The 276,874-nt window shown below is 38.3% G+C and overlaps 2 protein-coding genes across 3 annotated transcripts; one reads left to right on the forward strand and one right to left on the reverse strand.

The window, feature by feature from the left end:
- Positions 1-58,224: 58,224 nt before the first annotated feature.
- On the reverse strand, positions 58,225-183,384 carry LOC122230069 (interleukin 1 receptor accessory protein). Of its 2 annotated transcripts, XM_042955737.1 has the most exons (12): positions 183,213-183,384; positions 149,116-149,191; positions 134,987-135,051; positions 98,128-98,413; positions 93,768-93,954; positions 80,630-80,795; positions 78,090-78,161; positions 75,933-76,059; positions 73,063-73,211; positions 64,202-64,345; positions 62,457-62,600; positions 58,225-59,884 (listed from the first exon to the last, which is right to left on the reverse strand). In XM_042955737.1, the coding sequence occupies exons 3-12, from the start codon at positions 135,048-135,050 to the stop codon at positions 59,517-59,519; spliced, it is 1,707 nt and encodes a 568-aa protein (XP_042811671.1). In that variant the 5' UTR covers position 135,051; positions 149,116-149,191; positions 183,213-183,384; the 3' UTR covers positions 58,225-59,516. The 2 variants fall into 2 exon arrangements, with proteins under 2 accessions (XP_042811671.1, XP_042811670.1); XM_042955736.1 differs by lacking the exon at positions 149,116-149,191.
- Positions 183,385-246,237: 62,853 nt separating this feature from the next.
- Positions 246,238-265,059, forward strand: TMEM207 (transmembrane protein 207). The gene is made up of 5 exons (XM_042954670.1): positions 246,238-246,312; positions 248,205-248,242; positions 254,615-254,659; positions 255,468-255,610; positions 264,923-265,059. Exons 1-5 carry the CDS (start codon positions 246,238-246,240, stop codon positions 265,057-265,059), a joined length of 438 nt encoding a protein of 145 aa, XP_042810604.1.
- Positions 265,060-276,874: the final 11,815 nt, after the last annotated feature.

A 276,874-nucleotide genomic window follows, 5' to 3' on the forward strand; every position in this document is an offset into this window, starting at 1 on the left:
TTTGGTAAAGAATCGGCCATTCCCAGAGAGATGACCAGCATGGCTGGTGTAAATGTAGTTAGCTGGAGTACTAGTTTTCAATTCCTCTTTATACATACTTTCACTTCTTAATTGCCTTTTTTGAGAAAATACTTTCCAGGTAGATGGTGTTTGGCTGTCCTTTTTCTGTTAATCAACCTTATTTTTCACTTTTTGTTTTGAATTTATGAAATGTTACAAATACTTTAGGGGCTTACAACAGCGATGCACTCTTTGTTGACTCTGTCTTCTAGCTTAGAAGTTCAGCCATCAGCTGTGTTGGTTCTGTGATTTTAGCCCATCTGTTTCTTGCCTCTGCAATGGGGCTTTTATTTTTGGAGTCTAATTGTTCTTTCAAAAATGAAGCCCGTTCATTTCTATGAATGCAGTATCCTCAAAAATTTCTTTAAGGGCATTAATTACACCTCGCTGTCTTCTGGTTCCTAAATTAAGAACTTGGAACTCAGTTATTTGATCTTTTGGTGTACGAATTGGAAGTTCTGACTGACAAATTTTGGGAGAAAGTAAAGGTGTTTTCACTCCACTAGAAATCTTTATAGCCATCAATATAAAGGCACATCTGGAAGAAGGTCTACTGGGAGGCTTATTCCTTCTTTCATTGCTGTGTCTGCACTTGTGATCTGGTACCACTGAAGCTACCTGGCAACCGATGGTGGGAGAAATCACAGAGACAGAGCCAATAATATCAAATACCAATAATATCACACCAATAATATCAAAATGAAAAGATAAAAGGGCTCTAGTCCTTGATGTTATTGCTGAGGCAATGATAGACAATGCTGAAGATGTCCTATTGATGTACTTTTTACATCATGGGTTTATATACATATATATACACACACACACACACACACACACACACACACACGCTTTTTTTTTTTTTTTTTTTTGGTGGACAGCACAAATGGGGGAGGGGCAAAGAGAGGGGCACAGAGGATCTGAAGCAGACTCTGTGCTGACAGGCTGACAACAGAGAGCCCTGTGTGGGGCTCAAACTCACCAATGGTGAGACCATGACCTGAGCCAAAGTCGGATGCTCAACTGACTGAGTCACCCAGGTGCCCCTAATATTTTTTAGGTTAGGTTTAGGTTTTCTGTAATTACAGCTAACATTATCCAAATCCATATACCACCTCCTACAATTCATTTTCCAAAATTTCATCAGAGCAGGCTTTTGAAATCACATATCACATCATGCTACTTTGCCACCTATGTTTGTCCAATGGCTTCCCATCCTATTTAGAATAAAAACCAAACTCCTATCTGGTTTACAAAACCTGGCATGGTCTGACCTCTGCTTCCCTCTATGGCCTGCTTTTTAACCTTCAATTCTCTTACCTTTTAGATTTTCAAACATGGGAAGATTACTCCTATTTTGGGATCTTTGCACAAGCTCTTCTCACTCACAGAAGTGTTCTCCCCATGATCTTTGAACAGCTGGCTCCTTCTTGTTCAGCTCTCAACTAACATATCAGCTTTTCAAAGAGCTCTTTCATAATTATCCAAATTAGAGCAACCACTCAGTAATTTTTCTATCACATTAACTTCTCTTAATTATTTGCATCGCAGTTACCTCAATCTGACTCATTCTTTTTTTTAAAAAACATTGCCTTATTTGCCTTTCAATAATGTAAGATTTATGAGAACAAGGACATTCAACAAGATGTTGAGATACTGCAGTATTTCCATTATCTAGAAGAGTGCATGGCATTTAATAAGCCCTCAATAAATAGTTGTTGAATAAATGAATGAATCTACTGTTCCAGAAATTCTTCACTGCTCTGATCAGCTGGTGGTATTGTTCTCCAGTTACTCATACTGCTGTATGTGTACGTATATCTGCTCCATCATTTCAGTAGGATTTGGGAGGGAGAGATCGATAAATGATTATATTCAACAGCATTTTAATAGGATTCAGAGACAGTTCCCTAAATGTAATCATCATTCCCTTTGAACTTTTTAGTAATATGGACACCACTGTTCACCCTAAAGTAATATGATTTTTTTTACACTTCCCAAATTATAATCAAAATTCCTCAATAGAAGCAGAGAACCAGAAAGGAGCTTCATGCATGAGGCACACATACAGAAGGTGTCTGTTTAGGCCTTCCTATTTTGGAGTTATTAATTTGCATTACACAGATACAAAAATAAGCAGACTCTAAAACCCAAGTATAGACTAGAAGAAAAATATGTTAGTGAGAATGCAACTTGCTCCCTACATCTTGTGACCTGAGATATGAGAGTATATTCAGCGATTTCCAGACTCTGCATGTTACAGATCATAATATTTGCCAGATAGGAATTAACTTTTTATTTTGCCTTATTAAGACAAGTATGAATACTATTACTATTATAAAATAGAGGACATTATGACATCAGATATTGCAAATGATACATCTAAGAAGAAAGGACACTTCTTTAAATGAAATACTTCAAGCTTTGTGAAAAATTACTTCATCAGTCTTATTCTCATTTTGCAATGGGCTGGTGGACTTAATGTTCAGAACTGGTCCTTTTTTTTAATGCTTATTTTTGAGAGGGAGGGAGGGAGGGAGGGAGGAAGGGAGAGAGAGAGAGAGAGAGAGAGAGAGAGAGAAAGAGAGAAAGAGAGAAAATGCAAGCAGGGGAGGGGCAGAGACAGAGACAGAGGGGACAGAAAATCCAAAGCGGGCTCTGTGCTGACAGCTGAGAGCCCAACATGGGGCTCAGACCCACAAACCGTGATATCATGAGCTGAACCAGTCAGATGCTTAATTGACTGAGCTACCCAGGAGTCCCCAGCACTAGTTCTAAGACTAGCAAAAGTTTCCTGGAACTTAATGTGATGATGTGAATTTAAGGCTCAACTCCACACTGTGTGACCATGAATAAATTACCTAACCTACTAGAGACTCAGTTTCTTTATCTTTTTCTGCTTATCTAGGTGGAGAAGTATGAGGCCCAAATGAAACAAGTATCTTTAAAAATATTTTGTAAGCTACAAATGCTTTATAAATATAACTTATGGATAAATAGAATATATGGATTAAGTTACATGAATATAACTTAAGATGAGAGATAAAGAGGCATGGGGAGTCCAGTCTTTTTCACCTGAGGAGTGGGAAGTTGCTTTAAACTTAGGAACGAAGTTTTGGAGGAAAGATCAGCAGTTTAGTTTGGGACGCAAGTTTGAGGTATTTATTGGCCACTCAAGTGGACATGTCAGGTAGGCATTTGGACGTAAGAATTTGGAATATATGGGAGAGGAATAGACTCAAGATATAAATTTGTCAATTGTTAGCCTGTAAGTGGCTTTAATAATCACTAAGCTGGAGGAGATAACCAAGGAAATGAGGCAGACACAGAAGGAAATAGGTCTCTTGTCTGTCCCCTGGGCATGCTACAGTTCTGACATCAGGGAAAAAAGGGAAGTAAAGGATGTTGAAGAGGAACAGTCCTTGATGTTAGAGACAATGCAGGAGAGTATAGTGCTGAAAGTCAACTGAACATTTCTGCAGATACATGAGGTTAGAACACCTGCTTGAAGCCCTGTGTAACTCAGGCTGATGAATTCAGTACCCATTTAGCCATAGCAAATGTAAAACCACTACTTGCCACTGAGTTGCCAGAGATAAATGTTAAAATGTAAAGCTGTTTACATAGACAAACCACACATACGCACATTAACATGCATTCAAAAAATGCCCCCTGCGGTCTTGAAATCTGAGCATTCCGAGGTAGGTAAGGAGAAGTTAGAATTGCAATGTAAGAAGTTGCGGGCGATCACAGACTGCAGCTTCAAGGCGCTCAGAGGAAGCATCGGTGGCCCATGAGCAGAATCCGTGGATGCACTAAATGACTGCTTAGGGATTTGGAAATTGAATTCTTGCTTTGCCAGTGGTCTAATTGAATTCATGCTTTGCCAGTGGTCTAATTGGATAGTATGTAGGTCTAATGAATCAAACCTCAAGTAGCTTCGCAATGTGTCACACTTTAAATCAACTTAATAAGGAATTTGCAGGTGTGTTCAAACATTAAGTAATATTTTGCTTTCCTAAAGAACTTTTCCCATACCTACCTATGCCATCTTTTAATAGTGAAACCACCCATCATCATTTAAATAGATTTTGAATTTCAGAAACGCAATTTGTACCAAAATGTTGGGTAACACACTGATGATATAATTTAAGGCACATGCAGCCATAAAGCTACAAGTCAATTACAACATCTATGTTCAGAGTGAGTGGGAGGAGAATAAAATCTAGAGCGAACACCCACCACATTTTAACAAGTCTTTTTTAAACTTCATTTTTGGTTGCAGCAAAATCTTGCCTTGAGACATTTAGCTATACCTTAGTTTCCCCTGGTGCTGGCTGACCCTACTGTCATATTTCACCTCAGTCCTTTCCCCAAGTTAGGGACTCGCAGCTTACCTCCCTCACGGCTGATAGGCAGTGCCCCCTAGTGGCCATTGTGGAAAAAGAGCCTGAAGAATGCCCCAGTTCTACAAAGGATGGTGAGAATCTGAAGCGCAAACTGGTAAGGAGAAACTGTTGCCAGGGTGTTTCAGCTTGAACCAGTTTTCTTTTCTTCCTTTCGTTTTTTATTTGTTTATTTTGGCAACCTATCTTCCTTGATGTTATGTCCAAACATTCTTTCTTTCTCGATATTGTTTCTAAACATATAAATGTGCATCTTCTATCAACAGGATCTTGCTACAGATTCTATACTTAGAATCTATGGCATGACGAACGTGACAAGCAAAGACAGACGATATGAATGCTATTTTAGGCTCACATAGATACTAGAACAAAGCAGAAGATGATTTGGAGAATTTTTATTCCTGGAGAATCAAGGCAAAAACAGTATTCACAACATTCTTTTCCCAAAATATGTTGCCTAGTGACCAAATGGAATCAATTGTCAATTGATCTGGTGGGAATCTCAATAGATGGTCTGTTTGACTACCCTTTATAAGGAAGAATAACGATGAGTTTGTGAAGCTCTATCTACCAGGGGAAAGGAGTCTGTGGCAAGAAGAAATTAGAAAGGGGGAGTGTCTTTTAAAGGACACGAAAGAGCTATGTTAGAATGAGAGAGAAATAGAAAGGTTTGATTTAATTTGTTGAAAACTATAATTATTTAAAAAACAGAAAGGAATAAGATAGAAACTTTATAACAGTAAGTTTAGAAATCCATGTATGTTTAAAGGACTTTATATATTGTGTTAATTCTTCATAACAATCTTATGAGGAAATAAATGTTAATATTGTTTCCCTTTTACATTTTAGAAAATTGAATCAAAGAAAGTTAAGAAATTTGACCAAAGTAAAAGACAATCCGTGTCCAGAATCCATTCTCTTAAGAAAGGATATTATGAAAAAATTAAATTAAATTAAAAAATAGGAGAGAGAATAGAGAAGTTTGGAAATAAACAATAAGAATATTAAAAACTGAATGTACTCATATGTATTAATCAGCTCGGGCTGCCATAACGAAATACCATAAACCAGGTGGCTTAAACAACAGATATTTATTTTCTCTCAGTTCTGGGGGCTGGGAGTCCCAGATTAAGTTGCTGGATGATTCCATTTCTGATGAAAGCTCTCTTCCTGGTTTGTAGATTGCCACTTTCTCACTGTATACTCACCTGGCCTTTCTTCTGTGAGCATGTGGTGAGAGAGAGAGAAAGAGAAAGGGGGAGGGAAGCAGAGGGGGTGGGGGGAGAAAAGAGTGTTTCTTCCTCTTACAAGAACACCATCTCTCTGGGATTAGGGCCCCATCCTATGACCTTATTTAGTCTTAATTACCCCCTGAAGGCTCCAACACTAAGTACAGTCACATTGGGGGGGGTTAAGCCTTCAATACATACATTTTAGGAGACACAATTCCCACAGTACCATATCTAATCCTATATAAATGAAATAAAGGTTAAAAAAGATATCAAAAATATCATTTGGGGGGATATGTATAAATATTTATTGTAGCATTAGTCATAGCAGTGAAATAAAATAAATCAAAACTGAAAAACGAGTGCCTGGATGGCTCAGTCAGTTGGGCATCTGACTTTAGCTCGGGTCATGATCTCGCAGTTTATGTATTTGAGCCCCACATCAGGCTCGCTGCTGTTAGCCTGCCAGCCAGAGCCTGCTTCAGATCCTCTGTCCCCCTCTCTCTGCTCCTCCCCCACTTGTACTCTCCTAAAAAAAAAAAAAAAAAAAGAAATGAATATATTTTTTTAAAAACCCTGAAAAACAGAATGCTCTTTGATGGGGCAATGAATGAGCACATGTGGTACACCCATGTCGTGAAATATTATATAGCCATTAAAAAGGATGAATTAAAGCTAGTTGATGTGAAGGGTTAAAGGTAAATAAGCCAGAGGAGATGAGTATATGACAGGATCATAATTTATATAAAACAGTGACAAAAATAATCCTGTATGTTCCAGTAGTTTTTTTTAATTGAATATGTAGCATTATATTAGTTTCAGATGTACAATATAATTCAATAATATATACTGAAAAATTATTACAGTAAGTCTAACATCCACTCATTAAAGAAAATATTATTTAAAAAATTTTTAATGTTTATTTTTGAGAGGGAGAGAGACAGAGGGTGAGCTGGGGAGGGGCAGAGAGAGAGGGAAACACAGAATCTGAAACAGGCCAGACTCTAAGCTTTCAGCACAGAGCCCAACACAGGCTCAAACTTCGTGGACTGCAAGAGCATGACCTGAGCTGAAGTTGGACACTTTGCCACCCATGCGCCCCTAAAGAAGATATTATTTAATGCAATTTGGACGATATATTTAAATTGTATCTAGCATAAGTGACATAATCTAGAATAAATCCAGCATTCAATGGGAAAGCAGATTAGATTTCTAAAAGGAGTACTTAGCAAAGAAAGGATGATCAGGCCTTAGATCAAATCCTCAGAAACTGGGCTTCTAGAAGCAGGCTTGAGAGCTGTTTCTGGGACAGTAACTATGGCACTTCCACTTTTCCCTGAGTGTAGATCCAGTGGGCTCCCATCATCAGGAAAAAAGGCCTCAGGCAAGCAGAAGCACGTGTTCACAATAAATTTTAGGCAAGACCTTCTTCTCTGAACTGTTGTTCATCACCAGTGATGTATCCAATCTCTTTCCGAGTCTTGTTGCTTCAGTGTCCTTAAAATTGCTTGAATCTGTTCACCTCTTAACCTCCACTCTCCTACCAGACTAGATCAATCTCTTGCCTGGACTGTGGTACGTACATGTTTCTAACTGGACTTCTTCCCTTCACTATGCTTTCCTCCAGTTCATTCTACTCATGACAGCTTTATTGTTATTTGCACACTATAAATACGATCATGCCATTTCCTTGCTTAAAACACTCTGATGCTTCTTCAGCGCCATCTGAATTTAAAGTCTGAACCTGTTATTCGTACTTTGGACTTCTTAACATGACCCACAAGATGTATTTTAACTGCCTACTCCATAAAACATACATACCTCCCTCCACCTCACATTATCCCCACTGAGTGTCCATGATGCCTGACAAATCTTGGCCTAGAAGGTGGATCTCTGTAACCCTTCTCATCCCTCAGGGAAAGCAAAAAGAGATAGAGAATACAAATATATTATTTCCCTACATAATCTTACCTTAAAATGATATGAATAATCTCAGCATCCCAATCTTTATTCTTATGATGGTGGGAAATTATTCCACAATTTCTCTTGTTGATTTGGACCCCCCACCCAAAGATGACTTTACAATCCATTTCTTCTTTTAGGTCTGAGGAAAGTTTATGCAAGTAAGCTTATGTTGGGGGTGGGAGGTTACATTTTGAGAGGCAGTCCCTGTTTGGGAAAATATTTAAAACTAATTTATAGAAAAAATGCTACTTGGAATTGAGAAGGTTGTGGATTAGTCACATCTCAAACAAAATACCAGCCTCTGATTCTTTTTCCTGTCTAGACACTAGACTTGCATTGCCTCCCATAAGACCACATGCAGGGGCCCTCATATATGGCTGAAGCATGCATAGTCCTGTTGTAACAAAAAGATTTTCTTCTCTCAGGAACAAACTGCTGATACTGAGTCTTTTAGTTTGGGGAAACCCCAGAAGGTGAAAATTGACCCACATGTGCCAACAAAAAAGGATATTATTTAAATGCTAAGATCCATATCTAACTCCTTAATAAAAACATAGGGATTAGGAGTGCAGGAATACCCTTTCTCCTGTACAAACTCTGAATAAATGCATATTGCACGTGATCTAGTCCCTGGTTATTTCTGAAGATTCATCTGTTACTATGCCCCCTTTCTCCCAACCTACTTCTCTCTCTCTCTCTCTCTCTCTCTCTCTCTCTCTCTCTCTCTAATATTTCAGGCATACTGATGTACTCCTAATTTTCTAGAACTTTTCACTGGCTCTTTTCTCTGCTACTTGGAAGGACAGTCATTTCCTACTTCCATCAGGATTGCTTACTCATTATCTATGTTTTACTTCAGATATTACCATTTTTAGAGAGCTTTCCTGAACTTTCCAAGTCTGGGCTTTTCCCCCTCCTTTGTCCTCTCATTTTATATAAAAATTATATTAATCACACTGTCTTAGAATTGCCTGCTTACCTGCCTGTTTCAACCACCAGACAGTAAAATTATTGACAGTGAGGACTTCCTTTTCTTCTCATTTAAATCCTAAGTGCCTAGAAAAATACCTGGTACAGGAGATGCTATATGAACTATAAAGCTATAAATAAATAAAGATGCTATATTATATAAGCAGATTTGAGAGGTAAGGACATGGCTGTCTTCACTTACCTTCACCACCTTCCTTATCTTCCCTAATCTCACATCAGATACGAGCCCTGGTTTTATAGCCTGCTCTCAAACATCAGTTTAAGTCAATCTAAGTGTTCTGGTTTCTCAGGTTAAATAATTAGGCAGACTCATCCATACATCTCACCTTCTGTCAGACTGATCCAGACTAGATATGAATCTCATCATGGCTTCAAAGAAGAAAGACATGGGTATGTTTAACTGCAGAAAGGTACTAACATGGTTTGAAGTTCAGTGGAAAATTCAAGGACATGAAGTTTGCATCCTTCACTACTCCCACTCTGCCAGTTACACTGACTTAATGGCCAAACCCCATAAACTGTATTCCAGAAATGTCACCAGAATCTGGGCTTTCTCCATCTTTATTGCTAGTGCCCTAGTTCAAGTTCTTTTCTTACAGTCTTTTACCTACAAGCCTTTGATCACAGATTCCTTCTGTCATCCAACCCCTTAATCCTCCATGCTTCCCACTCCTCCTCATTCCCCAAACTGCAGCCAGATTTATCAATTAAAAACAAATATTAAGTCATTTCAATTCAAAATATATGTTAGATCATCTTTGCTTACTGAGAAAAAAATCAAATAAGATATTTCACAGTTTGCTTCAGGAATAAATGAATATTAATTGATGAATAACATTTATTGTTTCAAGTTATTTCTGTAGTGGTAACTGTTCCTCAGGCACCAGAAATTCTTAGAAGTCCTAGTGAGTATCATGAAAATTAATTTTTGAAACTGCTTTTTGCTGTAATATATTTTGTTGTTGGCACCAGGCACCTGTGATGTCTGATATTTTTCCAGGAGTATCAAGTTGCAAAGAATTGTAATTCAATTTCAGAGTTAATTTTTATGTAGGATGGGCAAATAGCTACACAGCAATGCAAAAAATTGCTTTAGGAACTATTAGGTGGTCTTACATTTCAAGCATCCACCACCAGGGGGAGCTAGATAAAACTTTTTTCCTCTTTTTCTGCCCAAAACCTGTGTCGGAAGTATGCTGCGATTTTTCGGTTTCATTTTGGCAGTTCCTTGGTAATTCCAGTTGATTCATCTCAGTAAAGGTGGTAACATGCCAGATTTGGGATATTGCTTCCATTTTCTCAATTTTCCCCAAGTTCTTAAACTTTGGAATGCTACAATTTGAAACCCTGTATGTCAGAAATTTAAGCTAAGGCTTTTTTCCCTGTTATGATAAAACAAATAGACAAACAGAAAAACAAAACAAAGACTGAAGGAGTGGTAACCACTGTGTCAAATATTTTAGTCTAAATTTTCTCTACTGGGAGCTAGAGCCGGCCTGGCCCATTAACTAGACACTCAAACTAGTGGTTTTTACTGGGAAAAAGTTGGCCTGGTTTTCTAGACCAGCCTCGTATCCAGTGGAAACCAAGGGAAAGTGTAAGCTCTGGGAGAATTCTGGGACTTAGAGCTCATGATGCCTCATGTAATTTCTATGTAAGGAAGCTGGGATAGGCCATGTACAGGGTTTCAGTAAGCGAAAGTGGAGAGTAAGTGGAATAGGTAGGACATCACATGCAGAAGACTCTGGCAGAGTAGCAAATTTGCCAGTTGGTTACTTATTCCATAGATTGTAATCCTGATCACCTAAAAGAGATATAGAGTCAGATGGACTTTTGTCTCAGACTCATGAATACCAAAAATGTAAGTGATCCTAGAAATCAGGTAGTGCAGTGATTTCAAAATATGCTATGATCAATCTCATAGCATATTTTGACTTCACAGAGTTTACTAAAGAGGTAAAGGTAGTGGAGAGGGGGTTGAGTGACTGGGGCTCTGGTACTTTCTCCAGTTCAATCTAAGGTGATTTTATTTGTTTAATTAAGTATGTTTCCATCAAAGATTTCCCTTTGGGGAAAAAGCACTAAGATAGGTAGGTAGGTAGGTAGGTAGGTAGATAGATAGATAATACATAGATAGATACATCGATAGGGATAGAGATGTATAATATATATAATATAATTGGTGATTCTTAAAAGAAGAACTTACTGAGGGAAAAAAATAAAAAAAAACCTAGAGGAAGGGAGAAGTGGTAATTCCAAACTTCAGTGTTGAGCCCCCTCTTACCAAGGATAGCTTGCTAATGCCCAATTTATATTTTTACAGTACTTTAGAGTTTTAAAAATATTTCACATTCACTGTCTTATTTAAAGACCATAACTCACTTGGTGGCTTAGTCATTTAAGGGTCTAACTCTTGGTCTCATCTCAGGTCTTGATCTCAGGGTTGTGAGTTCAAGCCCCACGTTGGATGTGGAGCCTACTTGAAGAGATAATAGCCATAACTCTTTGTTAGTATGTATCCTATTTACCTACTTTTTTTTTCAAGTTTTATTAAAGTATGATTGACAAATAGCAATTATACATACTGAAGATGTACATTATGTTTTGATATGTGTATATATTGAAAATGATCACCACAAGCAAGCTAATTAACATATCCATTATCTCATATATTCTTTTTTTTTAATGTTTATTTATTTATTTTGAGAGAGAGAGGGAAAGCGAGAGCATGAGCTGGGGGAGGACCAGAGAAAGAGGAGACAGAGAATCCTAAGCAGGCTCAGTTCTGTCAGCGTGTGGCAGGTCTTGATCTCACAAACCCTGTGATGATGATATGAGCCAAAATCAAGAATCAGATGCTTACCTGACTGAGCCACCTAGGCGCCCCTCACATAGTTATTCTTTGCATGTATGTGGTGAGAACACTTGCAATTTACTCTCTTAGCAAATTACAAGTATAAGGTACACTATTATTAATTGTAGTCACCATGCTATATATAGCCGACCTCCAGGATTTATTTATTTTATAACTGAAAGTTTGTACCCATTGATCAACATTTCATATTAATTATTTTTTATATGTCTTGGCCATTTGCATGTATTCTTTGGAAAAATATCTATTTGTGTTCTTTTTACAAATATTTTATTTTTAAATAATCTCTACACCCAATGTGCGGTTTGAACATATGCGCTTGAGATCAAGAGTTGCATGCTTTTCTGACTGACCCAGCCAGATGTCCCTAATTAGGTTCTTTGCTCATATTTAATTGGATTATTGGGTTATTTAGCATTTTTTGTTTTTATTTATTTATTTTTTTGTTACTGAATTGTCTGAGTTTCTTATATAATTTGGATATTAGCTCTCTTTCAGATATATAGTTTGGAAATATTTTTTAATATTCATAGCTTACCTTTTCATTTGGTGATTATTTCTTTTGCTGCGCAGAAACTTTTTTGTTTGATATAGTCTCACTTGTTTGTTTTTTCCTTTTGTTGACTGTGATTTTGCTATCAAATCAAATATATATATATATATTGCCAAGACCAATATCAAAGAGCTTTCTCCCCCCCCCTCCCCCCCCCCCCCCCCCGGTGTTTTCTACTAGGAGCTTTAGGATTCCGGGTCTTACTTTTAAGTCTTTAATCCATTTAGACTCAATTTTATGTATGATGTAAGATAAGGGTCCAATTTCATTCTTTAGCATTTGGATATCCAGTTTTCACAAAGCCATTTATTGAAGAGACTAACTTTGCCCCATGGTGTATTAGTTGATTGTGCATGCATGAATTTATTTCTAGGCTCTGTATTATGTTCCATTGGTCTATGTGTCTGTTTTTCTTTACCAGTATCATACCGTTTTGATTACTGTAACTATGTAAGTAATTTGAAATGAGTATGTGTGATGACATCTGCTTGACTCCTTCTGCTCAAGATTCCTTTTTCCATTAGAAATCTTTTGCGGTTCCATACGATTTTTAGGATTTTTAAATTTTATTTCTGTGAAAAATGACATTGGAATTTTGATAGAGAATGCATTGAAGTATTAGGTGCTTTGGGTCGTATGGACATTCTAACAATATTAACTCTTCCAGTCCATACTTAGGGGATATTTTTCCATTTATTTGGGTTGTCTTCCATCTTTGTCTAACAATGTCTTACATTTTTTAGTGTACAGATCTTTCACCTCCTTGGGTAATTGTATTCCCAAGTATTTTATTCTTTTTGATGCTATTGTAAATGGGATTGTTTTTTAAATGTCTCTTTTGGATAGTTCATTGTTAGTGTATAAAAATGCAACTCATTTTTGCATGTTGATATGATAACCCTGAAATTTTACTGATTTATCAATAAGTTTATCAATAAGTTTATCAATAAGTTCTTTAAGGGTTTTCATTATGCAAGATCATGTCATTTGCAAACAGAGACAGTTGTACATCTTTCTGTTTTCGAAGCCTTTATTTCCTTTCCCTGCCTCATTGCTTTGATTAGGACTTCAAATGCTATGTTGAAAATAAGTGGTGAAAATGGGCACCTGTATCTTACTCTTGATCTTAGAGAAAAAGATTTTAGCTTTTCACAACTGAATACAATGTTAGCTGTGGGCTGTTACATATGGCCTTCGTTGTGTTTGAATACGTTCCTTCTATACCTAATTTGTTGAAAGTGTTTACTATGAAAGAATATTGAATTTTGTCAAATGCTTCTGCTGTCCCTACTGAAATGATCATATGATTTTTAACTTTCATTTTTAATACATTTATCCCACATTTATTGATTCGGTCTTCTTACTCATTATAGGGTCTCTTCAGATTTTATATTTTTTCATGATTCAGTCTTGGTAGGTTGTATTTTTCTAGGAATTGTATCCATTTCTTCTAAGATACCAAATTTTTGGTGTGTTATTGTATAGTAGCCTCCTACGATTCTTTGTATTTATGTAATATTGGCTGCAATGTCTCTATTTATTTGGTTCTCTCATTTTTTTCTTGGTTAGTCTAGCTAATGGTTTGTCAGCTTTGCTTATCTTTTCAAGAAACCAATTCTTAGTTTCATTAATCTCTATTTATTGCTGTTCCAGTCTCTTATTTAATTTATTCTGAGTCTGATCTGTGTTTTGTTCATTTGTTTGTTTTCTTTTTCTGCTGCTAATTTTAGGCTTTGTTTGTTCCTCTTTTTCTAGTTCCATAAGGTGTGAAGTTAGGTTGTTTATTTGCGAACTTTTTTTTTTTTTCTTAAAATAGGAGTTTATTGCTATAAAACTCCCTCTTAGTACTGCTTTTACTGCATATAAGTTTTGGTATGTTATGTTTCCATTTTAATTTGTTGCAAGATAGTTTTGATTTTTCTTTTGATTCCTTCTTTGACCAATTAATTAGTCATTCAGGAGTGTGTTGGTAATTTCCACGTATCTGTGCAATTTTCAGTTTTCTTTCTGTTTTTGATTTCTAGGTTCATAACATTGTGCTCAGAAAAAAGCACAATCTTCTTTAATTTGTCAAGCCTTGTTTTGTGGTCTAACATATGATCTATCCTGGACAATATTCTGTGTGCACTTGAGAAGAATATATATTCTGCTGCTGTTGGATGGAATGTCCTGTATATATTCCTCAGGTACCTTTGGTCTAAAGTGTAAGTCTAAAGTGTCAAATCCTGTGTTTCCTTATTAATTTTCTATATGGATGATATATCCATTGTTGAAATTGTGATATTGAACTCCCCTACTATTATTGTACTGTGTCTATTTCTCCCTTCATTTCTGTTAATATTTGCTTTGTATGTTTACGTGATCCAATGTTGTGTGTATATGAATTTACAATTGTCATATTCTTTTAATGAATTGATCTCTTCATACTTATATAGTTACCTTCTTTGTCTCTCTTGACAGTTTTGTTTGTTTTTTTATTTAAAAAAAATTTTTTTTAACGTTTATTTATTTTTGAGACAGAGAGAGACAGAGCATGAACGGGGGAGGGGCAGAGAGAGAGGGAGACACAGAACTGGAAGCAGGCTCCAGGCTCTGAGCCATCAGCCCAGAGCCTGACGCGGGGCTCGAACTCACAGTCCGTGAGATCGTGACCTGAACTGAAGTCGGACGCTCAACCGACTGAGCCACCCAGGCGCCCCTCTCTTGACAGTTTTGAATTAAAGTCTGTCTTGTCTAATATGGTTATATCTACTCTTGCTCTCTTTTGGTTAGGACTTGCATGGAATATCTTTTTCTATCCCTTTTCCTATCCCTACATGTGTTCTTAAAGCTGAAGTGAGTCTCCTGTAGGCAGTATATAATTGGGTTTTGTTATGGTATCCATTTAGCTACTTTCTGTCTTTTGCTTGGAAACTTGAACCTATTTATATTTTAAAAGATTATTGATAGGTAAGAAGTTAGTATTGTTATTTTGTTGTTTCCTGGTTATTTTGTGGTTCATTTGTTTCCTTCTTCTCTTGCTATCTTCTTTTGTTATTTGATCATTTCTTTAGTGGTATATTTTGATCATTTTCTCTTTATCCTGTGTGTACTTACTATAACTTTTTGCTTTGTGGTTACCAGGAGGCATAAATAAAATATCTTAGAGTTGTCTATTTTCAGCTGATAACAACTTAATTTTGATTACATTTAAAAATGTTTTATGTCTTTGATGTCACAATTTACATATTTTTATATTATGTATCTATCCATTAACAAATTATTGTAGCTAGAGTTGTTTTTAATACATTGTCACTATTCTTTATACCAGAGTTAAAAGTGATTAACACACCACAATTACAGTGTTGGAGTATTCTGAATTTGACTATATACTAATCTTTATCATTGGGCTTTTTAATTTCATGTTTTCATGTTATTAATTAGTTTCTTTTTATTTCAACTTAAAGAGCTCCTGTTAGCAGTTTTTATAAGGCAAGTCTAGTGGTGATGAACTCTTTCAGCTTTTCTTTGTCTGGGAATGCCTTTATCTCTCCTTCATGTCTGAAGGACAGCTTTGTTGGGTATAGTATTCTTGAATGGCAGGTTTTTGTTTTTGTTTTATATTTTTTTAATGTTTTATTTATTTTTGAGACAGAGAGAGTGTGAGCAGGGGAGGGGCAGAGAGAGTGAGACACAGAATCCGAAGCAGGCTCCAGGCTCTGAGCTGTCAGCACAGAGCCCGACACAGGGCTCGAACTCACAAACCGCCAGATCATGACCTGAGCCAAAGTCAGATGCTTAACCGACTGAGCCACCCAGGCACCCCGGTTTTTGTTTTTGTTTTAGTGCTTTGAATATATCATTCACTCTCTCTTGGCCCATATGGTTTCTGCTGATAAATTTGCTTATAGTTTCATGGGGATTCCCTTGTATAAGCTGATTCTTTTTTTCTTTGACTCCTTTCAAAATTCTCTCTTTGCCTTTGATTTTTGACAGCTTGACTATAATGTGATTTGGTGACGTTTTCTTTGGGTTGGTCCTGACTGGGGACCCTTGGGCTACTTATACCTGGATATCTGTATCTCTCCCCAGACTTGGAAAGGTTGTAGCCATCATTTCTTAAATAAGTTTCCTGACCCTCTTTTTCTCCTGGTATTCCCATGATGCATGTTTGATCTTCTTGATGGTGTTCTGTATCTATTATACAACTGCTGTGGCCATGGCTCTGGTGTCTCGGGTGTGGGTACCCATGGGACAGCTGTGAAGCCAGTGTCCAGAGCATGAGTATGTACAGAGTGAGTATAATTCCAGGGCCAGGATCTGGAGTTTGGATATGTATGGAGTGGCCATAGTTCTGGAGTCCAGGATGTATTGGGGTTGAGGTTAATGGTATCCCAGTCCCATGATTGGCAACAGTGTCTTCTTCTTCAGGGCCAGAACATCATCCCGTTCTCAGGGTGGGGTGGAGGGTCGGAGGCAGAGATGGCTGTTGCTTGCTTCAGTGACAAAAGCTGCTGGTGTCCTCTGTGGAGCAGGTCACTGGGGTCTGTGCTAATAAACATTACTGAATCCTCCATTGTGAGAGCTGCAAGAAGTCCATGGCTCTTACAGGGGCTGTTGGGGTACTTTATGGAAAATATAGCTGTGGTCCCCACAGAGGAGACCACTGAGAGCCATGGTAGCATCTGTTGCCTTCTTTGTTCCTTGCCATCTCTGGATGGCTTAGTTACGCTGATTTCCATAGCAATCCTGTCTGTGTGGTTATTCTCTGCTTTTTGTTGTGTTGTGTTTTGTTTTACTTATTTTTGCTTCATTGTGTTGCTATAGGTTTTTAACTGGACTTTCAAGACCTCCTAAGGCTATTTGTGCTTGTTAGTAGTTGTGTAATCTTTTTTTCCTGTGGGGAGACAAAGCCTGGGATCACCTACTCCACCATCTTGCTGACATCACCATTTCTTCCTTTACCTTTAGGTTTTGTAATTATTGGGGTTGTCCTATTTCTCTTACCAATTTATATATCCCTCTTTAATTTATGTATTTTCTGCTTATTCCTAGCACTGTTCCTTGCTCACAGTAGACCTCATGAACATTTGTAGAATATGAAATATTCAGTGTTTGGCATATAGTAGGCACTCAAAAAATGCTTGCATATAATTGGTTTGGATGAAACATTATGATGTACAGCAAAGCATGCCCTTTAGCCTTCGGCAGCAGGAGTCATTTCTTTTAATCTCCTAAAGCTGGCTTAGCTAATATACCTGCTCCAAATGTTCACTTGCATATTGGAATAGGAAGTCTATTCCTGGAACAAACTAAATTCATAGGCTCCGTGAGGGCAATAGCTTTGCCTAGAGCACCTCACTGACATTTATTCACAGAAGGAAACCACCCTAGCATCAGAATGAGCTGAGCAAGCTGTAGGTGTTGCAAATTAGGACTCCAGTTGGGAAACCCACACAGCACACACCAACAAAAAAAACCCTTCAGCTAGTCTTAAGCTAAATGCACAGATGTGTGGGGGGGATTCCTTAAATAGCAGGGGTGGGTTGTAAGTTTAGACTATGATATCTCCACTGTGTGCTATGGGGGTGTGGAGAGGGAAAGAAGATTAAAGCAGAAGTGCAGGACATTTTAAGTTGGAATATGATAGTAGGAATAACTAGATACCCAGCATTTGAAAAATAGTCTTCCCTTGTCTTAACTTTTAGGTAGATAGGTAGATAAATAAGTGCACACACATGCACAGACGCACATACAACCTATATTCCGTTATGTTCCCTTCCCTCTTCTTGGCTGGAAAAAAAATACACATGAGATTTATTTGGCTTTTCAATGCAAAAGAAAAGGAAGGAAGTCACAAAAGTATAAACAATTGGAAGTGAAAACAGTATGCTTTTTTTTTTCCTTTAAGAGGAAGACTTGATGTATAGTGCTCTATCTGGGACTCAACACATAGGTGGAGAAAACAAGATCCTCGCCTCTTTCCATTTCTCCCTGTGCCCCAATTGCATAATTGGGCCTGCTTGTCACGGCAGTCTCAGGCATTGCCAATTAGCCTCCTTGGTTGCCAGGGGAGTAAATGCTTTTACCGGGGCCACAGTAAGATTTCTCATGAACCCCAAACTGCATCTACCATTTTCTTTTGGCTCCATGTGCCAGTGGATCAGTAAGTAAAGTAAGAAATTGATGTCATAAGGGTGCAATCATCCAAGATTATCAGAAGTGATACTTCCTGCCACCTAAGGTAAGCAGGAAGGAGTATATTTGAACTACCATGTTGCTTTCTTTCTCAGGAATAATTACAGGATGACAGCAGTAACCACAGAGGGCTTAGACCATACAAGGGAAGCAACTCAGACCAGCCAACATGCTAGCTAAGGATAAGAAAACCCTTGGAGAGGAAGAAAGTGATGACAGATATCAATTACACCTTACTATTACATCAGGGACTGGAGTATATTTCCGTCAGTATCTTGCCTTAAATTTCATCATCTATGTGGCATTCAGTGGAGCTTGGAGGTTACCACTCTACCCCAATAACAAGTAGAGAGATGAACAGATTGAAAAATCAACAGCTCTTCTTAGATCCATAAGAGAGGCAAGGACACAGGGAAAACTGCCTCCCCAAAGAGTGGAGTGATGGGCAGGAGTATACTGGGAGTTGTAGCCTAGCAGAGCAGAGACTCAGAAAGGCAGACCTCCCACAGAAGCAGTGCCAGCGTGGGACACCTGGACTGCAACTTCTGATGAATTGCAGAAAGCTCTGAGAAGTCTGAGTCATCTCAGCGTAGACACTGTTGAGAGTTAAAAACTCCACGGGGCCACAGTTAGGGGGACCAACACAGTATTGTCAGGTTTACCTCTAGGACTTTGACCTGGTTCTCATAGTAAATATAGGAGAAAAATTCCCTGGGGCTTCCAGCAGGGGGAAGAGGAAAGGAACCATTTTAAAATATGCCAGAACATTCTGTTCTTCTTAATGAGGCCTTCCCTCACCGGGAATTAGTCAACCAGAGCTTAACCTGCCAGGGTTAATCTCAGAGTCCAACTGACCCGGGGAAGGGAAATGACTAACTCAAGCCCACTCTAGCCATTGTGTTCCACCTAAGGGGGAGGAAAAAACTTGAGAAAACACTTGTGGAGTAACACCTATAACCAGATAACTGAAAGATGGAGACCTCATCGTACTGCAGGACACGTCCCCTCCTCCCACACATTCCTATCGGTTTACTAAAGGCCTACTTACAGCAGTTCCTTTTACTTGGTACATCATGTCAAGCTATTAAGAAAAAGTTGCAAGGCATACCAAAAAGCAAGTGAAACAATTTGAAGAGACAAAGCAAGCATCAGAAGCAGACATGGAAAAGATGTTGCAATTATCAGATGGAGAATTTAAAATGATTATTTAATATGCTAAGGACTCTAATGGACAAAATAGCATGCAAAAACAGATCTAAGATGTAAGAAGAGAGATGGAAATCCAAAGAAATAACCAAAGAGAAATGCTATAGATAAATACATACATTTAAATAAATAAATATATATTTATAAATAAATAAAGTGAGTAGAAATGAAGAATGCCTTTTTTTTTTTAACTGTCAAGTTAGCTAACATACAGTGTAGTCTTGGCTTCGAGAGTAGATTCCCATGATTTATCACATACATACAACACCCAGTGCTCATCCCATAGCTCATCTGATGCTAGTGCCCTCCTCAATGCCTGTCACCCATATTCCCCAGCCCCCCAACCCCCATCAACCCTCAGTTCTCTGTATTTAAGAGTCTTTTATCATTTGCTTCCCTCCCTGTTTTTATCTTATTTTTCCTTTCCTTCCCATGGAGTTATTAGTGGACTGGGCATGACTAAGAATTTATGAGCAGGAGGATATATCAATAAATAAACCTACAACTGCCCTCAAAAAGTAAAGTCTTTGAAAAAGTATCATATATGTTTGTTTTATCTATACACATGTTTCCTTTTTGGAAAATAAAATACTATGAGGTACAGAAAAATTAGAGAAATAGGTGCACACAGGTGTCACTTTTACTGACAATAACTTCCGTATAACCAAATCCAGTAGATATTTTGCAATCTTTAATTTACTCACTTCTAAAGAGCAACCTTTCTGGAAAAAGGTTGTCTTTTGGCATTTGATATACCAGATTCTCTCAGGTTTTTTACCTACCTCCATGACCCTTTCTTTTTACTCTTCCTGGTTCTTTCTTCCTGTACTCAACATGTAAAGGGTGGATTAATTTAGGACTTACTCTTTCATTTTTTTTTTCCAACTCCAGGATTACATTTTAAGTGATCTAATTTTTATCCATGAATTCAGTTACCACCAAATAAGATGATTCATAGTACATTACCCAAGAGCTTTCATCTGTACTCTAGAATCTTAAATCTAGCTGCCAGCTTGATATTTCTACTTGGACATGTCAAAGCTATCCCAAGCTCATCATTTCTAACATTGAACTAATTATTCTTTCCACCAAATTAAAACAAAAGCACAATAACTCAAAGAAACAAGCAAACAAAAACCCTAAGCCTTATCAGTGTTTAATGGTGTTCCTTATCTTGAAGAAAGGTGATGTCACTCGTTCAGTTGTGCAAAATAAATCAGGTTTATCTTTCATTAATTAATTCAACCTCTTGTGTTCCAGGCATAGTTTTACATGTTTTGAATTACAACATTAAATAAAACAGATACATTCCTGTCCATGTGAAGAGAAACACTTCTCCCTACACCCATGTCTATCAGGTTCTAACCCTTTACTACCTAATGATTCCTTAAATCTGTGCATTTTGTTTCAATGTAAGTACCAAGTAGTCCAAGCTAGTATAAATTCTCATTTGTACCATTACTAAAATAACTCATGACTAGTCTCCTTCCTCTATTCTTATCCTTTTCCATAAGCATTCTTCTTGTGGCCAGAATAAGCTTTACAACATAGTGATCTCATCATCTCCTTTCTTTGTTCAAAAATTCTTTCACAATGTTCCACTACTCTGGAGCTGGAAACCAAAATACTTAACACCCTTTGTAAGGCTCTGCACGATCTGGCCACTGTTAATATCTACAAAGTTTTTCTTCACTTTTTCTGCTCTTGCCACACTGACATTTTCTCATGTGTCTTTAAGACAACATTCCTTCCCACTGAAGCTTTTGTGTATGCTATTCCTCCTGTTGGGAAGGCTGATCAATTCCACTCCCACCACTCTTCTACAAGTTAACTCATTGTAATACATAACTGAAGTTAATTGCTGCACAATTAGGGAAGGGGTCTCTGAGTCCCTGCACTAGGGATATTTAATTTCATAAGAATATGCACTTCCTTTTATGAAGTACTAAAGCAATAATAATCATAGTATATCATAACAAATCAAATAAGAACATAGGGAAATCTTTCAATAATAATAAAAAAGATTGTATCAATTTGGCCCTCTAATAGATAACAGTTATAAATATGGGATAAAATTAAGAAAAAACTATAGAAAGCACTGAAGGGTGGGCGCCTGAGTGACTCAGTGGGTTGAGCATCCAACTGTTGGTTTTGGCTCAGGTCGTGAACTCCAGGTTCCTGAGTTTAGCCCTGCATCCCACTCTTCACTGATGGTGCAGAGCCTGCTTGGTACTCTCCCGTCTCTCTCCCTTTCTCTCTCTCTCTCTCTCTCTCTCTCTCTCACTCACTCACTCACTCAAAATAAAATAAATAAACTTAAAAAAAAAAAAAGAAAGGGATGACAAAAATACACAAACTGGAGGGGAGTCTATCCTTAAATGAAGGGTGAACTTCACCTTCATGCACCTTTTTTTGCCTGAAGAAATGCTCCAGTTTGCACACCATAGTGGAGTTGGAATTTAGGCACAAAGCTACTGTTTGAAGAGAAAAGGACAAGAGTTTAATGCTACTGTCATGGCTGAAAAGGGAACTGGTGAATCCTAAGAAAGAGCGATCCAGAGAGGGGAACAACAAAATCTGCATGTTACTCCACCCAAAGTTCTTGACTGACCCCTGAATTACATAAATGTAGGACAGATCTAGATGGTCACAAGGAAGGCAATAGCCAGAGGATGAAAGAACTGAGCAGTGATTTCACCTGTTGCCAAAGACAGGAGAAAGGAGTTTGAACTTTGACACAAGAATGTTATTTTGACTGCTATAACAAAAATCATCATGTTTTATTGGAAGATAAGAGCATTCAGTGTCTCCACAACATATTAGGAAAATGTCCAGTATAATATAAAAAGTAAGTAATGAAGAAACAAACAAAAAATGTGATCAATAGTTAAAAAAAAAAAAGCAATACAGACTAAAGATGATCCAATATTAGAATTAACAGACAAGAACTTTCAAACAGATATTATATTATAAATATGTTCAAGTATTTAAAGGAAAATGCAGCTGTAGTGAATGAACAAATGGTGAATATTGACAGAGAAATGGAAACTTAAAAAGAAAAACTAAGTGGAAATTCTAGACCTAACATTTATAGTATCTGAAATGAAAACTTCATTCTTGTATTTTTGAACTTTTTAGAGCAGATTGGAAGTGGCAAAATAGTACGTAAGTAAACTTGAAGATAAATCAATAGAAAATTCCTAGTCTGAAGAACAAAGATAAAAAAATAATAGAGAAAAGGAACAGAATTTCAGTTATCTGTAAGACAATATCAAATAGTGTAACATACACATAATTGGAATCTCATAAAATGAAGTAAATGAGAATTGAATAGAAAAGTATTTTAAAATAATGATGGCTGAAAATTCTTAAAATTTGTTAGTAAACTTTAATGATGATAGAAATAAGGAAAACACACATGGTTATCTCACAGTCAAATTACTGTAAGTCAGAGATAAAGAGAGAACTTTGAATATAGACAAAGAAAAGCAAACTGTTGCATACAGGAGAACAAAATAAATATATCTGACTTCTTATAAAAACCATAGGAAATTGCAGAGAAAACTTTCTGGAATGATGGAGACATTCTATATCTTGATAAGAGTGGTGATTATACAAGTATATATACATATATATGTGTTGAGATATATGTATATATGTGTATATATAAAAAAATGTCATCAATGTATTCACATAACGTGTGAATTTTAATTTATGTAAATTGTATCAAAATGAATTTATTTTAAATACATACAAGGAGAAAGACATATTGCATAGAGAAGAGCATGAGTATAAATGACTCCTGACTTCTCACTAGAAGTCTGTAAAGTGTTCCACTTGAACAAAACAAAACTGTCTATGTTGGATTCTACAGTCAGTAAAAATATATTTCAAAATAAAGATATGTTCAGACAGAAAGAATTTGTTTCCTGCACTATAGAATTTGCTGACCTGCACTACAAAAACTTTTCAAAATGCTAGCTGAAATTATTCAGGCCAAAAAAAAAAAAAAAAAGATACCAGATGGAATTCTGTATCGGCAGGAAGAAATGAAGAACATTAGAATAGAACAATATCTGGAAAATTATAAAAAAGACTTAAAGTATCTTATTTTTTATGTATACTTTTAAATTTGAAGTACTATTAACTATTTATACCAAACTAATAATATATTATGACATATATAATATGTGGAAGTAAAATATGAAACAACTAGAGTGTAAGAAGTGAGAAGAGGTGAAAATGGCCTCATATCCCTTCAGATCCCATGATGTAATACTCTATAATATTATTTGAAGGTAAGCTGTGAATACTTAAAGATGTTTATTGTAATCTCTAGAACAACAATTAAAAAAACAACATAAAATGGTTTAGTTAAAAAGTTCAGAGGCAAAAAGGGATACCAAAGACAGTGATTTACTCCTCTCTACCTTAAAAACAAACAAACAAACAAACAAACAAACAAACAAACCAGGAAAGAAAGACTACAGGAACAGTGACTAAATAGAATAAGTGGAAAACTTAAATCATATGAATAGTTACATTAAATAAAAATGAGCTAAACATTTCAATTAAAAGGCAAAGATTGTCAAATTGAACTTAAAACAACAACCATATGCTGTTTACAAGAAACACACTAAACACAGAGAGCACAGGCTGGTTGAAAATAATGGGGTAAGAAGAAAATACATCATGCAACAATAAATGTGAGAAAGCTGGTGTGGCTATATTTATACCAGATGAAGTAGACTTAAAAATACAGAGTGTTGGGGCGCCTGGGTGGCGCAGTCGGTTAAGCGTCCGACTTCAGCCAGGTCACGATCTCACGGTCCGTGAGTTCGAGCCCCGCGTCAGGCTCTGGGCTGATGGCTCAGAGCCTGGAGCCTGTTTCCGATTCTGTGTCTCCCTCTCTCTCTGTCCCTCCCCCGTTCATGCTCTGTCTCTCTCTGTCCCAAAAAATAAAATAAACGTTGAAAAAAAAAATTAAAAAAAAAAAATACAGAGTGTTACTAGATATAAAGAGGGGCATTTTATAAGAAGAAAAATTAGTTAAGAAGATGATAATCCCAAATACATATGCACATTATATGAAAGAGGCAGAACGATTACTTCCTGTAGATGTCAACATAACTTGAGGCCATGCTGTACTATTCTGTAGCTATATGTTAGTCATGAAGGGTTCTGGTCTTAGATTGAAGCCAAGACTTAGGACAGCAGAGTGAAGAGAAAATATACATTATGCATCTACAGTTTTGTTTTCATCATTAAATTATTAGTCACATCTCACTGGGTCCTGTCTTACTGCTAAACCTCCAGTTACAAGCAAATCAATACATTTGTTTATTGTTTTAGTCAATTTTTGGCAAATTTCTAGTATTTGTAGCATTTGTAGTCAAGGATGTCCTTATTTGAAACAGTGAAACATGAGCATACAATTGCTAAAATAAACATTATACTGTAAGTGTATTAGAAAATCAATTCCCATAAGCAGACACTGAAGAATCTGAGAGTCTCTGGGTCTCCTGTTGCACCCATTGATAGCAGAAAACATTTAGCTTTTATAAGACCTTATCAGGATCACATAGATCTATTGGGAAGAATATGGAGTTTATGATGATCAAAGATGACATTTTAGATTCTTCCTTTTAAATGTTTTAATTGTGACTAAACCAGTCGCAGATGTATCTTGAATCAAAGAGAGATACTTTATTAAACCTATATTTGTTCCTCAAATCAACATTTTGATATCCTTGCTTCTGAATAAGCCTCGCTCACCATGTTCAGTAGGAATTTACTTCTTTTCCCATGCACCTGCTTCCTTTTTCTATCCTTGTATCTGTTATTCTGTACTGTAATTTCTTTCTTTTTTTTTTTTTTTCATTTACCAACTCAACCAATTAATATGCTACTTAAAGGTAAGGTTCATGCTTTCTAAATCTTCAAATTCACCGTATCTGGTTTAGTGCCTGCTGCAATGAATGTTTGTTGTTGAATTAAATGAGAAGAAATCAAATAAAATAAGATTTATATATTTGTACCAATATGGATCTTTTTTCAAATCTACTATTAGGATTTCTTAGACCTACATGTGTATGTGTACAGTCGATATTTTCATTTTTTATTTTTTCAAGTTTTTATTTAAAATCCAGTCAGTTAACATACAATGTAATATTATTTTCAGCTATGGAATTTAGTGATTCATCACTTACATACAACACCTGGTGCTCATCACAAGTGCACTTCTTACTCCCCATCTCTTATTTAACGCATCCACTCACATACCTCCCCTCTGGTAACCATCAACTTTTTCTCTGTAGTTAAGAGTCTGTTTCTTGGTTTTCCTCTCTCGTCCCCCGCCATGTTCATTGTTTTGTTTCTTAAATTTCTCTTATTAGCGAAATCATATGGTATTTGTCTTTCTCTGATTAATTTCACTTAGCATAATACTCTCTAGCTCCATCTATATTTTTTGCAAATAGCAAGATTTCATTATGTTTTTATGGCTGAGTAATATGCCATTGTATATTTATAACACATCTTTTTTTATCCATTTGTCAGTCAGTGGACATATGGGCCCTTTCCATAATTTAACTATTGTTGATAGTGCTGCTATAAACATAGAATGCATGGACCCCTTTGAATTAGTATTTTTGTACCCTTTGGGTAAATTACCTAGTAGCACAATTGCTGGATCGTAGGGTAATTCTATTTTTAGCTTTTTGTGGACCCTCTATCCTGTCTTCCACAGTGGCTGCACCAATGGGCTGCACCCATTTTCATTCCCACCAACAGTATAAGAGGGCTACCCTTTCTGTGCATCCTCCCCAACATCTACCGTTTCTTGTGTTGTTGATTTTAGCCATTCTGACTGGTGTGAAGTGATGCTTCACTGTAGTTTTGATTTGTATTTCCCTGATTATGAGTGATGTTGAGCATCTTCTCATGTGTCTGTTAGCCATCTGGATGTCTTCTTTGGAAAAATGTTCTGCCCATTTCTTAACTGGATTATTTGGTTTTTGGGTGTTGAGTTTGATAAGTTTTTTAACATATTTTGGATACTATCAGATATGTCATTTGCAAATATCTTCTCCCATTGCATATGTTTTCATTTAGTTTTGTTGATTGTTTCCTTCCCTATGCAGAAGATTTTTATTTTGATGAGGTTCCAATTATTTATTTTTTATTTCATTTCCCTTGCCTTAGGAGGCATATCTAGTAAGAAGTTGTTATGGCCAATGTCAAAGAGGTTACTGTTTGTTTTCTCCTCTAGAATTTTAATGGCTTTCTGTCTCACAATTAGGTCTTTAATCCATTTTGAATTTATTTTTATGTATGGTGTAAGGAAGTAGTCCAGTTTCATTTTTTGCATGTTGCTGTCCAGTTTTTCCAACACCATTTGTTGAAGACACTATGTTTTTTCCATTGGATATTCTTTCCTGCTTTGTTGAAGATAAATTGCCCATCTACTTGTGAGTTCATTTCTGGGTTTTCTATTGTGTTCTGTTGATCTATGTTTCAATTTTTGTGCCAGTACCCTACTGTTTTGATCACTATTGCTTTGTAATATAACTTTTAAGTTGGAAATTGTGATGCCTCCAGTGTTGCTTTTCTTATTCAAGTTTGCTTTTGTTATTCAGGGTCTTTTGTGGTTCCATACAAATTTTAGGATTATTTAGCTCTGTGGAAAATGCTGGTGGTATTTTGATAGGAATTGCATTAAATATGTAGATTACTTTGGGTAATATATACATTTTAACAATATTTGTTCTTCCAATCCATAAGCATGGAATGTTTTTCCATTTCTTTGTGTCATCTTCTATTTCTTTCATCAGTGTTTTATAGTTTTCAAAGTATAGATCTTTTACCTTTTTGGTTATGGTTTATTCTCAGGTTCTTATTGGGTTTTGGTGCAATTGTAAATGGGATTGATTTTTTTATTTCTTTTTCTGTTGCTTCATTATTGGTATATAGAAATGCAACAGATTTCTGTACATTGATTTTGTATCCTACGATTTTACTGAATTTGTGTATTTAGTGCTAGAAATTGTTGGGTGGAGAGTTTTGGCGTGTTTGGGGGATATAGAGTATAATGCCATTGGCAAATAGTGAAGGTTTGACTTCTTCCTTGCCAGTTCGGATGCCTTTTATTTCTTTGTGTTCTCTGATTACTGTGGCTAGGACTTCCAGTAGTGTGGTAATAATGGTGGTGAGAGTGGGCATCCTTGTCTTGTTCCTGACTGTAGAGGAAAAGCTCTCAATTTTCCCCATTAAGGATGATACTAGCTGTGGGTTTTTTATATATGGCCTTTGTGATATTGAGGTATTTGGCTTTGATTTGCTAGTATTTTATTGAGATTTTGCATCTATGTTAAACAGGGATATTGGTCTGTAGTTCTATTTTTGGTGGAATCTGTCATGTTTTGGTAACAGAGTAATGCTGGACTCATAGAATGAATTTGGAAGTTTTCCTTCCATTTATGATTTTTGGAACAGTTTGAGAAGAATAGGTATTAACTCTTCTTTAAATTTTTCATAGAATTTTCCTGTGAAGACATCTGGTCCTGGTCTTTTGTTTGTTAGGACTGTTTTGATTGCTGATTCGATTTCTTTTCTGGTTATCGGTATGTTCAAATTTTCTATTCCCTCCTGTTTTAGTTTGGGTAGTTTATATGTTTCTAAGAATTTATCCATTTCTTCTTTTTTCCAATTTGTTGGTATATAGTTTTTCATAATATTCTTTTATGACTATTTGTATTTCTGTGGTGTTCATTGCTACTTCTCCTCTCTCATTTGTGGTTTAATCACTTGAGTCCTTTCTCTTTTTTTCTTGGTAAGTCTAGCCAGAGGTTTATGAATTTTATTGATTTTTTCCCATAAAACCAGTTCATCACTTCACTGATCTGTTCTATTGTTTTGTTTTTAGTTTCTATATTACATATTTCTGCTCTAATCTTTATTATTTCCCTTCTGCTGGTTTAGGCTTAGTTTGTTGTTCTTTCTCTGGCTCCTTTGGGTACAAGGTTAAGTTGTTTATCTGAGGTTTTTCTTGATTTTTGATATAGGCCTGTATTGTTCTATACTTCCCTCTTAGACTGCTTCTGCTGCATCCCTAAGATTTTTGACCATTGTGTTTTCATTTTCATTTGTTTTCATATGTATATATTTTTTCTTTGGTTTCCTAGTTGGCCCATTCATTGTTTAGTAGCATTTTGTTTAACCTCCAAGTATTTGTGGTCTTTCCAAATTTTTTCTTGTGGTCAACTTCAAGTTTCCTAGCATTTGTGGTCAGAAAATATGCATGGTATGATCTCAGTCTTTTTGTGTTTGTTGAGGCCTGAATTGTGACCCAGAGAATGTTCCATGTGCACTTGAAAAGAATGTGTGTTTTGCTGCTCTATGATGGAATGTTCTGAACATATCTGTTAAGTCCATCTGGTCTGGTGTGTCATTCAAAGTCATTGTTTCCTTGTTGATTTTCTCTTTAGATGATCTGTCCATTGATGTAAGTGGGGTGTTAAAGTCCTCTACTCTTATTTTATCATTATCAATTAGTTCCTTTACGTTTGTTATTATTTGTTTTATATATTTGGGTGCTTTCATGTTGGGAGTATAGATATTTACAATTGTTAGATATTTTTGTTGGATAGACCCCCTTTATTCTGCTATAGTGTCCTTCTTCATCTGTTGTTACAGTCTTTGATTTAAAATATAGTTTGTCTGATGTAAGTATTGCGACTCCAGCTTTCTTTTGATGTCTATTTGCATGATAAATATTTCTCCATCCCCTCACTTTCAATCTGCAGATGTCTTTAGGTCTAAAATGAGTTTCTTGAGGCAGCATATAAATGGGTCTTTTTTTTTTTTTTTTTTTTTTTGTAATCCATTCTGACATTCTATGTCTTTTGATTGGAACCTTTAGTCCATTTACATTCAGAGTAATTATTGTAGATATGTATTTAGGGCCATTTTGTTACTTGTTTTGTCATTGTTTTCTGGAGATTTTCTCTGTTCCTATCTTATCTTTGTCATTTTTGGTCTTTCTTTTTCACTCAGAGTTCCCCTTTAATACTTACTGCAGGGCTGGTTTAGTGGCCGTGAACTTCTTTAGATTTTGTCTGGGAAACTCTTTATCTCTCCTTTTATACTGAATGACAGCCCGGTTTGATAGAGTCTTCTTGGCTGCAGATTTTTCCTATTCAGCACATTGAATATATCATTCCACCCCCTTCTGGCTTGCCACATTTCTGTTGAAAGATCTGCAGCTAGCCTTATGGGTCTTCCCTTGTAAGTTAGGGATTTCTTTTGTCTTGCAGCTGTAAGGATTTTTTATCTCTATATTTGGCAAATTTGATTGTAATATGTATTGTATTATGTAATTGTAATATGTAATTGTAATTACATATTGTAATTGTAATATGTAATATGTATAGGCCTGCATTTGTTGATTTTGTTGGGAATTCTCTGTGTCTCCTATATTTGGATGTCTGTTTCCTTCTTCAGATTAGGGAAATTTTCATTTATTATTTCCTCAACTAAATTTTCTATCCCCTTTCTCTCTTCTTCTTCTGGGACTCCTATAATGCAAACGTTATAATGTTTGATGGAGTCAGTGAGTTCCCTATGTCTATTCTCATATTCCATAATTCTTTTTTTCTTTTGTTCAGCCTCATTATTTTCCATTATTTTATCTTCTGTATTACCTATTTGTTCCTCTTCTTCTTCCATCCTGTGTTCATTGCATCCAGTGTTTCAAATCTCAGCTATTGTATTTTTTCATTTCTGACTGTTTTTGAAATCTTTTATCTCTGCAGTAAGGGCTTCCCTGAAGTCTTTCATTTTTTTCTCAAGCCTAAATTCTCCATCAGCCATATTACTTGTACCTGTTTTGATTAGATCTCTATAACCGTATCTTTTTGTTTCATTTGGGATGAATTCCTCCATTTTGGCATTTTGTCTAAGTCTCTGTCTTCTCTGTGGTAGAAAAGCCTGTTGTATTTCCTACTTGTGAGAGTAATGGCTTTATGAGGAAGCAGTCATATAGTGAGCAGTGCCTGGTGCTTTTAGGGAGTATATCTGGGATGTGCTGGTGCACTTTCATGCTGTGTTTTGGCTGCTCTGTTCTTCAGGCCAGTTGTCTGCAGAGGCACTTCTTGCCTGCAGCGGGGAGTGTTTGGACCTTGGCCAGAGTGTGGCGAGTTTTACCTAGGCATGCTTTGGTCTACCTGTTAAATGAGACCTGATACTATGTCAACTGAAGCCTTGAAAAACTCTGTGGTTGGGAGATGTGGTGTGGGCAGGGCCTTCTTCTGGTCTTCTGAGGAAGGAGCCCTCCATGCTGGGACTGAGGCAGACTTGATCTAGAAGGGCAATACTGGCAGAGTGCAGGGGTGTGGGACCCTGTGTAAGCACGTTAGGCAGCCTGTGTCAGTGCTATGCTGTTTACCACAGGTGGGTGGCTCTATACTTATGCTGAGGGGCAGGGGAAGGAAATGGTGCCAGCAAGCTCCTTTGTCTCCAGAGAGGGGTCTCTGTGCTTGCTTCTCCCAGAAAAGTGCTCTGAGAAAGAGCCAACAATCTCCCCACTGTGCATCCCAGACATTTTTCAGACCACTGGTTTCATGCTGTCTGCCTCTGGATTGCCTGCCCACCTTCTCTCAGGAGTAGTGCAGTGCCCTCAGACTCTATGCCAGCCAGGCCCTGTGGACTTTAAAAATCCAGGCTTTAGGGATATGGTATTGGCAGGGGCCTGTGCTGGTCTCCCTGAGGAGGGTCTGATAGCAGGTTTGACCCAGAAGGGCTGTCATACCAGAGCGCAGGGGTATGGGAGCTGCAGCAAGCCAACTAGGCAGCTAGTATCTGGGAGAGTCATTCTCAGCAGGTGTCTCTGTACCTGTGCTGAAGGGTGGGGGTCAGGGGGAAGGGTGCTTGCCAGCTCCTTTGTCCCAAGAGAGGTGTCTCTGTGAAGGCCACCTCTCAGTGTCAGCTCTAAGAAGAACAAATAATATCTCCACTGTGTGCCCCAGGCATTCTTCAGATCTCTGACTCCACTATGGTCCTTCCCAGGGTTGTTTGCCTGTCTTCTCTCCAGGAGTAGGGCAGTGCCCTCAGGGTTCATTCACAACCAAACTCCCCTCCCCCTTTAAAACTCTAGTTTCCAAGCCTCACTAGTTGCAAAAATTCATGAAAATCAGCCCCTCACTTTCCCAGTCAATGGCTTTGGGGAAGTGCTCTCCTTGTGTGTTCCCCTGTGTGCTCCTCTGTCTCTCTCTCTCCTCTGTGACCAGGGCTCCCTCCCCTCTACAGCACCCGCGATCTGTTTCTCCCCAAACCATGTCTTTGCACTACCTACCTTCTTCAACGTGGCCTCTTCTCTCCCTCTAGTTGTGCAGTTTGTTCTGTCAGACTTCAGGTTGATTTCTTGGGTATTCAGACTGATTTGATAGTTATCTAGTTGTGTGGAGGGAGGTGAGGAGCCTAGGGCCCTCCTAGTAAAAGCTACCATCTTAACTCTGGGCAGAATTTTTAAATTAAAAGCAATAGAGACTCTCCTAAGCTACTTTAAGTAAAGTGAGTTGATTTTAATGTGTCAGTAAATGATGAAAGTACTCAGAGGAACCTCAAATATTTGTTGCTGTTTCTTGGAAACCCCAGGTATGAAATTATCTATTGACATCCAGCAGAAGCAGGAGTTCATAACCTTCACTTCAGAGAACTATTAATATGATTTATGACTTCTGATGAAAAATGGAGACCTTTAAACAAATTAAAGCACTAATATGGAAATTAAAAATACCCACATACTCTCCATTCGGACTTGATAACTGATAACACTGTGGTATTGGCTTCGAGTCTCTTTTTTTTTCTTCAGAGAAACAAAATGCTGCACGTAAATTGGACCCCCTTTTAACCAATCCATTCACATTTCTCTTCCTAGTCTACAGAAGCAACTGCTAATGTGAATTTAGAGTGCACCATCTTCTGATTATGGATAAGTATACTCATAATCAATATATATTTCCTTTACTTTGAAGTGTTTTGCCAAGATTATGTTTGATCAGTTGCTAGTATATTTGAATTTATTTTTACCAACTTCATTTGCATTATCTCTTTATCATGTTTTTTTTTGTTATCTCCCTTTCTTTCCTTTTATTGGACTGATAGCATTGTCTTTTCTCTGGCCTATCAATATTTTCCACTCTATCAATCTACTTTTAAACTTAGACACTTATACTATTTTAGTGGCTTCTATTATATTTTAATATATCTAAAATATCATTTAGTGTTTCTGAAACATTAAACTTAAAATTTATTTCTCCTAAACAAGAAAAAGATATATCTACTTTAACAACCATATTGATTACTCCCCTCTGATCTCTCATGTTATTTAGTATTTCAATTCCACCTTCTTTTTTTTACATATACAAAAAACATCATTATTTAAAAATTAATATTTAATCCTTATGTTTATTTATTAATATATTTATTTAATTATTGCTCATATTTTCTTCTTGCATGCTACTTCCTCTGGGTTTACTTTCTTTCCTGCTTAAGTATATTTTCTATTTATAAATTCCATGGAGAGTGCTTTCACTTAGCATTTATTTCTTTTTGAAAATGTGTTTATTTCATCCACAGGTTTGAATTATGGTTTAGTTAATATATAATTTTAGGGTGACAGTTTTATTTTTTTCCCCTCAGAGTTTTGATAATATTATTCCAAAAGTCAGCTAGCCTCAATTTTTGCTGATAAGAAATTCACTGACAGTTAAAACTACTTATTTTTATATTACAATTTTGTTCTTTTTTTTCTTTTTATTGGTTTTTTAAATCACTTTGAGCACTTGTAACACATAAACACACTAATTTTAAAGTGTCTTTCTTTTATTTCTTTTCCTGTGATCCCATACATATCCATTTTTTTCATTTGTAAGTCTGTGATCCACCTTTCTATGTTTAAATCTGTAAGTAAGAACATCTTCAGTGGTCATCTTCCTGGGGAGTCTTACCCGAACTTTGAGTGTTGGAGGTTCCTCTATGGCGCAGTTTTTTCATTGCCTCTGCCTAGGCCCTATGGGTAGACTGGTTCCAATTTTTATATCGGGTTTTCTACCTCAGGTTCTTCCAAATAGTTCAGGTGCTGTAAATTTGAGCTGTACACAAGTATAGAACTAAGATCTCAAGCTTTTACTGGTGACTTGGTTCATACCTAAGACCTCAGAAGCCGTTGCGTGGGGGAGATTTCAGAGATTTTAAGACTCTAGGCAAATACAGAGTAGCACTTACTTGGCTTCTGGCTTCTACTAAGAGCCTAGCTCCAGCTCTCACTGCATTTATCAATTTTTGCATGCAGCTTAAAAATTCAAGTCACTAACACATATATTCTTACTTTCTCAAAAACAACATGGCTTCAACTTTTGATTATTGCCACGGCTCTGGGATTATTTTTCATTTATGGCATCTAGCTGTTTCCCTTTTTTATTTTATATCTTGTCTAATTGTTTTTAATTTATTTAAAATATAGTAGCCAGCATTACTATATGTTCAGAGTAAGAACAAGAGCTCATGCTCTATTTAGCCTGCCCTTTAACTTGGAGTCTGACCCTTCTATTCCTTCAGTCTGTCTTTTTTTTCAGTGTCTTTCTATTCAATAGCCATTGTCTCTGTGAGCAGATATTTTATGCTAGACCATATGTTTGCAGCCTGTTTATGGATTTGCTGCTCTTGAGCCAGTCTGAGTGAACTCACTCAAAGAACAACCTAAGTCAGCTTCTCTTAGTAGGGGTGGTAGGTTGGGACTTGAAAAGATGTTAGTTAGGCCTTGGCAGGCACTATTATTAACATATTTCATACACTCTCTAATGTAAGGCTCAGATTTACAAAATGAATAAGAGATTAGAGATCACTTAAGAAATAAGAATATTACATAATAGATATGCAAAACTATTTGTTGAAAGAGTTCATTCATCATTCATCAGTGAATGAATGGCCTGGGCTTTCATTTAAACTCTGCATCTATTTAACTTAAGCAAAACCTTTCTCTCTCATTTTCCTCAGCTTTAAATAGTGAGGAAGGGGCACCTGGGTGGCACAGTCGGTTGAGCATCTGACTCTTGATTTTGACTCAGGTCATGTATGATCTCATTGTTCATGAGATCGAGCCCCACATCGGACTCCATGCTGCCAGCACAGAGCCTGCTTGGAATTCTCTCTCTCTGTCTCCTTCTCTCTCTCAGCCCCTCCTCAGTTCACACATGCATGCTCGCTCTCTCTCTCTCTCTTTCTGTCAAAATAAATAAACATTTAAATAAAATAAAATGGTGAATATAAAAGTGGCTCTGCCTACTTCACAGGCTGTTACAAGAACAGAATCACAAGGAGGTAGAGTATGTACAAATATTTTGAAACTGTAAAACATTATATAAATATGACTTATTGCTATTGTTGTAACATAAAGCTATATTTTGATTCACAATACCACTTATGCAGTCTTATTATAATCTCTGATATATAATGACAAAATAATAAAGCTTAGTAATCATCAAGCCATTCTTGGTCATATTTCATTATTATAATATGTCAGTGGTGCCAAAAATATAAACAACCATTTAAGAATCATGTTGCTTTGAAAGGTTATTAAGCAGCCTGATTGCTAAGAAAACTTAGTCTTTGGAGCTAGGTTTATCTCTTTACAAATACTAGTTCTCCCACTTTATAGCTACTTGATCTTGTGAAGTTAGAAGTTAATTTTTCTGAATCTTCGTTATCTAATTTTTGAAATGGAGATAATTATACTGGCCTCTTGTCCTTAGAATGATTAAATGGCATGACGTGAGTCTGGGTAGGTAAATCCTACCACCCGTCATCTTCTCTCTCCAGGTAGTCTCCTACTACCTCCCAACACAATCCTTTATAGCAAATTTCAAGGTCAGCAAGGTTGAAAAGGACTATATAGTTGGAAGAAATATTTTTTTAAGGAAAACACTGTCTATAAATCCAGCTATTGATAAATTACACAGCTGTGGCTTTTTTTTTTTCGGGGTGGGGGCAGATTTGTTATTGTAACACATCATAAATATGCTTTAGGAAATGGTCACCTTCTGTGGTTAATTAAACTTGATAGCCAATCACTAGGACCTATTTTATGCAATTTATGTAATTCCCTGAATAGTTTTCAATGTATATATCTAGGCTGTGTTTGCTTGTTTGTTTGTTTGTTTTAATTTTATTCTCAAGCTAGTTAACATACAGTGTAGTTTTGGTTTCAGGAGTAGAACCCAGTGATTCATCACTTCTATATAACAGCCGGTGCTCATGCCAACAAGTATCCTCCTTAATGCCCAGCACCCATTTACCCCACCCCTCCACCCCTCACTGCCATCAACCCTCAGTTTGCTCTCTGTATTTAAGAGTCTTTTATGGTTTGCCTCTTTCTCTGTTTTTATCTTATTTTTCCTTCCCTTCCCCTTGTGATCATCTGTTAAGTTTCTCAAATTTCACATAGGAGTGAAATCATGTGATATCTGTCTTTCTCTGACTGACTTATTTCAATTAGCAGAATATCCTCCAGTTCCATCCATGTTGTTGCAAATGGCAAGATTTCATTCTTTTTCATAGCCAAATAGTATTCCTTCGTGTATGCATATGTATATCTGTCTATCTATCAATCAATCAATTTATCCATTCATTAGTTGATGGACATTTTGGCTCCTTCCATAATTTGGCTATTGTTGATAGCACTGCTGTAAACGTTGGGGTGCATGTGCCCCTTTGAATCAGCTCTCCTGTTTCCTTTGGATAAATTACTAATAATGCAATCGCTGGGTTGTAGGGTAATTCTGTTCTTAATTTTTTGAGGAACCTCCATACTGCTTTCCAGAGTATCTGCACCAGCTTACATTCCCACCAACAGTGCAAAAGGGCTCGCTTTCTCCACATCCTTGCCAACATCTGTTGTTTCCTGCGTTGTTCATTTTAGCCATTCTGACTGGTGTGAGGTGGTATCTCACTATGGTTTTGATTTGTATTTCCCTGATTATGAACAATGTTGAGCATCTTTTCATGTGTCTGTTTGCCATCTGGATGTCTTCTTTGGTAGGCTAGGATTTTTTAGATGAAAGTATATGTAAGAAAACAATGTAGTGTGTTAAGGATGTGATTATGATTCTGTCACACTCCAGAGGAAAATGTTGCATTATTTTTATGTTTTCTCTTTTAACTCTTCAAAAGATAATGTGTTTCACAAGAATTACTAATATGGTATGTCTTCGATCTACTTTTCTTTTTTTTTTTTTTTTCTGGTTAAAATTTTTACTTAGTGTTATGGAAATTATCATATACAAACCAAAGTAGAAAATACTATAATTAACCTGCCCTCCACCATGTATCTTCAACCAGTTTTATTAGTTTTCAGTATTCTGCCTTTCTTGTTTTATTTATTTTTTTTATTTTTATTTATTTATTTATTATTATTTTTTTTTAATCTATGAAATTTATTGTCAAATTGGTTTCCATACAACACCCAGTGCTCATCCCAAAAGGTGCCCTCCTCAATACCCATCACCCACCCTCCCTTCCCTCCCACCCCCCATCAACCCTCAGTTTGTTCTCAGTTTTTAACAGTCTCTTATGCTTTGGCTCTCTCCCACTCTAACCTCTTTTTTTTTTTTTTCCTTCCCCTCCCCCATGGGTTTATGTTAAATTTCTCAGGATCCACATAAGAGTGAAACCATATGGTATCTGTCTTTCTCTGTATGGCTTATTTCACTTAGCATCACACTCTCCAGTTCCATCCACGTTGCTACACAAGGCCATATTTCATTTTTTCTACTTTTCAAAACTGGGAAGTAATTATGCAGTATATTTGGAGATGTTCTCTCTGCCTTTTTGCGTGTAATCTTTCTCTGTTCTGCTCTGGTTTGTTGCTGAATTAACAATAATTGATTAATTAAGTGATTTATATAGCTCTGAATAAAAACATTTGATATTCCTGTATAAAATATATTGAAACTCTTCCTAAGGGTAAGCAGTTTAATGAAATGTAATAGGAAGCAGACTTCTTTTGAGACAGTTTGATTTTATACTTGGTTTCTCTCAAGGGCAGGTTTTATCTACAGACTATGTGACTTGTATTGAATATAGGCACTGTCATAATTGAGTGAACCTTTAATTGTAGACTTTGGGTAGCTTTCAAGAGGAAGAAGAATTTCCTTTTAATTATCTTTGGCTAATTATCTCTGCATTAATGGCCTGACTGCTGTTATTCATCATACTTGAAATATAAATAGAGGATTAGAGCTGAGGGGACAGTCCTAGACAAGGGCTTTTCTCTCCATGTCAAAGCCACTGTTCATGTTAGGGATCCGTGGAAGTCCAGTAATTCTCAGGATCTTGGGCTTTGATTAGTGGACACAAGACTTCTGATGCTCCATCATATTAAATAATTGTATTAGTCATGTTTTTTTTTATTTATAAATGAAAGATAATCTAACCATTTTACAAAAACAAAAACAAAAACAATTGGTTCATGTGATTATAAAGTCCAGAGAGAAAATGTTTTAGATGTTGCTAGATCCAGGGACTCAGAATAGGTTTTCAGGAAGTTTTTCTCTCTTCATTGGTTCCCTCTTTTTTCCTCTGTTGGTTTCATCCAGCAGATGGCAACTTAGCAGCTTTTATTCTCCCAGTAACCTCATCAAAATATCATTTTCCTTTTTGAAAATTCCAGGAGTAGCCCCAGTTCAATTTCTTTGGACTGATTTGGACTATATACCTTTTATAAACTAATTATCAGAGCTAGAAAAGACTACTTATGGGGTGGGCTTAGATTACATGCCTTTTTCTGGATTCAATCCTACCCAGAAAACAAGGATTGAGAGAAGGGAAGAACTTAATTTCCCTAAAAAAAGTAAATCAGAATGTCATTGCTATGAAAAGGGAGAATGGATACTGGGTTGAAAGAAAGAAAGAAAGAAAGAAAGAAAGAAAGAAAGAAAGAAAGAAAGAAAGAAAGAAAGAAAGAAAAGAAAAAGAAAGAAAGGAAGGAAGGAAGGAAAGAAGGAAGGAAAAAAATCTTGGTCATGCATTTGTTAGTAATATTTGTGTTGTATCTAAACAATGAACAAAAGTTAATAAAGTGAACACATGGCTTGTAGAATATAGAGTAGTGGGCATTTGGGGCAAAGAGAACAGCAAAGACATAGGGATGGTTAAAGAGTATAATAGTTTAGAGAAATGGGATTAGATTGTTATTGTGGTTAAATCTCATAATAATCTCATGCAGTGTCATTTCTCAAGTAGACCCTTATTCCTCCTCAGAAATAATACTACATTGCCCGGGAACATTCACTTTCTTACTTTCCTAGATGGCTATTTCATACCTGATCCTTTGGTCTCAAATATCTAACACCCAACACCTCCTCTCCCATTCTTGGTTTAGGCTATCTTATTTCCCATTTAGAAAGCAATAGAAGAGAACCAGAAAAGACAATCTTCAAATTCCCAGAACTCCCTTGACTCCCCTACTAGCATCACTCCTGTTGCTCTGAACTCTGTGCTGCTTAAAGGAACCCTTCCAGTTATACACTAGATTCAATTCACACAGGGTCATTCTTCCAGTAATTTTCTCCTCCCTATCCTGCATTTTAAATTTTCCCTCTCTACCTATATGTCCATGTGCATGCAGCTAAATATGGGTGATGATAATACACTGGTGTGTTGAATTGTCTCATATCAAACTCAAGACAACAATTCTGAAGTGAAACCTTGTTATTTTTCTTATGAGCATGGGAGAAACAAAAACAAAATACTTCTTGTTGCCACATACACCTCAAGAATCCATCTCATTCTCTGTTCCCTCTTACAGCCAAATTCTTTTAAAATTATTTTGCTTTCCGTACCCAGTTTTCTTTCCCCTCTGTCTTGAACCTGTTTCAAGAAGGATCTGCTTCTGCCACTCCACAAACCTCCTCTCATCAAGCCCACTATGACCTCTGTTGTTGCTAAGTGCAATAGTCAGTTCTCAGTGCTCATTTTACTTGACCCAGCCCCAGAACTTGCCATATTGACTATTTCCTTCACTTTAAAACATTTTCTTCACTTGACTTCCAAGTCCTACATTCTTATTTTCATACTCCTCATTGCTTCCTTCTCATCATCTTGACCTTTCATTACTGAGGTGCCTCAGGGATATTCCCTGGACCTTGGCTTTCCTCACTTTTTTCCTAATGGCTTCTGATGGTTTCAAAATGAATATATCCTGAGCAGTCCTTTCTCCTGAATGGTGGCTTCCTAAACATGGTCACTTTGAAGTCTAAAGCATCTTGAACTAAAAAAAAAAAAAAAATCTCTAATATACCCCCTTAGTCAACACTGCCACTCCTTCTTTCCAGTTGCTTAGGCCCAAACTGTGAACTTATCTTGTACTTTCAAATCCTATACCTAATATGTCAGAAATTCCTGTAAGCTTAACTTTTTACAAAACATGGTTTGCAACCACTTCTTACCACTCCCTTGTGCCATGCCAATCCAGATCCCCATTTTTTCTCACTTCGTTTACTGCAGTAGCCTCTCACGTGCGATGATGTTCCCCTATAGCTTATTCTTTATAAAAGAAGCAGTGTCTTGGTAAGATTTAAGGTATATCATATCCCCCTCTGCTCAGAACTCTCCAACAGATCCCAGATCTGAATATATTCTGTGTGCTTCCTAGATCCTTTCTGTCTTTCCCTACCTTGTTGTATGCCCAACAGAGTAAATCTTTTAGATTGTGTATAGGATTCCTTGATCTTTGGGTTCTGGTTGGACTGAGCAATGAAAGGTATGAGCCAAAGATTGGTAGACAGGATGAGAGTGAGGTCTAGGTTTTCCTCTGCTTCCATGTGGTCAAAAAATGTTGACTATTTCACTCTACTAAAAGTCACAGGTGCTGTCTAGTAGCTCACTCGATACAGACATCCTCGATTTCTCATAGCCAGTCCTTCTCCTTGCCACTTTAGGACAGCGGTAGTAATGCTGCTCACTGCTACGGGTCCTGGGTACCATACAATTCCATACCGGGTTTCCTAAATCTTGTCCATACATTCGGAAGTAGAAAACTTATTAAACTATCATTTAATTTCCCAGTTTATGTATGCCATCCATTCCTGCTGGTACTGTGGATGATACATTTGCCATCATACACAGAGTAAACTGAAAGTTCCCTACAATGGTCTACAAGGATGTACGTTATTGTAACCTTGGACTTCATTTTCTATTCTCTCACATGCTTCTTATACTCTAACCACAGGACTCCTCTTTTTTCTTTCCTTTTCTTTCCATATATATATATATATATATATGTATATATGTATACATATATATATATATATATATGCGCCTTTTACAGTTGCTATTAAGTCTGTTCACTCTTCCACCTTACTTCGGCCTTCGTACAAAAGCCATCAAGCCATCTTCTCCTTAGGGTTTTCTATGAATACTGTTTAAAATTGAAAATCTCCTCTCAACACTTCCTATCCCATGTTTCTGCTTAATCTGAATTAATCTGAATCTGTGGAATTTATCACAATATAACGTGCTCTGGATTTTTCTTACTTATTTATTGTCTGTCTCCTGCCATTGGAGTGTAAGCTTAAGAAGAGGAAGCAATTTGATCTTTCTTATTCATTGAAATGCTTTGAGTATTTACAGTGTCCGTGGGCACAGAGTAGATGCTTAATTAACGTTGTTGAATGAGTGAATAAACAACAACAACACAAACCCACAAGAAATGTTACAGGCGATTTGATAAGAATGAAAATATTTTCTGCTGATGGTATCAGAAAAATGGAATTTGGATTGCACCTTGAGAGTGGACATGTGAGATGACTGAAGAGTTTTCCCAGACAGTAACAACCTGGATAAGGTTACACTGATGGAAAAGTATTCAAAAAGCAGTAAGTCTTTTAGTTGTGTTGTGTGTTATGTGCGTATGGAATCAGAAAAGGTAAGTTGCTGAAGATAGGCTGAGGCCAGAGAATGGAGTGCCCCCAGTGCAGGGTAAAACAAACCGGGACAAATTTTATCTTGTAGCAAATTAGATGTGACAAGGTGATTGAGACGTCAAATGTCACAGTCAGAGTTGTATCCTAGAAAGAAGGATTTGGTGATAGTGTACACAGGTTAGGAGAGGGGAGACTAATGACATTCAAATAAAAAGCCAGTAGGAGAGATGATGAGCCCTAAACCACAGCAATGGCAAGGAGTATGGGGAGGAGAGCTGTAACATAGATTGTGAGAGTATCTTGACCCAGAGAGGAGAAGAATATATTTTTTAGGGCGCTCGGAAGAACTGATCCCTCAATTACCAGCTGACCTTGAATCAGCACAGCCCTTTATTTCATTTTTCCGATATTTCATTAAACAATAGGTTTAATGTTTTTTTCTGCTTGAATTCATTAGCCAGAAATGCTCTATGATACACTGTAAGTAGAGAGTGTTTATCACAGCTTAGTGCTCTGTCATTTTGAACCTATTCAATAGCAACATCACAAACAGAACATCTGCCGATGAGCATGGTAGTGATCCCAGCCTCAGCTGTTATTGCAGATAGAGTGTAGCAGGGGTGGGAGTCCTTAGTGCAAGAGTGGCAACCAGGCCAGGCGTGGCACAGCTGGGGCTCTTACCACCCCTACTGGGGCATGGGTCATCTGTCTGCAAGCAATACCAAGGGCCAAATTTTAGTGGTGCTGGATGTGGTGTTGGGAGCCCCAGGATTCCAATATTGGGATGCACTTTATACAGTGATGAACAAAAGCCTAAAATGGTGCCTTTTCTATAATACTGCATCTATAATGGAGGAGAAATAGAAGAAAGACAGAGGCAAAGCTCTATCGCTTTGTTTCCAATGATAGTGTGCATGATAATTAATTTAAAGAAACATTAATGGAAAACTGTTATGTTCTTGTCATCATTCTAAGTGCTCAAATTAGAGATTCAATATATAGCATTAACCCATGGGAGCTTACAGTACAGCAGGTAAAAGAGAGATATAGAAATTTATAATTCAATAACAGAAGTGTGATGCATAATAAGTATAAAAGAAGGAGCATTCAATTCCGCCTGAGAAAGTTTGATAGTGCTTACATGGAAGGGAAGAAGAGCGGGCATTCCACGCAGAAGTAATATTAACCAAGGCACACGGAGCATAAAACTACATGGCATGTTCAGGTAATAGTGTTTAGTGTATATGTAGTTTAAATTCATAGATTTCTTGGGGAGAAGAAAAGAGAAAAGCAATTGTCTCAGGATGAGTGAGGAGGAGAAATCTCTGAGATTTGTTTTCACTTTGTACAACTTAACTAGCATTTGGGCACTTGTGGAGAATCCAATTTCTTAGACATCTGACTTTGGATTACTTGGAGAGAACCATGGTTGTACCCTGAAACGCATAGGAAAGTCTTGCTTTGTTATTACTATACTGACTTTTAGAATACTGGGGATAGAAAGACACAGAGTGATCCTTGAATTGTATTGACAGGGAGAATATTGCACAGTTAGTGCTTTGCTCCAGGTCTCATAGCAGAGGGGGAAAAATAGAATTATAGTTTTGGATTAGAACTCAGATCTCCTAATTCCTGAGATGTTGCTGTTTCTATACTGTGTAGTTTTAAAATTAGGCTCCCTTTATTAATTTTTTTTGGCATCATAAAATACATGGACATATATCTCAATAGGAAGGTTGCTTGAGGTTTGCATGAGTTAAAAATAAGGGCATGAAGCTATTAGGAAGACAAAAGATAGTATTTCTTCAATCTAATTTACAAAGTAGTGACCTTGTGACTTAAGATTAAAGCTTTTTTTAAGAAATTGGAGGCACCAGAGTTGAACTATGAGCAGGCTCCTGGTAAACTGATTGTATTATCTCACAGACACTATTCCTAGACAGTAATGGACAGCAGATAAGGGAGAAGAGAAGTTGTCTGTTTAGCTTTGCAAGTGAGAAATGCAATACAGGAACTAGGTCTAAACAGACAAAAGCATTCTTTATGACTCTTTGGAAAGAGCCCTTTCACCTTTCAAATATTCTTTCAAATATCACTAGACCTTGGATGCTGATGTGTGCGATATGGGTGGAGGAGAGGGGATTATTTAAGCATTAAAGTGAATCAAATAAGCATAGAACTATAATATCCTACCGACTTGCTAGTCCAATCACATCCATTTTAGAGACTCAGAGGTCTGAGATACAGAGGATAAATGCTTTGATTATTTATATATAATCATTTCAGTTCAGAGCAAAGATGAGATCCTGGATTACTCCAGAGAAAGCCATTACCTCCTCATCTTTCCTCCTGCAGTGGCTGCTTTTTGGAATAAATAGTCACTTTCAATCTCTTTAGAAGTGAGGCCAGAATAAAACTTGCTTCAATACTCAACCCCCAGACCAAGAATATAGCTAACCAGCCCCAGAATAGAATGAAGGGAAGGGGAAGGAGGGAGGAGGACTTAGAGAGAGAGAGAGAGAGAGAGAGAGAGAGAGAGAGAGGTGAGGGAGAAAGAAAGGGAAAAGTAAGAGAGGAGGCAGACAGGGGGAAAACAGAGACAGAGATAACCAGAACTAAGATGATATAATTCTTCCCCATTCCACATCTTCCACCAGGAAGAAGAAACGTTCTAGCCAGGACAAGACAGTTAGCTCTCATTTGCCTTGTGGCACCTCTACAGTTAGGTAGCTTACCATGTTAGGGATGAAGTTAAGAAACCTGAGGACCAGTCACTTCCCTTTTCTGGACTTCAACACCCGGCTAAATCTCTCCCAAATTCCTGACCGAAACCCACAGAAAATGTGAGATAATCAATATTTGTTGTTTTATTTTTTATTTTTTTTAATCTTTATTTTCGAGAGAGAGACAGAGACAGAGACAGAGTGCAAGCAGGGGAGGAACAGAGAGAGAGAGAGACACACACACAGAATCCGAAGCAGGCTCCAGGCTCTGAGCTATCAGCACAGAGCCCAATGCGGGGCTCCAACTCCTGAACCATGAGTTCATGACCTGAGCTGAAGTCGGATGCTCAACCGACCGAGCCACCCAGGCACCCCAATATTTGTTGTTTTAAGCTGCTAAAAGGTAATTGGTTATATGGCAGCACACAAAAAAATGCAACTTTTTTTAACTTTTTACTTTTTCAGAGTCTGATTTTTTTTTTTTTGTAGTCTTCAACACTTAGAGCCATACAAAATTGTATTGTTTATTCTTTCATTTTTAGATATGAAAGATTACAGTTCAACTATCTGGTCTGGAAAGTACCACAGTATTCAGCAGGTTAAGAACTTTCTCTTGAGCCTCTTCCTTTTCCCCAACTTTCTTTTATAGAATAGTAATAATAATAATAATAATAATAATAATAATAATAATAATACCACTCCAAGCATGTAATTTATAGATGTTAGAGGTTCACATTTACTATATAATTTTACCCTTACATCAATCTACTGAGGTGGATATACTATACTCCTATAATATATGAGGAAATTGAAAACTTGAGAGCAAAAGTGTCTGAAAGGCACACAGTAAATAGGAGAACTGGCACTCCAGTTCAGGTCTCCTGATTCCACTATATCCAAGGCTCTTATTTATAAAAATAATCATTCAACTTTCCTCCCTAAACTCTGACACTAACTCCACATTTTAGCTGTCCATCTGGTATTTGGGAATTGTTACCGATCTCCCTTCCCTTTTACATTGCAGTCCTGAGGTTTGTAAATTAGTGAATAGGTCCACTTATTCTCCCTTTTATCCTTTGGTTCTTCTTAGAAGTCATTTAATTGTCTTTGCCAACAGCCAAGTTGTTATACCTTGAACACACTGTCCTATTGTAGATGACCGATGATATGGATGTAATGAATACTAGGGTTCCAGCCTTTGGCTAATTGCAGTTGTTTAATGGGGCACCTGGGTGGCTCAGTCAGTTAAGTGTCTGACTTCGCTCAGTTAAGTGTCATGATCTTGCAGTCTGCGTTCGAGCCCCGCGATGGGCTCTGTGCTGACAGCTCAGAGCATGGGGCCTGCTTCGGATTCTGTGTCTCCCTCTTTCTGCCCCTCCCACACTCACGCTGTCTCTCTCTGCCTCTCAAAAATGAATAAACGTTAAACAATTAAAAAATAAATTGCAGTTGATTAAACTACATTATTTTCATAATTTTAACTACATTTTGTTTTTCTCATATTTTATGTAATTTCATAACAAGATATGAAAATAAAGGACTCAAACCTCAGTATTTGGCAATGAAACAAGTTTTACTCTAAGAAAAAAATACATTGTCTAAAAGATCGGGATTTGCTTTTACCTTTCTTTTTGTCCAAATTTATGTTATTACTAATTTTTCACTGAAACATTTGCAGACATTAAAAAGGTACTTAATGCATACTTTATAAGAGTATACATCTAAGTCATTTTGGGAGATTTAATAGTCTGAGGTAGGCCCCAAATATGTGCATTTTTTTTTAAATGCTTATTTATTTATTTTGAAAGAGAGAAAGAGCATGCGTGCACAGGCGGGGAGAGGGAGGCAGAGAGAGAGGAAGAGAGAGAATCCTAAACTGACTCCCCACTCAGCGTGGAACCAGATGCTGGGCTGCATCTAATGACCAGGAGATCACAGCCTGAGTGGATATCAAGAATCAGACGCCCAACTGACTGAGCCACCCAGGCGCCCCTGTGCAATTCTTTAAAAGAACCACTTGCCTGAGTTGTTTTGAAACATTGAATTATAAATTAACTGCAAGCATGTACCATAGTTTTTGACAAAAGTAACAAGTTGTTATGCATGGCTTTGTGTCTTAAATGAAAAATAAATACATATCAACTTTGATCTTTTTTTTTCAATAAAGCATAGAATATTAAAATTTCTGTCACCTAGAGTAGGATAAAAATAGCTCATGAGGCACCTGGGTGGCTCAGTCAGTTAAACATCTGACTCTTGATTTTGGCTTAGGTCATGATCTCGCAGTTTGTGAGTTCCGGTTCACTGTTCTACAGACAGTGCAGAGCCTGCTTGGAATGCTCTCTCTTTCCCTCCCTCTGTCCCTCTCCTGCTTTTGCACTCTCTCTCTCTCTCAATAAATAAACAAACAAACAAACACACACAAAAAACTTAAAAAAATAGCTCATGTTCTGAGTTCAGAGTTGGAATCTTCCTGCTTTCTTTCTATGAGGCCATTTCAAAGAGCCATTTTTTTCTACTTAAATATTTAAGTGTTTTGTATTATCCAGGAGAAAACCTTTGTCAATTATCCTCTAAAGAATTTTGAGTATGTCCATAATCTCCTCGCTATACTAAGCAATCAAACTTTTTCTTTGTTCAGCATTGTAACTTGTTAGTATGGATTTAGGCTCCTTAAGCACAAAGAGAGATTTCTTCATGACCAAATGATACTGCACAACATTAGAGAAGTCATAAAAATTCATATCTTTAATACAAAGAATCCAAATCATAGAGCAGATGCATAGATGGCGGCCGACTTCATAATACCCACAACAACGTTTATCTCTTCCTTCGTCTGAGCTCTAGCATGTTCAGTTTGAATTCCCCATTTAGCTCTTTAGATAAATAGATCAAGGGAGACTTTCTAATGACCGTGTTACATGCTCTGCTGTGTTCTAAATGTCTTCAATCCTTCTGAGACTCCCTGGATATTCAAAAATGAAATGGCTCATTGGCAGATGGTTTGAGCATCACATTCTTAGAAAACTACCTAAAGCCACTGAATGGAAATTAACCAAATACAGAAACTTGCCAATTTTTGAGAATCCTTTTCCTTAATCAGAAGCTGTAATCATTATTATGCATTCCTTCTGTAACTTTCCTTAGGGAAAATTATGGACAAGGCGTATTCATTTTCGTATACTCTTTTTTCACAACTACCTGACCTGACACCTTGGCAAGCTGAGGTGGGGTGTTGGCAGGAAAGTCCTTCCATTCCTTCATTATCAAGGTATTTAACATAACTCCGTATGTAGTTCTCTTGCCTCTTCAGGCAATCTCAATATCTCATTCTTAGGCTAAGACAGTGCTTTGTGTTCACCAAGTTCCATTTCATTTTTCTCTTCCCAGGAACCCAGGAAGAATGCATTTTCCAGCCTTCTCTATGACTGGATCAGCACTCACAGCTAGTTTTGGCCAGTGGATTGTAAGTGAGAGTAATAAGTGTCATATTTAGAAGTTCAGAACAGCAGGAAGCCACACATTTCAGATGGCAGAACTACAGAAATGTAAGCCCGTATCTGGACATATAGCATAAAGAAGAAATGAGTCTTGTGATATAAAGCTACTGAAATGTTGGAGTTCTTTGTTAGCACAATGTAGCTTATCTGAATCTGATTAATACATGTGATGATTACAGCAATCCTACCAGATTCCAGATGTCAGTGTTTGATGTTTCGTATATTAGAAATACACTGCACTAACTGCTCCTCTATTTAATTGTCTTCTTGTGCCAAGGCAACTCCAAGGGCTAAACATGCCCTATATTTTCATCTATTGCCTGCAAACACCTTGTTTAAAGGATGATTTGTAGTCTTCCTTGGCTGGAGAAAATCAGAGCCTACAAGGGTAAAAGAGGAGTTAAAGAGAGATACAAATTAATGGTTCTTAGACTTTTTTGTGCATTAGAATCACCTGGAAAGTTTATTTCAAGTGCAAATCTGCCCCACTCTAGAGATCCTAATTTAGTTAATCTTGGATGGGTCAAGAAATATGCATTTTCATGCATGAACCCCAAATGGTTCCAATATGGATGCATCAAGGAACACACTTTAAGAAGTACTGGACCAGACTCTCATAAAGCTTTTCTCCTCTTATAACCTGAATAATAAAATAAAAACTATGGAAAGGGTTTGAAAGAACTCTCATAGGTAGTAGTTGATAGTTGACCCATGGAATACCTGAATTATCAAGGGCACAATATTAAAATATGGACCTCTAGACAATGCCCAGGACCCAATAAATCAACTCCTCTAAGGGAGGGGCCCATCCTGGGATCTTCATCTTAAGATGCCTCCCAAATGATCTTTAGACACACAAAAGTTTGAAATCATTGCCATAGGGACTGATTATTATTCTGCATTCTTATATCTTTATACCCAGGTCAATTTATTATTGATGTCTTTTTCATGCACTTTAGTTTACCAGTCACTTCAAATTTTCAAACTAGAAGTGTACACATTATCACTAGGATTCTTATTAGTTATAAGAAATGATAATTGGAACTCACAGTGTAAATCACAGCTGCTAAAAGATTAAATTTGTTTTTCAAGGTATAAGGTGGATACATTTTATTTTCCATTAAGACAAATACAAATAATTTATTTTGAGAGAAAAATTATAACCTGATCATAGAGTCTAGAAGACACAAAAAAATGATTCTATTTTTTAAATTCTTAAACAAATGTTAAAATAGAAAAAAATGAAATTCTATAAAATCATAATATGACAAGGCCAGATGACACATCAGACACTTGATATGACATTTAATTAGCTTTTTGTGGCTTTACATTAACTGACTTGTTGATTTGAATGTATAATGGTCCATATTAAATAGTTACAATTAGAAATACTTCCACATGAATCTTATAGGAAAAGTTCCAGAATTGGCACTAGATCAGGTGTCAGAAGCCTAGATTAGAGGCCTAACCATATTGCTAATTGGCTGAGTGTCATTAGGAAAATCAGTTATCCTAAATAATGTGTGCCTGCTTTGTACTGCTTTTGTGCATTTTGGGAGAGTAAAAAAAAAAAAAAAAAAGAAGGAAGAAAGATAAAGAAAAGTGATGCATGTGAAATCAATTTGTAAACCATAACCCATTATGCAAATGTAAGTTTCTGCAACCATGAGCATGATTCCATTATGGGTATAGTACTGGCCAACACTTATCAAGCACTTATAATATGCCAGGCACTGTGCTATGCACTTACATGCATTATATCATTTAATGCCCACAAAACCCAGTGAGGTTAATAATATGATCTCCATTTTACTAAGTAGGAGATTGAGGCCCATAGAGCCCATGGTCAAACAGATAATTAGGAGAGAAGCAATACACACATTCATCTCTACTTGACTTAAAACTCCTGCTCCTAAATAGGCAATATTGCTATGTAAATGATATACATTTGACTTGCAATCATATCATGTCAATTATGAATATGCATGACCCACAAGGAAATTTTCTTATCATTTGCCTCATTGAAGTATTTGACACCGAATATTATATTCAAGTATGGCATGTTGGGTCAGAGGCTAATAACATAACCTCTTAGCCTTTCTTCATACAGTAAAAGTATGGTCCATTATCTTTCTGACCCTTGTATAGCTAATGCCAAAAGCTATGACTTTATACTGCTTGCATTGTCTTTATATTGTTAATGGAAATTGATACTCACCAGAGCTAACTTTGCTTTTGAGAACACAATTATGTAGCTACTCATTCATAAGAAATCATGTTTAATTTCCATGTCTTTGCCATTCATCCTTTATTTTTTTCACTAAAAAAATAATTCATAAATAACAAAAGTAATTTCTCAAATTTTGTGAAGATATTTTGTATTTGGGACATTGAGCTAATAAGGAATAAGATTATGGGTAAAAGCATTCTCTCCCTTTTTAGGATTTGGAGCAACTTACATTACCCCCACCACCACCTTTTAACACATTGGAAAATAAACTGCTGTCTTCCAAGTGAAGATCCTTGAACATCCATCAAGGATGGATTAATCTCCTTTAAGAAGAAATGAATATAGAATATGGACTGTGCTCAATCATTTTCTGTTGGATATTCAGGTAGGTAGGATGGCCTGTCATTTCTTAATTCCAAGTTCCATGATGAGTCACATTTCCCCTGGGGAGTCCTTATTCCCATATCTTTTCTTTCAACAGGAAAAAGGATCTAATAGTTTGTTAGAACAGAGAAGGGATTTTCTGCTTTTCTCTCCAAGTGCAGTAGTGGAATAAACATCTGGCTTCTTTCCCATCCCTCACTATTAGTGACTGAGAAAGGCTGACACTCATTGGGTCATAGCTCACAAGCAGCCAGCATTAATGTATCGAAGGTGACTGCTCATGTCTGGTGTGGTCATTTGCTCTTTTCACTCAGCTCCTGTTCAGGGTAGCAGATTGTGTTTCTGGTTGTCTTACAGTTAAAGTCACCAGACAGGGAGCCTCTATTCTCCCACCAGAGTGGATGGAAGGAACTATTTTCCAGCTTTTTCTCCTCTGATGGAGTGTTAAGTCAGATCACTATTTTGAATCCTTATTTTGAGGATTCAGGTGTTTTTGATTTGGGGACAGAATAGAAGTCTCCCATCATGTCCTTAGGGCCAGCCTATGTTCTCCAGTCTTACTATTGCCAGGGACACTTGAATCCCCATTCAGATATATACTCTTTGGATTAATACTTTAGTTCTGAAATTACAAACTAGTGGCCCTTAGGCTGAATACATGTTCATGCATTTTGATTGGTTCTTTCTTTCTTTTTCTTTCTTTCTTTCTTTCTTTCTTTCTTTCTTTCTTTCTTTCTTTCTTTCGCCATCCCATAATTGGGAGACTACTTACAAATATTAATTTTTAGATTCTTTTGAAAAATTCAACAATCTGCCAACAATGGGGCTGAGTGACAAATATTGTGATGGAGCTGAGTAGACGTTGCTCCTTTTTTAAGAAATACTACTCTTCAGTTACCCACTGGCCCAATCATCTCTATTATCTCCCTCACTGGGAGATCAAATGTCATGTGCCTTTTATGATTGTGTCAAAATGTTTCAAGTAAAGGAATATGTATCTATACGTATGACCCTATAAACATGAGTCTTAGATGGACAGCATATGTATTATGTTTATATCTGGTCCTTTTTTCCTTTTTTCTTACTTTCTGATTCCTGTAGGCACTTGAATTGACTATCTCTTCTCAGAAACTTGAATGAGAAGGGATTCATATACCAAATGCTACAATAAGTCCCTAACAATCTGAATCTTTCAGCTGTCAGTTCTAAAAATAATGAGATTTTGTGTAAACTTCCATTTCATTTGGAACATTTTCTCACTCGCTTTCTGTCCTTTCCCAGATTTCCTCTCGTACACATGAGAAAGCAGCTAAAGAGGCACCTCAGACTTTCCTAGTACCTAAACCAAGCCTAGGTTTCCTAAAGTGGACTATTCTTCTGGTTTGAGTTCAAAAGCCATAAAAAGAAGAGGGGAGAGAGACAGGTAAAAACTTGTTAGTACAAATTAAATCACATAAAAATAGAACTTTATTGACACAACTTTAGGCAGTTTAGAGAGCACTAGTTTACAATGACAGAACACCATGTATCCCTGTGTGAGCGTGTTTGGTTCTTCCAGGGAAAATGTGCTATAGGTTTTCTGTAGAGCTGAGTCTTACAGCTTCCACCTGAACCAACTCCACAATGCTCCCTTGGGATATGCATACCCTGTAAGTGTCGTTGCCCAAGTACACCTGACTGACTCATAACGTGAGGTGGATCGACAAACTCAGAGGAAACACACTTAAATTCTTTGCTCAGTTTGAAACTATTGGGCAAGATAGAGGATCAGACTCTAGGCAAGTTTCACATACTGACCTTCTAGGGCCCAAGAAGAGTGTGCTCTTCTGAGGCCATTAAAGAGGCAATAATTCTGGATTCAGGTCCTCAGGTCTTTTGTCTCCTAGAAATAAATAGTTTTTAAAAATCAATAAAGGGGACACAGTCTGGTAGTCCACTAGATGATAAAAATGTCAGTTATTCCCATAGGTTCATGACACAAAGAGGGCTGGTATGGATAGCAGCCACCACCCACCATACGGTAATTATAGGATATAAAAGTCATTGTTATTGGATAAATCCGTGAAATGGTGAAGAGCAAGGGCTGAGATCTGGGGAGCAGGGGGTTCCAATCTGGTGCCATTTTGTATCCATTGAGTTTCTGATTCTTGGGGAACAGGCTTACACAGGTGTGTCTCCCACTGGGGCTGGGTATGAATCTCTGCCCGGCTCTTGCTCCTGAGGTGACTCTCTCCTTCACAGTAGGTGACACAGCAGCGACAGGCCGCAGAGGGCTTCCCTTTGTGCTTGGACATTGTATCTGGGGCTGAAGAGGTGCCTGCAGCCCTCCCTGAGCCCTGGAGTTCTGGGGGCTCTTTCAAACGACTTCTCCTCCTTTGAACATGGTCCAGACTGATGTCAGACTGAGAAGAACAGCTTTCGTTCCAGCCAGAGCTGGCACTCAGACTTCTCAGGGGAAGAGCCAACCGCAAGGCCTTCCAGAATTTAGAGCCAGAGTGTTTGGACTTTTCTCCCTTCCAGCTCACAAAAGACACGGATTCCTTCAGCTGCAGGATGCTTGGGTGTGGATGCTCAAGGGGGCGGTACTCAACCACAATGAGCTTGGTGGAAATGGAGTTCTGGCACATGATACCCAGTTTAAACTCCAGCATGCTGATACTTTTTTCTGTCACATAGTCTGGGCTCAGGACAACAATCATCCTTCGGCTTCTCTGAATGAAGTCAAAAACTGCTTCCACTGTATCTATAGGAAAATGGAAAGATAGGACAATGCCTAGTAAAAACTTATATAAACTAGAGTTCATCATTGTCCATCCTACAAAGGAGAGGCAATAAATAAACACTCAGGAACATAGGTTCTCAGCGTTAAATAATCTGCCCAGCAAATGAATCTTCTATATTACTCATATCAATGATTGCTAAGTTCCTGCTACCTTCAGGGATGAGAAAATTTACCACCTCTAAAAGCAGCTAATTTCAGCTATTTGTAAATTATTTTTTTAAAAAATATTCTTCTGTGCCACTTTTATCTGGTAGTCTTAGATCTAATACCTTCAAATCTCTAAAAATCTCACTGCTTGGGGTGCCCGGGTAGCTCAGTCAAACGTCCAACTTCGCTCAGGTCATGATCTCATAGCTCGTCAGTTCAAGCCCCGCATCAGGCTCTGTGCCAACAGCTCAGAGCCTGTAGCCTGCTTCAGATTTTGTGTCTCCGTCTCTCTCTGCCCCTCTCCAACTCCCTCTCTCTCTCTCTCTCTCTCTCTCTCTCTCTCAAAAATAAATAAATATTAAAAAATAAAAATAAAAAAATAAAAATCTCATTGTATTTTTTCTTATCTTTAGATTTAGATCAGCTTCGGAAGTTTTGTATTATCCCCCATAAGACATGCTTTCAAGTCTCTTTCACCACTTTTATCCTGTTCCTCTGAATAATATTCAGTTCATATATGTGTTTCCTGAGAATAGTACCTGGAATAGGACTGAACATAAGGTGTCAGACTTAGTCTTATCAGCAAAGAGCAATAGGGAATTGCCATCTCCTAAAATCCACACAGTTATATCTCTTGGTTCTTAAAATTTTTGGACACAGCATCAGACAGTTCATAGTATTGACCTGGTTATCAAACAAAATTCCCTTCCTTTTTGCATGTATATGTATGAAGAATTGGACTAAAAATCAATTAAAGGAGCAACAACATATACAATGGGTGGGAATCAATCAAAGACTTCTGATAATGGATTAACTTCTAATAGTTACTGTGGTGGGTTTGGACAGATTCCAATGGAAAATTCCCAAAATAAATGTAGTGCTTAGCTCATTATGAGATTTAAGGGCTTAAACAATGTGATTTCCTGAAGGAAAGGATTTCCAAATGTGTAAATCACAGCCATTGATGATTCTGAAAACAAGTGCTATATAGACAGACCATGAGCTTGGGGACCTCCCCTTTTGGGGCCAGAGATGAAAGAGGGATGGAGAGACTTTCTAGCCTGTGATGACTAGCTGAAAGTTTGCAGTAAATTTGATCATTACAGTTTGACATGGAATGAAGGAGCTGTGCTCCTTACTAGCTTAGTTCTTTCCAATGAGTAAATTTAACATGAACCTGAAGGGTAATTGAAAGAGACATGTGTTCCGTTTTCAAGACCTTTTAACTAGTTTTATCAAGAGTGCAAAGTAGTTTTAGAGAATTTTTATTTTGATCTTAAAAGATAAGTCTAAATTTTCACTTATCTTCAAAGCCTGTGTGTGTGTGTGTGCATGCATGTGTGTGTGTGTCTTTTGGAAACTCCTTTATCCCAGCCCTACTCAGAATCTGTGTAGCTGCCTTTCATAAACCTGAGAATGTAAAAGTAGAAAATCTGCTTCTCTCATCTCATGAGAAATACGATATAACCTTAAGACAACGTGGATAGATAATCAACCAAAAAGAACTTTGTGCACTCAAATTGTGTGTGTGCGCATGTGTACATTGTGTGTTTCACTTCAAAATAGTCATATTAGGAAAATGTTCTGTCCAATGGGGATACCACTGTTGAAAATAAAATGCTGTCCTAGATCCTGTAAGGAAAGATTCTAGCTTTTTATCTTTTTTTTTTATTTGCATTTGAGACAGGGCAATGCTAAAGAAACAAATACGGTGGAATGTCTGGTGGAATTCTAGACATTGAAGAATGGATGTAAGATGCTTATCAGATGGGGGTTAGGCTATTCCTAGGGGCCTTGAGGCAGTACTTTGAAGAAAGTTGCCTCCTTTATGACTTATTTTAATGTCTTCCATATTGTAAAAACTGCAGTTGAGGATGTGAATTGTTACTATTTTTTAATGCTGAATATTACATGGAGAGGGAGTCATAAATTGTTTATTCTGTTTGGCTCAAACAGTGGGGTATGGCTATAGGCTGATGAGACCACATTTCTTGTGTAGTGCTAAATTAATTTTGAGGTCACATTTTCTGATCTAGAATTCATCAATACTGTAGAATATCCGGCCTTTAAGTCACAATCTCCCTGCAATTCACCCAGAAGAAAACAAGGACTATAATTTTGTTATTTGGCTAGATTATTGGTGTATGCAAGGGCAGCAAACTTGTCTCCCTCTTTCTTAAAATATGAAGTGTAGTAAAAAAAAATGGAGTGGTGGCGCCTGGGTGACTCAGTCAGTTAAGAGTCTGACTTCGGCTTATGTCATGATCTTGTGGTCCATGAGTTTGAGCCCTGCGTCGGCTCTGTGTTGACAGCTCAGAGCCTGGAGCCTGTTTCAGATTCTGTCTCCCTCTCTCTCTTTGCCCCTCCCCTGCTTATGCTCTCTCTCTCTCTCTCAAAAATAAATAAACATTGAAAAAAATTGCAATAAAAAAAGTGGGGTGAGGTGAGCCACCTAATTGGGAAGATGAATCTGAATCCAAAAATACTTGTTTCTCCATTTATCTGTTTTTATCTTAATATATTTAAATCTGAGTTCATCCATCTATAAATGCATATAATAAGAGCAAACTTACAGGGTTAAAAATACCTATGTGTAAATATCTACATGTGGTAGACATTTGAATTAATCACTTTGGTTAAATTATTATTCACTGTCTAGTGAATGTGATATTAAACTAATGTATGGACTAATGTTAATTGATTTTGAATCAATTCTTTTTTAAAATTTTTTTTTATATTTATTTATTTTTGCTAAACAGAGAGAGAGAGAGTGAGAGAGTGCACAAGTGGGGGAGGGGCAGAGATAGAAGGAGACACAGAATCCAAAGCAGGCTCCAAGCTGACTGTCAGCACAGACCCCGATGCGGGGCTTGAGCTCACAAACCGCAAGATCATGACCTGAGCCGAAGTTGGACGCTTAACCGACTGAGCCACCCAGGCGCCCCTAATTTGAATCAATTCTTCATGGTAACTTCATAGAATCACCTTAATATGTGGATTTATAAATGAATAATAAATTTTAAAACTTATATTTACTTTAAAATAAACAGTGAATAAAAAAAAAACTATTGAAATAATCTAGCCTATTGCTCGCTCTCTCTCTCTCTCTCTCTCTCTCTCTCTACCGCTCTGCTATTCTTCCTCCGTCTCCACACACACACACACACACACACACACACACACTCACACACACACACACACACACATACACACACACACACACAAACCTGGTATACTAGAAGAATTCATTTTACTTAAGTTTTATTTACATGTAAAAACAATGTTGATTTAAAGTTCTCATTTTTTCTCAGATTTCTCTCAGAGAAATTTAACTAATGTAAATTCTAAAATTTCTTTTTATGTGTATCATGAATTCTTCTTATTCTCATTTCTTATGACCAAACATGAAAATAAAGACAAAACACATGCACAAAATAAAATTCAAAGCTGAAAATAAATGGTTTATTTTTAAAAGAAACAAATTTACAAATCAAATGGAAAATGGAAAATACAAAAGTTTATGAATAAAATAAAAAAGATAAGATAATCTTAAAATATTAAAACCTATGGAAAGAAGTGGATAATTAGCAAGTGGAATGATGCTTTTGTTTCCCAATACAATGGAGTGGTTTTTTTATTAGAATCCTAGGGAATCATCTAAGTTACAATACAGAAGATAATTAAATAAATTTTATATGATTGTGTAATTAGACATTTTATATGTCATGGTTCTTTGTTAACTTGGGTGCAGAAGATCTTTGTATCATATATCTAAAACCATTAAGGTTTTTTGAAACAGTGAAGCAAAAATTGTATTTCCTCATCTACCCCAAAAATTTTGTATGGGGTATCTTCGGGGACATAAACAAAACAAAAACTATAAAACACAATTTTCTGAGAATGAGACATATCATTTAGATTTGAGATGCTTTCGATTTTTGCATTTGATAAAGTTTCATATCAAAGACCAGTATATAAATATGAAAAAGAATATCAAGAAGTTTCTAGGGGTACCCAAAAGCACTTGGGATAAATACTGAATCCGAAAGTGCAGAAAGAATGCAGCGTTGGCAAGAGAATGGCCACCTGTGAGGGGACTGTCCCCCATTACCTAAAACTCATGCAATTGACACTCAAAGCTTGTCTAGTGTCAGCTCTCTCCTGGTCTTGTGGGTGAAGGTTAACAGGAGGAGTAATTGTGGTTTGTAATAAAGAAAAGCATTAATAGACAAAAAAGATCCAAGGATGACTCTATACCATAGTTTTATAGTCAAGAATTCATGAAGTTTTTCTTTTCTTCAATTAAAAATAATACCTTTACTATAGAGAAATGATTTATTATGTACTTTAGTGCTGCAGAAGGGCACTTAAACATAGGATATAGTTTTAGAATTGGTTATCAACATAACACTGGGATAAGGGTTCCCTTAAATTATGGATTATGGTGTTTCATAGGATACTCATGCTTTTCTATAGGTATTTTATTTTCCTTTTCTCTATTACCCAACAGGCCAAGTAGAGATTTATCTCCCCAATAGCTGAATGCTGAGATTACCACAGCCTAGTCTCTAAGTATGTGTATGTACTTATGACAAAGTAGATGATCAGTTAATTCCAGAAGTCTGGTCACTGCCTAGCAGTGACCATAGAAGCTCTGTGCCTAACAGATTCCACTGCACCCATACCAAATGTAGCAGCAGTAAGTTATTTATACTAATTTAGGGAAGGCAAGAACTAACAACAACTACTACTCTGTGAGCTATGAATTTACAAATGATGTACAGAAAACCATGATACAAAAGCACTACAGTAAAAACATAATTTAAAAACTGGACAAGAGTTCCAGTGGTTTGTAATATTGTGTCAATAGCTATTTAAAGTCACATGCTTGTGTACACATGTGTGTGCATATATATATATATACACATATATATACATACGTATACACACACATATATACATACATATATACACATATATAATCCATGTGTATATATATATATATATATACAATGTAGATATACATACATTTATAACTCATGTGTTTGTGCATGTGTGTGTGTGTGTGTATGTGTGTGTGTATATTCACCACTCTGTAAACTCTGGACTTAGTTTTCACTTTTCCAAGTCCTAGTAACAGTACAATTTTATTTAAAATAAAAAAACAAGTTTCATGGAAGACACTGACTTGTTTAGCATGAATGTATTAACTGTACTAGTGAATAAAATATCGAAAATACTGGGTGGTCCAGTTAATTCTCTTAGAATATTAATGTTAAAAGCAACTCTCAAGGTCACTGAGTCTAACGTCCACATTTTACAATGGGAGACAGAAGCGAGTGAGGAGAAATCACTTTCCTAATATTCACATTAGCAAGGCTGAGATTAAAAGACAAATTGCTGAACACCCTGTTCTGTGCTTTTCTCACAAGCCAGTAAATGCCCTAAAAGCATTTTGCTGTTATTTCACTCTCTATTAGCACCATTAGGAGAAGCTTCCTGTCAGACTAAGCCAAGGGTGGGGCCACCTGCAAACTCTAAATGGTTGATAGGAGGTACCATAGGCAGGGGAGATGGAGTGACAAATATGGGTCGACCTACAGTTATCCAGGAGTTTACTGAAATAAAAAACAAAAAACAAACAAAAAAAACGTATGGTATATTTTTCAAGTTGACAAATAGGACATCAATGACCTGAGAAGGAGGACACAAGGAATGTAGTAGAAACCACAGGTGAGCCCTTTAAAACCATCATAAGGAACACTTTCAGTTACGCTGCTGCTCTGTATAGTCCTAAAGGGGTGCCCGTCTGGCCTTGAGGGCACGCTGCACAACACAATGAGCCGAAGAGCTCCTTGTCCTCAGCTAAAACAAATGTGGGCCTTCATTCTCTTTTTAACTGATGAGTAAAAATGAAAAGTACTTGGAAACTCGCAATGACCTTGTTAACAGCTGAGTTATCTTTAAGGGGTCTCGAAATCCACAGCCAAAGGCTGCTCCACAACGTTAAGGTGATAAAACATGAGTGAGAAAGGGAATGGGAGACGTGGAACAGGGACGGAGGAGGCAGAGAGGGGAAATTCGCATCAACTAAGTCTTTGCCTGCAAAGAACATTTGCATGTTGCATGCCATCAGACATTAGTATTGCCTGAGGAAGCACCACGACCAGTCATAGTCACCCTGAATTTATCCCTCCGGGGAGGCTTGGACAGAATTGTTTTCTGTCTGTGAAACAATACGTTGGGAACAAAGAAAGGGGACTGTCTTCCTTCCTGGAGTGCCCTTGGTTCTTTTTACCCATTTCGTTATTGTCCCTTTCATACATTTTTCAAGGATGCATAGGAGAGACCCTGCTCGCCACTTCTAGACCACCTGGAGCTTTTCTTCACTGGCATGGCCACCTGCAGCTGCTTCCAGAACCTGCCCTGTGGATACTTGGATTTCTCCCCTTTCCATTTAATGACCGTGAGCACCGTCTTAGCCCTCTTCAGCTCTTTCACCTTCGTCTCCTTCACCGCTTTGTACTGTACTAAAATGACGTTGATGTTGCCCCGAGAGGCCATGTTTTCTAGGCCAGCCTTGAGCTCCAGGAGGGCTTGGGTTCCCTGGAGCACGTAGTTGGGGCTTAGGACAACCAGGAGGCGTCTGCTTTTCTGAATGAAGCTCAAGGTCTCATCTGTGACAACTGAGAAAGAAAACACCATGGGGATTAGTGTTGGCCAAGAATTCCCCAAAGCCTGGGGCTTGGGGAGCAAGTGTAGGGATCTTGGGGTAACAGCCTGGGAGTTGAGGTGAAACTTTTACCAAGAACATTTGCGACAACTTAATCCTTAGATCCACTCACTCTGTCCAATAAATGCCACACTCCTCCAAGGTACTGAAAACGACATGCATATATTCCGCCCCAAAAAAGAATTCTTAACAGGCATGAAGCCAAGTATACTTCTGTGACCTTGGTCTTCAAAAGCTTTATGAGAAATAGATGAATTGTACAGAAATCGATTTCTTCAAACCATGTGGCATGCTGCAGCCCAGTCAAATCAGCTCCTGAGCCCTGTCAAATCAGCTCCTGAGCCCTTTCTCCCCAACGATACCCCATGTGGCTTCTCTCTAAAGCCAGTGGGTGTTTGAAAAGATAATCATCATAGACAAAGTCATGGAAATTCATTTCTCACCAACACAGGAAAGCAAGAGTAGGAACGTTCATTTTCTGAAAGTCCCTCTCTGTTGCCAGACTCCTGCCTGACTCAGACTGGTCTATGTCCTTAGAATAGGAACTTTAAAAAGTCTAGCTAACTGAATGGCATTTTGGCTGGCATCACATTCTCAGCTCAGCCTTCTATTCTGCTCACTGCTCTGGAGTCTAAATTAGTCCCTGGATCTTTCTCCTTAAACTCCTATCATTACTATGAAACCGTGTGTTTCAGCAGCTGCTAGCTAATGTGTCTGCCTTCACTAGCAGGCAAATACTTTCTTCAGGTCAGAAAAGAAGAGGAAACAGGGAAAATGGAAATTCAGTGTAATTCTATTCTGTTATCAAGGGCTCTGATTAGTTCCTGTCACTAAATTCTTGGGAATAATCCATCTCCTCAAGGCTGTTTATCTAGGATTGTATAATCCTTTACCTGGAGTTTAAATAGGAGCCAAGTCCAGGGAATACACGAGTGTTGTGGGAAGCTATTTCATGGCTTACGATACTCCCCTAAGTAGTCGTTTTGCCCCTTCACCTTCAACAGGTACAGAGGCCAAGGGGAAATACCTGCAATTAAAATTCCATGTGCAGTCTGGAGGAGAATTGAGGAATAAGTAATTATGTACTTGAGGCAGTATTGCTGGAGGCAGGCCATGTATACGCATGGAAAGAGACCCAGAGGCAAAGAGGAAGAAGAGTGGCAGAGAGGACGTGGCTCACAAGGACCCACCATCAAAGCAAGATGCAAGAATAACTGTGGAATTTGAATCCTTCAAAGGATTGTCAACCCCTACTGGCGGGCCATTGTTATACTGTATACCTCTATATAACTTTTCACCAAGTGATCAGTATTTGTTGAATGGCAGAATGAATGAATAAATGGATGAATAAGTGATTTAGGACTTTAAGTCTTAAAATGAGTGGAATTTGTCCTTTAGCTATTCAGTCGAGTCATCATTTCCTGGCAAAATGATCCTGAGAGACACATCAGCTGCAGAACACAAGCATGATGGACTTCTAGGTGATGGCAGGAGATAAAGTAAGTGGTCCGGCTAATGCAAGATGAGCGTAAACATTTAAGTCTACTTTATATCTCCATTATCCATATAATAGTTTCAAAAACATCTCAAATGGCTAACATAAACAGGATTTTAGGGGAGGAAAATCAGTTTGTTGTACTGAAGATCAGACACATTACATGCATTGCAACAGTACAAAGTTTAACGGAGGGTTTAGGAATGCTATTATGTATTTATTAAAACAGACTCAAATGGACTGTCACTTTGTATGTTACTGGGTGGATCTGAAAATTAGGGATGTACTTTTCCTTGAAAGCATTCAGCAATTCAAGTTTCTTTTTTTTTTTAACTACTAGAATATACTGGCCTTTGTAAAATTTTAAATTACATCTCAAATGTATAAGCTGATAGAAAGGAAGAAACAGACCTAAGAAAAAGGGGAATATGAATAGCATTGGCTTGCTAGAAAGCAAAAGTGAAGAAAAGGAAATTAGCAAATACCACAGAGAAAATATTCTGATTATTATGAGTGAGTACTATAAAGAGAGATTCCGTGCACTCTTTTCACAAACTCATTGTTAGTAAAATCAAGTACACCTCAGCCTTTGTAAAAATGTTGTTTAAACTCAGTGTTTGTAAAAACAAAAAACAAAAAACAAAAAACAAAAAAAAAAAACATTCTAGGGAAACTAATGCAGATTTGCTTAAACCTTCTACATATCTAAACGTGTGTAAGCAGAGCATTTAAAACTGAGGTATTTAATAGAGTTCTAATCCACTGTGCCTCCACACTTTTCTGACACTGAGTTCTTAAAACTTACAAGAGGAACTATTTTACAACCATAAATGGCACTTGAATAATCTACAACTCACAATGTAATTTTATTCCTAAAGAAGTCTCTATCTATTACATCAAACAATTGGATGTTAAATATCCAAAGATGCCAACATAGAGCTCTGCCATGACTCTCACACCTGACCCCAAACTAAGGGTTCCCTTTGCCATTCAGAGGGTGGCATCACTTGTACTCATGTGAGATACCTACTTCCCCCAGGCAGACTGTCACGGTCAAAGATGCACAGCTTGTATCCAAATTCATTCTCCAAAACTCCACGGAGGGTCAGTAACACAAACTCTTCTTCCTCAGCATTCCTTGCGTAAGATACATAAATATCATATTCTTTCCCATCTGGCAAAAGGAAGAGAGATCGAATATAAATTAGAAGAGTTTCTCAGTAGTATTGCATTTTTTTTCTTGAATCAAACTTTTGCATACTAGACATTTTTCCTTTTTTTTTTTTTTTACTGTATGAATTATCTGACAGATTTCATGTGATTTCCCACCTGTGACAGGTCTCCAGGCAAAATGACTATTTTAAGGTGTAATTACAAATTTTGTCTGATGTGTATACTACTCTCATATCACTAAGTTTAGTTTTTATAGTGGAGAATAAATGAGATTTGGCTCATTTGACAATGAATTAACACAATCAGGAGGCAAATAGTCAATCATAGATACTGGCAATGAATACCATACAGAAAATTTACAGTTCCTGTCCTAGTTTGTCACTCACTGATATATTAGAATTATAAATTGAGCAAAACTTTCAGAAACTATCTAAATTATTTATACATGAAAATAACCACAATTAAAAATATACTTTGATTTGGGGCACCTGGGTGGCTCAGTTGGTTAAACATCCGACTCTTGATCTCGGCTCAGGTCATGATCTCATCGTTCGTGAGTTCAAGCCCCTCTGTCAGCACAGAGCCCGCTTGGAATTCTCTCTCAACCTCTCTCTCTCTCTCTCTCTCTCTCTCTCATTGCCCTCTCCTCCCCACCTCAAAAATAAATAAATATTGAAATATATATATACATATATGTACATATATGTGTGTGTGTGTATATATATATATATATATATATATATATACTTAGATTCAATAAACCCATCTTTCCCAAAGTTGCCTGATTATAAACATCACCTCTCAGTAAAAATACAGGTTCTGTGTCTCTTCCACAAACCTACCGAATGAAAATCTTCATGGGATGAGTCTAAGAATCACTATGTTTCATTGTTCCATGCCTGTCACCAGGCAAATGTGCACTAGTGCAGTGCTTCTAAGACTTTAATGTGCACCTGAATCATTTGGGAATATTGTTAAAATGTAGATCCTGACTCAGAATAGGGGTTAGCTTAATAGCCTCCTTTTATCAGGCTCCCATGTGATGCTGATGTTGCTGGTGCATGGACCACCTTTAAGTACAAAGAGTGGACCTACACTGTCCAGTTATAGGAGACACAGCTACACGTAGCTACCGGACGCTTGAAATGCAACTGGTCTGAACTGGGATATGCTGTAAAATTTAAAACACAACGCATGCCAAATTTTGACATTTTGACCACAAAAAATAAGATTAAAATATCACCATCAGCTTTTAAATATTAATTATATGCTAAAATAATAGTATTTTGAGTATATTGGGTTAAATAAAGTATATTATTAAAATAATTTTCACTTTCTTTTTACTTTTCCTACTGTGACTGCTAGAAAATATTAAATTACATATGTGGCTTGCATTATATTTCTATTTGGACAGGCTAACCTAGACTAAACACATATTGAGCCAAGGAAGCAAAATAATATACATTAGAAAGATTTTCAATAGTAAGGGCCGAAACAAAAGATAGTTAGATTAAATCTCCCAGTTATTCTAGCTTTTATCAAGTCAACATGCTTTCTGAAAAGGACAGTTGAAGGTATTTACATCTAACGTTCATTACTCACCTAAAATGGTTTCATCTGTTCCAAAATGAGCCCGGTAAAATAAGACCATCTCCAGCCAGTAAACGTGGTAAACAACAATGAGGATCACTACCAGCAGCACTGTGGCTCCAAAACCACATGCTAATTCCACTGTGTATCTTGGAGCTATCAATGGAGTGAACAACAGAGAAACAATTGATTTTTACGTGGTAATCACGCTGGCCTGTCATCCTGCAAATAGTTGGGTAAGCTAAGCAGCTGGGCCATGCTCCTGACTTGTATGTGTGAACAAGCAGAGATAACGTGATAGAGATTAAGCACTAGGTTTTAATGCCAGACTGTGTCATAGTTCTCTTTTTGTTTCCAGCAACTGACACAGGCGTTCTTAACCATTAGATGACTTGAGGGGACTTTGATGTTACATAAATTAATACACATTAATGGCATATAAAGGGTATATTGTATTCATTTTAGCATTGGGCAGGATTTAGAAGGTCATCTCATTCAGTGCACAATCTGATAAGTGAATCTCCTTAAAAATATTTTTGAAAAGTGTGATTCCATCTTCCATTTGTCCATTTTGGGGATGGACTCCTTATTACTACCTAGACAGACCATGAAACTGATAGAATTTTAATTGTTGGAGGAGCAGTTGGATTGAGTGAAAATCTTAATGTGTTTCCATTAGTCTTAATTCCATTTTCTTTTCAGTGCCATTTGGAAGAAATTTAATTACCTTTCCTATAAATTCAGAAAAAAGCCTCAAAAATCTTATTTTCACTGGGCAGAAACAGAGGAATCTAGCAAATGCTAAGTATGCTTGGCTTTGAAAGTATCTCTCAGGTTTATAGTTCTAGGATACACATTCTGAAGATTAACTTGTAATATCCAGGCATGGACAGATTCCCACCTAATCCGCTTACTTTTATATGATAGGCATTTTAGCAGTTTCTTTGGAATTATCAGAAATAGAATAAGATGATTCCTGACTTCCTAGAAACTAGATACGTATTAATTCAGCCCTGTAAACAAGGTCTCTTATGATGAAACCACCAGCCACTCGTCTCATTTACCATGGCCTTTTCTTCAAAAACATCAGGAAGATTTAGCTCTATGTCTTTGCTCATGCTGGGACTTCTGGCGAGAATAATCCTTTCTCTTTCTTTAGTTTTCAAGCCCATGCTCCAATGTCATTATTTCGTATAGGCTTTCCTAGAATAAAACTCGTCTTGCACCTGACATCTGCCTGGCAGCAATTTCAACTCTTCTCAATGTTTGTAATTGTATTAGAGCATTTGTGTTATATTTTAATTTGTCTACAGGCTTGCTTCTCTACTCTCTCTTGCTTCCCACTAAACTATACTTTTGTTGTCTTCTAGGTAAAGACGATGTCTTCTTCATCCATCCTATCCCTAGAACACAGAGGATCCCAATGAACATTTCCTGATATAACACCATATACTTCTGGGATATTTAAAAGAAATCTAGTCCTCCAATATCAGCAACTTCATTTGGTTGCCTTATTAGCTTGTGATAATGAAGCCTAAGTGTTTGAAGAGGGAATAGAATAGTTGGATCTGAAGCACAAGTGGCTTAAATTGTGTATTAGTTGACTTGACAATTACTTATTACCATCTATTATTTGCCAGATGCTGTTGCAGACACGACGGTGGATAAGACCAAAAGGATTTCTGCCTTCTTAGAGTTAACATTCTAATGCAAGGAAATAAATAATAAGACAACTAATGTTAGGTAGTGATCAGTGCTATAAAGGAAATAAACCAGGGTAATGTGACAGAGGTGACCGAGAGGCTGGGCTGGGCAGGAGAGGTGTATCAGGCCAGGTAGTGAGAAAAGGCTTCTTTGATCGCCTGAACATCGTGTTAAGTGCTTGCCAAGGTGAGGCACAGAGGAATTTTGTTCAAATCTGGGACTGTTATCTAGGCTCCCTGATTCCAAAGTCCAGAGATCTTTGGAGAGCTCTGCCATGAAGTTTAATTATTGATCATATACTAGTGGAAAAATCCCTTTTAAAACAGGTATCTATCCTACTGGGGAAATGGTAAGCAGCCTGGAGCTGAGCCTGAAGTTCTCTAATTAAAGGGCAGATCTTAGAGTTTTAAGTTCATTATCCTAAACTTGGGATGCTTATCCTATCTCAGAGATAGTATGGAACTCCGCAGTGCAGAATTATTACCAGTTATTCTTGTTCTCATTCCATGAATAATGATGTTTAAAATAAGAAAACTCCATCATCAAATGTCAAAAGCTATGTCGGTGCAGTTGTTGAGCATTTGCTAAGATCAATTTGGGTAGCTGGCATGAAAATTGCTGTGTCCTTGGTATTTCTGAGCACACGTTATGTTAACAGCACACTGGGGTAATTCCCATTGTCATCTTCATTATTTGCTCAGTTATTCTTGCTCCTCTGGCTGGACATTTTGTAATTGTGAAAAAAAAGAGGTCAGTGAATGCACTTACCTGAAATGGATTAAGAAATATATATTTATGTATATCAATAGATATCTTGCCTAATGATCAAGAGGTCAATTACCTTCATGAATTTCCCTCTGCCACATTTATTTTACTACTGCTTCTTTTCTTTCTTTCATTTTTTGTGGGGATTTTTAATTTGGTTTTGGGTCATTGAATTACATGTGTCATATTTATAGATCGCATTTTGTGGGGCCATATTGATGATATCAAGAAGTTCCTAATGCTATTTAACTAATTGAACTCTTAAGATAAATAATCCACAGGGCTGAATTTCTAAGTAGCTTAAACCACATGCAGGAAATGTTCTAAAAAGCTTTCCTATAAAGCTTTGCTGGCTTGCAGGGAAAGGGTGACCCTCAGCCCACATTTTCTGTCTGCCCCAGCTGGACCTCTGATGTTTTGGCATAAAGATTTTACTGTGATGCAATCCCAGACAAAAGGGTTTCCAATCAGGAAAGAGTGATGCAATTTGACCAAACTGGACTTCTAAACCGCGTCTCTCTTTGATCTCACTTATAATTGATTTAGGATATCGCCAAATTTAGCCACTTGCTCTGCTGTAACTCCCTGAATCAGAATTCCCTCCACTCCTTTTGCAGTTCTACAGTAATAACAGGTTCCAAAGTTCACATTTCCAGCTACCGCCCTGAGTTAAACTAATCCAGGACTTTAGCTCCAGTCTTTTACCCTGTTTCAAGCTCTTGATCTACAATTTTGTTTCTCCTTGGAAACCTAACTTATTATTTTTAACTTTATTAGTTGGGGCCTTACTATCCACTGAGTCTCCCAGCCCAATAGCTTCTCGGACTCCCAGGTATTCCCTGCCACAGAACCTGTGTGTTCTTTGCTAAACTGCTGAGACTTCTTGACAATTTTGGGAACCATGTAATGACAATTTCCCTGAATTACAAACTATTAGAATGCTTTGTCTATATGATAGTAAACCAGAGACGTATAACTGAATTAACTTGCAGACCTGCTTTGTTTGACTACCATAGTGTGGTAAAATTTGTGCATTTGGCCTTAGAGAAGCAATTGACACTGGGATAGCCTCCTCTCCATAATATTTACAATGACAGTTTTTTCTAAGGTGGATAAGTGGCAGATGATCTGTGTGTGATCTGTGGGAGAAAGGACACAACAATGTTGAGCCCCACCATCACCCTAGTTTTTTGCCTGAAGGCACTTTTAGACTGTGGCATAGAAAGGGGAAAACCAAAAAGAAGTACAGTCATCACAGTGAGCTAAGGAGACAGAAATCAGAATTCAGAACTACTGACTTAGGGTGAATTTACAAGCCTGGGCAAAGAGGGAAGAAAACTGTGTAGAAAAAGAGCTCTATAAATCTGCAAGGGGTGACCTCAAGTTTTTGGAAAAATATAAAGCTTTGCATTGGTCGATGACACTTCACAAGATCAGGCAAAGAACAGTTACTAGTGAAAGAAAAGCTACCAGGAAGGGGACAACTGCTAGGAAACTGGGAATTGAACAACTGTAGGTGCGCATGCAGGACTGGGGCACTTAAGACTGGAGTGAAGAAGCTTTGGGTAGCTCCCCATGTGTTAAGCAGAGACCCCAGTCTAGATAAATCCAATCTGGCCTTAAAGAAAAGGCTATTTTTTTCATATGTAAGGTCCTGCAAAGATAAGGAGGACTCTTAAAAAAAAAAAAAAAAAAAAGCTGTCAGACAAGTAAATTAACTACCTGTGAGAAAAAAGACAACACTCACTTTAAAAACTCAGACACTCAATGATGCGGCATACATAACGGCTAGCATATGATTAAAAAACAAAAGAACAAAAAGCAAGAAAAGACCCATAATCACAAGAAAAATCAGCCAATAAAAAAAGAAACAGAATCAAAATTGACAAATACGATGGAATTAGCAAATTAGCACCTAAAATGAGTATTATCAATATTCCTGTTGAATTAAAAAAAAGATGACAAAACAGATGAATGTAGGGGAAAGGAAGGAGAAATAGAAAAACAAACAAGGAGGCAAACCCTAAGAGATTCTTCAATACAGAGAACAAACTGAAGGTTACTAGAGGGGAGGTGGGTGGGGGATGGGCTAAATGGGTGATGGGTATTAAGAAGGGCACTTGTTGGGGTGAGCACTGAGTGTTGTATGTAGGTGATGAATCACTAAATTCCTCTCCTGAAACCAATACTACACTGTATATTAACTCACTTAAACTTAAATAAGATCTTGGAAGAAAAAAAAAAAAAAAAGAACAACTAAAAAATATCAATAGGGGTATTTTTATGGAGAAATGGAAATCCAAACACTGAAAAATACAATTCTGAAATTTAAAATTCTTCAGATTAAACATCAAAAAATAAATGATTAGTGGAAACTAGAAACTACCCAAATTGAAACACAAGAAAGGATAAAATAAAAATGAGAATCTCAGTCATCTGTGGGACAACCCCAAGTGGTCTATACTAAATTTAACAGAGCTATTAGAAGAAAAGGAAAGAATGAATGAATGAAAAAGTGAGCAAAACATATTTAAAGAAATAATGCCTAAATTTTTCAAATTAAATTAAAAACATAAACTTACAGAACCAAGAAGTTTAGAAAAATTTTTTAAATGTTTATCTTTCAGAGAGAGAGAGAGGAGAGGGAGAGAGAGAGAGAGAGAGGGAGAATGTGAGCGGGGAGGGGCAGAGAGAGAGAAAGACAGACATAGAATCTCAAGCAGGCTACAGGCTATGAGCTGTCAGCACAGAGCCCAACATGGGGCTCAAACTCAAGAACTGCAAGATCATGACCTGAGCCAAAGTCGGACACTTAAATGACTGAGCCACACAGGCGCCGCGGAACCAAGGAGTTTAAAGAACCCTAAGATGCATTCAAATAAAACCACACCAAGAATTTGTTAAATTTCAATAGATACTCATTATATAGATATAGAAGATTACTCTCTCACACAGATAAAAGCCAGCTACAAAAAAAACACCTATAAATAACATCATATTTAACACATAAAAACTGAATGCATGTCCTCTAAGAAAAATGCCAAGTATGGTCACTCTGATAACTTCTACTGTTCATGGTACTGGAGGTGCAAGAGAGTGACAGAGGAAGAAACAAGTCAAAGGCATAAAGTTTGGGAAGGAAGGAGTAAAAGTATGTTTATATCTTGTAAACATGATCAAGTGTATAGAAAATGCTAAGGAACCTAAAAAACAAAATAAACAGAAACCCTATTTAATCAGTGAATTTGGAAGTCAGAATACCAAGATCAATACATAAAAATCAATGAACTCATTCATTTCTATTTCCTATCAATGAGCAACTGAAAAGTGAAATTTTCAAAATACCATTACAATAGCAACACAAAACATTTAGGGGTAAATTTAACATGTGTGTAAGACCTGTACACATAAAACCAAAAATTAAAAAAAAGCTGAGAAAAACCAATGATAACTAAATAAATTGAAAGGCACATAATGTTCATGGATTGGAAATGTCAATACTGTAAAGATTTCAATTCCCTCCAAATTGGTTTACAAATTTAATACAATTCTAATCAAATCCCAGCAGGCTCTAACATAGAAATTCACAAGATAATACTAAAATCTATAGAAAAATACCGTTTTCAGAAATAGGTAAACTCTTCGAAAAGAAAAAAGGAGGAAGACAACAGTTTCTGACTTCATCACTTACGGTGTGGAGCTTGATTGGGATTCTCTCCCTCCCTCCCTATCTCTCTCTCTCTGTCCCTCCCCAGCTTACAGGTATAGTGCTCTCTCTCTCTCAAAATAAGTAAGAACATTTTTTAAAAAGGAAGACTTTAAAAATAAGTGCTCAGCATCATTAGTATCTGAAATGCAAATTAAAAAATATAGTGTGATACCAGTACCCATTTACTAGCATGGCTAAAATTGAAAACTCTGACAACTTCAAAAGGTGGTAAGAATATAGGTAGAACATGGGAATTTATATTCATTGCTAGTGGAAGTATAAAATAGTACAACCTCTTTGGAAATAGTTTTGGCAGTTTCTCATAAAGTTCAACACACATCTAGCCTTAGCTCCCACCTGTCTCCTCTATAAAACAACTGCATGTTTAACATGGTTACGTTAGCTGTGTCTCCTTTAATACTTTGCTGTAACCGACTAGATGAAATTGTGCCATCCAAAGAGCTATTAGGTCCAAAGACCTACCCAAGTAAATTCTTATTTGGAGCCCTTCCTGTCATCTTTTTGAAGAAAGACATAGAATGCTTTGTCAACGAATCCAGAAGGATCCTTATGTATAATGTATTAATATGAGCTCAGGTATCACCACTGAATTGCAGCATTGCCTGGTCCAGAACAGAAGCCAAGTAACAAACACACACCTCTGGTACCACGAGATGTACGCAGACCAGACTAGATTATCTGTAATACTGATGTAATATCAGCACAGATCTTCCAGTCTAGTGGACATACTTGTCCTTTCACATCCCTGATACCATTCATACATAACCATTCAGAGCATGGCTTTCTGTGGACAGGAGCTATTCATGTACCTCTGGCAGGCCGACTTCTGCATCATTCCTAGACTAAACATGATTTTAATTGACTGTTTAATCCTCTCTGACAATAAGTAATTAATTTATGTTATCCCCTATAATTATTTCCCAAAATGCTTGCTTCAGAAAACGAGTCCCACAAAATGCTCCATTCTCCAGGAATCTGAAGTCAAATATATTTGAAAAATATATTTGCCTCCTATATTCCAACTCCCTGCAGATATTCATACCAAATGTTAACACATGAAAGACTCTCAGGGGCCCTTGACTAAAGTAACTTGATTGATTTTGTTTAATCTAGAGTTTAAAGATACTTTATGTATTATAAAAGCCTTTGTCAAATAACACCTGTGAAAATTTTGTGGAAATAAGTAGACTTAACATTTGTTGAGCATTTAATATATTTGTATAAAAGCAAGTAATTGTGCTGAGTGCTTTAAACGACCTTATAAGAGAGTGGTATCATCTGCCTAGTTTAAATATAAAGAAATGGAAGGTCAGAGAGGTTAAGTGATTTTTTGCAAGGTTACAGAGTTAGGATGCTCAGAAACCAGGATTCCAACACAGGCCCTCTGAGTTTAGAGTACAAATATTGAATTGCAGTACTAGAAAGAGTCCCAGTAGTGTTCTTAGGAACGAACTTTGGGAAACTGCCTTATATTATCTGGTTGAGTCTTGTTGTTTTACACTGGCTTCTGAGGTGCTGAAGCAATGAACTATCCAGAACCAATCCACTAAGACTTAAGTGCCATATATACTCCAGGACTTTGCTTTTTACTTTCTAGATTGTAATGGAATGTTAAGGTGAAATTTGTTTTTGCATCAGCTTTAAAAAAAGGTTTAAATCCCATTGCAAAATGTAAGAATTATGTATTAACTTCTTTTTTGTTGTTTTTTTACTTTTGGTATACATATTATAGGAGACTAGAATCCGCGATGATTCTGAATGACATGACTGCACATGTGATGAATCATCATGATCTTTCTCTAGATCACTGAAAAACATTCTTGAAGGCATTAATTGTCTGAGGTTCTGTGTTAGGTGAGAGACCCAAAGATAATTTTAGACACACTCTGTTTCAGTAGCAACAGCTCACACAAAAGAGCTTTATCATTTTTATTTATTATAGAAGAAATTAGTAATAGCAACATAGAAATCCTTTTACATATTTTAAGTCATTGTTTAATTTTCATTTTAGCAATTGTGGCTAGTGGTATATTATAAACCTGCTTGAATGCTGTTACATAATATTTAAAATGATCATTTTAAAATTATATTTTTGAGAAGAAATATTTTATATCTTACTTAACTACTTGAATATAATTAGATGGTTGCTATTTATAATGTTTCATTATTATAGATAATGCTTCTAAGAATAGCGATGGGTACATAATTCTCTTTCTGTTATTTGTGCAGGAAAAATTCCAAAAGTATTAAGTCATATGATATGGTCATTTTTATGACCCTTGAACTCTGCCATCAATGGTTTCTAAAAGGGTCTTTACAATTCACCACAAAATGTAACTCTACCAGTTTTATTATATTTGGTAGTTTTAAATATTTTATTTTTCATTTTTCATGACTGTATTGATATAAAATTATACCTCCTTTTAATAATCATATGGATTTTTTAAGCCACACTTGGGCACTAAGTTACTAAGAGTATAAGAATTAATATTTTGAGTATCTTCACATAGATGGATATTTTCTTTCAAGATTTTTCAATTCATCTCTGATTCCTTACTATATGCCAGATGTGCTAGGTGCTGGAGCACTGTCTTCTCAATTTTTCTTTTTTTCCTTATTCACCACAATGTTACGTTTGGAGTTCACAGACTCATCTGCTGAGTGCATCCATTACCTTTCTGTTTCACCTTGGCTGGTTTGTCAACCTCCCCTTTGGCATTTCTAGCATGACAGACATAGTTGCGCTTGAGATCCTCAGCAGTAACTTTTTTGATGCTCAAAACCTGAGTTCTCGTTTCATCTTCTGTTGTAGTCAAACTTATACTAGAAATAGGGGAAAGAAAATCAAAGCATGAGCAAGGCTGCAGGGCCATGTGCTGTGTGTGAATCAGACAAGTAGACAACCACAGAGCCCCTAGATGAAGGCAGACAGAATGCCCATAGGCTGTGTTGCCCGTGATCCAATGGTTACAAAGAAAGAATAACTTCTAGATTCCAATACCATTCTTTTTTTTTTAAGTTTATCTATTTATTTTGAGAAAGAGAGAGGGAAAGAGAAAGGGGGGGGAGAGAGAGAGAGAGAGAGAGAGAGAATGCATGTGAGTGGGAGAGGGGCAGAGAGAGAGAGAGAGGGAGAGAAAGAATTTCAAGCATGGAGCCCAACACAGGGCTGGATCCCACAAACCATGAGATCATGACCTGAGCTGCAACCAAGAGTTGGATGCTTACCTGATTAAGCCACCCAGGTGCCCCTCCAATAGCAGTCCTTACATTTTATACCACACACAATCCCAGTATCTAGATCAAATCTCTTTGTTGGTAACACATTATAGCTTTCTCTTCAAAGCAAAATGTCTCCTTACAAATTTATGAGACAGGATTCTGTATCAGAGTAGAAAGAAGCTTCTGAGGCCAGATCCATTTGGGGTTTGATCCAGTCTCTGTCACTTACTGGCTATATACTTTCAGCACAGTAAGTAATCTTTAAAAGTCTTGCGTTCCTTCTTTGAAAGAGGTAAATAGCAATGCCTACACAGTGTATTACATGTATTAACTTACTCAAGAGCCGTGAGGATTGAGTATGTCAATGCGTAAGTATGAGAACAATGCTAAATAAATATACATATAGGCTATTATTACCATACACAGCAATAGTTCATATGTTTGAATTCATGGATTCCCAAAGCTTGAATTTGAACACAGGTAGAATATTTTAGTCAAAATGCTGAAAGCCCATGGGTTCAATCTTAACATATTAAAGGAAGAAACTTCTCAAAGCAAGTAAGCTTTATGAAAAATAAATACCTCTCAATCTCCATGTCGGAGATCAAGTGCTTTGGGTCCAAGATCAAGATCTAAAATCCCTGGGAACTACTTGCTACGAAGAGAAAACAAAATCTCTCTCCTATGGCTGACATCCAGGTTCTCCTTCCAATAAGGCTTACCATCAGTCATGAGAACCTGGTCAAAGCTTATGATGAGTTTAGCCTAAACTCAACTGCACTGCTCCACCAGGAACACTGAGCTGTGCTGAAATCGCAGCAAGGAAGAACATCATGACTTTCATTATCATTCATTCATTATTATTATGAGGATAGAAAGCACAATGTTCAGAATTCCTGAAATGATCAGTACTCTCCCTTTGTGCCTCCAGCTACATCTTTAATCAGTTCCTTCTGAAAAAACTGCTCTAATTTCAGGAGGCTCCTTCTGTACCTTTAAATATGCTCTGCTTTCTAACATCCAGCCATTGCACATGATGTTCCTCTTACCAGGAACATTCTTTCTATTTCTTTACCTGGGTTATTTCTACTCATCCTTCAAATCTGTATGTAGGTACTATACCATCTGAGAAGCACTGCCTAATCCTCCAAAATGGACTGGAATCCTTAACTGAAGCTTCTGATAACCTCTAATACTTTCCAATCACTACATTTATCACAATTATTGAAATTTCTGCTCTATCACTCTTACTCTGATAAAATCTACTCAGTTAGGGACTAAGTATCTTGCATAGCACCTGCTGTAATGTAGACATTTTGTAACTTATGCACAAAGTCTGACTTTACTACTAGGAAAGACATATCTTTTGATTTCTAGAAGTTCAAGTAGCCAAAGATCTATTTGCACATCACGTTAAGGCCTGAGGTTTTAGAACTACTTTGTCATGTAGTTGGTCAGCTGCTGATTTTTATTTATTATTGTTCTGAACCAATTGTTATCTTGCAATTGTCTGCTTCATTTCCAGAAGAATCTTTTTTCAAAGACCCGTATTTTCCTTCCTGCCAACCCTATGTCCTTAAAAAAAAAATTATATTTATCTAGAATTAAAATGAGGGTGCCTGGGTGGCTTAGTCTGACTTTGGCTCATCATGATGAGTTTGAGCTCCACATCAGGCTCTCTGCTATCAGCTTAGAGCCTGCTTTGGATCCTCAGTCTCCCTCTCTCTTTGTCCCTCCCCCACTCATGCTCTCTCTCTAAAACACAAACATTAAAACAAACAAAAAAAAAAGATAAATAAAATGACTCAGCTTGTTAAAAATAAAATTTAAAGAATGTATTTAGTCAGTATTTTAAAAAATGATTATCAATTATAAAGGTGATATGCATGCTATGTGAGATAAGAATGAGGAGGAAGAAGAAAGGAAATGTATGCTTATTGCAAGACAAGAAACACACAATTTAGCTGAGGCACAAATACAGAGGCCTAGACTCCAGACTTGAGAAAGAAAAGAACAGGGCCACACTGACCAGCTTACACATATCCAGGGCCCTATATTGTAGTTTTTCATGCATGTGGGCTACACATCCCATCTATTCTGAAGGGAGAATCATGAATGTGTGATTATCAGAAGGTATCTGGGTCTTGAATTGCAAATCCAGGAATTCTGCTTTGGAATGCAGCCACTAAAGACTTGAAAATCTTGCTGATTTTTGGTAATGATGGGCAAAAGTCAGGGTTGTTACTTTCAATGATTAGTATATACCCAAGGGCATTAGACTGAGGACAAGTGTTGGTCACCCCTTGTCTGAGCCAACAATACCTTTCATTGACAGTTACATCAATATTGGTGTCGTCCGGCTTTTTTCCATCAATGGTCCACCAAACCTCATTGCGGGCATCCTTCAGGAAAGTAAAGTAGACTGTACAAGGGATGAGTAGCTCCTCACCTAAAATAACAAGTTAACCCATCAGGGTGTACCCTTCACATGGCTATAATGGTTCCACTCTGTGATTAATCAGAAGCTATAAAAGTGTACTTAAAACTCTACTTCTAAGTAGTTTTCAAGTGGCCTGTCACAGTAATGTACCATACTTCATTACAAAATAAACCAAGAAAAAAGGTGGAGCAGCTTTATACCAAATTTCCAGAATGACCATTTTGTATACAATCCATGTACATTCTACCAAGACAGTATTTGTTCAAAGAGGCTCTGTCAACATACTTGGAGCCCTAAACTTCCATGGACTACTCTTATCCTTTATTTCCCTCAAAAACAGTGACTGAGGAGAGGTTCTCCAGATTGTTGGAGCTTGGCCCAGAAAATACAGGGTAATGCCAATGCTGAGAGGCAGGTCAGATCCGGCTATAAGGGTGCAGTCAATAAGTTTAAATATCATTTACATATATATTTATATATAGTGAATATCATATGTAGTTAATATATATAGTGAATATTTATATATTTATAAATATTAGTATTTATGAATAACATTCTCTGCTATCTTTCCAAGATGGAACATGAGGTCAGGGGGATCCGTAGGCAGAAAAATGATAATAATGAGACAAAGAGCAGCAGCATACTTACTAAGACCTTTATATAATTTGCTGTGATAAATATTTATATTTATTAGTCGTCTCATTTAATTTTAATAAGATACTATGGGGTATTATTAAAATCCACCTTTTATAGATGTGCAAACTAATGCTTAAAGATGTTAAATGCCATTCCTAGATGAAATTGTTAATAAGTGGCAGACCAGAATTTGACCCAGAATGACTTCCATTCCAGCTTACCCAGGACAGCTCTGTTCTATGCCTGCTTTCCTAGTTAGTTATTGATATCAGCTGCTTGCACTCTCAGAAAGTGTGCAGGTTGAGATGACAAATTATATTGTCATCCAAATTTGAACTCAGGTATGTCTCACTGAGTGGTCCTACTCCATCCCTTCCTCTAAGATGCATGGTTCTTACGCCTTCCCCTTCAGTTTCTATATTAATATACAGGAAGGAAACATGAACATAGATTTTGCAATCATACGGTAGGTAGAGGTAGATGAAACACACTAGATCATTCGTAAGGGTTCACCTGAGAGCAGGAAGAATGTACATATTACTATACAAAGCCACTGAGAATTTTGGGAAATGTGGTCCATTTGGGGTTGGCGGACCTCTTAGTGTGTTCTTTGTTTGTTTGTTTGTTTGTTTTACAGGCAGCTCACTATTTGAAACTTTATCTTAATTTTAGGAGGGCATCATTGTTTTCTACCTACATTTGATCACAACCTCTGCTATCTTTAGTAGATTTTAAAAATATGTTCTTTTATACCTTTCATTGGGTTTGGAGGGAATTTATTATAAAGGATACAATATAGAAACTCTTAAAATTTTCTATGGTTTTCAGTTTAACTGTGGGAGGCTTTGAGCCAGAAGAATAACAAATTATGCCTTATTCGGTTGGTCACAGAAGATTTTTGTCCAGAATGGAAAATTATGAAAACTAAAAGGAGCCCCAGACAGCCACAGGAAGCACCCAATAGTGTTCTGATCAAGCTGTATGAGGTCTACCAGTTGTTATCCATTAAATTCATAGTCTTCCTTTGAGCTCCTGCCCTCGCCCCTCTGCAGTGGAGCAAAAGCTTAAAGGAAGTCTTGTGCTCATGTTGCAGTCTTGGAAAACACAAGGCCTGTGCAAGCTAATGTGTGCATCACACAGAAATCACTCATCAGGAGAGGGGAGCCACTGCAGAGGAAGAAGGGAGCAGCTGCGGAGAGAGAAGCCGAGAATCTCAGAGACACCCAAGAGATGGACGAAGGAGCTAATCCCCAGAGCTGCCTTCGTTTCTGACACCATTTCAAGTTTCACTTCATGTTGTTTCCCTACAATAGCCCTCTATTCTCATACTTTAACTTAAGTGACATTTTATTCCTTGTAATTAAGAGAATCTAACTGAAATTAAGAGGCACAGCTATAATTACCTGGTTCTTTCTCGTAGACTACAAGATCATTGGGTGAGTAGATCTGAGGAGGCAATGCGTCTTTTGGAGAGCCTATGTTCGAGAGGAAGAGACAAAAGGGAGATGATGTTAAATCATGTAGCCCTTATCTCTCATAACCCATTTCCAAGATTTGCTCTTTTGTAAACTTTTGTCCAACTTCCTGGCATTGTTTGGCAATTCTTCTTGACAGGGCCAATAGCTCAATATACAGTAAATTACAACACTTCATTCATTTAAAACAAACAAAGAGACGTACATAAAATACTAAGTAGCTTCCATGTTTCAGGACAGAAGATTTAACCAGTATTTTTGCTTTCCAAAGCTTACATGAAATATACTTCTAATAGTATAAGATAAATTGCTTTCATGTCTTACTCAATTGTTTCTTTTCTACATATTTCTCCAGAACATGCTTGAGTGTCTAGTATGGGACTTGGCTAAATAAGTAAATATTAAGTAAACAAATATGTAAATGGAAAATTCAAAATCACATTTATGAAGCCAGCACACAAGTCTACCTGATGTCTGATGTCTGTTAATTCCTAGGATTGCTGCTCTTTATAACATTCTATATTTCTAAATTGAAAGAAAAATACCCCCACGGGGTTTTACAGTGTCGTGTTTAAGAGTAAAGACTTCAAAGATTTAACAACCAGGGTTCTTATCCTTAGTTGGTCATGTACTAACCATATGACTCTGGGTTGTTACTTAATCTTTCAAAAGCTAATTTTCCTCACCTCTAAAAGGAGGATAATTAAACTCACTGCACAGGTTCATTATAAGAATTAAATTAAATCATGCATATTAAATTAAGTAATGCATATTAAAGCATCCTATTGGTATATAATAAGTACTCAATACTTCACAGCTTTAAAAAACAAACTTGTATTTTGCTTGAAGGTTAGATAAGAACCACACCTCACATCAGCATCTGTCAACTTCTGTATTTATAAAGGTGACCAAGCATGCCTATTCTCAACTTTCCTAATCCTGAATTTAAGAATATATATCAGAAATAATTTCCAAGATGAATTTAAGGTTAGATTATTCATTTGGCTTTTTAAGGCCATTCACATTAAGTTCTTTTTTTTTTTTTTAATGTTTATTTACTTATTTTGAGAGAGAATGAGAGAGTGCGAGCACAGGATGGGTGGAAAGAGAAGGAGAGAGAGAATCCCAAGCAGGCCCCACACTGTCAGTGCAGTATGGGGTTTGAACTCACAAACAGTGAGATCATGACCTAAGCCACCTGGTATCCCCATTCATGTTACGTTAAAAATTTAGTCTGATTTTTCTTCTGAATTAGTTCCCAGCTCAGCATTATTCCAAAAGTAGGAAGAGGAAGAGGAGAGGTGATTACAAAATTTTTCAGTTTGAATTTTATTTGTACTATTATGTTAAAGCCCTTAAAAATTATGCCCAAATTATGTCAAACTAGTAGAGAAGGCCCTGAACCAAGAATAAGAAACCTGGGATTTGGAATCACTTCTTCCACTAACAGAGCATCTCTAAACAGTTTACTTTGGTTTTTTTGTTTGTTTTTAATTTTTATTTATTTATTTTGAGGGGGGAGGGGGGAAGGGAGTGGGGGAGGGGCAGAGAGAGAGAAGGTGAGAGAGAATCCTAACCAGGCTCCATGCTCAGTGGTCAGCATGGAGCCCAACACAGTGCTCATCTCACCACCTTGAGATCATGACCTGAGTGGACAGCAAGAGTAGGACACTTAACCCAGGAGCCCCCAAAACAGGTTACTTTGTGTTGTTGTGTCTCAATGACATCTATGAAAAGATGGGGTGTGAAACGTTTTCACTCTGATATGCTCTGATTTTGAATACCATGGGCACAGGGTATTCAGGGCTCTCCCCTAATTGCCACCTATCCTGACACTGGTCCTCTTGATTTCTGGATTTGACAGTCTTTTGACTATGGCCTGGATATTGTCCTTTCCACTTTCCTCATTTCCCACCACCTATTCTCTCGTGGCAAAGCAATGGTTGAACCCTGCCAGCAAGCAGCTCCATCTACAACAGTTCCAGTACATAGAAAGACAGAGCTCATTTAATTCAAATACAACACTTTTTTGACAATAATATTAACTACTATTCATTGAGTTTCCACTCTTTGCCTGGAACTGGATTAACATAATATATATATTATTTCTGATATTCCCAACTATACTGAATGTGAGGTTCTCTTAGTCCCAGAGGACAGACAAGGAGACTGAGACCCTGAGCAAAGGCATTTTGCTAATAAATGGCAAGGGTACAAGTTGAACACAGATTCACCCGGCACTGTTTCCACTCCTCATTCATTCATATAGACCAATGATTCATGCGGTACACTGATAGGTATTGAGTGCCTACTCTGAATGTGGAATGTGTTGTGGCTCCAGCACAGTGAACAAAAAAGATCAATCTCTTTTCCCATAGAATTTACATACCTGTTTGTAATAAACTATCAAGAGCCAAAACAAAATTACTGCATTTTGCTGTGTGCACTTAGTACAAAACCATGCTTACCTACCACCTTCACAGTCAGAGTCCTAGTGAGATGGAAGGTACGCCCGTTTTCTGGATATGTAACAACGCAAGTGTAATCTCCATTGTTTGAAACCAAGGCTATGAGAAAGCTCAAGCTCATGCCTTCAGGTACTACATTATTAAAGTTCTGTATTTTATGGCAGCCCTAGAAGAAGGAAAACAAGACATTCAGTGTTGAGATACATACATGGAAAATATACAAATGCACATATATATACACACATCTAATTTTACACGGAACATACAAATATCTATCATGGCTGCACCTTTTACAAACTATTTTGGTCCAGTACTTAATGATATTTCTGTAAAGAATGAATGTGATGTTTCATTATATTTTATGCAAAATGAAAATAGGAATTCTAAACTGAGATATGAATTCAAAAGCATGGGCTTCCTGTCTCAGGATCCAGTATTTGAATTTTGGAAATCCCACATTAGTAGTTAAATAAGGTTAATGTTGTGAAAACAACTAGGGCAACTTAAGAAAATTCATCTGCTGCCATTTAAGAAACACTTAGTTTTCCTATCTCCATTTATTCACTGATTATATTAATTTGGGAGTCCAGCCACTCTGCTAATTCAGGCTTAGTTTAGGTGTCTGGTTCTGGCAGTCTTTTCCTTTTTTTTTTTTAGTATTTATTTTTGAAAGAGAGAGAGTGAGAAGGAGAGAGAATCCCAAGCAGACTCCATGCTCAGAGAAGAGCCTGATGTGGGGCTCGACCCGATGATGGTGAGATATTGACCTGAACGGAAATCAAGCGTCAGATGCTTAACCAACTGAGCCACCCAGGCGACCCTGAGGTTTTGGCATTCTTGATCACCCTGTTGAATCACTCTATCAGTTGCTTCCAAACCTTTTTGTGTTTTCCTTATTTATTTTACAATCCAATATTACAGACTTCAGAATCTAAAACTAAAAGATATTTTATGAGTCTGACCAAGAGTGAAGTTTGTTTCTATTCTAACTTGTATTTTCATATACTTCTGTTGATTTTTAAAATTTTGAGAGTGTAATAGCTCATGAAACATAACTGGACTCCTGTTTTGGCTCTCTGATTCCCACTAATTGGCTTACATTGTTTTATTTTATTTTATTTTATTTTATTTTATTTTATTTTATTTTATTAATAAAAAAATATAGCAGTGCCTGGGTGGCTCAGTCGGTTAAGCGTTGGACTTCAGCTCAGGTCATGATCTCATGGCTCATGAGTTTGAGCCCCACATCAGCCTTTGTCCTGACAGCTCAGACCCTGGAGCCTGCTTGGGATTCTGTGTCTCTGTCTCTCTCTGTCTCTCTCTCTCAAAAGTAAACATTAAAAAAAAACTAAAGAAAAAATACAGCATCTGTGACAAAATTATGTGTTAAACAGTTACTTTTAGAAAAACTTTGTTTTCTTTAAAAAAAAAAAAAAAAAAGCAGCACTTTCAACAATAGCCAAATTATGGAAAGAGCCTAAATATCCATCAACTGATGAATGGATAAAGAAATTGTGGTTTATATATACAATGGAATACTACGTGGCAATGAGAAAGAATGAAATATGGCCTTTTGTAGCAACGTGGATGGAACTGGAGAGTGTTATGCTAAGTGAAATAAGTCATACAGAGAGAGACAGATACCGTATGTTTTCAGTCTTATGTGGATCCTGAGAAACTTAACAGAAGACCATGGGGGAGGGGAAGGGAAAAAAAAAAAAAAAAAGAAGTTAGTGAGGGAGGGAGCCAAACCATAAGAGACTCTTGAAAATGGAGAACAATCTGAGGGTTGATGCGGGGGTGGGAGGTAGAGGAGGGTAGGTGATGGGTATTGAGGAGGGTACCTGTTGGAATGAGCACTGGGTGTTGTATGGAAACCAATTTGTCAATAAATTTCATATTTAAAAAAATTGAATGTACCATACACATTTTCAGCTGTTCACATAAACCAAAAAAAAAAAAAAACAAAAAACAAAAAACCACGCAGCTTATTCAAATTAACTTTTATGCAAAAATAAAATTTATATTTGATTTTTTAAAAATAAAATGAAAAAATAAAAAAATCAATAATCTGTAACAAAATGGACTGGGTTATACCTAAGGTTTTTTAGCTCTTGAAAATTCTGGGAAGCTATTATTGGCTTATAGCTTAGATTTACTATATTCACATATTTAACTTTGATTCTTGAAACTTTACGGTTTTCTTACGTCAATTCCTGGAGCATGTGTTTTGAAATATGATAGTTACACTAAATGGCATATTTTGCAATTCTTTGTCACAGGAACTATGTCTTTTAAGAATATCACTAAACTTTTGATTCATGGAAATGATCATCAAGAGGAAGCTGTTATACGCTTATTTTCTGAATGCAATTTATCTTGTTTTGATAAACAGTGTTTCTAGACACTTGTCACATCAGCAAAATATTTCAATGTTCTTAGGTTATCACAAAGAATAAGGCCACAGAGACCTGTACTCTTATAATGAATTTATGTCAGATTTGGTTTAAATTGAGTTTAGACTATCTATAGAATTCTATTTGATTTTTGTGGCACCTTTCATTTAAACAGCTCAAAGCTATTTTCTTCTCTCATTTGTTAGGTTAGCTGTTCTTAAATCCACATGAAGTAGACAGATCACACTAAATATGCTCTAGTTTTACAGGTGGAAAAAAAATGAGACAGATAAGGAGGTATTCCAGATAATACACAGCAAAGCCAAAACTCAGTTTTTCAGATATAAGAACAAAGGTTTTTGACTAGCTTCTTAACTAAGAATGAACACCTCTCCTTGGGAGTTAGTTGAGGCTGGAAAAATTATATTGACACATGTAGTGACATGCACTCTGTTATCTCACTTAATCCTTATTCCAAACTTAGCAAGTTTGGAATGTTCTTATGCCCATTTTCTAGATGAGGATATAAAGAAAGGCCTAGAAAGGTTAAGTGATTGCCAATGCCACAGAGCTAGGTAGTGTCAGAGCTAAAATTTAAATCTAGATCCACCTGCTTTGAGGCCTTTTCTTTGAACCCCAACTGACCCTGTCTCCCTACCCTGGTTATGCACATATGCTGCACCTGGGCCAGTCCCAGTGTTAATAGCATGCCATGGCTCTATCATTTCAATAAGGTTGATTCCCATAGATAGTGAGAAACTGTACAATTACACTGTTCAGGATAAGAAGTTGAACAACTATGGGGCACCTGGGTGGCTCCGTGGGTTAAGCTTCTGACTTCATGAGGTCATGATCTCATGATTCATGAGTTCGGGCCCTGTGTCAGGCTCTGTGCTGACAGCTCAGAGCCTGAAGCCTGATTCAGATTCCATGTCTCCTTCTGTCTCTACCCCTTCCCTACTCAAGTTCTCCCTCTCTCTCTTTCTCTCTCTCAAAAACTAAATAAACATTAAAAACAATTTTAAAAAAGGAAGTTGACAACTAGTACTGAACTGGTCAATAGTACTTCTTAAGAATGTACTAAAAGAAACCTTTCTTTTTTGACTGGCTAAGTATCATTTATGTAAAAACTATTCAAAAACACATTGTTTTAGGATTCATAGTATGTACTAAAAATATGAAGAAACACTTCTGGCTCAAAGTCTTTTCATTCATTCACTCATTAATTCATTCATCCTTGAGCATTAATCATAAACCACATACCAGCCACTGTGTGAGGTTCTGAGAATACGACATTGAATAAAACAAAGGATCAGCTCTTACGGACTCATCATGAACAGAGAAATAGAATCATACACATCTATATAGCAAGGAAAATGGCACAAAACAGGTATATGTTGATCTCTTGCTAACTCTCTCTTTTTCTTCTTCTTATTCAAACCCATGAACATGAACTTGAAATTTGGGATGGATACACTTAAAGGTATTCAATGGGCCTGTGTGTCAATGGTCTAAGTATGCTTTCTTGTGAGTTCTTCCCTTCTTTCCGTAAAGGATAAAAATGTCGACCAGGGACAGGTTTTTCTTAGAGCTTCTTTGTCTAGGAAAGCATTTTGAATTAAGGAATATTCCATAAAAATCAATGGGAAAGTTTGGGGTCTAATCTACTATTCAGAAAAGGCTTACCATTCAAATATTTTAAATTAGCTAGATTTAACCAAAAGAAATAAAAAGCCATTTTTAAGTTATAAGACCTATAGCATGTTAACAAAGGAAATGAAAGAAACATTTTACATTCTAAATGTGCATGTGCATGGTAGGGGGACCTGTGAGGCATTGTTTAACTATAAATAACCATTAACTTTAGCCTGTAGTGTGTGATGAACTCTATTTCCTATATGCAATTGCATCTCTGGACCCTTTGGTACATGCACCTGATACACATAGGATACTTTCAAACCTAATAAACTATTCCTAAAAATAAATCCTACATATTTCAAAATCATTTATTTGGAATCCAGGAAAAAAAAAAAAGATTTGAACAAGAATCTAAAGGTGTCCAAAGGGGGAAAAAATGTTTCCAAATACAATAAACAGTTAATGGTAAATTGATTTCCACTGTGAAGCAAACACTTACCTGACTAGAAAACAAGTCATCCACTTAGTTGACCAGTCAGTTCCTCATTTTGAATTAAAAAAAGAGAAGTTGGACAGGAGAAATTCTTTTCCAACACATAGTGGTGGCCATGACAACCTACCACAATGTATAGGTAAAGAACAACACAAGAAATGACTCTGAGATCTTCGAGAGGAAATAAATCATGTGCTGAAGTGTGGGGTGTGAGTTAGGGGATGTTGTGAGTAAAAGGGAACAAATATGTACATTTAACCAACCTACAACTTTTAAAGAACTGTATGAGAGCACAAGAATGGTGAAGATACAGTTCCTAACCTCTAGGTACGCAGTCTAATGGAGAATCGCAACAAATACTGTGGAAAGCATATTGGGGTAGGGGAGTAGGGGGGGAAGATTAAACAGAAAACATTTAGAAAAACTTCATGGAGAAGGAAAATGTGGACTGGCTTCTTAAATGGTTAAGTAGAATATTACCACCTCTGTAGGAGGAGGGGAGACGTGGGAGATGCCACTCCAGGGACAAGGAAAAGTGTGAACGAACCCCCTCCGCTCTTACAGCATTTTGCCTTCTGTGTGAGTCCTTCACCAACGTTATTGTAGTGCTCTTTTCATGTGTATTTCTTCCTCTACAAGAGGTACTCTTAGGGGCAGGTAGAGGGGGTAGATGAGTACTGTATCCACATGGGCAGCAACTTGCCCAATGCTTGGCACACGGGAAACGTGCAATACATTTACACAATACATTTGTGTTGTGTGGTCAAAAATATGAATGAGAGAAGCAAGCTCAAGATGTGGAGTCTCAAGTTCAAGCGGTATGCAAATGAGAACAAGAAGATGAATACAAGAAATATGAGACATGGGATGGGTGAGCTGTAGGACAGATGGGGAAACTGAAGCGAGAATACAAAGAGTTTAACAGAAATAATGGGTTAGGAATATCTACTGACATTTTTGCATCCAGGATTAAGTTGGTCTGAAATGCATCATACTTGTTCACAAAATTTTATAAGAGTTCTACACTGGAGTGTAGAACTTCCAGGGAACAGAACTATGTCATCCATTGTTTATGCAACAGATATTTATAAAACCCTTCCCACGTGACAGGTACTATGTTAGGAGATGGGCACACACACAGTAGATGGTAAAAACAGAAATGGCCCTTATTCCCATGGGATTTTCCAGTCCAGTCTAATTCATTCAGGTATTTAATCAATTCCTAAATACAGAGTAAAGAGGTTCTGTTTTGTGCTGTGTGCTTGTGATTCAAGGGATAGAAAGAGAGAGGTCACTACCCAGGACAGGAGAGAAAAGTGCAGTCATTACAGTAACAAAGGTGAGGTATAATTTAAGTGCTGTCAAAATACAGAGTGGGTGATTCATTCAGCTAAAGTCAGCTTCAGGGCTTCACAGATATTTGAACTGGGTTTAAGTTTAAAGGATGTAACTTAACTCCCCAGAAGCCCTCAAACTATGTGTAAAATGCTGTGTATATATATAGGCATATATAGAATTAAATGTGTATTGCTTGGAAAGAAAATATGATACACACTTCCTTTATACCAAAGGTTAAAAATCATTATATAGGGACCATAAAGAAAGGAAAGAGATAAAGAACGAACCAAACTAAGATGTCAGATCAAATTGAAACAAGCACCTTAAAATAAAGTCTATTACATAGTCCTTGGACTAACTTAACAATACGTGCCGTGCCAACAAGAAGGCCAAGCCTGGCACGCTTTCAGAAATGTGCTTTCCTGATGGCATTTTGTCAAAAGAGGCAAAAGTTTTTCAATTTTCCAAGAGATTTATAAACAATATATGGCCAATTCTGATTAATCTCACACTGAAAATTAGAGGTGGAGGTAATATCCCAATTTTAATGATCACACTGAGTACAAGGAAAACCAGCTATTTGCAAAGTGATATCCGGAATGATATCTATTCTGCTAAATAGCACTTGAGAACATTTCAGCAGCTGCCATAAATGTAATATCCAAAACACCTACTAAAGTGGTTCCTCTGATCCTCAGTAAGAAGGGAAAATTTGCCTTGGTTTCTACAAGTGTCTCTGGCAAAAAATGTTCACATGCCCAGTTATACCGATGAGAACGAGGAATGATCCAGTAGTATAAAAGTTAGGATGGCTCGCCATATTTTAAAGCTTAGGTCTCTGAATAAATAATAATAGTAACAACAACAACAGGATCACACTTACCTGTGTCTTTATTCCTATGTATTTGGAAGTCCCTATGAGAACAAACAGGCAGCCTCCAATTTATACACATGTTTTGTTCCAGAAGTTCTTTTATAAGCTGGCTATTTGAAATTCAGTAAATCACTTCCAAGCCATGGTTTGCTTTCCAGGCTAGTAACAAAACCTGGCTTGTTCAACAAACATTTACTAAACATCAGTTTAACTCACAGGGTTGTTGAATTAGAGACCTATGAATTCTGGGCCCAGACTGAAGAAAACCCTGCCATGCAGAAAGACAGGAGGAGAGAAGACACGCAGAGAAGAAAAAGTCAAGCCTGCCCCATGTCCCCTGCAATTCTGAAAGGGAAACTTTGGATCTTCTGGTCCCACTAATCCCAGGTTTCTGAGCCCCCTCTCACTTCCCCGAGGCCCTATTTCCACAGGTTTCCTTATGGCCCACAGACTCCCTTAACCTAATCCATGTGCAAAGCCTGCTCTGCCCTTCAAAATCCTTTACGCTCCAGAAATAAAGACTGGAGTGCTCTCTCTGTGTCATTTCTGAAGAGTATAATCTTTGGAACCCAACAGAAGTGGCTTGAAATTCCAGATTCTCCCAATATTGGCTGGATTGTTTCGAGTAAATTATATAAAATAGTGTAAAACTATGGGCTCCTGACATAGATTGTATAGGGTTGAATCTTAGCTCATAGCTCTGGGACCTTGGAAAAATCTCTCAACCACTATATACTTGGGGGTTTTCATAACGATATAATGGAGCGAACAGTAGAGCTTACTTCATGTTGAGAGAATGAAAATAATTAAAACATTTGGAAAAATTCCTGTGCTTGGTAAATGTCAGCTATTCTTGTTTACCTTTCTGAGCTTCTTATTCCTAATGATATCTACCCTGAAGGATTGTGGTAAGTGTTACATATAACATATAAAGTACCCAGTACAATGTATTTTACCGCTAAAATGCAAGAAATGTTAGTCTCCTTTTCCTCCTTTCAATTCATTCGTTTTCACCTTTCTGCCAACAGGAAAACAAATTTGCTGGAACTGATAAATGTGTCTTTTAACTCTCACAGTTATTACTAAAAGAGACCATTTCTCCAACGTCAGGGTAGGGAACTCAGCTGATAACAACTGAGAGAGAGTTACTGTAGGAGGGCCAAGAAACCCAGATGGATGCAGGGAGTGACTGTAGATGGTAGAAAATGAAAAGCAATGTCAGCATAGGAGAATGCCCCTTCTAAGAAAACTGATTTTGCTCCCAAGATTGCAGAACTCTTAGGATTAAAGGTGTCAATTACTCCAAGATGGAGAAATAAAAAGCAGTATAGCACACATCAGTAGCAACCTTTTCATAATCATAGAATAGAAAGGATGTCTGGTTACTGATTGTCCTTTTTAGTCACCTGCACATTGTTGGGTGTCTGCCATGGCAATGGTTTCACTGCTATGACTTTTTTCTTGATCTTCTTTCCAGGCTTCCTGCTTTTATTCACCCATGAATATTCTCTCCAGATTTTCACATTAGCCCTTTTCTCTTGTCATTTTATTTTGTTTTCTTAAGGGATTCAACTATCATATAGATAATTCTATCTAATTATCTAATTAGATTCTCTGTCTCTAGCTTTGACTTTTTCTCCTAAGCTCTAGACCCATACACACGTAGCCACTGCCTACAGGTCACTGCCACATAGGTATCTCACAAACACTTCTAACTCCATCTGACATTATCTAAATACATTACTTGCCCCCCAAACCTGCTTCTTCCCTGCTGTTTCATACCTTGGTTAATAGCACCAACATTCATCCAACCAGGAAAACCAAAAAATCTGGAAATCATTAAGAATACAGAGATGGGTGTGCTATAACTTTACTCTCAAGAAATAGTCTCACAGGGCACAGGCATGTAAATTTCTCCCTCTTCTTAAAACCAACATTAATGATCTTTGTCACTCTTGTGGAAGTTAGAATTCTACTTTTTGATAAGAGTAAGAATTCTTTTATTTTTATTTTTATTTTGAGAGAAAAAGAGAGAGAGAGAGAGAGAGAGAAAGAGAGCATGTGAGCAGGGGAGGGCCAGAGACGGAGGAACAGAAAGAATACCAAGCAGGCTCTGTACTCTCAGTGCAGAGCCTGGCACAGGGCTCGATTGCATAAACCATCAGATCATGACCTGAGCTGATATCAAGAGTCAGATGCTTGGGGTCGCCCATGGACCCCAAGAATTCTTATTTATAAACTTGTCTGAATTAAACTGTGGTCTCTTTTTGAAACTATGTAGGGCAGGACATATATCTCATTGATTATAACCCCCTGACATATTTCATTGAATACAATTGATCTTCAACAGCTGTTGAAAGTATATATAAATGACTGTAAAACAATAAAGGAAGTGAAAAGTGAGATGGAGACAGGCATAAATAAGTAGCTGTGGGATTATATCAGGGAAAAATTATCTATAGCTGGAGAGAACAGGGAACAAACATTGATATGAAGACAGTAGAATTTGATATGTTCTAATGAAAGAATAGGGGACATGCCAGGCATCGGGAATGTATCAAGAAAAAAGAAGGAAAATTATAGAATATATAAGGAAATAAAATTAAGTTTTTCAGACTATTGAGTATTCAAAGTACAGAAAAAGTGAACAGGGTTAGAGATGAGAGAACTCATTTGCAGGTAAATAGAAGAATACATTTTTAAAAAACTGGAAAATACTTTACACTTATTGATATAAAATTGTTCATGATTCTTTTAATCATTTTTTGGGTTTTTTACTACAGAACATTACAATCATAGAATACACAATGATACCCTGTACCTGTACCTAGCCTCAAATGTATCAATTCGGGCTATGTCTTACTTCATTTACACCTACTCACTGCACCCCAAGACTATTGTGAAGCAAATGACAGACATTCTATAATTTCACTTGTAAATATATCTGTGTGTATCTCCAAGTGACAAGACCCCTTCTGCAAGCATAACTGTAGTAACATTATCACAATTTAAAAAGTAATAATAACGCATTGTATTATCAATATTCTGTGTTCAGAGTTCCCCAATTTTCTCCTAGGTTGTTTTAGAGTTTGTTTGAATAAAACACGATTTAATGAAGGTCCATATACTGCAATTGTTTTTTATATATCTGAAATCAGTCTTTTTCTCTCTCTCTCTCATTCTCTTTCTTCCCTCTTTCCCTCCCTTTCTCTTAATCCTCTCAGTATAACATAAAATAGATATAGAAAAATACTTCAATGTATATATGAGTTAATGTATTATTGTAAAGCAAATACCTTCAAACCACCACTGAGGTCCAGGAATAGAACAGTACTCCTCACCCCTGAAAAGTTTCTGCATGCCCCATGTCAATCACAGATCTTTTACTATCCCCCAAAGAGGCCATTATCTATACTTTCACAGTAGAATTGTTTTCTTGTTTTCATTTATAATTTCATCACCTCCACAGACACTATAGTCTCAACCATTTTTAAATGTGTCTTATATGTTTCTTTGAATCTACACATTTTCACATCCTGCCTTTCTTTTTTCTTGCCATTTATCTGTTGAATAACTCAAGGCCTATAGAATTGAGGAGGGCACCTTTTGGGATGAGCACTGGGTGTTGTATGGAAACCAATTTGACAATAAATTTCATGAAAAAAAAAAATTCTCCAGTATGGATTTTGCTGACTGCAAACTCATTGTGTAGATCAATACATTTCCCTCTTCTCTATATATCCTGCAAAATGGCAGCAGGATGCAAATCAGACTCAGGTTTAATCCATTTGGAACAATTATAAGTGATATTTTATTCCTTCATAAGAATGAATATGCCCAGCTGTTTGATTTCTTATGATGGTACCAATCACTGATTCTTAATGTTTAGATTTATTAATTCTTTCGGGGTTGCAAAATGATTATATAAAAACACACTTCTCTGTACTATTTCATTACTTGGTGCACATTTCTTATAGAAAAGGCAGAAAAAATACTTGATATTTTCCCTTTATCAGTTTTCAAGATAACAAACTGATTTCTATCATCCACCAAATGTGACCGATTATTTTGAAATAGTATGAACTTACAGATTTAAATTTAATTCTTAAGATTTAACCCATTGTGACTAATATCCCTCCTGAAATTCAAATTCTTCCATTTTCAACCAATGGAAAACTCTTAAAGTTAGCTCCTAGGTCATTTCATTAATGACTTAAACTGTTAGATGTTAACATTTTATTTATTTTTATTTTTTATTTATTTTGATTTCTTAAAAAAATTTTTTTTTAATGTTTATTTATTTTTGAGAGAGACATAGACAGAATGCTAGTGGGTTAGGGGCAGAGAGAGAGACACACACAGAATCCGAAGCAAGCTCCAGGCTCTGAGCTGTCAGCACAAAGCCCGATGCAGGGCTTGAAGTCACCAGCTGTGAGATCATGACCTGAGCTGAGTGAAGCTGGATGCTTAACCAACTGAGCCACCCAGGTGCCCCGATAACATTTTAAACTATGATTATGAATTGCCTATTTCTTCCTTTAAATCTGTCAACTTCTGCTTCATGCATTTGGACACGCTGCTGTGAAGCACACGTACTATTTTTATGGCTTCCTGATGAACTGACCCTTTTATTATTTTGAAAAGTCCTCTTTATCTCCGACAAAGTCTACTTTATGTGTTACTGGCATATCCATTCTAGCTTCCTTATTTTTATTCACCATTTATTTTCCATTTAAAGTTATTTTCTCCACTCTACTTTCTGTACATATTAAGGCATTATCTATCACATTCATTTACAATTATGTTCCTCTTAGTTTCAGGCTTCATTTATGAAATGACTTATTTTCTTCTTTCTAAATTTTTACTGAATTATATAACTTCTGGACTTTTCTAATTCTTATTTATCTATGTTATTCTTTCTCATCTTATATCATTTCTTAATGTCCTGTGGCTCATTTTTGAAACAGTAAGTCATATTATGTCCTTCTGGCATGCATTTTCTTTTTTGATAGAAATGTTATTCTGCTTCTTATTCTCCTTTTTCTTATAACTTTGAATGGGATTTTTCCCTTGGTTTTTTTGTTGTTTATTTTTATGTAAAGTTAGGGGTTGTTTGTTTGTTTGTTTTGTTTTGTTTTCCCTGAGCTTTTAGGTTGGCAGATTTTCTAACTTCACAGAGATCTCTCTTACAAACTAGGATCTTGAGATTTCCTGAGCCTCTTCTGCTCTTCCATTTTTAGCTGGTCCTTCTCTTTTCTTCCTCTGTATTGTCCTGATCCTGTTTTCAAGTTTATTATTTATCTATCTATTTATTTATTTATTTATTTATTTATTTATTGAGAGCTCATGCACGTGTGAGAGGGGCAGAGAGAAATGGAGAGACAGAATCCCAAGCTGTCAGTGCAGAGCCCCATGTGGGGCTCGATCTCATGAACCATGAGATCATGACCTGAGCTGAAATCAAGAGTGAGACACTTAACTGACTGAGCCACCCAGGTGCCCCAGTGATCCTGTTTACTTTTGATCACACTCCCAGCAGCTTGTCTTCAGTGGAGGTGGCATTTTATTCAGAGTTACAAGGCACTTGGACTATTTCAGTCCCTTCAAAACTTCTTGATATGGGCCTCTTGGATTCACCTTCTATTTGAGAGCATAACTCTTCCTAATTTCAGCTGCTATTCTCAAATTGGCCCACCTTACTTTCCAGTGAGTACCACTGGCTTTTGGGGGGTTCCCTATTGTCAAGTCTGCCAGGTACCACATTACTTCCATCTGCCCTCTTCCCTAGACACTGATTCTGTGTGTGGTTTTCCCATAAGTAGACACATGTTTTACAAACACATGTAAATGTGGTCCAGGAGGGTTTAGCTTTGGCTTCTGTGGATATTTGAAGACATTAAACAACAATGCCACTACCCCAGGGGCCACCTCCAACACTTTCATTTTTGATTAAACAATTTCCAAGTCTCTTAGATGTGCAAAAGACCACAGAAGGATTGTGTCCACAAATGAGGGCAAACATAAACACATACACAAGTAATAATAAAATACAGTGTTGATTAATCAAGGTGTTGAAATACACCAGAAGAACGGGCAGCTGCTGGCCTCACTCAGCAGCCAGCAGAAGCGTGTGGCATTTCTCCAATGGTATTTCATACGAAATTAATAGAAATATAGTAATTCTAGTTATCCACTGAATATAATTTGGGAGATGGTGAATGGAGACAAAGCATTCTCTACCACTTTCTTTAAAATGGCACAAACTGAGGAAGTGATAAAAGATTTGTACAAAGTTATTAAGGAAGAATAAGAAATCTGATGAGCAAAATGGCATTCTCTACATTAACTCAACAGTTATTGGCATTTTAGAGAGGGCAAAATGCTCTTGAGCTTGCTTACCATATACCAAGTGATGGTTGGTTTGACACTGGAAGGAAAAAATCCATCTACATTTGGACAAGTGATCTTCTGAACACCATATTCTATATATAGTCTATGTACTGGGAGTTTCATGGAGGAATTGAAGCAGCTATCTTTCTGAACCACTTCAAGAGGAAATGCAACTTTGCTGCAATACGTGGTGTTCCTGAAAAGAGAAATACACAGTAAATGGGCAATCTCATTTTCATTTGATTTAACGCAGCAATCCCATTGAAATGAGCTAAAGGAAATAATGCTACATATGGAGATTTCATTTATCCGTAAGTTCATGTAAGAATTAAATGTATTATGGAGGTATTTCCTGTACCAATTTGACATCACAAAATAAAAACAGACACCATTAACTACTATTGGTATACTGAAATATTTACCTTTTAGGGTGACTGGGGAATTGCACTTGTGTTTGAATGTCTGCACACGGTCATTTCACCTGCCTGGACAGGGCTGTTCTCCTCCCATCACCCTGCACCTTAGACATTCCCTTGACTGAATTTATCATAGTTCAAACAAGGGCACAATCATGTGTATTTTCTTTTGTTCCTTGCATGTAATACAATGTCTAAACTTTCAGAAGGCACTGAATAAATATATTATTTTTAATATTTATTTATTTTTGAGAGACAGAGAGAGACAGAGCATGAGCAGCAGAGGGGCAGAGAGAGAGAAGGAGACACAGAATCTGAAGTAGGTTCTAGTCTCTGAGCCTGACGCAGGGCTCAAACTCATGAACTGCAAGATCATGACCTGAGCCGAAGTGGGACGCTTAACCAACTGAGCCACCCAGGCGCCCCTGAATAAATGTTTCTTAAACAAATGGAATGAATGTAATACATGCATCTACATATGGGAAAACAATAAAGGGAACACAGATAATGAAAGTAACTGATTTCTTAGGGTGATGGGTAAATGGGTTATTCACTGTTCAACCTTGTTTTGTGATTTCTGTGTAAGGTGACAAACACATATTAGATATTCATTAACTGATTAATTGAGACTAAATACAATGAAATAGGGAGATGCAATTCCCCCCTTTCCAAGATGAGAAGAGGGGTGTTTAAAGATGACTTATGACAATGGTAATAAGGTGAGAAGAGAGAGTGGCAGCTTTGATTTCTACCTACAAAAAGCAAAAGGTCTATCATGTGAAAGAAATATTCTTTTTTTTCTTAGTTTATTTACTTTGAGAAAGAAAGAGAGAGAGAGAGTACGAGCAGTGGAGTGGGGGAGAGAGAGAGAGAGAGAGATAATCCCAAAGTACTGACAGTGCAGAGCCTGATGCAAGGCTTGAACTCAAAGAACCATGAGATCACAACCTCAGCCAAAACCCAGAGTTGGACACTTAACCGACTGAGCCACCCAGGCACCCCTGGAAGAAATATTCTACAGTTGGAAATTATACAGAGGGTAATTTTCAGCTTTGTAAGATATATTCTCTGATTTAAAAAAAAAAAATGATGAACAGTGGTGGGACTGACTTTTCCAGCTCCAAAAGTAAAATATGGATGTTATCTTAAGAGGGACATTGAAGCAAGAATACAATTGGTTCAGTCTTAAAGGATGAATCTTAATTTATGGCCTTAAATACATAAGGCCTTTGATTTTACATGGTTCAGTTTAAGGTCATTTTTCATTTAGGAATCACCTCAGGACAGTGGGAAGCTTCTGGTGTCCCCACCAGACAGGTTCACTTCTAGATTTTCTTTGGGGACACAGAATATTGGCAGACAGATAAACTGAATATATGGCCATCTGATAAGTATGGAAACTGCTAAGTAACATTTAAGGAATACTCAGGCCTAAACAGCCATACTGCTCCTGTAATGTAAAAGAAGATTAGAAAAGTTTGAGGAAGGGCTCTAGATAATTAGGAAACAGAAATGAGATAATGAAACACTAAAATGCAGAGTAGACAACAAGGTCATCCAGAAAGCTACTGATGACCCCTTCCCAAGTATTTCCTGATATCCACTACATGTGGAATGTTAATGGATTAACAACGGTCAAAGATGAAAAGGAGGTCAAGGAGTTTAGGCTAATTTTCTCATTGGGTGGATACAGATACCAAAGTTATCAGATACTGACTTGCATGAGGTCACCAGCTAAGTAGGGTCAGGGCTGGGCAGATGGCCTAGTTTCTGTGTCTTTTCATCCAGTGCTCCTTCCACTATAATCTGTCTTAAACTCTCCTACAACGCTGTCTTGGGACATGAACAGTGGACACAGGCTCCTTGGAAGCCCACATGCTAGTCTAGAGTCCACTCCAATAAAACTAAAGAGTCAGGTGAAAATCTCAAATAGGCCTTCAGAAGTTACAAGGGACTCCCAAGGCCACAGTGATGAAAATGCTCTGTGACAGAGAAAAGGTCCTTTTTCACTTCATCACAACACAGCTTAAATATATGAAAACATAGTCATATTTCTCCATTAGAGAATAGTTAATATCCATGAGAGACAAGGGGCACTCAGAAGAAGATGTGGAATTATCTATCATTATGTTATTCTTTGTTGTACTGGTATGTCATTCAGCCCTATTGTTATGGGCCGAACTGTGTCCCCCAAATCCCTATGTTGAATTCCTAACCTCCAATACCTCAGAATGTGACCATATTTGGAGACAAGCCTTTAAAGAGGTAATTAAGGTAAAATGAGTATGGTGGGCCCAAATCCAATATGATTGATGTGCTTAGAAGAAGAGAATAGGACAGAGATGACACATAGGGAAGACCTTATGAAGACATGGGAAGAAGATGGACGTGTATGAGTGAAGAAGAGATAAATGAAATCAACCCTGATGACACATTGATCTTGGAATTCTAGCCTCCCAAACAGTGAGAACACACATTTCTAGTATTTAGTTACCAGTCTGCAGTATTTTGTTTTGGTAGCCATAGCAAACCAATGCACCTATTAAACAGCAGGAAACTATGTAAAAACAAAACAAACACACACACACACACACAAAAAACCCAAAACAACAAAATAGTTATAAGCCATAAGCCAGATGGAAATTTAAACAACAAAGTAAAGCCTGGATGCTAAAAGGGGATCTTGGGGAAAAAGTAGCCAGAGAACTAAGCCTTAAAATGATTATTCTCTAGGGTTGCCTGGGTGGCTCATTTGGTTAAATGTCTGACTCTTGACTTTGGCTCAGGTCATGATCTCAGGGTCATGGGATGGAGCCCTGTATCCACCTATGCACTGAGCATGGAGCCTGCTTGGGGTTCTCACTCTGCCTCCCTCCCTCTCCCTGCTCCTACCATGCTTGCACACTCTCTCTCTCCCCCAAAATAAATAAATAAACATTTAAAAAATGATTATTCTCGGGGCGCCTGGGTGGTTCAGGCAGTTAAGTGTCTGACTTCGGCTCAGGTTATGATCTCGAGGTTCATGAGTTCAAGCCCTGCGTTGGGCTCTGTGCTGACAGCTGGGAGCCTGGAGCCTTCTTTGGATTCTGTGTCTCCCTCTCTCTTCCCCTCCCGCACTTGCTCTCTGTCTGTCTCTCTCTCTCTCAAAGATAAATAAACATTAAAAAACTTAAAAATAAATAAATAAATAAATAAATAAATAAATAAATAAATAAATATTATTATTCTTCAGAGGGAGCTCAGTTTTTTAAAGATTTTTTTTTCAGAGCAAAAAACTATTAATTAATATTAATTAAAATAATAATAGAATGGGTATATTATATAGTAAAATGCAAAATCTACATGAACTTTCAAAATTAAAAAAATTGATTTGAAAGAAATTTTGCAGTGTTGGTAGGGTGCTTTGGGTTACATTCTTCGATTCCCAATGATATGGTGTTTATTTGCTTCCTAGGGGATTTTGGTGAAAAAATTTGAAAGGCATTGCTCTAAATATATTTGATGGTTCCCAAATACTCTTTCTTCCATAAGGCATCCCAAGGCTTTATTCTGTGCCTGGAATTTTGAAAGATGCCAAGAATAACAGATATATATGGGTTCTAGTCCCCGCCCTCCTTATTGTCTAGGGAAATGAATGCCTCCAGGTAGGGCAGAAATGAAGGCAGGCTCTAATATCAGGGAAAAGGAACAAATAAACAAGATTCCAGCATTAGATAATCCTGATATATGCCAGGGTTTGAAAAGGAACCAATTATAAAGAAAATTCTCAGGAGTACAGCCATTTTCTCTGCACACCTCTTTCAGACAACCTCTGCTAAGCCACTGAGGTGAGGTGTAACTAACTCTTTCTAGATGCTTTCTTCCCCTCCCCAGCTTCATAGCAGATGCATCATCTGGAAAAAAGCCCAAGAACTAAAGGGAAAAGAGAAAGTCACCACCAAGAATCAGGCTACCTTAACATGCAGGTATAGTTGCCCGTGTCATTGAGGAGGGTGGGTCGGAACCAGAGCACATCTTTCTCCTTACTGATGCGGTTGTCAGGGAGGCGGAAGTTAATTGGCTCCTCCAGGTCCCGGTCCTGCCTAGTCCAATACCAGATCAGAGTAAGGCCAGCTGAATGGGCTGTGCTGTAGTTGTATTTCAAGAAATGTTCAAAGAGCGGGCATTTGATGCGAGCTGGCTCATCTTCAAACACTTGGATCTGCCTCATGGTATCTAGTCCCCAGTCATCACAGCGCTCTGGAACGATCAGAAAAGAAAGGAAAGGCTGGTGAGTCATTTCATCTTAAAGGGCTGCACAGAACATACCTTCCCCTTAGGACACCCAATCAATTCCAGGAACCCCCTTCTCTGGTCAGGTTTAGTAACCCTTCTGTAATAATTGCATGTCCTATGGGGAGCCTGGGTGGCTCAGTCAGTTAAGCATCTAACTTCAGCTCTGGTCACGATCTCCCAATTGGTGAGTTCGAGCCCCACGTCGGACTATGCACTGACAGTGCACAGCCTACTTGGGATTCTCTCTCTCTCTCCCTCTCTGCCCCTCCCCCACTTGCATTCTCTCTCTCTCTCTCTCAAAATAAATAAGCAAACTTTAATAATAATAATAATAATAATAATAATAATTGCATGTAATAGAAACCCGTGGTATGAAGAAATTATTTCTCTATCTTCCTTTATCATCTTTTGATTACCTCTTGGATAATGATTTGATCTTATAACTTGATCCTATTGTACCCTATAAGGTATGATGGAGAATCTCACCTGAAAAAGAAATCTTGTGCTCTTTCACCCCTGTGGGGACAGAGGAGGTTCTACGGGGAAAACTGTAACCGAAAAGACAACCCTCAAGACTCTCGGTTCTTCCCAGGTCTCCTGATTTAGTGCCTAGATCTGCCCAGGCAAAGGTATCTACGTAACAGACTCACAAGCAAACCACATGTGTAATAAATAAAATGAAGTTCACCACTAAAGTTTGTGGTTGTTTGTCAAGGCAACATTTTTGTGGCAGCAGATAACCAAGAGAACAACTAAATTTGTGGCTACTTTAATTTTGATAAAAGCAAAAATTGGAAGCCATGTGACATGCAGAAGAATTTGTAAGCAGTAAACCCTTAAGTAATAGATCTCTGAGAAATTTAACAAACTGGCTTTTCCAAGACTCAACAAATTACTATTATTTATAATCACTATGCTTTTATTTAGAAATACCTTTTAAAATCCAATATACAAAGAAAGAATGGGAAAGATCAAAATGTTGTCCACACCAATCCAAATATGACAGTAATTTTTAAAAATAAAACATTTATCTTACCAGATTCTTGAAATACATTTTCATTAAAGTTAAAAAGTTGCAGAATCAGCTCATTCAGTTTATAGGAAATTAAAACTGTAGTTTTTCAGATACATATGTCAGATTGAATACATGCAACCAATTTCACTCCTTTCTGAAACTTCACTGAAACTAAAATAATGTTTCAAGACATAACCCCAAGTAATAGCAAGAATAGGAAAAAAGACAGGAACAACATCAAAATTGACAAGCTGTAATCAGTTCAGCACATTTAAACAGACAAATCCTAAACTGGCACGGAAGGCTGGAGAGCATACCAATGTACAATTCCGAATGCAGAAAAGACCCAGAAGGAACTGTCAGCCCTGAGATAAGGAATCACCAGTGCCATTCACTCAATATTTCCGGGTTCTCTTCTAGGTTGAAGACTCCACTTTTCCACCCCTCTGGAGGAGAGGCCATGTGACTAAATTTGGCCAATATGATGTAGTGAGTGTCACTTGTGTTGATTATTTTAAGGGCTAGAACATATTTTATCATGTTCCCTTTTCGTCTGCCTTGGCAAATAGAAAAGCACAGGGATTGAGCCTCCTTTAACTTGGGTCCCTTGATGTAGATGACATAAAACAAAGGAAAAAAAACCAGAAAGCAGAGAACCATCAATTAAATAAGTCAATGAAAACAGACTTACACCACAAAACTATTTTTTTTTTAAACTGGAAAAAGAGAAGATGCTATAAAGAACCAGAGAGTAAGAAAGGAGACCAAAAAAAAAAAAAAAAAAAAAAAGGTCACTTACAAAAGACCAGGGATCAGAATGGCTTTGATGGCTTTGGAACTTTCAAAAACAAGATTGGAAACTGGAAGATAATGAAGCAATGTATGTGAAGGGGAATTATTTTCAATTTTGAAACTAAACCCAAGGAAACAATCAAGTGTGAAGGTGGCATTTTCAGGCACATCAAGACTCAGTAATTTTACTTCCCATATGCTCTTTATCATGAGGCTTCTGAGGGATTTGTGTTAGTAAAATGAGAGGGAAAAAAAGCAAATTATGGGATAGAGGAAGAAGGGATCCAGTTCAAGACAGAGGGGAAAGGAATCTCCAGAATAACAATGAAGGAGATTCTAGGCACACAGCTATGCAGCAGGGCTTGGTGATGAACCAAGGTAAGTAGAAGGGGATGGAAATCTCCAATTAAAAAAATAATAATAATTGTAACTAATAAATTACCTGATGAAATTAGCGCTGTGGAAAATTATGCTGAAAGGCAACTGTAAAGTATGAAACAGTTATCCAGAAGATCCAAATTAAAGTGAGCATATGAAGGCAAGGCAATTAATAACTTCCAAAAGTAAGAAAGTAAACATAATCATAGTTCATTAATATGTGAAGGCATATTAATTAAATGATTATTGATTCAAATATTGTAGCACATACGTAGAGAAGAATGGGTAAATAGAGGGTACGGCCATTTAAGAGAGAGAAATCTCATTTACTATAATTAAAAAGTGAGGTGGCTCAGTCGGTTAAGCGTCCGACTTCGGCTAAGGTCATGATCTCACAGTTTGTGGGTTTGAGTCCTGTGTCAGGCTCTGTGCTGACTCTCAGATACTCTCAGATCTCATTTACTATAATTAAAAAGTGAGGGCGCTTAGGTGGCTCAGTCAGTTAAGTGTCCAACTTCAGCTAAGGTCATGATCTCACAGTTTGTGGGTTTGAGACCTGTGTCAGGCTCTGTGCTGACTCTCAGATCCTGGAGCCTGTTTCGGATTCTGTGTCTCCCTCTCTCTCTGCCCTTCCCCTGTCTCTGTTTCTCTCTGTGTCTCAAAAATAAGTGTTTAAAAAAAAAAGTGAAAAAAAAATAATGCCCAGAGTTGGCTACATGAAAAATAACAATAGGCACAAATTGATTAGCAAAATATAGATAGGAAATGCCAGAAGAAATCAATAAAATACCTCGAAGTGGTGGCTTCTGAAGAAAAGAGCTAGCAGATGTGAGGCAACTTTAGGCAGAAAGAGTACAATTATTTTGGTGTAAACCTTTTAATATATTGGCCTTAAAAAAATCTCTGTGCGTGATTTCTCTGAACATAATTAACCTAATAATTAGAAGAAAAAAGGGAAGGAAAGATGGTAGGAAGGAAGGGAGCGCATATCTATCATGCAATACAATTGGCAAAGCCAATCTCCGTGTTTCACCACCCTAATCATATCAACTTTCCGTTAGGACAAAAAAAAAAGTCTTGATTTCACTTTTTAATTCCAAAATTTGTATCAGTGTGCTTTGGCACGGCAGTCATTCACTTTTGAATTATAAGGTAGAGTTTAAAAGAAAAAGAGAATGACAGGCAGCTGATGGTATCTGGAACGTCACCATACTGTTTGTCACCTGAAGGGAAAAGATGCCACTGCCTTCTGTATTTCATAAAAATATGTTTTATGCTGTTCCTGCAGGCACCTCCCTCAAGAGGTCTTTCTATGTGTCCACATGTGGATGATGGTAGAGGCAAGGCTATCAAATGAAAGTTAACATCCTTCTCTCAACTCTGCTCTCTAATACTCTCAATTCAGATCACCCCAACTTGGGCCAGTAGACAGCAGTTCTCACGCCATGACTGTCATAACAGGAACCCTGGTAAACCAGACAGAAAGAAGAGACCCTTCTGAGGGTTAATGGCACCTTGATTAAAGGAGACTTCCTGACACCAATATTACAAATTGTCACTTTGTTTGGTGCCTGGAGGTCTTTACAGTCCTGGGAATGATGAATAGTAAGATGGATGATAAGTGACAGGTCCATTTTTCTTTTGTAAAAGTAGGAGAATGCAGACTGTGAAAAGGGGGATGAGCAGACCGCGAGTGTGACATCTCAACCGCAAGCATGTACTCAGACCAACCGAGGAGGAAGTAGGACATGGAACTCCGGTGACCACTGGGGCAGATGTGGCAGAGACTGGCTTAATGTTCCTGAACCCTGGTTTCCCTTGGCCCATATGGAAACTACATATCCTTGGCAACTGAATTGGGGCCATTTGGTTTGGTTCTGGCCAATGGATGCAGCTGGAAATGTTTTAACCTGAAACTCCCAGCTTAACCTACGAAGCTTTCTCCTTCCCTCACATGGAGTCCCTGAGGGCCAGAAAATTTTGAATAACATAGTATCACAAGATGGAAGGAGCCTGGATCCCTGCCACTGTTTGGAGCAGAGATCCTTGGAAATGCCATCTCACTTTCAGGGGGCTGTGATTGAGTGAAGAAATCAACTTCTATTGCATTCAGCCACTGAGATGTGGGGGCATATTGTTACAGTAACTAGTATTTCCATCTTTCTTACACTAACTAGTATTTCTACCTTAACTAACAAAAGGCAGGATTCTCCTTTTATCGCATAACTTAATACATCAAGAGCAGACACATTTTAAAACAGCTTTTGTTAAAGTCCCTCACATACTAAAATTTAAATGGAGATCAATCACTTAGATTTTTGGCCGATTCCATAGACTTAGAATCTTTTCAATCAATTTAAATGTAATTCATCTTAAAGTGGCAAATAAATCACTATACCTACTAGGTATCTCCCTTACAGATTGTCCCATGGGCCAAGTAAACATATCTATAAAGTGAATCAGCCTCCTTTACAATAGGGACTGAAAAATACACATATCGGCATTCCTAAACATTAGCCAAAAAAAAAAAAAAAAAAGGTATTATTGAGATTTTTCTTTGGGGTGTTTGTCCATTTGAAATTTGTTCTCTAAGTTTTTAAGTTTCCCTCGCCAGCCACCCGAGGGTATTTTGTTGGAGCTTTTTAAATTATTCAATGAACAAATAAAAATAAAATCTATGGCAACAGGCTGGAGTGTCATGTAATACCAAATTAATTATATGACTCACTGCAGGCACCAGCTGAAGAAAAGACTGGGGAAAAGGCTGCTATGCAAATATATTTGTCTCTAATAACAGCAAAGGGAATTTAGCAAATTATTGGCAGAGCGAATTACTTTTTTGTTTAAAATGTCCCTTCTTACCCGGTGTGCTCCACAGTGGAAGTCCTCTCTCAACTGGCCCCTCGACATGGGGAGCCACGAAGTCATCATTTCCCTCAGCCAAAGGATTTCTTAAGGCTGAGGCTGGGTGGCACAGAGGACTAATGGAATGTGCAAAGCTTCCCAAAGCCAAGTCACTGGAAAATCCAACCCACGCTCCTGACAGCAATTAGCATTTATATAGCAGGGTATACATTTTAACTAATTAATCTCACAACACCCTCTTGGGCTTTCATGCCCATTCCCACATTACATGCCAGGAAACGGAGACAGAGAGATTAATTGACTTACTTTTGCCTGACTGGTAGCACAAATAAAGGCTTCCTGAACATAGATCTAGGATGCTTGTCCCTAATCTGTGCTCACACATTCAAAGCAAGATATTTCCCACAGGAAAAGCTATTCATATATTTGTATTTATTAAATATTCATTCAGAATCTGCTGGGAGCAAGGCACTGGGCTGGGTGCTGGGTAGAAAGATATGTAGATATAAAAACTTAGGAAGCTCAGGTATAAAAAAGAAAAAGGGAAAGATTTAAATGTTGGACGACTTCAGGTAGAATTACTTTCCATATGTGATTAATCGCCATATGCCACTTAATTGACATATAACCTTGGGCAAATTCTTCCCCTCTCAGACTCAGTTTTTGCATGTGTAACATGCCTACCTTATAGTGTTGAGTGAGGATTAAGGGGCTTGGTAAAATACAAGGAGCTCAGGACATATTGGGCTGAACTTGCATCATAAATCTGAATAGGACCTTGCCTGTCAAGAAGTTGACAATCTTGGAAAAAGAAAGATTAAGTGAAAATACCTGGTGGAATGAACCAACTATTATAATAGGCTTCTAAGTAGGAGTATAGCTATCATATAATTGCATTATATTATATTAGGTAGGGGAAGCAAATGGTAGTCTTGAGATTGGATTGTGATCAGAAACAATCCTTTTTCATATCTTCAGCTGGAACTCAATATGCTTTAAAAACCGTCCCACCAGTAAATTTCAGTAGTCTTATCTAAGCCTGAGGGCAGAGACTAAGTATAATGAAAAGGCTGGTTTTATAACCCATTCTTATAGCTTTGCTTAATTTTGTTTTTCTAGTGGTATACGTGGCTTCTCAGGAAATATTAGCCGGGGACTGTGGTCTAGGGAGAATCCAAGGTGTGAGTAATGTTGAATGACCTGCACGATGACAAAGAGTAAGTCAACAAGTTGAGTGTGGGCAAGTTTCTGAGGCAAGATAGAGGAGTGCCAGACACTGGAACATTAGCAGGAGCCCTAATAGAGGAGGCATATGGCACAGAGCACAGAGCACCACAGTTGGGGACAACAGATATTATTTAAAGACAGGCTTTGGCACCTGCATTTATTAATTCATTAAAAAATTACACAGTGAGCATCCTGCCATGGGTCAAGCTCAGGATGCACTGGTGAACAAAACAAAGGTCTCATGGAGCCTACCTCCTAACACAGGGAGACTGACAATCAAATAAGAAAAGTATAGGGGTGCCTGGGTGGCTCAGTCGGTGAAGCGTCCGACTTCAGCTCAGGTCATGATCTTGCGGTTCATGAGTTCAAACCCTGCGTCGGGCTCTGTGCAGACAGCTCAGAGCCTGGAGCCTTCTTCAGATTCTGTGTCTCCCTCCCTCTCTGTCCTTCCCTGCTCCTGCTCATGCTCTGTCTCTCCCTCTTTCTTTCTTTCTTTCTTTCTTTCTTTCTTTCTTTCTTTCTTTCTTTCTCAAAAATAAACATTAAACATTTTTTTTTAAATAAATAAGAAAAGCACAGAGTATTTTGGAAGGTTAGTCAATGGAACAAAGAAAAACATAAAACCTGGTAAGAGGGATCAGGAATGAGGGAGAGGGAAGAGCGAAGAAGGAGGAATTTACAATTTTAAAGAGGACAGTCAGGGTGAGTCCCTCAGCCATTACGAAACTCAGCTCCTAAAACCAAAACTTCAAGCTCATACTACAGAGGAGTTATGAAAACTGAATGAGCCTAAGACATAAAGTACAATAGCAACTGTAAAGTTCTATGCACATATTAGTGACAATTAATCTGTGTGCTGCCATTTTCTATGTGACCTTTGGAAAACGATTTTCTCACTCTGGTCTATGGAAGAAACTGCTAGTCATGTCCCACTGACCTTGTCCCCACACTCCCCTTCTTCAAAAGTATGGGAATTTTCATCTGGGCACATAGCCATTCAGAAGAAAGACTACATTTCCCAAGCTTTCCCCTCACTTGGATGTGCTCAAGTGGCAAGTTCTAATCATTGGAATATATTTGAAATTTCATGTGGTAGATTCCAAAAACATTTTTTTTCTTTTTATTATTATTATTATTATTATTATTATTATTATTATTATTATATTTGAGAGAGCATGCACGTGCACACATGAGCAGAGGAAAGGGCAGAGGGAGAGAGAGAGAGAGAGAGAGAGAGAGAGAGAGAGAGAATATTAAGCAGGTTGTATGCTCAGTGTTGAACCCCATGCCCGGCTCGATCTCCCAACCCTGAGATCATGACCTGAGCTGAAATCAAGAGTCGGACACCTAACCGACCGAGCCCCCCAGGTGTCCCCAAAAACATTTCTTGAGAGATACTGGTATGTTCCTAGGCTCCGGCTCCCATCCCATTTCTTCCATCCTGCTGCTTGGAACAGGGATGCTACATCATGGAAGATAAGAATGAAGGGCACACCTAACAGATGGTGGAATGTGCAAGTGAAAGGCATAACTGTAAGGTGCTGCCTTACCAGCCCTCAGCATTCTAGCTCTAGATTTTACATAAGAAAGAAACTTTCCCATATCATTGCTATTCAAAGTGTGGTTCACAACCCACCAGCATCATCAGCACCTTGGTAGCTTGTCAGAACTGAAGATCTTTAGGCCCCACCCAGACTAACTGAATTAGAAACTACAGTTTAACAAGATTTTCAGATTATTCCTAAGCACGCTAACATTGGATAAGTATTAGTTTAAACCAGGATTGTTTTGTGTGTCCTTAGTCACAGTTGATCATCATACTGAAGGATAACAATGTCTTATTTAATCTATTAAAGTAGGCAGATTGTTGAATAAATTGTGAGGTTTATCTACCCCATAAGTCTATGTCTCTTTGATTAGTTACGTTTAAAAAATATTTTCTTTTTTGTTCCTCAATGGAAAAAAAAAATGCTTAAAATAGCAGGATATTCTTCTAGCAAAGTTCTATAGCAAACAACTGTTTTAAAAAAAATCTACAAACTACATTTCCTAGAATATGATGTAAGTAGAAAAATATTATTAAAAGAGGTATTTTTTTTTTTAATCCAGGGGAGAGCTACCCAAACAAAGGTCTAGAAAATGTTTCTGAAGTTCTGTGGTTATCAACTAAGCTTTGAAAAGAAGAGAGAGAAGTGAGGGGTGGGGGAGGAAGAGCCGGAGAGGCTGTGAGCATCCATCAGAAATCCTCATGTCGCTTGTACTGTTCAACAACACTGAGCTAATAACTCGGCAGATGGTTTTCCTGGACCAGATAATTAGACATACCTTACTCCCACCAAAAAAGGGAGTTTTCTTGATTGAGTAATTTGAAGAAAATAAGAAATAGTCCTGAGCAGATGAGAAGATTTGTGAGATAAAGAAAGCATGCCAAATTCAGAAAGCTGGTTGATGGGGGCAGGGGGTGGGGGATCCGCATGCGACAGCCTCAATTTTGCAGATGTCGTTAGAGCTTGCTCCTAGGACAAGTTTTATCCCCGATTGTGTGCTGCTCCTTCCTATAGCACCAGACTTTCATCTTTACCCTGCCCTAAAGACTGTTACTTTATATCAATTAAAAGAGGTGGGTCTGGCCAGTTCTTTTACAAAATGTGGAGCAAATAATTACCAGGCAAAGACGAAAACAAAGAAAATAACATAAAGGAAGAGGTAAAAGAGGAAAATGAACCCTCACCGATGAAAACATCCAAACCCATGAAGTTTAAAGCCAGAACATATACCATTGTCACTGATACTTAAAGTTACGAAATCACATTATCTAAAAGATGACTGAGGGGCGCCTGGGTGGCGCAGTCGGTTAAGCATCCGACTTCAGCCAGGTCACGATCTCGCGGTCCGTGAGTTCGAGCCCCGCGTCAGGCTCTGGGCTGACGGCTCGGAGCCTGGAGCCTGCTTCAGATTCTGTGTCTCCCTCTCTCTCTGCCCCTCCCCCGTTCATGCTCTGTCTCTCTCTGTCCCAAAAATAAATAAAAAACGTTGAAAAAAAAAATTAAAAAAAAAAAAAAAAAAAAAGATGACTGAGAGTTGGGGTTTTTCAGAGCCTAATTATCATCACGGAGCCAGTACACCAGGCTCTCTGAACAGTATGGTTTTCATTCCGTCTCTGTCATGTGGAGGTTCCTTTCTGACTTTCTGAACATGAGTGCCACGTCCTACAAAGTTTCCCTCGTGGCAGAGGATGTGAGGAAAAACCCCGGGGTCTCCATCTCCAGAGAATTTTACAGTCCCTAGGTCTAGAAGAGTGGCTGAAGGTCTGCAGGCTCTTTCTTGGTCTCCATGAAGTCAGATCACAACTGGTTTTTGGAGCTCCAACAAAAGGATGCTTAATCATCATGTGTTAATGTCCAAGTAGGGTCCAACAGACCCCCTGCCTGCTGCTGTGCATAATCAAGAAGAACACGGAATAGCATCATCTAATAGCCACCTACAAAAGGCTCTGTTTCTCCCATCAAAGTTGCAGCAGGGGTTAGCAGGCTAAAGAATGGATTCTGGGTGTGCTGCCTCTGTACCATGGTTCCATTATTTTCTTTAAAAAAAAATTCTTGTAATGAGCATCCTCATGTAGCTGAAGGGAATGATTTTCTTTGCAGGGCTGTTGTGACCATACATAAACTGGCTTATGTCAAGTGTGGCACAGCACACTGGAGAAACTCTAAGCAGTCATTATCTGGTTTCTATGTTTTTTTTTTTTTTATCCCCAAGAAATCTTTTCTAATCTGTGATTAAGATGTAAAGATCCAATTACCATTCTCATATAATAATCAAGCAGCCTTCACTCTCTATTTTCATTATTACATAATATTTATTCAGGGTCCTATGAGTGCCAGCGGCTATAAACAAAATGCAGGGAAAAACATGATCTCTGCCTTCAGATTTCTATTCAAGAACCAGGTTGTCAGCATTAGAAGTAAAGGTATTTCACACTCTATCATAGAATCCCAGAACATAAGGATTTTAGGTCTGCTTGTAGCCTCCAGTGTTGGTAGAATAGCTGGTAATACCCCATACCACAGATGAGTGAATGAAGCTAAGAGAGAATAAAAACAGGTCTGAGCCAACAATCGATGATAGAGGTGTGAAGGGGCCAAACCATGTCTCCTATATCCCGAAACAACTTTCCCTCTGGCGTATACGGTACCTAGTCTCTGGAGTCTGACAATCCTAGTTCAAATTCTTGTTCTGTCACTTCCTAGCCATGTGAGTACCCACAAGCAAATTAAATATCCTATATGCCAAAGCAGGCTAATCTGAAGATTAAATGGGACAACACCTTTAAAGTATTTAGCAGAGAGCTGTTCAGTGGTCCTATTATTTATACTGCATTCTTCTCTGAATTCCACGCTGAGTATGGCCAATTTCAAACTGAATATGGCCCAACAAATGTTGTTAACATTTAAACTATGGGGACTTGCCCCTAACAAAGTGTTTGAGGGCATTAGACTGCAAGGCAGTTTAAAAAACATTCAGAATAACACTTTCATTTTACAAACAGGGCAACTAAGCCCAGAGAGCTAACTTGATAAATGGCACTGAGCTCACGAGTGGCAAGCACAGAATCGCTTCTTTTTGATCCAAATGTCATTTCCTTTCTCTTACATCATCCGGGTAAAATAGATATTCCTAAGACATATCTCCAGAAACACTCCTAGTTGGTACTGGGGACGTAAGCAGTACAATATTATATTCCTCTTCCAAATAGAGGATGAAATAGGCAAAATAGCAAACCTCAGAATAGTGGAACAAATAGCATTAACAATGGACTGCAGATGATAACTTTGCGTGCATTCTATGTGATCAAGCCACACAACTATTCTTTTCCTCCCACTCATACTATAGGTAAAGACACTGGTATGTGGATCTTGTCTTTGAGGCTGAAAACAAAGTAGGTGGTAATGCGGACCATACTTGGGGCACCTGGAAAGAAGGATCCTGTTTCTTCATATGTAATAATGCATGAAGCAAAATACAATGCTAATGAAAGTACCTACCACATAAAATGGTTGACAGGGGTAAAAAAGGTCATACACAAAAATACCATAGGCTCAGGTGCACAGTATGAACCTAATAAATTTTAGCTACGATTATGTTGATTTTCATAGATGAGGGAATTAAGACCTAGAAAGTTAGCAGGGAAAACAAATTATTGCGTGTATTGGCTTGTGAGTTTTTACTGCACTTTACCAGAGCCAGGGAAAGAAAACACAAAATTAAGACTTGGATCCTAAAATGTAGAAAGCAGGCTAAGCATGGACTGACTTCTTAAATTAGTGTAGATAACTCAAGCTGTCACTTTCCCACTCAACAGTGAGGTGGAAATTTAAAGGCCCTCTAGGTACTCTGGGGCACATGGGTGGCTCAGTCAGTTAAGCATCAGACTTCAGCTCAGGTCATGATCTCATGGTTCGTGAGTTAGAGCCCCATGTCGGGTTCTGTGCTGGCAGCTCAGAGCCTGGAGCCCGCTTCGGATTCTGTGTTTTCCTCTCTCTCTGCCCCTACCCCACTCGTGTTCTGTCTCTATCTCTCAAAAATGAATAAACCTTAAAAAAATTGTTTTAAAGGCCCTCTAGGTACTCAACTGGTCTCCGTGCCCTCCATCTCTACATCAGAAATCCCAACAAAGGTTCAAGGAGACTTGTTCAGTGCAAGTACATCAATGGCCTTGAACTCTCAATTAGGAGCTATCTGATTCCTCCACCTCAAGACTTGCAGCCATATTCTACACACAACCACAAAGCCAAAGGAAAGAACATCTTGCAAGCAACCTCCCCAGCAATTTCTCAGGAAATTGCCTGGAGTAAAAGGGCATTTGAGATCTTCATCACCTGGCAGGATGAGACACAGGCTACAATCCTGCCACTGCATTTAAGAGAGGCATCACCTGTGAAATGCCAGTGCAGTCTCATTCAATTTTAATAATGTGTCAAGTATGTAGATTTTTCTTGAAGGCTGGTCGTGACAAGCAGAAGACAAAAGATTCTGAGAGAAAATCAGGTGAAGCAAACATCAGAAGCTGAGAGCATAAGCAGTGGGGATTGGGGAAACGTCTGGCTGTGAATGATGAGGGGGTGGTGGGAAGGATTCATGAGGGAGGAGTTCAGAGTGGCTGGGTTTTCAGTGGCTCTTTGGCTAGAGAACAGTGTCAGCTCCCAAGAGGAGGAGCAGATCTTGGGAAGATAAAAGCCAAGATACAATCATGGTCCACCTTTCTAAATATTTAAGTCACTTACAATCCACTATGCAACTTAGAAAACCACCACACATTGGAGTAGGAAGGGATCCTTCTGAATCACCCAGGATGACACATTATACAGATTAGGCTCTGAGCCCAGAGTGGTGACAGAGTGCCTGAGTGAAAGACTGGTTAGTAACAGAGGCAAGATGAAACATTCCAGGTCCTAGTTATTTGCCCCATATCACGTTATCTTTTGCCTATAAAACCAACTACGAAAGAGAGTTCACACTGCACTTAAATCAATCAGTCTTTGCTTTTCTTTTCTCCCTGGATGTCAGAGGTTGAATTTTTATACCTATATCTATGTTCAGTTTGTTTGTTTGTTTGTTTTTAAGTCTAGTTGACATACAATGTTACAATAGTTTCAGGTGTACAACATAGTGATTCAACAACTCTATACATTTCACCATGCTCACCACAAATGTAGCCACCACCTGCTCCCATACACTCCTATGACCCTACATTCAGCTCTTGACTCGCTGTAGTCTTAAGGTTGAGGACATTTGCCTCTAACATGTATAGTGCTGAAGAGAAAGCAGAAACCACAAACCAAATTTTCTGAACTCCAGAGCTCTTAAAACTTAGGGAGCAAAACAGGAGAAGGAACGTTTCATATATGACGTAAAAGCAGTTTAACTCCAGAGAAATCAAAATGTAGAATCTCTCCTATAATATCCTTCTTATTGTTAACCCCCTTTCTCATGACACACATGTTCCCTCGCCACACACATACACCAGTGGTCTGCCACTGAAAAGCAGCAATATAATTACTATACGTTAGAAAAACAAAAATAACATAAATTGGTGCAGGATCAGGAAAAGGATCTGCTGTCATTGCCAAGAGGGCTTTTAGGTGCTTAATGGTACAAGTAAAGCTGTCGTGGTATATATATCTCAGGGGGTATGTGTTCATCCAGGTATAAATCCCAAAGCAAAACTGTCCGGTCCAGAAGGTTCATCTCTGGGCATTTTCAGTCTCCCAATGCTATAGTTCTCTACCTCATGGAGAAACTGATTATGAAGGTGGTTGATTAGAAACACAACATCTTGTTTCCATACTCTTAGAGGCAGGAAAATGTGTCAAACTCATCACTTAGGAATCATTGTTTTCTTCCCCCTATCACATCTCATCCAAGATTGCAAATCCATGATTGTTAACAGAATCCACAATAATTTATGTTTTACATGGCAATTTCAGACACATTATATCCTTTGATCACACAATGAGGCGTTGTCGCCCTGTTTTGGAGTTTGGAAAGAGAGGCTCAGGACTGACTTGGAAAACTCATGGTACCGGTGGGCAGAGTTTTCTGAGTCCAGAACCAATGACCCTCCCAGAGCCAGTCCTTTCTCCATTAACCCTCTCAGGCTCTCTTGTATCATGCTCAGTCCTTTGATTTCCAGTTTAAAGACTTTATACATAATTTCTTCCCTCAATTCTTCCCACTCAGATTATTTATGTTAACAAACATCTCAAACTATGTTTTTTCCTTCTGTCTTAAAAAAACCTTTTTTTGTTTATTCATTTTTGAGACAGAGAGAGAGTGAGCAGGGGAGGGGCAGAAAGAGGGAGACACAGAATCCAAAGTAGGCTCCAGGCTCCGAGCTGTCAGCACAGAGCGCAACATGGGGCTCGAACTCATGAACCAGGAGATCATGACCTGAGCCAAAGTCAGAGTCTTAACTGACTGAGCCACCCTGGTGCCCGCTTTCCTTCTGTCTTCTAGCCAACTAGCTACTGAACCTTTGTTTGAATATAGGAATGCAGTCTCAGACAGATATATTTAAATTTCCTTGACACTAAATATATAGTTCCTGAGGTACCTTTTGTAGTGTTCTCTATAGAGAATAACAACATAGGGTTGGGGCACCTGATTTCTTATCCTAACTCTGTCAGTGTGACCACCACCATCATTATTATTATAACTACCACAACCAACTAATAGTGAATGCTTCCCATATGCCAGCTATTAAGTGATTTACTTTTGCTATCTCTTTTAATTCTCCTAACCATTCTTTCAGATAACTTTATTATTGCCCCCACTTAATAAATGCATGAGTCTTAGGTAAGTTAAAAAACATCCACATGATTACACATAGTTAATTAATTAAACAAGGAGGCCATTAGACTCAGGTGGTTTTAATGCCTTAGCAGCCTACCTAAGCAAACCAAAGCCTAAGCCTGTAATGCCTCAAGGTCAAAAAATCAAAACCCAAGGCAACTGATTACAAACAGCCAACTAGACTTTATCAGGTAATGCAACTACTTAAACTATAGTCAAATGAACAGTTCTCTTCTTTGCTTCCACCTCTTCTCTAGAAAAGTCTTGCCCCCACTTCCCATTGTTGAAGTGCTCCCAATGACTTCCAGTTTGGTACTGCCTAATTCAAATCGATTTTTTGCTCAAATAAACTCTTAAAATTTTTAATATGCCTCAGTTTATCTTTTAGCGATAGTAAGTTTGTGACAGAGGATTCTAACACAGAACTGCCTCATTCCAGACCTTAAAATTTAACCCTGACTGTGGCCAAATAACTTCCCTTTTCTTGCATCCAGCTTTCTCATGTATAATATGTAAGAAGGTAACACTGGATGAGCTCTGATTCCTTCCACCTCTACAATATGATGGGTTTACAATCAAGACTAACTTCAAGAGTGTTTTCTAGCTGAATCTTAAAAACGTAAAATCAAGCCAGTTTTTCAGGGAAAAGAGTGGAGTTGGGGTGCTAGTTAATATAGAGTGGAACAAACTGGGTCTTTTTAATGAGGAGCATAAAATCCTTGATTAGTGGTTCCCAGCATCAGAAGGCACACGTCACAGCCAAGAGGCAACCGGCCAGATCACATCCGTCTGAATTAGAGTGTCATTATGTAGTCATGTTTCCAATGGAGACAATGAAGCTATCTTCAATGCTCAACTTCTCCTCACAACACCCCCTTTTAAAAAGCAGAGAAGTCAGAAATGTCAGCTTGTCCTCGAAGGCAGCTCCCTCAGGCATTAGCTGCCTCTGTCTTATTAAGTATAGTCAGGCATGACTCAGCTCCTCCATCAACTGTCTGTGAAGGAGAACATTTCACGCTGGTAGAAAATCACCTTAAGCAGAAATATAGAAGGCATTTAAGGTACACAATTAGAGCTGCATTGCTTATTACTCAAAATCAAATCATCCTTTTCTTATCCTAGACAGGAGAGCATAATCGCAGCCAATAGGGAAACAAAACTGCATTCGCTTAGAGCACATACGATCACCCTGTTCACCTCTGGTTACAACTATCAGCCACTCAGACACCTCTTCTGTCTGGGTTAGAAAGAAAGGTGAACCGTGGGTTATGGCATGTCCTTCAATCAATAAACCCGCAGTGAAAACCTAATACATGCAACAGTTTATAATATGCAGGTTCCAACGTGGGGATAAAGACACAAGGAAGACATGGTCTCTCATCTCAAAGATCTCACTAGCTAGAGAGGAAGCGCAGACAATCACAATGCCAGCAAAATGAAGTAAATGTTCAAACAAAAAAGATACAGCATGTCATAAGAGGGCAGAAGGAATCCTTATCTCTGACGGTGAGAGGTGGGAAGTTCAACGAAACCTTCACAGGAGAGATGGCATATGAATTAAGCCTGAAAACCGAATAGACGATGCAGTGACAGATTCGAGGGGAGGGGTCCACGCTGATGGAACATGGTGAGCAAAGGCCTAGAGCATGCGGGAACTGTGATGAGTCCGTCAGTCAACTGAGTGGGGGGTGTGGCAGCAGAGCCCAAGAATGGAAGACCATGGTTCTACAGGGTAAGAAGTTCATACTTTATCTTGCAGGAACTGGGAGTCACTGATGCTTCTGGAAGAATGAAGTGACACATATTAATTACAACTATGGTGGAGATAAAGACTGGATTGGGAAATACATGTTTGTGCCCTGAGACTCTCTGATGGGTCATACACATGTGCAATTCCACATGAATCAAGAATGGAATTTCCCTATCTACTTGTCATCTCGGCTTTTCCTTGTACACACCACAAATGAAGACAGAAGAGACCATTACAGCAATGGGGAAGGAGGGAGTGGGTAGGCAGTGAAGCTGATCGCTTCTGAGGTGGTCCTTTTGCTCTACAGTTGCTGGAGGGGAGGACTGTGAGTTATCGATGTGAGAGAGACATTACTGTTCCTTCTCCATCTCCCAACCCCCGTCATCGCCACTGATAATACATGGGGCTGTAGAGGGGGCAACAGTTTTATTAGAGTTCCTAAAATTTAATTATCCAGAACCTTTAGTGTGTCTCTCTTGAGCCTGTCTGCAAATTATTTTAATAACCAGAAACCTCAATGAATGGCAGTGCTCTATATCGCAGCATACTGTCTATATATCACTTATGGCACGTAGAACACCATTCCATGGGTACAGATGTTTCAAGGCCTGGATCCTCCTTCTATCTACCTAAGAGCTCCTTGTTAACAGGAAAACTGTCCTTTTCATCGTCATGACCCCACTATGCTTGAAAAAACCAAAAAGCTCTTAAACATTCTAAGCAGAGAAGAAAACAGTGGCAGATCCACTGGAAAAAGGACTTTAAAATTACTAAAAAAATTAAAGGTTAGCAGAGATAAGGCACACATGAGAAGAAAATATTTTAAAATTACACATCTGATAAAGGACTTACATGCAGGACATATAAAAAACTCAAAATTCAGCAAGAAAGCAATTTAAAAAGGGACAAAAGATTTCAATAGGCATTTTATCAAAGAAGATATACAGATGGCAAATAAGCCCATGAACACATAGCCCAAATCATAGTCATTAGTTGCCAATTAAAAATCACATAAGATACTACTCCATACTTCTTAGAATGGCTAATATTTAAAAAATGGAAAATACCAAGTTTGGGGGAGAATATGCAGCTGTTGAAACTCTCATTCATAGCTGATGGGAATGCATAATGAAGTACAATCGCTTTGGAAAACAAGTAACATTTTCCTCTTAAGTTACACATAACACTTACAGTAGGATCCAGCAATATTAGTTCTAGATATTTACCCAAGAGAAATGAAAATTCATGTTCAGACCCAGATTGTTATGGCAGGCTTAAGCATGATTGTCAAAACCCTGAAGCACCCAAATGAACATCAGCTAGCGGATGAATAAACAAACTGTGGTATGTCTACAAAATGGAATACGACCCAGCAACAAGAAACGGACTTCTGATACACTAGACAATATGAGCACATCTCAAGTACATTATACTTAGTGAAAGAAGTCCAATATCATATGATTCCATCTAAATGACATTCTGGATAAGGCATAATTATAGGCACATAAAACAGATCAGTGATTGCTAGGGGCTTGGGTCAGGAAAGGTTGGCCGTACAGTAGAAGCATGAGAGAAATTTGGGGGCATAATGGAACTTTGTTGCCCCTGAAATGCAGCAGCTTTCATGTGGCTGTATGCATTTGCTAAAATTCAGAGACTCCATACACCAAAACCTGATTGATACTATATGAAAATAAAACAGTAAATAAAAATACATAAATTCCAAAAGGCCAAAAGTTGTGTGTGGAATAAAAATGGATCTAAATAATTCCAGGCTCTTCATTAGAGATTTGGCTTTATTTGCAACAACTGGCAGGGGAGAGACATTTGGCTATAGACTCATTCTGCACTGCCTGTTCCCAACCATATCCGAGAAGTCAAATCCTCCAAGACCCAACTTGGTCACTACTGCTCTAGATATGGCTGGCTCTCTCTTGTGACACTGACTACTTTCCTCCTTGCATAACTGTTATTTACGTTTGTGGCTGATCTCCGGCTAGATTGTGAGCTCAAAGACAGGGCTTGGATCCTGACTAGCCAACATAATGTTGAGCACACAGTTTGGCAGATATTTGTTTCAAATTGGGTGCGATGAGGAAGCTTACTATAAAAGCAAAGATCAATAACTGAATAGGGATAAAAGTCTACACTTCCTCAGAACTTCCTGATACACACGTTATGCTTTCCCATACAAATCATCTCATAGATGATGTAAGGACTGGCATTTCAGCCAATTATCACATCCATTCCTTCATTCACTGAGTTTTTATTGAACGCTTAGTAAGTGCAAAGCCTTATGCCAGCTACTAAAGATAGAGAGGTGAATAAACCTGTGTCTGTCCCCATGAAACTTTAATTTCAGGGAAGATGACAGATATTAAATAAAGAATTAACTCAGTAATTAAGTAAATATTTACATAATTAAGAACTTAGATGGGATCATAGCAGGTACAAAGAAAAAGAAGTACAGAGTGATGTGAAAGAATATATAACAGGGAGATATATGTCTGAGCCCAAGTGCTTGGAGGAAAAAGGGGATGTTCTCTGAAGAACTGACTTTTGCACCGAGCGCTGTAGAATAAAGACAAGAGGAACAAAGGTGAGGGGAGAGTGTGTGGTAGACTTAGAGTAGAAAGGAAACACTCTGTGTGAATGTCTGAGAGTATCTCAGGAAGCTTCATTGCCAGGGTCAGGAAGATAGAACACAAGGAGGTTGAATCAATGAGTATAGATCCAAATATATAAGGCCATGTAGGCCACCGTAAGGAATTGAAATTTTATCCTCAGAATAACGGGAAATACTTTCGAGATTTTCCTCAGAGGAAGATTATTTAATTTAACATTTTAAGTAGGTAACACTGGTTGCCATGTGAAGAATGGGCTATAGGGAGCAAGAGTGGAAGAGGAATGGCCAGTTGTGAAGCTACTGCAGAAAAGTCAAGAGTGAGATGGTATGGTTTAGGCTAGGATGATAGCTAAAGAGAAGTAGACAGAGTCACATGAAAGAACAGCTAAGATGGATTGATAACAAGTGCAGAAAAAAACAAAAACAAACAAACAAACAAACAACAACAACAACAACAAAACACACACTACAAAACAGTTAACTTGGTCCAGAGACTCTCGAACCTCAAACTTGCAGTATCAGTTATGGAATCCTTGAGGGCTAGACTCAGAAGGAACTAGACAATTTTACAGATGAGGAAACACAGATTTAGAAACATAGATTCAAACACAAGGTCATCCAGAAAAGTATCAACAGAGCTGAACCACAATATCAAGCAATTTTATGTTGCTTGTGTTATTCTTATTTATAGTTTTTAAAGTCCAAATTCAACTTCTGCTTTATTCTGAGGAGAAATCAGCATACATTATTCTTCATTTTTAAAGGAAGCACAGTAATGGTGCCATCCATGGGCCATGATCAATTGTAGAGACCCCCAAGACATTTAAATATAATGGCTCATCAAAATGTCAAAATATTATAAATACTTGCTCAATGAATGAATAAATTTTCTTTTGCAATTATATTAAAAAATACAATTCAAGGGATACAGGAGTGCTGATGCATAGGGGCACTTGTACCCCAATGTTTATAGCAGCACTTTCAACAACAGCCAAATTATGGAAACAGCCAAATGTCCATCAACTGATGAATGGATAAAGAAGTCGTGGTTTATATATACAATGGAATACTACTTGGCAATGAGAAAGAATGAAAAATGGCCTTTTTTAGCAACGTGGATGGAACTAGAGAGTGTTATGCTAAGTGAAATAAGTCATACAGAGAAATACAGATACCATATGTTTTCAGTCTTATGTGGATCTTGAGAAACTTAACAAAAGACCATGGGGGAGGGGGAGGGGGAAAAAAGTTACAGAGAGGGAAGGAAGGAGGCAAACCATAAGAGACTCTTAAAAACTGAGAATAAACTGAGGGTTGATGGGGGGTGGGAAGGAGGGGAAAGGGGGTGATGGAGGGCACCTGTTGGGATGAGCACTGGGTGTTGTATGGAAGCCAATTTGACAATAAATTTCGTATTAAAAAAATACAATTCAAAAACAATACAAATATCGACTGACTTAGAGTCATCAAAGTCAAAATAAGTGGCAAAGAATCATGGGAGCATAGACAAATTTTCAAGCAACTGGTTTTGAAGAATATGCTACTACTTGCCTTTGAATTCTTAGAAGATTGATAAGTAAATAACCATCTGGAGAAAAGATAACCCTCTGGGCAAGGATTTAATTGCGTTTGGAAATGTGTATTCTTGTGGGCAAACACCCACCTTCAAATGCAAAAATCTCAATCCTAATCTCATAATACAGAGAACAAATTGGTGCTTACCCATATGCCCAGTGAGTATTGTCATTTTTCGAGCTCATTCAGCTGAATCTCTCTGCTTACTTACTTGCTTTTGCTGATTACAGAAAAACTTTGAAATATGTTATCTCACTGGATCTCCATAACAACTTTGTGATATTATCATCTTCACTTTATAAATAAGGACAGAGAGTCACATGAAGCCAAGATTTGACATGAGTCCAGAATTTTTTTTTTCTCTGCATTATATATTGTGAATAATTCAGGGCATTTTCTGACCCAGGCCATTTTCTGAGCTCCCATAGCACTGGGATTTAAATTCATTACACTAACAAAAAAGAAAATACTCAGATGCTCCTCTCCCGGACAGAGAGTAATGGCTGAGTCTAGGGAAGACCTCTGATTTCACCATGATCTTTTTTGATGTAATGTGTTTTATCTTAAGGACCATTCTCAAAGTGGCAGCGGTATCGAACCCAACCTGAGATTCACCTTCTATTCAATACTTCAAAAAGGCAATTATGATGGAAGACAGTTTGGCAGTTTCTCAAAAATGTTAAACATAGAATTACCGTATGACTCAGCAACTCCCCTCTTAGGTATACACTCCAGAGAAATGAGAACAATCCATACAAAAATCTGTACACATATGTTCACAGTATTATTGATGTGACACAAAAATGGAAACAATCTAAATGTCCATGAATGATGAATGGACAAATAATGGAGTGTTCTTCATCAGTAAAAAGTAATGAAGTGCCAATACGTGCTGCCACATGGATGTATCTTGAAAACTTAAGTGAAAACATTATGCCAAGCCAGTTATAAAAATCCACATATAATTCCATTTCTATGAAATGCCCAGAGTAGGCAAATCTATAGAGACAGGAAGGAGACTAGTGGTTGCCTAAAGCTGAGAGAAATGAGGAGAAGGAATGGGGATTGGCAGCTAGAGCATACAGAGTTTATTTTTTGGGTGATGAATATGTTCTTAACTTAGGCTTAGGATGTCATGATGGCAAGGCTAACATGATTAGTTTCTACCGCTTTCAACATGTGGAGTCTTTAGAAAAAAATATAAAATAAATGATGTCCTTAGTAGTGAAAGGGTTGGGGTCCCCTAGGTCTGCAAGGTAAAATAATAATGGGCTTGGGACTAGAAGACAAGGGCTTGAGTCCTGGTTCTTTTACCTACTATCCGTATGGCTATGGTTAAGTCACCCAACCTCTCCAAGTCTCTGCTTCTTATCTGTGAAGTGAAAATATGATACACTTCTGATGATCAATAATGCAGGCATTTTAAAACTATAAAACACTATATAATTGCATCTACCACTCTAAAAATTAGTTGCTATAATGATAATGTGAACTGTATCTGGCACACATTGTAAGCCTAAAATTACCTATGTTTATTGCATGGAGAAAGGAAGGAATGCTGACAGATGAAGGAAAGCACACTCATTTGTTGAACACATGTATCATCATGCCCACAGATGTTGAAATATTGACAGCTGGCTGAGTACACTCTGTGGTACTGATATCTTAAAAAACAAAAACAGAAAACTGCCTGTAATCAACAGAAATGTTTAAGTGAGCTGATGAATGAAATAAGAATTAGGGTACACAGATATTTGGGGGGCTATTTAGCATAAGCAAACGTTGTGAAGCAGAGAACTGGGAACTCAATTGATTTCAACTTCCAACAATTTGGGTGGCTAAATATTTACTTTCTTGAAATTACACATCTAACACAAATATCAGTCATAGCTAGAATGCAGGAAATTTAACAGTAGTATCTCTTTTGCCTTACCAATCTCCAAACTCGGTAGTGTACCAAGGTCATTTTATGAATACTGAAATCATCCCTGTGCTAGGGAAGTTATTAACAACCCAGTCTACAGATAGAAACAGAGCTCATTAACCAACAGTACCTTGCAATTGCTCCTTGCTTACCATCCTGAGGACTCCAATGGCTTAGGCCTTCATTCTTTCTTCCAAAAATTAAGATACTTTCTTTCTAATTATTGGGTTGGAATATATTCAGATGATACATAAAATTATTTGAAAAGAGGGTAAATGAATTCAAACATAATTCCACTTTCTAAAGATAATCACTGTTGAGATTTCAGTATGTTCTACCAAGGGTTTTCTATATGTACACACACACATACATATACACACCTGCACACACCAGTGTGTGGCAAACGAGCTGGGGAGTAGCAGGGGCCTGCTCTGTACAGTCTGTTTATCAGTTTCCATGGAGCGAAACTCTAAACCAACAGTTTACCTAAGGGCTCATAAAATTCCTGAAAACTGAACAAGTAGCTCTCATAAGCCAGCTGGTGAGAGCTGGCACCAAAAAACAAATGCCACAGTTTATAAGTTTGCAGACTAGTCCGGCTGTAAGGTACCTGGTTGTTGTTGTTGTTGTTTTTTAAGATGCATTTATTTTTGACAGAGAGAGAGAGAGAGAGAGAGAGAGAGAGAGCGCAAACGGGGGAGGGGAAGAGAGAGGGAGACACAGAATCCAAAGCAGGTTCCAGGCTCTGAGCTGTCAGCACAGAGGTCGACATGGGGCTCGAACTCACAAACAGTGAGATCATGACCTGAGCCGGAGTCTGTTGCTAAACCGACTGAGACACCCAGGAGCCCCTGCATGGTATCTGTTTTTAAACAGAAGTATCTATTATTTAAAAAAAAATAATGTTTATTTATTTTTGAGAGAGAGAGAGAGCGTGCAAGGGAAGGACAGAGAGAGAGGGAGACACAGAATCTGAAACAGGCTCCAGGCTCTGAGCTGTCAGCACAGAGACTGACATAGGGCTCAAACTCAGGAACCACAAGATAATGACCTGAGCCAAAACCAAGAGTCAGATGCTTAACCCAGTGAGCCACCCAGGCACCCCCAGAAATATCTATTATAAACTAAGCTCCGTATCAACAAATGCAAAATTATACTTTTAATGTTTCAATTGTATCCCCATGTTACTGATATAACACATTATTTAAGCATCTTTTACCACTGGATATTTTTGCAAAGTTTCCAATATTACCTATTTTAACAGTTGTATGAAAAACAAAGTTGTGACTACATCTTGATACACTTCTCTGATTATTTCCTTAGGCTATATGCGTAGAGGCTCATTACTAGGTCAAAGGGAGGCACTGTAGTATCTTTGAAACAAATAGCTCCAGTGCCCTCCACAAAGCCTGTTCCAAGAACACTCTGGCCCACAGGGTATATTAACACCACATCTGGCATCTGGTTGTTAGACCACCATATCCTGGCCATTGCTGGGTGGGATTTGTTCTCTTCAATCATTGCCAAAGTAATGGGTCAAGAATGGTTGGTTCAATTTGCATCTATCTTCTTACTTATGAACTTGATCCTTTCAACTATGATCAATTCAGTTTTATCTTTTTTTGAACTGCCTGAAATGCAAGTTAAATATTTTTGAGTGTTCATACAAGAGTTCCTTAATGACATCAACCCTTTGCCATATTCTATATTTTCCAGTTTTTCATTCGCCCTTTAACTTATAATGCCAATGTTTATGTAGTCAAATATAGCAAACCTTGAACGGCCCCTACCTTTGATGATATAGCTGGAAAGGTATCCTCTACCTCAACATTATGAAAAAGTTTGCATATATTTTCTTCTAGTACTTTTTAGGATTTAATTTATTTGTTACCTTTAAATATTTCATTCAACTGAGATTTTTTTTGGCGGGGGCGGGAGGGGGGGAGGCAAAAGGTAAGAATGTAACTTTATATTAAAGAAAGTATCCAAACGTTCTAGCACCTAAATATATCTTTTCTCACTAACTCTGGATGCTACCTTGGGCAGCTGCCAGCTGTAGAGCTGGCTTCGTTTCTTTTCTGGATTCCCGGTTTCACTTCAATCTTGTCCTCTGAGGATTTCTTACCAACTCAGCAATTCATTTTAAAAGACATTTATTTTTAAATGCAGCATTTCTGGTTGCCTCACAGCAGAAGGGTTGTTTAGGAGACCTTGTCCACCATACGGGAGAAGCTGAAATCTTCTCCAATCTATTTCCCGCATAGCAGCTAACATGACCATGTAAAAACTAGATAATGTCAGGAACCAGCTCAAACCCTGTCAATGACTTTCTGTTGCAGTGAAGGGAAATGTGACAACACCCTTAATATGCGCTGGATCCTGCCCACCTCGCTCTCCCCCCTAGTTCTTGCAACTAGAGCAACACTGGCAGCATGATCCTCACAGCTGAGGGTCTCCACACAGGCCATCCCGCTGCCTTCCCTTTGCTTTGTATAGGTGGTTCTTTCTTATCCTTCAGTTCTCAAGAGAACGTCATCCACTTGAGTAGATGCTCCCTAGCCACCTGACAAATGGAGCACCGTCTGATTTCTTTTCGTCAATGTAACGACCTGTAGGTAATTTTCACAGAACTGTCTTTTAAAATGTGTTTATTTACTTACTTTCTTCTGTCCCATGCTCTTCCGAAGACTATAAGCTTCATGGGAGCACAGATCATTTCTGTCTTATTTACAAATAAATTACAGGAAAGCCCAGCGTCTAGCATACATCCATACACTATGAATGAATGATTACAAAGTGTCTTACTCATCTTTACATTCCCTGTGGTAACAAAGTTTTGCACATAACAGATGCCCAGGAAACATCAACTGAGCTAGGTTTCACATCTCATCATGGAGAACCAGTTTTCCTAAATGTAGAGGTTATACAGACCTCTGACGTGTTCCTTTTAAATCACAAAGGTACATTCTCAAAATAAAAGGGGAATACTTACCATCCTTCTGTGATTAAAGTATTGCATACTTTAAAACAGATAACTAATCTATGGAAAACACTGATTTCCCTGAGACTGAAGGGGATTTGTGCATTAAACCTGAAAAATTTTTCAGGTGCTCACTTCTGGAGAGTTTGCGGGGAGTGAAATAACATATCTATGTATGGATTGGTGATAATGCTGCCAGTCAATCTTTTGTGCACTTGCTGGACCCAGGTGAGTGTTACTCTGGCTATTTTGTTGCCACATACACCTACATACAAACATATACACATACACAAAAGTGACAGTTTCTGAAAAAGATAAAACATTCCAGCTCCATCAGGAATAAAATGGAACTTGGAGTGAAACCATCATCAAATTTCAAAATTCACACCCAATCACTGCCAAAGTCTAGCAGGGAAAAAAAAAAAAAGCTGATATTTTTAGACTGAAAAGAATTTTCTAGAGCTTTACACTGTTGGGTACCAAAAAACTTTCTGAGCCATATGTAAATATCATTTACTAAGTCCCCAAGCACCCTGTAGGAAGGACAGAGCCTGCTGTAGTTGGGTAAGAAGGAAAAGATAGGGAGCTACAGTTACCATCTCTGAGTTTGCCCCATGGGAAGCTAACTGAACAACGGCAAAGCCATCTTGCAGTATACCAAAGTTAATGGTTTCCCACTTCACTCAAACCCATTGCATCGGCACTGAACCACCATACCTTCATCCATCTGTAGCCTTGTTCAGAACTGCTCTTTCCTTTAGAAAACTTCTTATAGCCTTGGAAAAATGTGTCTCATCTGAATATATGAAGTCAAAGTGCACTGTATATGTTTCAGGAATCCTGGAGCAAATCAATTTAAAATAGTATCTGCAATGTGAAAAATCACATCCTGTGTTTTGTTTAATTGGTTGAGTGTTTCTTTTTGCAAATATATGTGTTCCACTATATCAATTACTGAAAGACAGCTTTGGTTGGCATGTTTAGAAGGCAGAGTTTTAACTGTAAAGAATTCCTTGGCAACGTGGTATAGCAAAACTAGCATGCGTGCATTTTAATATCAAACAGGTATACAAGTTGTACCACTCAATAGCTCTAGTAAGTTACTAAGCTAATTTAACTTTTTAATTCACTTTTCTGAATCTAGGGTTCCTCACTGGCAACAAAATTAAAATGCCTATCCCTATCTTATGGGGCTATTCAAAAATTTATGTAATATTATATATAATCATAATCCCTGGTTCAATTGTTCAATTAATGTTAGTTCCCCCACCTCCTTTTTCTTCTATTACACACACACACACACACACACTCCACTACATAGTTATTACCAATTCACAAAAAAATTATAATAAAATAGATTTAAAGCCATGCTTAGCTTAACATGATCTTCCTTTAGTGATTAAGAAAAATCCAATAGTGTGTAATGTTTCATGGCTATTATTGCCATCATCAATTACCACTGCATTGTAGATGAGAGAATGGACCCTTGTAATAACAGGATATTTAGAGTAATAAAGGTGAGATATCTAAGAGTCGGCTCTAATAAAGCAAACAGGAACAAAGACCCTGCCTTCACTTTCTTCCTGAAGTCTCCCTTGGTATGTCACTAAGAACACTGCATGCAGTGGGAGTGACTCCTCGAACACATTCACTTACTAATTGCTCTATTCACAATTTCCATGATTTCAATTATTCTCCAAAGCTACACCTTCCTCCTAGACCTGAATACAAGCTGGGTTTCTACTGAGCCTCAAGCAAATACACTGCTAATAGGAAAGACATGTTATAGCTCATGTCAATTGCAAACAACAGCAGATTGTTTCTGCCTTAGACCTTAGGAAGGCAGAGTGTAAAGGGGGATACAAAGTCTGTCACTGTCTCCTCTTCATTATTGTGAAGGCCACGATTAGCTCTTTGCTTCCACCATATCTGCTGTACAGTTTCGTCAGAGTTGCGACCGTCAAAGCAGTATCCCTGGACATGTTGATGGCTCTCATGGTTGGAGGTGACCGTATTTAAGGAAACCTCTACAATATGCATGGGTTTTATTTGCTCTCATCATTTTTTTTAAGTTTATTTACTTATTTTGAGAGAGAAGAAGAGAGTGAGCACACGTCAGGGAGGGACAGAGAGAGAGGGAGAAAGAGAATCCCAAGCAGGCTCTACACTGTAAGCACAGAGCCCAACACAGGGCTCAAACTCACCACGAGATCATGTTGTACACTTTATGGACTGAGCCATCCAGGTCCTCCATGCTCTCATCATTTTAATACATTAGGGATGAGAAAAAGAGTCAGAATGTAAAAAAATAATAATAATAAAATAAAAAAGACCTAGATAAAAAAGAAATGTTTAAAAATGTTTGAAAGAATACCATCCAGGAGCTCCTGGGGGGCTCAGTCAGTTAAGCGTCTGACTTCAGCTCACGTCACGATCTTGCAGTCCGTGAGTTCAGGCCCCACGCCGGGCTCCGTGCTGACAGTTTGGAGCCTCCTGGAGCCTGCTTCAGATTCAGTGTCGCCCTCTCTCTCTGCCCCTCCCCCATTTGTGCTCTGTCTCTCTCTGACTCTGAAAAATGAAAAAACCTTAAAAAAAAAAAAGAATACCATCCAATACCATCTATTTCCTTGGGGAGGCCGGGGGGGCGGGGATATATACTTGGGTTGGTATCAAATCCAGTGAGCTCCTCTGTGGGAAGACTGTCTCTGTGTCTCTATCTCTCTTTGTATCTCTCTCTCCTTTTCTCCTCCTTCCTCTTTCCCTACCTCCCTTCCTCTCCCTCTCTCCTCTTTCTCTCAGTCTTTCTGTCTCTATCTGTGTCTCTTATCTCTTCTCTCTCTCCCTGTCTCCCTTTCCCTTCCTTTTCTCTCCGCCTCCCTGTTCCTTCTCGTCATAGTTCTGTACCTTGAGTAAAAAGTGCTGAAGAAGCATTTAAAATCAAGCCATGGATGTCAAAAAGTCTTGCATAAGAGAAATTCAATTCTCCCTAGGGGACCAGATAGATCAAAAAGTCCAAGGCAAATTAGAAAATATGAGGATAATATTAATGCTTTCTCTCTGAAAAGCAAAAATTAGTTCATCAGGAAACTTTTGGGGGCAGTCTGAACTCCCAAAGGATCTAGAGAATAACAGAGTTAACCCAGGCTCATCAATTTAAGCTATTAGGTATAATGTGTTTAAACAGCAAACAAGCCCATGGTGAATGATTAAAGGTTTCTCCCCAAAGAAAAAAGGGAAAACAAAGTTATATAGTAAATAATGGTTCACGATGGTAGGGATCCACTTGGGAACAACAATTTGTATATCCGCGTTTGCTTTAACAACAGTACAGTCCTATATTTCAACTATGGTTGTACTTGTAGGTAAGTTTAAGTAATTAGAAATCGAAACCCACCATGTAATATTAACAAAAAATTATATTTACATAGAAAAGCCATTGGTGGCTGATGGATGCACTCTCTTTCTGTTTCTTTCCTTTCAGGAATCTACATTTACAGTGTAAGCCCTACAAGTTCCACTAGGAAGCATAGTTGGCAATACTCTTCACTTGTTCCCTCTTGTTGGTGTGGTCCCTTTAAAGGGACCATAACATTCTATTACAGAAGTTAAGGTGGAATGCAAACATCAGTACCTTCATGCACATATCAAAGTGCACACTCCTGCCTACCTCAGGAAGCACTTCAAAAAATATGAAAGTATTTCGAAAGGGCTGATGAACAAATAGCCTTAAACTATCAGTTCAGACTCTACAAACACCATGGGAACGTGATATTCATTTCTCAGTAATGTACAGTTATACCAAAAGTTTGATTCTGACAGCAGAAAGAGAAATAAAATTCATGAAAACAATAGAACTCCGCCAAGTCTAGTTTATTATGGGTGTGACTGTTTTATCTGTTTTCTCTCATTTTCTCTGCCATCTTGTATTATCATTGTGCCTATTGCCTCTAAAACAGAGAAAGACAAAAAGAGGGCATTTTTGTATTTCAGCTTTTATAGGTTTGGATAAAAGGTACTTGAAATTATTTACTGAGGTTCCCAGAGTATTTGTAAAATGGATCCATTTCTCTCTGTGCCTCAAAAATAAATAATGAGAGATACTGGCCCTTAGTGGATTTCAAAATACAAGTATCATTGTGTTTTTATCTTGAGAGTACATATATAATTTTATTTTAGTGTATATATGTATATAGTGCATATATACATAGTGTATATGTATTTTTAATTATTTTTATTATATATATACATATATATGTGTGTGTGTATATATACACATATATATACCTATGTACACACATACATATACATACACACACACACACACACATATATATATATTTAGTGCATAGGATTTAGTCACTGATCATCAAGACAGTGGTCTGGTTTTATAAAGCTCATCATAAGGCAGAAACAAAGGTTTGCAAACACCTTGCAAAAATGAAGGTGTTTAAACCTTGAATTAATTCTCATAAAGCAGACATTGTCACCTATAACCCCATATACAAAATGTATTCCCTGCAAAAATCTGGGTTTCTCTTAACTAATGCAGCCATGTGAAGGAAGAATCAGGTCATTTCTCTAAACATAGAATTACCACTGTGATACAAGAAGCTGTTCAGGAGAGTTTATATTTGCAAAGTTAGCATCAGGCCAATAAATTATGGTACTCAAATCTCTTTTCAATCAAGCTACAGAATACCTACCTTTGGGAAGCATAAGCAACTTAAAAATAAGCATCAGGGTGTTTCAAAATACAACAAAAGAAAAAAAAGAGGGAATATATCTGCTCCCAAGGAGAAGCATTTAAAGGACACCAGGGTGAAATGTTATAATTCCAATGACCTTTAGGTCTAAGAATAAAATGAAACTGTATTCTTCAGACATTCTCAAATTGTTTCGACTAAATTGCATAGAAACGAAGTATGTTCAGGATGACCAGCCATGAGCAACAGACAGGACTGAATGTCACAAGTACATCCAAGTATGGAGTTTTTCAGAAAGCATATTCAGATACTAGGGAGCTACTGGGATTGGCAACAAACTAAAAAAAAAAAAAAAAAAAAAAAAGCTTACCAAAGCTAAAAGAACCATTACATAGCATCAGAAATATTATAAGCCCTTACAAAAGTAAGATACACACACACAAACACACACACACACACACACACACACACACACACACAAAAGAACCAGCCAACTATATCTAAAATGTATTAAACACAAATAGTCTCTTCACCTGTAAGAATTCCTATCCCCAACCTACCCTTCTAGCTTGGCTTCTAAATACCCTCACATTGTCCAATAGTCCAACTGCACTGTTCTGGTCCCAAATAAGAGATACATTATCTCCAAGAAAAGAGCAATTGTTCTTTGACTGGGATGTGTTCTCTCAGAGCCCCGTACCAGGCTAGTAACTTTCTCTGCTCTCCCATGGCATTCTGTTTGGTTATTTATTTTCTCTTCTCTCTGTCAGACTTGACTCTAAGACACTTACATAAGAGCCTACCCTTATTGTCCCGGATTCTATAATATGAAATTGTCAAACACATGATCTTTAGACTAAAGTAAAATCATGGTAAAAGAAATACTTGCCATTTAGAAATTGCTTATTTAGGGGCTTCCGATGGCTTAGTCAGTTAAGCATCCAACTTCGGCTCAGGTCATGATCTTGCAGTTCATGGGTTCGAGCCCTGCGTCGGGTCCTGTGCTTACAGCTCAGAGCCTACAGCCTGGAGCCTGCTTTGGATTCTGTCTCCCTCTGTCTCTGCCCCTCCCCCGCTCATTCTCTCGTTTTCATTTTCTCTGTCTCTCAAAAAATAAACATTGAAAAAATTTAGAAATTGCTTATTTAAATAAAAGGAAGAGTGTATCTGTGTTCATCCATAATGTGTAATAATTCTCATAGTGCTCTTTAATATAAAATCAAACAAGAAAGCAGAATTGGCTGAAGCTTTGCTATTTTTGGTTGGTTGGTTGGGTTTATAGGTAAGGTCACAGTGACCACAGACTGATTAAATGACTTCCTTAATGTCATTAAACACTCACAAAGTGACAGTCAGAACTTAAAGCAATGTCTCTCGATTCTTGGTAAGCCAGTGTTTTTACTTATTTATTTTTCATAGTGAAAAATAAATAAATAAGTTATTTATCAGTCACTCTCAAAAAGCCAAAAGATTATTTCCACTCTTGGCAAATTTCTCAAAATTAATGGCAATTAAATCACAGGATCTTAACCTCTATTAGCAGAACAAAATCCTAAAAGAAGGCAATGTCATTTATTTTTTAAGCATTTATTTTGACAGAGAGACAGAGAACATGAAGAATGGAGGAAGGTCAGAGACAGAGAATCCCAAGCAGGTTCTGAGAGCCCAATGTAGGGCTCAATCTCATGAACTGTGAGATCATGACCTGAGCCAAAATCAAGAGTCAGAGCTTAACCAACTGAGCCACCCAGGTGCCCCAAGAAGACAATGTAGTTTAAAGGAAAGAGGTCTGCTTCGGGAGTAGAGGCAGTCTTCAGAACCTAGGTCTACTGGACATGCCACCAGACCACTGTTAACCTAGGTCACTTCTTTGGTTCTTCTTTTCCTAAACCATAAAATGTGTGTAAGAATCTCCAGGTTCCCAACCCCAGTCTCCATTGTTTTCTGTGACATTAATGACAATGTGTGTAAAATCTAGCCCTGCACCTGGCACATAGTCATCTGTTGACCTTGAAATAAAAAACAATATTCAAAGATCTGTGTGTGTGTGTGTGTGTGTGTGTGTGTGTGTGTGTGCATGCACCTGGAGTAACAATGCAGTGCTATCTTTTTCACATGGTCTCTGTAACAAATAATTTTGATATGGCAATATTTTTTAAAGTCACCATATTACATGTGGTGCCATTCTCAACCCTGTCCCCAGCATGGAATCACAAATTGCAAATATTTATTTCTACTCTAAAGGCAGTTTTAACAGTTCAACTTCCTAACACGTTGCCAATGGAACACACCAAAGGAGAAATGTGTGACAAGTTGCTTTCAGAATTGTTGCAAAACAAAACTTCTTTGAGTTTAGTATCGGAAATGTTCAATACCATAAGAAGCAAAAATGGGAATATTGAATTTTGAGCTTACAGTGCAGTGATTTTCCTCCTGAAGAAAACAACTAAGGTGGGGGGTGGAGGAGTCATGAGGGAAGATATTTCTTATCTAAAAAGTGCAGAAATCTATTGAGTGGTTCTTTAACAGTTAGCGAAACCTGTGACCCTTTGGATTTTAATCTTTTTTTTTTTTTAATTGTGTGAGGATCTAGTTGAAGTCATAGTTATGTTACGTATTAGCTTTGTGACTTTGGGTAATTCACTTAACCTCTTTAATTCTAATTTTCTTTTTCAAAACAGGTGGTTACAACAGCCTGACCACTTTATATTTTGGGAGTGAGAGTCAAATGATATTGGATATGTAAAATGCAAAGTGCTTTTTCAGCAAAGGAAGGTTTATTATTACCACTATAACTACCACATTATAATATCACCATTATAATTATCCAAGCTCTAATTCCTTAAAAGTAAATGCTTTTTTCTTAAGCATTTGCTTTAATGGCCACCTGAGATGAAAATATTGCTTCCACTTCCCTGAATGAATAAGGAAATCCTAGTATTGCTACCAGGAAGATTGTGTTCTGAGGTCAGAATTCTGTGCCTTGAAGTCCAGTTCACTGCACTTAAAACACACTGCATGGAACTAAAGCTCTTATGTCAATATGGCTTCTTATTTAAATGTGGGGCTTCCCAGGAGTGCCTGGGTGGCTCAGTCAAATAAGTGTCTGACTCTAGATTTTGGCTGAGGTCATGATCTCGGTTCCTGGGATCAAGCCCCAGGTATGGCTCTGAGCTGACAGTGTGGAGCCTGCTTGGGATTCTTTCTCCTTTGCCCCTCCCCTGATCATGCCGGCTCTCTCTCTCTCTCAAAACAAAGAAAATTATGTTTTTTATTTTTTTTTAATTTTTAATGTTTATTTATTTTTGAGAGAGAGAGAGAGAGGGAGAGAGAGCACAAGCAGGGGAGAAGCATAGAGAGAGGGAGACACAGAATCTGAAACAGGCTCTAGACTCTGAGCTGTCAGCACAGAGCCCAACGTGGGGCTTGAACTCACAAACAGTAATTTCATGACCTGAGCCGAAGCCAGATGCTCAACCAACTGAGCCATGCAGGCACCTCTAAAATTATGTTTTTTAAATGTGGGGCTCCCCTTAAAAGAAGAGACCACACAGAAAGGCCCAGAACAACCAAACAAGACTCCTACTAATATCATATGCATGTACATTGATTTAGGGTTTTCTGGCTATTACCCCTTTATTCTTCACATCAATCTGTGATTCCATTAAAGCTGGGAACATGAAGCATAGGAAGAAGCTCATGAAAGGCCAACAAGTCTGCCAGCATCTATATGGTTGTACGAAGTGATACCTTGATGTATGAGAAGTTGGTTGATTCCCCCAACACGTGCAATGGTCTCTTTTATCCCCTAGTAGCCCAGAGTTAGTTGCTCCTTTTATTTTTGTCAACAACGCTTCCTTTTTGTTCCTCTTCCTCCAACTAGGAAGTGCATCAGTGACACAGACACAATATACCTTTTCATAAGGAAGGCAAATGAGTATGTGCCAGATGGGCTGAGGGGATTACAACATGTTTCCTGCTCCCATGGTGACTCAATGGGGCTGGTATGAAAACTTATCTTATTCAAGAAGTCAGCTTCCCCAGCAGAGTTATGAGTCACAGTTCCTGGGTAGAAAATTTGCTTTCCAATAGCATTTGGGGTGGGGGGTGGGGGACCTCCTTGGATGGATTACAGTAAAGGTCATTCAGAAAAGCAACACTGCCAGGATGTCTGGGGAGATACCAGTACCCTCAAACTTCTGAGATCTCACTGATCTCTCAACAAGAGTAACATGGTCAACTCTCCCTTTACCTTCAAGGGGAGGCAGGACATAAAACCATATCGATGAATTAATGGTATGAATCCAAACAAGTTCCATTATAAAATTGGCCAATTTGGGCAAAAGGGATGTGAAGGGACTTTTTTCCATCCATTTATGAAATATATATACAGAGAGAGTGCCTACTATGTGTCTATGTACCAATCATTACTGCAAGTATTTGGGTAACAAACAAAGAGGACAAGTCCTTGTCCTTGCACAGCTTACAACTAGAGAAATTGGGAAGGAAGGAGAAAGGGAAGGGGGCAGGGGAAGAGAGAGAGAGAGGAGAAGAAAAGAGAGGAGGGCAGGGAGGAAAAAGAGGAGAAAGGAGGAGAAGGAGACAAGAGAAAATTAGTATAATGTCAGGAAGTGATGAGTGTCATAAAGGAAACTAAAGGTGGGTATAGGAATACGTGATTGGCAGGGCTATTCTAGTTAAGGTGGTTAAAGAAGGCTTCTGTAAGTAGATAACATTCAAGCATAGAACTAAGTCAAATAAGAACTGATTATAATCAGGGATTATGTTCAACATGTTTAAAATTAAGGACATCACAGCACTGACCAGTCACATGAGACACTCAATCGAGCAGGAAAGATGCTGGTCTAAACAGCCAGTAGATCTGTGTACTAGTGGTTCCCAGCTGCATATCAGTCCAGGTTAGCAAATATGCTTTCCTTGTGAAAAGGGCCAATGAGGTTGGAAGTTATCTTTACTTCTCTCAGCTTTGAGTCGTACTCTGTCCTAGTTATACCCTTTCTTTAGTGCTATTTTTGGTTTCCGATAAAATGCTTTAAGTGGTATAGAAAAACTGAAACATACCCAGAAAAGATAATCAGGTTGAAGAGGGCTCAAATCCATGGTATGTGAAGAACATAGGAAAACACTGTCAAGGTTATATGATCACTATTTTAACATTTCTGAAGACCTCTCACACAGGAGAGGAATTAAAATAATGGTATTCAAAGTATTCTCCATGGTCTTCAGGGGAATTATACATGAGAAGCTTCTTCAAATGAAGATATCTAGGTTCCTTGAATTAAAATTAGACTACCACTGGATTGACTATTTTCTACTTAAATCAAGCCGTTGAACCAGAGAAATGTGGAAATGACAAAAACAAATCTCAATCATGTATACTAAAAAGCTTTGTAAGAACTTGGCCAGTCCAAAGACATATGGGCTGCAATGAGATGATTACTAGGTAGAGTTACCATGGAACCGTTCTGGGGAGTAATTCTGGAGATGAGAGGAGCCCTGAAATGATGAACTTTCGAATCCCTTGTGAATCTGATTTCACATGATCCAGTTCCGTGATGACCGAGTTTGATTATTCAAACTCAAACAAGCTTTGGCTGGCTTCTCTTAAGAAGAAACACCCAGGGGCACCTGGATGGTTCAATTGGCTGAGTGTCCAACTTCAGCTTAGGCCATGATCTCATGGCTCATGAATTCGAGCCCCAGGTCGGGCTCTGTGCTGACAGCTCGGAGCCTGGAGCCTGCTTTGGATTCTGTGTCTCCCTCTCTCTCTCTCTGGCCCTCCCCTGCTCATTCTCTGTCTCTCAAAAATGAATAAACATTAAAAAAAATTAAAAAAAAAGAAGCAACACCCAAAGGAAAAAAAAAAATGAGCCTAATGATAGATTCTTTCTTTCCCAGATAGAAGCAGTATGACAGGAACCCATCATTCTTAAAAGGTCTCAATGGACTGTTAGCCCCAAGGCCTCTTCCACTACGTTCTGAAGTTTAAAAAACAGGGTCATGCTACCATCTCTGTCATTTCTTGTCTCAGAAGACCTGAGGTGAATGGAAAGAAGCCAGATTCTGGTTGGCTTGGATATGATGGAAAATTCCTATATTTAGACATACCAGACCACTGCCCCAAGTACACTCTGCCCCTTAAAGACTAAAGGTGTCAGTGGTCCTCCCATCACCAAAATTCTATTTCTTTCATATCTGTGATTCTATGGTACCACAAAAGACAATGGATTTAAATATTATTTTGTCTTAACTCATTTTTCAGAGAGTTGACACATTATACCCTAGAGATCATCTGTACCTTAATAGATTGCCAAAAACCATTCACTTACCTGAGGCATCACTTTGCAGGATCCCATAGAAGTAGAGACTCATTACACACCACAGAAGTCCCATCCTGTCAACATAAATACAAAGTTAAGGGAGAGTACTTATCACTCTCAAGAGTTTAATAATTACTGCATCCCCATGCTGACTGTGGACGGGGACCTGTTCTAACATGTTTACAATATTAACAAATTTAATTGCAGGAACCAACCAATAAAATAGTTTTTTTTTTTCTTTCATCACCCATACTACAGATAAGGAAACTGATACAAGTTTAAATAACATAGCCAACCTCTTTTGCCTAGAAAGTGGTAGAATAATGGTCAAGCTCCAGCAGTTTGGCTCTAGAACAATCTCTCAATCATTCAACTATAACTGCCTACTTATGAAAAATATTCCTCTTCAATGTTTTCATCAGGAGTCACATTTCTGGCAGATAAATTTGATCTCTTTAGCATTCTCGTGGTCTGGAAATATTTTATGACCCAGGCACTTCTCCTTCTTAGTGATAAATAGAAAGTCTAGAAATCCTGGGTTCAAACTCGGTTTATAGTCCACTACACTCTGACTTTATAGCAGGGGGAAATATATAAACCTCATGTCCTGCTGTGCCTGCTCTCCTCTTCTCCTTGGAAGAGACAAATGATGAGGGTAAAGTAGGGTTTCTGTGACGGTTAGCCTTTCTATTGATAACCAGCTGAACCAGCAAACTAGCAAGAACTATGCCCTTACATTTGGTTGCATGATCTCTAATACAGAAGGCCTAGAGATTTAACAATCCTGTGAAACTTATTTCCTTACTACCTTAGACATACCTTCCCCCTGATAAATCCTTGGTAGGGATATAACTACTAATACCTGGATATTTCTGAAAAATTCCATATTCAAGGCTGTCGCTGTTTTGAACACAGCAGTCACCTATGGGTGCTTACAGAGGTCTTGATAACTTGTCCAGATCTCATTTTTAGTAAGTGACAGAGATGGGATTTATGCCACATCCAGCCAATAATAGCCCATGACACAAGGTTCACAACCATAGGGACCCAATAATCTAAAAAAAGGTGTAAGAGGTATTTGATAGGGTGGCCACACAACAGCACTTTTAATGAGACACGTGTGGGGACACCTGGGTGGCTCCGTTAGTTAAGCATCCAACTTCGGCTCAGGTCATGATCTCATGGTTTGTGAGTTGGAGTCCTGCATCAGGCTCTGTGCTGACAGCTCAGAGCTTGGAGCCTGCTTCAGATTCTGTGACTCCCTCTCTCTCTCTGCCCCTCCCCAGCTCACGCTCTGACTCTGTCTCTCAAAAATGAATAAACATTAAAAAAAGAAAATTTAAATGAGACACCTGTAAGAGTGTGGCACCAAAACAAAGGTATAAACTGGTGCTGCCTGAGCAGTCCAGAGTACCTGCTCACTTTAAAGGACAAAGCAAGTTTCCGACACCTGTCACTTCTCTTGATCACTGATCACCACAAATCTCCAGTTCATATTGTACTCTCTCCTTTAGCATGACTGTTCAAAAACCACAAGTGAGTTTATTATATCCTAAACAACCTTTTTATCCCAGAGATTAAATGTTTCTTTCTTACCACCACCATTCCCTTCCAATTCTTATATTGTTAACTTAGGGCACTCTTCTGTCATTAATTTATTCAATAAAACATGTGCTGAGCACTTTCTGTTTACAAGTCTCTGTGATAAAAATACAGGGACCTCCTCTAAAGGCATTTCTTCCCAGTAGAGGACATAAATCATTACAACGTCACAGCTATGAACAAGACACATGCAGAGGCACTATAAGGTATACAAAGATTTATCAGACAAGTTCGAGCACTAAGCAGGTCTAGCAAAGACTTAAAATGTGCACAAAAATAATGACAGTACAAAGTAAACACTGATAAGCATAGAGAGGAACAGATAAGTGTTATGGAAGATTAGACAAAGAAAGAGATTACTTCAGCCAAAGCAATCAAAGAAGACTAAATACAAGAAGTAGCTTTTGAACTGAGCAAGAACTGAATTGAAGCAGAAGGAAAATGGGGAAAAGAAACTCAGTGGAGAATAATGTTCACAGATAGGAAAAGCATGGAACATAAAAAGGAAATAGTCTGTAAATAATTCAGTTTGGCTCAAGCACAGGGTATTAGTAAAAGAACGATAAAGAGTTGTTGGAAGGCGGGGAGTGTTAGGATCAGATTCCAGCAAGGCCTTGAATAGCAAGCAAAGGACTCAGGATTTAATTTAAACAGAAAATAGGGAATCAATGAAGGTTTCTGATTAGAAGACTGACTTGATCATCAAATTGTGCCTTCTGGAGATCATTCTTGCCAGAATGTATAGATGTATTGCCACTAAATTCTGTCTTTTTATTTATTTATTTATTTATTTATTCATTAAATATATGAAATTTATTGTCAAACTGGTTTCCATACAACACCCAGCGCTCATCCCAAAAGATGCCCTCTTCAATATCCATCGCCCACCCTCCCCTCCCTCCCACCCCCCATCAGCCCTCAGTTTGTTCTCATTTTTTAAGAGTCTCTTATGCTTTGGCTCTCTCCCACTCTAACCTCTCTTTTTTTTTTCCTTTAAATTCTGTCTTGAAATCATTTTGTCTCCTGAGCCTGTCATCACAGTAATTGTTTAACTCCTAGCTTTGTGTCATCCATGAACTTGATCAGCATGCCTATGTCCTCATCCAAGTCATTAATAAAAGTATTTAATAATTCTGCATTAATCATTGTCAGTGGAGAACAACCAGATATTTCATTGCAGATTCAGGGCACAGTAACTTCAGCCTCAATACTCCCTGTGCTAAAGCACTCTCCCTCTCAAATTGCTTTTGGCTATATATAAAAAAACAAAACAAAACAAAACAAAACAAAACCAAAAGCCCACACCTCTGGATTGTCCCAATTCGCCTGTTTATAAGCTGCTGAATTCCTGGGGCAACACTTAGAAGACATTCTAATTAGTGTGACTGAGGGCCTTAATTGATATTCCCTTGAGTAACTGGATTATTTCAGAGGCAGCAAGGAGTCAGGTCATCAAGGTAAAGCCAATCTAAAGATAACCTGTGTGCAAACACAAATCCAGGGTCAGTCCTGTCCTGTGATGAATTAGAATAAAGCAGATTGAAAAGAAAATGTGATTGTGCAGGCTGGTTTGACAGACTAAAGGTACCAAGGTTAGCGGGAGGAGGTTGGCTGGTTCATTTAACATCGTCTTCCGTTCTCCCTCAGAATTTTATTATTGTGACTAGTAATACATTTTTGGTTCTTGTGTCTTGGGGAGAGAGGGTGCTGGATATTTTCAGAGATGGAAAAGCTGTCAGAAAGCAAAGGAACCTGCCTAATAACACACAGTTTCTCATGGTCTGAATTACAACCCAGCTTTAGATTACTGCCATGGCATTTAACAGACTCTGCCCTTGCTTCAGATGATTGCAACCAACAAAAATAAGTTCCCAGTCAGCCTTTCCTGCACTATCCATTTTACCTACCGTCTAATCATTTTCATACGTCCCCTCTTAGGTATTGGTACTTCGCTCCTATTTAATTCCACTGTTCCCTGGTATATCAACTCAGATGCCAATACCACCTGGCAAAAAGTTTCAAAAGTTACTTATTTTTATGTAATCAGCAATAATATTAATGATGATTGTTAACATGTGGTCAGCACTTTAACATCTACCCCTGCATATGAATCATTCCATTGCCTGCATTCTCTAGGAATGCATTCTCTCTCTACTAAGCTTCAGGATCTCCTTACCTCTGAGTCAGCTCTGACCAATGATTCTCTCACAGGGCCAGCAGGTGACAGGCTGAAACTAGGTCTCCTACCCCAAGGCTGGTATTATCCCTGAATCACTTCGCCTTCTTCCTGCACTGTAACATTTCACCAGGCCACAGGACTGGATTTCTCACTCAGTTTCCTGATTCCATATTTAGCCCATACCCAGATCCTAGCCACTCTTTGAAGCCCATCTACCTAGTTGGAACATGGACTTTCCACCTGGGGCTTGTCAGCACTCTTTTCCAGAAGCCTGAATTCTGTCCCCCATAAGGTCTTGCTCCAAGCTAGATATGCCTCCCATAACCACAGAGTTGCCATGAGCTGCTTCATTCCTGGTTGACAGATGTCCTTTGCTATGATCTGTGCACTGAAAACTTGGCCATAAACACCAAGCTACAAACCCTAGATGGTCATCTCCATGCCGGGTCAACCCTGCAGCCAAATCACTTCCTTAAGTCCTGATCCCATCCAGATCATAACTTACTGATAAACTCAGTAACTGTACCTAACTTACTTCTCTAACTTACTAATAAAATTTGAGCATATTTTGCATGTATGCTCACCTAAGATATGACAAACAAGCCTTTAAAGGACATGGGACAAGTTATTAATTATCCCATCTTACAGAAAGGGAGTGATGGCATTTATTAAGAAATGAAAGTTATTTTCACCATCCATCTTTTATCTAGTTCACAGTTTTTGAACCATAAAGGGACCCTTGTGCAGAATACTTCAGAAAAGAATATTTACCAGTAAATAAAATTACCAACAAAGTGACATGGAAAACTCTAATGATGAGTAAAACGAAGTAAGCAAAACCCACTTTGTTTCTCTTAACGAATGCAGCTATAAACCTGGGAAGAATGCATAAAACAATTATATGAAGACTCCAAAAAGTAAATAAAGCACATTCTTTTCAAGTACACATAGGAAATTTACCAAGATCAGCTACATTATGAACTATAAATTAAACCTTAACAAATTTAAAAGAATTGAGCATATATGCTCTAACTATAGAATTAAACTAGAAACCAATAAAAGAAAATGACAGGATAATATTCGAACACTTAGAAATTAAGGTATATACAGCTGAGCCTTGAACAAGAAAGGGTTGGGGTGTTGACCATCCACACAGTCAAAAATCCATGCATAACTTTTGGTTCCTCAAAAACTTAACTACTAACAACCTACTGTTGACAGGAAGACTTACCATTAATACAAAGAGTTGGTTAACACATATTTTGTATGCTATATATGTTATATACAATATTCTTACAATAGAATAAGCTAGAGAAAAGAAAATGTTATTAAGAAAATCATAAAAAACAGAAAATACATTGACAGAAATGTAGTACATTTATTGAAAAAAAAATCTGTGTATAAGTGGATCTGCACAATTCAAAACCATGTTATTCAAGGGTCAATCGTGTGTCTAAATAATTCATGGGTCAAAAAGAAGACTATTAGAAAATTCTTAAACTGAACAAAAATGAAAATACAACATATCAAAACGAGTGGGATGCAGCTAATGCAGCATTTAGAAAATAATTTATAGTATTAAAAGGTTTATATTAGACAAGAAGAAAAATTTGAAGTCAATAAGCTAATCATCTACCTTAAGGACCTAGAATAAGAGGAGAAAAATACAACAAGCAAGCAAAATGAAGGAAATGATGAAAAGTAGAGATGAAAAAATTTTAAAGAGAAAAAAAAATGAACCCAAAAGTTGTTTTTTTGAAAAGAACAACAATAATAAAAATGTTGGTAAACCTCTAACCAGGTAAACCAATGGAAAAAAAAAAGACACATATCACTAATGTCAGAAATAAAAGAGGCTACATCACTAATGATCATGGGGCATTAAAATGGTAATAAAGGGAAAACTGGTAATTAAGGGAATACTAAATATTCTAGTCACATATTACACAATTTTGATGAAATGGACCAATATTTCAAAGCCCACAAACTACCAAAGCTCATCCAAAATGAAATGTACAATGTTATTGGTCTTATCATTATTTTTTTAAATTAAATTTGCTATTAGAAACCTTACAAAAAAGAAATTTCCAAGCTCCAGATGATTTCACTGGTGAATCTGACCAAACATTTGAAGAATAAATAGCATCTCTTCTAGATAATCTCTTCCAGAAAATAAAAGACAAAACAATTACCAGTTCATTTTATGACACAACATTACTCTGATTCGAAATTCTGCCACAGATGATATAAGTAAACAAATCTACAGATATCCCACAACCAAGCAGAGTTCAACCCAGGAATGCAACACTGGTTTCAGTATTTTAAAAGTCTAAATAAGTATACCGCATGATTATCTTAATTGACGCAAGAAGAACATTTGACAAAATTCAGTACCCATTCATGATAAAAGTCCTTAGCAAACTAAGAATAGAAGGGAACCTTCTCAAACCAATAAAGAGCATCTATAAAAAACCTACAGCTAACATAACATCTAATGTTGAAAACCAAATACTTTTCCACTCAGATCAGCAGCAGGACAAGGATATTCATTATTAGTACTATTCACCATCATCCTGGAAGTCTTAACTAGCACAGTAAGGCTAGTCACAGATGATGTAATTTTCAACATAGAAAACCCTAAAGAATTTATTACAAAAAAAGAAGTCACAGCATACGTAATTAACATGAAAAAATTATATATACTAGCAATAACAACGGTAAACAAAACTTTTTTAAGTTTATTTATTTAGTTTGAAAGAGAGAGAGCACAAGTGTGTGTGCAGGGATGGGGCAGGAAGAGAGGGAGAGAGACAGAATACCCAGCAGACCCCTACTCACAGTGCAGAGCCTGATGCAGGGCTTGGACTCACAAACCCAAACCGTGAGATCATGACCAAAGCAGAAACCAAGAGTCAGAGGACGCTTAACTGACTGAGCCACCCAGGTGCCTAGAAAACAAAACTTTTTAAAAGACTCCTTATAATAAGGGGCGCCTGGGTGGCTCAGTCAGTTAAGCATCTGACTTTGGCTCAGGTCATGATATCACTGCTCCTGACTTCGAGCCCCACATCAGGCTTTCTCCAGGAGCCTGGAGCCTACTTCAGATTCTGTCTCTGTTTCTCTGCCCCTCCCCTGCTTGTGTTCTCTCTCTCTCTCTCAAATATAAAATTAAAAAAAAAATTAAAAGAATTTAAAAATAAATAAAAAGACTTGTTATAATAACTAAAAAAAATGCTGAGCAAAAAGTCTAACCAATATGTAAAAAGGTCTGTATGCTGAAATATATAAAATATTGATAAAAGAAATCAAAGATGACCTAAATAAATAGAAATACATGGTTGGCAAAACGGCCTCATGCCCTAAATCCCTGGAATCTGTTTTGTTGCCCTACTTAGCCAAAAGAACTCTGCAAACATAATTAACGTTATGGACTTCAAAATATGGAGATTATACTAGATGATCCACATGGACTCAATCTAATCATTAACATCAGCCCTTAAGCAAAGAACTTTCTCTGGTTAAAGTCAGAGAGATGTAGCAGACAGACAAATCATGGAAATGTGAAGTGAGAAAAGAACTTGAGAGGACTTTGGTGTTAAAGATAAATGTAGTAACCTGTCAAGTACCTTCTGTTTGGTCACAGGTGACCTTCTAGAGCTGTGAGAGCTTTTCAGCTGATAGCCTGACAGCCAGCGAGAGAACAGGTAACTAGGGCCTTCAACACGGGAAATAAAATTCTACCAACAACTTGAAGATGTGGTGAAAGAGGAACTCTCTTACACTCAGTAGGAATGCAAACTGATGCAGCCACTTGGAAAACAGCATAGAGGTTCCTCAAAAAGTTAAAAATAGAACTATCCTACAATCCAGCAATCATACTACTAGGTATTTACCCAAAGAATACAAAATATTAATTCAAAGAGATACATACACCCCGATGTCCATAGCAGCATTATTTACAACAGCCAAATTATGGAAGCAGCCCAAGTGCCTATCAATAGATAAGTGGATAAAAATGATGTGGTATATACATATATATATATATATATATATATATATATATATATATATACACACACACACACACACAATGGAATATTATTCAGCCATAAAAAAAGAATGAAATCTTGCCATTTGCAGCAACATGGATGGAGCTAGAGAGTATTATGCTAAGTGAAGTAAGTCAGTCAGAGAAAGACAAATACCATATGTTTTCATTCATATGTGGAATTTAGGAGCAAAAAAAAATGAGCAAAGGGGGGGAGTGAGAGGGAGCGCTGCAAAAAAATAGACTCTTCACTGTAGAGAACAAAGTGATGGCTACTAGAAGGGAGATGGAGGTATGAGTTATAAAGATAATGGGTATTATGGAGTGCACTGGTTGTGATGAGCACTGGCTAATGTATGGAACTGTTGAATCACTACAGTGCACACCTGAAACTAATATTACATTTTAGGTTAACTCACTGGAATTTAAATAAAAACTTTCAAAAAATCTGCCCAGCTTTGCAACCATACTCTTCCCCAGAGCCTCCAGAAAGGAACATAACCTTGCTGACACTTTAACTTTAGCCACGTAAGACACTAGGCAGAGAATATTGTACCTGAACTGACTCACAGAAACTGTGATGTAATACATGGATGTTGTTTTAAGCCACCACATTTCTGGTAATTTTTTGGTGGCAATAGAAAATAATGCAAGAGACATACCATATTTATGGATTGAAAGCCTCCGCATAGAAAGATGTCAATTCTCCCCCCACATTAATCGACATATTTAATAAAATTCCAATAAAAAATCTTAGCAAGATTTGTTTATAGATATGGACAAGCTGATTTTAAAACGTATATGGAAAGAGAAATGCCTTGAATTTTGACATTTTGAAAACGAAGAATAAAGTTGTAGGAATCACAGTATAAGCATCCCAACTTTTTTAAAAATTGAAGTACAGTTGACAAAATATAATATTAGTTTCAGGGATACAACATGGTGATTTGACAATTACATACATTACAAAATGTTCACCATGGTACAGTTACCATCTGTCACCATACAAAGCTATTACAATATTGACTATACATATACTGTACTTTTCATCCCTATGACTTACTAATTTTACAACTTGAAGTCTGTGCCTCTTAATCACCTTCACCTGTTTTACCCATTGCCCATCACCTATCGTAACCACATGTAATCACATTTGTTCTCTGTATTTATAAGTCTATTTCTGTTCTTTATTTGTCTGTTGTTTTTTTAAGATTCCACATATAAGTGAAGTCATTTGGTATCTGCCTTTTTTTGTCTGACTTAAATGCTTAGCATAATATCCTCTAGGTCCATCCATGTTGTGAACGGTAAAATTTCCTTCTGTGCATGGGGTTGTGTGTATACACAACGTTTTCTTTATACATCTAAACAACCCAGTTTTAAATGTCAAAAGTCTTAAAGAGACATTTACTGAAAAGGATATTCAGGAGGTAAATTAACACAGGAAAGGATGTTCAACATCATCAGCCATAAGGGAAATGAAAATTAAAAGCACAAAATTAGATACCGCTACATACCTTTCAGAATCACTAAAGTAAGAAATACTGGCAATGCTGAGTGCTAAACAGAATACAGAGCAACTGAAACCGTCCTACTGCGGTGACTACACAATGGCACTGCCTCTCTGGAAAATCACATGGCCACTTCTTAGAAAGTCAAGCATACACTTGCCATAGGATGCAGCATCCCCACTCCTGGGTATTTACCCAAGAGAACTGGAACCTTATGTTGACACAAAAACCTGTACATGAGTGTTTATGGCAGCTCTGTTATTAATTGTCAAAAACTGGACACAACTCAAATGCCCTTCAACAGGCAAATGGATAAACAAACTGGTATACTGGAAAAAATAGCCTACTCTACAGCAAGACAAAGCAACGAGCTGTCCATAACAACAACTTGGATGAATGCCAAAGGTATTATGTTAAGAGAAAAAAGGCAGTCTCAATAGGTTACGAACTGTCCAGTTCCATCTAAATGACATACCTGAAAAGACAAAACTAGGGTGACAGAGAACAGATCAGGGGCTAGAAGTAGTGGGCAGGTGTTAACTATAAAGGGATAGCACAGTAGTGTCTTTGGGATGATGGAAGAGTCTGTGTCCTGACTGGGTCAGTGATTAAATGAGTCTATACAATTCATAGAGTTGTACTTTTAAAAAAGTCAATTTTATTGTATGTTAATTAAAAATTTATTTTTTTAAGTAGCATGAGTCTTCCTTTTTAACAGTTCTGCAAATGATTTGTGAACCCTTGTAGACAGGTTAAATAAATGAAAGCTGTTTTAACCTAAATATGGTTTCTATTTTCAACATTTACTTTGAAAATAACACTGTCCTGTTGTTAAATACTGAATGTTCTAGAAAAGCCCAGCAGTAGAAATACATAGAAAGATCAATGAAACATCCCCACTTTCAGCATAAGCCAGTGTCGCTAACCTTGATATAACAGCAGAGTCAAAGTTCACTCCAGAAAACATTGGCACACTCCTCTTAGATATTACCTTCCCTTTTGTTACTAAAGAGCTTCAGAGTGTTGGGAACTCTGAGAGGACATATATAATATACCACCTGCCATCTTTAGAAGCTTGGAATAGAATGTGAACAGATTGATTTCCTTTTGTTCTTTAATATTTTGAACAGCAACATGCTCTGTGGGGTGAGGGAAGAAATATCATCAAGTCTCATCCTTCATGAGAGAGAACTAGAACTAGGTTTTCAGTGAGATGAAGGTGAAAGAAACCTTAAGAAGCGCACTACACTTGGAGTTCTAAGTTTGATTGTTTGACCTTGAATAGCCTGAGAGAGGAGGAGATAAAGATTCAGAACAACCACTTAAGAGTCATAAGCTGATCACTATCTTGATGACTAAGTTAAGACTGACATGCTAGATGTTCATGGACACTTCTTAATGAGAAATAAAAGAGTGTTCCATTTCCTAGTGGGTGGACAATTTGATGGTTAAGTATTAACCACGTACACAGGGAGACTGAGGCAGGAGTTTTGCATGGCGGGGGTGACAATACGTACCTCATCAGTCTGTTGGGAGGAGTGTAGTTGATAATTCCTGTAGAGGAGTTAGCACTGTCCAGGCACATAGGAAGCTTTCAGCAAATACTTATTATCATTATCTCTTATTAAAGTAGATAATAAACGTGAAAAACTTGAGAAAATGTGGAGCAGTTGACCAATGGGAGTTATCATTAATATTAGTTAAAAGAAGAAGAACCCAAGTGACTTAGTTCAAGTTGACCATTGGGCAAAACTTGCTGTACCAGGTCCAAGTGTAGTGCTCTATTCCCTAAATATTTCAGAGAAGACGGTCCTCTGATTGACAATAGTTGTAAATCCAGCCTCTGTACCTTATGGAAAAGCTAAGATTCTTATGATACCCTCTACAATCAAGTTGAACTTGGGGAGATTATGGTCCAGGGCGTTTTCCTTCTCTAGTCTTTCAATACCTCATTTTTTTTTTTTAAATGTAAGTAAAACCCTCTGCCATGACTATCTCATGAGGTGGTTACAGAGGACCAGATGATGTGACATGTGGACAGAGATTTAATATAATGTGTTATGCTCCTGGGTTTATATGAAATAAACTGAAATTTTTATTTTGCTTGTTTAAATTTGAAAGAATCTGAAGCAGTGGAGAACACTTCCTCAAAAAGGAACAGCATAAATTACTTACTTCACATCAGAACCTGGATTACCTTTGGCAGTATTGATGGAGACAGGCAAGAATACATCTTCTAAGATCTGGTAATATTCTATCTTTTAGTTGGGTGATGGTTTCATAATGATTCATTTGTAACAATTCATCAATCTGTACACTTAGTATTTATGTATTTTACTGTTAATATGTTATGCTTCTTCAAAATATTACGGAAAAACTTTCACTTGATTGAAGTTAGAGTGGTTTAAACAACACGGAGAGGTTAGAGAAAACTACAGGGTAACACTATAACCTTTTAAATCAAGAAAGCAGCTTAACATCCAACACCGAATATGACAGGGAATCATTTCAGGGAGTTTTATGGCTGCAGTGGGGAAGAATATTTATGAGAATGTACCTAAGATTCCTTCTAAGTCACTCAACAAATATTTATCAAACTCTGGACACACTCTGAGGGTGGAGGAGGGAAGGAAAATGCCCCTGTCCTCCTGGAGCTTACAGTCTTGAAGCACAGTGCTAAACCAAAGGCATTTCACAGCGTGTGAGAGGAGAGAGGAGGGAGCAGCTCCCTGGGGAAATATGATCCCATCTGGAGTTCAAGTAGGGAAGTAGGTGACATTACAGCTATCACAGACACAAAACAGTCATGTCACCTTATAGGCTCAGATCCAGTAACCTCCAGGTTAGGAAATTAATTACTTTTTCCAGCATAGAAAAGCTTCTTAGCCATCCGAGGTTTTCTCCCTTTAAATGTCATATAAGAACACTGCCACTAATAACCTCTAATTCAAAGGGATGGCTTGAATATCAGGATGCTGCCTTTGAGGCTCACAAGAGAAAGACATCACGTACAAACTGTTAGAGAGGCCACAGGTAACAAAGCTGTGGCCAAGTTTCCATTGATTTCTCCATAAAGACTGTACGCTCTCGCTTCTGCATCTACAGAATCAAATTTTGTTCAAATCAAGATTTATTGAACCCCTATTTCATATACTTTAATAGAAACTGTGAGGTATAGAGAAATAAACATACAGTTCTTATGATCATGGATCTAACAGTTTGGGAGTCAAGTCAGACTTACACACACACACACACACAAGAAAAAAGTAGAGGCGAGAACAAGTATATGGTCATACTGTATAATCACACCAAAGTACATGATGGAAACTATCAAACTGTCATATCCCATAATGTGCATTCTGCCAAAGGACCATGTGGCCAAATGATTTTGAAGAGTGACACGTCCCAAAGTTCTTTCGTGGAGATTCAGTATACACATTAGCATTTTAAAGACTCTGGTCATCTGCCAAGTAAATATCCTGGTTGACTTGTTTCAGCACAGCATTAACCAAAGCTGTTTGACCATGAACCCCTTTTTTATGCATTATACATCTTAGAGTTCCATTGGAAATCCTGCTACAGATAGTAAAAAATTTAACTGGGGAAGGGAGAGCCCGAACCCTAATTCCCAGATCAATCCTCAATTTATAAGATACAGATGCTTCTCAAAGTCACCCAACTTGGGACTAAACTGGCTACCAGGGAAAGGAAGTAAATCGACAGTTCCCCACAACTTTATCCCCATTCTGCAGACTTTCCTGATTCTCTCTTATCTTGTCGCTGGCTAAAAGTAAATGATACCTTTTCTAAAAACTCTAAGCAGGTATCTGTACTTCTCTTAGAACCCTAAGAACTGTCTATCCTGATCTGTACTATTTAGGTTTTTTTTCCCTGTTCGTCTCCCATTTTGGACCAGGACTCCAAGCTTATGTCCACAGTCCAACACTATTACACAATAAACACATATATGCATATGGCAACTGCTGAGAAGTAGAAAGAACCTATCCCAAGGACACAGTCAATCTCTGTTCTAGTTTGCTGTTGGTCACTCTTTAATTGTGTGCCCCTTAGATAATTTACTGTGGATCCCAGTATCCTCATCAGTAAGATAGGATTGCAAATATTGCAAAAAATATTGCAAATATTGCAAAAAATAGGCTGCTGTAAGGATCAAATTAGACACTATTCATGGAAAAGCTTCATAACAGTGAAGTGTGATGCAAATATGAGATGTTAATGCTTTATTTTACACACATCTTCATGTGCAAACTAGATTGTTCAGCAGGGCTAAAAGCCATCCAAAGGATGCCCTCTCTTCCAAGAGTGGGTCTAGACACACGTCACTGTGAGCCCTGTGGCTCTCCTCAAAATCCACTGCTTAAATACTGAACCCACCTTCAGAAATTAGACTTGAATGGGTCTCTGCCATCTTGGTCTCACAACAGAATCAATTGTCCTTTCACAAGATCACTTCCCTGTGTCATCTTTGCTTCTGGCAGGAAAAAATGACTGGCTTGCTATCATCCATCAGACTAGAGCTTCACCTGCACTTGTCTTCAGGGACCTGGAAGCGTCAGGAGCTTCAGCTACTCAAACAGATCCCATAGTGCCTAAGCGCTCCTCACTGTAAATTATGCAGAGAAACAAGAGGGATGGGTCCTGGGTCCTAGTCCTGACTCTTGCATTAATTAGTGGTATGACTCTGCTTATGCACCACAGGTGGCTTAGTTTCCACAACTAGCTTTATTAAGAAGAGTTCAAGCCACAAGTTAAAAAAGAACTTTCACAGAAGACTTACCACGTACCAAACTGACACTGCTAATGATGAGAAAACACGGGGCCTTTAGGCCAGCCTCTGCTTTCAAGCATTCTGCCTGTTAGAGAGAACAATCCATTAGGCATCCTCTCCATTCCTACTCCCAGTCTTGTCCCTGAAATGCAGAGATAATATTCCAAGTCTTTCTGGGAACCCACATAAGCCAAAAGTAGAGAGCCTTAAAGAAAGTATCATCTCTCTGTATCTAAAGTGTTAAAGAACGTCCCCTTATGAACTAACACTGTGTGAGTCTGTGGGCATCTGTGTCCCGGTTGAAAAAATTCTATGGCTTCTTTCACGGCTTTTTGGACACCAGTATTATCCTGACAGATGGCAATGTGTACCCACCAGTCCCATAGTCTGGGATGTGACCTCAGTCTACCAGATCACTCTGGATGGAGGGAAGGGGTGAGGGGCTCTGGTCACAGTTCTTTACATATGCATTTGACATTTGGTGACTTTATTGCAAATAAAGTAAGAGCATGCAATCCCCCTTTCATCAGAATGACAATGGGCTGGAATTTTATAGTGCCATTATCTGCTGATCCATAAACCACTAAAAACTCAAGTGACCCTATTTCCAACAAATATGATACTTAGAAAAAAACAGTGCCCTCACAGAGAGGTGTTCAAGCAGCGCTTAATATGAGGTTTTAAAATGCTCTGACAAGAAAATTGAGCAGGAGGACAGAACATATACTAATATATGTGTATACACACACACACATAACCATATATATATATATATATATATAGAGAGAGAGAGAGAGAGAGAGAGAGAGAGAGAGAAAGATAATGTGTGTGTGTGTGTATGTGTGTGTGTGTGTGTGTTTGTGTGTGGGGGGGGGGGGAGGGTGGGTTAGACAAAGTACAAGCGGGGATTTTGTGATTTCCAATGCAAAGCTAATAAATGATAACTGAGGATCTACTATGCGACATTAAATGCTAAAAGATGAAACAGATTTGAACATCCAGGAACTCACAACCTACTAGGGATCTCCTAACATGCATATTGTTAATTACAACCCTGTAGCTAAATCTGTTCTTTTAGTTAAATGTTCCAATACCTGGTTCTTTCACTTAGTACCTGTAGAATATTGGTACAGATTACTTAATCTGTGTGTGCTTAGGTTCCTCAATTGTACAATGGGGGAGTATAACAGTCCCTACTTCATATGTTTGTTGACAGAATCTTATAAGTGAACATATACAAAATGCCTTAATGCATATTTACTATTATTATTTCTTTAACTACACAAAGCAGTTCAGCTATGTTTGCTTACACCATCATAAGTATACAAATGAGTCCAAGGAACATGCTGTAAAGAAGGAATTATCTGCATTTTAATTGGCGGCGGGGGGGAGGCAAGAGGGATTGGGTGGGATGAGAGGCTCCTTGAATCAGATGGCAATACAGCTGGACTCTGGAGACAGGTAACACGCTGAAATGCAGCCATGCATAGGAAGAAAGGCATTTAGTGCAAAATTAAAGTAAAACAAGCCTTACTTTTGACCACTGGGCATAGAACAGGAAGGAAAACTTGCTGAAAAATTCCAATTAGATGAATATTATCTTGCAGTTATGAAGTCCCTGAAACCACAGACTAAGAACAACTATTAGAAACAGAAACTTTGTCCTGCACATCATTTCACGGGCATATACCCAATGCAACTGCTAATCATATCAATGCATGGTTACCACTTTCTACTCTAGGTAGCAGTACTAGTGACTATAGGAGTTAATAGGATATTACCCAAGCGATGGAGACCTTAAACGCATGTTCAATTATGTCAACACCGCCAGTTCAAGAATGGAAGGCGTTCTCATTAGCACACGAAACACAATATTTTTAAAACATTGTGTCACTCACAAAGCTTATATATTCATATGTATATTCATTTAAGCCTCTTAAGACTGCCAGGAGTTTGACATTTAATATCAATCCCATTTTACAGAAAAAGTAGTGATTTCCCCAAAGGTCCAGCATTAATGGTGTTCAAACTCGGATAACTTGACCCCAAATCTCATGATCTTTCTACTATGTGCTCCCTCTCTGGTTTTGCTGCCATTATTCTAGATGTTTGTATCAGCGACATGGGGACAGAAACACTATTTTCTGCTGGGGGCTGAATGACTATCTTCTGCTGAGCAAACAATCTCAGCATTTATCATGTCCGAAAGGAAATCCCATGCTGCTTCATGCCATTGATCTGTAGCTGTCTCCAACAAAAGGACCTGAATGCCTGCTGTGGCCCTGGGAATTTTAAATAAGGAGTCAATGAGAGATGCTGGTAAGTGGTTCTGTAATTGTCTAGGGGCGGGTAAAACCTTGGTGGAATAATAATCATATCAAGATGCCGACTACATGAACGACCCTGCCATGCATTACAACAGGGTACTTCAACTCCAAAGCCTGGAGCGGCACGTCCGCATAATTAATCTCACTCTGCAATAACCCCACAGGGTCAGCAAGATTGGCATTCTGTAGCCGAAATTAATGTCCTATTATTTCAGTCCCCTTCAGTGTTTCTTCAGGTTCAGGAAAATAGTATCAGATGCAGCAGCTATGTTGACACAGACAAGGTTTTAAAGGATCGCCACGTTACAAAATAAGTAAGTAAGTAAGTAAGTAAATAAATAAATAAATAAATAAATAAATAAATAAAATCCTCCCATAAATCCTGGCAGGTAGACAGAGAATGAATTCAATACATACTCCTAATACCCCTACTAAATTCAAGGCTCTTAATAGTTTTATTTTATTCTTGGATTAACCTAGACCCTCCAAAGGTCACATAGTGATCCATATTGTCCAGCGTGGGCTTCTAGAGAATGATTTCAAGAAATTACATTTTGGTATTGTGTCCTCGTTTTAGAGAAATATTAAGTGATTAATATTAGATTAAAAATTAGGTTACAAAGTTATCTTCTTTTACAGGACTTCTCAGGGCCTTTAGAATGCTAATAATACACACTGTGAACTAAATCACTTAGGAATCATTCACAGTACTCCTCAAACGTAATTGACTTTCAAATTTTTTGTTTAAAATATCTCCAAGTTATTAGGATTCTTGGCACAGTTTAGAAATGCTGACTGAAGTTCTTTCAGGAAGAAAGGGGTTTCATCTGTAAAAGGCACCCAGCAATAGGCCAGGCTTTGAGAAATTCCTGTAAATTCTCTCATAGGACATATTATTAAAAACTCCTAGTGAGGTATGGGTCATGAATTCTTAATTGAGGAAAAAAAGTGGGAAATTCAAATCAATTTTCTAATTTACTAAGCCATCCCCATGGCAATTTGATGGAGAAGCACTAACATAATGACTAGCTAAAATGAGACATAAGGCATGCTGGTGAACGTAAGTACAGTAATGCTATGCTCGGCCAGTATAGCTAATTGGAGTCGATTATGATTTCACTTCTTCTAGCATTTCGGATGCTTAAAGACCATTGCCAAATCAGAGTGTAAGACACCATAGATACAGAGTTAGAAAACAGAGGGGAGCTGTTATTTCTTCAATTAGAAAAGGAGTCAACCACATAAAGGGACCCAGCAAATAACCCTTTCACCTCTGTGACCTTCATAGATGCCCGAAAAATTAAAGGTGTTCATTGGTCTGCCTTTCCCTGAAAAAGAGAAAGATGAGAAAAAGCATGTATTCATTAGGCTGACCTAAAAACTGGTAGTATTTTTTGCATGTAAATAGTTCTTTCTATCCACTGATGCTTGAAAAAACAGACCAAAATCTTATTTTCCAAAGCCCAAGGAAGCAATGCCTACCACATCACAAACAAGAAGGCAGTAAAAGCTTTAGGTAAGTTTTGGGTGCCATGAGGCACCCCTAGTGACTGACTGATGGCAAGGACCAAACCGATTCTCCCACACAGCACAACTTAATTCTATTTTCCTGATGTCCTTCATGGGACATTCTGGATCCTCCAGGATCTGGTGCCACCAACTCCTCACCTCACCCTCTTCAGAACCCTCCTCATAAGCTCAGATTCCCACCACAGATTCCCACAGATGGTGCTACAAATCAGCGCCATGCCTCCCTTCCCTTTAAATCATCCCTTCTGCTTTGTATGACCTGCATTCCCCTCTTCACATGAACACACACTGCCCGTCCTTCCAGATCGATTTCCACAAATATTTCCTTCATGAAATGTCCCTCCCTCTCTTAGCCCGGCCCAATTTATCCCTTCTCCCTACAACTTTGCCTTACGGTTCCAGTAATGGAATGTTCTACTTTGTATGACTGTTAAGTGTGTGTGTTCTCCCTCTTGAGATTGAGCACAGGGTCCACCTGTGAGGAATGTCTGTCTCGCAAAGCCTCGCATGAAGCTCGGCACACAGAAAGTACTCAGTGCTGTGGGACTGAAAGATTGTGGTCTCCTGAATATTGTGATTCTACAGGCTGTTTCTCAGTCTAGGGAAATACTCTGACTCTGTCATTTGTTTTCCACACCTCTGGTCTCTCAGCACTCATCTCTTTCTCCAGATCACCTTTAGGGAGGTGTTTTCTCACTAAAATCTGTCAGACAATTTACAGGAATGCCCTGGGACTATCTTCTGCTTTGCCAGGGTAGTACTTGGTTATGCCTTATACTATGCACATTTGCATTTACCCCATGTATGATGCTGCTGAGCAAGTGAGACCCCAGGGAGCTCCTGCCCAAGTGTCTACACAGGGAAGTAGGCCCAGAATATTGTTTCATGGGGATTCACAGTGTCTGATTCAACATGATTGCAGCTCATTATTTTTTGGCCAGGGTGAGATCCCTGGGGCATGCTACTGCTGGGCAAAAAGGAACTCCCTTCTTCTTAACTGTGTATGTTCCAGTAGATGACTGTATTTCTAACTGCTATTTCTAACTCCTCAGTAGCTCTGAGAAACGTCTAGATTATAAAGGAAGAGGGGTGCCTGGGTGGCCCAGTCCGTTGAGCGTCCAACTCTTGATTTCAGCTCGGGTCATGATATCACAGTTCGTGAGTTCGAGTCCTACATCGGGCTCTGTACCGAGAGCACGGAGCCTGCTTGGGATTCTCTCTCTCCCTCTCTCTGTCTGCCCCTCATCCCCCTCTCAAAATAAATAAATATACTTAAAAAAAAAAAGGAAGGGAGAACTGATAAGAGGAATAACAGACATTCCTTTGGCCCCTTCATATCGCTTCCCAAACCCTGAACTCTGGAGTTTTTACCTGAATCATGATTTGGGCCAGGAGAGAGGGGTATGAGCAGGAACACAGGCAAGCAGAGAGTGGAGAGGTAATAAGGCAAGCCAGGACGATGAATGGAAAAAACAAAACCCCAGGAAATTTCACTTTGAGAACAATATCTGTTCATTCAACAAATATTTTTCAAACCCCTACTCTCTACCAGGTACCTTACTTAACCAAAACAAGCCATGCTTGACTGTAGGCTTCTTTTCAGGTCTTATTTTATTTGATATTCATGACACTTATTCAGAAAGAAATATAATTTTCCTGCTTCACAGATGAAGAAATTAGGTGCAAAAAGGTGAAGTGTCCTACTCAAGCTATCACAGCAATCACATAGCAGAGCTGGTTTCAAATAAGGTTCTCTGATTGCAGCAGATTGCTGACCGATTCTTCTGCCTTATTCTGCCCAACACCCATGGCAAGCTATGAACTAAACACATGTAGGAAGTGTTCAATATTTAGCTTGCTGTGTTTCACAAAACAACCCAAAAGATCAGTTAAAAACAATAAAGATTCACTGGAGCAAAGGTCATGGAAAATGCCAGTCTAGATTGGTAAAATCCCTGAATTATAAGCAAAAAAAAAAAAAAAAAAATCTCACTCGAAAAGCTTTTCTTTATGACTTTGAAAGTAATGGAGTGGCACAAATGATGCATTTCTGGGAACTGCACAGACTTAGATTATTTGTAATTAGTGTAGCATCACTTGTGTAAATGGGGGCATGACATTCAAAGGTTTTAAAGTTGTTTTTCCCAGTCAGTTTCCCAAGAAAACACCTTTGTGTTTCGAATCTTGGGCAAATAGAACTCTACTTATCACTACAGGCAGGATGTTGAAATTTCACGGGCAGTTTTTAATAGGTAGGCTAAAATGCTAATGATGGTGGTTGCCAGGAGCTGGAGGGCAGAGGATACAGGAAGTTAGTGTTTAAAGGGTACAATTTCTGTTGAAACTTGGGATGATGGGAAAGTGCTGAAGATGGATGGTGGTGACAGTTGCACAACAATGTGAATGTACTCTCTGCCACAGAATGGTTAAGATGATAAACGTTATATATATTTTATCACGATAAAAAATGAAAATTAAAAAGATGCTAATGAATTTCAAAACATATTTCATCATGAAGGTATATAATTTTTTATACAAAGCCAAAGTCAACCGTCAGTTGAATCTCTGGTTGATAACAAACTCAGAAAAAAAAAGACTTTAATTCCAAACTGCATTAGTTAGACATATTAAAATAAGTCCTAGCCTCTGTAAGAACAAATGCAAATTAAGAATAAGAGACTTAATTCTCCTTGAAAATAAAGAAAGAGATTCCCACCACCCCCCTCACTTTTTGTCAGCGCATTTACTTTAGAAAACTAGTCATTATTAGGTACTTCCCCTTTCTTTAAGTATATAAATCCTTTTGAAGATTACATAGATAGGTCTCTTGTCACCTTTGTGACACAGAAATGTCTTTCTCAAAGACCAGTGGGCCATAGACCAAAGACCATAGAGGTGCTGGGTCACCTGAGTGGCTCAGTCAGTTAAGTGGTCCACTTCGGCTCAGGTCATGATCTCACGGTTCATGAGTTCGAGCTCCACATCAGGCTCTGTGCTGACAGCTCAGAGCCTGGAGCCTACTTTGGATTCTGTCTGTCTGTCTCTCTCTCTCTCTCTCTGCCCCTCCCTGCTCATACTCTGTCTCTCTCTCAGAAATAAATAAACATTTAGAAAAAAATTAAAAAAAAATAGAGATGCTTCCTCTAGTTTCTGTTGGAGGACAGATGCTTTACTTTGGTAGGACGCAATGCTCTAAGTTGTAGAACTACTTCCTGTCAGATCCAGCATTCCCACTCCTGGATATTTATCCAAAACAACTGAAACCAGGATCTCCAAGAAGTATCTTCACTCCCATACTCATTGTAGCACTATTCACAATAGCCAAGACATGGAGAAAACTTAAATGCCCAACCACAAATGAAGGGATAAAGAAAATGTTGTATATAAATACAACGTAATACTACTCAGCCTTAAAAAAGACGGAAATTTTGCAGTATGGGACAACATGGATGAACTTTGAGGACACTCTGCTAAGTGAAATAACCCAATCACAGGAAGACAAATACTACTTGTTTCTAGTTTGAAGAGGTATCTATAACAGTCAAATTCATAGAATCAGAGTGCAATGGTGGTTGCCAGGGGTTGCAGGGAGGGGAAAATGAGAGGTACTAATTAATGGGCATAGGTTTCAGTTAAGAAAGATGAATAAATTATAGAGATCTCCTTTACAGCATTGTACTTATAGTCAACAATAATGTATTTTAGACATATACATTTGTTAAAAGTGTAGATCTCAGGTTAAGAATCTGTACCACAGTAAAGTATAATTAAAACAAAATAAAGAGATGAGAAGTTTTTTATCCGAGTAAAATCAATTAACTAACAATTACCAAGTTAAGTCAGCATGAACTTTGCATGACAAATTCATCCTACTTGAAAACAAGTTGTAGTTTAATCTCAAAAACATGTATGCAATGAGCTGCTTGGCCATATAAAAGGATAAGATTTCTTTCTGTTTTTGCCATCTCTTAGTGGGTTGCCTGTGATGTGTTTCATATTCTGGTTTAATGCTTACTTAATGATGAAAGTGTCTTCTTTCTCTCTTACCTTTGTGGAAAGAATTTCTGGGTTGAGAGGGTTTTTTCTTAATTATATTTGCACAACTATATGTAAATCTATAACATTTATACTATAACATGTATAATTTTCACTAAAATTAATTTTAGTGGGAGAAAAACTAAAACACAGACACACATGAGAGAAAAGACTAACTCTCTTTATTACAAACTGGCAGGAAAACTGAGGGCAAGTGAACATGTGGAAAAAAAGGAAAAACAAATTTTAAAATAATGAATGTTGGTATTTATGAAAGCAAATGAATGGCCAATGGAACAACCAGGACTGAAACAAATTTCCCTACAGACGGACTCATGACAAAAATTTTGTAAAATTACTTCCAAAAAGAGAATTCCATGCCTTCAGTTTCAAAATGGGTATCATACAAACATTAGTCCACGAAAGACAAGAAATGGAAAGTCTAAAGGGAAGAAAGGCAAAGAGACCTTGGGAAGGAGGGAGGAAAGGAGAGAGAGAGAGAGAGAGAACAACTGGGGGGGGGCGGATATTAATGTGAATACAGTAATCAGAGTTCGTAGAAACTTATCCTTCAATTTCTAACGAACTTCCTGTCATGTCTGCACATTTAATACCTCTTGGATTTCCCTTAAAAACACTCTGACCATTTTGTTATAGGGTTGTTAGCATTTATTCCTTTCTACCTTGTGTTAAGCTAGTTCTATGTATGTCTCATCTCTTCTGATTTCATTGTGAGCACCTTAAGGGCTTGAGGGCAAAATAAGTTTTCTTATTATTTTTTTAGTTCTTGTTTGCATCATTACGATGTCACATGGAGAGCACAGGACTAGAAAATATCTTCTAAATAAATGAATGAATATAAGTAGAAAGAAGTATTCAAACAATTTTCATAATCTTAATAATCCCCCCCAAAAAGAGGAAACAGGCATTACATATTCAAGATCTGTTTTCAATAACAGGAAAAAATAGCAAGTGTTCACTGGGATTGTTCTTATATAGGTCAAATAATTGTCTGCTTGATTATTTATTTACTTTTTATTTTGTTTATAATTATATTTTTATATGATTACATTTATTTTATTTTACTTGATTTATCATGTTACTGATCATTTTATATTTTATTTATTTATTTATTTATTTTATCTTATATATTCATTTATTATATTTACTTTTGTTTATATTTATTGTAATTTTACTAATTACACTCAGCAGTTTTGTGAAGGGTCACGAACTTCATCAGAATTATACAATACAGAAGTGTGATTATGGGAGAAATGAGTAGAATGAATAAGGAAACTATACGACAAAGATGTACAGACTAGAAAAGAAAACAGAGTGCCAGACAATAAGAAAAACAATCATGCCAGGGAAAGTGGGTAACGTGGAGATGTTGGGAAAAAGAATCTGAAAAGAATCTGTACGAGGAGATAGAAGAAGCCCTTTTGAAATGATGAAGCTCCTCCCTTTCCAAGTTTTCAAAAAGCAAACATAATCAACTAACACAACGTTATTTTCCTGAGATCAGATGCACCAAAATCCGATTCTAGACCTTACTCTGACTTTGTGATCAGGCTTCCAATTCTTAAAACAAATACACAATCGTGTTGTACAGATATAACCGTATTAATAAAATATCAATATGAAGTTTCTCTGTGCCTTAAATATAATCCCTTGCACAGTAAATTCCCATCGCTTCTGAAAGCTCAAATACCCCCTATCATTGAGGTACTTTTCAAAGCAGTGGGAGGAGAAAACAGATCTGATAGTGGGGCAAGCCCTTTTGTGCCAGGGTCTGTAAAACCTGGTCACAGCAATGGCAGGACTGAGACCATTTGAAAGATATCTTGCTGACAAGAATCATGAAAATGTCCTTTATTCATATCTTTCCCTCACATATCCAAGTTCGTTGAAAGCAGAGGCTTTCATTCAACAACACGCACTGAAGGGCTTCTACTGTGTGCAAAGCCATCCGCCCTGCCCTGCAGACAAAAGATGAGGAAGACACAGTCTCTGATCACAAGACACAGTCTATCAGAATCCACCAACACAAAAGCCATCAAGTGAAACGCAAAGTTAGATGTCTGTTATAAGACGGTGCTTCTGGAATAGTAATGTGCATAAGGATGACCTGGAGATCTTGGTAAAGCAGAGATTCTGATGCACTAAGTACAAGACAAGACTCAAGGGTCCGCATTTCTAAGTCACCCCTGGAGGCTGTTGCTCCTGTGCCACAAACCACAGACTGAAAAGCAACAGTCTAAGGGATAAAGCGCAAATAAACAAAGGGCTATGGAAATGCAAAGTTAGAAGTGATGCCTTCTAGCAAGTAAGATCAGCTGGGTTCCACAGAGAAGATTCTGCATTTAAAGAGGTAGAGAAGCAGAGGTAATAGAGGTGTGTGTCTGTGTAAGCAGATGAAACCAGAAAAAGGAGAGGGGAGAGTGTAGAGGAAAGGAGGCAAGGAAAGAGGAGAAGGAGTTGAAAAGAGAGAAAATGAGCTGAGCAAAAGTTCTGAAAGCAGAAAAATGCATCAACTATTTAGAGAAAAGCAAGGTGTCTGGTAAGATCAGAGTGCAATTTGCAAAAGGGGTGACAAAGACTTATGGGAAATAGGCCTAGATTGATCAGCAGGAGAAAAATGATGGGGGTCATATGGATTGGACTCTTTTTTTGGGGGGGGAGGGACATCTGATCACCAAAAAGGAAGGAAAGTCCAGCTGTTAAAATAAATTATTCCAAATAAAACATCCTAGAATGTAGGTCTTGTTTAAAGTTATTCATATTCCACATTTGGACATTTATAGCTAAGTACCCAAAACCATTACTGTTCTTCAATATAATTTGCCTTTCTGCAAATCATAGCCCCAGCCTCAGCCAAATAACCTTTCTTCACACAAGTCTAGGAGTGCCTGGGTGGCTCAGTCAGTTAAGCCTCCGACTTGTTCAGCTCAGGTCATGATCTCAGGGTCCATGAGTTCAAGCCCTGCCTTGGGCTCTGTGCTGACAGCTCAGAGCCTGGAGCCTGCTTTCGATTCTGTGTCTCCCTCTTTGCCCCTCCCCCGCTCATGCGCGCGCGCGCGCGCGCTCTCTCTCTCTCTCTCAAACATAAATAAACATTAAAAAAAAAACAAGTCTATGTAGGACTGAAAAAAATATGGTCTGCCCCAAAGTCTTTCAGTGTCTGCCATTAGAACCCCTAAATTCCAGCAGTGGTTCAGTGGAATCACAAATCATTTGTATTTATTCTGAAAACCTAATAATATCCAAAAACATTTCAGAATGTAATATACTGGAAAAAGGAAGTTAAATGGGTTTATAAGAATATATAGAATTTGCACAGCAGTCAACATGGAAAGGCACAGCATAGTCAGTTCATGGTGGCACAGGGCAGGGGAACTCACAGGATGCCCAGGAAGTTCAAGTAAGCTGCCAGACCCTGAATAGAAAAGTTCATTGCCTTCTCTGCCAACATTACTAATAACAATAAAAAGAAAAGAAAGGATATCTAAGGTACCTAAGGTAAAGGTATCTAATAAATTTTCTATCAGTATTTGTTTTTGTGTCTGTCCGAATCAGCAAAATTTGTAAATGTCATGATGGTTCTTTGGGATAGGATGTGGGTCTCACTTAGCAAGAGGCTCCATGTCAATTGCTTAAATAAGTCTGGAGGTAATGAAAAACATAACAACAGTAAAAATTGCCCATAGATACATAAATGAATAGGCATGTGATAAAGCAGGTATTAAATAACATTAACAGTAGAATCAAGGTAACGGTTCTATGGATGTTCGCTGTCACAGCTTTTCAACTTTGCTGCATGCTTTTATGTTTGCATAATAAAATGTTAGGGTAAAATTACCTATGATCCTATTACTCCCCCTTTAAAAATTTTATTAAGTAGAAGGGGTGTCTGGGTGTTTCAGTTGGTTAAGCATCTGACTTTGGCTCAGGTCATGGGATCTTGTTGTCTTATGAGTTCGAGCCCCGTGTGGGGCTCTGCACTGACAGCTCAGAGCCTAGAGGTTGCTTTGGATTCTGTGTCTCCCTCTCTCTGCCCTTCCCCCATTCACAGTCTCTCCTCTCTCTACCTCTCTCTCAGAAATAAACAAACATGAAAAAAATATATTAAGTAGGAAGTGAAAATATTATGTCCCCGTCTTCTCTCTTTTTAGCACTCATTAATCCCATTCCCAAAATTATTACATGGAACTACCAGATTTAGAATTTTACATTTTTTGCATATAACTTTTTTCTTTATTTTTATTTTTACAAAAATTGAACTCTACATATCATTCACATTTATCCAGATCAGTTCACATAGTTATACTGTTATACTTCGCTCCTTTTATTTATTTATTTATTTATTTATTTAAAAAAAAAATTTTTTTTAACATTTATTTATTTTTGAGACAGAGAGAGACAGAGCATGAACAGGGGAGGGTCAGAGAGAGAGGGAGACACAGAATCCGAAACAGGCTCCAGGCTCTGAGCTGTCAGTACAGAGCCCGACGTGGGGCTCGAACTCACGGACCGCGAGATCATGACCTGAGTTGAAGTCGGACGCTTAATCGACTGAGCCACCCAGGCGCCCCACTTCACTCCTTTTAATAACTAAATACAATTCCACTGCCAGCTACACCATACATAGTGTGTTTAACTATTTCCCTATTGATGGTGTTTTGATTATTTTCAGAAATTTCATACCACATTTAGTATGATTAGGTTATTTTAATATTAACAGAAAAAAATCCATAGGTCCCTTGCATCTACCCAGAAGACCACAGGAAAAATCTGAAGTGATTCTAGTGGCTAAGAAGCATAACATCTAAAAGGGGAGAAAATCAAAATACACAGAATCAAAGGCATACGGTTATAGCTAAACAGTTGGTAACTCAGTTTACTAGGCAGTATCAATTACCAAGCAAAAACCCAGTAGCTAACAAGTAGGCACACTAGCGACAGAATGATTTCGGCACAGAATGATTTCGGCACAAACTTAAGAAAATTAATCCACTTCAAGCATCCTCAGATCCTCATTCTGCTAACTTGCTCATCTGAGTCCTTATGCCCAAGCACAGAAGAAAAGCAAATTTGAATGGAAGGCAAAAGGCTTTTATAAGTAGGCATGTTGATGGCAGTGAGAAACTGGAGCTATTGAAAGCAAACAACAAAACTAAAAAACAAAACAAAACAAAAATATATATAATAAACAGTGATATGGAGCCTGGGACCATTTAGTGTTAAAGCCTTACATATTTTAACAGGCCCTGAGGACATCATTATGCACAATATAAAATAATTGATGTTCAAAATCATGGCCCTGAATTATTAATTAAAGGTATAATTTCTCAGGATACTCACTGTAAGACAGCTGTGTGGTATGGAATACACTTTAGAAAGACATAGTATTAAAACAGTTACAAGATCCTTGATCACAGAACAGGGAAAAAGCCCTAAGCCAACCACCTCACTCAACAGAAAAACAAAAGCAGGAACATAACTTGATTGATCCAAGGTCAGTGGGTTGTTGGAAATAATCAGAGCTGCCATCCAGGAGAGGCGAATCTTACGACATTGTGTTTGTGGCCACCCCACGGTTACAAAATTGACAGTTAGGAACTGTTGCCTTAACTTCTCGTAATGCTCTCCAACCCAGAAAGTAGTTATCCCAGAGTCTTTTCAGAGAGCCGAGGTTTTTACTTTAAGAAATACTGTGATCAGAGGTGTGAGTGAGTGGCCCTGCTGGAGGACAGAGAGTGAATTATAAGTCATGGTCTTTCTTGGAGAAGTAGACCTTCTAACTCCAAGAGAGAGAAGAGAGAGAAACGCAGTGTTTATTGACAATGGAGAGAGCAGCACAAAAGCGAACTTAAAAGATCAACACATTTAGCATGGGAAAAACAAGTTGTGTGTGTGTGTGTGTGTGTGTGTGTGTGTGTGTGTGTGTGTGTGTGAGTGTGTGTGTGTCCTTGCTAGCATGTATTTCTGGTCACCAAAGTATTGTTTAGGATCAATCAACGTTGAGAATGTAGCCTGATTCTTTCTCTGAAGACTCATCATTGCTAAATAAACGGAACAGGCAACGGATTTCAAAGAAAACTGCCCAAGGAGGCAGGAGACCTCCATTCAAGGCTCTGTGTGCGTCTGGACAAGGGCTTCGGGGTTGTGACGTGTAAAGTGAGGGAACTGAATCTGAAGATCTCTAAGCTTCCTCATGGTTATGATTCATGTTTTTAGTCAGGTCTTAGCAAATAAAAATGAGACAAATAGGGGAAATCCCAGTAGCATGTAGTATGCAATACAGACAAAGTTTCATATATTTGCAACAAGGGCTTGTTGCAACAAAGGCGTTCTGAGCCCTGTTTGAAATAGAGGCCTTCTTTTCCTAAGCCCTATCCTCCACTTCGCTGCTCTTTTTTTTTTTTTTTTAATTCTCTCCCTCTTTCTATCTTCTTATCTAGATGACCTTAAGAAAATCAGAAAGGGCCTCAGAAGCCCAATTATATTATTTGGACACTATTTGGGAGCCAGAAGCTCAGGAAGGAGCAGTGACTTTCCTGAGGTCAACAGCTTGCTTGTGAAAAATGTGGGATCACTTTTGATTCCCAGGTGAGACTTTCCTCTGATGAAGCCATGCTGCCTCCCAACTCTGAAAAACTACCAGAAACTGTAACTGTCCCTTAAAAATAACACACCATTTATATCCCAGGCAAAAGTCATGTCTAAACAGGCAACGGGTCTGTGTCAAAGGAAGACAGCTCCTCGGGCCCAGGGGCAAGGAGCCAGCTGCCTGGAGAAGCTAAAGCCGCTGCTCTCTTCCCACGACTCCGTGAAGATTTATGGTGTACATGGGGAATCCTGGCCAAACCACCTCCAGGCAGTGTTGGACCAGATCCCTAAAGGAGTCCCTGCAGCTATGAAGCTTTTAACATGTTTATCTGCGGGGGCCCCCTGACAGCTGTGAGTTCCTGAAGCTTCTCTGTAAGGAACAAGACCATACTTTGAGATATCCAAACGTGAGAGATTTGAGCCAAACATCCTTAGCTGTAACATTTCATTAAAAAAAAAAAAGTTGAACTGGGTTGGGGATTGGTAAAGTCTTTGTAAATCCTGAGGGGAAAGAGCTCTGTATTTAGTGTGAATTCTTACATGCAGCACTGGCCCGGTGTGACCGCTGCTCATTTTGGTAACTCTCTTTTTATTCTTTTAAATTAAAGCGGTTAATCAGCTGCTGGGCGCTTTCTATCACTGCGACGCTCCTTCCTTCCAGAACCCAGGCAGAGTCTCAATTCTGACATTCAATCAAAGGATTACCATTTTTGAACAGCACAGCTTTCAGATTAGTAGTAAGCCAATTAAAAAAAAAAAAAAAAAAAAAGAACAAGAAAGAAAGAAAGAAAATAGACAAAATAAATAAATAAATAAATAAAATAAAAAGAGAGAGAGCTTTGCACTCCTGATATCCTGGCCTGCAAGCGGCTAGCCTTTGAAACGGCAAGAAGAAACTGCTCTCAAAGACACTTTCTCAGACGCTGCCAAGTGCAGAGGGACTATTTCTCAGGGGAAGCTTGTCTGGGCTGATTCGCACTTGTTTCAGGGTGTGTCCCCATCCCCTCCGAGAGGTCTGCCCTGGGCAAGACCGCATTCATCAGTCATTTAGAAAAATTAAAAAAACAAAAAACAAAAAAAACAAATCCAGAGCTGGCAGCCAGTGGGAGGTTTTCTACACGGATGTGCACTCCCACGTGCTCCAGTCACAGACATGACCGGGCTGGTGAGAGGGCCCGACGGATCCGTGCCAGGCCCAGACACAAGTCCTCCATTCTGACACGGAGCACTGCCAAGCGGGAAGGAACCACATCCTTCCTCATCCTAAGGCCCCTTCCTAAATTGAGCAGTTGTTCCACGGGGAAGGCACAGGGGGGAGGGAGGAGGCGACATCACTAGTTGGTGTTCATTGTAACAAGGGGAAACCTTTATTCGCGATATGAAGTTTCTAAGTGAATTCGCCACGGGATCTCAACGCCGGAAAGGCCCTCAAATATCATTTTGACTCGGACATTTTCCAATATTCAAATATCCCTCTGACATCCTTGCCAAGCGGATGTGCAGTCAGTCCCTCTTTAAATATCTCTAAGGATGGCGAACTCATTACCAAGTTACTTTTCCTATGGCCCGAACTGTAATAAGTGTCAACTTATGTTGCGCTGGACTCTGATCCCCTGGAATCTGTACCTCCTTGTCCTGGTTGAGGGCTCTGGCATCATGTCAGAAGCCTCCCTCTGTCTTCCACAGACACCTGAGGACATTCAGCTCGGTGGTTCTGGTATTTGGAAGCAGCATTGCCTTATCTCCACAGACCTCACTTTCCAAAATGGGAGACCAGGGCTTTTACCAAGCACTTGTTTCCTTACTTGCTTCTCTAACCCTCAAATGTAAGAAAAGGATATTGAGGAAATGAAAAGATCACTAAAACAGGAAAAACTAGCATCAATTGATCAAGGCACCTCCTATGCTATCCAGGCTTAAAAGGGAATTGAAAAAGGAGAAAAGGAAGCAATATGACCAGTGGGTTAGCTCACCCATGTTGGGTTTCTAGGGAATTATCAGACCGATCAGTGTTGTAACTAAACATCTGTCACAAGATTCTCATGTGCCCCAGGCAAACTGGATGGGGCCACGGGACAGAGGGTATGCCTTGGCAGAGTGAAGCAAAGAGCAAAGTTTCACCAGGACTTTGGAGTCTCACAGACTAGACTCACATCCTCTATAGCTATGTGAGTTTCTTAACCACACTGAGTCTCCATTTCCTCATTGGTGGATAGGTCAGTAAAGCAACTCATGAAATCAGGTATGAAGATGATGTGAGATAATATTATAAAGCACCTGACACATAGTAAACACTCAGATTTCTCAGCTATTATGTTTTATTATTATTACGAGAAGTCTAGCCTTCAATTCTCCCAAATTTTTCCCGACCCAGCGTAGCAATGCAGAAAGCAGAAAACCCATATATCTGGTGGGGTGAAATGAGGCCAATTCTCACGTGGCAGAACCAAAGCAAGAGAAGCAGCATCACAGTGGAAAGTACACTGTAACAGAGCTTAGAGGACCAATAACAAGGGCACCTGGGTGGCTCAGTCGGTTGAGCATCTGACTTCAGCTCAGGTCATGATCTCACGGTTCCTGAGTTCAAGCCCCACATTGGGCTCTCTGCTGTCAGCACAGAGCCCACTTTGGATCTTCTGTCCCCACCCCCCTGCCCCTCCTCCACTCATGCTTGATCTCTCTCTCTCAAAAATAAACACTTAAAAAATTAAAAAGAAGACCAATTACAGAGTTTTGGCTAACTCTAAGCAAGACACATCCCACTCTGTCCTATTTGCAAAGCCAGGGGTTTAGCTTTTTTGACCCTAACATGCTAGTATTCTCAGAGAACCATTACAAGTCTTCTGTGTAAAGACAGCGAGGAAGGCTTGATTTCCATAAGCCTCCTCCCTCTCCCCTGAGTCATGTCTCTACATGCAACCGCATAAATTCCACACACCGCGAAGCACAGAACGTGAAGTTGTCACCCCAATTTGATATTCCTTAAGGATCCTTCTAAGAGGACACAACACTTCAGGGGAGCACTGAATGGAGGTTATAGGTTTTGTACTCACTTGCTATTAGCTGTTGCAATCGCAGGAGACAAAGCATTAGGTGTGTTTGTTTTAAATAAGTCAAGACAAGTGAATGAGCTCTGCCATGTTTCAACAAGTGGGAAGCCAGGAGAGATGTTTTATACACATTCAGGAATATGTGCTTGGAAATGCTGACAGGAAAGATTTACAGAATGACCTAATTCAAAGATGTACGGATCTCCTGGGGAGATCCTGGGTACCTACTCAGGTGTGCTTTTGTAAAGAAGGCCTTCCTCTTTACTCTGTAGTGTACTGTGCTTTGGTAGAAGGCAGTAAAAAGCCTGCCAGGGGGTGAATGAGGAATCAGACAGCTGCCACTATAACACTGGGGTTACAAAGAGCCTACCCTCTGGGTAGAGCAAGACCTTGCAAGTAATGAAGTCCAGAAACTGTGGGCAGATTTAGAACAGGGACACAGAAGAACCAGAGATGTGCCCCACAAAGATCATTGGGCAGTGGTGCATAGTGTGAAACAGAAGGATGAGCCACAGAAAGGTATCCACTGGATCTATGGATGTGCAGTGAGTACCCTTGAATCAAGGGCTAAGTGGTTACTTGATCCTTATCACAATCTCTGAACTTCAGTTGCCTCACTGAAGCCAATTCAGACCAAACTGACCTTGGGGAGTCATCGTCAAAGCAAACGAGGTAAGGGACACATAAGCAATTTGCAAATTGTTAAGCATGTGGACAAACATAAGAAAGTACTCCTATCACTACTCAGTAAAGCCAAAAAGCATTATGTTACTGAATTAAATAAGCAATATTTATTTTTATAGGCTCTTCCTCCCAAAATGATACTGACATGCTTACATAAGCCAATTTCATTTCAGTCAATGTTCCAATTACCTATACACTTCTTCTTGCTTTTCACATACTGAAGGCAGAATCATCAGGGAATTTTTAAAGAACCAGTTACCAATATATGTCAGAAGGACATTACAGTCAACATATTAGCCATAGGTCAAGTCACGTTGGCTTGCAATTGTACACTAATATTTTTAGTTCCTGGGATGGTCCTGAACAATCACTTACAATGATTCTCAGTCACTTTCCCAAGTGAAAATAAAGGAATGCAACTGTTTTTGCCTGGATCATTATAATAGAATGTTCATTATTCCCTTCCTAAGTTCCAGTGCTATAACACCGAATACCAGATCTGTCTAAAATACAGATCTAATAATGATCCTCCCTTGCTCAAGAATATTCAGCGCTTCTCCTTGTCTTACAGGTTTAAGTGCAAATTCCTCAACAGAGTGTTTAAGGTCCTCAACAATATGGCTTTGGCTCACCTTTTTTAAATACGATCTTCAATGACCCTGGTGCTTGAATATCATCTCCCGCTCAAACTGGGCTCTCCCCAAGCAAGGCACCAGCTTCCCCCCCGCCCACTTTATGTTTTCATTTTCCTTTATCTGGGGTATCATTCGTGGTTTTTAACTGTCAGTTTAGGTCAGCTGGAATTATGTTTTCTGGAATCCCCTTCTCTGCATGGTTCTTACATAGGGGTAGCCACAGGGAAGTGCACACGAGATTTGGAAGGGACGTGTAGCAGTATCCATTGCTTTGTGAGGGCCTGTCTAGGCTCCTAGGTACTACTGACTATCACATACATAACTGCTGATCTGGTGGCTGATCTAAGAGGGGGCAGCAGCCATACCCAATGTACCTTCAACGTCTCCAGTCCAAGGCCAGGCAGATGTGGAGCTCTGTGACTAAGACCCCCAGCTCCTTCTGCAGGCCATTCACATTGGCCAGGTTAGGTACAGAGAAATAGTTAAGGGTTGTCCAGGTTTCTCTCTTCCCCATCACATCCAGCTTTTCTTCCTGACTGCCTGCCTACCACAGACAGAAGTAGTCTTCCACAGTCTTCTTCGCCACCTCCTTTTCATCTCCCACTGTTCCCTTTTGAGGCTTTAATTGTCCAGCTTCCCCCACTCCCCGCAATTGTAGATACCATCCTTATAATAAATCCCACATTCCATATCTTTCACCCATATCATTTATGCTCCCTGGCTGGACCCAAACTCATACACTAATATTTTTACACTCCCCACTAATCTATGTCCAAAACCTGCCCATCTATTCAAGAGTCACTTCAAACACCACCTCCTCATAAATCCTTTCCTGAGTGACACAGCTGTCTTTTTAAAACACTAAAAGGGGACTATTACTCAGCCATCAAAATGAATGAAATCTTGCCATTTGCAACCACATGGATGAAACTGGAATGTATTATGCTAAGCGAAGTAAGTCAGTCAGAGAAAGACAAATACCATATGATTTTACTCATATGTGGAAGTTAGCAAACAAAACAGATGAACATACGGGAAGCAAAAAGAGAGAGAGAAACAAACCCTAAGAGACTCTTAATGATAGAGAACAAACTGAGGGTTACTGGAGGGGAGGTGGGCAGGGGATGGGCTAAGTGGGTGATGGGTATTAAGAAGGGCACTTGGGATGAGCACTGGGTGTTGTATGTAAGTGATGAAACACTAAATTCCACTCCTGAAACCAATATTACACTATATGCTAGCTAATTAGAATTTAAATAAAAATTTGGAAAAAAAAACACGAAAAGCTCTTTCCATATATCTTTTAGTTATCTTACATACTCTTACACTCTTCCAAATGTTGTACAAGTTGTATTGCAAACCTCTGTGAGCATCTTATCTTTCAAAATGATCTATAAATTCTTGTTCTTCAGGGGTTGTGTTTGTGTACCGATATTTTAATCTCCATATCTCACTAGTGACTTGCCTACAGAAGCTTCTCAGGAAACATCCCAAAGAATAAATGAATTATCCATGCTACCACTCCCTTTTTAATATCACAGGTAACTAAAACTCAGTGCTACAGTATATGGTATAGGCTCACTTACATGCAGACTATTCTGGGGCCACTTTATTCTTTCCATCCCCTTCCCTTAGAGAAGAGCCTGTCTCATGCGAATCCAACCCTGTATATTTTTATCGTACACACGGCTCTAACAAAACTCGTTAGCCTGCTCCCTAGTCTCTAGTAAAGCAGAAACAGCTAATTATATGGGGAATGGAGAGAAAGCTGCTAGAGTAAGACATGCTGAAAGTAAGAAAAAAAATAGCAGACAATGAAAGAGAGGACAGAAATTTATGAAAATCAGATTACATAAATTTAAAAGTATACCAGTCTAGGGCCACTTATTACATGGGTACATGATCTCATCTCAATAAATTTTAAAGGAATTACAGTCCACTCCAATAAGCTGTCCTGAATTACCAAGATTAAGTAATGCCACGTATCTTAGAATAATCTCCTTCTGAAATTATTTTTAAAACAAAAATTTTACAAGAAAGTTACGGGTGGCTCAGTCAGTTGAACATCTGACTCTTCATTTCAGTTCAGGTCATGACCCAGGGTCAGGGGATACAGCCCCATTGTCTGGCTCCATTGTTGAGCATAGAGCCTGCTTCAGATTCTCTCTCTCTCTCTCTCTCTCTCTCTCTCTCTCTCCCCCCCCCCTCCTCAGCTCATGTGCTTTCTCTCTAAAACATAAAAAAAAAGTTACATATTGATATCTTACTATTTAAAAAAAAATCCCACAGCACCTCCCATTCTCAGGAAAAGAAAAAGCTTTTTATTTTTTTTAAATTTTTTAATATTTGCTTTTGAGAGATAGAGATAGAGAGAGAGAGAGAGAGAGAGAATGACAGAGTGCAAGCAGGGAAGGGGCAGAGAGAGAGGGAGACACAGAATCTGAAGCGGACTCCAGGCTCTGAGCTGTCAGCACAGAGCCCGACACGGGGCTCAAACTCGTGAACCATGAGATCATGACCTGAGCCGAAGTTGGGCGCTCAACCAACTGGGCCACCCAGGCGCCCCCCAAAAAGTTTATTTTTATTTTTATTTTTATTTTGTCATGCATTCATTCAACTAATATATAGTGAGGGCCAACCAAGACTCAGGAACTGTTCTCATGCTTGTGTGTATGTGTGTGTATTGTGTGTATGGACCTTTCCTCCAAGGAAATCATCAAACTTGGGCCGTGTGAGATGATAAATTTACACCTTTTAAATATCTCATTAAAAAAAAAGGTCATTGTAAGTCAGCACCCTATTGGTTTCTTACAAAGATGCAAGCAAATGCAATCAACCAAAGAGGACTGAGTTCATTGCTACTAGTTTCTTCCAGGGCAAAATAAACTGTCAACTAGAATGAAGCTTCTTGCCTTCCCAACACGACCTTTGCCTCATTTCTCTGCCAAACATCTTTTCACTGCAGGGAAGATCCCTGGAGACACCAAAGGTGCTGCAACCCTGCACAATTTGCTTTGGAAGAAAAACGTGGCAAAACACAGGTAAGAAATATTCGATTTTATCATCACTGCCTCCCCAGTACATATATGGAGGCAACTATAACACCCTTTAGTTTTATCCCCTGGTTTAAAACTAAAACTTATAATTTACATAAGGTTGCAATAGGATTGGATTAGATAATAAAAATAAAGCATTCAGCACAGCTTCTGGCACACAAGAAACATTGCATCAATATTAGTGTGATGATTAGCAAGAAGTCCTAAACTTGCAGCAAGCTCTGTAAATTAGCCTCATTAAGGGTTATCTAGGGTAAAATTTGAGTCTTCTCCTGCTTTCCCTTTGCCACCCGGAATGTTCTGGAGTCATCACGGGAATGTAAAATAACTTCCCAGCAAGCCAGGTCCGGCTGGACAGAAGGATGTGCAGGGTGAGAAGTACTGTCTACAGTTATGTCAGATGTCTGGAAGAGAGAGAGACAGGGCAGTCCTACAGCATCTTGGCTCCCATATCATTCCCCAGGACTGGCCCTTCTACCTGCAGGAGTTTTCTGCTGAGGGCAAGGTACCAGAATGGGTCCTAGAACAAAATTAGTATCACTGATTATAGGATTGGATCATTGGCTCTGAGTTTTGAAGGAAGTTAGTAAAATAAGCACAAGTGAAAAACTGCCTGAGTATGTAAGTGTAAGCATGTTTGGGGAGGTTATTTTAGTTCAAAAAAAATAATAAAAATAGCTCAAATGGACTGAGCACTAATTATGTTCCAGGCACTGTGCTAAGCACTTTGTGTACATACTTAATCCTAACAACGATTTTATTCTTGTGCCAACAACGCAGATGAGGACACAGGTTTAAAGATGTTAAGTAAATTTACCATATCGCAGAGGTAGTGAGTAGCATTACCCTGCACAGATTGTCTCATTCTAAAACCCACTTTTCTTTATCACTATGCTAATGAAACAATACAACTTGAAGAATAGGTCACGTATCATTCACTGATTCAATACATTTATTGAACTATTCCTCATATTCTCATTGACCTATTCCTCATCCCACCATAAAGTGGGACAAACAGAGATGAATAAAATATTCAGGGTCACTTCCAATCAAAATGCAGGACGGTATAGTGGCTCAGCTTGCCCAAGTTCAAATACTAGCTCTACGACTGACTGTGATCTTGAGCCTCAGTTTTCTCTTCCTCAATGAAAAGTAATAGAGAATCAAGTCATTCTGTGGTTTCAACAAGCTAATGTTTGTAAAGCACTTAAAAGGTGCCTGGCATATGTTTTCAAGCTATTTTTAGTTTGCATTATTAAAGGCATGTATGAGACTCCATATGCATATGTAGGTGAAGAGTTCATGGAGGAGTTTTATTTCTGGAAGAGTTGGGCACCATCTAAATGTGTAGATCCAGAAAGAAGAAACTGATATTATGTGGAATTAAATTTGCCTTTCATACGCTTACTCCTCAATACAGCAGATTTCCGAAACTGGTATTGAAAATCTTAAAAGGAAATAGCTCTGGGTGCAGTGTTTTGGGGGACTGATTACATAAAACACCTACACAAGAACTGTAAAATTTCCAGCTGAATTGAACTGAGCAGCAGTGCCTACATTTCCATCCATTACTTAGTGCATGTGGAAATAAGAATATCATTTGAGAAAAAGCAAAGGAATCTGATTTTGCCTATTTTACCTGTTTGTGTGTGTGTGTGTGTGTGTGTGTGTGTGTGTGTGTGTGTGTGTGTGTGTGTTTTGAGACATTCTAATGGGGGTTTGTTTGTTTGTTTGTTTGGAGACATTCTAATAGGAAAGTCCATGAATGACACATCAATGAAACTGAACGGTCTCTCTCCTCTGTTCATAGGGGATCAGAAGAGTTTAACTCCTCATCTAACAAATAAATTCTTCCATTTTCCTTCACTCTCTGGGGCTCCAAATATGTCAAACCTGGTCACTATCCTACTTCAATCCTTTTGGTGACTTTTCTTCTGCATTTTGCATAAAATCCCAACTCCCGCCCACCGCCTGAAAGTGTGATGTAGCCCCAGCTTATATTGCGACCTTATTTCCAGCCCCTCTTCCCCTCTCACCTGGCCGCTGCCCTCTCAGCCATGATTTCAGACAGCCTGGCTCCTTCTCAGGCATTTTCCTTAGCTCAAATGTTGCCTTCTCAGAGGTGTCATCCCTTACGACCCTATTTAAAACTGTCCCTCCTCCACATCCCTTTAGTGCTGCTGTCATTGTTTCATCTCAGTTCCTTGTTTCTTGCCCTGAAATCATTTGTATTTCTTCTGTCTGCTTGTCTGTTATCTGTTCACTTATATTGTTCTTCTGTCTCTCTCCCTCCTAACAAGGAATTACCTCAACATCTCTGCTTCCCAAAGCAATTTTTGACTGTGCGTGTGTATGTTTACGTATGCGTACATGTGCATAAATGTATACATGTGCATAAACATATATGTGTGTGCGTGTGCGTATGCATGCATGTGCATAAACACATATATGCATGTGTGTGCATGTGTGCACATGCATAAACACATATGTGTTCATATGTGTGCATGTGCATAAACACGTGTGTGCGCATGTGTACATAAACATATATGTGTACGTGTGTGTGCACGCATGTGCATAAGCATGTGTGTGAATGCATGCACGTGCATAAACATACATGTGTGTACCTATGCACACGTGCATAAACATATATGTTAGTATGTGTACGTGTGCATGAATGTGCATAAACATATATGTGTGTGCGTGTGTACAAAACAAGTTTTTTATTTCAATATTACATACATGATTTGTTTTCTTGTTCAGTTCCATTTCTTTCTTTCTACCCCTTGAGGACAAATAATTATACTAACACCTATCTGTGCATGTATTTATTCATCATTTACTCAGGATTAAGTCGTTGCTATTCGCCGGGCACTGTTCATGGCATACAGCAGACAGCGGGGTCTCTGGCCTTGAGGATGTTACATTCTAGTGGGGGTGAACTAAACAATAAACAATAGACAGACTAAATTAACTAAATAAATCACATGTGGGAGCTGAGAAAAGTGACAACTGCTATGGAAAAAGGAAAAGCGGGCAGAGTGGGTAAATCAGATGAGCAATGGCATGGGTGGAGATGGGAAGCAGGATGAGGGGTGATTTTATGTAAAGCAATCAAATAGGCTTCTTGGAGCAGATATTTGAGCAAAAGCTTCAAGGGGATGGGGGAGTTAGCTACGTGGTTATCTGAGAGACTGGGTCAGAGAGGAAACAGAATGCAAACCATACAGGGTCTTACAAGGCAGTTTTAAGACTGGCTCACACGCCGAGTGAAATAATGTGTGCTTACTTGTGCTAGCTACTGCCTGGGGAACTTCATTTGTACTAACTGATTTAGTCATCACAACAACCCAATGAGTTATGTGCCATGTTAATCTCATTTCACACGGAGAAGTTAAGTAATTTGCCCAGGATTACACAAATGGAGCCAGAATATGAACCTATGTAAGTCTCCAAACCCCTACGATATATTGCCTCTCAGTATAGAAAATTCTGATCCAGTGATTCTCAGACTTCAGTGCAAAGGCCCTCGATACCTGCTTCTTTAACAAGCTATCTGTATGATTCAGATGTAGATGGCCCAGGTATCACAATTTTCACCAAATTCCTCCTCCACAGGAAAACTTTCCAGATATTTTAAGCTAAATATCACATTCACTTCCTATACTTACCATCCCCTTTGTCTGTCAAATTGGGAAAAATTTCCTTAGACCAGCAGAAGCATCTACTCAACATACCCACCCTCTCCATCAGAATTTCATGTGAATTTCATCACATGGGTGAGGGTTTGGGGCAAATAGCAGCGCTGAATGGGGAGAGGGATGAGTATTTACTGTGGGACCTATGGGTGCCAGTCTAGGGACTTGATACATTTTATCTTGCTTTAACCTCTGTAATATATATAAGTATATAAAGACAGGTACAGATATAGATATTGATGTGTATCTATCTAGGAGATAGCCAGAGTATGCTAATTTCCATTTCACAGATGAGGAAACCAAGTCTACACAGGCTGAGCAAGCAATATCTGGGGTTCAACGACTCTAAAACCAGCCAACTTTTCACTACCCATTCTAATCATTCACTCCCCAACCCCTGCCATTGTTTCATTCTGTAATTGGAAACCGAAGTCCAAGCTTCCAGAAAAGTGCTATTTAGTGTGTATTTCCACTCTCCAGCATCCACCATTTCTGTAAGTTGAAAAAACTCCTATATTTATTCAATGAGAGCCAAGCTTCTTCCATGGGCACTAAATTAGCTCAAAAGAATAAAGCAGAAAATATGCACTCATAATGCTAAAATTCAAATGAAAGCCAAATATTTTATCTCTTTATTTCTTTGTAGAAGATTATGGTGATTAATGGTGATACAGAGCTTGCGTTATATAAAAAAGGCTCTCTTTTCATTTCCCAAACAGTAAATGTCAATGTGCATAACCCAGCCATCTTTTTTCTCTTCCCACCCCCAAACCTGCATCCTGAGGGGAAAACAGTGTGTAGGTCATGGGAATGTGTCAGAATCCCATCCTGAAGGACATGGAAGGTGTCTTTATGGATCTGACTCCCAGTGCAACACTCAGTTGTGAGTCTCACTGAGGACAAGGAGGCTGCTGGGTGTCTGGGATTTAGGGTGCTCCACATGCCATGGCGTGTGGGTGCCTCTGTGGCAAGAAGAAGGTTGTTCTTCTCTTAGCTTTTCATGGTATCTTCTAAGTCATTACTCTACAGGCACAGACTCATAGAACACCGTACCTCAGAGAGCATCTTGTCCAAATTTCTCATTTTAGAAGTGGGAAAAAGGACACTGAGAAGGAAAAGCAATTAACCAGTAGTGGGTTGGACTGTTGGACTGAATCATTAAAGGGAAAAAAATACATATAACTTGGAGTTAGAAAGCTGGGGTCCAAGTCCCAGCGCCACTAGTCACTAGCTATGTGGCTTCAGCAAATATTTAGCCTCTCAGACTCAGGATGAAAAATGTTGTTGCTTTAATTACCTCAAATTATTGTAAAAAAATATATATGTGTGTGTGGGTGTGTGGGTGTGTGTGTGTGTGTGTGTGTGTGTGTGTGGGTGGGTGTGTATACGATAACAATCATTCTGAGGGCTTTTACAGTTCTATATAAACAAAAACTATTATTGTTTGGACCTAAGTATTATACTTCCTACTCCAATATCAATTTGGGCATGCAGTTGAATATCATTGCAGATGTTAATCATATTAGATGTTAAAATCCCCATGCACCAGGCTCTTAACAAGTGTTATGACATATGACTGACACCTATCAAAAGCCTGATGAAAGGGGTTTTAGTATCCCTTCTTACAGATGATGAAAATAAAGCAGAGACAGACCAAATAACCAAACGCAGGGAAGCTGGTCTGGTTCTAGAGCTCACAAATGTTACACGGCCAAAATTTTAGGTTACCATAGCATCTAACCATAGCTGGCTTAAAGAACTGTGTTATCTATGAAAAGAACACGTTCAGATAGCAGTGTTTATAAAATGACTCGTTCTCTTTTCTGTTGTCTTTAGCATTGATTGGAAAAGGAGGAAACCAGTGTAATCATGAGGACGTATGTGCCAGACAGGTAGAAACCACAGGCATCTCCTGGATATAAACTAGAAATAAAAAGTCACCAGTCTTTATCCAAATTATATCAAATAATAGCTGGACGGATGCATATTCTTCATTGCTTTTAGAAATCTTGAGATCAGAGTTCACTGCAGCTGCCCGCTTCCCTGGAAACTTCCTACTTTCTTTTGGTTAATTAATTCATGACAGTTGACACTGGCCTTGCTGTCAATATATGCAAGTGAGCACTTCCTTCCCTTCCCTCTGTTTGCAGCAAAACACCCTTTATCATTAGAATAAAAAATGTCCTTTTCCATCATTGAGCCAGTGATGTCCAACCTTCTTTCTTTCTTTTTTCTTTCTTTCTTTCTTTCTTTCTTTCTTTCTTTCTTTCTTTCTTTCTTCCTCTCTTTCTTCCTTTCTTTAATTTTAGAGAGGGAGGAAGAAAGCATGAGTGAGGAAGAAGGGCAGAGGAAGGAGAGGGAGAGGAACGGAGGGAGAGGGAGAGAGACAGAGAGAGACAGAGAGAGAGAGAGAGAGAGAGAGAGAGAGAATCCCAAGAAGGTTCCACACTCAGTGTGGAGCCCAAGGTGGGGCTCAATCCCATGACCCTGGGATCACGACTTGAGCTGAAATCCAGAGTCAGATGCTCAACTGACTGAGCAACCCCAGTGCCCCAATGTCCAGACTTCTTAGACTCTGTGATACCTTAGCATTTTCCCAATTTTCTGTGACCATAAACTTAAAGGAATTAAAAGTTACCTTGCTAGTCTGTAGAGATGGCCTTTGAGATACTTAGAAACATAATAAAGCATGAGAAAACTAGGAAAAGTATTCTGGGCTTACTTGACACAGTATGAAACCATCATTCACTTAACTCTGTTCCTTTTATATACAAGGCACTGTGCTACGTGTCTCAGCTGCTTAGGTGCTAATCAGGGAGTTGGACAAGAACACAAAGGGACAAATTACTGGCTCAGAGTACAAACAAATAACTAAAATCACAGTAGAGATAGGAAGAAGATGGTAAAGCATTTAAAGGGGTCCACGGACCAGGAAGGAGCAAGAAAGGATTCAAGCAGCATTGTAGGAAGGACAGAGGAGGAGAGGAGATGGCTGCTGAGGTGGCATGGTATGGGGACACAAGGAGGGGACATTCCTAGATCTAGCTATACAAGTCTTCTGATTTTATGGTTGGGGTCTAGCAAATGTGGCGGTATCATAGACCAAACGGCTTTACACTCAGGCACACACCAGTTCTAATTCTTAGTAATTAGATCACCTTGAGCAAGTCTGTAAGTGTCTCTGAGCCTCAGTTCTTCCATCTGTAAAAGGCAGACAATAATATACACCTAAGAGTTACTTTTATGCTTAAATGAAATGACAGAAGTGGATGCACCAATGAATGTTGATTTCCTTTGCCCTCCTCTGTTTGACCGGAAAATAGATCTCTCTGCATAAAACATAGGGTATTTTCTGTTTATTTCCCTTTCCCCTTCTAGCCTAGACTTTCACAAAGAGATACGGGGACGGAATTTCAGAGTTAAAGGAAACTTAAAAAAAAATAAATAAATAACAACATATTGCAGAAGGAACTTAGGGATCATCCTGTACAGCTCGCTCACATTTGAGGCTCAGAGGTAGAGACTTCTCAGTCACAGCCAAGGTAATACCAGGATCAGAATGGCAGGATGGGGACAGGTGGGTAAGCAGTCCTAGCCCAGGCTCTCAGTTCTCATCCAGAGGCCACACAATTTCAGGTCTTTCTTACCCACTTAACCTCTCTGAGCCTTAGTTGCCTCCAAAAATACCCAGGATCATTGCAAGAATTGAATGAGGTGATGTCTGTAAGGCACTCAGTACAATCCATGATGGAGTTCAGTAAAGAGTAGTTATTAAATTTTGATATTCACGTTTAAAAATTTTTTTTAATTTTTTAATGTTTATTTATTTTTGAGAGAGACATAATAGAGCATGAGTGGGGGAGGCACGGGGGGTGGGGAAGGAAACAGAATCAGAAATGGGCTCCAGGCTCTGCACTGTCAGCACAGAGCCCAACGTGGGGCTCGAACCCACAAACCATGAGATCATGTCCTGAGCTGAAGTCCGACGCTTAACTGACTGAGCCACCCAGGCGCCCGATTTTTAATTTTTTTAATGTTTATTTTTGAGAGAGATAGAGAAAACGAGCAGGGTAGGGGTAGAGTGAGAGAGGGAGACACAGAATCCGAAGCAGGCTCCAAACTCCAAGGTGTCAGTGCAGAGCCCCACGCAGGGCTCAAACTCACAAACCGCAAGATCATGACCTGAGCTGAAGTCGGACGCTTAACTGACTGAGCCACCCAGGTGCCCCTTGATTTTCACATTTTAACAGACGAATACATCGAAGGAATGTATGGCAGAAGAATGAGTCCGTGTTTATTAAATGCCTCCTGTGACTGAGGTGCTGAGAGAGAGAGACTCTAGCTTCTGGGCAGGCATCAGTGTCCCTGTTTCCCAACTGAAGAGATGGAGGTTCATGTCAACACTCTACCTTGCCCCCTGCACCTGTCAGGCTGCACCACTCCACACGGCTCCAACTGCCTGAGCTAGACAGAATATAAAGTCAGGCTACAAGGAGGTATCCTCATCAGTGCGACAACCCCATCCATGTGACGACCCCATCATTACATCCTCACTTTTTAAAAAAGAAAAAAAAACAAACAAAACCAAATTTGCTCAGTTTTGAGCAAATGAGTAGCTAACCCAAATTAATCCTCCAAAATATCAGATGCCAAATGTTCTGTAACTTGCCAGTTCATTGGGGCTTTTATTTCTCCCACAGAACAATTTCCAAAATGGGCAAAGAGCACAGTAGGTGGCTCTCTTTAATATTTCACGGGCAAGGCGACAATGACTCACCAGGTCCTACATCTGTGTCACTAGCAGAAGCCTGACAAAGTTGAGCAACAAATGAAACTGTGTGTATGCTGGAGATAACCTTTATTTTATTTTTTTTCTTCTGCCTCCTCCTCTGATTTCCTCCAGCTACATTCTGCTTTTCTAACAGTGCCAGGTGAGATGATGCTAACTGGGCACCTTTTGGCAAAAGCAAACATATGCTTCCAAATGCCAAAAGCAAGGAGCAAAACATTTCTCCCAGAACTGCATTTGCAAGCCTGTCTGCTTGCTGCAGAGCAGAGAAACCTGATGGCCTGTGGGGAGTCTCAACGGATAAATGGCCCCATTGCCTGGGCCAGAAACAGATCTGTTCATTTTCCTACATAAGCCTGCAGCCATCAGTTTCCACAGGGAGGACCGAGGCTCCAGACCAGTGATCAGCACCCGCCAGCAGCAGTGAGTGGTCTTTTCTGCAAATGCTGCCTGTGCATGCTGTTCCCTATTCCATCCTGGACCCACAGAATTGGTGAAAGAAGTGAAGAACGCTATGGCCACTCGTGACATTTGTTCTTCAATCTTCTTACTACCCTGTGAATTAGCACAAGGATGACAGAGGGAGGAAACCATTGAGAACAGGAAGAAAAAAACGTGACATGTCTTCACAGTACTCTTCCTCCTAGGACTGGAAAGTACATTACATCAAACACAGGAGAGTAGGCAGGTTGCCTTAGAGATCGGGGCTTTCAAACTTCCTCTCCTGAGAGCTGGCCCCCCTAACCTCTACAGAACATGTTGACGAATTGTTCCCTCAGCAAGGAAATTTCCTCTTTGGGACAGAAAGGATACCCTGCAATCACCAGCCAAGTAAGGCCAACTTAACTGAAGTAAATTGTTAAGGAGCTCATTGAAGATGTGACGGTGTGACGGAAAAAGCCCTTAACTAGAAGTCACTAGGTGTGAACTGTGTGTCCAGGGCTGAAACTTAAGAACCATGTGACTCTAGAAACCTCTCAATTCTCTGAGTCTCATTCAGTCTCTTTCTCAGTAAAATTGAGACCAGCTAAGAAGAGATATTGTTTAATGAGCACCTACTCACTACATCTACTTCACATTATTCCACTTAATTTTACCCTCACGCAAATCCTTGGGGTAAGCATTTTCTGTTCCATTTTAGAATTGGATAAAATGAAAGCTCTAAGTGGTGAAATAAATTGCTCAGTATTACCTAGCTACACAGGTATTAGAACTGAAATTCGAATTTGGCCACAAAACCTAAGCTCCTTCCACTATTAATATGCCTGCCATGTCCTTCCCTCAGGGCTATAGCAAGTAGCAAGGAAGATCATATATATGGACTATGCCTTGGAAATTTTAAAGTTCTCTCTGCATGTGTGTATGATTTTTGTCACAGGTAATCTGGATAAGGAGAAAAGGTATAACTGGGTATTCTTTCTTTAAAGAACCGGAACCAAAAGAAGTTACCTTCCAATCTCCCTTACATTCCCTTGTTCTGACCTTATTTTTAACATTTTCCTTTTGCCCACAGGTCACCGGTTTCTCAGGCACGCGTTCAGATGCATACTGGCCAGCTCATCACAATGCATGCACACGGAACAGACTGACGGAAGCAAGTGATCCCATCCTCTGCAAACGCTTGGTGTGGGAGGCATCTTCAGGGGCACCACCAAGTTCTTCCTTGCCCTCAAGATGTATCGCACTCCCCCCTATGCACTCATCAATACCCCACACAAACGAGAGGGACTGGGAAGCAGGTAGCTAACTACAAATGCTGAGAACTCAATTCAGACACTTACGGCATAGCCAGGAGACAGTAGTAAATAACTGTATGAAGTCAATCAGAATAAAATCAATTTTCATGAGCATGGTGAGGATATATGAGGAGGTTTTTTTCATTTTAAAATGCCAATAATTAAGGAAGACAAGAGTAGGCATTTGTAGTATTTCTGTTTAAATAAGGCAAGTTTGTGTCCACAGGGACTGAATTTTGCACCACCACTATATAGTCCAAAAGAAACACATGAGAATTGTGTTGTTGTTTTCCTACAGTAAAAAAAAAAAAAAAAAAAAAAAAAAAAAAGGAAAAGAAAAAAGAAAGAAAAAGAAAATGAAAAAGAAAAGAAAAGAGAAGAAAAAACAAACCATAAAGTTGCTTGTCTGACTGAAGACAGCAGGAATACAAGGCTTAGAACAGTCTGTAACACAGATGGAACTTCCAACTTCTCTTCTCTTCCTACTTTTTGTCAAATTCCAGACGCTCTTTGCCAATAAAGGATGCCACAGATCAGGGCTTCATAGACCTGAGGCTTGGCCTAACATCTAGGGGGTTTGCCATCACTGAGAAACATTCATTTTGTATTCCAAGTCAAGCATCCATGATCAAAGTTACATGGAGACAGCACTGGGAAAACACTTTTGGAGCAGTTCAAACTCCAAAAAAGTAAACACCACAACATCCCAGATTTAAAAAAAAAAAAAAAAAAAAAAAAAAAAAAAAAGTCCCTGTAAGGTGGTATGAAATCACCTTTCTGAAAATCCCCTGTCTTCAGGGTTACTGTATAACAATATTTACAATAGCAGCCATCAATCTCAAACTAACCAGGTGCCATGCCAGGCACTGTGCTAAACGTACTATCTGAATGATCCCATTTCGTCCTCCCCACTACCCTAAGGGCTCCTTGTGATCCTTATAATCTCCATGTTGCGGCTGGGGGGAGGGGAGGGGAGGGAGAGGAAACACACACACACACACACACACACACACACACACACACACACACACACAGTACCAGAAGGACTGCCTGAATTGCCCGACCAAGTTCACACAGCTAACACTGGGCAGAGCCGGACTCAAAACCAGGTAAATCGTCCGCTTGAGCCCGTAGCTACCCCAGGATCTGTGAAGCCAAGCAGCGAAAGCGCTTCAAGAGGCGCGGCGGCTCTCAATTTCACAACCGGAGGTGGAGGGAAGACAGACTGGGGACGGCTCTTAAAGGAAACGGCAGAAGTTTGCTTTTATGTTCGTGATTTTTTTCTCTGTAACTCGGCTTCCTTGTTCCATGCCAGCATTCAGAAGTGCCAGGGGCCATGGCTCCGTGAAGCCAGCTACTCCTAAACGAGGGGCATCCCATCCCCTACAGGACCACCGGCGTCCTCCCGGCGCTGGGAGACAGCTGCGGGTACCAACCCAAGTCATCCGCGCCCGGGCGTCCCTCCCCTCGCCATCACCTCCCCGGGCGCCTGCCAGACAACCTCGGCAGGGGCATCTTTCTGAGAAAGCAGGTCAGGGGGAGACCGAGCGAAGCTGCGAGAAGCCTTTCCCCAGGCTGTCACAGCTCCAGGCTGGGAGCGGCGTGACACACGCTGGGACACACTGCCCTCTTCTATCCTCATCGCTCACAGCAGCGCCCTGGAGAAACCCGGGCGGGGGTACGCCAGGGTGGATCCCTTGAAGGGCTGGAAGTGGGGTGCAGCAACGCGCAGCCGTCCCCAAACTGCGGTATCTAAAGCTCCACAAAGCAATGATGGGTTCGAGTCCTGGTCACGGCACTAACTAGCTGTGTGACCTATCCCAGCCGCTGCCTCGCTCTGTGCCTCAGTTTGTCCTTTTGGAAAATAAGAGGGTGGAAGAGATGATTTCCAGGGGGGTCCTTCCACCCTGAGAGGTGGGTAGGTGATTCCTCCAAGCCCTGCAGGCAGCGAGAGACTCACCTTTTTTGGGAAGCAGCGCGGGGCACACCGAACCGGTGGGGAAGGGTGCAGGGTCGCCCAGCACTGCTTCTTTTCGGTGCGTCTGGCCAAAGAGGAGCCCGGGGACCCCGATCCGGCCAGTCTTCCCCCAATGAGCCTCTTACTTTCCGCCGCACTTTCTTTTTCCCCCTTTGGGGCTCCTCCCCCGGCGCGGCGCGATTGGCGGGCGCCGCGCTGCTCCGGCTCCACCCGCAGCCCTGGCTCGCCAGCCCGAGGCGCTCGGGGCTCCGCGGAGCTGCGGCCGCGGGGCGGCACCGACGGCAGCTCCGCCCGCGGCGAGGAGGAGCCGCGCTGGGGCCGGACTGCGGGCGGACTCCAGGCTGCGCCCGGCCCCGTCTGAGCCTAGCCCCCGCCTGGGCTGGCTCCAGCGCGCCGGCGAAGGAGAGGGTGGGTCCCGCAGCTCCGCCCGCCGCCAGGCGCACGGCCAGAATACGCCCCCACCGTGCGCAGAGATGCACACAGGCGTTCATTGCAAGCACCCTGTCTTCACAGGCGACATCGATGCCACCCCGCCTTTTCTCCCCGGGTCTGTGTACTTAGCTATCCTGCTGCAGCAGGGCCGTGAATCAATTCAGGCCACAGGATGTGCGCGAGCCCACCAGGTGCCAAGCACCGAGTGCGACAGGAAGAAACAGACAAAATTTCGGTGTTTCCGGGGCTCTTGCTCCGCCACGAGTGGCACCCGTGGGAACAAACAACTGGTCATGAGAGCAGGACTGCATCTGTATTTTCCACTGGTAGATACCCAGTGCCTAGCACAGTGCCTGGTACAAAGTAAGCCCCGAAGACGTGTGAGTTGAATGAATGAATGAATGAATGAACGAACGAACGAAATAAATCTCAAAAACATTACTTCCCCTTCTTTCATTCCCATTTCTCAAGGTTTCTGCCAGAGACCTCAAGTACTCTCTCCCATTCTAGATGGTAGTCTGGATAATCATCCCAAGAGACTTCATAAAGATTTTCATTAAGTCAACTTCTTTGTTCAAGAACCTTCTGTTGGTGGTCCATCACGATTTCTTCCTGACTGGCGGGGCCCTGTCACCATCACCTGTCCCCATTTCTGACACTTCCTAACAAAGGCCCTCTACCACATTGACTTGTCTCTTCACACATGCCTTGCCTGCCACCATCTCCTTGATTTTTTTTTCCTTCCACATTTAGAGTTAGCTAATTGAATCTTATGAATTTATCCAAGAAATCGGCATCCAGAGAGACAGAAGTTAAGGCAAAGGAGAAGAAGAGGGCCTGCATGAAGTATCAGGTGGAACTAGCGGGTGGCAGTCTCTGTGCATCTACCTGCCAAAGATGGCCAGCAATGCAAAACCCAGACAGCGCCCATGCCTTCGAGGAGCTTAGCTCCCCAAGGCAAAATAACACTATAACGGAAGCTATAGACGTGTCCATGTTCTTGCATTTACTGATATCATTTATGAAAATTAATCCCTGGAAACGATTATTGGTCCCTGGATACCTTTCCCAGAGTACATGCTCACAACATTGTTTCTGAACCCAAAGGCAAATAATCCAAAAGAATTTTCAAAATGACCTGTATGAAGCAAAAAGAAAACTGTTCCTTGATTTATTATTTATTCATTAAACATACTCAGGACATGGACTTTTTTTTTCTGTTATAGTACCCTTATCAAGCACTTACATAGGTGCTTACAATATAGCAGGCACTTTGCTTATTTAATTCTCATGACCAATGGGGTACTACCATCATCTCCAACTTATTGATGAGATACAGAGAAGTTGTATCTTGCCCACAGCTACAAGCCTACAAGGGGAGAATATAAATTGAGAACTATTGAGAACTGAGGCAGTCAGTCTTCCTGTGATTAGCCGCTCCACTGTATAGCCTCGTGTGCTTTCTAGAAGACAAGACTGTGTGCCAGGCACATGCTGGGGATTCAAAATTGAGCCACCTATAGTCCTGGACTGTGAGGGACTACTCATAGCTTAATGAAGATGACACACATATAGACAAATAATCATTTCCTTATATATTGAAATTTGAAGACAGCATAAGTGGGAATGAAAATGAAAAAATAACTAATGTTATGTATGCACACAATAAAATAGCTGCTATCGAATTAACATATTATAAAAATATGTCTACAAAGAAAAATGCTTACAATATAATTAATAAGTTTGTGTAAAAGTCATGGAAACACATGGACGGTAATTGGAAGAAATGTGGAAAGCGTGAATGTATTAGGGTCATGAGAGTATAAGCTTTTCCTTTTTCCTTTTTTAAATTTGTTTTAGTGTAAAAAGAAAAAAATGTTTAAGAACTCACATACTAGGTATTCAACGAACAGTTGTCCCATGAGCGAATGAATGAATGAATGAATGAGGCTGCAAACTCATTGGTGTCAGTACCTAACAGTGTTGGGTGTGTAGGACATGCCCAATAAAATATTCTGAAATTGGTTGAAGTATTGGAAATGCATGACTTTCTTCCTCCCTCTGCTACTATCCCTCACCTTTTCCCTCTGATTATCTTTACTCGTATGCCTCAGAATATTGCTGGTCCCTTGAACCCAATCCAGTCAGAGTTTGGGCCCTAACACGTCGTAGTCAAGGTATCTAATGACCTCCTCTTTGCCAAATTCAGTGGTTAATTCTGTCTTCATCTTACTTGACCTATTTGCATCATTAGATACAGTTGATCAGTTTCTCCTTCAAACTCCTTCTTACCTGACTTCTCTTTTTCCATTGATTCATCTGCTGCTCCTTTCCAGACTCTTTTGTTGGTTCCTTCACCTCTTCATCATCGCTGAAGGTTAGAATGCCCCAGGGCTTATCCTTGGTGTGCTTATGTTCCCTGCCTGGGAGATCACATCCAGGCACATAGCTTTCTCAAACATCTGTACGATAATGACCTGCAAATTTAAGTTTGCAGGCGGAACCCCAGACTGTCTTTATCCTATTGCTTCCTTTAAATGTCTTCTCTAATGTTTCATATACATTTCAAACTTTACATACTCCAAACAAACTATTTCTACCACTCCCCAAACCACCTCCTCTCCCAGTTTTCCCAGACTGATAAGAAACACCATCTTTTACCCAGTTGTTCAGGCCAAAAGGTTGGATTCACCACTGATCCCTGGCTTTTTCTCATAGCTCATCCGCAAACCAGTGGCAAATTTTGTTTCCTCTACATTCAGAACACATCTCAAATCTGAACACTAGTTCTCTCTTCCACCACGACCACTATAGACCAGGTCACTGTCCTCTCTCCCCTCACTGGCCCCCTGCTTAGCTGCTTGCCTCCAGGGTCTTTCCTCACACTTCAGGTGATTTATCAATGGATATCAGAATAAAAGCAGGCTAGGGATTGAGGGCAAGGACCTTGGAGCCAGACTGCCTGGTTTCTAGTTTAAATTCTATAACATATTAACATAACTGGTCAAGTTACTTAACTTCTTTGTGCCTTACTTTTATCATCTGTAAAAATATAATAATAATAATAATAATAATCATGTCTACATCAGAGGGTTGTTGTAAAATTTAATGAGCTAATTAGAAAAGAGATTGGCACACGGGAAGTACTATATAAATACTAGTTATTATTTTTACTAGTGGTAAAATGTCATCCTCTGTTCTCAAATATTCAATGATTTGTTATCATGATTAGAGAAATTTCCAGAGCGCTTACTGTAGCCTACAAGGCCCTACATGATTGGACACTGAATTACTTCTTCTTCTTCTTTTTTTTAATGTTTATTTATTTTTGAGAGAGAGAGATGCCCAAGCAGGGGAGGGGCAGAGAGAGAGGGAGACACAGAATCTGAAACAGGCTCCAGACTCTGAGCTGTCAGCACAGAGCCCGACACAGGGCTTGAACTCACGGACCCACGAGATCATGACCTGAGATGCAATCAAGAGTCAAATGCTTACCCAACTGAGCCACCCAGGTGCCCCAACACTGAATTACTTCTTTAGGTCTCTCACCGTGTCCTTCTCACGGCTGCCAAGCATACTAATTCCCCATGCTGGGAACTTTGCACATGCTGTTGCCTCTGCCTGGAATTTTCTTCCCCTTTGGCTTGCTCCCTTACTTCATGCACACCTCCACTCAACTGTCACCTTTTCACATAGGTGACAATCTATGCGACCTTTTCTGACAACCTATCAAATGCTACTTCTTTTATTCTCTATCTTAATTATATTACATTTGATCTTAATTATGTTACATTTTAATTTGCTTATTGAATGTCTCCTTTGCTGGAACCTGGACCTTAGGCTCCAGAAGGGTGATATGATGTTTCCCTAGCAAATACACAGTACTCTGGATATAGTACTCATTTAATAAACATTTGTTGAACTATAAACGCAGTCTAAAACTCTCATGATTAAACCAAGACCCAAAGATATTAAGTGACCAATTCCTTGCCCCCTCTCCTTTGATTTACATCTTTGCAAAGCCAGAATAATGGAAGAGATGAAATAAAACAATAAGTGGCTTTTATTGGCTGGGATCAGAGTAAAGAAAGTACAATACAGAGACATTTTACTTTAAGTTTTTGGATGGAAGTTGAAGAGCAGGACTGAGCCAAAAGGAAAAACGTGAACAAGGCAACAAGTAATGATGTCACTTCCCTGTCCTTTTACATCCCCCCATTTATACTTCTTATCCATTTTTCCTCCCATCACAACCCAAGCCCTGTAGCTGCTTTCTAACTGTCCCCTTATTGTGCTCAACCATGCTTTGCTCATTGCCCCTGCTGTGCCTTGTGTTTCCAAGTCAATCCTCCCTCTTGCTACTTACATCCTCTGTCCCCAATAAAAGCCCCCCTCCCCTCAGTTTGGTTCGATTAGGTGTAGGTAAACAAGCAGATTGAACAAAGTTATGTCAAGATAGAGATTACTAAGAGCTCAGCCCTGTCTTACCAGCGGCATGTGCTCATGTGCCCAGACACACTTCTTTGACTACTGAAAGTCAATTGGTTTAGAAGAGGAAATATGGCTGCACAATGGGAGACTTTCTTCATTTCTACCCCTCAACCTAGAAGGTATGTTATGTGTGGCCCTGGAAGAAGAGAGGTGAAAGCAGAATTCCTCGATCCCCTCCAGAACTCTCTTCATATAGGGATGGAGGTGGGCCCCAGGAGCAGGTGATTTTCCCACATGTTAAACACAGCTGGACATCAGTTAAAGCAATGAAAACAGAATTTATTCGGTGACTACTGACAGTAGGTAAAAGAACTAAGCTTCATTCTGATTTGTGCAGAGAAAATTTGGTTGTTTCAAAAGAGAAAGAGGGAGAGGGGAGGAGAGGGGCTCAGTAGAGTCAGAGAAAAAAAAAATTAAAAGAAGTTGTTCAATGTAAATACGATTAGGCCAGCTACATCTGCTAGTTGGCAGTTAAAGTTAAGATTCTATCCTCCCATGGAGACTGGCCTGCCTGATGATTGCATTTCAAAGGAGTGGCTCTCAGATCCTTGAGAAAGATACTTCTGTGTAGTAAGAGATACATATTCACAATCGGAAGCCCTTTTTAGTAAATGCTCTAAGAAAAGGAGGTCAGAGTCCTCTCATCAGATGTTGGCTAGAACAAATAATAAATTTTCCTGGCAGCCTTGAGCTTTCTCAGGCAGGCATTTAATGGGAGGCTGGGGTCATCACAGGGGCATAGACTCATGCTGCTAAAAGCCATGCTAGAGTTTAGTCTCTTAGCACAGGAGTTTGGATGGAGTTGTTATATGCCGAGAATTCTGCAGTGTTCAGAGGCTGCTAGAGTCTTTCACGGGATACGTGTAGTGGGAAATTCAGTACCCCATTCCCCCAGTTGCTTCTGCTTTAACACTAGCTTCCTCTCCCTTGGAATGCTTGTCTTCATGGCGATACACCTCTTGCACCGTCACGGGAGCGTATCTAGATGAGTGACAGGGTGACGGGCAAAGACATGTTTTCCAAAAGACAGCCTGAGTCTTCTTGGCCTATGGCCTAAAGCTCCTGGAGACTGCTAGAAAAGACCTAATTTTCCCTCCCTGCTTTTCTCCTTCCACACAGAAGCTTTGAAGTAAAGGTCAGGATTTTAATAAAGTCTTGGAGGATGGTTATTATGCGGTGTTGACACTTCCCTACAGCAGGAAATTTAAAGACAAGATCTTTGCATGCAGAGAGGGGAAGCCTACCTTTATGGTTCTCATTTGGCCTTGTAAGTAGTTAACAACACATTTACCAGCTTCCAGCCTCCAAAATCTAATCTAAATTGAAGGCATGCTCTTTATATAGATACCATCACCTATTTTATCCCATAAGCCAAACCACTGCAATATTCTTTAGGGCAGACTCATCGAAATCGCTCACCATCTGGTGAATAACAACCAATCGGTGCCAGTTAAAATCACGCTAATATGTGCTTGTTCATAAGGCAGTATGAGAGGGCTGTGCCATTTAGTCCTTTTCTTTCTGTGCAGCACCAGGAAGACTGAATGATCTCCTAGCAGGCAGGCGCTTATATTATTCACCTCCAGAGAAAGATTTTCAAATAGTCACCTGGGATTCAGAGACTTTGTATGGGATTTCTTCTCTGCCCCCAGCATTGAGAAGTTTATCTTTTATTCATTTGTTTATTCAAACATGTGTTGAACACTTGCTTTATACAGGCACTGTGGGTGATGCTGTGGTAGGGTAGACATGGATCCTTCATTATAGAAGAAGACATGATGTCTACATAGATTATAAGACACAAAGTTGAAATAATAGCTCCTCTTCGATAAATGGCTATTACATGGCATGCCCTTCAAACATGCATTATTTCTAAACCTTCCAATAACTTTAAAAGGTAGACAGAGTTTTCCCTACTTTAAGTGTTGAGAAAATAAAGTCAGAGAAGCTTACTTGCTTAAGGCCACACAGCTAATTAACTTGAACCTAGCGGCGAGCCCCAGATTGAACAAATTCTGAAGGCCATACTTCTCCATACTATGCTAAGGTCCACGAGACAGTTCAAATAAAGGACTTTTGGAGCACTGGTTCTGTTTGGAGGAAGGAAAGAAGGAAGGGAAATGGCTTCTGTTTGGAGGGTGTCAAAGAAAGAAACTGAGGGGGGTCAGGAGCAGGGCTTGGGAAGACAGGTGGAGTTAAGATTCATGGTGACAGAGGGAAGGAGTGAGAAGCTATAGGACAAGGGCACAGCATTCATTTCTTCATCCACCCAACTACTGCTCGAAATGTAAATAAAGGAACTGCAACGTGAGGTGGTAAGTGCTTTTGGAAAGACAGCATGATGCTCTCCTAAGCTCAGAGGAAGTGGTTTCACAGCACCAAGAGGTGGGAAAGGAGAGTGGGGTGAATCCTCTCACTAGCTGGAGAACATGTGGGAAGTCGTGGGAGAAAGGACTTTACTTAGATACTGGAGGAAAGGGGGGAATTCTATTGAAATTACCCATTAGAGAGCAAGAACTATAACATACTGGCCCCTCTATCCCAGAATGGTGCCTGACATAAGAAATGCTTGAACAAATACGTGAGTTACTGATGCCTGCTGAGGGCCAGGTGCTATGTAGGCCTGGTGCTTTTTTACAAACATCATGTCATTACCACAGCATCTCCATGAGGTGGGTATTTTATTTTTTCCTGTTCAGGACATAGGAAGAATTCTAAGGCCCAGTGAGGTAATAGGGCTTGCCCAACATCACAGAACTAAAAACATATAAAGCTGGAATTTAAACTTTGACTCTAGAAGTTGTCCTTTCTTTCCCACTCTCTGGCCTACTGTAAATGGCAGGCTAAGGCGGTGTATTGTTATGCTGTATGTTATGCTGTATTGTTAGCCCCTTTGTTATTATTTTAAATAGAGATTTTATGGAAGTGTGACACAAGTATGTAAGTTTGCACTTATCATATGTGTAGAGCATGACGAATTTTCAAAAAGTAAACATATCCAGATCAAGAAAATTGGGGCACCCAGGTGACTCAGTCGATTAAACATCCAACATCGGCTCAGGTCATGATCTCACAGTACATGGGTTTGAGCCTCACAGTGGGCTCTGTGCTGACAGCTCAGAGCCTGGAGCCTGCTTTGGGTTCTGTGTCTCCCTCTCTCTCTGCCCCTCCCCCACTCACACTCTGGCTTGCTCTCTCTCAAAAATAAACATTTTTTTTTAAATCACACTATCACAACCAACAGTTTGACTTTATATGAAAGTATCTTCATTTCATTTTTTTTTTTGTATTATTTTGAGAGAGAGAGAAGGAAAGAGAGAGAGTGGGGGGTAGGGGCAGAGAGAAAGGGAGACAGAGAGAGAGAATCCCCTGCAGGCTCCACACTGTCAGCACAGAGCCCGATGCTGAGCTTGAACTCACAAACCGTGAGATCATGACCTGAGCCGAAGTCAGATGCTCAACCCACAGAGCCACCCAGGCACCCAAGTATCTTCATTTCTGTTACAGCAAAATATTCCCCCTTTATTTGTGTACATACCATTCATGGGAACTCATGGGTTACAGAGTGAAAATCTGCCTAGAAAATGAGTTGGTTGGTAAACAATAGCTCCTCTTTGCGGAGCGTGTGAGGTCCCTAAAGTCAGAGGTTGTCTTTATTAAGCACCAGAGGCATACCTTGGGATCACTGGGCCAGGGGCAAATCTGGCTGTGTCTAAATCCCAAGCAGTAAAAACGGAAGCAGCAATGAGACTTTTCTATCTAATTTGAAAATGTATTTATAATTAGCATGCGGGTTTGTTGTATTCCTACATTTATAACCTGTGAAAGTTATAGTTGTCACGGAGCTAGCCCGGATATGGAAAAATCCTGCAAAAGAAGAGGAGGAGTGGATGCTTCAGCGAGGAAAGAGGAATAGGAGGAAAGAGGCACTTAACTGGAGGAAGACAACCTGGCTTGCAGTCCAGGTGTGGCTGTTCATTTTCTGTGCTCTCTGAGCTTCTGCTTCTTTGCCTTGGAAATGGTCATGAACTTCCAGCATTGTATTGGTCGTCAGTCCTTACTAAGCATCTAAATTACCTGGGCTTTTTAATTTTGTTTTATTGGTCTTTTCATATGGTTTATTTTGTCTTTAATGATTAGAGATGCCCCATCTTTATGCTAACCTGTGGGTTGTGGACATAGCATGAGATTAATCACCTCACTCCAGAAGTGATTCTAATAATGGAAATTTGACTAGAAAATGACTGGACTTGCAGGTCATGTATTAGCTCATAAATTATCATATATTAGTTGAAACACAAATTTGGAAAAGTTCAAAAATAGTCACTTGATCTGACTCCAAAAGCTGTATATTTAAAATGTATTTATCTGAGAGAATAACCCCATGTTTATTTTAAATGTTTGTTTATTTTTGACAGAGAGAGAGAGAGAGAGAGAGAGAGAGAGAGAGAGAGAGAGAGAAGGAGACAGAGCACAAGTGGGGGAAGAGCAGAGAGAGAGGGAGACACAGAACCCAAAGCAGGCTCCAGGCTCCGAGCTGTCAGACAGAGCCCATCACAACTCACGAACCATGAGATCATGACCTAAGCCGAAGTTGGACACCCCAGCGACTGAGCCACCCAGGCTCCTCTCACGGTTCTTATCACAAGAGATAATTAAATGTAAATACATTTAGTAAAATATACACATTTGTTGTGGTTGAATATCACAGAAAGTCTGCGGGAAGGAAGAGCAATTAAGAGATTATTTGGCTGTTTCTGTGTATGCTTACTAATCCCAAATGAACTACGATATTGTTTGCTTATTTAAAATTTGCTTTGGTATTTGGAAAGGCTATCATTTGAAAATAAAGATGAAAACAATTCAGAGACTAGAACGATTAGTAAGTATAAAGTCCTGTATTGTGTTCCAGAGGAAATGCACAGTAAACTTAAAAAGAAAGAGTTCTAGTACGAAAGCTGAACAACCATACGCACTCACACTCACTCTATGGAATAGAAGATGATTTCTAGCTGGGAAATCAGGGAAGTTTTATGGAGATGGTATATGAGATCAGTCTTGAAAGATGGATGGGATTTGTCAAAAGGAGAGGGAGGTGGGAGGCACTTAGGCAGTAGGCACAGCAGGGACAGACACATAGTGGCATCCGTGCACACAGCAAGGAGGAAAGAAAGAAATGGTGGAGATTTCTTGACTGTAGTCTCTAACCCTGGGAGTAGGTAGAGATAGGGAAGAAAGGCTAGTTGGAAACTAGTCATGGCAGGCTTGGCTATGTTAAATCTTGTTTTATTTTTATTTTTATATTGTTTAATATTTATTTATTTATGAGAGACAGACAGCATGAGCAGGGGAAGGGCAGAAAAAGGGAGACAACAGAATCCAAAGCAGCCTCCAGACTCTGAGCTGTCACCACAGAGCCCAGCATGGGGCTCAAACTCACAAACCGCAAGCTCATGACCTGAGCTGAAGTCGGATGCTTAACTGACTGAGCCACCCAGGCACCCATTGGCTATGTTAAAGCACCATCGTCTCAAACTGTGAGGAGCCCTTCAAAGTTGATGAGTAAAGGGAGTGGGTTGCCTCAGGTCACAAAGATGATAGGAGTTAGAGAGATCGACTGGAATTCAGATCCTCTGAGCTGAAGTCTAAAGATAACTTTCACTGTCCCCAACTACTGGAAAAGTGTCGGTAGGGTCATGGGAGAACACCCAGGCCAAATACACCACATTTAAAGATGCGAAGACTTTTCTATAAGAGCCTAAGTGCTTGGAACTAGGTTCTTCAGAAGTGAAAGACAAAAATGACATGTATAATGACATTCCCCTTGGGAGCTTTCTGGCCTTCTCCAGGGTAGAGGGCACCAGGTACTTATAAGTGCAGATCAGTAGCATGCAGCAGGTTGGCATCAGGAGGCACAGAAGGGCATTGCATTAGAAACTGCAGAGGGAATTTAAAATTGACCAAATGCAATTACCCAAGTTGGAATTTGGCCAAGGTCTCAAGATTTAATATCACCACTCGTCCTGGGTCCTTGTAAAGACCCTCTGTGGTCAGAGACCTTAATTTTATTGTTCCTGTAAAATTCATGGGATAGCATTTCTCAGCCTTCCTCCCATCCCCAAACCAGGACTCTTTGCTTTCTTTTCTTGGCCACGGCGTTTCCAATATGGCTTTGATTGCTGCTGCTGACACCAAGACACTTTCATTGCCCCTGAAGGCCATTTTATTTATTGGTGCTATGTTTCTAAAGGATGCATTTCCTTCCACCAATATGTTCAGCTGGCCACGTAATAGCATAGGCTGACATTTTGGTCACCACTCAGGAGAGCAGCAGATTGTGTAAATTCCATAGCTCTGCATGTCAATTGTGAGGTACCTTGAAAAAACTTTTTACAGGTTGACTTTGCTTTAAAAAAAAATTATAGAAAACATACAACTCTAGAAAATATAGCAGAAAACAGAGTCTACTATCACATTTTGAAAGGCAAGAAGGTTTAGGGGTTCCTAGATGGCTCAATAGGTTAAGTATCTGACCCTTGATTTCGGCGCAGGTGACAGTCTTATGGTCTCATGGTTCATGGGTTCAAGCCCCACATTGGGCTCCACGTTGACAGCATGAAGTTCGCTTAAAATTCTCTCTCCCCCTCTTCTCTCCTTCTCTCTTTCCCACTCCCCCGCTTGTGCTTACTCTCTCTCTCTCTTTCTCTCTCTCTCAAAATAAATTTAAAAACTCAAAAAAAGGCAAAAAGGTTTAATTAACTATTATGCATATACACACATTAACTTTTTATAATGAAAACTAAAGCATAACTAAAATGGAAACATATGCATGGAGATAATATTGCAAAATGTTTGAAAGGTCATACAACAAACCTCAAATTCCACTAGTTAGATAGGCAAATATGTGATAAAACTACTAATAAATAAGGAAATGTAGTTCCAAAGATATTTGGAACAGTATTGAACTTCACTATTTATCAGAGGAATGCAAATGGCAACAATAAGGAACATTTTTACATTTATTATTGAAAAAGACTTAAAACTAATTTTGGTAATGAAATTATGGGATTACTGGTACACAGCTACATTTCCATAATGCTAATGTTAATAGACACAACTCTTTGAAAAAGTAATTTGGCAATCAAAATCAAGATCTTAGAATGTTATATTCTTTAAGCTAGAAATTTCAATCCTGGAAATTTACCTAAAGAAATAATTCAAACAAAGAGGAAACTATCTTCAGAGATACGGACTACAAAATGCAATGGCAGAGGGCACCTGTTGGGATGAGCACTGGGTGTTGTATGGAAACCAATTTGACAATAAATTTCATATTTTAAAAAAATGCAATGGTAAGCTAAGGTTAATATCCAGAATATATAAAGAATTTCTATAACTCAGTAACAAAAAACAAATAACCCAACTAAAAAATGGGTAAAGGACTTGAATAGACATTTCTTCAAAGATATACAAATGGACAGTAATCACATGAGAATATGCTCGGCATCACTCATCAGTAGGGAAATACAAATCAAAGTCACAATGAAATGCCACCACCTACAAAAACAAAACAAAACAAAATGAAAACAAAAGGAAGCAAAAAAAAGAAAAGAAAATAATAGCTGTCAGTGAGGATGTGGAAAAAATGGAACCCTTGTGCACAGTTGGTGGAATGTAAAATGGCACAGCTTCTATGGAAAACAGTACAATTCTTCCCAAAAATATTTAAAAATAGAATTACTATATGATCCAGGAGTTCCACTTTTGGGTATGTACCCCAAAATTGAAAGAAAGGTCTCGAAGAGGTATTTGTAAACCCATGTGCATAGCAGCATTTTTCACAATAATCAAAAGGTGGAAGCATCCCAAGTGTTCATCAACTGACAGATGGATAAACAAAAGGTAGTAAATACATTCAATCAAATATTATTCACCCTGAAAAAGGAAAGACATTCTGACATGTGCTACAATGTGGATGAATCTTGAAGACATTATGCTAAGTGAAAGAAGCCATATGCAAAAAGACAAATGCTCTATAAATCCACTTACATGAGGTATCTAGAACAGTCAAATTCATAGAGACATAAAGTAGAATGTTAGTTACCAGGGGGTAGGAGTATGGGGAATGGGAAGTTATTGTTTAATGAGTACAGATTTTTGGTCTTAAAATAAAAAGAAAAGGGTTCTAGGTGTTGATTACATAAGAACATGATGAATGTATTCACCACTACCAAACTGTACACATAAAGATGTTTAAGAGGGAACATTTATTGCTATGTGTATTTAATTTTTTTAATTTTTTTTAACGTTTATTTATTTTTGAGACAGAGAGACAGAGCATGAACGGGGGAGGGTCAGAGAGAGGGAGACACAGAATCTGAAACAGGCTCCAGGCTCTGAGCTGTCAGCACAGAGCCCGATGCGGGGCTTGAACCCACGTACCGTAAGATCATGACCTGAGCCGAAGTCGGCTGCCCAACCGACTGAGCCACCCAGGCGCCCCGCTATGTGTATTTTAGCACAAATTAAAAAAAGGAAACAAGGGCAACCTGATTTTTTAAGAAATAGGAAAATGACTTGATCAATATCGACAGGTCATGTGTAGAATATGATACATCCACTAGGATTATAATTATATACAGTATAAGAAATCTGATATTTAAATTTTAAAACAGAATTCTGAATTCATATTTATAGACATGCAATACAATTAAAAATGAAAAGTAAAGCATTAAGATGTGTAGAACTGTATATGCATAAACTTTGTGATGTTTTCTTTATATTGTTCTACAATAATATTACTTGTGAAAGGAATAAAATTGCCACTTCTCCAAAAAGAGGGATTTAATATCTTTTATTTTGAGAGAAAGAATTAAAAATAAATGTTCTTTTCTTTATTGTTTTAATTCCAGTATAGTTAACATACATGTGTACAATATGGCGACTCAAAAATTCTATGCATCACTCAGTGTTCATCATGATATGTGTAATCTTAATCTCCTTCACCTATAAACACAAATATACTTCCTACCCATGGAATATTGCACGCATAAGTAACTTGTACATAGAGAAGCCCCTTTAGAAAGAGAAATCAAAACATGTATTTAGTTTGGGATAAGAGCAATCAAATAAAATGGAACTCAAACCATGAATTATAGAAAATCACAAGGATACAAAAACACTGAGCATATTATTTAACATTTTATGTTTTAGCATATCCCATTTGTGATTCATTTGTAATATTATGATTGTTTTATTGAATTTTTTTCCTTTTAGATGTATAGTTTTATGAGATTAGTAACCTTACTTTGTAGTTGTTCATATCTAATGATGCAAAAACAATTTTCTATTGGACCATATCTCCAATTTTATAATGGAGGTTGATAGAAAGATGTGATTTGGTAAATATTCTTTATAATAAGTAGATTTGAAAAGATACCAAATGCTAGCTTTAAGTGCTTACTCATTCAATAAATACACGTTTTTTTCTTCACAAAATAATTTATAACTGATGTTTAAAATTCACAAATATGTTAGATGTCTCTAGATGTTATTTAACATGTAACAGTTTTTCTAACTGTAAAAATGAGGTAAGTGCCCTCATTCCCTTTGTGATAATCAAATATTCTGTAAGCATAAGTGAAATCACATGAAACCACTATATGTAAAACAATTACGATTTAAATGAAGAGTTCATTATGAAGCAGATAAATGGAGAAAAAGAGATAGAGAGAGGGCACAGAGCTATATTATGCCCAAATGTGGTTCTGTGAGTACATGAAAGTGGAACCACAGAAAACAAGAGAGGAAGGGACACTCCAAAGAGTCCCTACCATGCTTGGCTGACCCTTCCTACTCTTTGCCCAAGACCCAGCCTGGGATGGATGTTCAACTTTCTGACTGATTGGTGATGGATTCTTGAGTAAGGTATCTGACTTCCCCATGCCTGGAGATTAAAAACGCTTTATCTCAAAAAGTAAGAATTACTGTGAGGATTAAAAAGGATAATGCATTTAAATTGCCTACTCTAGTGTCTGGTGCATTATACTTGAACAGAAAATGGAAGTTTCTGCCCCATCCATTGACTTAAAATGAATTCCTAATTTGTCTACTCTTCATAAAGAACCACGGGTACCATAAGGAAACCATAGCTGATACTAATTCTTATTCTCCCCCAAGTCCAACACAATTCTTTACATGTGATAGGTACTTGATATACATATATTGATTAACGCAAGCATTCAATAAACACTTTTTGCTCGATCAACATTGCGGCAGGAGATATATGGTTTTAAGATGCTTTCCTGATTTATTGTGAGAAGTCCAAAGTACCAAGCCAGCACCTACCTTACTATTTAAGAAGGAAAGATCCTTAATAATTACAATTCTTTAAGCTTATGTCCAAAGTACCAAGCCAGCTCCTGCCTTACTATTTAAGAAGAGGGAACGGAACGATCCTTGCTGGAATTGTTGTAATAATTACAATTCTTTAAGTTTATGCACTTCAATCCACCTCACAAGGCATTATTGTCTATAACCTGATCCTCAAAACAACAGGTAAGAAAGGGAAGAAGCAGTAATTATTATCCTGATTTTAACATGAGGCTCAAATCGGGTGATGTGACTTGCAAATATATAGTAAATGTCAGCAAAGGGACCTGAATCCAGGTCTGCCACACCATGGTCTCTTTACAATGCTGCTTTGGTTTATGACAGAATAAGACTTGTTCCAACACAAGACCTCCTACAACCTTGCAGACCTATTATTTGCCCATCTCCATGTAACACAGAACTAGTCAGTATCTTCATCACCAGGCTTCAGAGCGTTTAGATATGAGTCACACCTACAATTGCATTGTGGTTTATTGAGGCATGTTGACTTCCCCTTGAGAAAGACACAAAAAGATGATTTTTTTTAATTATTGTAATCATAATTGTTTTATACGGACTGCTCCACCAATGCTTTTCATACTCCATTCATATTAAATAATCATCAGTTTTGAATTTTTTTACCTTTGATGACCCACAACTCAGGGCTAAGGTTTTGAAGAGAATCTTAGTGTAAAATCAGAGGGTAAAACTGTCTGGTCTTCAAACCAATGAAATGAAGTCGGCATCTCAAAAGGGAGACTGCCAGCATCTTTCCCAGGTATTGTTGATGGCAGCTGTCTGTCATGAGCACGAATGCCATGTGATTTGGCCTCACAGGCCAGTCTTGCTGATATAACAACCTGATACCTTGTCACTTAAGAAGCTCTGGTGTATTAGGGAACGTTAAATTGTGTGGCTGCCTTTATCATCCCATTGGCATGTCTTAATCTAAGATATAGGGACCAAAGTTGGAACTGATTGACAGTACAATTCAGAGACACCAAAACCACATGCTATATAATCTATGGGTATTTAATATTAGCCCTTCTCATGCCTGCAGCCATGCACTCATTGTTTACCTTGCACCTACTATGTGCAAAGTACTGCACAAGGATTGTGGAGACTATTCTGAATCTGACACATTCTCTGCTATCAACAAATTCTTAGAATCTCAGAGGAGGTAAGAGTAGACAAATAGATACCACAGAAAGAATATGGAATGAGAACTAAAGACGGTTACAGAGTGCAAAGTGGTTTAGAAAAAATAAAAATAAAACAAATCACCCCAATTGCTTCCATCTGGCAAATTGTCCCCTCCATATATATTCCTTGGTTTTAAACAATTCTGTGAAAACCTAACATTCCACACTCTCACTTTGTATCCTATGTTGGTTCTTCCTAAATTCATCATCATCAAAAAATTAAGGTTTCTTTTTGCCCCTGCTATTCCTTCTCTTGGTTTTAGAGAGAAAAAGCTTAGTTCTGCTCATTAAGTGGTTTTAAATATTATGTTTTATTTTCCTGCTAATAGAAGCCTTGGCATTCATAGAGCGAACATTTCAAAGGAGATTGAAAATGGGGGCTTGTCCAATTGTCTGGATGCAAACACGTGACTTCTGACTTGAGACCATCTCTTACAAAGGACAACGGGGGAGAGACAACACATGACAGCAAAACGTGCATCCTGCTACTGAAAATTTTAAAGGTCAGACTGCAAGTGACCTGCTCTTATATGTGAATTTCACAGTGACTAAAGAACAAATGTTCTGAAGAGATTAGCTGGATAAAATGACTATTAGAAACTCACCATTTATGTATGTCACGACAAATGGAGAAGCATAAAAGCATTTTTTTTCTGAATTTCTTTGAGGTATGACAGCGAAAATTAATTTGAGACTAGAGAATAGGAAGGGAGAGTTATAAATTTGGAATTTGACAAATAAGGCATGCTTATACAATGTGCCAAGTCTGAAGTAAAAAATGAACTTATGAGAAAATCCCAAGTCCTTGTGAAGAAGTCTCTTTTCTTAATTTTTTTTTTTTTTTGGCCAGTCAGTCTTTTTCTATTTTTTTTTCTTTTTGCCTTTTTGTTGTTATTCTTATTTTTATTGTGTTTCTAAAGTCTTGAGCCATGATCAGATCATCACCATTATCATCATCATGGAAAAACATACATTAAAAGTGAATGTGCATTTTTTTCTGAGTTGTTTACAAACTAGCACATAAACACTAAGTTCCGCTTTCAGCTTTAAGCCTCGGGGGTGGGAATTTACGGAACCTACTAAAATTAAACAGTAGTATTTTTATATGTCTATTTACATATATATTATATGTATATAGGGCAACTATAAATCTATGGTGCTGATTTTTCATATGCATCTGTACACCAGTGCCCACACACACAGCCCACACACACCAGGCAGAACTCTTACTATATATATGTATGTGTACACACAAACGCACATGTACGATACTTTATATAGTACTTTGTCCATCTGTTTAAGAAGTTTCCATATATTCCCTTCAATAGAGTTGAATGTGCACATGTGTTTCCGATTTGAGATCAGGTGAATCCATCTTTTTATTTCTGCTCTGCACATGGTGTAGAGTGCCCCAAAACATGGTAGGTGGTTAGCAAATCTTGTCTGAACTAAATTGGATTGAATGGTGAATACCACATATAATGAATTAAATCAGTACAGCATTGATAAGATAGATAACACAGGCACAGAGAGATCTGGCTTAAAACTATAATCAGAATAGTTCAAGTCCTGGAGTTTGGAAGTATCAAGGTGAGGTAAAGAGAGCATATCCAGACATAGAAGTCACAGAATCTGGGTGCGAATCTCAGCTCTGCTACTGAATAGCTGTGTGACTGGGGATGATTTATTTAACATCTCGCAACAGTCCTTCCCTGTTGAAGCATGAAACATCAGACTAAATAACATGTACAGGCGATTTGTGGGTGCAAAGTACTCGGTACACCTTGCACGGTTGCTCATTTTCTGTTCTAAGTTTCAGCTGTTTAATATTTGGAAGGAATAGCTTTGTCTTTCCCGGAGTTTAAATGTGCACTCCCTCTCCTACTTAAAGGAAAATTAATTGCTTAAAAATATTAGACCTTTGAACTAGTTCAGTTATACGATCTGTTATTTTATTCAGCAAGCACGAACCTTCCAGTGTAACAGTTAACTGTGACGTGTCCACTTTTACACAAGGATGTCAATAGTGGTGCCACCTCTTCACAGGGCATTGGCAGTTAGGAGAGTGAGAGCTGGACTCTGACTATGGGCAAATCATTCCTCCAGCCTCTGGCCCACAATCCCTCTGTCTTTTTTTTTTTTTTTTAACGTTTGTTTGTTTTTGGGACAGAGAGAGACAGAGCATGAACGGGGGAGGGGCAGAGAGAGAGGGAGACACAGAATCGGAAGCAGGCTCCAGGCTCTGAGCCATCAGCCCAGAGCCTGACACGGGGCTCGAACTCACGGACCGCGAGATCGTGACCTGAGCTGAAGTCGGATGCTCAACCGACTGAGCCACCCAGGCGCCCCCACAGTCCCTCTGTCTTTAAAAGAAGGGGCTTATACCGTATATTAAGATTACCCTGACTTTGGTGATTCTGCACGCAGGAAAAGGTTCTTGTTTATTTGAATTTATAAGAAACAGCAGAGGAAGAAGTGGGGGGGAAGGAAAGTTATTTGGTCCCATCGAACAATGGATTCTTTTTTATTATTATCATTTCCTCTATCTCCATAAGTGTCCAAATTGAAATGTACCCTTTTCCAGCCAACTCTCCTAGCTAAAAATGCAGATCTTTGATTATGCTTGCTTTGTAATGTGAATTATTGCTTTAAACAATGGCAGTTAATCTCATTCTCATATTCTCTCTTTAGCTGCATGCTGAGAGTTTCCCGTGTGTCAGCTGCCTTGGTGTTACGGGAGCTGCACAAGATAAGACATGGTCCCTGTTGCCAACTGAGACAGAAAAAGAGAAGACAACTGAAGAAGAACAAATATGTCTTCTAATTAGGGCATGAGAAGGAGTGGGGTTTTGAGGAGAGAGTGATTAATTCTGACTAAAGGAAACAATGCTTACTAATATAAAATAAATGAATTGTAAATTTCCATAACACTCCTCAAGATAACTATTTCTTTAAAAAAATAATAATATTTGAGAGTGATGCACATTTAGGCCTGCAATACTGCCCATGGAAGGGTTTCTGCCAAAGTGCTGGATCCCACTTGCCTTGATGAAAAAAGAGTCGGGGATTGCCTGGGTGGCTCAGTCAATTAAGCATCTGACTTTGGCTCAGATCATGATCTCACACTTTGTGAGTTTGAGCCCTGCATCGGGCTCTGTGCTGGCAGCTCAGAGCCTGGAGCCTGCTTCCAATTCTGTGTCTCCCTCTCTCTCTCTACCCTACTACCAGTTGTGCTCTGTCTCTCTCTCTCTCTCTCTCTCTCAAGAAATAAATAAACATTTTAAAAATTAAAAAAGAAAGAAAGAATAACAGAATGAGGTTTGGGGAAGATAGTCTGTCCCCAAAAGCCCTATCCACCAATCCTGCTTCCAATTCATTCATTTATTCAAAAAATATTTATGAACAGCCTTTTCTGTTCCAGGTACTGTGTCTAAGTGTTAGGGATGTAGAAATAATTGAATTGATAAAGATTCACCACTTCACCTTCGAGAAGTGGCTGAACCTAGGACTGGGGCAGGAAATACACAAGACAAGCCTAGAGCATCTCATAATGCCAGAAAGTAAGAAAGTGCTAAAAAAAAAATTGGTGGGAATATGTCAAATAAGAATAAGAGTGATGGAAAGGGTTCCCAATGGTCAAATCTGGAACAATTTGAACAACAAAATAAATAAAGTAGTATTGGATTATACCCCAAAGTATAAAAACAAAAATCTTCGAGTTTATGTTAATAAAAGCAAATAACAAAAAATTTAATAAATTGGTCAGGAGAGACAAATCTCCCACGCAGAAGAATTCCAGATCATGTACACAGATACTCTGCCTCCAAGGAGTTGGAGCATAATTGCCCCTCTTTAAAGGTGGACTGTGTATAGTGACTTCCTTCCAAAGATTACAATATAGACAACTGGGTGGGGGGAAAGAAACAGTACACTGGAGGAACCTGACAAATGCTACTTCAGCCAAGTGATCAAGGTCAATACCATCAGTTCATAAACCCTGTTGACCATATGCACTGTCTATATGTGATGAAAATGGTACCACACCTCTGTGATCTTCCCCTTCAAAATTTGTAAGATCCATCTAATCATGAGAATAATATCATAAAATTTCCTAAAGAGGACATTTTGGGTATTCCTACAATATATCTGACTAGTATGCTTTAAAATTCTCAAGTTCATCAAAAACAAGCAAAATCTGAGAAACTGTCAAAGCCAAGAAGAGCTCAAGGCCACATGGCAACTTCATGTAACATAGTAACCTGGATGGGATTCTGGGTTAGATAAAGGGCATTATAGAAAAACTAAGGAAATCTGACTAAACTACAGGCCTTAGCTAATAATAATAATGTTTCAATATTGGTTCATTAATTGTGACAAATGCACCATAGTAAAGGGAGATGTTAGTAATGACTGAAACCGGGTATCCAGGGATTCTCTGTGCTATTGTCTCATTTTTCTCCTGAAAATACAATGTTGCACTAAAGATTAAAGTGTATTTAAAAAGTTTCACCACTTAATGGAGCTTAATAATTTACATAAGATAAAATGTAAAATATACAGTATGTAGGATGAAAAAAATTCTGTGAAAAGAATAAGGCAGAAAAGAGTAGAGATTGCTGGGGGTTGTATAATTTCATCCAGAGCAGTCAGAGGAGGTCTACTGGAGAAGGTAACATCTGAACAAGGATTTCAAAGGTGAGGCAGGGGATGCATAGCTAACTAGAGAAAGAGATTTCAAGAAGATAGAATAGGAGGGGCAAAGACTCTGAGGTAGGAACAAGCTTGTCGTGTTTAAGGAGTAGCAAGGACACCAGTGTGGCTGGAGTAAACTAGAAGGTGACGTAAGACATACAGTGGTTGGTCAGACCATGTAGTGCCTTTTTAACTACATTGTAAGGTATTTATCTCTTACTCAGAGTGAGACGTGAGGCTTCTAGTGGATTCTGAGCAGAAAATCAACATGATCTGGTCTATTTTTTTTGAATTTTATTTATTTTGAAAGAGAGCAAGTGAGGGAGGGGCAGAGAAAGGGAGAGAGAGAGAGAGAGAGAGAGAGAGAGAGAGAGAGAGAATCACAAGCAGGCTCTGCACTGTCAGCACAGAGCCGACACCGGTCTCAAACTCAGGAATTGTGAGATCACGACCTGAGCCAAAGTCTGGTGTTTAACCAATTGAGCTGCCCAGGTGCCAGATCTGATCTATTTTTTAATGGGATGGAACATCTCTGAATGTCACCCAGATCATAGACTGCAGGAGGGAAAAAAAAAAAAAGAAGCAGGGGAACCTGTTGCCATTATCTAGGTAAGAGATGATGGTGGTTTCAGTCAGGGATTTGTAGGTAGAGTTGGTGAGAGGTGGTAGATTCAGGATACCTTTTTCATGTAGAACCAGTAGATTGTTCACTGTTTGAATGAAGGGAACAAGGATGGATGGTCATTAACCATTAAGGGGAAAGGTTGTAAAATGAGCAGGTTTGTGGTAGAAGACCAGAAGTTCATCATCAAGTTTCTGTTCTTCTACCTCTCAAATATATTTCAGACTTGCCTTTCTGCTATCTCCACTGCCACCTCTCTTATCAATTATCTAGCATTTTTTTTTTTTTTTTCTCCTGGACTTTAGCCAGGGCTCCCTGACTGGGCTCTCTGCTTTATTCTTGTCTTCCTTCGATCAATTTCCTTCCTGGAAATGAATATGATCTATTAAAAATATAAATGGATCAAATCATTCCCTGCATAAAGCTGTCCAAGTGATTTTCTTTCACTCACTGTAGCTGAAATGCACATCTGTCTATAACTTGAGATTCACTAAACACCACTTCACATTGGTCTTTTCTCAGTGCCTCCATGGCAAGCTCCTTCCTTCCCTATCCTCCTGCCCCATTCTCCATTACTCACCTGCCCTGCCACTCCCGGGGCATTTGTACCGACAGTTCCTTCTGCCTAGAATACATTTCACATGAGTGGCACCTTCCTGGTGCTTGTATTTTGGCTTCAGAAAGCTTTCCTCTTTCTTCTTATTTAAAACACACTCCCCCTCTCTCTTTGTTATTCTAAGTTACATGTTTCTTTCTTTAAAAAAAAAAAAAAGTGATTATTTATTTATATATTTTGAGCGAGAACACGTGTGAGCAGGGGAGGGGCAGACAGAGGGGGAAAGCGAGAATCCCAAGCAGACACAGCGCTGTAAGCGCAGAGCCTGACTCGGGGCTCAAACTCACAACCCGTGAGATCATGACTTGGGCTGGAATCAAGAGTCAGGTGCTTAACTGAGTGAGCCACCCACGAGCCCCACGCATGTTTATTTCTTATCACAATTTGTCACTTTGGTACTTCCGGTTGCCTCTTTTTCCATCTAATCTACAAACTATATAATCGGGCCAGATCTGTTTAGTCCAATAATTCATTCCAAATGTCTAATAGCCACAAACCATATTAGGACCTCAATCTCTATTTGATGAATTAATATATTTTGAGGTTTTCCTGTTGTTTTATTAACACATTCCTTGGACGGGCTTTTGGCCTCAGTTTTACGCCCTCATCCTGGATGCCACAGTATGGAGTCCACAGAGTTCATAGAGAAAAACCGGTAAATGCTTAACCTGCAGAAGCCACTTAGCAGCTCTGTCAGTGATAGGATCTCATTGAGTGGGCCTCTCTTGTTCTGTTCAAGTGGAGTAAAAATAGGCACTGCTTAGCAACCGGCATTTCGCACTGAGCTGGGAGGCAGAGTAATGCTAGGGCTAGCACACTGAAGGGATTCAGGAACTAGTAAGTACATTAAAGAATTAAGGAAAAGTGCTTTTGGAAAAAGGGTCTGAACGGTTGCTCCAGAAAGAACATGAACATGACACGCTAATGATGAAAAGACCCCTTTTTACGGTAAACCTTTGCATCGTCTAAATTACGGACTACACTCAGGTCAGATTACAAAAGATTCTTCACATAAACCGAAATAGAACCATGGCACATAAATCTTCCCTAACCCTCTTGTTTAATTAGGTTCTTTGCCCTTATGAGCACATACCCACCCCCTTGGAGATAAACGTAAAGCCAAATTAAGAATTGAGCTTTGCTTATTTGGGGCTTTTGCTTTGGGTTTGATTATTTATTCTAATCAGCCAGCTGGTATATCCAAATCTCAGTTTTATTTCTGCCACTCCATCTCCATACAAACTTGGGTAAGTCACTTTTGGGCTCTGAGACCAATTTTCTACAACTCCCTGTCAAGGGAAGTGATTCAGTGACCTCCAAAGCCGCCTTTTCACTAAAAGTCAGTGATGGAATTATCTTACTTTTGTCAACATTCTAGCTTCCAGAAGCAACTCTTAGCATGCAATTTATATTTAAAAAAATCTAATGATTTCAAGAGACATAGAATAAATAAAATACATTTATATTTTCATTACCAGGCACTCTCACTTATACATCTCATTTAATTCTCCCAATTATCTCTTGAAGATGGTAGTGTGCATAGTTTACAGACAAGAAAACTAAAGCTTGGGAAAGCAAAATGTATAGTCCTAAGTCATAGAGAGTTAACACCTGTAAGTAATTTTAGTATTTTAATCCTGATTGTTTGATTATTAAACATAGAGAATTATCTCCCATATTACAGCTAAGTTATAGTAAAATTAGAAAAATAAATTAGGTTAAAATGGGTGATGGGCATTAAGGAGGGCACTTGTTGGGATGAACACTGGGTGTTATGTGTAAGAGATGAATCACTGGGTTCTACTCCTGAAGCCAAGGCTACGCTGTGTGTTAAGTAACTTAAATTTAAATTAAAAAAAAAAGAAAAATAAGTTAGTAGTCTATTGTCTTTATGCTCCAAATGCATCCTTCAATACATACTCTGATGAACAATGGAATATTTGTAATCATTTTTCCTGACAAGTGAGCACAAAGATTTCTCAGTAGAGGGCGCTATTGGGACATTGGAGAAGGAGGAGGCTTCCTCTGAGGACTGGGGGTCAGCAGAGAGGGTGTGAAAATATCTGGTGGAGCCTGCCTCAGCCACGGGCCCAGAACACAGTCTCTCTAGGATCTTGCAGCCTCTGTCTGATAACCTTCTCACAGCCAGCTGCCCAAATCCTCTGGATGAGTCCTAACCTCCTGTGACCCAAAGGGTCACACACCCAGCAGTGGTTTCAACTGTGAGGCTTTTCCCCTCCTCAGTGTGTGTGGCCTAACTGACTCTGAAGCCCTCCTGCCTTGGCGTGCCAGGATTCCTACTCTGCCCCTACACCACAGATTGCTGACCTTCTGCAGCTCACTTGTAACCAGAAGATTATCTGCTGTTTGCCCTGCAACACCAGCCCAGTTCTGGAGTCTCTGTTATCCTGTGGCTGAACCATACCTTCCTTAACGAGGTCTCTGCTTCCAAGTATGTGCTTTCTTGGCACTTTACGTGGTACCATAGAGAGTTTCCTTATATCTTACAGTTACTCTCTTATGGTGGTTAATTATTTTTTATATTTAACTTCCCCATTTTAATCTAAGTGGTTTCTATTTATCTCTTGACTGGACCCAGACTGCCACATCAACGGAATTAAATTTGTGATACATTTCAGCAGAGTATTGTATTTATTAGAGGGAGGATGAAGCTCTCAATTATTTTAAAAAATAGCATCTTAGAGGGGCGCCTGGGTTGTTCCGTCTGTTGAGCATCCAGCTTCGGCTCAGGTCATGATCTCAGCTCATGTGTTTGAGCCCCGCATCCAGGTCTGTGCGGACAGTTCAGAGCTGAAAGCTGCCTCGGATTCTGTCTCCGTCTCTCTCTCTGCCCCTCCCCTGCTGGCATCCTCTCTCTCTCTCTCTCTCTCTCTCTCTCTCTCATATAAATAAATATTTAAAAAAATAAAAAATAACATCTGATGGCTTATATTGATGGAATTAATGGAGTAAGGAGAGAAGATTGTCAAAGACAGGTCTAGAAACCAACCCTAAGGAAGGATTGAGAAACAATCTGGGTCATTGACAAATGAATATTCAGGGGTGCTTGGGTGGCTCAGTCAGGTAAGCGACTGACTCCTGATTTCAGTTCTGGTAATGATACCATGGTTCTGGAGTTCATGTCCCACATCGTGGGTTTGAGCTCCCCATCCATCTTGGCACTGGCAGTGCACAGCCTGCTTGGGAGTTTCTCTGTGCCCCTCCCCCACGCATGAGCACAGGCTCTAATGCACTAATGCTCTCTCTCCCTCCCTCTCAAAGTAAATAAATAAACTTTAAAAAAAAAAAGAAAAATGCATATTCAATTTTGGCTCCAAATATCTGTCCCTTCTCCCTCTATTTTTAATACCGTGAAACCATTTGGTAATTAAAAAGAAGGGTAGGAAATATCAATGCAATTGAGAGTGAAGTTGACTTCTTAAGGTCCTTAGGAAGTTTTTGTTTGCATATTTCTACCTTTAGGAACTTGTAAAATATCCATCTGAAGACTCTAATGGAGGGAAGATTCTAGTGGAGTGACACAGAAATCCATCTTGTGTCTAATTTGGTTCAATGTTTCTGCTACCGAATTAAAAACAAAGGGGGAAGATTCGTTAAACTTTCAAATAACAGACGCTGAGAGGAATAATAAATGTATAGGTAGAGAATAAAGAACCACAAAGATCTATGTAGAGTTGAAGCTAAGCATTTAACAATGTTAAATGAAAGCTGAGTCCTCAGTAAATTCATATTTTAAGACAAGTCCTAAAATTTATAACTCTCCCCAAATGACAGAAAGTTTACTATTTTCTCAATAAGAAAGTATATGTATTGCCTGTCTCTGCTGATTGCTTTTGGTAAAAGTGAATCCCTTGATGAATCTTCAGAAAGAATCATAAATATAAAGAATTCACTGTCTTGATCTTCTTTTATCAGTTCTTAAGGATCAGACATGGGTTGTGCCTACACAAAGTCATAAATCTGGTCAATTCAGGTTGAAGAGAAAAGCAAGTCAAATGGGTGGAAAATAAATCAAGGAGATGTCAGCTATAAAACAACTCCTTACATGATTCAGTTTTTCAGTTTCCACGACCATGTGAGTGTCTCATGCAGGATATGTAACCAGAGAAAATTTGAGGTGGATTAATGGAAGCTATAAAAGACATTACCGGCCCATAACCAAAAATGAGCTACCATACATATGTGCCTTAGATAAAGTCACCTTAAAGGATTTATTATAATCAAGAATAGTATACTAATAAAAATAGCTAATAATTACTGAGAGACGGTAAGCACTCTATTTGTCTTAGAGATTAAGTATGGTGTTAAATTCATACAGATGCAGTCCTTGCATCCTACGGTGCCTGACTTCAAAGCCACTTTTCTGCACTCTAAGACTTGACAGGAACCTGGAGATCATTTTGTCCATACCTCTTTTTGTGGAAGAAATAGTTCTAAGGGGAAAATTACATGTATAACATGGATTCACAGAATCAGAACTCAAGCCTATGTCTCCTGACTCCTTGTCTGTGATGTTTTCCTTCACACAAAGCTCATAAGGGACATCAGATTCTCCTTGATGCTGCAGAGGATGTGTTTTGAGTCTGCCTATATGCAGAGTAGAATAGAATACCAAAGGTAGGGGCAGGGGAAGAAAGGCAATCATTGAATGAACTTATTTTTTAAGCGTATTTATGTATTTTGAGAGAGATAGAAACAGTGTGAGTTGGGAAGGGCCAGAGAGAGAGGAAGAGAGAGAGAATCCCAAGCAGGCTCCTCACTGCCAATGCAGAGCCCAGCGCAGGGCTTGAACCCATATACCATGACCTGAGCCAAAGTCAGACTCTTAACCGACTAAGCCACCCAGGTACCCCTCATTGAATGAATCAGAGCCTATGGAGTTGGTAATGTTCAGATATGGATAGGTAGTTCAATATATATTTTTATGCTTACTATGGGACAGTTACCGTGCCAGGTGCTATAGGAGAACAATAAATCAAGCAGATATAAATCTTTCTCTCAAAATAATTATATAAAATATAGTAGAGGAAAAGTATACATCTATAAACTATTTTAATACAAGGCAGCCATTTTGAACCCCATGAAGTCCATTTTTTCTTTAGAAGAATATTGCCTTGGGTAATTAACCAGTGCATTCCCTATATTGTAAGTTCCATGATTAAGAGCTTAGTCTTTGAATTACACTGCCCCCTGAAACATCAACAAAACCAAAAGGCAGCCTACAGAATTGGAGAAGATATTTGCAAATGACATATCAGATAAAGGGTTAGTATCCAAAATCTATAAAGAACTAATCAAACTCAACACCCAAAAAACAAAAAATCCAGTGAAGAAATGGGCAGAAGACAAGAACAGACACTTTTTCAAAGAAGACATCCAGATGGCTAACAGACACATGAAAAGATGCTCCACATCACTCATCATCAGGGAAATACAGTTCAAAACCACCATGAGATACCACCTCACACCTGTCAGAATGGCTAAAATTAACAACTCAGGAAACAACAGATGTTGGTGAGGATGCAGAGAAAAGGAAACACTTTTGCACTGCTGGTGGGAATGCAAACTGGTACAGCTACTCTGGAAAACAGTATGGAGGTTCCTCAAAAAATTAAAAATACAGCTACCTTACGACCCAGCAATTGCACTACTAGGTATTCATCTAAAGGATATAAAAATGCTGATTTGAAGTGGCACATGCACCCTAATGTTTATAGCAGTATGATCAATAATAGCCAAATTATGGAAACAGCCTAAATGTCCATCGACTGATGAATGGGTAAAGAAGATCTGGGGTGTGTGTGTGTGTGTGTGTGTGTGTGTGTGTGTGTATGTATATAGTGGAATATTACTTGGTGATCAAAAAGAATGAAATCTTGATATTTGCAGTAACATAATATGCAGTAACAGAATATTATGCTAAGTGAAATAAGTCAGTCAGATAAAGACAAATACCATATGATTTCACTCATATGTGAAATTTAAGAAACAAAACAGATGAACACAGGGAAAAGGAAAGAAAAGTAAGATAAAAAAAACATAAGAGACTCTTAAATACAGAGAACAAACTGAGAGTTTCTGGTGGGGTATTGGGTGGGGGGATGGGCTAAATGGGTTATGGGCATTAACGGGGGCACTTGTTGGGGTGAGCACTGGGTGTTATATCCAAGTTATGAATCACTAAATTCTACTCCTGAAACCATTACTACACTCTATGTTAACTAACCTGGTTTTAAATTTTAAAAAATAAGTTAAAAAATAAATAAAAACAATTAGTGAAATAACATTTCCTGTCAGTTCTTCTGGATAAAGACAATCCAGATATATGTCATTTAGGATAATAAAGAAATGCGAGTTTTTTGGCACACAAACAAGTATAAATGGATGTTGAAGGAAGAATTCTAGGTTGAGAAAAAGGCAACAACTCAAAGTATGTTCAAAGAAAGTAAATAGGTGAAGAAATAATTTTGTGTGATGGGGCAGGTGATGGTAAAGGGAAGAACGAAGAGAGAAATGGCAAAAGGTAGGTATGTGGTTGTCACATCATAGAAGCTCTGGAACAGCAAATTAAGGAGTGTCTACTAAGCTCTTTCCCCCTCCTTATTTTCTAAAACATATCTGTAAGAGGGATGCAATATGGAGAAACAATTTCAGCCCTCAATTACCTCTTGTTCACATACTATTTTAGTGCTTGATGTTACCAAGTGCTTCCATAGATATTCTCATTCAAGTTTCACAACAAGGAGACGTAGGTGAAATTGTTTTCTACCAGATGGAGCTAAATCCTGTGTTTTGTAACTCAAGGTCCATGTTCTTTACAATAATCCCCAGTTAAGCCTGCAGTTCACTTGATCTTAGTGCTCTGGGAAGCTACGGGCACAAAAAAGGTGTACTTCATGGTATAGGGCTCATGAGGACAGTTTGAGCTAGAACCAGGCATGTTAACCAAGATGAGGCAGAGACGGAGCAGGGCAGTGGGGCTGGGGAGTGACCAACCTGCAAGTGCAAGACCTATATTTGTCCCTTGTCACTCATGTGTGAGACCTGAGTGAGAGACACTCAAGAGTCCCATTAGGCAGTCAACTCTGTAGGGCAGGGCAGGTTACTGAGTAGACCCATAGTCTATGTGGGAAGCATCTGCAAAGACTAAGGAAAATTCTGTATCTGCAGCCCCTTGGGCGTATTAGGAAGACAAGGATTCAGGAATTGTAGTAAGGATTCCAGGAAAAAGCGAGAGTCAGAGTGTTACAAATGGCAATGCTTCTCAAACTTTTCGGTGCATTAGAATCACCTGCAGGTCTTTTCAGAAATGCTGATTCTGAATGGATAGGTCTGGGGGAGGACCTGAGACTCTGCATCTCTGACAAGTTCTCGGGTGTTATGGATGCTGATGGTTCTCTGCTGAGTAGCAGAGTTCTAAAAGCAAAAGAGAGTCAGAACAGATTTGGTGTCAGGGGCCCTGGAGCTGTCTTAGATGAGGATCCCTCCCGAAAACTCCAAAGTCCAAACTGGCATGTGGGGATCATTCAACCTCTGCTATGTAGAAGGAAAGAACTCAATACAGGCTAAGCTTGACCCACCTTCCCCGTCTCTGTTTGCTGTGACAGTAGTGATGGAGAGGAGTCTCAATTCATTAGGAAAGCACTCCTCTGAGACCCACACACCATACAGGGTCATTCTCAAGTAGTCATTTGATATATATAAATACCTTTTAAACAAGCTTTGATATCTTTGCAGAAGAACTGGAGTCAGTCTTTTCAGACCCTGCCCTAGGTCAGTGGGAAATAATAAGTATGAGATTTTTATTGTTTTAAACCTGGCAGTAAATTCGGGAGCATGGCTCAGCGTCTGTAGCTTACCCAAGAGAGCTGAAAATAGGATTCACTGGCAGAGAATGTCATCTGCTGTGTCTGAGATTGAAACAAAAGCCAGATGGGCCCCAAAGACAGAAGAGGTGGGGCAGATCGGAAATGCCCTTCAAGGGCTATATAAAATGCAGGATGAGAAATTTGTATTTTACCCTTTGAACTGAAAGGGTGTTAGCAGACTAATCACCTTGAAATGATGGGGACAACTGTCTAATGTCAAAGATAAAGCTGGGTACTAGTTAAATTGGTAAGGACAGATTTTAATCAGTAATATACTATTGCAATAAGGAAAAAATTGCAGTGCGAACTGAATTTTCAACTTTGATTTGTACAGAAGTGACTGGGCATAAAAAGGGAGAATGAGGGATTAAGGAAAGAAATCAGCAGGGGCTCAGCAGAGTCAATGAAGTAAAAAATCACAGAAAGCAGGAAGGTGGTGGGAGGGGCGGTGGTCCCTATCAAACCCATCTGGATTTGTTAACTGGTTCTTATCAGACTTAGGCTCTTGGTTTCCCATACAGGCTGAGAGACAGGGACCCTATTTCAGATGTTGGCTGGAATAAGTAGTAAATTATTTTGGCAGCCTTGAGTTTTCTCAAGCAGGTACTTTAGGAGGAGCTAGGGTCATCCTAGGGATAGAGCCTTAAGCTGTTAGAAACTATGATGTTATTTTGGTCAAGTCTTTATAGGCCAAGGTTGAGGCCTAGTCAAGAAGAGGGCCCAGAGGAGCCTGGCTGGAGTTCGGTCAGAGGAAATCTTTGTCACTAAATAGTATGACATTGAGGGTTCTGGAAATTTCCTAAATGGCTCTACTTTGGAAAATTCTGAAGCTTGGAGAATATGCCCACATTCAGTCCTTTGTTATGATTCTAATCAGAGCATCAAAGATGCATAAAAAAGAACTATCAGCTATGTTAATAATAGCAAAGTAAACCATAAAAAATTAGTGCTGGAAAGACTCAAAGGATTCATCCATACAGCCCCTTCCTCATCATCCCCATCTCTGGTGCATTTCAGAAATGTAGACAGGGCACCTGGGCGGCTCAGTTGGTTGAGCATCCTACTTCAGGTCATGACCTTGCAGTTTGTGAGTTTGAGCCCCATGTTGGGCTCTGGGCTGACAGCTCAGAGCCTGGAGCCTGCTTCAGATTCTGTGTCTCCCTCTCTCTCTGCCCCTCTCTCACTCACGCTCTGTCTCTCTAAAAAATAAACATTAAAAAAACTAAATAAATAAAATAAAAAAAGTAAATGTGGACAACGTGATTCAAGAAAAGGTAAGTGTCTCTCCCAAGACAATGCTTAGTTAGGGAGAGAGTCAGATATGTGTCAGATATATGGTTTAGGTTCAGAAAAAAACAGTTGTTGAAGCAGTGGGAAATTTGATTTCACAAAAGCTGGGATTCTCCCCTCCTAAATGGAGTTTGCACTGCCTCCCCAGCCCTCCCCACACCCACATCCCCGTCCATCCTCCAGCAGCACCCACAGCCTCAGGTGTAGTGGGAGGCATGAGTCCCAATGCCATCTGTGCTGCTAGGATGCCCTGGTATTTCCATCCTCCACCCTCTGCATCCCATCTCTACCCCTAGATTTTCTGTTTAGGAAAATATGCACTGGAAGCTAAGAACTATTTGAGCTCATCTCTCTCTCCCTCTCACCACTCCCTCCCCACACACACAAACACACATTTCTCCCTTGAGTCAGTTTGTCAAACCTTTTGTTATTTACCCTTTAGTGTCACAAATAAGTCTGGTCTTGCCAATGTGAACCACATTGCAGTATTATTTATATAGCAGCAATTGCTTCCTGCATCTGTGATTATAACCTAGGGGAGAGAACTAGAGCGCCGGCTGGTCCTTCAAGTGTTTCCTTTTTGCTTAAGTCATTAATGTTCCAACATTCGGAGCAGGTTTTCTGTCATGGCTTTTAGCCGCTAAACTAACGTTACATTAAAGTGATAAATGATGCTATAAAAATGAGGAACCCCAGCTGAGGGATTAATGTGAGGTGCCCTTTAAAAGGGATTTAGATTGTGTATTTTGAATGTATTTGTGATGAGATTTCTTGAGCATTTCAGTAATACACCAGCTTTACACTCTTGCATTCTCATGTTGTCTGTTTAAACAAAGGCAGATCAACTCTCGCTTCATAGACACCAAAGATAAATCTTCTCATTAAATGAAGCCCTTTTGGTCCGATCCAGGTGGAAGCCCATGGTAGGCAAATGATTAAGCGGCTCCTCTGCACTCATTACCATTCATTCTGTCCACACTGCCTTCCTCTTCCTAATCTCTTCCTTTCTTTTTCCCTCCACAAGAGCCAGCCTGCTTTTTCATACCAAGTGGGTGAAGCCTTGTTCTGACATCCTATAGTGTGCAGGTGGTTTGGCAGAGGATTAAAAAAAAAACAAAAAAACTCTTCATTGCTGACAACTCTTCTATTGAGTCACTGGCCATTTTATGTTAACATCAAGTTACTCCAGACCACTGAGGGGTTGGTTAAAGAAAAGCTCAAACATTTTCTTGGTTTTGTCATAGGTAGATTTATTTTAGTTTTACATTTGTAAGAAGCTTTCAAACGAAAACTCTTGTTCACCCAAGTACAAGCTGTTACAGTCAAAGTATCATAAGACGTATGTGGTAATATTTGCTAGGAAGATAATTATGTTTCCATTAACCAAAATACTAACATTAAATAATTTCTTAATGTCACCTTTAGTGAGATCTTTCCCCCTCATACCTTTACTATTATGTCACCGTCCTAACTTCTTTTATTGGCACTCAAAAACAGTTATGATAGAGGATGACGTAGGTATAAGAGGTGTCATAGCAACCAGAAGAAGCTGTAATTATCCTGCAGTGCTATCAGTTTGGTTTTGCAGGGAGTTATATTCTTAAAAAAAAAAAAAAGTGTACTTTCTTTTCAAGTTAAGGCAATTAGAAATCTGTGCAGATTGGCTATTCCATGGAACCTTCAAAAGCACATCTGAGCCCAGTTTCTCTGCTTCTTATTTGCAACACACATAAAGAAAAATGGGGATTATATTGCTAATTCAAGCCAAAGATGCTTTGGGGGATTCCTAGCTGTCTTCTGTTTTATCATTAATGTTCCCACTGAAGGACTACAGTCTTCTCAAACTTACCAAGTCTTCTTAGTTCTCCAGTTCCCTTTCTTCCCTTTTGGATTAGATTTGATTCACAACCTGGAAGATTATGTGTCTTTGAGCACATACAGAGACACAGGGAAATTGGGTTCTTAAAAATTAAAACGGAAAAGTAAGTGATAAGAGTAATTCAAAGATAGCTGTCTGTCAACAGTTCATCAGTATAATCACTTTCCTGTATTAAAGACGCCAACTGGAAAAACCCTTATAGTAAGTAGGAATACAGCAGAAATACTGGAATCTGAGCTTTGCTCTTTATGGATGACCATTTCAGCTCCCCATTACTCATCAATCACCAAAATCTTGTTTGAATTCACTACTCATCAAAGCCAAGAAGTCTCTACTCTAACTAAATCTTTATTACACAACTATTTGTGCCTTGCCTTTACCTTTCATAAGTTTATTTATTTTAGAGATTGAGAATCCAAAGCAGGCTCCTCACTGCCAGCGGGGACCTCAGTGTGGAGATGGAACTCACAAACCGTGAGATCAAAACCTGAGCTGAAATCAAGAGTTGGACGCGTAACCAACTGAGTCACCCAGGCGCCCCATACATTTCATATTTTTTAAGGTATTTTATTACCTCCTCCATTTCCCCCTTCTTTTTATTTTCCTACATTAAAAGACTGTTAAGAAACCCTTAGTTATTGGGGCACCTGGGTGGCTCAGTCAGTTAAGCATCAGACTCTTGGTTTCGACTCAGATCACGATCTCACAGTTCGTGAGTTCGAGTCCCACATCCAACTCTGTGCTGACAGTGCAGAGCCTGCTTGGGACTCTCTCTCTCCCTCTTTCTCTGCCCCTCCGTTGCTCTCTCTCTCTCTCTCTCTCTCTCTCTCTCTCAAAATGAATAAATAAACTTAAATTAAAAAAAAAAGAAAACATTAAAGAAAAAAGAACCCTTAATTATTTAAATGATTTCTCAGCATTAAGATGTAATTCTTCACACTATTAGATCTTCATTTTGGCCAAACCTATTGTCTTTCAGGGGTTTTCTTAGCCATCTGCTGAGCTAACTTTGGTTAGATCACTAAACCCAGGGATCAGATGTACTAATTCTTACATCCATCTATAGAGAACCATGCTCAGGAATAGACAAGATAGATAGAAAATACTAGAGGGGTGCCTGGGTAGCTCAGTCAGTTAAGTGTCCAACTTCAGCTCAGGCCATGAGCTCACAGTTCATGGGTTCGAGCCCCATGTCGGGCTCAGAGCCTGGAAAACTGCTTCAGATTCTGTGTCTTCCTCTCTCTCTGCCCTTCTCCTGCTCACACTTTGTTTCTCTCTCTCTCTCTCTCTCTCTCTCTCTCTCTCTCTTTCAAAAATAAATAAACATTAAAAAATTAAAAAAAAATACTAGAGGGAGATAAAGGGAACACAGATGAAGAAATGGGATGGTATATATAGTTCTAAATTACAACAATGGAATTTTATGAAAGACTTACTGTATTAAAAGCAACTTTTTCCCCCATATTATTTTTCTCCCATCTAGAATATTCTATTAGCTTACCTCCTGGTTTCACACCTTCACAAAATAAAACAAAACTTTATTTTAGAAATTCCCTATTAGAAAAAAATCTGCGTCACAGTTTTTCAAGGTATGGTCCATGAACTCTTTGATTAAGGATCATTTACCAAAAAAGTGGATTCCTAGTCTCCTCCCCAAACTAATTAGTCAGAACCTGTGTACCTTTCTAACAAGCCTTGTTGGTAATTCTTAAACCATCAGCTATTAATGTATACAGTAGAGTCTAAAATACCCACTTTACCCCAAGAGGTTCTATAAAATGTGGCCTAATTTCTCATTAGTTTTCTTAGTCTCAGGATTAGCCAGGTTCTTTTGATTTGAGAACCTGAGACTCCTTCCAAGCTTGGTTTATAAGATGGACATATCAAGGATTGAGGTAACCCTAGGGACAAACCACTCTCTGACTCTTATAAAAGAACTCCATGATTTCTCTTCTTGGAGTTTGTATCCCCTCAAAATTTTAATTTTCCATGGCCTTGATTCTATCTTACAGTTTTCCTTTCTATATCTTCTCTTCCAGCTTTATCTTCCACTGAAACTTTGTGTTCCAAAGCTCAAATAACTATAGAAGGCATATATATGATTGGCCTCAATCATCTTTTGGGCCAAGCCAATGTGTAGGTTTCTGACAAACCTGTGGAGTAGCTCAACTCTAATTCAATGAGAGGTATTTGGAGACAAGGTGCCATGGTAATGATAGTGGCTACCTAAGAGAAATCCCTGAGTGATGGTTGGGTACATGAGTGGTGACCAATAAGAGGTTGTATATTGTCAAGCACTGCACCCTCTCTTCCCTACCTTAAGTACACATAGTGTCTTTCCTAAAGAGCACACTAGACTTTTCCCCACCTCTCTGCCTTTGTGTGTATATTCCCTTCTATCTAAAATGACTTACTTTTCCAGTCTACATCTACTGAAGTCTTAGTATTCCTTCAAGGTCCTTTCTCAATTTAATTTCATGGAGGTTGCCTGAAATCTCTAGAGAGAATTAAACTCTTCATGATCTATTTTCTCTATACCCCTTTAAAATGCCTTTTTCACCTTTAAAGTTAAAGTCTGTGTATGTTGCCTATAATTAAGCTCATTGGATAACTGTGAGCCCCTGGAGATCAGGAACCTTTATCATTGATGGTTCCTCTGAAGAGCTTAAGCACAGTGCTTGTAAGCATTAAGCAACAAAACAGTGAATTGAAGTTTATTAATGATGTGACTGATCCAAACTTATAAAGTTCAAATCATTTTGGGCTTTGGTTACAATTTATGGTGGTATTATATTCACTGCCATAGTTTCAGTTACATAATGTTAAGATAGTTTATTAATTTATGTGAAAAGAAAGAGTAACAAAAACAATGCCTGTGATATGTGTTCTTTCAAAAAACATGGAAATTCAAAGGGATATTATGTGTCTTATAGTTTATCTGATAAATAAATTAACTTTGTAAACATCAGCTTTATTACTTAGCTGCTCTGGGTGTTATTTCCCCCCTTTATAAAATAAAGGGGCTTGTCTGGATAGCCTGGATGTTCTCTAAAATACCTCTCGGTTCTGACATCCTGTAATATTAGGGGCTTTGTGTATCATTACCAATATAACTCCCATTCCCTGTCATTCTTCTCCCTTTATTTCCCCACCCGTTAAAATATTTTTTGCACTATTTCTTATTCCTCATCTCTAAAGATATAACTGAGACCTCCAAATTCATTATCTGTGCAGTAGTCAGACTCTACTTGATCTCCACCATCCTTGGGTTTACAATGGGACTTTTATACCGACCCTATTATCTTCCATTTCAAGCTACATTGGAAGAAATGCTCCACACCTCAAATCTTTTTTAGTGTAATTTCCTTCAATCTAACTTAATTAAGATGTTTTGAAGATTTTGTGTAAGTATAGAGTCTAACTGTCATGACAAAATGCACAGGGACTTCCAGGAAGTTGGCTAGAGCACACACACTGGGGATTCTCTCCCCTCCCGCCTCTCCTCAGGGAGCCCCAGCTGGTGAGTCAGGGCTGTGCTGGCAGAACCCTTGAAAGAGCCTGGAAAATAAAATTCCTGAGAAGGGCAGATTCCTCTTCTCAGTGGAAAATGCCAGGTTGTGAAAACAGAGGCCGAATGACTGAACTTACAGCAGTGATTATCTCAGAATGCTAATTAACGATTTTCTTCACGTTTTAAGAGATTTAAAGAACTCCTACTTTGCTCTAACTGTATCCATTTTTGCATAAGCATGTTTGGATTTTCTGTTTGGATTCCAGAGAATGATTGAACGTTTGTTTTCCCTTTCCTTCCTAGGATTTTTGCACTCATTCCCCACTTTCTCTCATAGTCTATGATGGAAATTTCTTTTGTGGACCTGGTTTTGTTTTGTTTTTGTTGTTGTTTATTCTTCTTTCAATTTAAATGACCGTGAGTGAATGTCTCCATTTTTAGATCCAAGCATTAACATAATTTTTAGCATATTGACAGTCAGGATCTCAAGCTCTTTGACATCAGATGGATTTGGTCTATTTGGTTTCTCCCTCATGGTGATATATAAATGATGAGGTGGGAAGGGTGTCTACCCCAGGTGCAGGCAGTGAGAGAGTACATTGTGGGTAGAATTTGTAAACCACAATAAAACTGACTATAATTCAGTTTGATTTTTATTATCACCATGTGCAGGCACCTCTAAGAAATGCCAGTAATAAAATACTCCTCTTTGAAAAAATTTTTTGGTCCAAGTTCTAAATCAATTCTTCTCAAAGTATACTTTGACCTAAGACCACTGGAAATACAAGAGATTCTTTCCAGGAGCTTGTGAAGTCAAAACTGTCTTTATAATAACACTAAAATATCATTTGCCTTTTTCTCTCCAATTCTCTTGATTGTACAGTGAAGTTTCCAGAAGCAGCATGTGATTGTACAATACGCCGGATGATGAAACAAATAGGAGTGTTTCACAGTAGTGAAAATGCAAAGCCAATGTACCTCTGTACTAATTTTAATGTGGTTTTTAATTCAAACTATGCTGTTAACATGTAATATTTTTATAGTTATTTTAAAATGAGTTATAAATATATACTTAACACATTTTCATTCTAATGTCTAATATGGTAAATATCACTAGGTGTCTACAAAAGTAAAAGATGTTTCGTATCTTAAATGATTTAAGAGATCCTGAGATCAAAAAGTTTGAAAATCACTGTTTGAAACAAATGTTGTGGTTAATTTTCTTTTTGATAGCTGCAGAGTGTTCCTCTGAAAAGATGAAACATATGTTAACATTGCACATTTAATTATTATATATTAAATATATATTATAAATATACATTGAACAAGTAACCAATTGATTGACATAATGTCTAATCTTTACTATTATTAACATATCCACAATTAATATACTTATGTACAATTACTTTCATGCTTACCTATAAGATGTCTATATCATATATTATCTGGGGAGGCCATCTTTGAGACTGAAAAGGTAAGGATATCTGTAATTATGCTGGGACAAAACAAGTGTAAACCAGGACTATATCCCAGTCAAACTAAGATGCATCATCACTCCACTTATATAGCACCTATTATGTGTTAAGCATTTGGCATATATTACTATATTTAATAATAACCCAATGAAGAACTTGCTGTTATTATCCCCATCAGACAAATTAGAAAAGTCTGACAAAAGGAATATCAAATATTTTCCCCAATGCCATACACTTAGCAAATGCAAAACCAGGATTCAAATCCAAACAGTCTGACTGCAGCCTCTATGCTGTTAGTCTCCACATTATGTTGTCTCTCTTTGAGACATGTAGGGAATCACTAAAGCATACATTCCTAGAATTATAATTGTGAGCAAAGGAGATGTGAATTTTTATGTTGGTAGATATTGCCAAATATCCTCCCATAAAGTTGAATCAATAACCTCTAACTAGGGATGCATAAGATTACCTATTTCCACAAATTCTCACCAATGTTGTATATGATCAATGCTTATAAAAATAACTACCTGATAGGAGAAAAATTGTATTTCAGCGTGTTTGTTTTGCTCCTGATGGTAGTTGAACATACTTTCATGTGTTTAAGAATGATATGTTGTGATGGCTAATTTTGTGTGTCAACTTGACTGAGCTAAGCAACACCCAAGCTGTTGGTAAAACATTACATACAGGGTGTGCCCTTGAGGGCGCCCTTGGAAGTGATTAGCAATAGCATCAGTAGACTGAGTAAAGAAGATCTCCCTCACCAATGCTAGTAGGTATCATCCAATCCACTGACAGCCTGAAGGGGGCAAAAAGGAGGAAGAAGAGTGAATTTGCTCTCTACCTGAGCTGAGACATCCATCATCTGCCCTCAGACGTTAACGCTCCTGGTTTCCAAACTCAAACCAGGACTTCACACTATTGACACACTGTTTCTCTGGCCTTCAGACTCATACTGAAAGATAGCACTAGACTTCCTGATTATCTTGCTGACAGATGGCAAATCGTGAGACTTTTTGGCCTCCAAAACCATGTAAGCCAATTCTTGTAATAAGTCTCCTCTTACCTACAGCTGTCTATCTATCATCTATCTATCTATCTATCTATGTATCTATCTACCTATCTATCTACCCAACTGGGGCTATTTCTCTGGAGAATGTTGACTGCTACATATGTACTCACATTTCTGTTTATAATTGTTGCATTTTTTCAGTTATATTCTTCATCTTTGGCTTATCGATTTGTGGGAGACTGTATTAAGGAAATCAGACCAATTATCTGTCATATATATTTCAGATACCTTCCCTCTTCTTTTCACTATGTTTATATTACTTTGCCATGTCGATTCTTAAAAGTGCATTTGTATAATTAAATTGAATAATCTTTCCTTTCATGGATTTTGAATTGCCTTTTATATTCAAATGGACAGCCTCATGTCATGTATGGGTGTGCATTTATGCCTCTCTCTGTGTGTGTACCACTTTCAGAATTCTTCTTTGTTCTTTTAGTGCTTAATTTTCACATTTCAATCTGTGAATCACCTGTCATTTATTTCAGTGTAGAAAGTGAGGTAGGTAGTTGCCTTGAATTTTATTTTCTAATATGCATTTTAGATTATTATACTGTCATAATATATATTATATATATGATGATGTCAGTCATCTCTCATTTCTCTACTTTTTAAACAATATCCTGGATTTTTTCATGTCTAGTTTTCTATATGAATATTATAAATAGCTAATCTAAATATAAAGTGAAAATTCCACCCATGTTGTTAATTAACTTCTCCATAATTCTAATTTATATAGATTTGTATTTTATGATAGGTCACTTGAAAAAACTGGAATTCTTTATTATTTCAAGTCTTATTTGAGTTGGTCAATAGTTTTAAACTCATATTCACATAGATCTTATTTGAAAATAGAAGGAATAGCTATTTTTATGTAATAATTTTATACACAAGGCGTTACTGAATTCTAATGGTGCATTCTTAAATATGAATATACAAACAATGATCAAACATAAAATAAATCTTTCAAAATCAAAAAGCTAAATACAATAAATAAGCATAAAAGAGAAAAGATACCCCTGGAGCTAACACAGATAATTCAAAGAAAACTAAGGAAGACTTCAAATAAAAACAACACTAATCAGAGGTCTTGGAGAGATTAGAAAAAATATTTCATAAATAAAACAAAAGCAGAATGCCATGGAAAGGGAACAAATGAGTACAAGGAAGAGGTCTTAGAATTTAAAAAAAACTGCTCAGTTAAACAATTCAAGAGCAGTGTTCAAATATGAATTCAAGGAAATGTCCCACTTTGGTGCAAATCTAATACAATTCTCTATTTTGGAAGGAAGGGATTGTGTTGGTGTTAGAGCTCTATATCTTGAGATTTGTTTCCTAATCCTAATTTACCTAACCTAAATAGTCAAAACGACTTTTCAGTATTGTAGATCAAGTAGGTTCTGGTTTGTTTTGATTTATGACATGAAATGTCCCTAGTTCTTCTTTTGGCTTCACACTACCTACTTTCCCTCATGTTTTTTGTTTAAGTGCATAGCGTGTTGTTTTATAAATTATCTATTTATACCTCACTTTCACTATTAAACTAGGAATTCCTAGAGGATAAAGACTATCTGTTTAGACTTTTACACACATTCTGAAAAGAACACCCATACCCTAATGGACACTAAGGATTGGCATTGAATGAAAATGAAGTTTAACAAATGTCGACTTTCCATGTAGCAGACAGAACACTACACGGTATTTGGGATCCAAGGGAACGCCTAGTGCATGATGATTTCAGTGTTACTGAAAGTAGAGATGGTGAAAAAGAAAATTAACAAGGTACAAACTAAAAATGGGTTTCTCCTTCTCAGCCTCAGCACTGTTGGTATTTTGGGCCAAATAATTCCCTATTGTAGGGAACTGTCCTGTGCATTCAGGAAGCTTAGAATTGTTTCTGGCCTGTATCCATAAGACTTCCCACAGTTGTGACAGGCACAAATGTCACCAGTCATTGCCAAATGTCCCCTGGTGGGCAAAGTTGCTCCTGGTTGAGAACCACCAAGTTAACGTAAGGCACGTTCAGTAAAATAATATGAACAAAGTACTTTGGACATTCAAAATAAGAGAGACACAACTGGTTAAAAAAGTGAGGAACGTTTTCATGAATAAGTTGTTTAAGATGAGACATTATTAGCACTATGTTGAAATTTGGGCTAAAATGTTCACCCCTTGAGCTCTGAACAAGTTTGATTTATTAATTTTGAGCATGAGTTTTAGCAAAGGGCATTTATAAAGCTAGAGGAAACTTATGCTATGAATATTTTCTCATGTATAAATATGAAGGACATAATACTATTCTTTAGCTGATGTTTTGTATATTTTCCAAATAAATCTGTAGATTTGCAGGGGTTTTTTTTTTTGCTTTCATCTTGAAAATGCAGTTTAATAGTATTGTCTATTTTCTTGGTAAAGTGTTCCTGTTTCATTATACAATGACCCTCTTAATTCCTAACAGATTTTTTGCCTTAATGTCTATTTTGTTATTAATATAAACTAAGCATTCCTTTGGCCAGACATTGTTTGATATTTCCCCCCTCCTTATAATTTCATTATCAATTATTTTATTGTTTATTATGTAAGTTTTTTTCTTTTGTAAATAGCATATTTTGATATTGTTCCTTTAATCCTTTCTGAGAATCTTTTAATAGGCAATATTATATTTAACTGTCAATTTTTAATCCTTTGCATTTACTATAATTGGTGACAACTTTAGATTTATTTTACCATCTTAATTTTTTTATATAGAAAACTATAGGGGTAAGAGAATGGACTCCAGACCCAGACTCTGAGTTCTACTAACCATGTGAGTTTGAGCAAACTATTTAAACCATTTGCCTGCCAATTTCATAATCTGTAAAATGACATGCTTGTGATGCTCTTTGCCTGACATCATTGTAAGAATTCAATGTGAAAACACATCTAATACACTTATAATGCTGCCTAATTTTACTATAGGCATTTAATGGTTTTATTTGTTTATGTCGTTTTATACTTTACATACTATGCGTTCTTTGCACTTTTTCTTTTTGGTCTTCTTCCATTGGATTAACTTCAGGGTCACATAACTTATTTCTTGTTCTTGTCCTTACTAATTTCAAAGTTTTACATTGCCATTTATATTCTTTTGTGATTACTTTTAACTTCTTAAAGTTTAAGTTAAAAGTTTAATCAGTAACTTTGCTTTCCACACAAACAATACAAAAATGGTAAGATTATTTATTCACATATTTCTCAATATTTTGCTCACCATTGCTTCTTGCAGCCCATTTCTTCCAGACCTTAAAATCCTTCTTTCTGCAGGAGGAGCCTATCAGGGAAAATTCTCTCAGTTTTGGTTTATCTGAAATTTTCTTCAGATGACCCTCATTCTTGAGAGATTGGCTGGGCAGAGAATTATAGGTTGACAGTTATGTCTTTCCACACTGTGAAGCTATTCTTCCATAATCTTGATCCCTATTGGTTTTGTTGTGCTATCTATAGTCAGTCTACAGTTCTTTTTATGTAATGTCTTTTCTATTTCAGTTGTATGTTACATATTCTCTTTGATTTAGTGTTCTGAAGTTTTAATAAAATATGTCTAAGTGTGGAATTATTCATTCTTTATAGAGCTTATGCTTCTTGATAATGAAGAATTTTAATTCTGTAAATTCTCAACAATGTTGTTTTCAAACAATTATGTTGTTATTTTCCATATGGTTGTCTCTTGGAACTCCTATCAATTGTGTGTTGGGCATGCATAGTCTATTCTCCTTGTCTCTGAACTTGTCTTCATGTTCCTATCTCACTGTATCTGTACTGCATTCCAGATGATTTTATCCAATTTATCGTTCAATTCTCTAAATCATGCTTCAGTTCTTATTAGCCTCCCCAAAACTATTTAATTGTGATATTTTGATAGACCCCTTCTGTGAGACATTTTCTTTTCTTTTTTTTTTTTTTAATATTATTTATTTTGAGAGAGAGAAAGAGAGGGTGTTAGTAGGGGAGGGAGAGAGACAGAGAGAGACAGAGAGAGAGGAGAGAGGGAATCCCAAGCAGGCTCCACAGTGTCAGCACAGAACCCAACATGGGGCTCGATCTCATGTACCTTGAGATCATGACCTGATCCAAAATCAAGAGTTGGAGGCTTAATCGACTGAGCCACCCAGGCGCCCCTGTGAGAGATTTTTTATGATCTAATTGGTGGAATGTCTCTTCAGAATGTTTTTATATTTGCTTTGTTAGGCACTCACTGATCTGGAACCAATTTTTATCCTAATTGTTGAGATGAGAGTTTCTCTATCTTGCAATTATTGGTAATTCAGACTCTAATATTCAAAGCCTTGGGTTCAGGTTTCCAAGTTCTATGTTTTCTTTTTTTCCATCCAGAATTGATGCAGGGAGGATCTTCACTGTTGTCTATCTTCTTCTTATGTCAGTGTATAGATTTTACTCTACCTTTTCACCGAGGTTTCAATTCTCTTAGGACCCCAGCTATATGCATCAATCTTTTATCCAACTTCTTACATGAAGGAACTCAAGTTTTGTCATTAAAATTCAAGTACTAGACATTTTGTCTGATACTCAATGTTTCTTTTTATTGTGCCCTATGGTTTCCAGAGATTTGGCCCATGAACTTACTACTTTTCATGTTTACCACCTAGGGATTTTTATTCCATCTTCTTAGTTCAGCCACACATTTCATATATATATGTTTGTGTGTATATATATATATATATATCGTTGTATTAAATCCAGCATCTCTAGTTATTCATAGTGGGAGGAATTTTATTCTCCTTCAGCCCACCAGTTTACTAGAAGCATGTGGGATAGCACTGTCGATCAATTCCAGTAATTTGTATATTGAAATCTCGCCATGCACCAAACTTCATAGGAAAACATGGTACTATTTTCAAAAAGCTTTTAATTCAAATCTCTGTTAATGGTAATGGCAACAAATATCTCCTTTTTCGAGTGTTAGGAAACCAGAAGGTTATTTTAAATATTCAGCTAACCTTACAGCAAAACCCAGACACTTCGGCTTCACGGCGGGGACCTTCCATTTTCAAAGACCAAAAATGAATACAGTAAAACCTTGGTTTGCAAGCATAATTTGTTCTGGAAACATGCTTGTAATCCAAAGCACTTGTACATCAAAACAATTTTCCCCATGAGAAATAATGGAAACTCGGGTGATTTGTTCCACAACCCAAAAATATTAGTATAAAAATGATTACAATACTGTAATATAATACAAAATAATAAAGAAAATGCAAAATATAAAGAAAAATAATGATGAACCTGCACTTACTTTTGAAAACCTTTGTGGCTGGTGTGAGGGCGACGAGAGGAGGGTTATTGTGCAGGACGACTTTCTCTATCACTAACGGAATCACTGCTATCTGTTGGCTCAGTGGAATCTTTTTCTTTTCACCAACTTTAACAGGGAACCTATCCGAGGACTCTTGCTTTTGCCTCCTTTCGAGGATTTCATGGAAATGTGACATAGCATTGTCATTCAACAGATTCATCGCTCGCACTGTTACACCCTTACTTGGGTGATGGTTTTCTATAAAATTTTGCACTGTTTCCCACATTGTACACATCTCCTTAATCTCATTTGAAGTGAGGGATTCCTCCGCCTTTTTCTCCTCCTCCTCTGTAGATGAGATCTCCTCCATAGCCTCTTGCTGTCGCTTGCAGTGCAGATCAATGAGTTCCTGGTGGTCAGCTCTAGATGTTCCACATCATGTACTACTCATATTGCAAGACATCACTCGTTTATCAAGTGAAAGTTTATGAGAAATGTTTGCTTGTCTTAAGGAATGCTCGCAGAACAAGTTTCTCACAATCTAAGGTTTCATTGTATATAGATCATAATAATATAACAAATTATGCATTCTGGTTCTAGAAGCGTTACTAAGAAAAGAATTAGGAGCAGAACATAAAGATGGTGAAATTATATTAAAGTGAGAGATATTGACAAGTTCTTTGAAAAATTGAAATCAAAAGGAAAATAAATTATTCACAGCCATTGAAATTCTGAGGTTCTCAATAGTAATTTGGGGTATTTATCACATGCTGTATTCATATGTACCCCCCAAATGTGAAATTTCAAATACAGTATGCATGAATTAGTTGATAAAATACCTTAAAGCATAAAGCATACCTTAAAATATAAAAAATATATTTTAGTGTTCATTGCTCAACTGTTTTGTCTAATAAGTTGATCAGATATAGCTTCATGAAAGGTGCCAGGTATTACTATGTAATTTCAAATTCCAGTCTAAAACTATATCAGTTTTGGGGCCCCTGGGTGGCTCCTTTGGTTCAGCATTTGACTTCAGCTCAGGTCATGATCTCACGGTTTGTGGGATCGAGTCATACATCGAGTTCTCTGCTGACAGCTGAGAGCCTGGAGCCTGCTTCAGAGTCTATGTCTCCCTCTCTCTCTGCCCCTCCCCTGATCACACTCTGTCTGACTCTGCCTCTCAGAAATAAACATTAAAAAATAAATAAACCTATATCAGCATTTCAAAAATGGGAAAAAATATAACTTTTATATTTTTCTTATTTTTATTTTTTTAATTATTTATTTTGAGACAGAGAGAGAGAGAGAGCACAAGAAGGGGAGGGGCAGTGAGAGAGGGAGAGAGAGAGGCTCCCAAGCAGGATCCACACTGTCAACACAGAGTCCAACGTAGGACTTGATCTCACAAACCCATGAGATCATTACCTGAGCTGAAATCCAAAGTGGACACTCAACCAAGTGAGCCTCCCAGGCAGCCCCCAACTTTTATATTTTTAAAAGTCATTTTCTTCCTTTCTGTCTTTTCCTTCCTAAAATCAAGCGAAACTCATGGCTTGAAATCCCAAGTAAATTACTTCTGTCATAGCTTTTTACCTGTATGCCAGTTATAAGTAGTATCTGAACACAAATTCTAACGAACAAATGGGTATGTTGTGAGGAAGCAGAAATAAAAGTCACTGCGTGAAGGAGCAAATATAATTTAAAATTACTCCTTATTCATTTACTGAAGAGTAAAAAGCTTATTAAAATCAAAAATTATAGTCACCGTGGTTTAAGCTGTAAATCCATAAATTTCAGATGTATTTTATTGCATAGCTATTCTTCTAAGTGATGAGAACCATAAAGAGCTTTCAGACAGCCTCTCTTACTGCAGGTTCATCATATTCTTAATTGCTTTTGCTAAAAAATGAAACTGATCTATAAGTTAATAAGCAGATAGGATAATTTCTAATTTAGATCTTAATTCCAAGCCTGCCTGAAAACTAAGCAAAGAAAAATATGCTCAGAGGATGTGATGGATCAGCAAAGGCTGATTATTTCAGCCTCAACTAATGGGGTGGCAACATTGTAGACTAAGTCACAGATCAAAAGCCAGTCTCTGCATGCTTCCGGTGTTTCTCTTTGACTTTGGCCAAATGTTAAAATGTTTCTTAATAATGGAACATACTAAACAAAATTATCTATTAAGAAAGCTGTGTCAGGATTCTGAGTATAATAACCCCTTATTTTCTGTAGAAATATGGGATTTATAAAGGATTTCTGCAAAGAGGTCTGATAATATATACCTAAGTAAATTAATGCTCTGAGAAGCAAAATGACTTTCCCAAGCACAGACAACTAATTAATTTCCAATAGGAATAAAACTTTCTTCTATACCACGAACTTCCTCATATACTGAAAGTGTAGGTTTAATAATTGAATACTTCTTCTTTTGTCACACCCTTTCTCTTTCCTTGTAATCAGAACAATCATTGCCTCTGGAATATACGATCCCTGCCCCCCCGCAAAAAAAAATTGAGCAGAACCCTTTACAAAGAAAGCAATCCATTTCTGGTATAGTTATAGGAGCTCCCAATAGCCCAACCCTACTGTTTATAAGAGCTATAAAGTCTACAAAAAAAAACACACACAAAGAACAAATGAACAAAAAACAACTATAGACTACGGATAGAATTCATGGTATGAGGAAGCAACAATAGCAACAATATGGGGGTGAGTTTTCAGGGATCCCTACCCCATTTAGAAGTATTTGAAGGTAAACTGCAACTTCAGATTGACACAGTGTGGAAGTTCCAAAACTTTTTTTTTCTGGCCACAAGAAACAAAGAAAGGAACATGGGTGGGCTGCAGATGTGGGTAGATGGTAGAGAGCTAGGGAAAGAATCCTTCATTCTGGGAATAAACTCTCCTAAATTTCATCCCAACTGCAGGTAGAAGACTGACCCAAACAACAGAATAACATTTAAGAAACTGAAATGAAACTTGAACAACCATCCTCAGAAAATGAGACAGAATTTATAATCTAGATATAACTGGGTTGATTGACTGCTAAGAGATAAATAAAAATTCTTTCCAAAGAACTATAAGCAAAATCTACAGTTTAAAAATATAAAACACTCACCAATTTTCCTGACACAATCCCAAATCAACTGACATACCCAGAATTAGGAACTGCTAGCCGTTCTAAGAACAAGGTAACAACAGATGCCAACCTGAGATGACATAGATGTTGCAATGGTCAGATAGGACTTTAAAGCAACTATGATAACTGTGTTTCATGGGGTAAAGAAAATATATTAGAAAAGAGAGGAAATCACAGCAAAAAAATGGAAAACAACAAAGAAATTTTAGACCTAGCAGAATGGAGATGACAGAGAAAAATGTCAGTGAACTTGAACACATATCAATAGAAATTACCAATCTGAAGAAAAGAAAAAAATAAGATTGAAAAAAAATTAAGAAGGTCTCAGAGACCTTTAGGACAATCTAAAAAGGCTTAACATATGCATAATTGGTGCCCAGAAGAAAAAGAAGAGTAAGGACAGGATGGAAAAAAAAAAAAGATTAAAAAAAAATTATGAACCCCATTAAAAATTTAGATAAAGGGTATATATTTACAGATTCAAGAAAGTCAATAACTCCCAAGCAAGACAAACCCACAGAAACCCATGTTTATACAAATTATAATCAAACTTCTAAGAAGCAAACGTAGTGAGAGTATCTCAGAAATAGACAAAAATAACACATTACGTGCAAGATAACAATTTAAATGTCTGCATATTTCTTTGTGTCATATGGATAAATTAACTTAAGCTAAATCGCACCTAAGTGCGGGAGGTAAAACTATATAAAACTCTTAGAAAAATCTCTGTGTAAACGTTGTACCCTTGGATTAGTCAATGTCTTTTTTAGGGATGACAACTAAAACACAAACAACCATAGAAAAAAGATAAATTGGGCTTTATCAAGATTACAAATATGCGCTTTAAACAGCACTATCAAGAAAGTGAAAAGGCAACCAACACAATGGAAGAATATGGAGCAAATCATATATCTCATATGGGACTAGTACCCAGAATATATAAAGGATTCATATAGTAAAAAGGCAAATAAATTTTTTATATAGGCAAAGGATTTAAATAGATATTTCTCCCAAGAAGATATACAAATAACCAATAAGCACAAGAAAAATGCTAAAAGTCACAAGTCATTAGGAAAGTGCTAATCAAAACCACAAGGCAATACTAGTAGAATGGTCGGAATCAAAAAGTAAGATAATAACAAATGTTGGCAAGTATATGGAAAAGTCAGAACCCTAGTTCACTGCTGATGAGAATGTGAAACAGTGCAGCTGCTTTAGAAAACAGTGTGACATTTTCTCAAAAAATTAAATATAGAGTTACCATTTGATCCAAGAATTCCAATCCTATGTATATACCCAACAGAAATTAAAACATATGTCCACACAAGAATTTGTACATGAAAGTTTATTGCAGCATTATTTACAGCCAAAAGGTGGAAACAATCCAAATGTCCATCAACTGATGAATGAATGAACACAATGAGGTGTATCTCTACAATGGAGTATTATGTGGCCATAAAAAGGAGTGAAGTGATAATATTGTCTGGGTTATTCATAAACCCTGAAAACATTATGTAAAGTCAAAGAAGCCAATCGCAAGGACTACATATGCTGTGATTCCATATATATTATATGTTCCGAATACAGAATTCTACGGGGATAGAGAGCAGATTGTGGTTTCCTAGAATAGAGGAGCTGGAGGGTTAGGAATGATAGCTAAATAGTACAGGGTGTCTTTTGGGGGTAACAAAAATATCCTAAAATTGATTGTGATGATAGTTGCACAGCTCCATTAACATATTAAAAACTATTGAATTTTACACCTTAAATGGCGACTATATGCTATGATATGTGAATTTTATCTCCATAAAGTTGTTAAAAAAAAAAGGATAATGTGTTAAGACCCAGTAAGGATTATTCCAGAAATATAAGGTTGGTATAATATTCGAAAATCAACAGAGTGACATCAGCAAAATGGCAGAATAGGAGATTCTAGTACTCAAACTCTTTCAGAAACATCAATTTTGAACAGCCACTCACAAATGAGAATACCTTTATAAGAGCATAGGAGTCTGGCTGATAGGTCCCAGCACTCTTGTAGCAAAAAACCTAAGAGTAGATGCATTGAAGAGAGTAAGAAGAACAGTTTTACTATGATGTCACCTCTTGTGTGTGGGTGGAAGGAAGGGAGAGAGATAAGCAGGGAATGAGAATTATGGTATGAGGACATCTGTGTTTCTGTGTCTCGTGATGGGGTGGATGGAGAAATAACAGAGAGAATACAGAATAAATAACAGCTTGATATAAGATGATGTATTGTGAATACATTATGTATGGATATGTCCTGCTGGAAGTATAGATAGAACTTCCAGGTAGAGATATCCATGGGACAGTTAAATAAAAAGGTCTGCAGTTCAGAGAGTTTTAAGCTAGAGCTGGAAATATTTAGCATGTGGATGACAGTTGAAACCAAAAGACATGATGCCATGGTCCCTTGAGTGAACAAGGCAAAGGGCTAAGGATGAGCTCCCGGGAACACTGACATGACATTGAAAGGGTGAGTATAAGAAAAATAATCCAGAGGGGCACCTGGGTGGTTCAGTAGGTTAAGCTTCCAACTTCAGCTCAGGTCATGATATTGCAATTTGTGAGTTTGAGCCCCACATCGGGCTCTGTGCTGACAACTCAGAGCCTGGAGCCTGCTTTGGATTCTGTGTCTCCCTCTTTCTCTGCTCCTCCCCTGCCCATGCTCTGTCTCTCTCTCAAAAATAAATAAACATTAAAAAATAAATTTAAAAAAAGAAAAAGAAAGAAAAAAGAATCTAGAGGGGAGCCTGGTGGTTCAGTTGGTTAAGTGTTGGAATTCAGCTCAGGTCAAGATCTCGTGGTTTGTGGGTTCAAGCCCCGCATAGGGCTCACTGCTGTCCAAGCAAATTCCTCTGTTCCCCCCTCTCTCTCTGCCCCGTCCTTGCTCATGCTCTCTCTCTCTCTCTCTCTCTCTCTTTCTCTCTCTCAAAAATAAAAAAAAAAAAAACTTAAAAAGAAAAAGAAATCCAGAAGAAAATTAAACTTAAATAAAGTTAAAATAATAAAATAAAACTTAAAAAGAAAAAGAAAAAGAATCCAGAGAAAATTAAGGAGATTCTGAGAGGTTAGAGGAAAGCCAAAAAGAGGGGGCTATTACAGAAGCTCAGAGAGGAAATACAACACAATGGGAAGATACAGTGGCCATTTTCAAATGCCAATTTGGGATCACCACATTTCAAGGGAAGCAACTCAAGTGTTTAATCCAGAGAAGATAAAACCACAAGATAGAAGCAGAAACAAGTACAGAGTTGGTCTTCTGACATCTGCAGACTAATGATGCATAAAATGGAGTAGCTTTTTGTGTATATGAGGGCTCAAAATCCAGAACTAGAATCAATACATAGAAGGTTCAGAAAGAAAGATTTCAGCTCCATTTAAGGAAAGGGAAATTTAACAAAAAATTCTGCATTTTGTGAGAATTATCAAAACATAAAATGGGCTGCCTTGGTAGAGGTTGTTAGTACTAGACTGATAGACCACATGTTAGAGGATCAGGGATTCATGTAGAGAGACACCATATATGTATCACCATTATCCAGAAGTACTTAATAAACAGTGTGTTGAATAACATGCAATTGTTAATGGTTAGCCATTTTTAACCAACAAAAATGACAATTTTGTTTAGTTCAATCTAGTATTTACTAAATGGAAAAAATATCGAAAAGTAAATAAATAAATAAATAAATAAATAAATAATGAATGAATGTATATTGGACTAAGAAGTCCTTTTGATTTTCAGTCAATAAAAATATATATGCTTAAAAAAATCTGTTCTAGGGGTGGCTGGGTGTCTCAGTGGGTTAAGCTTCCTTCCAACTCTATTTTGGCTCAGGTCATGATCTCGAGGTTCATGAGTTTGAGCCCCACATCAGGCTCTGCATTGTCACTGCAGAGCCTGCTTAGGATACTCTCTCTTTCCCTCTCTCTCTGCTCCTCCATCTACTTGCTCTCTCTCTCTCTCTCAAAATAAATAAACTTAAAAAAATTAAAAAATAAAAAGGCCGTTCTAAAAACGCTGAGGGAAATAACACAAACTGACTATATGGTGTGCTAGAAGGAGATAAGTTCCCTTCCATTCTCACACAGAAATTTTTAAAGGGGTCCAAAAGCAATATTTTAGTTAAGTATTATTATATACTTATTTACTTGAGTAAATTTAATGATAAATATTGTATTGAAAGTCAATTGTAAGTTCTGTAGACCGAACAGCAAAATTATTATTTTATTATTATTGCTATTGATAACACCAAAAAAGAAAAAACTGTTATCTAATATACTTCTGAATCAAGAAATTCAATAGCAGAATTCAACTTTTTTTAATTTAAAATAAAAATAACTTATTTACCAATTCAGCTTATATGATTCAATTTCCTTTGGCTATTATCATCCATTTGTAAGGACTTTAAGGAACTTCAGAAGGAAAGAAATTGCTAGTTGTTGATTTTTTTTTAATGATTCCAAGCTATGAGTATAACTTCCTCGTGTTGTTGCTTGGGAGTCATAAATGTCACCACAAGTGCAAGTTTTTGTTCTTATTTTGATTTCTATTGACTAAGCCTTTCCCTTTTCAGCCACTTAGTGTCACCCTATCACAGCCCAAATTATAGTCTAAATTATAAAGACAAAGTACTCCTTTCCTCAGCCACATTGGAATGCAGACTCCACGGAGCATAAATTGTTCCCTAGGGCATGCAACAGTAAATCTTTCATTTTCTTTCACTTTCCTCATTCTAGAGAATTTCTGGCAAAATTACATGATACGAAAAAAATGAGTATTTTCTTCTTTGATATTTTGGTACATTTTGTATGTTTGTATTCTACATTATTTTCATCTTGTTAGGAATCTGATTAATTATTAGCATGCCTAACTTTTGAATAAAAGCTGATGAAACACATAATTAATTATTAATAATATGCCAAAGAACATGCAGCCATTTTCTGGATCTAGATGTTAATAATTACAAACACTTCAGTTGACATTTTAGCCAGAGTGATCTCTAGATGAGATCCTGATCAGGGTGTTGTCTTGCTCAAAAATCTTCAAAGCAGTTTTATTTCCTGAAGGCAAAAACTTGTCCAATCTCTTTCTTCTAATATTTAAGGCCTCCATGATCTGGCCCCACATCCTTAGTTCTAGCCACACTGGAATCTCTGGTTGCCAATGCCCAACTGCCGGTTACACAATCTTGACTTCATACTTTTGCTCACTCCGTTATTTCCACTTGACATGCCATTGCTTTATTTATTTCTATGCATCCTTCCTGGTCCATCTCCAATATTGTCTTCTCCATGAAAACTGCTATGAAATAGACACTATATCTCAAACACAAAACATCCAAAGTCAGAAAGGTTTTGCCATTCTCTGATTAATATTTTATAAGTGTGGAGAAGTGTTTTCCATAATCCATGCCCCCTACAGCATATTTCCTTTCATGTCTCATTGTCTATATAGGTGGGTCATGTACCTTGCCTAAACTAATTAACAAGGCGAATGAATGGATGTCACAAATGGGGATCCATGGGGATAGCTGAAGAATGAAAAGCTCAATAAGGGCAGTGTTATAAGAGGAGAGACATAGATTTTCGGTAGACTGTCATTGTTTTCAACTCTTTACAATGTAAAGTTAATTGTCATGTCTAGAAATTCCAATAGCATTTTCTTTATATACAGTTATCAAACAGAGCCTATTTCAATTAGCCTGCATTACAGATCAAGAATAGACCTGAAATTTTATCTCTTTATCTCAGTATCTGCCACACAGTGGGTACCAACAAAGTTCTTTGGAATTAAATCTTATTTAAGTGACCATCACTAATATTCTTCAATGGCAGAACAATGACTCTGAACCCCATGTGTAGAAGGCCATAACTGGAGGTTAAAGAAAGAACATTTGTGTATACACACTGCAGGTGGTTATGGCTCTGTTCCTAATTCTATCTCTGCTACTTCCTAGCTGTGTGGACTTTGGCAAGTTGTATGAGTCCCATAGCTTCACTGTCACCATGTGTAAAATGGAATGATTCTGCACGAGAATAAAAAATCTTCATGTAAAGTTTGAAGTGAATCAATGTTTGCCAGTTGCTTAGTCCATTGACAGAGAGTTAGTGACTGGTAGCTACAGTTAGTAATCTCCTTGGATCACAAAGTTATGGCTGTTTTGGTCAATGCAGGGTATGGAAACAAAATAAGCTTCCTGGAGCATGTATCCTTTCTATAAACCAAAACAAGCCAATTTCCATATAGATAAATGGGGCTGGCAAGACACATTTACCTTTTCTCTACTGTCATGGCAACAAAGTCAGCAAAACTGATTAATTCTGAATTTTCCCATTACCTTTTCTGAAATTAAAACAACACAACTGCTCAAAGACATTTTTTTATTATTCTTTTAAAAGAAGTTGACTCTAACCTTTATGTGAAAAGAGAGAAAACCAAGGACCCCAAAATGAAGGTAGGAAGGTAAGTAATATGAGATGCTGCCCCAAGACCTGACCTTCACTGTGAACCTCCTTATATTCACTAACCTTTGTCTTAAATTTTTCCCTAAGCTCTTCTTTCTGGCTTACCTCTTAACTCAGGCAAATGAAACCCAAAACTATCCCTCAGTTTGATGATCACTGTCCTGACAAGACCTCTCACCAGCCCAGACCACCCAGACCATTTGAGCTAAACCTCTGACTCCCATCTGCACAGATAGACCTTGGAGTGGCCCCCAGGGTCTAGAACAATTGCTCTTACCTCATTATAATACTAAAATCTCTGTCCTCACCTTCATTTACATAACATACAATGTATGTATAGGCATGTTTTCCTAAGGCACGTATGTGACCTTATGCCCACCTCTACATATGATGACAAGGCTTCCCTATCTAAATATCCATCCTAAACCTAAATAAAAGGTATCCATTCACCCTCTCTCACAGAGTCACAGCTCTAGAAGCTATTCTCCATGACCTCCTTATTTGCCTTGAATAAAGTTGATTTTGTGCCGCAACTCTACCTGATACATCTGTGACTCACCAGGAGTGAGCTCATGTTGGTTGGATTACAATATGACAGGAAAATGAAGACTATTTACCCCTCATGCACTCACAAAGTTTTGAGTAATGTTTCGTAAAAATCTAATTTGGAAGTTAGAATCCTGAAGTTTTAGTATCTGACAAGAAAAAAAAAATTCCACTGAAGTTTGGGAAAGAGACTAAGAAGTAGAGCTTAATATCTGTCACATTACATTTACAAAGCAATAAACTCAGCTCTTTAGCAACTGCAATGTTTATCCAATTGTTTTTAAAACACGACCAGAATTTGCAATTTTCAAGAATTCAATAATGTTACTGGTTAATAAAACAACTCTTACTCTTACTCACATCTAATCTAAGCATGGTTTGTCAATTATTACCATAAACAGTGGCACTTACAGCAAATGTTTAACTCCAAGTTATGTCAAAGCACTTTTCAGAGTGATATAATTTGTGTTAAATCTGCAAAGGACTATATTTAATGGTCCATTTCAGACGTGGCCTCTTAGTTGCTGGTACAATCTAGTAATGAATGTAGAACAAACCAATGTCAAGTTTTTTCCATTCAAAAAGCTGTAGAGACACTATCTCCCCAAGCTGAACTTAAATTCATCCAACTACTATGCTTTTGTAGAAGTTCTTGTTCTCTTTTTCCACCCTCCACATTTGTTTTTCCTGGTTAATACCTTCTTATATTCATGTGACACTAGTTTGGCCAGGAAAGTTCCAGCAAAAGTGACCTTCAATGTGTGCTTATTTTTCCCCCTCTCATATAATCTGGAAGGCACCTTCACTGTCAAAGAATGTCTGCTCCTTTGCTCCCACAAGCAGCTTGCTCTCTGGTCAGCCAGCTGTATGTGATGCTCTAAACCCACTCATCCATCAACTAGCTCATTTATTCAACAAATATTTATTGAGAGCTTACTATGTGAAAGACACCATCATAGGTACTAGAGATATACAGTGAACAAAACAGCAATAGGCAAATTTCCTTCCCAGAAGCAGAAAGTGTTATGGGTCCCCAGAAAAAAGAAAGATGCAATAGAGCTTTCTTGATGCAAGAAATGATACTTTTGCCCCCCACCCCAGCTATTTTCAGTGACCCATGCCTTACCAGCTTTCCTTGCCCAAGCATACTTCCTGCAGAACTTCCTAGGAGGTGTCAGAATTACAAAGAAATGCAAAAATCTCCCTAGTTAAGGATTTTAAAGGAACAAAGGAAATGTACAAACTAACAGGTTAGGCAGAGACAATCAATCAGTGGTAAAAAGTTCCAGTGCTGTTTGAAAAGTAAGCAAGGCCCTGCATTCTTTACCTGAAATAAGGTGCCCAGGACTCCATCCAGTTTAAACTGTCTGTCAGAACACAGCCACAGTGCCTTCCCCAGTTGGAAGTTACCTCTGCTTCATTTTAATGTGAAAGTCTCTGCCCTAGTTGGATCACAAACTTCATTAACATAACATAGGACGCACAAATAGGCATGTTTTCCAAGTAAGCCTGCACAAACTTATGCCTGCCTTTACAAGTGAAGACAGAGCTCCTCTGTCTGAATATTTATCCTAGCCTTAAATAAATGGAACCTATTCACCCCTGCTCAGAAAGTCATGGTTCTGGAAGTATTCCTTGTGATCTCCTTTTTTGCTGCAAATAAAGTTTCCTTTGTGTGACAATTTCACCTGGTGTAGTCTCTACCTGTAACTCATCAAGAAGCCACCTCATGTTAGTTGGGTTACATTTGCTTATGACTTTTTCACTCCAGAGGGAGAGAAACAATAGCCTGACAAGTAGGCATTTAGAAAAATTCTTTGGAAAACATAAATTACAGAAAGAGTAGACAGGGAGAGTTGGCTAGTGAGGAGTTTATTGTAATAGCAAATAGAGTGGTCAGGGAAGGCCTTAGTGAAAATGTGGCTTTTAGCCAAGAGATTAAAGAGGTGAAGAAGTAAGCCAAATGGGGAAATGAGGGCGCTGCCTTGAAGACTAAGCGAAGAACAAATGCAAAGGCCCTGAGGCAGAGGAATACCTGGAAAGTTCAAGGAAACGCAAGAAGTTCAATGTGCTGGGAACAGAGTGAGTCAAGAGAAGATCAGTAGAATATAAGGTCAAAAAGAGCAGACCTTATAAGGTTTTGTAAACTATTGCAAGTATTTCTGTTTCACTTTGAGGGAAATAAGAAGCCACTCAAGAATTTTGTGCAGAGGAGTGACAGGATCTAACTTATAGTTAAGAGCATGACTATGGTTGTTGTATCCAGGTAGACAGTACGCAGGCAAGTGTAAAAACAGAAGGACATGATAGGAAGCCACTGAGATCATTTAGGTGCCAAGTGATAGTGATTGGGGTGAAAAATTGCTAATGAAAAGTGATACAGGGGCTCCTGGGTGGCTCAGTCAGTTAGGCATTCGACTTCGCCTTGGGTCATGATCTCGTGGTCCGGGAGTTCAAGTCCTGCGTCAGGCTCTTTGCAGAGCCTGGAGCCTGCTTCTGATTTTGTGTCTCCCTCTCTTTCTGCCCCCCTCCCACACTCTGTCTCTCTCTCTCTTCCTCAAAAATAAATAAACATTAAAAAAAAAGAACAGTGGTAGAGTTCTGTACATACGTAAAACCTTGGTTTGCCAGCATAATTCACTCTGGAAGCATGTTTGTAATCCAAAGCACATGTATATCAAAGCAAATTTCAAGAACCATTGGCTCAGTTGTGATAATGTGACATTCAGCATCATGTACTACTCATGTTGCAAGACATTGCTCGTTTATCAAGTTAAAATTTATTAGAAACGTTTGCTCATCTTGCAGAACACTCACAGAACAAGTTACTCATCATCCAAGGTTCTACTGTATCTTGAAATCAGAGACCACAGGATTTGCTGATTGATTGGAGATGGAATATGAAAGAGAGACCTAAAAAACGTTTTCAAGTCTTTTTTGCCTGAACAACCAAAAAGAAACAGTTGTAATGTACTGAGATAGGAAAAATCAGTGGGAATAAGAGGAGAGGAGAGGTGGGGGAAATCAGAAGCTAGATTTAGGGCAAGTTTATTTGCAGAAGGTCTGGTGGACATCTAAATGGTAACATGGAGTTAGCAGGTGGTTATGCAAGTTCAGGGAACAGATTTGGATCAGAGAAATGAATCTTGGAGTCCTTAGTTTGTGGAGGAAAATCTATGAAGCTGAATGAGATTCCTGAAAGTGTGCTTGTATACAGAGAAGAAAGCTCTTCTCATGGCATCTCAAACATGTCAAGTCTGGGTACAAGAGGGAAAATCCACAAAGGAGATGGAGAGAAGCAGTCAGTAAAATGGAAGCAAATCAGGAAATGTATTGTTCTGGAAGTCAGGTGAAGAAAGTGTTTAAAGGAAGAAGTGATTATCTATGTCAAATGCTGCCAATTAGGTCAAGTAAGATGAAGACTGAAAATTGACCATTGGTTTAGCAATGTGATCAATGTTTTCTCTCACTGGGATGGAGCAGCAAATGATGAAATCGAACAACCAGACGTGCTGCCTCATTTGAAGTCCGCCTCACCTACCCCCTGGATCCCACAGTTTTCATGAACTGAACTGATTTTGGAATTTCTTTCTTTTATTATGCTCCAGAAATCACTGCCTTGTGTCTTTGCCTTGTCTGATTTCATGTTGATATCTTAAGTAGATTTTTAAAAAGATCATGTGAAGGAGGTAAATTATTATTATTATCATTATTTTGTAAGAAATACAGTTTTGAGAGAAGATAAATGTTTTATTGTTACACTTCTGGTTAGTGGCAAAGTGGTGACTTCAGCACAGGAGCACAGACTCCTAGAACTTTCTCCTGCTCCTTTAGTTTCCATAAAAGGAATGGTTGATGCCTCCTTCCTTTTTCTTTGGACCTTCCTTTATGAATTGCCCACTTCTTTTCATAACTTCTGTTTATTCTTATTTAATCCCTTGAATTTGCGTCCTTAGATTTTTTTTAACACCTGCATACCATGACCTTTAAGGAAAAATATCGATAGAACTTTAGAGATTCAGGGAATCTGGCCTTCTGCCAGGCTCCAAATCCAGATAATAGCTTCATATCCTCTCCTGTCCATCCTCTGCTGTAGGATTTACTCTCTTCTACTATCCAGCACAAGAGAAAGGCTAGGGTAAATGGCCAGCACTGTACCATTGAACATACAGCTGTCCATTCTCTCGTTACAAAAATACTGATGTAGAGTTCAACCTCCAACTACTCAGTAAATATTGTGAGTATAATCTCATCTATCATTACAGTTACATGTCCTCTTTCTCCTTCTTCCTGATTCTTTCCAAGAGTTTTGTTGTCTTCCACCCTTATATTCAAACATAAGAAGTCCATAGAATCTTTTTTTTAATTTTTTTTTTAATGTTTACTTATTTATTTTGAGAGAGAGAGAGAGAGGCAGGGGCAGAGAGAGAGAGAGAGAGAGAGAGAGAGAGAATCCCAAACAAGCTCCACACTCAGCATGGAGCCCAACGTGGGGCTCAATCTCACAACCGTGAGATAATGACTTGAGTTGAAATCAAGAGTCAGATACCTAACCGACTGAGCTACCCAGGTGCCTTAGAAGTCCATAGAATCTTAATGACGTAAGAGATCATATTGTTAAGAGTAGCAGTCATCCATCTTCAACTTGACTTCCTAGGGATGGTAACTCATGATCATTCATGCATGTGAGCATGTATTTGGGAAAAAATACTGGATTAATCACAACTTTTAGATGATAAAACATAAGTCACACAAACCTTACAGACAGTGGATTATATCAGTGTCAATTTCCTGGTTATGATATTGTACAAGGCAAGATGTTACCATTGGAAAAAAGGATATATGAGACCTCTGTGTTTCTTCTTAAAACTGAATGTGAATCTACGATTATCTCAAAATAAAAAGCTTAAAATTTATAGAGGTAAAAGGACATTCATGAGCAGTCTTCTTTTTCCAAGACCTTCAAACTGTCATAACGCTGGGAAGGGAATATCCAAGGGAAACTTCTGTCTTATGCAGAATCTACCATGCTGACCTTTGGAAGTGGTATAAAAAAGTCACAGAAGCCAACAGATAAATAGCAATCTGGAAATAGAGAGGTGGCGATGAATATGAATTTTTATTTTAGCACCAGATATAGTCGTCCTGTTTGCAGTATTATTGTTAGTATAGATTCCACCTCCTATCAGCTGCCATACTCCCAGACAGCCACCTGCTGCAAAATTGTGGTTTTTGGTTTTTTGTTTTTTTCACAAGAATTATTTAATCTATGTATCTGGCTGGTCATAGTTCCAGTTTCCAAAGCTAAACCAAACGTGCTGCCTTTGTTTCCACTCCATCTCTTTTCTAGTTTTCTGGCTTCCCTTTCCTTTCCCAGGATTTAAGACCATTGACTCCGCTGACGGAAGTCAGGCTTCTGACCGCCTAATAAATAAGTTCACCAGTGAAGAGCCTATTTTTCCTTCTGTTTAATTACAGGCTTCAGAGACACTCAAAATGGAGGGTGTCCTAGGGACAAATAATACTGTAGGCTTGGTTTACTTATCTCCCGTTGGTACTGGCACCAAGCCCTTCCTCTGCTTTGAAATTCATGGTCGTGTCTGTGGCTGCATACTAAACAGACTGAGGCCACCATGCAGCCTGCTTAGCCTGTCCAGATGCAGCTCAACTAATGTATATACCTTAATGGCCCGTTCATAACAGCAGGTTAGATAACTAACACTGCTGGTTTGTTTCTTGTGCAATCAAGGTATGTGATCATAAATGAATTCATGTATTACCATTTGAATTGGATGTCGTGAACTATCCTGTTCAACTACAACATGCTTGTTCTGAATCCTATGATTGGCTTCAAAATTGATCCTTAGAAATGTAGGTATGTATAAAATGATTAGATGACAATTAAAAAATAAAATCAAACGTACAAAAAGCTTTAAATGTGAAAATTAAATTTCCCTCCTACTCTTGTTTCCTCACCCTCATTTCCCTTATACAGAGAAACTCGCTGTTAAGTTTTAAGCAGAGATATTCATTCAATGCGTATAGGAGTCTATGAGTGTATGTTTTATATAGAGAGAAAACACTATAGCTATGTTTCCCTAATTATTGCATAAAAACTAGCATGATGTACACGGTGTTTCACAATTTGTTCCTTTTGCTTAATTATAACTCTTAGAGGCCTTTTCCATGTCAGCATCTGTAATCTGCCCTACCTTTCTATTATTTATTTATTTATTTAAAGTAAGCTCTACACTCAGCATGGGTTGTCAACTCACAACCCTTAGACCAAGAGTTGCATGCTGTCCTGATGTCCATATCATACCTTTAAAAAAATTTTTTTTAATGTTTTTATTTATTTTTGAGAGAGAGAGAGAAAGAGAGAGAGAGAGATGGAACATGATTGGGGGAGGGGGAGAGAGAGAGAGGCAGACACAGAATCCAGATCAGGCTCCAGGCTCTAAGCTGTCAGCAGAGAGCCCGACGCAGGGCTCTAACTCATGGACCACAAGATCATGACCTGAGCCAAAGTCAGATGCCCAACTGACTGAGCCACCCGGATGTCCCATCTATCATACCTTTTTAAATATCTGCTTAGTACTTTGTTGAGTGGATATAATCCTTTCGTATTTAAATAGCCACGTTTTGATGGATATTTGCTATTTCTAATATTTTGTGACCAACAATGCTTTGGTGAACACTATTGCATGTAATTATTTATGCCACATGTAGCAGTATGTCTAGGATTTATTCTTGGCAGAATTCTTGACCAACAGATGTATTCAGGTTTTAGGTAAATAGGTATTGCCTCTCCCAAAGACGCTGTACAGTTTTCCCAACCATGTAAGAGAGGACTTGTCTCCCCACAGCTACCTCTCTTTATTCTAGTATCAATTTTTTCAACGTGCCATTCTGATTATAATTGTAAGCTATATTTATCTAATTATGAATGTGGTTAAGCATCTTAAAAATAATTGGCTATATTCTTTCCACTAACCACTCAATTCTTTATCATTTCCTGAATAATGCCTATTCCTCACTGGTTCGAAATAGCAGCTGACATCGTTGTTTATTTTAATAGTTTCTGAAATATATTCTATTTTTTAATGTTTATTTATTTATTTATTTATTTATTTATTGAGAAAGAGAGAGAGAGAGCAGAGGAGGGTCAGAGAGGGAGAGAATCTTAAGCAGGTTCTATGCTGTCAGTACAGAGCCAGATGTGGGGCTCGATCTCACGAACCATGAGATCATGACTTTAGCCAAAATCAAGAGTCAGACATTTAATGGACTGAACCACCCATGTGCTCCTGTTAAATTTATCTTATTGTTTACAAACATCAGTACCAATTTTTGTAAATTTCTGTATTTTTCTAATAAATCTTAATATAAAGTAACTTTGTGCCTCTTTATTCTTTTTCAGTACTTCCTTAGATATTTTTGCAAAGTTTTATTTTATTTTTTTGTGATTGTGTCATTTCATTAAAATAAACTTTGAAATATACACTGTTTAAAAGTAGGGTGTGGTCATGATGAGAAAAGGAAGGCTTTATGCCCAAGATTGGGTTAGACCTGGGACTGAAAATGATATGCAGAAAAAGAGGAGCAAAAAGGATCAACAAAGGGAAGAAAACTAAATAAACATTCCAGGTACCAGATTCTGTATAAAACCCAGAAATGCCCTGGAATAAAACATGCTCTTGAATGACCTAAGTAATTTAAGCAGCCAGCTGGTTTTGCAGGTCAGCATGTACAACCCTGGCTTCTAAGGACTTGACAAACTACCAGGGTTCTGACCTTACATTGAAATTCCTTGAACTCTGTGTACCTGTGCGCACGCACCCAACATGCCTGCCCCAGCGTGCATGTTACCAGTCACAAGGAGCACCATTAGTGAGTGCTCTGGTAGGAAGCATAACTTAGAGGCTAACAAGTTCTAGGAAAAGAGGGAGATCAACACAGACGGCCAGACACCAGTTTCGAGCAGCTTGTTCTTCAAGTATGGTGAGATCCAGACCTTTTCGTTTTACATCAGTCATCTCAAAAATGGGAACCTCATGTTTGCCACTATTCCAGGTAACCATCTCTCTTTTCGGGAAAAGATTTTTGGAGGTACTCTAAGAATCTGATTGTGATAGTTTGTTCTTTGGGTACCTTAACTACTCTTACATTTAGAAGATTCTGTTTAAGAAAGTGTTACCAGCATCTTATGACTTATTATATTTACTGGTCAGAGACACAGAAAACAAAATGGTCCATGACAGTAGTCTTTTTTCTTCTGTATCTGTATCAGTTCTGTTGCTGTTGAAGTAATATGATGCAATTTAGTCTTTGCTTAACTTTACTAGGCTGTGAATTTTTTTAAATGAAAAATGTTATTGATATATCAAACTGCTGCGGCAGCATTCATTTTAAGACATGTTTACTGTTGCCTGCAACTGTACTTAAGGGTTGACCATTTTTTCAGTGCTGAGCAACGTAGACAGAACCATCTTAGAGTTTATTTTGGCTCCTCTGCTCTAGCATCTCATTCAGACTAATACCCGCATCTCTGTATCTGTGTTACTTGAACGCAATGTATCTGAAAGATTTAGTTCTGAAATACATTAAGACTTTGCTCACCATTTCATGAAAAGCCTGAAGCCTGACAGCTAATGCATTGGCAGCGAGGTGGTAATAATATAAGACTGTGGACTCCTTGCTAGGTAGGGTGCAGCACCCAAGAAGTCTAGGAAGTGACTTGAAATTGAAATGCGGGCTTTATTTGTTTATCTGTTAAGCTGGATCCCAAATGATTTCATCTACTCATAAATAAACTTTCCTTATGAACAAAATTTGAATGTTCATTTTCCTCTCAGTTAGTATGCAAATCTATTTGCAGCATTTCTAGCAAAAGAGAGTGCAACTCATTTTCTGTGCTTATAAATTGTTCATTACCATGCTCTCTGATGGCCAATTCATGGCTCCATCTGCGACTCCACAAATCTCTTTGCCCAGATAAACGTGGTGGTGTAAATATAAGGTGCTGAAGAGGATGCATTCGGGATTAAAGGGAAAAAAGACGTGTCTCACAAAAATTCCCAAGCCTATCATTTTAAATTTTGCAACTTCGTATCTGTTCTGTTATTTGTGTGGCATAGTCCAGAAAAATAAATACTACACTGATCTCCTTAACCCAAGTTTTAGGACTACATATAAATGACTTGTAAAGATTTTCTTGAAAGAGTCTCAGTTCAAGGGAAAAACAAACCTACAAACAAAACCTCTAGGAAGGAGTACTTTCTTTCCTCTGTGATGTGAGTTATTGTAACCTGCAAGGTTCAACACAGAGAACTAAGCTAATTATATTGAAATTCATATGGTTTGGGTTGTTTAAAACAAAGCAATCAAGGTTATTACTTTTTCTCTCTTCTTTGATAAAGAGAGAAAAGTAAATCTCAACTGGAATGTCATGTAATTTTAAATCGGCCTTCCCCTTAGAGCTAGTTAAAGTCACTTCTTCATGCATATATTTAACACCCATTAATGCTAATGGAATGGACTTCTGTTTTCAGGTAGGGAACTTGATTTCTTTGTGTGAAAATACTACTCGCAAATAATGAACTTCCTTCCTCTGGCTAAAATGTGAAAAAAAGAAAAAATGCAAGGTGCGAAAAAGGTCTTTAGAGCAAGCCAAATCTGCCTGCAGAACGAACAAAAGGCATTTTCACATCCATCTGTACGGGTGTGTAGGATAGGAATCTGGCTCACAATGTATATCCCCTGTCACTGCTCAGCTAGAGGATCTATCCAGAGATTTTTATTTTTCAATTAAAATTCTGTGCACCAATAATAGTCTCTGCAACAGAGCTTTTAATTAAAAAAACAAACGAAATGATATAAACCCACATTGTCTCTAAGCGCCGTTTGTATTAAAGGATTAGACTAATGAGAAGTTCGGGTTTCATTGTTCTAAACATGTGTTTCAGTTGGTGCTCTCGGACCCACCATGTGAAGAAAAGGAAATGTAAGTAAATAGCAAGAGGCTCCATGTTTTTATTTAGCATTTCAAAATTCAAAGAATAAATAAGGCTCAAGTCATTTGAGAAGCCCCAAATGAGTTTCACATGATTATAATCATGCAAGAAAAGTAAGAGTAAATTGTTTTTAAATGCAAATGGCTCAATTTTTCTAAACGCAGAAAAAAGATGCACTTTCATTATGATTGGCTTTGTTAAATATATGGGGCCTCATTGATTTCTAGGTATTTTTGCTTACTCCATTCTCCACCACGGAGGTATTGAGGGTTCTTTAGGTTCATGAAAGAATCACAACGTCATCTATGGTTGCATCCACACTTCTAAGTCACAGTGATAGTGGGCTGCAGTTTTCTGCATATTCATTTTCAAATAGAAGCAAACTCACAAAAATTCTAACCTGTATTATATGTATATTTCAAAGTGCTTTTGATGTATACTACGTGAATAATTGCCTCAATTTTCTCACTCTTTGTGCTATAGACTTAATGGTTCCCAGAATTCTATTCGGGAAATGAGGAGAAGGTGCCATTAATAACGCTGCTGCTGATTAATGACAACTGTAATGCACTGTGACTTCGTGCAAGTGTCAGAAAAGCATGTCTGCCAAGCACTGTCTTCTCCTGGGTGTAGCCCTCACTGCCAACTAACTGTTTTCAATTATCGTTGCCAGTTACCCTCAAGGCCACAGTCTCAAGGCCTGGGCATTGCCTCCAAATTAAGAGGCCATGTTATGTGAATGCCTTCCTCGGCCCTGGAACCATTCACTTGGTTTTGGTGGTTCATCTCATTATTGATAAGCTGCATGTTAAGTCTGTGCTGTTCTTCCAGCTTTTCCATTGCTCTCCTTTGTTCTTTCTTTGCACTGATTTTAGACTTGTTTTTTTCTGTCTTCTGGTGTTTGTGGCATAATGGAGGTTTTGATGACTGATGTATTTACTTAATTCTGGACCTCCTGGCTGCCTCATCTTGCCCAATCTCTTCTGTCTTTGACCCAGAATAAGAGAAAAAGAAATTCATAATTGGAAAGGCTCATAAATGTTGAACGTAATTCTCCAATCAACATGATAGGAAACTATACTGTTGAGGAAATTGATAAGCTGCCTTTAGAGTCACTGAGGCCACTGGTCTCCTTTTCACATAAAGAAATGGAGACTCAAAGGGAGACAGCAGCGAATTAACGCAGGGTTTCAATTAGTACTTAAGTACAATTTTTTGGCTACCCCACTTTGCATGTAAATGTCTGTTGTATTTGTCACTATTTAATACCATTTCTTTTGAATGGAAATAAGAAACTACTTCAAATAAAATGCAAGTTAGCAGAAGATAAAAAGAGAAGGCAAGAAAGTACCTGGTATCGCAGGTGGGATTAAGTAACTGTATACATTGAAGATGCTTTCCCAAATCTTTTGTCACCACAGGAAGGTGTTTGAGAGATGATTAGTTCTATTTAAATCTGTTTTCAAACGTATTTTCTCTGATCTAACCTCCTCAATTTATTTTTATAACAGCATTTCTTTAGTATGAACAACGCATTGCTAGGCTGTCTTTGTATAAAATTTAAATACTGTAAGTAAGTTAGTATATGAAAAAAACTTGATAGATCCTCCCCATTACATGCCTAATCCTTTACCCTCCCAGAAATAAGCAAGTACAGTGATGTGTGTGTATGTCCAGAAAAAAGGTAACTTATAAAAGATAAATATGATCATACATATATAGGATTCTGTAAATGAATTGCATTAACAGATTGCATTAATTGATTAATATGTCGCCATCTAACCTGGTTTGAGGAAGTGAAGTGTTTTTCTCAAGAGTAAGCAAGTAAAATGCAGAGCTTGGATTTGGACCCAGGACTGACTCCTGAGTCCAGAATTTTATATTACAACTATACACATGTATCATACACATATGTATACTGTATGTACTATTATACTACTGTATATGTGTTATAATTTTGCACTACAAAACTATATTGTATGTCTAATATTAAATGAAATGATACACTGGCAGAAATACCTGAGGGATATATGATTCGCTTATTCTTCTAGATACTACACAACCTCCCCTGGATTAATTAAGTCAAGTCACCCGTCTCTGGGTGATATGATATGGCACCTATCTCTCTCCCGGACTATTGTAGCTAAATCTCACTTTTGCCTATGTTAAAGAATGGTTTAAAAAAGAAAGGATCCATGAAATTTGTTACTGCTTTTACTCTAAGGGCATATGAAAAACACTGCTCCTATTGCCCACAGTACCCTCTTCATAAAGCCCCATAGTTTGAATTCTCCCCTGGTGTCTACTCCAGGAATAGTTGTGCATCTGGTGAGTAATGCTGCATGATTTTGTTAATTTTAGAGGATACCATATAGCCAGTTCTCCCTCTCATCCTCTTCACTGCTAGAAAGGTTAAGCCAGATCTCGAGTTGGGTTCTAATTTTACATATTACATTCAGTTTAAAAAATGATCTCACTCTTGGCTTAGTCTCTCTGTGTGAGACCCTCCACACTCTCATTTCTATTTTTTTCTTTTTTGGGGGGGAATTTTTAATATTTTTGAAACATTTTGGAGCACAGGATACTGAATGCATTCAGGCAGGACTCCACATAGTAATGTGAGGCCAGAGCCGGCTTTTACTGTTCCCGGGGCGGTTGGGGGGGGGTTGCTGCATGGTGGTAGGAGACACCGACTCCACTGCCAGACAGTCTGGATGTGAAGCCTGACTCTCCCACTTGTAGCTTTGTTATCTTGGGCAAGCCAGTTAATGTCTCCCCGACTGAATTTTCTGAATTGTAAAATGAGGATTACAATATTGTGACCTTACCTAATAACGTTGTAAATTGGAAAGCGAGTTAATTCCCCTGAAGTTCTATAACTGGTTTAGAAGAATGCCTGGCACAGGAAGTTCTGGGCGATTCTAGCAAAGGAGCCAACAGAGTGACTCTGCAGTTTTCTTCCTGAATTTATCAAATTAATGAAATGGTAGTTAATCTTAGGTCCACAGAATCTCAGCACTGAGAAGAATAATAAAGATCAATAAGTCTAATCATCTCTGTAGAGGAAGAATCATCTTCACAACACCCAAGCAGAGAAGGACAATAGCCTTCCAGTAGAGTCAGAAATGATGTCCATCAGCAACCACTTCCAGAGAACTCTGATTATTGGGAACGTCTTTCTTAAGCATCAGAGTTGGTTCTCATTTCTCCTGATCGTTTTTTCATTTTTGGCATCTTCCCAATTTGACCAATCATATATAAATCTCCAAATAGTAACTTCATTTTTTAAAATTGCAACTTTTCCTACAATGACTATCTTGCATCTAAAATTCGAGCAATTAGAACATTATTACAGTTTAGATACTGTTTTTTTTTTTTTAAGAATTAAGAAAAATCTGTTTAAGGGGCACCTGGCTGGCTCAGTCAATAGAGTATAAGACCCTTGATCCCAGGGTCATGAGTTTAAGCCCCACGTTGGGCTTGGAACCTACTTAAAATGAAAAAAAAAAAAAGAAAAAAAATGAAAAATCTTTAAAAATTGACCTTGAGAAAAACATGGAAATAATGGGGGGGGGGGTAGGAGGGAAGCACACAGAGTCAGAAGACCTGTAATCTGGTTTGAATTCTTCAGCCTTGGGGCACCTGGGTGGCTCAGTTGGTTAAGGGTCTGACTTCCCTTCAGGTCATGATGTCACAGTTCATGGGTTTGAGCCCCATGTTAGGCTCTGTGCTGACAGCTCAGAGCCTGGAGCCTGCTTCAGATTCTGTGTCTCCCTCTCTCTTTGCTCTTACCGTGTTCATGCTCTATGTCTCTCTGTCAAAAATAAATATTTTTTAAAAATTAAAAATAAATAAATAAATAAATAAATCCATTCTTTGGCCAGCTAGTGACTTCCCCACTGACTTTCCTACTCTGGGTTTTCGTTGTAAAGTATGTAAAATTCTGAGAGTGAAAGAAATGATCCCAAAGGTGCCTGCAATTCTGAAATTATATAATCACTTAGCATTTGTCCAGCTAATTGCTTCTTGGCCATTGTATTTAGGGCATATCAGAAACTGCACCTGTGGGTGCACAGGATCAGAAAGAGAAAGTGAAATAAGTCAATTTGGATAATTGCTATCACTGGAAACAAATATTGAGTGGCTCAAAAATTAGATCTGAGAAACAAATTGAGGTAGTTAATCTTTAGAATCGACATTCTGATAAGGATATGGTCTATTTTTACATGTACGGAGGGTAAGCACAGATTTATAATGGAGGAAGATGAAGAAATCTACACTTCTGATCATGCCCTCAGATTTTAAGATTCCAGATAGGAACCTTCTTCTCTTTTATTGGGCTAGGACACAAGAGAATTCCCCCACATCCATCTAAGGCAGGGTACTACATATTTAAGACTTATATATTTTTAAGATAATATTTAAAATTGTATGGCTATAAATATAATACATTGTATATTCAAACAGTATGGAAATATGGAAAAAATAAAGAGCCTCATGATACCATCTGCCAGAGAAGGAAGCATGATTAGTAATTTGGTGTACATGAGTGTACTACTATATAATAACTATTTAGTGAAATCATTGTAATTGCATAAAAGAAAATATACAAAGTAGAATTGAGCCTTCTATATCATTTTACTTCACAAAGCTTTTAATTATAAATATGAATCTACATTCTTTTTGATGACTGGATAACATTCTTTTATAAGGATGTGGCATTAATATTTTTAAATGCTTTGTTGATGATTGCTTGTCTTAGGATGCTTTATTAAAGTTATACTTCAGCTGCCATTTTTTCCCAGCCTTTTGAACCTGTGACTTTAGGTGAACACACACACACACATACACACACACACACACAATCTAAAACACAAAAAATGAAAGAAAAAAAACCCAAACCTGTTCTCTGGGTGATTAAGTTTCCTATTAAATATTTGGGGTAAAATTTTTATGTTGACACTTCACAACTGTTAAAAAGTCACTTCTGACTAGTGTGATGATAAACATGACACACTGCCTCCTTGGAGATGTTGGGAGCAATAAATTAGCTGACAGTTATGAGTGCTTTCAAGCTGAAAAGTACTGGGTGTTATTTTAACAAAGACTGAAGTAGCCATGATTAAGTACAGCTCCAACTCACAAGCTTATCGAGCTGTGATGAACAGGTTTCCACTGTTTAATCCCAGAATACTTTGATAACGGTCCATGTACTGAAGTATGAGAAAATGCTGTCAGCAAACCTACATTCAGCGCACCATGCCTGGCATAGTGGAATATCACAGAGGTATCTACACCTGGGGAGTGAAACCCCCTAAAAATCACACTGCAGATTTTGTTTTCTTTTTTGTTGTTTTTTTTCTTTTTTTTTAATGTGTATGTTCATTTGTTTTTGTTTTCTTTTGTTTTTTTTTTTTTGTTTTGTTTTTGTTTTTTGAATTTTGTTTTCGTGTGATCTTTTAAAACTTATCCAAGAAGGGCCCCTGGGTGGCTCAATGGGTTGAGCATCTGACTCTTGATTTCAGCTCAGGTCATGATCCCAAGGTCGTGGGACCGAGCCCTGTGATGAACCCCACGTCAGGTTTTAATGCTGAGAGTAGAGCCTACTTAAGATTCTCTCTCTCTCTCTCTCTCTCTCTCTCTCCCCCTCTTCCCCTCTTGCACTCTCTCTACTCTCTCTCTCTTTGAAAACTAAAAATAAGTAAATAAACTTGTCCCAGAATGATTTAATCGTGCCTAGACACACAAATGATTTGTCCATCCTGACTGAAGAAATCAGCTTCTCATTCCTTGATAAACGGCACATGTACCCACATTCATTCATTTTCCCTTTTTCCCAATTTCTTCCTCCAAGCTGGTTTCCAGCCTGCTTCTTTTTACCAAAATATTAAAGGTTAACAGATTTTAAACCTTCCAGGTGACTGCATTTTAAAAAACTCTAGGTCTCTGGATAAACAGAATGGTGGGAAGATTATCTGCCTAATACCTAATACCTATGACATGTTAGCCCTGGGAAGTTAGTCACTACTTTCTCAATATGCAACCATATATGTAACTCGAGAATCAAACCTATTAAAGTGCAATTATCTATGTATGTTTCGGATAGTTTCACATTTACCTGTATTCTTAGTGTCCTGAATGAAGCGGGCACACTGTATACATTTGCTTAATTGTGCTGGGGTGGGGTGTGATGTGCCGTGAGTATGTGAGTGAGTGATACTCACATGTGCTGGGGCGGGGTGTGATGTGCAGTGAGTATTGTTCCAGGGAAACTGGTAGGGTCAGAACGGATAACATGGTCTGAAAGAATAGGCTTTGACCATCTAGAGGTCCAGCACTAACTATTGTCCTTCTATCACCAGGTGCATAAACTATAAAGATCAATACACAAATGGCTGGTATATCTGGTAAGGACATCCCAATTTGTGATACATTTTTGGTGTTATGTATACACTCTGTGTCCTAAATAATTGAGATGGCACATGAAATCATACAGTTAAGGAAATGTTAGGGGTCATGTAATACATGTGGAAACATCATTTTCAGTTTATTGTCCCCTGTTTACTAATGTACTTCCTGTGGCAGGGAACTTAACTATTTTTAGGAATAATATCTTGTTCCCAAATTAGAGACACGTAACAGTAAAATAATTGTTCTTTCTCTTGAAATCTCCACCACATGACTCCTCTACTGATTCCAAAAGTCTTGAAAACCCTCAAAATAAAAGTGCTGCCTTTTATAAGCTAGTCCTTCAGAAATTATAAGACAGTTGTTATCAATCTCCTCATATATGACTTCCATATTTTCTAAGCAAGTTTATCAGTTCTCTCAATTAGAAGGTTAGCTCCTGTCTTGTCCACCTTTAAATCCCCAACCCCAACATTTAGAACTTGTTCAGTTGCTTAAATACTAGTTGAATGTATGGCTGGCTGGCTGAAAGAAAGGAATAATGAATGAATGAATGAAGGAACAAAGACCTGGTTCCTTAGAACACCCCTCCAATTTCCAGAGGAAGTGATCATTACCCCCTGGCAAGATCCACCACTCTGCGGCAGGGAATATTCCTGGTTCAGTGAGGATGGATGAGGTGTGGCAGGGGATTGCTCAAGGAATCCGGCCTCACAGAACCTTGCATCCTAGCTCCTGAAGCTCTTGCCCCTTCTCCAGGAAGTAGCAGCAGTCTTACATACTCCTCTGCTCTTCTTCTGGCATCAGGTTCTTGTTGCTGATTTTCCTGGTGGCTCTTCTCTGTGGAGTAGTGTTCTCCTGCCTCCATTGCTGGCTGCGGAGACCTCGAATTGATTCCCCAAGACGCGCTATGGCTGTTTTTGCTGTTGGAGACTTGGACCCCGTTTATGGTGAGCTGTCTGCACACTTCTAGACTTCCTGTTAGAAATCTAATGGTTTGTAGTGAATTGAAAAACTAACCTCTGGAAAGCAGATTGGTGAACTGAGAACAAAACATAGTTTATTAGAGACTCAAAGGAATTCAGTGGGGAGAAAGTCTACATGAGATAACTTCAGAAGAAAGGAGGACCCCCCCGCCAAATGTGACTTAGGGAAATGACTCGTAGTTTAGTACAAGGATAGACGTAAACATTTTCTCAGTCAATACAAAAAAGTGAAGAGAGATACAGGGCTTGTCACTCCGAGTGGTAGGGTTTAAGGTACAGAATAGTCTCTCTGAGCCTTTGATATAAGTCTAGCCTGCCTTGTGTTCGTAGTCTCATTTACTAAGTTCTCTATGCCTCACTTATCTGCAATGACATTGAACCACACTTTCCAGATTGTCTGCTACCAATGGACAGCCTGAAATACTTGGAATCGGGCAGGCGGATGTCAATATCCATGTCCTTTCTCTCCAGACACACAAGTAGCACCCTGATCCTGCCTGCTTCCAACCCCCACCCCCAAAACCATGCCCTTTCTGCTATTTTCTAGTTTACATAAGAGTAAGGAATGGAGGGAATCCAAGTTTTCAGAGTTATTTGTAGCAGCAGCCTTAGCTATAAGTAATAGAACTATCACTTAACTGATCTGGGAGGTCACAGATCATAGTTTATTTATTTGTGTTAAGCATTGTTCTCAACCAGACCATCTGTTGTGAAACTTTCCCTTTAAGATGCTATTTTGTACACCATCCATAGTTGCCTTGGGAGGGTGTGGTGGAGATTAACAGCCACCCTCCAGGAACTTGGACCAGCATAAGATTTTTAATAGATGGAACAGGGCATGCCCTGAGAAAACTAACAGCTAAATAAAAAGTGGGGTAAAAAATTAGCTTAAATGTTTTAATATCAAAACTTGGTACTCTAAGATTTAGGGATTATATTTATTATTGACTTTTTAAAAAGTTATATTTAATGGAAGAAACACATGTCAATTTGAGAAATGGTTACTTGGGGAAGGATAATTAAAGTCTCCAATGAAAAAATAATCTTTCTCTTAAAATTGAACACATTCTATTAAGCATAGGAGGAAATCGGGTCACTGACATTCTAATAAATTTTATTAGTCAAAGTGGTCAACATGGCCACATTGGTCTATTTTTCTTTATTTAATTTGAGATATTTAACAAATAAATGCAATTATGATTCTTCCAACCTGACTCGAGTTTCTAAAGAGGAAAATCTTCTCTGGTCTTCTTAGCCTTTACTTTCTCAGAAGAAGACTCTTTTCTAGACTGTCTTGAATCTTTAAAAATGTCTCCTCTTAATAAGTAAGCTACCCAGTTATACTGTTTTCACTTTTAACGCAGTTTATTTGCCACAGTTATGTCCCCATTTATCTGATGTTTTATATTTCCTGTGTGGTGGTTTACACATATGCTTTTGAATTTGCCTGAACTTGCCTCAACAGACAGGTATGACTGGGAGCGAAGGTGTCAAGCGTGATCGATTACTGCAATAATCTGAATATAATCATATCAAATGCAGGGCATTAGAATCACATTCTCTGTATTACTATATGACCCTGAAGTCATTAAGGACAGGAAAAGAATATACTTGGGAAGAAATGGTTCTTTAAAAAAATACAGTCACAGTTTATTTCACATCTACCAAGTGCTAGGCACAAGATTGGGGCTTCTTGGATGTTATTTCTAACTGCTAAAAACCAACCTGGAAAAGTGGCTATTATTTCTCCCAAAGGATGTTATATACTTTTCTCACTGTGCTGGATAAATATACCACATAGGCCTTTGCTGCAAGTCAACTAATAGACTTCAAGTTGTCCATAATTGAGGGCAGGGAGCCAGCAGAAATCTGGGCAGGACACTCATGGCTTAGTCACCTCATCCCTTGTGCTAAGTACAGCCTGGTATCTCAAACCTCCAGACATTTCCACTGGGTGATTCCTCAACGGTAGGGATTACTCTCCAGAATCCACATCCCCTTTCCCATTCTCTTGGGTCCTCCTTAATCCCACTGGTAGCTCACTGAATCTTACTTTGCTCAAGAAACACATAAACTCTCCCTCAGCTGAAGTTATTACAAAACTCATTTTTGTCGCTTTCCATCTTAGGACCAGAGGCTCAGTTTCCCATTTCTATTTATTTATTTATTTTCCCCTTGCCTAGTTGGGTGTTAGGTTATCCCACCTCCTACCCATCTATCCTATCTCAGGGATGCTCAGAGTAGCTGTACGGACAGTGAACAGCTATTCACACAGTCTTGGATGTGAATGTGGCTCCCAGAGTTGTGCTTCCTTGCATTCCTGTGTTTCCTCTCTAAAAAAAAAAAAAAAAAAAAATAGAACAGGGGCACTTGAGTGGCTCAGTTGGTTAAGCATCTGATTTTCGATTTCAGCTCAGGTCATGATCCCTGACCTGCATGGGGTTCTCTCTCCCTCTGCCACATCTCTGCTTGTGCTCTCTTTCACTTTCTCTCTCTCTCTCTCTCTCTGAAAAAAAATTGCAACAGAATAATTTTTGAAGTGGTATTCTCTGTGATCTTTAGTGATATCTTTCTGACTAGCAATTTGTGTATTACACATCCCAGAGAGTCAATTTTTTAAGGCATTCTGAAACCCAGACCCAGACCCAGACTGGATTTCATTTCCCCACTGGATCCCCATTACACTTTCATTTCCCCTGACAAACGATTCTTTCGATCTACTGTTTCTGGAAAAAGAGGTTTCCTCCAAAAGAGAAATGAAGAACCACTACAGGATCTTTTTACGGCTACAGGGGAGGTCAGGACCCAAATCTCCACAGTACCCCATAGAGTATGTGCTCACAGCTTCAAGGTGATCCAGTCACTGCCAGATTCATACACCCACACGGCTGGGTATGGGGCTTCACCTGCGTTTTCCTCACAGTCTCAGGTCAGAGGACAGAGGAAAATGAGAACCCAGTTGAAAGATAATGGTGACGTGAGAATATGAAATAAGATTTCTGGACTCCCTGCCACCCTCTGAGCACAAAGGGGAAGATAGAAAATTCCCTCCTGCATACAAAATGTAGGAAATGGGTCATTTAAAACATTTTAATGGAGAGAACTGGATTTGCTCTATTAAACTTGGGTTTCTTCCTAGATCCTTATTTTATTTCTTCAAAAATTATCTCATTCTATTGCCACTATTTGTTGAATATATTAGTTGAAACAGCTCTGCTCTTCTGATCTGTGGATCCAAGATGTGACTCTCAGGGTCCCATAGAAGCTGCCCTCAACTGAAGAGCCAAGAAGAGAATTTTGACAGAATATGGAAAGGTAGAGTAGACTGAACTTGAGTGCTGTTAAAATGTGTACAATGGGAGATTTCTCTCACTAGCAATTCCAGGCAATATTATTATGGCTCAAGTTGTCAATGACCTTTTTTAATGTTTATTTATTTATTTATTTATGTGAGAGAGAGAGAGAGAGAAATAGCACAGGGGAGGGGCAGAGAGAGAGAAGAAGACACAGAATCCGAAGCAGGCTCCAGGCTCTGAGCTATCAGCACAGAGCCTGATGCAGGGCTCAAACCCACAAACCACAAGATCATGACCTGAGCTGAAGTCGGACACTTAATCGACTGAGCCACCCAGGCACCCCACCAAGTTGTCAATTATCTCAATTAGAAATATCCAAGAGAGAAAGGCAAATGTGTGGCCTGGGATCCTCGTAAACAGTGTGTAAACATGTTATGTTTGCATGTCCATAACATATCACAATGAAATTGTTTGCGCACCATAAAGGGAGAAAAAAATCTCTCTGCTACCCCCTTGGAGGGTAAGGAGGAAGGGTGGTACTGCTAGGGAAAGAAAGAAAGAGGGGGACCAAAAGAAAGTCAGGAGGGTGAAGGGAAAGGGGAAAGATAAGAGCAAAAGGAGAAGGAATCTACAGTTTGAAGCTGGAGATATTTTGAGTACTGAAATTAATACCTATTAATTTCATACAAGCCCTATAGTCATGCTTGTTTTTTGTTTGTTTGTTTTGTTTTGTTCTCTTGTGTCAGTCCCACCTCCTTTTCCTGGACTCAGCCCCAGGGGTCTCCTAGACAGTTTGCCCTCCCATTATCACCCTCCCCTGCTACCCCTGAATCATCTCCTGGATCCTTCGTTTTCCCTTAGCATCCCTGCTATTCCCTAGAAAGGACCTGTTCAACGTCCTATACCTTCCTGAATGGGGTTTTCCATAAAGTGATCTCTGAGACCTCTCACCCCTTCTTTCAGTCATCAGACCCCAGCAGTTCTAGAATTAACTCAGCACCTGTGTTAGGGGCAGACATGATTTCTTGTTTCAATGTTGTCTTATGGCCTTACCTTGCCTTACCTATTTTAATGATGCTTTTAGGATCCTTCTTATCTGCAAAGTCCACAGAAAACAAGAGATTTGCAGGTTTTCCCTCCCTCAAATGTATAAGTTGAGAGAACCCACATTGGGCAACAGAAAGTGATTTTTTAAAGGAATGTATGCAAATTTTTAGTAAAGTGGGAAAAGAAAATCATTAAAATTCTCCATAACCATCTGTACCCCAAGATCAAGGACTGTGAGACAGGCTGAACAGAGAGAAAATAAAAGTGACTTAAGAAAAAGTTTTGAGTTTGTCAGTTTAATGGTTTTGCTTATTAAATCTGTATTTAAAAAATGGCAAAGAAGTTTTAAATTTGTTTACAAACAGAAATTTTTCTGTTAATTTACTGAAAATAATGAAAATAAGTTTTCACTGAAAATAAGGTTTTGAAGCTGAATAAAACTCTTATTTATGAGAAAGCAAGACATTTAAGGATAATGAAAAGAAAAACGTTTGGGGTCTGGTAGGTGAGAGAAGGACTAAGGGCTTGAGGGAGAAAAAGCAATCTAGTGTTCATTAGAAAAGAAAATTTGAGAGCATAGAGGAGAGATCCCCACCATTATTGACAGCATAGCAGAGAGATCCTTGCCATTATTTAACTAAAATAATAAATTACGATAAAATCTATATTGACTGCTTTTCCATCCTGTGTGATTCAGAGCTGGGTCCTATCAGCTCTAACAGGGCAGAAAACAGATCCCATGCCATTCCTGAGAAGCCAGCAAGGTGAGCACCCACATTGACATCCTTCCTGAAGACACTCATCTTGGCTTAGCTCCTCTTGGGAGCTGATCTCCTCAATAATTCTGCCTTTCAGAGATCTAATCTTCCTGACCCCATTTCTTCTGCAATTTCAGAGATAATTTTCCCCTTTTCTTACTTCAGGGTAAATAGAAGTACTAACCTTTCAGCAATGATTAAATGGGAGGGTTCTGAATTGGGGAGGGGAAGGAGAACTGGACAGGGACAGAGAAGAAGCCAGCCCTTCCATGCCCCTTTTTCCTCCCCCAATTCTCCCGGATCCTATCTTATCTTCAGATGGTTTCTTTTTTTTTTTTTCTTAATGTTTATTTATTTTGAAAGACAGAGGGAGAGAATAGGGGAAGGGCAGAGAGAGAGGGAGACAGAGGATCTAAAGGAGGCTCTGCACCAACTGCACAGATATGGGGCTCAAACTCATGAACCATAAGATCACGATCTGAGTCGAAGCTGGACACATAACTAACAGCCACCAGGGTGCCCCTAGGATGGTTTCTGAAGTGTTACTTCTGTATACTTTATGTTCTCCATGTAAATATTCTGTGACTTGTTTTAGGCAAGGAAAGAGGGAGTGTTTCATTCACATGCTTTCTTTTCAGGGCATGATAATAGTAACAGCTCACAATTTATTGAGCATTTACCATGTGCCATGCTCTGTACTACCATCTCTAGTCTCGTTTATTCTTCCCTACAAACTTACGAGGGGTCCACTATCATTCTGAACACTCTAAAGATGAGGGAAGCAAGGCACTTAGAAATCAAGTGACACAGTTAGCCGATAGTAGAACAGTGACTGAAATTCAGGCACTGTCCACCACTCTGATAGAAGAGGAAGGAATGAGATACAGAAATGAAAAGAGACGAAAGAGGTGGAAGGGGCAGGTTCAATAAGGCAAGTCAATGGGACTGCTCTTAACGATGTGGGAAATCTGAACTCTGGCTATAAAAACTCAGCAGTGAGTATATTGGTTTTACAAAATTCAACAACAAACTCATACCTTCGCCAGAAGTTCCATAGAAAATGACAGGATATTTGCAGGCATTTTAACTGAGTTCTTCCAGCTTCTTAATTTGTCAGAATATAAAAATTATGTCTGCTCCCTGCTCCCTTCATACGATACAGATATCCCCCGCTATCTGAAAGCAAGACTTTCATAAGCCGAAAAGACTTACAGAAGCGATTACCATTAATTTATATGGAAAAATTTTTGAGTGTCTCCAGACCCCAAAAATAACCTGTCTTTTCTGATTCCTTAGAACACACCTTGCTACTGAATGCACAAAGTAAGTCAAGATAAAGCACAGAGAGATGCTCACAGACACACTTCAAAGCCATGGTGGCTTGATGTTGGGATGTGGAATGTAGCTCCAGGGAAGGAGCTGCGTGGGGCCACTCTCCTGCTCAGGTGCACACTGCCTCTACAGTGGCTCACTGCGAAACAAATACTGAACATCATTCGCTTTTCACCCTTTTTTGTAAAAACAAAAACCCTCTTTGAATTTCTTTCGGTTAGCAAAAGCAGTTACTAATGGACGTGTTTCATAAAACAGAAGTGGGGTAATGCGAACATTCGGAAAGTGGAGGGTACCGGTATTGCCTGTAAACCTGCTTTGAAAAAAAATTAAAAACTGATATATGTTTGATTTCACAAAAGCTTTCTGAGCACATGGGCTTAGTTATGTTTATCAAATGGATGCGCTGTGGTTTTCATAACAAGCTTAAGAGCAACGGCCAAATTTGTAGTAAGACGATAACATAAAACTTACCTACCACAGAGAGTAATTGTTAATATCCATTTGCCAGAAGCACAATGTTGATAATAGCAGCAGTAGAGATAAATTTGAGCTAAAAATTGTCAAGTTAATCTGATCAACCACTCCAGGCAGAATGATAGCTAAATGACCATTGACTTGCTACTAGATATACCAGGAGCAGTTCACCTAGGAAATGGACAATGCTTAGTACCAGTACCCACAATGCAGGGAGGTGCTGGGGCAAATACGCTTTGCCAATGTTAACTGCTTTATCCAGTGCCTCAGACTTAGCTTACATCATCCTAAGTTTCCTAACTGCAAAAGCCTCTAACTCCACAAATTATTCTGTTTAATAATCTCTGTGCTATAATGTTGATAATGATAACGATTAAATATTTAACCATTAAAATAAGATAAATTAGAACAGAATATTGTAAATAAAAGAAAATGCATGCATATTCCTGGCATATGGTAGAGTTCTTGATATATCTACTACTACTACTAATGATAATTAGTTATTAATGGATAATTATTATGTATCAGGTTTTGTTTTAAGCACTCTAAATTCATTTAGCCTTGCTTTTACAGACATAGATACTGACATTATCCTTTTATTGCATAGGAGAAAACTGACATACAGAAATGTCATGTAATAGCCTAGGAGTAGATCATTCAATTAAATAAATAATTCCTCCAGAAAGTGCTGAACCAGGTTTCCATTCAACATTCTCTACCCTTCATAGATTATATTAATGTTTGAATTATTCTACTCTGCTCTCCCAGCCAGTGAATACAAATACAAATATATGAACATTCACGATTCCAAATAAACATTATTCATTCCAAGGTAAAGATTCTGAGCAACCTGCGTTTGGATTCCAGTGATACAGCTATTGCCTAACATGTAACTATTCCTTAAGTTGTTTTGATAATTGTGTCATATTCTTTGGGATCTCCTTGGTGGTATCATATTTTAACCCTTCAAGAAGAGGTCAGCCAACTTTCTCTATTAAGGGCTAGATAGGAATCACATTTGGTTTTGCAGGCCAGTTGTCTCTGTGGGGACTACTCATCTCTGCCATTGTAATGCAAAAAGGGACAATATGTAAATGAATGACATGGCTGTGTTCCAATTAAATTCCATATACAAAAAAATGGTCAAAGAGCTAGATTTATTTCAAGGGCCTATTTTTTCTTTAATGGTGAATTTAGAGCTGTTACTGAAATTTATAGTTGTTATTGTTTTGAAAAGAAGGAATCAAATCATTTCAAGACAGTCGAAGACCCATATATATATATATATATATATATATATATATATATGTATATACATATATATATGTATATACATATATATATATATATATGTAAAAGGAGAGGGAGAGACGTCGTTATGAAATATTATTGTTGGTTCCTGTTGAAACTCAAAAATAGTAACAGTCTTTCAAGGGAATACTAATAGGAGATTTCCAAAAGAGGTACTGAAATAAGTTCGTCTCTCCAGGTGATCAGTTTGAGGAAGAAAATGCTTGTTTTTGATATTTAATGGCGTCTAGTGTGTATAATTTAAAAGTTGAAATTTTGGGGCGCCTGGGTGGCTCAGTCAGTTAAGCGTCCAGCTTCTGCTCAGGTCATGATTTCAGGATTCATGAATTTGAGTCCCCCTTCCCCCCACCGCCTCTTGTCAGGCTCTGTGTCCACAGCTAGAGCCTGGAGCCTGCTTTGGATTCCATATCTCCCTCCCTCTTCCTCTCTGCTCCTCCCCCCACTCATGCTCTGTCCTCTCTAAAATAAACATAAAAAATTTAAAAATAATAATAAAGTCAAAATTTTGATTTTGAAGCATTTTTCAAAACTTTTGTAATGTTTTTTCTTTATTGTGTGTGTGTACTTTAAGTGCAAACTTTGCACAAGTTAACATTTTTACTATTTATTATGGAGAAATGTTTAATTATGTTAGTTGTAGTTTGCAGAGCATAAATCTAAAATAATGAAGTTCAGACATTATATTTAAATATTTGTATTGAAATTTGCATTTCCCATGAAGGAAACATTAGCTAAAATACCATTAGTATTTACAGGAATCTTATCTTCTAATCTACCAAAAAGGGCATCCCTCCTACTTTCAGCTGCTAAAATGTAAATGCTTCTTGATGGGTTAGTCAATGATGATATAATCTGTTCACGAGAGCAAATTTTCTTGCTATAGTGACTAACCTATCACTGTAGAGAGCAAGATAGTTGTAAATTTTGTCTCAAGGGTACAAATAATTTTCTGTTGCTCTAGTGATCCAAGAAATGCCAGATTTTATTAGGCAGTTCCTGTACTTCTGTTTTATGCTGACTAGAAAGATTACAAGTCCCCGTTTTTCTCTTTCCAGGGACGGAAGTGGCTGTGAATTCAACTGTTGGAATTCACCTTCAAACTCAAAACCCTGAACTATATCCTGCTCCATGTTTTGGCACATTAGGACCCCCACCTCCATATGAAGAAACTCTGAAATCAAGTCGATTTTAGCTCTGGATCATCAACTGGAAACATCAGAAATATTTTTAATTCTAAAAATCAAATTTAGGAACAATTCTTTTATTTAGTGGGAATTCCCAGAAATCAATTAATATAGCCTGAAAAAGGACAAATAGGCAGAAGAATGAATGTGGGGAAAGAATTTTGGTCAGGAAGATATTTCAGTAGTAAATTAGTGGACTCTTAGTGTGTCATTGCTGTGTTATATTTTGTGCTACACAATCAAGTCAATGTTTCTCCATCAGTACTCAAATAGACAGTGATTAATGCATGGAGTGGGTCTTCATTAAGTTTGGGATTTCACTCCAGGTACACATTACAGCTTTCCTGGCCTTATTATCTCTCTTTTAATCTGACCCCCCCCCCCCAGTATGGAATTAATAAGAATTATCATAATTTCACAATGACCCGAGCATGGTGCCAGACCCAGACCAGAAAGAGAATATTTGAATTAAGGTAAAAGGCGACACTAGGGAACAAGGGACACTCAGAATTGAAGGGTGAAGGATGAATGAAGAGGAAAATTAAGAGCCCAGTTCAAACAGTTGCCTGTCTCAGCCTGAGGAGAGAGAAAGTGTAGATAGAAGCTGAAGAACTCTACCTAACTGTGGACCATATGTAATAGCACAGTGTGGAGAAAAAGAAAGCTCTCATTTTGTATGAGTAGATATGGACTCTGGAGCCCTCAGCCTTTCTCTGGTGTCTGAAGACTTGGTATTTCTTGGGGTACTATGATAAGAACCTTTGGCATAGATATCAATGTTCTTATTGAAAACCCTGAGTACAGAAGTAGCAATGGGACATTTTCAACTGGCATTTTTGCGGTGGCCATGAGCAAGGGGGGCAGAAAAAGAAATCCATGGCACATGTCCGGCTGTCATCGGCTGACAAATTTGTCGAACAAAACAATCTGTATCTCCACTTATTCATCTAATGTACCTCTTAAATTTAACTTGACCAAATTTATCTCCTGATCTTTTCCCAAATGGGTTTATCCAAACCTCCTTCATCTCAATTGATGGTAACAGCAAATATCCAGTTGCTCAGACCAAAGAACTTGGAGTCATTTTTGAGTCTTCCCTTTGAGTCATTTCCTATATCCGTGTTGTCAGAAAATGGCTTGGCTCTTGGGCACCTGAGTGGCTCAGTCATTTAAGCGTCCGACTCTTGACCTCGGCTTATGTCATGATCTCATGGTTCATGAGTTGGAGCCCCATGTTAGAGCCTGCTTGGAATCCTCTCTCCTCTCTCTGCCCCATCGCACTCATGCTCACTCTCTCTGTCTCTCTGTCTCTCTCTCTCTCTCAAAATAAATAAATAAATTGATAAAAAAAAATAATATTTAAAAAAATAACAAACAAAACAAGAAAATGGACTGGTTTGGCTTTAACTTCAAAATAAGCCTACACTCTATACAGTTTCTACTGCATCTCTGCTGTGAGCCAGTCACTACCAGTTCTTGCCTGGATGGTTGTAATAGCATCTCAATTTGTCCTTTTGCTTCTAGCCTGCCTTTCTGTATTCTGTTTCCAACACAGTAGCTGGAGTCATTTTTTCAAAACGTAAAGAGGATCATGTCCCTTAACTAAACTCCAATGACATTCCATCTCACTGAGAGAGAATGCCGAAGTCCTTGACCCATGGCCCTGTAGGATCAATACCCTGTTCAGTCTCCTTTCCTATGAGTCATATCCTTCCTCATTTGCCCCAGGAACACTATTATCAGACCTATCAGGTGTTAACCTCCCTGCATCTTTCTGTTAGGGACTCTGGTACTCACTGTTTCTTTTGCCTGCAATACTCTTCCCCCAGATATCGATATTATTTCACCCTTTTACTTCCTCTAAGTCTTTGTCCCAATATCACCTTTTCATGAAACCCACCCTGATTATTCTACTTTTTTTCATAATTTAAGGTTTTTCTTGACTTTATTTATTTATTTTGAGAGAGAGAGAGCGAGCAGGGAGGGGGAAGAGGGAGAGAGAGAGAATCTGAAGCAGGATCCACTCTGTCAGCACAGAGCCCGATGTGGGGCTTGAACCCAGTAACCACAAACTCATGATCTGAGTCAAAGTCAAGAGTCAGATATTTAACCAACTTAGCCACGCAGGTGCCCCTGATTATTCTAAATTGCAACCTTTCCCAGAATTGATACTTTCAATTCTTTGTCTCAGATATACTTTTTCCAAAGAATTTTTCATCTACTCTACTACATATTTGAATTCTATTTAAAATCTGTATTCATCTTCCCTTGATAGAATGTAAATCTATGTGGGAGGGACTTTTGCATTATTCAATAATTTATATCCAAGGGTATAAAAGAGTCTGTTACTTAGCATGTATTCAAACACATTTTTTAAGCAATGTTACCTAGTTCTGGAAAGTCCCAAAAATAGGATGAGATTTGATGGGGACAAGGCTTTATGACAGTGAATGTGGGTAAGAGCCAGGGACAGCTGGCTTAGTGCTGCTAAAATAACCTCATTAGTATCTACTGTTGAAAGAAGACCAGAGAAACTTGTGTTAATGTACTTTAATAATCCCAGGTAGGCATGCAGGGTTTAAGATGCACACACTGCTTTCAGATTTTATTGTCATAATTTTGTGACCAAGCTATTCCTAACTTCAGGGTATCCATGGGAAATTGAACATATCCACTCCCTTCTGAAATCCACTAAGATTAACAGTAAAAAAGTAAAAATGTTTTTAATTCACAAGAACAAAGAGAGTGGCAAGAAGATGACAAAGAGGATGCACAACAAGATTTTAGTACCTGGAAGATGTCTTAGATGTGTATAGATGGAGAAATCATAATTCATTTGGGTTTCAAGTTTATCCACTTTGCTAAGTGTCTCCAGGGAAGAAACTGAGAAGAATGAAGCAAATTCATGCTGTAACAATGTAGAAGGGCCCAAGAATAAGAGGTAAGAGAGGTGAAGGGAATTCTGGAAATTATCATAAACATTATCTACAGGAAGATAGTATTAAGCAACCCGTAGAAGAGCCAGTTCCAGTCAGAACATGACAGCAAATGGTGTAGGATGATAAGAGGGATGATAAAGGAAAAGATATAAATGAAAATGTGGTGATAAATTGATGATTGGTAAATGGAAAGTGAAGGAACTGCAAAGACAAGGCAATTATAAATCTATGAAAAACAGAGGTTGGATTAACCCTTCAGCCCCCGAAATGGTTATGCTATGAATAATTAAAATAATTAATATTGAGTTTTACATTGAACATTAGTCATCTCGACAAGCTAGGCAGAGGGGGAAGTGTGATTGAGGAAAGGTGGTAGGATTTAATAAGAAAACTAAATCGTAGTAAGATGGTGGGAAGTCAGTGAATAATATCTAAAAGTAAAAGAAAACAATAATGGTAAAGTACATCATTTGGAAATTAGGTCGTAAGTATCTGAAGCAAAACACTAAATGAGTTGAAAATTATTGCCTCAAGAAATAGGACTTGGAGAAGGGCTGGCTTTTATCATGAGTCTACAGTACTATTTGACTTTTAAAACTAAATATGTGTGTTACTTTAATTCTCTCTATATATGTAAATATAAATATAAAAATATATCACTGCCTTCATTTAACAGATTAGAAAATGTGGGTTCTGGAAGGGTAATTGACTTGCCCAAGACGTGTAGCTAATTAGCATGGGAGACTATATTACAGACTAGGCATTTTGATCTTTCAATTCCTATTCCAGGTTTTTTTCCACAATGATCCTCTAACTTCATAAGTGGCTACAAAAATAAACATCAGAGAAAATGGGTTATAGTTAAGTTTATCTCAAATAAGTAATGCTAGGGAGTTTTTGTTCATATCCGATGAGCTTCATATGTTAAAATTCATCCCAGGTATAGAACAGGCAGTGGCTACATTGATACCTAGAAAAGTATAAGCACATCTGGAAACAGGGCTGATGTTGAGCATCTGGAGTTTCCCAAAGACATTAGTGACAATATGGTTGAAGTGATCAGAATTTATTTTTGTGACTTGAATTTATGTGTCAGAACAAGCCTAACCAACACATATGCTTGGCATGTGGTAGGCTGGTTAATTTAGGGGGGTAGGGAAGAAAGAATGGAGATAGGGTGTGGGCAGGCGAGTAAGGCTGGTAGAAAAAGGGTTTCTTTCCATAAAAACTTTTTTGGCAAAGGGGCGCCTGGGTGGCTCAGTCGGTTGGGCGTCCGACTTCAGCTCAGGTCATGACCTCACAGTCTGTGAGTTTGAGCCCCGCGTCGGGCTCCGCGCTGACAGCTTGGAGCCTGGAGCCTGCTTCCGATTCTGTGTCTCCCACTCTCTCTGCCCCTCCCCTGCTCACACTCTGTCTCTCTCTCTCAAAAATAAATAAACATTAAAAAAAAAAATTAAAAAAAAAAAAAACTTTTTTGGCAAAGACCTCATCAGAGATCCCAGACTACGTTTTTTACTTAATTCTAAAAAACCACATACTAAACAACTATTACATGTTAATTATTGTACGAGGTTCTGGATGTATTTTTCCTACCAAAGTTAGTATGATTTTTAATGATATTCGAGTTTCCACTACTTTGCTCTGATCTCCAGACAGAGACTTAGAAGTTCTAGCAGATGCTCTTTTATGGTCCACTGAAAACAACTGAAAGTAATAAAACTAATTTGGATTATATGATTATCATAACCTTTTAAAAAGAAATTTAAAATGATAAACCTGTGTTTTTTTCTGTCATCTCATTTCTGAAAATCTTTACTTGCATCTTAGTTCACCAATAAATTTTTAAAATTCTATTTATTTTATTTGCTTATTTTTTAAATATAATTTATTGTCAAGTTGGCTAACATACAGTGTATACAGTGTGCTCTTGGTTTTGAGGGTCGATTCCCAGGATTTACCGCTTACATACAACACCCAGTGCTCATCCCAACAAGTGTCCTCCTCAGTGCCCATTTTAAAATTCTTTTAACCTGTTGTCTCAGATTTTAATTCTAATAGGACTAGAGTGTTTCTGTCTTCTGTTAAAGACCATTCATTTTTTTCTTTTAAACAAAGCTTTTCTTACTGCTAAAGGGTGTAGCTTTTTCTTTGAACATCCAGCAGAGGGCATGAAAGCCTACCTATGATTCTAGCCCAGTGTTAGATTTGATTTAACGGCTAGATGAAATCATGAAGCTGGGTTACTATTGACATCAGATTTTTGACAGACCCAAGCTGAATGGAATAATCATGACATTCAAATTATTACCTCAGCTCATATTGCTCACAGTGAAGCTGAGCATCATATAAGACACCGGCCAGGTGTAGAAAATCTGAAATGTACCCTTACTTATGAGGATGGGACCTATGAGTCAGCGTTGCCCACAAAGGCGGGCTAACTTATGCACACGATGTTTACATGACATGTAGCGTCTACAGCACCGACCCTACAGTTCCAGCCTATTTCTTTTTTACCTGACCACAAGTTCCCCTTTCATTTCCGGTTTTGTAGTTCCAGACTTGTTTCATTTGTGTGAGGAACACAACTTTTATAAAAGACAACTTCAAAATTCAATATCTTTCACGGAAATGAAATAGAATTGGGATAGAGCTGAACAGCATTCATGTGAACAATGAAATGAAACTCCAGCACAATATTATATCTAAGGCAAAATGTGAAATACGTCAGGATGGTATAAGAGAAAATGAGACAATGAAATGTGCTGGCAATGAGACCCCACTTTTGATAATGATTTTTTTAAAGTCAGACCAACAACAACAAAAAGAAAATATACATTCCAAAGGGATCATTTGCTTTTAAATTCATTTTGCTTTGTGATTTTGTGCAAAATAACTCTATAAGGCTGGTTTATTTTTATTTTTATTTTTATTTTTTTTTATTTTTTTGTTTTTTGCCTTTCCTATTTAATACTGGATCCTGGAAAAAAGTATAATTTGTGTTGTTATTTTACTAAATTTATTTCTAGGAAAATGAAGTAAAAGTGACATCCCTTTACAAAATGGAATCATTTAGTGATAAACAAAATGTAATTTATATCTGTGGGGGTGCCTGGATGGTTCAGTTAGTGGAATGTGGGTCAGTTGGTCAGATGACTCTTGGTTTACAGCTCAGGTCATGATCTCGTGGTTCATGAGATTGAGCCCCATGTTGGGTTCCATACTCATAAAGTGGAGCCTGCTTGGGATTCTCTCTCTCCTTCTCTCTCTGCCCCTCCCCTGTGCTCCCTCTCTCTCTCTCAAAACAAATAAACTTAAAAATGTAAATTTGTGCATTTAGAAAAGTTATTCTTTCCTTCTAAAATTATGTCAGTCTATACCTAACTCATGAAGCAAATAATGTATACCAATCAAGATGGCAGATTTTTACATTAATGAAATGAAAAATGGTACTGCTCAGAAGCACTAAAACTATCAATGAATGCAGGTTGAAATTAACAATAAATACAGGTTTCTTATTTTTATTATTATGGATGTTGGGGAAAGACTTCTTTTTTGGAAACATCTGTTTATGGGATCCAACAAGCAAAACTAAGAGAAATTTTTTTTCTCTAGCAGTTAATATAATTATGTCTGTCTTTATATTTAATAGTTTTTCTTTTTTCCATTGCATATGAAAACTGAAGTGTCAATTCAGATTATTCTCTCTTTTATGTATCTAAATTTGGGTAAATTTATAAACTTAAAGAGTCTTAGTTACCACTAATTAATTGCCTTCTAGATTTAGCTATTATTTTTGCTTGAAGAACATTGAGAGACACAAAATAAGAAAGCCTATGGACATATTTTATATAATTAGTGAATGATTGCAACTTAACCTGATATTGTGTGGAATATTTGTCACCTGAGATATGGCAAAAAAAAAAAAAAAATCAACGCTATATGAGGAGAGTTGGTATGAAGGGATGGGATACCAATCTCTTAAAGATGTTAAAACAGGGGTGCCTGGGTGGCTCAGTCGGTTAAGTGGCCGACTTTGGCTCAGGTCATGATCTCGCGGTCCGTGAGTTCGAGCCCTGCGTCAGGCTCTGTGCTGACTGCTTGGAGCCTGGAGCCTGTTTCAGATTCTGTGTCTCCCTCTCTCTGACCCTCCCCCGTTCATGCTTTGTCTCTCTCTGTCTCAAAAATAAATAAACGTTAAAAAAAAAGATGTTAAAACATTCCTGGGGAATGTTTTGATAAGCTGTTAAATATAAGAGAAAGCAAAAGAGTGAGGAACCACAGGGCTTTTGCTTTGCTGTTTGAGGTATACATGTTTCTTTCATTACAGAGCTGAACTGTGTAAGTCTTTAAAAGAGAGTTTGTTTAAAAATACATTTTCTGTAGCACCTGGGTGACTCAGTTAAGCTTCTGACTTCAGCTCAAGTCATGATCTCATGGTTCCCCTGTTCGAATCCCAAGTCAGGCTCTGTGCTGACAGCTCAGAGCCTGGAGCCTGCTTCAGATTCTGTGTCTCCCTCTCTCTCTGCCCTTCCCCTGCTCATTCTTTCTCTCTCTCTCTCTCAAAAATAAATACAATATTTTTAAAAATATATCTTCTTTTACTGTAATTTTATTAGCATAAGTCAAGAATTCCATTGAGAAAGCAACAAGATTTGACATATACTCAGAACAGCCATTAATGGGACACTAACTTCACATGATGAAGTCTCCATTATGTTTCTAGCTCCCAATTTTTATTCTCCAATAATGCATATTTTTCTCAGTTTCCCTCATCTTTGTTTTGAAAAGGTTTGCTAAGTGCTTCAGTTTCTGCTATATTAACCAAATTAGCTTATTTTGTTTTTATTTACTAACCTCAAAGCCTTTCCCATCTCTATTAAATAGATATCCCCTGATATCCTTTTCCAATCAATACTTCCCACTCAATAGCTTTAGAAAAGAAAGGCATAGTGTAATGTGTGTTTTAATTTAGTAAAGGAGAAACTATGGTTTGCAACCAGAGTATATCTCAATTCCTTCCCCAAGTTCTCTGGGCTTAGCTTGGCTTACAATATCATAATTTAAAAAACAGCAGAGAAGTTTAATGATTTCAACAACCCTCCCCAGTTTTCCACTGACATCCAGTCCCTCCTCCAGCAAATTCAGGAAAACAATTCAAGACCGAAGTGTATTGGCTTCATGTCCCTTTATCTGTATGAAAGCTACATCACAAAATCATCCCCTTTCCTTCTTTCAAACTTTCAATTTCCTTTTCAACTCTGGTTTTTCTCTCCCCCCGCCCCCCAAGTACTATCAAGAAATGTTAAAGCTGTCAGTTTTGTGGAAGGAGTCAAGTTTTTGCAAAGGAAATGTCATAGTACTTTACATTTCGCAAAAGTCTCCTAAACCTGGATTCAAATATAGACTATAGAAATTAAAATCATAGTATATGATTTGAGTCATATCAACAGCAAAGTGTGGACAATTTTGGATTTGGAATTTTGGATCCATTTAAAACATATATTGCAGATAATAGCCACAAATCAGATATTGGAAAAACTGATATTAAGGAGTCATTAATTGTTAATGTTGTTGACCGATCATTAATGGTATTGTGCTTATATTATCAAAAAGGTCTTTATTATATAATGAAGTATTTATGAGTGGGATAATATGATTTCTGGGATGTGTTTTAAGTAACCATATATATAAATAAATAAACATCATTTTCTTATTTTTTTGGCTCTGGAAACATATATAGTGAATTTGAGCTGTTAAAAAATAGAAAACTGCAGGCTCCAAATGGTGTCACTTGAACTGAGTTCCCAAACTGGGGCTTAATACCCAATCTAACTGCAGTTCAGCCTCCCCAGAAATGTGACCTTAACAGGTCAGTCAGGAATTGTTTTCTCCATCAAAACCAATAAGTCTGTCACCTGGGTCCTCTTCATCCCCCAAAGAAAGATGAGGTCATCAGCATGTTAAGACACTTTGCAAACAGCATCCTCTGGAACAATCTTTTCCTTTTGCTAATAATTTTCTTGCCCCCACCCCCCATCTATAAAAACCTTGCAGTTTTGTACAGCTCCTCAGAGCACCTCTCTGCTTGCTGCTGGATTGGGGTGCTGCTTGATTCATGAAGTGTTCAAGACAACCGATTAGATCTTCACATTTACTTGGTTGAATTTTGTTATTTAACACAGCATATGTCCATTTTTAATTTGCTAACTCTAATCCTAGCTTGTGCCTTTACTTTGTATGAGCAATGAACTTGGTATGGGCAAAGACGTTTAATAAGCTATTGTACCTTTTGCTTACAGTATATCCTATTTTAAGAATAAAATAGAATTAAACCATTGTATACCAAAATCCAGTCCTTCACTTATGGACTATCTCATTTTTGATTACCTGAAAAGTGTTTTTACTTATTTTTATATTTCAACTCAGTTTCAAACTTAAATGGATTTTAAATGGCAACTTTAAATTGTATTGTAAGTGGAAAATGTGCTTTTTCAAATCTGTATACAAATAAATAGATGGCTATAAAACATAAATATTTAATGTACCACCTAAAAACATGTCAAATAGCATCGTTAGTTTAACACACTTTGAGAAGCTCATCAATATAAGCTTTGAAATTTGGGAAGCACCATAATATGGGACCAAAAACATGAAAACCTATAATTGCTATCCGCAGAAATGCTCAAACAATTAGTGATTATTTAAAAAGTTGATCAACTGTATGGAGAACACACGGAGGGTTACTGGAGGGGTTGTGGGGGGGGTGGGCTAAATGGGTAAGGGGCATTAAGGTATCTACTCCTGAAATCTTTGTTGCGCTATAATGCTAAATAACTTGGACGCAAATTAAAAAAATTAAAGAAAAAGTTGATCAGTGGTGCTCAATTTATTTAAATAAATGCAGATCAAAGCAACAATATAATATCCTTTTTTACCCATGATACTGATAGCAATATTAAAGATTGTTAACATCTTGTGTTGATGGCACTGCAGGGAAATAAGCCCTTTTATATGTTACCGGTGAAAGTGTAAATCAGTACATTTTTTGGGGGGTGCAATTTGACTATAGACATCAAAAGTGTTAATATATTCACATAGATTCAGCATTTCTACTCTTAGACATAGAGGGTAATGCTATAGTTATAATCCTGCATGAAGACAAAGGTGTTTTTAAAAAAATATCCATTGCCACATAGCTTATAATTGCAAAAATGAAGGTATTTAAAGGGACAGATGAGATAAATAACAGTTTATATAAACAATGAACTATGCAGCCATTAAAAAGAATGAAGTGTTATGGAAAAATGCCAACAAATATATTTAATTATTGATTTTATTTTAAAAATGAAACTACTGAGTAGCAGCATGGTGAATACATTTTCCAAGGATCTATATCTGCCATAAATTTTAATTTTTTTTGTTTTAAAGGATACAAGAAATATGTAAGAGGTACAACTCTTGGGAGAGAGACTGTAAGGGAAGTCCATGGATGCTGGTAAGAGAGATGTTAATATTCACAGTTCTGTATTGTTAATTTTTGAAAAATCTTAAGCATATATAATTTTCTCTGTTTCAATAGATTCTCTAAGTGCTGGAATAATTAGTGTTTTTGTTTGTTTGTTTGTTTTCTTCCTTATCTTTTATTGAGATAATAAGATTATCTCAATAAAAATTTTAAGTGACAAATCACCAGCGTTTTTGAATGGAAACTTAGGGTAACCAATATCGCATTGTGCATTATGTTGTTTTCAATTAATTACTGCACATCAGGGGCCAACATTATTTACTTGGGAATAATTATTTCTGAGCTCAAGAGCTGCAGAGCCTGCTCCAATAATTCTTTTACTACCTAATTCTCAGTTAATTCCTCTATTTTATTTATTTTAAAAAATTGAATGTTTATTTTTGAGAGAGAGAGAGAGAGAGACAAAGACAGAGCATGAGCAGGGGAGGGGCAGGGAGAGAGGGAGACACAGAATCTGAAGCAGGCTCCAGGCTCTGAGCTGTCAGCACAGAGCTGGACACAGGGCTTGAACCCATGAACCGTGACATCATGACCTAAGCTGAAGTTGGACACTTAACTGACTGAGTCACCCAGGTGCCCCTGTTCTCCAACTTTCTGTAATGCACACATACAACGTGTATAATAACAAAAGGCTAATTTCCATTAAAAGTGTGATATTAGAAAATAGGATTTAATGGAGAGATAGGTAAATAAAATTGTCCAATTTTATAAATTTTATTTTTTCTTGTTCCAAGTAACAAGATATGACTGAATTTTAGTATCAGATACTGTTTGTACATTTGGGGCTTATCTTAATTTTTCTTTCTGGGCATGTTGAGTTGCTACCATGTCAATTATTACTTCTTCACTATTTAATATTTGTGTTGTTGTCACTGTATTCTTTGTTATGCTTTATTTTGGGAAGATTCATTAAATTATAGTGAATTAGTAATAAACATTCCCAAAGGAATAAAAAAAATGAATATTTCTCCTAGGATATACGAGACATTTTTATTGAGAAAAATTTTAAAACACTCATGAATGTCAATATTCTGAATCCTCTGAAATATTTTCTCATACAAATGAAGTCTTTGAGGAAGGAAAAATTTATCTCTCTAAAATCTAATGAGTTATTTAATTAATTTTACCCTGACTTTCCCAAGAAGAATTTCAAGAGACTTGTTAGAATATGTAAAACATGACAGACAATGTATCATAAAATAAGGATGGGAATAAAAATTTTAAAAACGAAGGTTGAGAAAGAACAACACAAAATTAATTTTAAACTGCATAGAATGACACCAGTATAACAGGTAAACATGATCTACAAATAATTTTTTAAGTGTCAATTACATGGTTAATAATATCCATGAAATAAAA

This window comes from Panthera leo, chromosome C2 (genome assembly GCF_018350215.1).
Source record: "Panthera leo isolate Ple1 chromosome C2, P.leo_Ple1_pat1.1, whole genome shotgun sequence".
Classification (NCBI taxonomy): Eukaryota; Metazoa; Chordata; class Mammalia; order Carnivora; family Felidae; genus Panthera; species Panthera leo.

What these genes read in the sequence shown, in the direction of transcription:
- LOC122230069 (XM_042955736.1), bottom strand. Translation starts at nt 135,050, where the DNA reads ATGGGACTTCTGTGGTGTGTAATGAGTCTCTACTTCTATGGGATCCTG. An exon ending in CAACCATCACTTGGTATATG is followed by an intron (nt 80,796 to 93,767) that starts GTAAGCAAGCTC and finishes TCCTTCTTCTAG; the next exon opens with GGCTGCCATAAAATACAGAA. An exon ending in AGTCTACGAGAAAGAACCAG is followed by an intron (nt 76,060 to 78,089) that starts GTAATTATAGCT and finishes TTGTTATTTTAG; the next exon opens with GTGAGGAGCTACTCATCCCT.
- TMEM207 (XM_042954670.1), top strand. Translation starts at nt 246,238, where the DNA reads ATGGTGAGATCCAGACCTTTTCGTTTTACATCAGTCATCTCAAAAATG. An exon ending in CATGTTTGCCACTATTCCAG is followed by an intron (nt 246,313 to 248,204) that starts GTAACCATCTCT and finishes CATGTGTTTCAG; the next exon opens with TTGGTGCTCTCGGACCCACC. An exon ending in CCATGTGAAGAAAAGGAAAT is followed by an intron (nt 248,243 to 254,614) that starts GTAAGTAAATAG and finishes TTCTATCACCAG; the next exon opens with GTGCATAAACTATAAAGATC.